This window comes from Sarcophilus harrisii, chromosome 1, assembly GCF_902635505.1.
Source record: "Sarcophilus harrisii chromosome 1, mSarHar1.11, whole genome shotgun sequence".
Taxonomy (NCBI): domain Eukaryota; kingdom Metazoa; phylum Chordata; class Mammalia; order Dasyuromorphia; family Dasyuridae; genus Sarcophilus; species Sarcophilus harrisii.
In genome coordinates this window covers 165,520,015-165,808,372 of record NC_045426.1, presented here as the reverse complement: position 1 = coordinate 165,808,372, position 288,358 = coordinate 165,520,015, and the positions used below count along the sequence as shown (strand labels likewise).

The 288,358-nt window shown below is 33.7% G+C and overlaps 3 protein-coding genes across 7 annotated transcripts; 2 read left to right on the top strand and 1 right to left on the bottom strand.

Annotated features, from left to right (window-relative positions):
- Positions 1-17,662: 17,662 nt before the first annotated feature.
- On the top strand, positions 17,663-41,989 carry HMGCR (3-hydroxy-3-methylglutaryl-CoA reductase). Of its 2 annotated transcripts, none has more exons than XM_003759478.3 (20): positions 17,663-17,740; positions 21,391-21,578; positions 22,324-22,435; positions 23,601-23,688; positions 24,049-24,133; positions 25,316-25,421; positions 28,476-28,582; positions 28,694-28,810; positions 29,343-29,503; positions 29,865-30,112; positions 30,223-30,383; positions 32,041-32,235; positions 33,655-33,813; positions 33,946-34,103; positions 36,275-36,380; positions 38,177-38,347; positions 38,808-38,948; positions 39,049-39,207; positions 39,644-39,798; positions 39,896-41,989. In XM_003759478.3, the coding sequence occupies exons 2-20, from the start codon at positions 21,414-21,416 to the stop codon at positions 39,939-39,941; spliced, it is 2,640 nt and encodes an 879-aa protein (XP_003759526.1). In that variant the 5' UTR covers positions 17,663-17,740; positions 21,391-21,413; the 3' UTR covers positions 39,942-41,989. The 2 variants fall into 2 exon arrangements, with proteins under 2 accessions (XP_003759526.1, XP_031822230.1); XM_031966370.1 differs by having other exon boundaries at positions 17,712-17,785.
- A 13,300-nt stretch (positions 41,990-55,289) lies between these two features.
- On the bottom strand, positions 55,290-185,292 carry CERT1 (ceramide transporter 1). Of its 2 annotated transcripts, XM_031966363.1 has the most exons (18): positions 184,935-185,292; positions 176,499-176,633; positions 162,267-162,383; positions 120,652-120,759; positions 117,640-117,778; positions 104,595-104,678; positions 100,699-100,856; positions 93,272-93,364; positions 86,485-86,571; positions 83,046-83,141; positions 82,411-82,488; positions 72,546-72,641; positions 68,603-68,735; positions 65,029-65,099; positions 62,631-62,759; positions 61,831-61,960; positions 59,099-59,235; positions 55,290-58,439 (listed from the first exon to the last, which is right to left on the bottom strand). In XM_031966363.1, exons 1-17 carry the CDS (start codon positions 185,028-185,030, stop codon positions 59,108-59,110), a joined length of 1,878 nt encoding a protein of 625 aa, XP_031822223.1. In that variant the 5' UTR covers positions 185,031-185,292; the 3' UTR covers positions 55,290-58,439; positions 59,099-59,107. The 2 variants fall into 2 exon arrangements, with proteins under 2 accessions (XP_031822223.1, XP_031822217.1); XM_031966357.1 differs by lacking the exon at positions 82,411-82,488 and having other exon boundaries at positions 184,935-185,128.
- A 275-nt stretch (positions 185,293-185,567) lies between these two features.
- On the top strand, positions 185,568-283,504 carry POLK (DNA polymerase kappa). Of its 3 annotated transcripts, none has more exons than XM_031966341.1 (16): positions 185,568-185,768; positions 196,374-196,529; positions 222,912-223,060; positions 227,561-227,680; positions 242,017-242,169; positions 257,278-257,409; positions 261,384-261,537; positions 264,220-264,396; positions 267,508-267,632; positions 269,343-269,509; positions 274,375-274,407; positions 278,804-278,900; positions 279,717-279,888; positions 280,618-281,538; positions 282,318-282,369; positions 282,580-283,504. In XM_031966341.1, exons 3-16 carry the CDS (start codon positions 222,929-222,931, stop codon positions 282,662-282,664), a joined length of 2,520 nt encoding a protein of 839 aa, XP_031822201.1. In that variant the 5' UTR covers positions 185,568-185,768; positions 196,374-196,529; positions 222,912-222,928; the 3' UTR covers positions 282,665-283,504. The 3 variants fall into 3 exon arrangements, with proteins under 3 accessions (XP_031822201.1, XP_012396575.1, XP_031822208.1); XM_012541121.3 differs by having other exon boundaries at positions 185,569-185,768; positions 264,142-264,396; XM_031966348.1 differs by lacking the exons at positions 185,568-185,768; positions 196,374-196,529; positions 222,912-223,060; positions 227,561-227,680 and adding an exon at positions 238,785-240,103 and having other exon boundaries at positions 264,142-264,396.
- The last annotated feature ends 4,854 nt before the right edge of the window (positions 283,505-288,358 follow it).

The window sequence follows — 288,358 nt, the reverse complement described above, 5'->3', positions numbered from 1 at the left end:
TTGTAGAGGGAGTTTCTATACTACCAGTGAAATCATAAGTCTAAACCAAAGCTTATATACAGGTTTTCCTTCAGAAAATTCAGAAGGGTCTCAAAGGGCTTAGAGGAGGACATGATACCGAAAACACATAAGGTACTCATTAACTTCATCAGCTTGCCTCAGCAAGGAACAGAACTCGAGAGTTTCTACTTGAAACAACGCTTTTACATTTAGGTAGCTTCCTCTTTCCCACAATTATACTTGTCCCCTCACAACTAAAAATTGCTATAAAGTGATCTACTTACCTAAAGTGGCAACTATCTGTACTACTTACCTAAAGTGGGAACTGTATATAGCCTTCCTGTATCCTAGATTCTTTATATCTCATGAATGAGCAATCCCTTTCCCTTTTAGAGATTGACAAGTCTAATTTCCCTAATCTCCAATGATAAGAGGAAGATGAAGAGAAAGAGGAGGGGAAAGAAGGGGGAAGGGAAAGAAAAGGAGGAGAAGAGAGGGAGGAGGTGGCTCACGAGACTCAGGTCCTTAAGAATAAGCTGAGTGACCATTTGTCAGCTATGATTTAGCAGGCGTCCAGGTGGCACAGAGTTTAGAGTGCTGGGCTTGGTGTTGGGAAGAGCTTGGTTTAAATATTACTTCTGACACTAATTACATGGTTCTGAACAAGTCACTTACCCTCTCTGTGCCTCAAGTAACAAGACTTTTTTTTACACAGCCCTAGGTGATGGACTAGTGTGGATTACAGGATTTTCCTGTACTGACAAATCTTGCTTTTTGTATGTTTCTCATTATCCAAATTCAACTTTATACAAACAAATCTGAAAGAAATCTACATTCCGAAACCCCCCCCCCCCCCACCTATGTTAAATTTACTGTACAGTGCTGTGATAAGCAGCCTCCCTCCCCCCAAAAATGCTCCAATTGAAAGCAGAAGAACAGACACTTGGAGATCATTACCATCACCACCACCAGACTGGGGGTTTGGCCTGAGACCTCTGGCAACAAGAGAAGAGACCTGTCCTCTGTTTCTGCTTAGCTACCTCTCTCTCTCCCTGGGTCTCCTTCCTCCTCTCCATGTTGGCCATCTCCTCCTGTCTGTATTCACGTCAACACTAATATGGCGGCCCTTGACAGTGTATTCTTCTTCCTACTCATTTCTCTGTCTCTGGCCTTAAACTGTGTACCACGTCCCTGGGCAAATTAGCATTATGTAAAAATTGCTATAAAGTGGTCTACTTACCTAAAGTAGGAACTATCTGTACTATCCTATCTATACTACTTACCTAAAGTGGGAACTGTATATATCCTTCCTGTATCCCAGAATGAGGCAATTTGTTTACCTCAGTTTCCTCATTTATAAAATGAGCTTCAGAAGAAAATGGCAGACCATTCCAGTTATCTTAGGCAAAGGAAATTTCAAATGGGGTCAAAAAGAGTCAGACATTTTGACTGAAGCATATGCAAAGAGCAATATTAATCAGGACTTCTGGGAAGTTAAAACTATCCAAACATAAAAGCAATTTGCAGTGCTGCAGATTAGGTATTTTACATTTCACTCACTCACCAGAGTACTGTCTCTCTCATAAAAGTTCGACTTCTAATAAGGGAGGCCAGGGATTGAGGATTCCCCTGCCTGTGGATTGCTTCCCTGATGCAGAAAATCCTCCTGTTCCTATTCAGCTCCCACCCACTTCCTTACACCCCAGGCCTCTGAACCTCTGAACCTCACAAGCTAGTTTTCAAGCATCTCAGGAACTGATGCTTGATCACCTGAGATCATCAAAGCCCCAAAACAAAAGAGGCAGTCCAAAATCAAAGCATCAGCTCACATAGGGAGGACAGGTGCTTTAAAGTGGTGGATGCTCCATAGTTCAGGACAGCTAGGTAGTTCAGGGATAGAGTACCAGGTCTGGAGTCAGGAAACGAGTTCAACTCTGACAAGTCACATCACCCTCTTTGCCTCACTTTCCTCATCTGTAAAATGAGCTGGTGAAGGCAATGGCAAACCACTGCAGTATCTTTGCTAAGAAAACCTCAAATGAGGTCCTGAAGACTCAAACACAACTGAAAATAATTGAACAGCAACAACACACTCCTCCAGTTGCATAGTGATCCCTGAAGGGTCAAAGGAAAATAAGAATGGAGCCAGTTTTTTAAAGAGCCACTGCTTTAAAAGTTTTTCTTCTGCTCAGAGTTCAATAAGTGGATTGCTTCATTATCTCAAAGCTCAAGACCTTCAATGATGAATCATGTATGCAATTATGAGATGGTATAATTTCATCATCTCAAAGCAATAAAGCCCCATAACCCTGAATAATACATGTGGTTAGTCAGAGATAGGTAGAAAATCACTTCCCCTGCTTTGTGTAACCCCATCTTATATTATTATATAACATTATTATATCTCATTTGATGTTTTTCAAGAATGTTTGTGTTTTGGTTTATTTTGCCTATGATTTTATTGGTATAGGGGACATTTTCCGGAGGTAACTCCCTCTACCAATCTAGACTGTTAGATATTTTCAGTCTTTGAGCCTCGGGAGCAAAAAGGGCCGCTACATAGAGAGGCCAGGCCTGGAGTCAGGAAGACTCATCTTTATGAGTTCAAATCCAGTATTAGACACTAACTGTGTGACTCTGGGAAAGTTACTTTGCCCAGTTTGTTTCAGTTTCCTTATCTGCAAAGTGAACTGAAGAAAGAAATGGTAAACTCCACAGGTATCTTTACCAAGAAAAACCCAAATGGGTTTTTCCATTTCCAGTCTTAGTGACTGGAAGGCTTGGAATATGATATTCTGGAAGGCAAAGGTGTCAGAATTGAGTATAATTCCTGAAATAAGCCATTCCACAGTCGAAAAATAATAACAAGATATAGTTTTCAGATGAAGTAATCAAAACTATCTATAGCCATATGAAAAAATGCTTTAACACACTATTGATTGGAGAAATACAAATTAAAATAATTCTGAGGTACTATCTCATATTTATTATATTGGCTAACACAATAGAAAAGGAAAATGACAAATGTTGGAAGGGATGTGGGTAAAATAAGACATTAAATATATTGTTAGTGAAGTTGTGAACTGATTCGATCATTCTGCAAAACAATTTGGAATTATGTCCAAAGGGCTATAAAATCATGCTTATCATTTGACCTAGCAATATCACTACTAGGTCTGTATCCCAAGTGGGATTTAAAAAAACTCATAAAGGAAAAGGGACATACAAAATATGTACAAAAATATTTGAAGCAGCTCTTTACTGGTGGCAAAGAACTGGAAATCAAAGGGATGCTTATCAATTGGGGAATGATGGCTGGATGAATTGCAATATATGATTATGATGGATTACTATTGTACCATTAAAAATGACGAATAGGATGCTGCCAAGAAAAACTTGAAATACTTGCATGAACCGATATGAAGTGAAATGTAATGTCTGTAAAGTTACAGCAATATTATAGTATGATCACCTATGGATGACTTAACCATTCTCAACAATACAATGATCTAACTGAAGAGGTTATGATAAAAAATGCTATCCATTCCCAGAAAATGACTTGATGACATCTGAATTCATATTGAAGCTTTAAAAAAAATTTTTTTTCCTTGAGATTTGAGGGGTTTGTTTCCTTTTTGTCTGTTTCCTTTCACATCATGATTAATACAGAATTTTTTGCATGACTACAGATGTATAACCCATATTGAATTGTTTTCCTTCTCAACTGGAAGGTGAGAGTTGGGGAGAAAGTAAGGGAAAGAATTTGGAATTCAAAGTTTTAAAAACTAATGTTAAAAATAGTTTTTACATGTAACTGGGGAAAAATAAAACACTATATAATTTTTTTAAAAGAGATAATGAGAGCCTATATAAGAGAGGTGGTCATATAAGGGAAGATAAAGGGATAGATGGAAAAGAAGTTGTAAGGACAGAAACCACCACATTGGGCAAATTAGTTATGGGAATGGAATGAGAGCAAGAGCTGACCATCCAGAGCCAATTGCTAAATTTTCAGTGTGAGCATTTATACCTTAGAAATCGGCAAACCTTACAAACTGAGGACTGATTTATTGTTGTCTAGACTTAGAAAAGTGCTAAATATATATATATATAATATATATATATTACACATATATGTAATATATATATTTAGCACTTTTCTTACTTTTATATATATATATAAACATATATATATATAAAATTATGTAGAGTAACTATAAACAAAAAAACACTGTTGCCCTAACAGTGTAAATATTGTACAGAGAGTAAAGATAAGAAGTCATATTCTATCTCTTCCATGAAGCTTTTCAGACTAGCCCAGTCTACAATGTTCTTTCCCTTCTTTAGATGCCCATAATACTTGGGGTCTGCACCTGATAATCTAGTCTTGAGAGGACACTAATATATACCCTGCCCTGGACTCCTTTCTAGTTTTCATGCATGACCATTTCCTGAATTATATTGCAATTTCCTAAAAAGGAAGGTACTTTACATCTTTACTTTGCTCAATAGCTCCTACAACAATTCTCAGTGGGGAGAGGGGATGGGGTGCAATGCTAAATCCCTATCTGTTAACTAGCTCATGTCCTCCAACTTAAAATCTTTTCTCATCAAAATATGGTCAAAAGGCTAATCTTGCCATCATTCAGTTTTATTCAACTAGAAGAGGGAAGTAAAAGAATGAAGAAGTAAATTTTATTTCAGTGAGTGACATTGGAAGCATACAAATACATTTTTATTTATCATTAAGCAGCACTAAAAATACTTAACTGTCATTACCAACAAATGTGGAAAGTACTTTGCAAACCTTAAAGCATTATATACATTTTAGTTGTTATAATAATAATTCTTATTATCTACCGTGTCCATGTGTTGGAAATGGACACTTGCTCACTTGATGACTTAGGGGGTTTTTGTTTATTTAAAATGCTTGCTATTTTACTATATTTCAATCTACTTCTTCCTTTATTGCCTTAACTATCTAGTTGATGCAAATGAAGTTGAAACACCTATGGGATAGTCTATTATTTTGTTTTTATGGTAAACATCTATCAAGAAACCATCTGTCAAACTCTTAAAATGTGCAATTTATTTTGGAGCACCTTACTAAGCTATAATGCTAGCCTTGAAAAGGCAAACTGGTATAGTGAATACAATCAGGATGTTCAAAACCTGCCATCAGTATTTATTAACTATAACTTAACCTCTCTAGGCTTTAGTTTTTTCATTTGTAAATTGAATAGTGCCTATCTCATAATACAGATGGTTCAATGGATTGAATAAGAAAATGTGTGTAAAATCTTTTGCAAACTCTAAAGACCAACTGTGTGGATATGTATGTGTATGTATATATAGTCACTATTTATATTTAACAAAAGGGTAAATTGAGGCTCATCTCCAAGCAAGATAACATTAGTGGGGACAGGCTTCCTGTCAATAAATTGTTTAACAGCTCACCTTCATTTATGCCAAAGATCCAAGCAAGAGGGCAGTTCCCCTTTTATAAGTTCTGGGTAGTACAGAACTTCAGTTCAGTGTTGAGAAGAGTCCCATCAGATACTAGATTTTGTCATGAAATGAAGATGAGCTGAGTTGTTTCTCCTCTATAGGACAATAGTACAGATTATGAAAGCATTTAATAACTGGTATTTAAAAGTAATGAATAGAGATAAATCCATAGATAAGGAAGTTGAGGAACAGAGGTCAAACTACTTTGCTTATGCTGATACTCTCTGTCCTTGGTATGCTATCAAAAACAAAAATAATGACACTAACAACTACCAACCAAGGATGGGTGGTTAAGAATATAGGATAAGGACTTAACTGCAGTGATATCAGTTCTATGTCAGAAACATAGGAGTATCACAGTTGTGGCCACAAGTAAAACAGGAAAACATAAACCTGTATGGCCCCTTCAATTTCAGTAAACAAGTTTTTTCTTATGTTGATTTATTTTTTTATTCTTTGGTATTTCAACCAAAATTTTCCTTTGAAAAAAAACGAATAAAGTGCAATTGAAATTTAAAAAAAAAAGCGTCGGAGCTGGGTAATTCAGAAGCATCTGGGAGAGATCCTGAATGGTTTAGGGCCTTTACCTGGCAAATAAAACCATCTCAGCCTGCACCAAGTTCATAATTAGGATACCAACAAGGCCAAGGCAGAAATGGCATGAATACAATTATATGTAAGTACATAAATTATATGTAAGATATGTAAGTGCATAATTCTTTCCAAGATCTAAAGGGAGGAGGAGAGGATTGTTACTGATTCAGGAGACAACTTGGAGAACTTGAGATTTGAGTCAGGACTTCCAAACAGAGATAGGATATCACAAGAGAAACAGGGGCAGGGGAAAGACAACACAGAATCTGAGGTCACAAGATTTAGAGCTAGAAGGGAACTTCAGAGAGTCCTAATGCAACTCCCAGCTAGAGGGGCAGTGGAGGGAGAGCAGATCCTGAAATCAGAAAGATTCATCCTCATGGGTTCAAATCTGGCCTCAGATGTATCCCAGTCGTCTGATCCTGGGCAAGTAACTTAACCCTGTTTGCCTCAGTTTCCTCTGAGAAAACTGTAAATTGGGCTGGAGAAAGAAATGGCAAAACCACTCTGGTATCTTAGGCAAGAATTGGACAGCAATAACATCACTGTGGGCCACATACTGTGCTAAGTCTGAATATGATCACTGTGACTGGGGAAATGAGTGGAGAAGAAGGCTCAAGGGAAAGTGATTTCAAAAGTTATGGGGGTTCTACACACCTGTCACATTGGCTGAGATGACAGGAAAAGATAATGATGAATGTTGGAGGGGTCATGGGAAACTGGGACACTGATGCATTGTTGGTGGAGTTGTGAAATGATCCAACCATTCTGGAGAGAAATTTGGAACTATGCTCAAAGGACTATCAAACTGTGCATATCCTTTGATCCAGCAGTGTTTTTACTGAGCTTTTATCCCAAAGAGATCTTAAAGGAGGGAAAGGGACCCACATGTACAAAAATGTTTGTGGCAGCCCTTTCTGTAGTGGCTAGAAACTGGAAATTAGTGGATGCCCATCAGTTGGAGAATGGCTGAATCAGTTATGGTAGATTGATGTTATGGAATATTATTGTTCTGTAAGAAATGACCAGCAGGATGAATACAGAGAAGCTTGGAGAGACTTACATGAACTGAAGCTAAGTGAAATGAGCAGAACCAGGAGATCATCATATACAGCATTAAGATTATTCTGTGATCAATTCTGATGGATGTGGCTCTTTTTAACAATGAGATGATTCAAACCAGTGATGAAGAGAGCCATCTACACTCAGAGAGAGGATCGTGGGAACTGAGTGTGGACAGCAACATAGCATTCTCACTTTTTCTGTTGTTTGCTTGCATTTTATTTTGTTTCTCTCTCCTCTCTCTCTCTCTCTCTCTCTCTCTCTACTGGTTTGATTTGATTTTCCTTGTGCGGTGCAACAATTGTATAAATATGTATGCATGTATTGAATTTAATGTATATTCCTACCATGTTTAACATATATTGGACTACTTGCCATCTAGGGGAGGTTGTGAGGGAAGGAGTGGGGGAAGTATGGGTAGTTAAGAATATAGGAATAAGACACCTCAACAGCAATACTGTATGAGGATGTATTCTGATGGAAGTGGATTTCTTCAACAAAGACAAGATCTAACTTAGTTACAATTGATCAAGGATGGACAGAAGCAGCTACACCCAAAGAAAGAACACTAGGAAATGAATGTAAACTGCTTGCATTTTTGTTCTTCTTCCCAGGTTATTTATACCTTCTAAATCCAATTCTCCCTGAGCAACAAGAAAACTGTTCGGTTCTACACACATATATTGTATCCAAGATCTACTGTAATCTATTTAACATGTATAGGACTGCTTGCCATCTTTGGGGAGAGGGCGGAGGGAGGGAGGGGAAAAATCGGAACAAAAGTGAGTGCAAGAGATAATGTTGTAAAAAATTACACTGGCATGGGTTCTGTCAATAAAAAGTTATTTAATAAAAAACAAAACAAACAAACAAAAAGAATATAGGAATAAGGAATAAGGGCCTAACTGTGGGGATATCAGCTCTAAGTCAGAAACATAGGAGGTAACCAGTGAGATGTATTTTGGATACACATTCCATGTTCTCCCAACTTCTTTGATCTTGCTCTTTTAAGGGCCTGTCAATAAATCAACCAGATAGTCTGTTCCATCCCCCAATTCTTTTCCAATTCCACATCTCCTCCCACCTACCTTCATTCTCACCAAACTTAGCATTTTTGACACTATATTTTGACAACTTCTCATGCCTTCGAGCCTCATCCCCTGCTCCTTTCTTCAGAGCCTCTCTCTTAAAAGGGAGTTGGGAAGAAAAGGGAATCGTGGAATTTTTTTTAATATGAAAAGGGACAAGGCCCACAAGATTAAATTTATCCCTGTAAAGATAGAGAAATTGAGGACTAGAGGGGAAAGAATTAAATTAACAACACAGGTGAGATCAGACTCATCTTGAATTTGGGAATGAAGATGATACAAAGAGGTGTACTGGGCTTGGATCGGACATGGCTGGGTGTGCCAACACATGCCCAGCCCATAATCTGTGTCTGATTCTGGATTTAAGAGTGTAATGCCTCTTGAATGCTGTCTTAAAAACATAGTGTTCTTCCTAGTGCTGTACACATGGAGAAAATAAAATTTCTGACTGGCTGAGAGAATGTAGAAACAGAAGCTTCAGTTGTGAGTAAGAGATTTACCTGACTGGTTTGCAGAGGACTTTCAGAAAGCAGTACAGTGAGAGACTTTTGAATGGCAGACTGGAATGTGTTGGATGCTTTGGGTGGGTATGAGAACCAGCCACTGTCAATGTTTCTTGACTTCAAGAACAATAGAGCAAACTTTTCTTGCATCAGATAATTTTCTTTCTCCTAGTATGAGATAAGATCTTATTTCCCTCCAAGCTGAAAAGCCTACTCATTCTTATGTATTCTCTGATACAGTCTCATCTACAGAACCTCTCTGATTTCTGTGCCATATTTTGCTTGAATAAATGAGTTTGTTATTCTCTATTTGTGATGATTTATTATTACTTTTTTTTTTTTTTTTTTGCAAAGAACTAAGCTGGCAAGTATGAGCTGAGACTTATATTCCCCTCTTAAGAACAGTCATGGAAGTGGTTTTTAATCTATCATATCTCTACTTAAGAGATATCTGAGATATGTCAGGTTAAATATAATTCTAGGCCAATTTCCTTCCAAGACCTTCTCTTATGGAAGAGAAACTGACCAGTTTCCATGGTCCTGGACCTTGCCTGTTCCTCCCCCCACCTAGAATGCTGGGGTCTTGGTCCTCCCCATAGTCCTTTCAAAGGAGAAAGATGGAGTAAATTTGAACAACAACAAAAAATGATCTGAGAGCTGATTTTTCATTTCAGTCACATCCAACTCTTCATGACCCCATTTGGGGTTTTCTTGGCAAAGATAATGGAATGGTTTGTCATTCGCTTTAACATATCATTTTACAGATCAGGAAACTGAGGCAAACAGGATTAAATGACTTGCCTAGGATCCCAAAACTAGGAAGTGTCTGAGGCTGGATTTGAACCCAGAAAGTTACATCATCTACATGCACATATATCCACAGGGTTGGAGCTCTAAAAATGAATTTAGAGAGAACTTAGCCCAGAGGTATAAAACACAGGCCCAATCAATTACAGCCAGAATCAGATAAAAATAAAATTGGAAAATATTAAACAAAATGAATAAAAATACAATAGACCATAGATGATGTTGCTATTTGATTTTCTAAGTCAATAGGAGCTTAGTCACAATGAATTCACCCATTTCTATTTGAGTGTAACACTCCTCACTCAGCTAGTCCTACTACTTTACTTCTCATGTAAGGTCTCTGAAACCCAGGGAAGTGAAATCACTTTCTAAATGTCATATCACTAATAAAAAGAGGGTTCAAGATTAAACCCAACTCCTCTGACTCAAAAATTCAGTAATCTTTCCATTATATCAAACTGCCCTAAAAAGCTGGCTACAAAGGGATTTGAACTCATTCTCACAGAGAATGCTTCTGTTTCTCATCACCTTTCCTCCCCCCCTTCACTCCTACACAACCCTTGTCTATGCTCATTCTTTAACTAATAATTCTCCCCCCACCCCCCCAAAAAAATGATTATAGCTTAATTCTAATTCAGAGAAATAGATAGCAGATGATGATGAAGGGGTTTTTGACTTCTTTAACAAAATCTTAAGATCCTAGTTAAAAAAAATATATAAGCATGAGGGATAAAGAAAAGTCAAATACCAATATTTCACATTTAGGCCATAGGGTGAATAGTCAAGCCACTGATGGAATCAAGCAAGTCAGAGGGAGAGTAAGTACATTTTGGAGAAAAATATATATAAAATTCCGTTTGTCCTACACCATAATGTTCACGTGGTAACCTTGTTTTCCAAAACAAAAAATTAAGACACATATTCTAGCAGAGGATATTTCTTGTGCAAAAGCCTTGATTAAAAGAAGAGGAAGAATGAGTACACTTTCTTGTGAAATTGGAATGGGATAGAGATGATCTTCATGGGGTAAAGGTATCTCCACATTGGAAGTTCTCCAAACTGCCTCAATTCCCAGAGTATTCATAAATATGTGTATATTCTTAGAAATTGAGGCTCATTCTGAGGAGAAATGACAATCTTCCTTGAACCAAAGAAAATATCTCCTAGTTATAAGGTAGTAGTGTCTTGCTGCATCTGTCTTTTGCTTAGCACTTATACATTTAGCATCAATATTTAACAAGCATTTTTCACAGTAACTCTAAGTATCGTATGGAGAAGGAACACATCTTTCTTGTGAAATTGGAATGGGATAGAGATGCATGGTAGCACAGTTGATAGAGCTCTGAACCTGGAGTCAAGAAGACCAGAATTAGGATCCAGGCTCAGACAGTTGTTTGGCTGTTACCCTGGACAAGTCACTTAATTTCTGTTTGCCTTAGTTTACTCATCTATAAAATGGGAATGAAAAATAACAGCATCTCTTTCATAGGATTATTGTAAGGATCAGATAAATTATTGCTTGTAAAGTTAAGCACTTAAAGTATAAGTGCTTTAAGGTACCATGAAAGCATATCGGGTCATAGTAACACAAGGCAAGGCAAGGCAAGGCAGAGCTGGATAAAGGGAAGAGTTTCTGGATGGACAACAGTTTAGGATTATGAGATTGGCAGAAGAAACACGATCTAGAGTTGTGTCCTCAGTTGTGTTCAGGAACTACATTAGACAGTAGCAAGAGCAGAAGGAAAAAAGCATGACTATCTCAGAACACTTTGGTGCTTTATTTTCTAACAGACTTGCACTACTTTGCGGTGTGCTAGTGCAGCATTCTCTTTGCAGCTGCTTGTGAGGAAAGCCAGGGGCAGGGCAAATAGGCAAATAGAACGGTGGTGCAGATAGAAAACTGTGGCAGAAAAAATATTACCCCAGTGAACAGGAGGAAAGGGACCTAACTCGGTCTGATAGCTTCGTTCCTAACGATGTCATCTTGGCCAAGTCCCTTCACCCCTGGTAAAATGATGGGATGGGACTATTTAAGCTGTAAAGTCCCTCCCAAGTTTGAAAGCTCTCCTCAAATGGAGGAAGTCCAGCCCTCCCAGGGGTCCTCCCTTTTTTTCTGAAGACCTGTCTTTGTTGTCATGATTGGTGCTGGGCACTAGTCTGCTCCCACCCACAACTGAGGGTTTGTGTGGGTGGAGGATGTGTCTGTACTTTAAGCAAAGTCCTCTCTTTCTCTCTGTCCTGGCACTGTGGGATGAGAACAGGGGCTGAGCACTTTCCATCCTGGCTGCCACTGAGATCCGGGACTAAGAAGGCAATATGGTGCTGTGGAAGTGACCCTGGGTGGAAATTCAGACTCTGCCACTTCCCTCCTATCTAAGCTTAGGTAAGTCATTCAATCGTTCTTTGTCGTGTTTCCCTTACTCATAAAAGGAATAGGTTGAACAACAATGTCAGAGTGGGACCTTTCCAACTCTTAAGCCATTTCTCCCCCTCTCCTCACTTTCAGATCAGTCTGGCCCCATCCTATTGCTGAAGGAAGGATCTGTTATACTGGAAAAGTATATGGTATATGTCTCTCTGCTGTGAGAAGCCTCAGGATATCCTGAGCACATCCCTTGGTTATTATTGTACCAAGATGTACCTCCCTAGAGAACTGCCTGAGGACCCTTTATATCAGGGCTTCTCAGACTGAGGGTATGAGAAAGCTTGGCAAGGTAGTACCAGAAATACTTGGTGATAACCTATTATTCTGTTAAAATATTAGAGAAATTTCAAATCAATCTTGGTGAACCTATGAAAAGAAAATAATTTATTTGGTTTATTTTGTGCATTTGTATTATAAACTCTAAAATTTATTTCCTTCCATAACTGAAAGGGAGATACAGGAAGGTTTACTGAAAACTTAATGGGTTAGGGAACCAAAAAAAGCTAGGGATTTTTGTTATACAGAAAACCAGACCATCACTTTTCATTAGGGCTATTTATTGATTCACATTACCTAAAGATTACTAAGCAGCTTGAGATGTAAGTTCACATCAGATTTAAGCCACCAAATGACAAATACAGAGCTTATGCCTCTTGTTAATAATATAGCTATTGTAAATGCTGAAACAAGTCCTACCAGCCTGAAGAATGTCAATCTCAAAAGGTAGGGCTGGGATACTTGGAAAGATAGTCACCTTCATTAATCAGATGAAAGCTCCATAACCTACCTCTCCAGCCTTTTAGCACACTATCTCCTGGATACACACTTTTCCCACTCTTAAAATCATTATCATCTATCAATGCTGAGTTTATAGGCTACCCTAATACAAAATCTTTCCTTATGCACTAAAAAAAGAATTAACCTTTTTCTACCTTCCTCAAAACTTTCCTAGCACTTTAATTCTCTCCAAAGCGGTTATCACATTCTAATTCTTTTGAAATTATGTTTATATCTTGTATCCCCTGTCAGATTTTCATCTTTTGAAGAATAGAAATCATATCTAAGTTTTTCTTTGCATTTGGGTCCAGAATTGAAAAGGATAAATATGGTGGAATGGATTGCCTCAGTGAAATTGCACAGCATTTTTAAGACTCCAAGGCCAAAAGACCCATCTTTTTTAACATGAATGTTTTTATATTTTGCAAGACCAGAAATACTGAAGTCTCTAAAGCATTAAATTTGTAGATCACCAGGTGTAGAATATTGCTATTGAAGAATTGGGCAGGAAAAACAACTCAAAAGATTTTATCAAGGAGCAGTAAGATCAGAAAAGGAGGTGGCCTACTCATATTCTGGAAGGTTGGCCTCTGAACAACCTATCGGCTCTGTTGTTATCTATTCAATGTCAATTTATACAAGATGAAAAGGTAAGGATAGGGTACAATCTACACCACTGGAAACAGTACCCACTACAGTAACAGCAGAGCTTCATTTAAGCTATGTCTAATATAACCTTGTCCATGGATTGTAGATTCTTTAATCGCATTCCTTTATACCTAAACAACAGGGTATTTGAATAATCTAAATTTTAGTCCATGTGAAATATTCTTAATGTTGTTGATTCAAGATCTTGTCAATTTGCTCACAGATTGCTCTATATAGTATGCTTGCCAAAACTTCCCGGTCTGTTTTTCTATTCTAATAAAACTACATTTGCTTCTCCTATATCCACATCATAGGATTATAGTTTTAGAACTAAAAGTAACTTTAAAGGTTACCGAGTTCAACCCCTTCAATTTTAGGAAATTGAGAACTGGAGAGGTTAAGTGACTTGTTGGAATTCACACAGATAAGGGGGGAGTTCAGGGACTTGAATCCATGTTGAATCCAAATCCACCATTCCTTTAACTACTTCCTAATCCCTGATATCTATCATCTACAAAACTTCATTTCAGTTGATCAAAATCTAACCAAAAGTTTTAAAAGGGTGAAGACAAAAAGAAAAGGAAACACTCAACATTTATTGAAAGCTAGGATTTAGAGTGCATGGTGTTCTAGTGGCAGTGCAGAGAGTGGAAGTGGGAGAATCCCCTTCTGGTCAGCACAGGTCCTTCGTGAAAGAATTAAAAAACCTGAAAGGTTTAAGTGGCAAAAAGGGAAGTTTATTGTAGGATGAGAAATCAGCTTTGCTAGGACACTGACTTCCTCAGTGGCAGAGAAATAAAAGGTTTTTTTTGCTGAGAAGAGAATGTCTTCACAGCAGACAGGAGTGCTGGCAGGCAGCTATGCCCTACCCCAGACTTCTGCAAGGATCAGGAGTTTAGAATATCCTTTATAGAAATCTGAGACTCAGGTTTCAGGTTGACAAAGCCAATCCCCCCAAGCTTAGATGTTTATCAATATCAGGCCCAATTGAATGGAAATCACTTTTAAGGCTTCCTGAATGAGGATTTGGCTACCAAGGTTGGGGAAGAGGGGGGAGATTTTTGCCTTAGAAAAGGCCAGCCAGGAGGATATGTTCTCTCTCATAGACTCTCTGGAGTCTGGGAGGCCAGGAATCAAAGGGGACAGAATTTCAGAGATTTAATTTTACAGATCAAAAGGGGACAGTTTTTTTTTTTTGTTTTTTTTTTTTACAGAATTTACCCACATCAGAGCCAGAAGGTTCTTGAAAGATCCTGTAGTCCTATGCCTTTTCAGATGAGAAAATAAGTATAGAAGGTAAGAATGCAAATCAAGGACACAGGAACAATCCATACAAAGGGAAATGACTTGCCTAAGTTTGTGTAGTTAGCTAATAAGTAGCAGAGCTGACACTTGAGCGAGCCTAGTCTTCTCTCAAATCAGAACTTTTTATATGCCATATTGCTTTTTGAAATGTGAGGAATATCATTGACATTCTGTTAGAACAAAAAAAAAGCTACACTCAAAGCAATCATCTTATGGGTTAGCAAGAGGCAAAGAAAATTGTGTAAGTGTGGAGGCTTTATCATTGACAATTATCTGTATCCATAAGTAAGGGAAATATTTTAATTAATATGAAAAAAATTGCTTGAAAGCAACATCAAAATATTTGAAGGATTACAAAATGCATGTTAATATAGTTTCCCTAGATTTAAGAAACAATATTATATGATCTTAGAAAATGAACATTTTTGACAAATAACATCAAAGAATGAGGCCAGTAAAGACAAGAGAGCAATTGTATTTAAGAGTAGAGTAAGAGAGGAAATTTCAGTGTCACTCATTCCTTAGGGGAAAAAAAAAAACTTACTGAATGAAAATTTTATAAACACCATATTCTGAGATTTTTAGGTAAATAGACACACTTTTAACAAACTAAATAAATCAAGGCAAATATGTGGTATTCAATTCCAAATAAAAGAAAAGGATAAACATTTTTCAGAGTTATATCTATGTCTACAATTAGAAAATCATACTATTTTTGAACTATGCATTCCAATTAGTATGTCCTCATAATTTGAGAGACAAGGAACCTAGGGCCAACAAGGCTGACATATACTACATCAAAAGTAATGAGGCCTTTCAGTTCTCTCACCAGATTCCTCATATATTTTTCACTCTACTACCTTTCAAAGATGCTAGTTTTTATTTGGACTTTTAAAGAAGGGCTGTAAAGAAGTAGGATATGAACACAGATAACTAAATGCAAAATATCTATATAGTAAATTAAGGTAATTTACAGTGGGGAGGTAGGAGTAGGGGAAAAGTGCTAGCAATTGGGAACAGAGGGATAGGATAGGCTCTTTGTAGAAGGTGGTACTGAAACTAAAAAGGCATTGTGAGGAGGGAGTACATTCCAGGCATAAGAGATAGTTCTGATCAAAATCACAGAAAAGAAAGATGGAATGCTGTGTGTCGGGAAGAGCAAGTAAACCAAGTGGGCTAAAACAGGGAGGGTATGAAGGAAAACAAGTTATAATCATACTGGAAAGGAAGGCTGAGGCATATTTTATCCCATAATCAATTGGAGGTCTATTACAAATCCCTGAACAGGGTAATGATGTGTTTGGGCTGTGTTTAAGAAATATCAATTTAGTAGCTATGTGAAAGATGTATTAGAATTACAGGATCACATATTTAAAATGGGGATGGCCCTACCTTAGAAGCTACTGCCTTCCACCTCTTCATATTACAGATGAGGAAATTGTAGGACATAAAAATTAAGTGACTGCTTAGAGTCACATGCCAATCAAATGTCTGTGATAGGATGCTGAACCCAGGACCTTTCTAACTGCCAGTGTAGTACAACATATACAAGAGAGCATGTTATCTCTCAAGTAGGAGGTGGGACTAAGTAGGAAGCTATTAAATTAATCCAGCCCACATTGATAAAGGCTCTGTACTATGGTGGTTACAAAGTTAAGGAACTTCTCAAATTAGAGAGGGGTTATAAGCTATAATTTTATATATATATATATATATAATTATAAGCTACAATAGTAAGACAAGTCTTTTCTGCTCTCAATTATCTCCAAGAATATACAACACCCAAAAAGTGATTGGATATTGAAGTGGGGCAGGGGGTGAGGTAAAGAAGAGGAAAGAGTCAAGGATAACTCCAAGGACTGTCTTCAATCTTTCTTTAATAAAAGTTTAAAAGTGGGTAGAAATGGGAGGGGGGAAATTAATTCTCTTTTGCACCTCTTAAGCTGGAAATGACTTGAGTAATACATGTTAATTAGCTGCAACTAAGACATCTGAAATATATTATATTAGAAGGTAAGTTATTTTAAATGCATAAATCTAGATAATGATAGATTACCGTTTGCAATTTAATACATATTGGGGTTCCAACTGAAGTACACATAAGAGAACTATAATTTTCAGTTCCTAGTCTATAATATACAATTTACTTGGCTCTCCCGGGTCTCAGAATTGAAGGTTGGGCTAGACTTTCTCTCAGGACTCTTCACTGTTTACAATTTAGCTTTAGTTTTAGCATTAATTGCAACAGATGCTCATTGTCCCCAATTGTCCTTAAACCAAGTATGTTGCCAATTCAGAAAAGTCTGGCATTCCACCCCTCTTCGGTGTTACGTATAAACTAGCCAATGGTTCGGCTGTCCAAGACCTTTAAGGACATTTCTTTCGATGGGATTTAACCACCTCCAACACTTTGACCCCCTCCTTCCTTCAGTCCCCATCTCTTTATCTTCTTCCCTCCCTCCGACTGGCTCTGCAAACCTAAGCGCTTTTCTCCTCCTCCTCAAAAACAACCTCTACTTGTATCTTCACATTCCAGACCTGAAATGATGCCTACGTCACAGTCACCATTTTTACCAACCACAGCCCAATTTCCCCATCCACATTTTCACCTCCGCGAACCCCTCCCGACCTCACCCTTCCCATCCTTTATCCCTTTATACTAGGCTGCTTTGATGCCTATACTCCCAGGGACCACTGACCAATAGGCTGCGACAGCTCCGGAACCCAGGCTTCCCATTGGTTGGCGAACCATGGTGAGAGATGGTGCGTTCTCCTTTCTCTGAACCTACTCAGGGCTGTGGGCGGTTGTTAAGGCGACCGTCGGTGAGGTAAGGCCGTCAGGCCGGTAGGCGCTCCGGTGATTGGCTGGGTGATCGGACGATCCTCTCTGATTGGCCGCGGCATGTTCAGCTCCTTGCGTGCGTAAACTGGTGGTTCCTTCCGCCCCGCGTCTCCGTTGAAAGGAGACTGCTGTCCGAGCGCCCAAGCCTGGGATACCGGGGGCTTTCCAGGGCGGCGGCGAGGTGAGGACTGCAGCCTGCCCGGGGTCAGGGGCGGGATGGACGGAGGCGAGTAGAGCCGGAGGGCGAGCGAGGTCGCGTTTAGGGGTCTTGGCGGACTTTGGGAGACTTCCGTCCGCCGGCGGCGAGCGGGACCGGGTCTCCGGGTACCGGCCCGTGGGGCCCCGAGGACGCGGAAGGGGCCGCGCTCCGTCCTTGAGGCAGGCCCCGGCGAGCTGTTCCAACCGCTGGGGCCGACGCGTGCGTATGGCCGGGGGTCCCTGGTCTGAGCGTTGGGCGCCTCCCATCCCCGTCCTTTTCCGCTCACCATCCGGGAGAACCGCCGCCCCGAGGAAGGACTTACTGGCCCGAGGCCGCTGCGGCGGCGCTGGGGGCTGTGGGGCTGTGGGGAGGGCATCTGGTGTGGAGCGCGAGGAGCGGTCACGCCCTTCTCATCCACATCCGTAACCGCGCCCGCCGCCCCGAGGGCGGGAGAGCCCCGGAAACACTGACAGACAGAAACGAGGGGTCGTTACCGGCGCCTTTATCCGGAGCGGCGAAGGTGCACGGGACGGCGAGCCTGCCTAAGGAGCCGCTGCTCGGGAGCCCTCAGTGGCTTCCTTATAAGGGGACGTGGGGGTGGGGGAGGTGAATAGCTCCCCTCCATCTCTGCTCTTAGAGAAAAAGCAAAACTAATGATGACAATTCTTCTAACATCCCAAACACCGGTGTCACACCCTTTGGAAGAAACATTTGTACCCAATCTTGTCTTTATTAATCTTGGTGTTTCTAGTACAGTGCCTGGTATGGTTTAAGAACCTAATAAATTCTTGTTTTACTCACTGAATAAATGTCTAGTTTGGAGTTTGGGGTAGTCTGAAGGTCATTCGGAATTTCAGCACGGGTTACTAAGCTATTAATAAAATTGGAGAGGCTATTATTTGAATCCTAGTAAAAAAAATTAATGAGAAAATCAGCCTTTTTCAAAGTACGGATTACCTTAAAGGATCACTTAATAGGCCAGTATTTTCAATTGGAACAGTTAAATTGAGGATAAGTGACAGTAACTGATCTCAAGGTGATAGTGTCTGCTGAGCCTAGACAAAATCTCCATCTTCTGTCTTTCTAGTCAGCAATACCCATGTTAACGAGTAAGCAGATAGCGCCTGGCTTTAATTAAACTCCCATTGGAAAAACTGATGTTTTAGTGGAAAGTTTGAAAGATCCATTGCTAGAATAGTAGAGCGGTACATTAAATATTTACTAAGCAGCCACAATATGCTAAAAGTAAATCTAGCAATATATGGTGGATGATGTGGAATTACTAAAAGCCTAGCCCTCCTTTCCCTTGAGACGACAAATTATACATTTAAAACAATCAGGTCGTATAGGAATGCTTGCCATCGGAGGGAGGGAGGGGAAAAATCGGAACAGAAGTGAGTGCAAGAGATAATGTTGTAAAAAATTACCCAGGCATGGGTTCTGTCAATAAAAAGTTATTTAAAAAAAAATCAGGTCAATAATGCTTTTCCGATAGCAAGGATTATCCTTTTTGTCTTTGCAGCCTCACAACTACCTAGTTTAGTCCCTTGCCACCTAGTAGGTACTTGGGAAGGAAAAGGAAGATAGGTCGAAGCAATTGTTGAACTGATGGGAATGGGACAGGCTTAAGTGACTTAACTTGCCTATGATCTTAGCAATAGTATGCCTGAAAGGAAAGCGTGAATCCAGATCTTTCTGATGCCAAAGGGAGTAGTCTATTCATTATGCATTATGCCATGCTACTTTTCTTATATAAAGCTGTGAGTTAGGTGAATGTGAGTTTTATTATAGTTAATGAAAATTTATTGATTTTAATGTTTGGTGATGTATGCTATGAGAGATCAGAGATAAAAAGAAATCAGTTTGGGCCCAAATACTTGGAACTGCCTGTATTATGGCAGAGTACAATTTTATGCCATTGAAAGACCAATTCTTCTGAATGAATAAACAAGGTATATCCTTTCAGTTGAATAAAATCTCTGTTCTGAGTTTCTTTGCTGCTATTTTTCGGTAGTTTTTCAGATCAAGTTTATTGTAAGTTTTGAAGACTTAATTCTTTGGCATGTAAATACATTAATATTAATAACAGAAAAATAACTTGCTGAGAAACAGGTACCCAAAAAGGTGTTTTTTTGTTATTGTGTTATAACACTCTGAATGAATCTAGTTATAAAATTTATACTGAGTGGTAGGGTTTTATGAGGAGTGGTAAGGAATATAGAATGTGGGCCAGTAAGTATTTTTTATATTTTAATTTTCCCCCCAAATGTTACAAAGACTCTGACCAGAGAAGACACTAATGCAAGATTGTGAGAGATTGAAACTTCTTTCCATTTTGGCATGCTCCCTGAAAATTTTTTTTTTGTACTAAGTATCTTAAGAATATTACCAAGATTGTAGCATCAAATAATCATTTGCTACTGCTTTCAGTTCAGCATATAGCTGAATTACATTAAATACTTAACTAATTACAGAGGGTACCTTTTTGTTTTTCTGAGGACTAAGAATCATTTAGATATGTCGATTGTAAAAAAAAGAAAGAAAGAAAAAGAAAAATAGGTTAATTCATTTCAAAGAATATTCATACTAAGTACATTAGGCTAGATCCTCCAATATATCATTGCAGATATAAAGGTACTTACATAGCATAGGACTCCTGCAACACACTATATTGTAAGTTGGAATTTAAAGAAGTTTTAAAGGAAATTTCCAGATTTATTTTTAAATTTATTTCTCTTAGGTCTTCATCACTGAATAGATTATAAATTTCTAAATCTAATTGATAAGATGTCTTGTCCAACATCTGTGTAGACAAAAGTGCTATGTAAATGCTTTTTGGTCCTGTAAACAAATGGTATAATTATTTTTAGGGTCTAAGTTGCAGATATACCTTTATATAGAATACTAGAATCTGTTACTTAAATGCATTTCATAGCACTGATAGTATATGATGTAAGCAATAAATGCTCTAAGATGTCAGAAATTAATATGGACCAAAATACTATGTATTTTATTGGATTAGATATACTAGTAGTTTAAAACTCACATAGAAATAGAGGGGTCACATATTTAACTTAAGAGAATCGAGAATTAATATTCTCTACCTATTGTACTTTAATTTATTTTGTCAAACATTTCCCAATTTTATTGGTATTTGGTTCCAGCTGGAAAGTTTTGGAACAGTAGTTTGACCCTGCTGCTCCTTGTCTTGAAAGAGTGCTATGGGGTTAGGATGAGAGAATTTCTGGCACAATTCTTTGAATCTTGTAAAGGCAGAGTCTAGTTGGGACTAGATGTGTAGGGTCTGTTCTATCTCTAAAATTCTGTGAGTCTATGGATAATAATTTGGACAAAGTATGGTAATTGAATATACTAGAATATTATTGAATTTTTGGAAATGGCAAAAATAATAAATTTAGAGAAACATGAAAAAAATTGTTCATTGAGAGGAGTAATTTTTTTTTTTGACTCGTACCTTTCTATTTAACTGTTGGATAATACTTTATTCATCTTATATGTGTGAGATACTGTGCTATATTAAATATGGAATGGCTACAACTTGTTTCCACCAAATCGATCTTCCAGCTACAGCAGTGAAAAATAAGCTGAATATCCAATTTGATGTCTTGCAGGATCAAAGGACTCAGGGGCTACAATGTTGTCAAGACTCTTCCGAATGCATGGCCTCTTTGTGGCATCCCATCCTTGGGAAGTCATAGTAGGGACTGTGACTCTTACCATCTGCATGATGTCCATGAATATGTTTACTGGTAATGACAAAATCTGTGGCTGGAATTACGAATGTCCAAAGTTTGAAGAAGTAAGTTAAATACGTTTTAGTTGTATTTGTATTAAATTCATTTGGTTTTAAATTTTAGATATTAAAAAAAAATTGTCTGATGGTGCTATTGTTAGTAACAATTTAAAAATATAATGAATATAATAAATAGGTTTACTATTTAGAAAAATGTAGACTTAAGTCCTGGACTTCTTAATGTATGGCATTACTGAAATGGTAATTCCTTATTTTGATTCATGCAAAAAGTCAATTTATAGTCAGAAAAAATTAACTGAGGTCTTGAGAGATTAAGTATGTTGTCTAATGTCACACTGCTGGTAGTTTGTGTCTCCAGCAGGACTTGAAGTAAAGTTTTTCTTACCCCAAGGCACTTTCTTTCCATTATTATGATTGTGGCTCATTTTCACTATTATATGCATGCATTTATTGGAAACAATTATATTGGTACTCTGGAAATAAGTAACATTTGGTTGGAAATAAAAAGTTTTTCAAGTATAAGAAAAAAATCACTTTTTTCTTGAGTATCCATAATTTGTTTTTGTTTTTGTTTTTTGGCAAAGTAACTAATTGTTGTATTATCGTAGCTAAACTGATTGAACTACAGAAAACACATTTTTCTTAAAATGGCTTTTTATGTAATTTTTTTATGTTTTGGAAACTTGATGTATTTACTTGATCATGCTAATGTGCAGAATAATGAGGGAAAAAATTATTCTTTGGGACTATTTTTAAAAATGTTTTCTTTTTTTTCCTCTTCCCATAACAGGATGTTTTAAGCAGTGATATTATCATTCTGACAATCACACGATGCATAGCAATCCTCTATATTTATTTCCAGTTCCAGAATCTGAGGCAGCTTGGATCAAAATATATTTTGGGTAATCTTTTGTTTTTTAGCTTCTCTTTGCTCAAACATCATCAGATATTGTCATGTTTTCTACTCTGGGTTATGTATGCATATGTTAGGTATATATTTTACCTGAATACATGAGAAATATTTGCTATTTTGTTGGAATGAACCAAAGATATTTATTGATATCTAGAAAAATTGCAACCCCAAATATCCCTTGTTGCTTTTGACACTGTTGAAACCCCAACACTTTCCTCCTCTGGCTTCCTTAACACCGCTGTCTCGTTTCTCTCTTCCAATACTTCTCTCATTCTTCCCTTCTGTGACATATGGGTATCCCTCAAGACTCTGTCCTGAACATTATTTCTTTTCTACTCACCCTTGGTATCAGCTTGCCTTTGCTCAGTGATCATCTCTGTGGAGATGACTTCCAAATTTAACTCTTTCCCTAATAACACCACAGCATTTCTTACTCCTATTTTCTCCATTGATATAACCATTGATTGCCTGGACTATTGTAATAGTTTCCTGATCGGGCCTTTTCTAATATAAGTCACCCTCACAATAGTTACAGAGATATTCATGAAACACAGATCTATCCATGCTATTTTCCTGCTCTTCAGTAAGTCCCCTTTCCTTATAGGATAAAATTCAGACTCTTCAACCAGGCATTTAAAGACCCTTTCACGGTCTGTCTTTTCCATTACCTTTCCAGTCTTATTTCATAATAATTCTTTTTTGTACACTGTCCTCCCTCTCAGTTAGCTGTCTCCCCTTCCAATGAGATTTTTCATCTTCTGCCTCTGTGTTTTTTAATGAGTGGTACGCTCTCACCCCTGACCTGGATTGTGTCCATTCTTACCTCTGCCTTTTAAAGCTGCAGCTTTGGAGGGATTCAAAGCTTAGCCAAAGCTCCACCTCTTAGGCAAAACTCCTGATTTCCTCTCCCCAGAAATTAGAACTTCCCTCCTGGTGAAGTTATTTTTGTATTCTATGTATGCTTTTTATTTACTAATCTGTATACATTAGGTCGCTCAGTAAAATAGAATCTCCTTGAAGTCAGACACCATCTCATTTTTATCTTTCTCCCCCCCAGTGCCTGGCACAGTGTCTTGCATGTAGTAGACACTTAAGAAATGGTTATTGACTTATTACGTATAATACAACTAAATTTTGTTGATTTTACATTTTAGGCATTGCTGGCCTTTTTACCATCTTCTCAAGCTTTGTCTTCAGCACAGTTGTTATTCATTTCTTAGATAAAGAGTTGACTGGCCTGAAGTAAGTATTTAACATCTAAACATACTCTTTGTCTAAATATAAGTTAACATTAAATTTTTGCTACAACAATCCAAAGATTCAGAATATGTCTTTGGAAGCTAGCACTTCCAGGTGGAATTTCTCTGACTCTAGAGTTGATCACATGTGGATGGGTGGGTATGTGTGTGTGTGTGTGTGTGTACATATATATTCAGTATATGTGAGTAGATGCTCACTATGTGGGGACTAGAAAGAAATAGAATGTGACTCTTGCTCTCTTGAAATATATGCCTATAATGGAATGGTAGTGTGGGGTCTTAAAAAAACCCAACCTCTTTCAACAATGATTTTTTGATTTTTCTGATCATCTTGTTTTTTCAGTGAAGCTTTGCCTTTTTTTCTGCTCTTGATTGACCTTTCCCGAGCCAGTGCTTTAGCAAAGTTTGCCCTCAGTTCTAACTCACAGGTAAGTCCTACCCAGAGGGACAAAACATGTTTTATTTTCAGTTTAGCGTATGAATTAACACTTAGGACAGTAGAGCTCCTGCGAACAGAAACTTGGAGTGACCCTATGATTACAGTGTTTATAGAAGCTCATAAACTCTGTCACTTCATAGTCTGAGAAAGTTGCTGGGCTCACTAATTACATGTCTTGCTTAGTATAACCTACAGCTGGTATGTATCAGAGGTGGGACATGAACCCAAGTTTTCCTAACCCCACAGCCAGTTCAGTATTCACGATTATCATGGTACATCGCTATAAAAGGAGTCGTATTTTTAAATCCAGGAACTGTGAAAAGTAACAGCTGTTGATTTGAAAATTCAGAGACTGATTTCATTTTGGGAGTATAGCTGATAAAATCACTCATTGTTTTTATAGTCAGGCCATGGATATTACTAGTCAGATTTTACCATAGTCTGGAATCATCTGTTTTCTCTTAATAAAGATTTTTAGAATTTTAGGACAGCTTATTGAAAGGATCTTTTTGTCAGTGATTCACTTCCAAACTATTTCATTCTTTCCTGTTGAAGCATAGCATATTGAATAACTAGTGGTTTCAAATCTGACACTTTAAACTTTTGCCTATCAACCTAAACAAAACTTTAATTTGCTTAAAAAATAGCATGACCACCGGAAAAACTTTTCCCCGAATTTAATTCTGATGTTATTTATTTATATGGTTGATAAGACTTATATACTCTGTCTTGGTGTATTGAGAAGAAATATGATTCTGGTTTGATTATAATAATATTGTGTGTTATGCTATAAAATGGAAAAATATAAGGCTGCCTATGCATCGTTATCTCCATTTCCCCCTCCCATTACCTTCTATCCCTCAAAACCAAAAAATAAAACTTTGGTGTGGCTTGAAGGATTAATACACCTTTAGAAGAAAGATCATGGACAGAAATGTGTTATTTCTGCTTTGATCAGTGGAAAGGAAGGCAGGATCTGTATCTTTTTTTCTTCTGCTCTGAATTGAAATTTCAGCAGCCTTCTAGTTTTCCATTAGTTCATCATGATGCTGTTTTTTTTTTCCTAGAAGCAATAAAGTATAAGACTTGGGTTTGTGTATATTTGGTTGGTACCTGTGAAATACTTAAAATATCCACTTTGCCAACATTAATGGGGTTTTTGGGGTTTTAGGATGAAGTAAGAGAAAACATTGCCCGTGGAATGGCAATCTTGGGCCCAACTTTCACACTTGATGCCCTTGTTGAATGTCTTGTGATTGGGGTTGGTACCATGTCAGGTGAGTGATTATCTTTCAGTATATTTTAGAATAAATGTATGTGGAATAAGTTTCTAGGTTTGACCTGACCAAATTTTTTTTATTATCTGAGGTCTGATATTTAGAATTTGATTGCATATCAGCATGCCTCAAAAGTAATAGACAGTTAGTAAATATTTGTTCAGTTCGATAGGAAATGGGACTATACCTGTTGTAAGGCTATATGTGATGAACTCTTGTTTATTGGTTCCAATGGAGAATTATTTGCCTTAGAATGGATGATTTTTAGTAGCTAATACTTTGTTTTCCCTTTTCTTCATCTGTTACTATAAACACTGATTAGCTAACAAAGTCAGCTTTCTCTACCACATGCTTGTCTGAGGTCAGTGATTGGGATTGATTGGAGGCCCATTTGTTGACTTAAATTCTTTTGTTAAGATGTTGAGTTGAGTGATAAACTGGCATATGTAGTTAGGTTTGGATAATAGCTATCTATTTTATGCTAAAGAGAAATACCTCTAGGGCTAGATTTTGCTGCTCTTTGATGAGAATTAAAGAATCTGATCTTTAAGATTTCATAAGATTTATGCCTTCATAATTTATAATTTCCATTATCATTGGAATCTCTCCCTCCCTACTCTCTCTCCTCCCTACTTAGAGTGTAGTGTAAGTAAATCCATTCTGGCATTAAAGGTTTCCCTATATCTTCAGAAAAGAGAACTACAAGTATTATCACTTAATAATCATTTATTACAATTTACTAGGAACTGTATTAAGCATTGGTTTCTTTTTTTCTTTTTTTTTTCTTTTTTTTTTTTTTGCCTTACTACTGGCTTTTATTCAGTCACCAAATGTCCATTAGTTACAATATTTTATTCCATTAGAAGGGTGCCTGAGTGGATTTTGTTCAGTTAGAAAGGCCTTAAAAAGGCAAGAAAGACTAACATGTAGAGAAGGAAATAAAAAGAAGACTTAGGAGAAAATGATAGTGAGAGAGATTAGATGATGTGGGACAGGGCTTAATAAAACCAAAGATCATTTATTTCAATTTAATAAAAGAAAGCCATGGGTAGCGAGTGTAAGAGTTTTAAATTGTATGATTAAAGTAGTGGAACAAGGAAAATAAAAGTCATTTTGAACTTATTGGAAGGAAGAGTCCATGAGATGTGAAGAAAAAAAGTACTTGTGATCTAAACAGACTAATCAATTAGGATTTGAAACAAGGGCAGAAAGGATAGGACATATTGTTAAAGATAGTAAGTAGGATTTTTGCCTAAAGATAAAAAAGAATGCATTATTTCCTTTGAAAAATAAAACATTGGTGGAATATATGTGATAGTAATGAAGTAGTGCAGAAAGATAGCTCAGAACAAGAAAAAGTATCTTGGTTTGTTATATTCACTTTGGAGAAGGAATATTCAAATGAGTAGGATGGGAGAGGTACTTGAGATCAAAGGCAGAAAAATAGTAGCTGAGAAAATACAGAAAGAATATTTTAAATAAGTAACCATCTCACTTTCTAATAGTCCTAGTTTTGAAATATAATGCTTTTTGATAATGCCACTTTAAAAGAATTAGTTGTATATAATACTTAAGTTGTAATGTCAATAGCATTCTCTTAAATTTGCCCATAATTTAGGTCAAGATTGCAAATGAAAACTTAAGACATTTGTTTCGGATTTCTATAAGGTTTTGTTTCATGGAACAAAAATTTTTATTTGGATAGTTGAACTGATGGTTCAACTCAGAGAATGGTAAAAAATTGTAAAATTTTAGCATATAGTAGTAATATGGGCATTTGTGAGCATCTTTATGATACCTTATCTCAAGCATTATAGTTTTTTTAACATTGCTAAGTGTTTTCACATGCATTAGTATATAAGTACATCAAGACAAGCTTTTTACATAACTGATTTTTTCTCTGACTTAAGATTATGTATTAAAACAATTTGTAACAGAAACTTCATTCTTAATTTTAAATAACCATGATTTTCCTCATAGCACATAATTTGTGACTTTCCTTTCAAAATAGAATATCTTAAAGTGGACGGACTTTTAAAATGACTACATACTATGTATTCAGATTCAACTTTAAATAAAAATAAGTCTTACATGTTTTTATGGTTGTGTACTTTTAATAACACCCATTGGATTTAAGTTGCACTTTGATTTGATTCAGTAATAAAGGTGTGTTTTTTCATTTATTTATTTTTTATTATAACTTTCTAATTATAAGATATATGCATGGGTAATTTTTCAGCATTGACCCTTGCAAAACCTTCTGTTCCAACTTTCCCCCTTCTTCCCCCCGATCCCCTCCCCTAGAAGGCAGGTAGACCAATACATGTTACATATGTTAAAGTATATCTACAATATATGTATACATAACCATACAGTTAAAGGTGTGTTTTTTCAATATTGGTGTGGATTCTTGTTTTCAGTTTGTTTTTGTAACTCATAGTATTATAATCTCAGTTGAGTGATCCTTAAGTAGAACATTTGATAATCTGAAGAAAACTAAGTATGCTATTAATTGAAAGGGCTAGTAAAAATGCATTTGTAAATACAAAAATTACTCATTGCATGTTGTGAACATTAACATTCAGGCTTGAGTTGCTGATTCCTTGATCAAAAAGCTTATTCTAAGACTGATTTATCTTTAGCTACAGGGAAAACCTTTGTGTTTAGTGTATTAAGTAATTGAAATTTATTAATATTAAAAGACACATTAGGCATTTTTTGCATAGTGATAGACACTAAACTGGGAGTCTGGAAGACCTACTTTCAAATTCTGCATTGGCCATAAACTGTACAGTATAATCTGTGTATCACAGAGCAGGTGTCACCCTCTCCTGTATACAAATGTAATTGGGAAATGTGTTACAAAAATCTAGATAATGTTAAGTTGATCTGAAGCCACCAAATACGTGTTGATCTGCCTTGGTAGAGTGTAGGGAATTGTAATTCACTAAACCAGATAAAATCATAGGTTCAATTAAAAAAACTTAAAGAGACTTCAGAGTCCATCTGGTATCTTTCTTTCTAAAGACAAACTTTTCCCTTTTCTCCAAACAGGTGTTCGACAACTTGAAATTATGTGCTGCTTTGGTTGCATGTCAGTCCTTGCCAATTACTTTGTGTTCATGACATTCTTTCCAGCTTGTGTGTCTTTGGTACTAGAGGTAAGAGTGGCTGCTGTGGTGATAGCAAGAAGAGATTTCTTATAGCTTTAGCTGCAGAAATATAATTTTTTCTGCATAATGTGACCTAATGAAGTTTTTATTTTATTTTAGCTGTCTCGGGAGAGTCGTGAAGGTCGTCCAATATGGCAACTCAGTCATTTTGCCCGTGTTTTAGAAGAAGAAGAAAATAAACCAAATCCTGTAACTCAACGGGTCAAGATGATTATGGCAAGTTTTTCCTTTTCCTTAAAAGAAAATGTCCTATATTCTATACATTGTCTTACTTTTCATCTTCTGCCCCATTCCTGTTTTTCATTCCCCACCCCCCCACCCCCCAACATGTATTTGTCCTTTCTTGCTTTTTTTTGTCCTTTGTTTTTTTCTCCTCTCTGTATTTATTAATTTCTCTTTCTATGTCACTTCTATTTAGTATATTTCCTGTGGCCTTGTTTAATAGCTTGCTGGTACAAATATTTTTAGTTAGCTTGTAGATGGGGTCAGCATATTTGGTCTGAGAACTTTGATTTTCCTTTGATAAGATCTCTTCCTCATTCATTTATTGAGCATAAGAAAAATTTAATCTCCATCAGAATATAGATGATAAATGGGAGAGTATAGCATTTTGGCTAAAACTATTTGGAAAAACCTAATTTTTATGGATCCTTTATTTTGGCAATGTTGACTTTAGTCCTCTAGAAAAAATTTTTTTTAGCTTTGTAGTATAGATAAGGCTATTGAAACAAGTTTTTTCCCATTTCAGTCTCTAGGCTTGGTTCTTGTTCATGCTCATAGTCGCTGGATAGCTGATCCATCATCTCAAAACAGTACAACTGAAAATTCTAAGACTGCTTTAGGACTGGATGAAAATGTGTCCAAAAGAATTGAACCTAGTGTTCCTCTCTGGCAGTTTTATCTTTCTAAGTAAGTTAACATTTGCCTGAATTACTTTATTTATTTTTATCTTTGCGTTATTTATTTATAGAGATAGCATTTATGTTGAATAGAGTTCTGGGCTTGTAGTCAGGTTCCGATCCTTCCTATAACATTTTAGCTTTGTGACCCCGACCAGATCACTTAAGTTCTATGCATTTCAAGTAACTCTTTTGGATTTCATAAATATGTTATATTGCAACTTCCACATTAAGATTTATTTCAGACTGATGCAAATCACAGCTCATGTAGTTATTTTTATTTTATCATATCACTACTGTCCCAGTATTATGGTATTAGTTGAAACTTTATGCCAGTGAAGATTAACACTGATTTTCTTGTTTTTACTTAGAATGATCAGTATGGACATTGAACAGATGATCACCCTTAGTTTAGCTCTCCTTCTGGCTGTCAAGTACATCTTCTTTGAACAGGCAGAAACAGAGTCTACACTCTCATTAAAAAATCCTATCACATCTCCTGCGGTGATTCAGAAGAAGTCTCCAGAGCCTTGTTGTAGACGGGAGCCTATGACAGCCAGAATTAGGCAGAAATACAGAGAAATGGAAGAGGAACCTGAGTGTATCCCGGAGAGAAAGGGTGTGTACATCTCCATCCTCTCAAGAAGAAACATTCATTGATAAGTTCTGTCTGCTACTAATCTTTGTAACCTAAATGTGTTTTGGTGGACCTTCTCTATTTTTAAACAGCTGAGGTTATAAAGCCCTTATTAGCAGAAACTGAAGCAGCAAAGATTGCATTTGTTGTGGGTAATTCTGCACATCCAACATCAAGCACTGAGCCTGAAATCGAACTACCTTCTGAGCCCCGTCCTAATGAAGAATGTCTCCAGATACTTGAAAATGCAGAGGTAAGAAAAAAGTACCACAAATTTCTAATCTGATTTTAGGCAGAAAGTCCTGATGTCAGTTGTCAAATAGTTGTTGATCATCCTCCTGCTCTGTTGTTTAGAAGTGTAAGATGAAACAAATATTTTATTACAAAAACAAATTGTGTATTCATAGTGTTCCATCTTTTTCCTGTTACTGCCCTTTGAACAATGTCTTTTTAGCATGATTTGAAGCTAGCTGTGCATAAGAGAGACTGTTATAAACAAATCATGGGCCTGGTATTCAGTATAGTCTTTATTTTTGTGTATATTTGGGGCTGGGGATGAGTTGGGTTTTTTAAAAATCCTTTTTCCTTAATATATGTGTAAGCTATCTTTCCTATCTTATCTCTAGGTGTAGGAAAAAGGACAATGTTGAATCTCCATTGCAATTATGGATTTTACTAGGTACTTTCAAACACACACACATACATACATACATAATTTTGTGGTAATAATACCTACATTTACTGTAATGCTTTAAACTTTTCAATTTTTTTTTCACCATCACAGTCTCATTTGATCTTTAAACTAAATTTACTCTCAAGTTATCACATGTGAGAATTTTATCCATTATCCTGGCATACATTAATAGTATTCTCCCAAATATCTGGACTGATTAGTAGAAGTTATCACATGTGAGAATTTTATCCATTATCCTGGCATACATTAATAGTATGCTCCCAAATATCTGGACTGATTAGTAGAACATAAGTTTCCTTGACTATTTTGATCACATGAAGAGATACATGCCAAGATTTAAGACTTCCATAATAATGAATAGTGTGTTGATTGCTTTGCTGATAAATTTATCTATAAGATTTATTTTCTTTAAAAACATAGATAAATTTTGGTTAAGATGAAAATATACTACCTGATGGATATGCTTCAACTTAAGCCCATGATGTATGAAGTTGTATTCTGTTATGTTATTGTAAGTCACAAGTCCAACTCTTGATGTTAGCCAAAAAAATAAAGCTATCAAATCTTGTTTAGGATCTGATAGAGGATATTCTCCATCATCCATAGATTTGAAGTGCTATGATTTAGTGGAAATGTGGCACATTTTTTCCTTCACCTGCCTTCCTCTTCAGACCTAATATTAACAAGATCACCTTGGATAAAGTCAAATCTCCAGACCACACATATATACTTCTCCATTAAAGTCTTTTTCTTGGTGTGATGTGATCCTAAATTCTGGAAGGCTGTGCAAGTAAAATTGTGATGGCTTCTATCAAGTTGGTAAACTTCATCCAGTAATTGACCAAAAACCAGCTTAGCTAATTTCAAAGAAAGTTATCCCCAGGGTAATGAAGTGAAGCAGGAATTTTTGACATCATAAATAATAATAGATCAGCTGAGTTTTGTTGTGGGCTTCCTCAGTGCAGGGAATGAAAGTGGGGGTGGCATTAGAGTCCTTTGAACATAGCTACACAAATCACTGCCAAGTCATGTACATTTTTTCCCATAAGAATAATAATGTAGGCATAACCAGGTCTTTCCAAAATTTCAATTATGTTTTTATATGCTAATATGTTTGATTATAAATGTCTTAATAAAGTAAAGGAAAAGTGGCTTAAAATTCATTAGTGTAACTTAGAGGAGTTTTACCCCCTTTTTTTTTTTTCCTTTTTTTAAGAAAGGTGCAAAATTCCTCAGTGATGCTGAGATCATCAGATTAGTCAATGCTAAGCATATTCCAGCTTACAAATTGGAAACTTTGATGGAAACCCATGAGCGAGGTGTGTCCATTCGCCGACAAATGCTATCTAAGAAGCTTCCTGAACCTTGTTCATTACAATATTTACCATACAGGGATTATAATTATTCTTTGGTAAGTCATTTTCACAGAGATTTTCTATTTTATAGCTTTAAAAAAATGTTTTTCCTTAACTGGATTTCATAATATGAATAATATGGAGAGGTGTTTTTTAGGAATAGCTAATGTTCTTCCAGGTTTTTAGTATCATTTGGTGTTGTACCTATGATACAATATAAAAAATAATATTTCTTTCCCCCTGCACTATTATATATGGGTGTATACATATCTGCATATATTCATTCAACAAATATTTCTCTTTTTAATAACAGGCATGTACATATACATAGGATGTATACTATTTGGTCAGTTATTTATATGTATATATAGATGTTAATATATGTGCAGTTTCATTTATTATGTAAACTGGTTTGTACACACATAATTTATGAATATCAGTTACATGCATGAATATATTCATATGTGCACATTTTATTCAATAAATGGAAAAGCTCAATTTTGATCCAAAATTATTTAGCCTTTTCAAAATCCATTTTGCTTGTTTTAACTAGATAGAGCTCTAGGCTAATTCTTAATGATTTTTGGCTGTCTGAGCAGATAAATCATTGAGGTTTTGTCTTTTCTTGTTCTTATGCTTTATATGTAAGTATATATACTTACACTTTCTTAGGTTGTTAAGGTTTAGAAAAACCCCATATGAATGAATGAATAACTATGGAACATATCTAAGAAAAATTATGTTGAAAGAGAATAATTAGAACATCACATCTGTAGTAATCCCTTTTTCTTTGTTCTTACATAGTTAAATTTAGTTTGTTTACATGTAAAATGTACAGTTGGATAGTAAAACAAACATGTAACTTATAGATTGATGTTTCCTGAAATTTTCCATATCATCTACTGAAGTTGAAAGAATTTAAATAGCAAGTGGCTCAGGAATTAGCTAAATCTGAGAAGTGAGGAGGATTTGTGGCTTGTTTAATTACAGTTTATTGTTTTACTCTACAAGTGAATTTGGAATCTGGATCTTGTTTTAAACCCCTTGCTTTGCCTCTTATCACTGGTGAGATATAGTACAAGTCTCTTAACTAATTCATCTATCCATAAAATGACATACTGGGATTCAAATCTTAACTCCCTTATTTATCACTTGTATTAACTTTGAGTGAGATATTGGACTGATCTTTAGTTCCTCATCTATAATAAGAGGGGAGGACTCCTAGATTCCTGTCCATCTATTTATTCTCTGCATTTATGATCCTATGATATGTAAAAATGACCATTAAAATCCTCTTTGGGGGGGGCGGTGTATCACAGACATATATATTACATATGTAAAAACAAATTAAAATGAATATAAACACTTTAATTGAAAAAGGGTAGGTATTAAGAAAAAAGTAGTAGTATAATTGAATATGTGTTTGACCACATCCCAGTCTCATTAGTATTTCATTGCCTCATTTGACCTTTTAGGTGATGGGAGCTTGCTGTGAAAATGTTATTGGATACATGCCTGTTCCTGTTGGAGTAGCAGGGCCTCTCTATCTGGATGGCAAAGAATTCCAGGTCCCTATGGCCACCACTGAAGGCTGTCTTGTGGCCAGTACCAACAGGGGTTGTAGAGCAATATGTGTAAGTAATATCCTCATTTCTTCCTGGCAAGGTGATCAGGGCAATTTGGGGACAAGCAGAAGAATTCTTTTTCTTGTTTAATATGTAAATCTCTAATGATAATAAACTAATTGACTTATTTTTTTTATTTAGCTTGGTGGAGGAGCAACTAGCTGTGTTCTTGCAGATGGAATGACCCGAGGACCTGTAGTAAGATTTCTCAGTGCATGTGACTCTGCAAAGATGAAGACTTGGCTTGAAAGTCCTGAAGGCTTTCAACTAATAAAGGAAGCATTTGATAGTACCAGCAGGTAAATGAGAATGTGTGGGAGAGTGAATGTGGATGTGTCTGAGGTTTTAGGATATGAAGATATTTTCATTAACTGCCATGATAACTGCTTAAGATAGTATAATATGTTATAACTAGCTTTAGAGGCACTTATGTAAATTCAATAATAGTAATTGAGGGCAAGAGTAAAGAAGGCTGAAGTCTGTTTCTCTAGAAGTAGGCAAAAATTGTTGATAATAGCTGATGTTTTTATAGTGCTTTAATATTTTCAGAGCACTTTTAAGACTTTGCAAGATGACTTACATGTTCCTGTGTATGAGGAAGCTGATGTTTGCAAGGTCACTGCTTCACCTCTTGACATAAGCCTCTTGAAAAGTGAGCTGAGGAATTTGTACCTTATTGTATAGATAAAATTGTGAGAATTGTTAGATTAGTTTAAGGGGGAACAACATGATGACAGTTGTGCTCGGAAGATTAATCTGGCAGCTCAGAATATATGTTGGATTGGAAGTGTTGGGGGACACCAGTTAGACTTTTCTTCTTGACTAGATGAGAGGAATTGAAAGCCTCAACTAAGGTTGTGGGGTGTCAAGAAGAGCGAATCATGGAATCAATATAGGTATTAATGAAGGAAAGCCAAAAATGAAAATAAAATTTTGAAGCTAGGTAACTTCCAGAAAAGACAGTAAGAAATCAAGATGAGAAAAGTAGTTAGCTAGAAAAGGAAGTTTCAAAGGATATTGAGCTGGAAGAGACTTATTTTATGGGTGAGGAAACTGAGTCAGAGGGATTAGTTGACAAACATTGTCACACAAGTGGTAGCAGCTGGTATCATCATACTAAATAAAATATACTAATTCTAAATATTTTCTAATTACCTTAAACCAGCGATCCTCAAACTATGGCTGTGGGCCAGATACAGCAGTTGAGGACGATTATCCCCCCCTCACCCGGGGCTATGAAGTTTCTTTATTTAAAGGCCCACAAAAGGCCCACAAAGTTTTTGTTTTTACTATAGTCTGGCCCTCCAACAGTCTGAGGGACAGTGAACTGGCCCCCTGTGTAAAAAGTTTGAGGACCCCTGCCTTAAACATTATAAGACTTATTGACTAGGAATAAATAAGTTTTAGGTAGAAAGTTTTGTAGGGAGCCGGATTATTTCAGTTAGGAGCTTGTTGGAGATTTGACTTGGCCAAGTGAAGCTAGTTAACAGGCGCTTGGAACTTTGGATTGGAATAGAGGGAAGATTAGGGAGTTGTCTGTGTCTTCATAAAGGTCAAGCTCTGGGAGAATGCCAAGCGAGAAAGGATAAGAAAGAGAAAGACAAACTTTGGGGGATCCCTGTGTTTAAAAGGCAAGAAGAAGACAAGGATCCTAGTAAATGATTCAGCAAAGCATCTCTCACATGTAGGAAAAACATGAGAATGAAGAAGAGGGTCATGTAGGCCTATAAAGGAATAAAAGGTGTGAGGGGAAAGTCTGAAACTTCGCTACACTCATTTGAAGAGTTTGAGGTTGGAGTAGGAGTAGTCCTACCTGAGTGTTGGACAATTGTATATAATGCCAGCTTTTTTTTCCAATGTATTGATGACTTTTGCTGGAAATTTTTTTCCCTCTTTTTAAAATTCTTTGTTACAAGGTATAGTTCTCTGGGATTGTAAAAAGGGGAAGCAATACAAGAAGACCTTCATTCAGTAATATTAAAGGGTATTAATAAATTAAAAAATAACCAGTATAGTAGTGTCATGTTGCAAAGGCTATGAAGAATAAATAGGTGAGTGGGAAGGAGAGTAGATCAGATTTTGAAAAGCGGCCATGATTGACGTTCAAGAGAGTCAGTACCAAAGTCTTAAGGTTTGTCCTCGACATGAACCTTGATTTCACCAAGGATAGCAGGGGAGTACTGTCGAAGGTAATGGCTGAATTTGTACTGTTTAGTGTGGGGGTAGCTTGCTTTTTAGTACTGAAAATGTATGTTAGAAAATAAAATCTCTGTACAAAAGTAAATAGCTGGAAACAAAGTGAGGTTGATGTCAGTATGTTTGTTCTCACTTTTTTGTTTGGTACATCTGTTTATAGCTCAAGTATCATCTGTGAATGAGATATAGTTGAGATCTATGAAATGAGAATTTGAAGTAGATCAGACCTAAGACTTCTTTCAATTTTAATGTTCTTTGGTGATTTTATTTATAGATTTGCACGTCTTCAGAAAGTGCACATTAGTCTGGCTGGTCGCAATGCCTATATCCGTTTCCAATCCAAAACAGGGGATGCCATGGGAATGAACATGATTTCAAAGGTATGCTCTTGAGTTATGCATATGACTGGTGTTTGACTTTAACACTATAGACCCATCACTTAGTGAGACACATTAATTGGCCACCCTCAATTCAGTTTGATTTCTTTATAGTTCAGTTTGACTCGAGTGTTGGTATGCCATCATTTCTAACTTGTAGAGCTCTGTTCTAAGAAATTGAACAGAGAATTTTGAAGTTAACACTTTCTAGTTGGACACTTTAAATTTATATGCTAACTTCAAATAATTGTCTTAATAATATACCCTCCTAATGACTATATATGATAACTCTTTCTCTTCAAAACACCACTCAAGCACCATCTTTTGCATGAAGTCTCAACAGCCACTGCTCTTTCTTCCAAATAGCTTATATTTAATCACTTCGTTATTGATTTGTACCTAACTTTATATATTTTTATAAGTACCTGTCTCCATTAGAATGTAAACTTTTTCCAAGTAGATATTGCTTCCTTCTTTGAAGTATATCCTTGTATCCCCTGTGCTTAGCATAATGCTTGGCTTTAGTAAATGTTGATTTAGGAGACTTTGAGGTATGTTTGAAGTGTCATCAGCATGTGTTGCTGTGTACTTAAATTATTCTCCTCCAAGAAGACAATATTTGATTAACATTTTATTTTCCTAACATGCCTTAACCCACTTAATATTTAGATCTGTGCTGGTTGGACCAGTGATTGATTTTCCGTGGTTGCCTATTTCATAATTAAATCAAAGAAAGGAAAAGAAAAGCAGTAACTAAATCTATGTAGGTTTATAAAGTGCCAGTGCTTGAATTATTTATACCTTAAGGATCAATTGCAGTATAAGAATTCTTTTTCTTACAGTTCATCAAACATATATACATAATGCATACACACACACACACACACACACATATATTAAAAGTCCTTGGAATTTGCAATCATGTAGGAAAGACGAGACAAAAATTCTAATGAAAATATGAGTCCTTTAGTTGAAAGTATCAGAGAATACATTCAGAAGCTTAAAAGAGCTTCTGAGCTGATTTCCTAGAAGGAGAGCAGAGATTTCAGCAAATGGACGTGAATTTTTAGCCAGTGGTTGATAGTTTGAGAATAGGCATGGAGACAAAAAATATTAATCCTAGACTCGGGGGGAAAAGCTGAAATTAGGATCTTAATGTCTTTTGGAAAGGTTGGTAACTCAGGCCACCAGGCAATAATTTAGTATGTTTAAATAACTGATTTAGTGCTCATTTATTAATTTCAAGTGATTTGTAACACATATACATACCACTGAAGTATTTTCTGAGAGCCATAGCTCAAAGTGTGTTCATAGCTACTGACAAAGAACTCTTTTTTTTTTTTTTTCTCCCCCTTGAGTTGGACATAGCTGTGCTCTACTCAGGATAAAAAAAGTGACTTATGTATGATTGATGATGGATGCAGGGTTTTTATATTTAGTTGCTGAAATCGTTTCTAAAAACAGCTATTTATTCTACAACTATTTAGCCATTGTAATTTATATATATTTGTTCAAGTAGTCATATGTGCAGTTATAGTTCTACTAAGGTGGTTTCCTTGGCATGGGATGGCAGTAATTCAGTACTTTTTACATATTTACATGAATATGCTAATAAAATCTTAAGCCAATAACTATGTGTGATGTTGAGGACTCCAAGACCCAGGCAAGAAAACATAAGCTCTAGTACATCTTCCCAGCCTCAAAAGGCTTCAGAATAGCTGCAGGATGATGAATTTTGGAGTCTGGGTGAGTTGAGCTAAGTAAACATGTGGTTTAATGTGTCTATTTTTTCATTATAGGGTACAGAGAAAGCACTTGCAAAACTTAATGAAGTTTTTCCTGAAATGCAAATTCTAGCCGTTAGTGGTAACTACTGTACAGACAAAAAACCTGCTGCTATAAATTGGATAGAGGGAAGAGGAAAATCTGTTGTTTGTGAAGCTATCATTCCAGCAAGAGTTGTCAAAGAAGTAAGTAATAGAATCAGATTCAAAGGCTGTATTATTTATTTTTTAAGAAAAATTAACACAGTATTGCCAACTCTGGACCATTTTTTATTATTAGGTCCTATGGAGACATGCCTTACACCCCTGTAAGGCCTGTTCAGTAGCAAGCCTATGTTCTCTGGCTATAGATGCTAGGCATTCAAAGAGTGTATCATGTATACTTAATACCAAAGATGCAGAGCCTATGGCCTACATGAAAATATAACATGTTTTAGTGATTTCTGTGATATTTTTGTGAAGGCAGGGATTCCTTAGGAGTAGAATTGTTCTCCTTATCCCTTAGTTATGGGAAATGTACTCTCCTAGCTGGTATCTCCCTCTTCCCCTCCTACAAAAAAAACAAAAACAAAAACAAAAACAAAAAAAAACAGGCAAATATTAAAAGCCATAAGTAAGGATTTTTAAATAGTTGTTTCTTTTCTAGGTATTAAAAACCACTACAGAAGCTTTGGTTGAAGTTAATATAAGCAAGAATTTGGTGGGCTCAGCCATGGCTGGTAGCATAGGAGGCTATAATGCACATGCAGCCAATATTGTAACTGCCATCTTCATTGCTTGTGGTCAGGTAAATTTTGTGAATTGGTTTTCTTTTCTCTTTTACTGCTCAAAATCTCAGGGAAGTGGGAATTATGTATCTCATTCATGTCCTCTTTTTCCTTTTAAAGGATGCAGCACAGAATGTGGGCAGCTCTAATTGCATCACTCTTATGGAAGCAACAGGAACTTTAAATGAAGACCTGTATATCAGTTGTACTATGCCATCCATAGAGATAGGAACTGTTGGTGGAGGAACCAACTTGCTACCACAGCAGGCCTGTTTACAGGTACAAAAGCATCAAAAAAATCTATTCCAAGCAGTTTGCCTGAATTTATTCTATGTTTCTTATAGTCAGGTTCCATCACATTGAGCTCACCTGAACACTTTCATTACATTTCCCTTGTTCCCTTTCTTTCCTAAAAGTCCTAAAATAAGCATGTTTAAACATGGATACCCTGCTAATCAGTCTTCCTGAGGTGTCATAACATTCTATAGATTGGCAGAACTAATGACAGTAGTATAAATACTATTGAATGTACTGCTGGTCACAAAGTGAATTCACATGGTATGTATGATAGCCATGTACCTTTATAGGAAAAATGGTTGTCAGCTCTAGACCATTTGTTATATTATTAGGGCTTATAAAGACACCCCTTCACCCTTCTAAGACCTGTTCAATACTTTGGTATGATTTAAGGGTAAAATATGTTCTCTGGCTATAGATGCTAGGTGTTCAAGGAGCGTGCAAAGATAACCCTGGTGAAAATGCTCGTCAACTTGCAAAAATAGTATGTGGTACAGTTATGGCTGGGGAATTATCACTGATGGCTGCATTGGCTGCAGGACACCTAGTCAAAAGCCACATGATCCACAACAGGTAAGACTGCAGGATTCAGAGTTCAAAATGATAAGAGAATAATTTGTGTATGTTACTGGCATGTAATGTCTCATCATTTTTGTCGTTTCCATTCTAGGTCAAAATTAAATTTACAAGAGCTCTGCACCAAAAAGGTGGCTTGAGTGTCACTGAAGTTCTGAACTCAAGCATTCTCATCAGAATGGGATCTTAAAAGAGGACTAATGTAGAAAATCTGTGAATTTAAAGAAAAAAAACAAAACAAAACAAAAAAAACAGTGCAATGTCTTGTCAAGAGGACAACTAGACATGTTCAGGGAGGCAGCTGGCTTCAGTGGTTCAAGATTACTTCTCCATGAAGAGTTTCTTTTCCAGATCTGACAAGAGTTTAGTGTTCTGCATACTTGTGTTTTTCTGAAACACTTCAACTTAGGTATTAATGCATCAAAGTACCACAGCTAGTAAATACCAGCTCATGTCTGAAAAAAAGAATAAGCTGGAAAAATAATTTTTGATTTTGGTGAGATTCATAAATATGCAAATTTCATGGTGATCAATGGGAGATTTTTTCCCCCCCTGGGTAAAAAATAGAAATTTTAGCCTAAAGTAATAGTTAATTACATTTTAGTTATCAAAACTTCTGATTTTTATATTCAAATTATTAAGTGCAAACCTTAGGATTTTAAGAAAGAAGAGTAAAGTTTTTCATTGTATTCCATTTGGTGCCATTCTAGTTCAGTTTTTGACACATTTAGCTATAACTCTTAAGAGGACTCTGCTTTAATTTTTTAAGGAAAAAGTATTGAAGTTTTTTTTTTTTTTCTTACCAGACCACAGAATAATGTGCTACATAAAGTACGTAACAGTTCTGTGCCAGAAGTACCAAAAATCACTGTGTTTACTTTTACTCATGGAAGCTGTTAAGTTCCTTTTCAGAACTTACTATATGTCCAAATACAGATTGGCTATTACATGTCTATCTGTATAAAGCTTTAGCAAACACAGGAGAAGCTTTGAGCCACTTAACTAAAGAAATATTTCAATGCAACTGTTCCAACAGATGTTTTTCTTTAAAACATCAACCTTTAAGTATAGTCATTTAGATTAGGGTGTTTCATAGGATCAGGATAGGACCATGGCCTCTATTTGTGCAACTCAATCTGAAAAACACAAGTTTGTTGGGGGAAAAGAGAATCTTTCTCTAAGCCAGTTTTCTTTTCTTAAAAGAAAGTTACTGTAATTTATTTAACTAAAAACAGTTCCTCATAGATTTTTTGTAAACTATTGTATCAAACTGTATATGTTGTAATAATGCCTCTGATGCTAGGAGTTTATTGAAACTGTTAAATAAATACAAATCAAATTGTACATTGAAAAAAGTACTAGAGCTTGGGCAGCCCAAAGTAGTGTTCTTTAATGCTATCCAGAAAGCCCTGGCCTACTTCTTGTAGCATTTCTAAAGAGGAGACTAAATAGGATTTAACCAGTGAGCTTTCCAGCCAATGAAGGAGCCATAGAGATGAGCACCAGAGGGGCTATGTACTTTTTTCTCCTCCTGTAGCCAGGAAGTTGATAATTACAGAACACTTGACAAGGCTTTTTGATGGTTCCATAAAAGCATTTACACCTAATGTGATGGAGATGCTGTATTTTTTTTTTTTAACATGCAAGTTTTATATAAATGAAAAAGAACTTCTTATTTTGTATTATGTCCATTCTAACGTTTTAAGTGTCGGTCTTATGAAGCTAGTGTCTGGAGATTGACTGTGATACATTCCAGTGATGCTGCAGTAGCATGTAATACCCACGAATGTTTCTTTCTGTGATACTGTTATCGAAGACTTACTTTTCCTTTCGTATGTGGAGTTTGAGCTGCTTCTTGTTACTGACTATTTTCAGCCAGTGACTTATTTATCTGAACTTTTCATTGGATTAACAATGAAAGGTTAGTTCAGTGTTCATTTTGGTGAATGTATCTTAACCAATGTCTTGCAGAATTAACATTTTGTACAATTACTAAGTTGTATACATTTTGGTACAGAATTTTTTTTTCCAGTTTCAGTAAACAATGAAAAATAAGCTAATTCTCATCAAGTGTAAGCAGTGACCTTTATTGATGGGCTCACCCCAAGGTCAGAAGACCCAATGACATAAAGAAAGCGTCTAGTAAAGAAAGTAGGCATTCAATAAATCTTTGTTGAATTAAGTTGTATTGCTGTAGTCAGTCAACAGGCATTTATTAAGTGGCAGGATTTGTGCTAAATGCTGGGTATACAAATAACATGCTAAAAGTACTGCCCTTTCTGCTTCCAACAAGGCTTACATTATTTTCTAAAATATGTTTTCATCTTGACAAATATTTACCAATTACACATAAAATTTTTGAGTTATACTCTCCTTGCCCCCCCCCCAACATCCCTTAAGGCAAGCTATATAATGTATTGATTATACATATGAAGTCATAAAATATTTCCATATTTGCCATGTTGCCAAACTTCCCCCCCCCAAAAAAAAAAAAAAATAATAAAGTTTAAAAAGTGTGCTTTGATGTACAATCAGATTTCATTTCTCCAGAGATAGATGACATTTTTCATCATGGGTCCTTTGGAATGATCTTGTCAGAGTGAGACATAATTGACTATACTCATTAGTATACAGTACAATGTTCTGGTTCTGCTTGCTTCACTCTGCATCAGTTCATAAAATTGTGGGTTTTTCTGAACCATGCCCCTTGTCATCTCCCCTAGCAAAATGGTATTCTATCAAAATCGTATACCATGACTTGTTCAGCCATTCCCCGATTGAAGGGCATCCCTTCAATTCGTGGTTCTTTACTACCACAGAAATTTGCTTGCTATGTCTTTGTATGTAGACTTTTTCTTTGATCTTTTTTGGGATACAGACCTAGTAGTGATATTGCTAGGTCAAAGGATATGCAGAGATTTATAACTCTTGGCATTGTTCCAAATTGCTTTATGGTTGAATCAGCTCACGACAATAATGTAATAATGTCCACATCTCTATTTTTCTTTATCGTCACATTGGCCAATATGACCCACAGGTGCTTTAGTTTTAAATTTGTATTTCTCTAATCAGTGATATAGAATATTTTTTCGTGTGATTATTAATAGCTTTGCTTCTTCTGAAAACTGCTTGTTTTATGTCTTAGTCAATTGGGGAATAGCATAATTTTATAAATTTGGCTCAGTCCCTGTTTTGAGAAATAAGACCTTTATCAAATTAACTCACCAAAATTTCCCCCAGATCCTGTTTCTTATTTAATTTTGGCTGCATTAGTTTTGTTCAAAAGTGGTAATTTTCTTACCAAAACTCCATTTTACTTTTCATCGTCCTCTCTTTTGGTCATATAAACTGCCCGAAAACATAGATAAATACATAGGTAAAATTTTCCCATGCAAGGAGCTCACATTCTAAGGGGAAGAGACTGTAAACATATAGGTATGTAACAAAATAGAAAGTGTTTGTGAAAGAAATCTAACAGCTGACAGAAAAGACCTACAAGAAGGTGAGATTCCAGCCATATCTGGAAAGAGCTCAAGAGGGCAGAGCATTCCAAGCCAGGGGGGTGAAGTGTTCCAGTTTCCCAGTTTCTCAGCCTCACAATTCCTGGCAGGGCTAATACTGGAATGCTCTAAATACTAAAATTTAGTATTTTAATAAGGTTGCTTGATGGTTCTTAATTCTTGAAGAGCATCAAAAACATCATTGAGAGGGTTAAGGTACAATGTGCCATAGGGTACTGTTTAGTGGCTGAGCAGATCAATGAGTGAGCTCAGGAGGCAGTCTGCTGCAAATCGTGCATGTGAGCATTTGGAGCGGAGTGTCTCTTGTTTTTCATTGGGTCTGTGATTTCATGGATTGAGGAACACAACCATTCATCTTCACCCAATTTTGCCATCTCCTGGAGGCCTTTCTCACATTTCCCCAACATTATCAGGGTACCAATAGGACCGATACTCACCTGTGATGCCTCCGTCTTTCCATGCAACCTGATGTGATGAGGACCTTTGCTCCTGCCCTCCTGAGGGCCCTTAATAGTGACGTTACACCTTGCTTCCATTTCCTGGGTATTAAAATTGCTTACCTCACATCTGGGCTGATTGGACTAGTATAACAAAGGTATGTGTGTGATTTACTTTGAAAGACTTCTATTTTACACTTAATTCAGTGAAAGCTTGACAGCATTGAAAGGAGCTGCACAACATTTTTAAAAATTTAGACCTGTCATTTCCTTGATGTAGGAACTCTTGAGGTAGAAAAAAGTCCTTTTTCTTTCTGGAACTAATAGACTCTTCCTGAGGCTGGTTCTCCAACGCCAAAATGCCTCAAATAAATTGCAAAATATAAAGGTACTTTGTGAATTATGTCTTCAAAGTTGTGCATTTTCATTGCTACTCGTCAAAGAAATTTTCTCAGTTCTCAAAGAATACTACTCTTTATCGGGGAATTTTTAATTTTTATTTTTTTTTGCTGGAGCAATTGGGACTAAGTGACTTGCCCATGGTCACACAGCCAAGAAGTGTTGTGTCAGAGGCCAGATTTGAACTCAGGTCCTCCTGACTTAAGGCTTGGTACTCTATTCACTGTGCCACCTAGCTGCCTCCCCATCGGGGAATTTTAATTGCAATTTATGGCAAATTTAACAAATGAATTGTCACATTCATTACAAATTCTGTTGCTAAACCTTAAAACATAATTTCTGATCAGTTGTGACTTTTTCATGACCTAGTTTGGAGTTTTGTTGGCAGAGATACTGGAGTGGTTGGCCATTTCTTCCTCTGGTTCATTTTACAGATGAAGAATTGAGGCAAATAGGGTTAAGTGGCTTGTTCAGGGTCACACTGCTAGTAATTTTCTGAAGCCAGATTTGAACTCATCAAGTTTTCCTGATCCCAAGCCCAGGGTTCTACCCACCATTCCACCTGCTTGCCTTTAGTTTAACTAGATTATCTATACTCTAGTCTCTACATTTGGTTCCAATTATGTCAAATTTCTTTCCCCAACCCTCTCAGGTGATCTGGGTATGAGAGATGAGAGAGCAGGTGGCAGATTAATTTGTCACAAAGGCAGGAGATGCCAGAGGTGAGCTTTTAACCTAGGTTTCTCAAGTTCAAAGGTGTATCACACTGAAGGTATGTGATCAAATTGATCTTTATTTAAAAAGGTCCTAATATGTATAGCATTAGCCGAAAAAAAGCTATCGACTCCTAATAGATCTAGATACACAATTTTGGGGAAGCAGAGGGAATGGAGTTATGAAAACAGGCCTTGAAGTCTAATTTGACTCTGGAATTAGTTCTGAGGGAACAGAAACAAATCAGGTTCATTGAGGAAAAGAAAAGTGAGTGAATTTTGTTTTCCTCTAAAATGAATTCACGTTTCTACTGATTTCTAATAACAAAAGTCCACTGCTATAGTGTAGTAGTATCTTTCCAAAAGGGGCATCATTTCTAGTTTTTAAGCCAATAGGAATGGAGCAAGAGAACTAGAGTAACTCTGGAGCTTTTGGGTGCAGTTAATCCCATTGTATTGTTAGGCATACAGCCATTAAGAGACAAGGGAAAGGAAGGCCAGTGAATGAGTCATATAATAGATTTGATATTAACTGAAAGTTTTGCAGTCATTCTATTTTGATTTATTACCTGAGTATTTGAAGTTGAGAACCCTGTTTAGATCAAGATCAACTACAGGCTCATTTGGGTTTGTATTTTCCCCTTCAATTATTTCTAATTTCTTTTCCATGCTTAGTTGAGAGTCCAAAAAAGGAATGGGAAGTTGTAACTATCAAGAAACAGCATCTTTGGTGAGCATGTCTTACTCTGGATGTTTGAAGGGAACCATCCTAAAATTCAGGACAGTTTTCTTACCTGTTCTTCTAGGATCAGATTAATAGAATTGCAAAAAGACAGAAAAAGAACTCAGAAGATAAGGTTCAGAGTGAATAATACAAATACTAAAGAGCCACTTTTACAATTTCAATAAAGAAAATTAATAGATTAACATTGAATTTAGGTAGATTATGGATGGAATGCAGATACATCCTAAAACTACTATATTCAGCAGAAGAGTCAATAGCTGAATTATTTAGCCTATAATCACAGAACTCCAAATTAATGCTCTATATATGGATGGTTTAGCATGAGAAGGGTGGAAGTGGTTTGACCACTGGAACTATCTCCTTGCCTCCCTTCACTCTCCCCCTTCCACTAGGAAAAGTAGAAGTTAGAAGATGGACAGCAGAACAGGAAGATGCTTACTTGCTTACTTTCTCACCCCGCCCTGCTTTCAGAATTAGTACTGGAACAGCAATATTCAGTCCATGGCACAGCCAAGACCTCGAGGAAGCAACAGATTCTTGCTTAGTTATCTCCAGATGCCTTAGGTTATAGCACAAATTATTGACCCTGGAGAGAGATCAACGCTATGGAGGGAACTTGCTTCCTGTCCCAAACCCTTCCCACTTCCCCTCCAACACCCAGCTTTCTAGTCTACCTTTCCAATATTCTGCAGAGGAAAAAAAATCGAAAGCAGGGGAGTGCTAGAAACAGTTGTTAATTTTCACTGGGAGCATTTACAACTTCATGAACTGGCAAAGTGCCACAAATCATGCCTTTATTTTTAGAATCAGTTAACATTTATCCAGCATGTCTCCCACAAAATGATAGCTGACAATTTTCAAAAGCACACACCCCAATCCTGTCTTCCTTTCATTAGTTAATATTTAATTCAGTTATTCTTTGGTTTTTTTCCTTCACTTCTCATCTGTCTCTCCTATCAAAGTAGTCCTTGTAATAATAAAGAGGGAAAATATCTTTATTATTCCATTCAGAGAAGACATAATTGTGCATAGTGGAAAGACTACTAATAAATTCAGAACTCTGGAGTTCAAAGCTCCTGTGACATCATTTAATCTCCATGGTTCTGTTTCCTTATTTGTAAAATTTAAGTATTACACTAAATGATCTCTGAGATTCTTCTACATATGTGATCCTGTGAATATTGTTTTGAGGGAAGGATTTTGCATGTGGGTAACTTGATTTAGCTTTTGTAGTCTAGTAGAGTAGAAACCTTTAGGGGATGTGCTTACCCTTCTTAATGTTTAGTTTAAGACATATAATGGTGGCTGGTTGAAGAATGGGTGGAAGCCAAGAACTGTCTTTAAATAGCCTTTATAGTTAAGAAAATTTTCCAAAAGAAGGAATCCAAGGAAGTGGGGTTGAGAACCCTTAAAATATTTCTTCCCCCCCCCCTTTTTAAGAAAGTCAATTATAGCAAGTACTAAATAAATACTATCGATTAATTGGTTCTTGCTATGTTTAAATGATCAAGAACTGAATTTAAATAGACCTCAGTAATTTTCCAAAAGAAGGATGAATGCAAGGGAGTGGGGCTGAGAACCCTTAAAATGACATTTCCCCCCCTTTACTACAACTTGATTGTAGTAAGTACTAAATAAATATTATTTGCTAATTGGTTCCTGCTATCTCTAAATGGAAAGGGGTTATTTTCAACCACTGTCTCCTTTTTTTATAAAGCCCTCAAATGGCAATAAAGAATGGATAGTGCTGTATTCTCTTCTTCTTAACAAAGGGCCATTCTCACCAGAGGTGTCCCAGCCAATCACCTCCTGTTTCATCATCTCTCCCCAGCATGTTCTTAACTCTTTGCAGTCCTGTCACACGGGCGTCATGGATGTTTGCCTTTCTCTTTTCTCCACGCTACAGCCTTGATTATAGTTATGCTAAATAAAAAGAATACCAAACACATTTGCTTTCCAAAGAGGAAAGTCCTGGGGGAAAAGACATAGCTGTCTTCGTCTTCCTCTCTTCTTGTCCACCGGGGCTCTGGAAGCTCTTCTCCTTTGCCATATTCTGGGAGCCACTGTGCCTACACTTTTCCTGCCCTTGTCTGGCAGCATCCTTCCCTACCTTCTGCTTTCATAGTCTTTTTTAAAAAAATGGTTTTGATTTCTTTTACATTGATTAAATTTCCTTCTATATCCCTCTCCATCCCAAAGGACCATCCCATATGGCAAATAATTTCGAAAAAGAAAAAAGACACCTTGCAATCAACATCAAAGAAATATATATATATCTGCAATTACTCCCACACCTACCCCTGCCAATATATCTCTTTCAGGCCAAACTGGTTCTCTGTAGCTTACTTCGATTCACTTTTTCGATTGTTCTGTGGTTATTTTTTCCACTTAACGTTGTTGTAAGTGTAAAAAATGTCCCCTTTTGATCTGTAAAATTAACACTCTGAAATTGTGTCCCCTTTGACCTGTAAAGAAGGGAGATTCATGTCTCAGGCCCTCTTGGGAAGCATATCTATCTCTCCAGACAAGTTAAACGGCGTCATTCAACTGGGCCTTTTCTAAGGCAAATCATCCCGCTCCTTCCCCCCCACATACATACACTGGTAGCCGGATCCTCATTCAGGAAGCCTTAGAAGCGATTTCCATTCAATTAGAGACTGGGACTGGGGATTTTGGCTTTCTTTTTAACCTGAAACCTGAGCCCCAGATTTTCCTATTCCTAAAGGATATTTCTAAACTCCTGATCCTTGCGGAAGTCTGGGGTAGGGCCTAGCTGCCTGCCAACACTCCTGTCCGCCGAGAAGACATTCTCTTCTCAGCGGGAAACCTTTCGTTATTTCTCTTCCACTGAGGAAGTCAGTCTTTCTAGCAAAGCTGGCTTCTCATCCAACAACAAACTTCCCCTTTTGCCACTTAATATTCTGGGTTCCCAAAGGCCCTGCGCCGACCAAAAGGGGATTCCCATAACTCTCTGACTGCCACTATTAGCCCATCATAACCATCATGAGACTTGTTTTCCCGGCTTTACTTACTTCAAGGTCACATAAGTCCAGACTTCTCTGTATTTATCATGATATTCAATAATATTCCACAATTTCATTATTAGCTATTCCTCAGTGAATGGGCAGCTACTTTGTTTTCAATCCTTTGTTATTACCAGAACATTGCATGTACAGGCTATTTCACTGATGTACTGCAATTTCAGAGAATCTTAAGACTCTTTCCTCTGAAAACTCACTTCCCCCTGGTTCCTTTCAAACCACTTTTTCCTTCCTAAACCTGCTGTCACCCGAGTTATGACTTGTGTGAAAATGACCTTGTGAAGATCATCATAAAATAATCTGAAAAAACAAATGGTCCTTTCCCCAATCTTTGTTCCCCTTAGCCTCTTTGCAAGGTTAGCATTGTTCACACCTTAAAATTTAAGTCAATTCTTGTTGAGGCAAATGTAACAAAAGTTTTTTATTTTGTTTTTTTGAAGAGAGGGAAAGAAAATAAAGGCTTCTTAATGGGGAAAAATTTTAAATTCAATGCAATAAATCTTAAATGGCAATTATGCAGAGTACTTAAAGAGCACAGTGGTACAGTGGATGGAGGATGGGGCATGGGGTCAGGAAGACCTATGTTCAAATCCACACATTTATGGTGTGACATTGGGCAAGTCACTTAACTCAGTTTGCCTGTCTCCTTCATCTGTAAAACGAGGAAATGGCAATCCCTTCCCAATATCTTTGAGAAAGAAAATTCCAAAAGGGATCATGAAGAGTAAGAGACATGGCTGAAATAACTGAACAAACGTGGGTAGTACATAATCCTATGGAAAATATAGGGATAAAAAATTTTAAATCGGTTTGAAATATTCCTGAAGTCAGGAGGACCCGAGTTCAAATATACCTCAGACATTTAACGCTTTCTAGCTGTGTGACGCTGGGCAAGTCACTTACCCCAGTTGCCTCAGCCAAAAAAAAATTTTTTTAATTACTGCCCGTTGTATACTTTGGCTCTGTGAAGGGCTATCAGTGTTACATATAAGGGAAGAGATAGATGGTAAGAGGCCCTGAATGCCAGGCTACAGAATTTAGACTTTACTCAGTAGGAAATGGAGAGCCTTGAAAGCCAAAGAAGTGTCAGGACCAGCTATGAGCATGAAAAAATCTGTTTCCCTAATGAATAATGATGCAAAAAAATTTAAATAAAATACTATCAAAGAGACTGGTCTATCATAAAGATCATCCATTATGACTAGGTAAAATTTATACCAGAAATACAAGGCTGAATCAACCTTAGGAAAACTATCAGCACTTACTGATAATACCAGTCAAAAACAATAAAAATATTTTATCACTAAAATGCAGAAAAAGCTTTTGGCAAAGTCCATTCCTATTAAAACACTAAGAAAGCATAAGAATAGGAATAAGTGGAGTTTTTCTTAAAATCTGTAAATAGTACCTTTCTAAAACTAAGGGTATTATATGTAATAAGCTAAAAGCCTTTCCAGTAAGATCAAAGGTGAAGCAAGGATTTTCATTATCACCACTATTATTCAATATTGTACAAGAAGTGCTACGTATAGCAATGAGAAAAAGAAACTGAAGTAGTAATTATAGATAATACATAGAAATATATCACTTTGCAGATGATGTGGGCACAGAGAACCCTAGAGAAACAACCGAAATCTGTAATTCATAATGTTACCAAAGTTGCAGGCTAAAATAAACTGACAAAAGTTATCAACATTTCTATGCATTATCAATGAAATAGCATCCCACTAAAAATAACTGCACACAATACAAAACATTTTGGATCCTACCTACCAAGTCATACATACATACCAGAATCTATATGAACACAATTGTAAAACACTTCACAAAAATTTTATCTAAACAATTGGATAAATATTAATTGCTCATGGGTAAACCAAGCCAATTTAGTAAAAATGATGATCCTACTGATATTTACTTATTCAGTGATGTATCATTCATATTATCAAAAAAAATCACTTTATAAAGCTAGAGAAAATAATAAAATTCTTCTGGAGGAACAACAGGTAAAGAATATAATGGGATTCAATTGAAAAAGTATGAAAAAAGGACTACCTTTCCTATTACAGGATTTCAAACTATGATTGAAAGTAGTAATAATCAAAACAATTTGACAATGGGCATGAAATAAGAGTAGATGATCACTGGAATAGACTAGGTACATAATTTAGATAAAGAAATTAGCATAATATAGCATTTGAAAAACCCATAGATACTAGTTCTTATGACAAGAACTCACTTTTTGGTAGAAATTTCTGGGGAAAACCGGAAAGCAGTCTGGCATAAAGAAGACATAGATAGATCAACATCTCACATGTACATTAAGATAAGATCAAAATGGGTATATGATTTAGATGTAAAGGATAATGGCAAAAACAAATTAGGGGAATGTAGAAAGTTCATGTCCAAACAAGGGAGAATTTGGAAGGCAAAATGATTAATTTTCTTTACAAAAAGGAAAATGGCAGTGCTCCAAAGGATGTGAAAAAATTGGTACATTAATGCATTGCAGACAGAATTGTGAATTGGTCCAACCATTCTGCATAACAATTTTGAACTATGCCCCAATGGTATAAAATTTTCCAGCAATTTGATCCAGTAATACCCTTGATCCAGCAATATCCATTATTATGTCTGTTCTCCAAAGACATCAAAGGGAGAAGGCCCTATTTGTATTAAAATATTTATAGCAGGTGTGTGTGTGTGTGTGTGTGTGTGTGTGTGGTGAAGGGCAAAGAATTGGGAATTAAGGGAAAGCCCATCAACTGGGAAATGACTAAACAAGGTGTGATGCGATTAGGAGAGAATACCATTGTGTTCTTAAAAACGAGCAGGCAGATTTCAGATTAACCCGGCCTTACATGAATTGATGCTGAGTGAAATGAGCAGAATCAGAACACTGTACATAGTATGAGCAACATTGTGCAGTGATCAACTGAGGCTGACTTAGCTCTAATCAGCAATACAATGATCCCAGACAATTCAAAAAGTTTCATGATGGAAAAGTCCATCCACATCCAGAGAAAGAGTTATAGAGTCTAAATGCAGACCAAAGCATACTCTTTTTCATTTTTTGGAATTTTTTACCCCCTTTTCTCATGGCTTTTCCCTTTCATTCTGATTCTTCTTTTACAACATAAATGTTTTAAATGATTGTACATGTATAAACTGTATCAGTTACTTGCTGTTTGATGGAAAGGAGGGAGAAAAATTTGGAACTTCTAACCATCTTTACATGTAATTTGAAAAAAATACTGTTAAGTGCAGGAGAGGGAAGCACACATGCGTGCTCACACACGTAACAAGGGGGATGGTTTCATAAAAACCCGAGAAGACTTAAATGGGTTGGGGTAGTGAGCAAAATTAGAACAATGTAACTCAGAAATATAATATTGTTAATATAATCTTATGGGTTGACTTATCTTTTCTGATCAATACAATGATTCACAACAAAGAAATCATAATAAGAAATGCTACTCACCTCCAGATAAAGAACTAAGATTCTAATTCAGATTAAAGCACTTTCTCCCTTTTCTTGTTTTTCCCCATTCTTCTACTCCCTCCCTCTCAAATATGGGATAATGTGGAAATGTTTTGCATAATTTGATATAGGTACTTACTAATACTTCTTGCTTTCTCAGTGGGTAGAGGAAAGTTAGAGAATTTGGAAATTAGAATAAATCTAGACTATCTAGCTATGGAGCGTATAAAGGTAGTATTGCCAATTAGATTGCAATAGTCTAGGTAAGTAGTTATAAGAGGCTGTATTTAGGGAGTGTTAGGGAACAGAAATAATCGAAAGATACAGGCTATTTGCAGAGGTAGAATCAGTAGGATTTGGTAAGTGGATATATTCAATCAAGAAAGTGAAGAGATTAGGGAACAGTCAGTTTTCATAAATGTGATTTGTCCATTACCTACTTTGTGTAGAGGAGTCCTAGCCAACAAAATATCTGGAAAAATGTTTTTTTTTTTTTCTAAATATGATTCACATTGATGGAAACTTCTGAAATCCTCCCTGAAAGAGCAATAAGGTTTGGCACTTTCATTTAGTCTCTGAGATGAATGTTGGACTAAAACAATATTTATTTGCTCTTTCATATATTGCTGGCCTCGGGGAATTATTTTAGGTTCAAAATAAGTTTCTTCCCCATTGCTTACCTGCTTATTTCCTTAAAGTTCAACCTCTTCCCCACAAATACTAGCTGTACAAGATACTATTACAAATACCAACTATCCATTCAGGAAACAAAAAGAAATTCACACATGTGTTTACAGATTTGAATATATGATAAAAATTCACCAAGTGAATAATCTGTTATGGGAAGTAAAACATCTCAATTCTAATCATGAGGCCCCAATTTTATTCAAGAGGAAATTGCTTGGCCTCTCTGGGGATACAAGCTGGAAGTCAAGACATGTGGAGCAACTTTGCTTCCCCTACATGCCTGCAGATTCCAGTCTTCCTTGTCAAGCATTGGTCTCAGAGAATGACTGGAAGCACATGACCATTGGACATGTCATTATTGTGCCCAGCTGGGTTCTGGTAGAATATTTTATCTCAGCTAATGAGTCAATATATTTAAAGCTTGCCAAGACCTTCACAAATATGAACTGATTTAGATGCTATTATAATCATCATTTTACAGATGAGTAAAGTGACTTGCCCAAGAATACACAGCTAATTGTCTCAGGCTGGATTTGAACTAGATTTTTCTGCCTTCAAAGGTTAGCACCCTATCTACTAAACCACTTGGCTGCTTGCTGTAACGGTTGTTGTGAGGAATCTGATGGTCCTTTGAAGTTTATATGGATGGAAATCAGTCTGTTATATTATAATCCAGATATTCATTCACCTCAAGTCAGAAAAAAATAAAACATAAAAACAGGCATCATGATTCAAGAGACATCTCTGGGCGGGAGATTAATAACAAATTTTATCCCTCAAAAGCCACCAGAGAAGAAAGGAGCAAAAAGGACCAAGAGGAATGTGTAGATCCAATATATAAACTCATTTCTGGCTTCTCAGCCAATTAAAAGACTCTTAGTCACCACAGTGACTCATGGCCAGAAGATGGCTCACCAATCTTCCATACATTGGAATGAAACGAGGCAGATAATGTTGTATGTGCTGTACATAACTCATCAAGGGAAAAATCTAAATCTTAGCACAATCTAAGGATTGGACACTCACTGGTCATTCCCCCATTACATGATTTATTGTTGTTAAATAAACTTGCAAATTACTAAAATACACAACAAAATGTAGTGGGTGTATTACAGAGTTATAAAATAAGGCATTTTTAAAAATAGGGGTGGGGGAAGAGGTCATGATTAGCCAGGGGGTTCAGGAAGACTTCATGAAAAGGTGCCGAGTCAAGTTTTAAAGGAACTTCAAGAATATAGAGGAAGAGAGAGGGCATTTGAGGTACAGGTATCCCAAAAAAAAAAAAATACTATGTACCATATGTCAAGCACTATTGGCATATTGGGTAACTGTATTAACCTTCAACTTTGCTGAAGCTACTGTCAAAGTGTCTTTGCTGATTCTCTAGAATTTTGTTAGGTAACAAAGACAGGTATCAAGAAAATAGTAATAGTAATAACCCCTACTCTCAAGGAGCTTACATATAATTGTAAATTTATAAGTACAAATATAAAATAAATTTAAACAATGGCTCCTACATTTCTAGTTTTAGGCATTCAAAAAGAAAATAATCTCTTCAGTTTTTTTTTCACCCACAAGAATGTTTTCAAGTGCTTCATTAATCAATGTCCACTTTTTCATTAATGGTTAAGCTCAAATTTGTAGGGTAGGTAGCCCTGGGTAGCATTTTAATTACCAGTGCTCTTTGGAACACATTCCATTTTTTGAAGGTTCTTCCAAACTACAAAGGCATTGAAGTATTTCTGCAGTTCTTAAAAGAACTATATAAATGCCAGCTATAGCTATTATTTCTTCTCAGCAGTTATAAACATTCATGCTCTTAGAGTCCATAAAAATTAGGAAGTTTAAAAAGCACTAACTGAATTTGTGGAAGCATTATTCCTAGTAAGAAGCTGGATAGGAATGCAATCTTGTTTTAAGTATTTACTAATCATATAGGAATAAATTAAGGATTGCTAAGGCTCCTTCCATTTCTAAGGTCTTATGATTCAATGAAAAAGATGATGAATATGGGCCAGCATAATCTAAAAGTTTAATACTGTGTTTAAGTAGGTTTGTTTCAAGTGTGGAAAATTATTTGATTCTTAGAAATTGTGTCTGAGAAAAGAAAATGCAAACATTTAAACAAAATGGCCTTGTCAGAAACTGGACAGATACATGGATATTATTGATATCCTAATATTAATCTGTATAAAACCCACAAAACTGGTAATTTTCCTAGCATAGAATTTTCAAAAAAAAATAAACAAGGGATATTTCACTAATTCCCAGAACACCTGTCCTTTTGAACTTGTGTGAAAAGAACAGTTCTCTTATTTATTTATATTTATTCAACAAACACTGTGTTCCAGAGAATGGCTGCAATTTTCCATTGGTTTCACAAATCCATCTTGGGAGAACACTGGGTCAAAAACAAAAAACAAGCAAGAAAACAAATTTGTCCATAATATTTTAATACTTTTTCCACTTTTAAATACTGGTTTTAATTTTTGATTGTAACATGGAAGGATCCAATTATTTTTTTAACATCAGGATCATAAAGCTATCATAGAACAGTTACACTCTACACACTCTCAAGGTACTTGAAAATCTTATGTTTTTGAGTCTGTAGATGAATAATGACGATAACCCTAATACATCTTGATCTGTACAACAGTGACAAAATATTGGTGAATGATTTTTGGTAAATGGACAAACTGATTAGCTTAAAGAGAACCTACACAGCTTCATAGGAGAACCAGTTCTGTCCAACAGAATAAAGTTGACAAAATAATGAAGTTTTGTTTTTTTTTTTTTCCCTCAAATAAGGAAATTTTCCTCAAAAGCAACTGACACTGATGTACAGACATACAAATTAGTTAATGGGGAATTGACAAAATGGAAAAAGCCATTCCTCCTCCTTATTTTACACACACACACACACACACACACACACACACACACACACACACACGCACTCAAAGACACAGACACAAAACTCCTCAGTCTGGCTGTCCCTGTTATCAATCCCCAAAAATGTCCTGCATAGTAACCTATCCTCTTAAAATTCAGAGTCCCCTTCTGTACTGTACATTGGATGTGCTGCACAGGGACAAAGCTCCTGATTCACCAATATTTTGCATTTTAGAATCTTGCAGTATCTTTGCCACAGCACAAAGGGGTGTTAGAAGAGATGTGGACAGAAGGGAGAGTAGGAGGATACAAATTTAAAAGTTAGTATCTTAGGCATGAGAAGTAAAAATGATCTGGGGGAAAGAGCATCACTGATACTTAATATGTGGGAATTAGCCTTATGAAAATAGTTCTACAGGTTCTGAATATTTACTAAAAAGATCAGCACCTGTTCTGAATTTTGAACTCTTTCCATTTTCTCTAAGTTTCACCTCTCTGAGTAGGGTTAGCACTAGTGAAGTACTAGTGCACTAATCAACAAGTTATTTAACAAATAGCATCTTTAGTGTAACCATTTTATTTACAGAATAAATTGCAAAAGTACATCACATTTAGTGCAAATGCAACTGATGATATTAAGATTTATATACTGCTTTTGTAAACTCTTCATATCTTTGTAAAATAAAGCTGTCCAATTAAATTACTAAACAGTTATTTGACTCTGTTCATGATAGTTATCAGAATTGCAATATTTATAACTGGGCATAAAGAACTTTTTTCAAATTCTCATCAGTGACTATGGTAAATGAAACTTTTTCCTCCCTCCCCCAACCTGATTGTAAAAGTAGATAAGATTTTTTGAGGTATAAATTTTTCTCTTTGTAACATCACTATATAAAGTGTTCACTGGTGATGTAAACAGGTTTCATCATTTTTGTCTCATTTGCCTTACTAGTATTACCACCATATAGGCACTTTTCCACATATTCAAATCGTGAACAGCATGTTTCTGTAATAAGGCATATTCCATGCAAATAATTTTGAGAAAGGCAAATTAAAAAATAGAAAAATTTTATGGAGCATGAAATCTGCGTGCATGTAATGTAAGCACGTGTTTATATAAGCATTTTCTCTCTTTGTACAGAATAATAAATACTATTATATCTGATGCAAGTAATTCACTTCCAGGATTGTGGAGATTTAAGTGATCAGCCTCATCCCGTCATTAAATCATCTTGCATTAAACATCAAGAATCCATTATCATGTATGAAATATATACAGGACATGTTTCATACTACATGACTTTACAAAAAAGTATCAGACTTCTATTTCTACTGAGATGCATAAGTCAGCAAAACACCCAAGAAACGCTTCTGCGTTCTCTTTCAAAGACATAATCATCAAGAAGATTCTGAAGCTGGCAGTCATTTCTACTTCTTTAAAAGAGTACCATTTTCTGCCTCAACTCCAAGTTTTAAAGTTGTTTACAGTCATCTAAAAAGTTATTTTACATTTAAATTTTCACAGCAACTAAAGAGAACTCTGCAATTAAAATTAAGCAGAATCCTTTACTGTTCAATGAAGGTTCTGACCAAGAGGCAATAATAAAATAACTCACATTTTCTATGCAAACTTCACAACACAGTTTTGAGACCAGAATCAGAAGGACCAGTAAACATGCCTGTTTTTATGTACTGGGAATGTTGTCAAATGTCAAACTTATAAAGTCTGATCTACCTTAATAAGTATTACAGTGCATCCTTTTGCAATTTCTGGAAAACATGAGCTCAGTAACCTTAATCATCTTGCCAGAAAACAGTCCTATCTCTACCCAATGAGGGAAGAACAGATATTGATTCTGTTTTCAGGAAGGCAGTCTCTTGAAGGTCATAATAGAACCACTCTAGAAATTGCCAAATTGTGTTCATAAAAACAAACCCCAAAAACTATATAGCACATAGTACACAACTGAAAAATACAATAGAAATATAAAGATATCTGAGAAAAAAATAAAGCTTTTCACACTTTCTCCATCAGAACCAAAGTTCATCATAAGAGTAAGACAATAGAAAAGGCAAAGTCATTGGTTATCGACAGCCCTCAGTTATTGAGACATTTTACATGACAAGATGATTCATTATAGAAATCAGCAGCAATGGACTCTATGATTATACAAAGCAAAATCAGAAAAATCTGGCCATCTAGAACTGACTGCAGGCCTGAAGAAAAAACAAACAAACAAACAAAAAAAACAAAAACAAAAACCATATCCTTTATGTCTGGTGCACAGAAAGCACATATGTCCTTACCTTATGTGTTTGTATTATGTGCTTTAAAATTTGCACACAAAAACTCAACACATATATGAGGCTCTTAAGCAGGGCCATAGGAAAATTAAAAGCTTTGCAAAAATTTTCCCAAATTAAAGCATTAATCCCCAGTTTGTGATTCAAAGTCCCCCCACCCAAAGCAAGCAAATAAAAATATAGCCATATACATGTACTATTACATGTATTTGTAGTTATACATTAAGCAAGGAGAGCTAGGAGAGAGCCAGTGTTAGATGTTCAGCATCACTGTATTGCAGAGTTTCTTCATTTCAGTGCAGAAAGCCAAAGTCGTGAGCCACAGAAAGGGCTGTAGATCCTACGTTCCAGCTTAGAGCATTCATTTTGGTTAATTCCTCCAACATGGAATGTTCACACAGCCTTGCTTCAGTTTCTGTTAAATGTACAAGATTTAAATGTGAGCAACATATTAACTGGAAGTCTTCAGAAGAACACTTGAATGAGTTTTTCCTAACTATTGAATTCATCATATATTACTGGAACTGCTGGGATCCCAGAATTGTAAATGCAGAGGAAGAACAGACCTTGTAGGAAATTTAATCATCTTGCAGAGCAAAAAATTATTCCAAATTACAGTAGTTTTTAAAATGTTTCAAAACTGATACTGGAGAGCACAGAATTTTACAAAAAGCTGGCTATATATGAAAATGGCAAATGTTGTGATAAACCAGTTTAACATTTCAAAGTCAAATGGTATCCTGGGACATTTCAGATAATCTGAGATGTCAAAAATCTTTAAAACATTTATCAGTGTCTGGCAATAAGCTTCATTTTATTAAAGAAAAAAAAATCCGGATTACAAAATAAATAATCAGACTTAAAACCCTAATCACTGTTATAATTTTAGCTCAAGTGATCAACTCAACCCCTGAATTTTCTAACACTTATAAATTAGGCTAAGAATAGTAAGATTTCTAGCCTCATATATATTAAAAGCAAATGACTTATTTTGAAAACAATTTTGGTATTAATGGTTGAACTTACTTTTTGATACTTATAGATATCACTAGACATTCAAAGAAATAAGAATACCTGTTAACATTAGAACAAAATTGGTTTTCCTGTGGTTTTTTCTTGGACATAGGACGTGAAACGCTTTAGAAACTTGGGATACTCTCGTTTTGCCACTGCCCTTAACACTGATGCTGGTGCCCATCCTCCAGGGTTCACTAAATCAGACAAAGGGGAAAAAATAACATTAAAGCCCATAATTAAGAATACTCTCCAGTGTATAAGCTAGCACCAAGATTTATACACCCTGTCAAAATTCTTCTTTCACTTTAGCAAACACTTCTTAAGTCTAGACTCATTAATTCTTTTACTAATAAAAACTCAAAATTAAAAGATCCAAAGTCATAGATTAACATTTTAATTTCCAGCAAATAACGGCCTCTACACTTTATAAATATGGATGAATTCTTATCTGGAAGTCATTTAGGTTGCAATTCTAACTAGACAGAACAGGTTCTAGTATATCTAAAGTTTGATTTAATTGATAAAAGTATTATTTATGCCCATAACCTCTTAGGAATTATAGGGACTAGTGGCAAAAGTACTGGACAAGATATCAGGAATATGAGTTCCAATCCTAATTCTGCTACTTGCTGAATGTTCTTAGGCAATCACTAATCTTCTCTGGACCTCACTATACTCTTCTCTAAAATGAGGCAGTAGAATGAGATGATCTCTTCAGTCTTGGAAAATTCCATGACCTCTATGAATTTACTAATGTGTAAAGCAAGGAACTAAGTTGTCTCATGTCTACCTCACTGTAACCAGTTACTTACCTTCATCCTTCTAGCTCTAAGAACTAAGAACAAATGTACTGTGTGAAAAGATGTACATACAATAAACATTCAGAAAGGACAAGAGTATCACCAAAGCAAGCTCCTTGGAGATAATAAAAACAGGGTAGATTTTTTTCCCTTTCTAATCTTACTTATACTAGAGGAAAAAGAAGTCTACAATGTGAACAATTCCTGAATTAGAATTTTAGCTGCTATTAAATAATATTTGCCAATTTAGAATAATCTTACCAACTGCATAGTGTCAGAAATATTTGTCTCTAAAAATTACTAATAAGGAGTAAAGCAGTTTTTCCACCCTCTATTGGTTCTCGAAACCAGACTGAGAAAAGCAGTTGCCAAACTAGACAGAATTACATTGGCACGGAATCGTTATTTCAATTTCCCCTTGTCCAAATTCAGCACTTCTACTGACATCTTTCTTCTTTCTCATATGGAAAAATGTTGGCTTTAAACTTTTAATCATATGGTTATGCCACATGCCAGTTATATTTTTAGTATATATAAGTTGTATATATAATATTTAGATGGTACATCACTATTCACAGGAAAACTATTATTGCAAGAGATTTAATGGATAATTTTGCATATGTGTATAATTAACTCTGAAAATGTTTTACGCTTTGCAACATGGTAGTGATGATGATGATGAAAATAATAATGATAGTATAACAAGAATTTGCACAGTGATTAAAAATTTGCAAAGCATTTTAATACTGCATTGGGCAGTTGAAGAAGAAACTGAGATAAACAGAAACTGAGTGCCTGGCCCAGGATCCCACAGCTAATGGGTATCTGAGGCAGGATCTATATGCAGCTTTTTCTGTTGCCAGGTCCAGTGATCTTCCTCCATTGCTCCCCTCAGAGCATAAAAGAATTTAGAATTGGGCTTAGAAAGGATTCTAGATGCTAGGAAGTCTAACTCCTTTATTTTTTACTCCTTGGTTTTTAACATAAGAGATACTTTTTACTATTAAGGAAACCAAGGCTCAGAAGGAAAAAAAAAATCATTCCCCAATTAAGCAGCTGAGCTATAATGTGAACCTCAGTCTTGGGATTCTACATCCAGCATCCTTTGCATCTTAAGAGTTAGTCTTAAAAGAGCAGTTTGGAGCTAAAGTGGAGAAGCAGGCATGAGGACAGTTTATTAATGGAATTGCAGGAGGCCAGTGTCACTAGATAGAAGAATACGTATCCAGGAGGGAGAGATAACAAGACTGGAAAAATAAGAAGCAGCTAGATGATTAAGGGCTTTGAATACTAAACAGAAAATTTTACATTTGATTTCGTAGGTGATGAGAGAACCTGTGGAGTTTCAGAGTATTGAATTGATTAGATAGACAATTTAGGAAAACCACGGGGATGCCTGGAGGATGGATTTGAGAGTGGAGAGAGATTTGAGGCAGGCAGACCCATCATTGACTACTGTATTAGTCCAGGTGTGAGGTGATGAGGCACAATGGTGGCAATGTCAGAAGAGAAAAGGGGGCATATTTGAAAGATGTTGCAAAGATTTAAGATGTCTGACAAATGGAGATGCAAGACTAGAGATCAGCAGAGGGGTCAGAACAGGGTAAGAAAATGTGAGAATCCATCAGCAGAAAGATGACAATTAAATTCATGAAATCTGAAGAGATCAACAAATGAAATATTATAGAGGGAGAAGAGAAGAAGGCCCAAGAGAAAGCCTTCTGGTTTTAAAAAAGATATTTTTTTTCTTCAGGCAAAAAGAGTGAAAAGTAGGTGCAAATAATAAGGAAAATGCTCATCAAAAGCACTACTTTTGGGAGAATTATTGTTAATTTCCTTTCTCATTCTTTGAATGTTTAATTCTAAATGTATTGTATAGTGAGGTGGTCATTTATTAACACCTTTAATATAGTTGTCCTTTTCATTTTCCAATTACTACAAATGCATTATTCAAGTTATTAAGAGCAGCAATACCAAAAATTCACATACCATTAGCTACATATGTGATCTTGCATAGAATATTGTCTCGGCTTATTTCCTGGTTTCCCTCTGGTGGGCTTACCAAGGTTTGACATATCAAAGCAATATTTATTTTGGCACGAACACATCGATTGTTTACCTGCAAAAAAATAACAAATCAATAATTTTAGTAAATAAAAAATGTTTAATAAAATCAATGTCAGATGAATTGAAAATCCATTTTTCTTCTGATTTTTTTTCTTAAAACCATTTAAATCAATATTGAAAAAAGCAATTACATAAAAATGGGAAATACATGTAGAAAATCACCATCAAGTAATGCATTGCAAACGAAACACAAGCAAATTCTGGAACAATCATCCTGGAAAAAAGAGGGGTGGCTTAAGAAACACTGGTGCAATTATAGTTACCATGCAGTTCACTACTAATTAGCCTCAAAAGATATGGTAAGAAGTTTTTCTGAGAGCTTTAAAACCATTTAAACACAACCCTAGGTTAACAAATTAGCTATTATCATTAGTTCAGGACCTAAAATATTCTGAATAATCCTGAAGATATGTTGCTACCACTAACAAATGTTTCTAATAAAAAAATTATCATATTCCTAGAGTTATCCTTTGATACACCACATTTAGCTCATACCAAGCTAAAGTTATAAATGAATGAAACAATTTTTCTTGTAGAGTTGCTCAGTTAATGCAACATCAAAGAAGAATCAAGCCAATACCTGGCAAGAATGCAATCCTTTTTAATTTTTATTCAGAATTATGTCATTTTTTATTGATTAAAAAACAGTCTTAAGTACTCACAGGTGCACTATCATGATCCACAGAAAAATTACATACAATCCAAGTTTCAGGGTCATTTTCAGTCAATGCTGGAATCTTCCGGATGGCAGAGAGGTATAGCACATCACGTTGAGAAGCAGGCCACACCCTCTGTAGAAGAAGTAAAAACTTACTGAAAATATAGAATATTTTTTAATTTAGATAATCTGATCATTCTGATAATGTCACTAAAAAACCCAAATATGCAATTTAGCTGCTGACATTATGCAAAAGTAGAATATAGAAGTTTATAAAATGAAAGTCGAGACTCCTCCTAGAAAGGGTTTAGCATGAAAATAAATTTACAATTTTACAAAGCTATAAATTGAATAGTTGAAGAACAGCAAACATAAAGGACATCAAAGAATTTATAAAAGGAAGAGAAGCAGAGTTGGTGTAAGCAATGATGGGGGATAAGGAAGAAAGGAAGACCTCAAAAAGAATAGCATGCCCCCTATTTCCTTTCCCCAAAGTCATGTAGTGTATCTCAGTTATGGGTTTTGCAAACAAGATCATTATGATAGTAAATGTGTCCCCTTTCATCTTTGGAGGGAAAGGGTTGGAAAGGGATCTTTGGGGGAAGGGTGATCCAGGGTTTTAAACCCTCCTGACTCTGAGAGGGGCCCACCTCCTAGGGGAAACTTTCAGATAAGTAATCTCATTCAACTGGAAATCTCAGCCTGGGGCATAGTTAACTCCTCTATTGAGTTGAAGATCAGCCCCAACTTGGGGCCTGGACAAACTCAATAAAACCAAAGGCCTGTCAATCCATCTCTGCTAATTCCTAACAGGAGTTTGCCTGCTAAGAAAGCTGTTTTCTTAGCATAAATAAACTTATTCCTGCCACAAACCTGGAACCTATGGGGTTTGAGAATTCTTTTGCAAAGCTTGCCACTGGACAAAGAGGATCTCATTGCTATCAGGAGATCTCTCAACCCTCAATTCTCACACCTCAACACTTACAGACCATGACCTGTTGTTAGCCCTCTCATCTCAGATTAGATTAAGAAAATACAATGCCAAAGAATTATAGGATAATTTAAAATGTGTTCTACCCTACCTGGGGGGTGGGGAAAGGAAGCGGGGGAAGAGAGAGAGAGAGATAACAGACATAGCGAGGCTCCACATTGGAAGTGGCCCCAACGTTTTTGTGCCCTTGAGTAGCTTTCTGCCCACCCTGCCCCAGCAGCTCCTCCAACTCGGCACCTGCAGCTGTTGGGAAAGGATAGCCCACACAGTTAGCATTCCTTAAAGCTCTACCACCAAAGGGGACACTGTCATCAGATACCCCAGCCCCTAGGAAGTGCCCTCTAGTACACCCCCTCTTTCCACAGAGCCTTAGTGAGTCAGTGCCTCCAGGGCAAGGTGGGTTTAGTAGGTCCTTCCCAGCTGTTGCCTGGGAGAGTCCAGTGGCCCTGTCACCATTTAGAAAGTCAGTTCGAGATGGGAGAGCCAGTCAGCCTGCTCTTGATGAAATCTACTCTTCTCTGTTCCAGCTACAGAAAGTTCATCTTTCTTTCAAAATCCACACTTGTTTTAGGTTCCTTATTTCTGTTGAAATTATCACTATTCTTCTAATCATCTAGATTTGCAATTTCAGTACTATGCTTGACTGCTCATTTTTTCCTCATGAATTTTATTTAATCAAATAGTTTTTTTTTTTTAAATCTCCACATTACCTATTGCATATGAACTCCTCTCAACTTATATAGCCACAGAAGCCTTCTATTTGAACAACTAGTTTCAAATCGCCCTCACTGTAATCTATCCTCTTTCCAGCTGCCCAAAATGATGGTCCTAAAGTGAAAGTCTTAGCATGTGAATGTAATAAAATGGAGTGGTTTTCTACTGTCTTTTGGACCAAACATAGACTCCTCTGATATTTAAAGTGCTTTATTAACTAACTGCCTGTTTCCTGCCTTTCCGATCTTATCCCACATTACTCTGCTCAGTGCACTCTATGCTTTTTTTCTGCTCCATTCACATAACCAGTCACTTCCTGTACCTGGGCCTTCTTTGTATTGGATGTCCTGAAAGCTTAAAAGACACTTATTTTCTCTTCCTGGAATGCTTAGTTTTCTTGAAGATACAAATCGAGTACCATATTCTCAAAGAGGCCTTTCTTGATATCCCCAGGTCCTACTGCCTTCTCTTTTCCTTCCTTCTACCCCAGGCTACTTTGTATCTGTTTTAATCAAACACAGATTTATGTGCATGTTGTCTTCCTTGTTAAAATAAAAGATTCTTGGAGGCAGGGGTCTATTGGTGTTTGGAACATAGGCAGCCACTTAAAAAAATAAATCCTTTTTGATGGATTATATGAATTACAGAGCAAGTGGTATCAGAACATAATAAATGGAAAAAAAAAAAAAGGTAGTACCTTGTGAGTCTGGTAAACGATGACTGCATTTTCAGACAACTTTTCTACAACGTGGAAATTTTCTATAGTTGCTGAAATGAAAAAAATTAGACCAATAAATAACAATTTTTGTATCTTGGAATAGAATAAGTATTTCACATATTTATGTGAATATATTTGAGTAGATATGTGCCTGACAGTGCTCAAATAAATGAGTTTATTCTCTCCTGAGGTATTAAAAGTATTCTAAAAGTCAGAGGCTATCTGTTGGACTATTAAAAGAGAGATTCAGCAATGAACTTCTTTTTCCTCAAGACACTATATACGTTTAAGAACCCATTTGTCTTCAAATTTTATTTTGTAGCAGAATCTAGACTTGAAACTAATGGTTTCATATCAAATTTTATACAAAATAAGAAAATTACATGAAATTCCATGGAGATTGAGTGTCACTTTGAATTGTCTTAGTATATGAATAGGAGACCTTTCATAAGATTATATAAAACCAGTGCAAACCAGTTCTTCAGTGGGAAAAAAAAATGCAATATTTTAAACTATTGTTTTAAAATTAAAAGTAGATTTCACGAGCAGTCAAATGAATTAAAAATTAAGTCAAGTAATTGGTTAATAGTGATCAAACATCAAACACCCAATTATGTTCATATTATTAAATATATTGAGCCTTTATTTCAAACACAAATAGAAAACATTAACAGCCTCTATACTAGGGTAATAAATTGTACTTGCTAAATCATTTTCTGATATGCCAAAATCTAACTACTTCCTTATTTATTCAGCTCCTTCAACATATGTCTTCCCTGAGATAAGAGGGACCTGAATTCAGGTTTCGGATGCCTTATACTGGTTCTGAGTTTCTGAGCATTTCATTTAACCTTTACATGCCCCTGGGAACTTTTAAAAAATTACATGAGGAGCAGCCAGCCACTCATCTACATCAGGATAAGGAACTATGTCATGAGGTGTTCGCTTTACTGATAAAACCACGGGTCTGATTTTTTAAAAATGGGCAAACTCTATCTACTATAAAAGAATGGACAAAATCCTACCAAGAAGAATAAAAACAATGTCCTCAACTGACTTAAACGGAAAAAGTGGGCTAAGACACATAAATAAATATTATAAAGAAGGAAAAGCTTTATGTAAAGATAGAATTTCTAACTTTGTATGAAAGAATGATTTCAACAGACCACAATGATGGAGGGTTTTGCCAAGTGTGATGCCAATGGTAATGAAATCAAAAGAGAAAAGAACAAAGTCAGGAAATAGCTAATCGTCAAGTGTAGCGGAAATATAGAATGTGAGAAAGGGAGACAATAGAAACAAACAAGAAAGGTAGGGTGAAGCCACAATATATAAGGCCTTTAATGCTCAGTGATTCTATAAGAAATGAGAAGCCACTAAAAGTTTTTGAGAGACATAGCTAAGGCTCTAAGAACATATATTATTTTTACAAAACTGAGAAGGCTGCAAAATAAAAAGGAGATTTTAAAGAAAAAAAAAAAAATTGGGACTATTACAGAACTAATAAATAACTGGAAAGAAGCAATGAAATCTTCAACAAGACTAATGGCAATATGAATAGAAAAGACATCACAGACATGAGAGATTAAAGAGGCAAAAGTGAGAGGACTTGGTAGCTTAAGGAATATCCAAAGTGAAAGAAAAGGAAAAATAAGTTTTTGAGTATGAGTGATTAATGCTAACAACAGAACCAATAAAGTTTAGGGACCTAGATGGTTTAGTGGATATAGTGAGTTTCATGTGCTGGGCGTACAATCAAGTAGAGATCTGCAATAGCCAGAAACGCAAAATTGGAGGTCAGAAAGATCCTTACTTAATATATGAAATCTGGAAGTAGTTTAGAAATAGATGATAACTAAAACCAAGAGTGTAGGTGAAAAAAATACAGAAAACAAGAGGATTAAGGAACAGAGTATTGGGGAATACTTGCTTTTACCAGGACAGTAGGATGAAATGAGAGAATGAGTAGTAGTCTTCCGACTACTCTTAACTATTTAGGAGAACAGGAAGACAAAGTATCATGAAAGCCAAAAAAAGAAGGTACTTCAAGAAGAAAGGAATAGCCAAAGGAAATGAGGGAGAGGAGGAGAAAGAGGATGACATTTGGTATTTAGGAAGTCAACACATGTCCTTGACACTTGGGACATAGCAGAAGCTCAACAAATGGCTTCCTAATAGATTTTGGAGAATTAAAGTGGTAATGTAGGAAGTCAGAGAGCAGGACTCTGAAAAGTATGTAGATAGTGAGGAATTAATGTCTTAGGAAGTTCATTATTGAATGGCACAAGACACACAAATGGATGACAACATGGAAAGGATATATCTGATATTTGGGGTTTAAAAAGTTGTGTTCATTTTACTTAACATTTTGGACTTCTAATTTTTTCATCTTCAAAACAAGATTGGAATAATTGATCACTAAAGTGATCCGGCTCTGAATCTATGAACCTGTGACAATAAGGGGACAAGGTTACTAATATGTTTGTTTGCTTGTTGTTGCTGGGTTTCTGTTGTTGTTGTTTGATGATGGGAGAAACAGACACTGCTATTTAGAAAGTAAAGAGCCTACTGATAGGGAGATACTGAAGATGAGTGGAGGAAGTGATTGATGGAGCACAGTCTTGGAGGAACTGATATGTGAAGGGCTGGGTTCAGTGGCAAAGAACAGGGAATTAAGCCTTGACAAATTTAGGGACCACCTCAACATCTAATAATCGTACAGAGCAATGGAGGATGGAAAAGGACAAGTTCCATAGTATGGAAGAGAAAAAAGGAATGGAAGGAAAAAAGTGCCATAGACTGCTTCAATCTTCTCAGCAAAGCAGAAAGATCCTTTGTTTAAAAAGGAGGACAAGAAACAGTTTAGAGAGTTCAAAAAGGGTTCAAAAGGATATAAACACATGATATAAAAGGAACACAGTAACTCAAATAGTTTCCTGACATTGATAATGATACTCCCTAGGTTACACTAATACTTTGTGGCAGAACTGGACAATCATGAATATATAAGACTTGAACCACGAACACAGGTAGACTTTTAAAGAAGTCAAATAAAAATTTTGATAGAAACATATAGTCTACATTGAATTCTTGCTGAAACATTTTTACTTATGAACTTCAGTGATTATGTGTAAGTAAACTCACGAAGACATCAGAATTCAAAAGGGCTTTTTTTTTTTTTTTTTTAAACTAGGTAGACAACATAATCTAGTAGAAAGAAGGGCTGAAAGATCAAGAAACCTGGGTTCTACTTTCAGTTCTACCATTTATTAGCTATGTGATTTTATTCAATTAAATTCTCTAAGCCCATTTCCTTATCAGTAAAAATGAGGATTCTGGCACCTGTCTTGACTATTCTCATATTTTTCAAAATCAAATGTACATTTACATGTAAATCTTTTAAGTGTTTTATAAATGAAAACATTTAATTGATCATACATAGAATTTTCTGGACATTAACTCCTTTGATTTTCTAAGTTTATTTCAGAGAAAATTCAAGATTAAGAAAGATTTCTTTTTTAAAGTGGGACAAAGTAGATTAAAGATATCTTACTTTCCCAGTCATTGCGAACATCAACATTCCAGAAGTAACTGCAGACCTCATGTCCCGTCACTCCTTTGACTGCATGAGTAGCTTTCAGAGGATCCAAGACGATTCCATTTTCCTCTACCTCTCTTCTATAAACCTAAAGAGAATACACATAAAATTTACTGAGAAGGAAAATCAAGTTCAAAAAACAACATGCCTTCAAATGTAGTCTTTTTAAAGAACTACTTTCAAATATATTTTCAAAATTAAAATCTCCTAGAATAAATTTGGAGTAACGATAAGAATTAGATCAAACTCTAATTTATATTCAATGATTTAAAATTTTGTATTAACTTTGCTAATGAGAAATATGAATTAAATGATCTTTGGATATTTAAATTCGGCATCCATTATTTAAAATTCTGAATGATAAGCTCTGTGAAGTTACCATAACTGAGATCATCTGCTGAATCAAAAGCTGAGAAAATTAAGATGCTTCATTAATTCCAATGCAAAGTGATTACTCATAAATGAATGTTGCATATTAGTACAACTTAATAAAAAGTTACTAAGTACCTACTATGCAAGATACAATGCTAGCTGCCAGGGACACAAATATAAAAAATTACATTAGTTCCTACCCTCAAAATGCTTACATTCTATAAGAGGTAAATGAAGATTTGCTCACAAAGCTTGTTGACCGACTCACAGATACAAAATGAAATATATGTGACTTCTTAAAGGAGGGCTTCATAGACCGCTGGTGCATGAACTGAACCTTAAAGAAGAGGATCCTGAAAGGCAGGAGCAAGGAAAGAGAGAACACCAAGCACTGGGGGCAGTGTGTGTGGAAGCAGAAATGGGAGAAGGTATGCCATTTTAACCAATACAAAGAATGTGTGAACAAAAGTAAAATGAAATAGTGCTTTGAAGGAAGAATTAAATTTTTATGGGCGTTAGGTGTCTGGCTGAAAAGTTGGCATTTTATCCAAGTGGCAAAAAGGGACTAGTGAAGTTCTTTGAGCAGGAGAATAATAAATGAGCAGCCCCTGTGTTTTAGACAGATTTCTTTCCCCTTTAAAAATGTTTGCTTGATGCCACACACAAAAAAATCATTATTACTTTCTAATATCAGTCTCTTTCCCAACATACATTTGTGAAAAAGAGCAGCTAAGCAACAAACTGACACAGAGACTGCAACTAACAGCACATGCCTCAAGGAAGATTGTTTTGGTGACTGTAAGGAGAGACTAGAGGTTGAGAGGATTGTAAAGAGACTCATGCTGATCACCAACTTCTTCAAGATGTGTCTTCCCTTGGTTTCTCCAAACCTAAATCTCAGTTCTTTTACCTCTGGTACTGCCTTTCCTTTGATGACTTCTTGTCTTCTCTGTGACTTAATAAAAGAAGTTTTCCTCATTGTTTTGAATTTGTGATTTTTCTCTAACATTCTTCCTTTATTAATAAGCTCATTGCTACTATGACTTTAACTAGAACTTCTACCCTAAAGAGTCTCAAATTTGTATCTCTAGCTTTGACATCATTTCTGAGTTCTAGAACAGAATGTACAACTATCTACAATATGGACTAGGTTCAAGCTAATTAATTTTTTTTCCTCCAAAATTTACTAGCTCAGTAGGTAGCATATCTGACTGGTTCATACTATTCACCAATCTCCCATGTTGACACTTTTGATATTTGTTGTTGTTCTAACTTCTCTACCCTGAGATCTAGTCCATTCTGAAAAATCCCTTGCATTTATCCTCCTCTGTTCCCACTACACACACTCTTAAGTTTTCCCATCTCTAGCCTTTCCTTGCTCACCAAAATCATTCTTCATGTCACTTGCAGGTGAATAATCCTTATTCCTGTTTAGAACTCTTCAGTAGTCTGCTCACTAAAGAGTTCCAATGCTTTATCCTGGATTCCAAAGCATTTCATAGCTGGCATCAGTCAACTTTTCTACAATCTCCTTAGCAATTTCCTTAAAGTCAAAATGAACTTGTTGCTATCCTTTGTTCCAATTTTATGCTTTTATATCTCTTTTTATTCACTGGCTCATATTCTTCCTCTTCATATCTAGAATCCTTTCTCCTCTGCTACCTTACCAGCTTGAAATTCTGTCAACCTTTCAGAAAGCCCAGGTCACTCCATGAAATCTTTTACTATTTCTCCATTCAAAAATGCCTTTACATAGAATTTTGGCTCTCCTTTCTATATCCTTGTTATTTTGTGCTTTAGTAATTTATGGCATCCCTTTTAATTATATTATATTTATTTGCATATATAACTTCCCTCCTACTAGGCAATTATTATAGTTATTTACTACATATCAATCCTTTTAGTAGGCTAAGCTCCTTGAAGGCAGTTTTTCCTTTTTAAGCTTTATATTTTATCCAGAAATTAAATTGCCAAAAGAAAATTTTAAACTAGCATGAAAACAAACAAAACAGAATTGTTTTGCTTAACTTTAATTTACTTAGGTCCTCAAAGATGTAGTTTATAAATAATCTATCTTCCGAATCGAACACTTTCAGATTTTAAGTCTGTTTTAAATAGGAAAAAACTCTCATGTAGTAATTTCATTGGTACATGACAGTGATGTCAAATTAAAATAGAAAAAGAGGACAATAATATGTATTTAAGATTCCTAATGGCTACATACGCACTTAAAAAACCATATATTAGCATTATCTTTGTTCTGTTATATTTTTATTTATTTTTGTTAATTATTTCTGAATTACATTTTAATTTTGTTCTGCACTTCACCTAAGATTCGTTTAACAAATCTGTTGTGGAGAAATTCTAGAAAGGATGCATCTTCTTTCAGTGCAGATCTATCTTCTACATCATGCAATTTATATGTTGCATGGAGAAGTTAAATTACTTTCCCTTAGTGACAGAGCCAGTATGTGTGACTGAAAGGTCTTGGTCTTCCTGATTCTGAAGGTAGTACATCTATTGATCATTCCCAGTCCAGACTACAGAGGAAGAGAGGATTCTTTAACATGTTACAGAAGGGGAACTGATTAAGAGGATAAGCATATAAACATCATTTCTCTAATTACCTAAACAGCCAATTTAATGAAGAGGGAGGTCCAAACAAAATCTGACTAATCTTATTGCAAATAGCCTAACTCAACCAGTCTGAATAGAAACAAATTCTATGTTCTGATTCAGGAAGGCCAGATAATTTGTCATGGCTTTCTATCTGAATGTCAATTATTTCACAATGCTGATATTGTTTTCTTTGCCCTCCTTGAATTAAACAATAAAACTACTCTTCACTGCTGCTCAGCAATCCTTTTATTCATTTCTTAATTCTCTGATACATCTGCCAAAGCAATTGTTCCAAACCTTGATTCAAACCCCAAATATCCCTATCCCCCTACTCTTAACAAATTATTTCACTTGCTCTTTTAGTGGGGAAAAATTAGCATTAAACTCCCTGATTGAATTTCTTACTTAGAATTTAAAATTCTAATTAGTACTAACACTTACTAGTAGTTTGGGACTGGGTCCCTTACTTTCTGAACTATCTCATTTATAAAATCAGAATCATAATACATAAACTACTACTTCACAAAGTGATTTTAAGGAAAGTGTTCTCTAGGTTTTCATTATATAAAAGACAAATTTACATCAAGCTTTAAATACTACTTCATCTTCTGTATTTTAAAATACCTCTATCTTTCTTCCTCTTCTTGGACCTCCCTTCTGTCTCAGAAGAACACATTTAACTTATCCAAGATGATTCTCTCCACTTGTGTTCTTCATTCAGTTAAAAATTTTGTCAATTTCATTTTCTGTCTTGATTGTTAACTCCATTTTATAGATCCTGTCTACTTTATAAAAAAAATTTTCTACTATCCTGTTGAATATTTTTTCTTTCTTTTACCTTTTTAGTAAAATGTTAAACAAATTATAAATTCTTAAATTAATTTCTAAATTATTTAATGGGTGTTACCTTCATCTCTCCTTCTTCTACCACCAATTGCCAATTGGCATCTCCGCCTACATCCTGTAATGAGTAAGTCATATGGTTCTTCACCATCTCTTCAACCTTTAAATGAAGAACAGAAGCATTATAAGAATCCAAATTTCATTTACAGTTAAGGTACAGCCTCACTTAATTTATTAAGATCCAGAAATGGTGTTCTTGGGGAGCTGAGCTCCAGCCATTACAGTTAGTAGTTGTATATAATGCTATAAAAGTTAGCCCACATTCCAGATTTTTCAGGTTAAAGAATTGAAGGTCAAGGAGGAGAATGAAAAGATGTGAATAAGGGAAAATATTCCAGGCAGGAAAAATAAAATCTGTACTAACTATTATCCTCTAATGAATGCTTTTATTCAGACGTGTTATTATGGAAAATGAATATGAAATATAAAGGGTAGAACACTGAGCTTCCTTTAAGGTTCTGGTGAAGTGTTACTTTCTCTGTAAAGCCTCCCTCATGTCCACCATAGTTAATGTTCTCTCCTTCCTCTGATTACCTGGCATCTAGTCCAATGTCCCCATAATAGGTCAGAACAACTGATATCCTACAAAGAGGATTATATTAAAGATTTCCAAAGGAAATAATAAAATGATCCTTATTTCTTTAACAACACTTCCTATTTCATTCTTCTGTTATATATACTATAAACTTTCTCTTCATGAGGTTAAACACTTCTGCCTTTGGATCATAAGGTACTCTACTCATCTGAAAATAGTCAAACTGTTTCATAATCTGAAAAAATGTACAAGCCTCATTTCTGCCAACCTACCATGATCAAATAGCATGACTAAAACTGACAGATTGTTTCAGATTTACACCAAAGGTGATCCTAGAAAGGTTTGCTATCAAAAAGACAATTTTTCATTGTTGGAAGGTTCATCTCACTTTATCTTTTCTGAGAAGACACCATCTACTGTGAATTTTCTCTTCCTTTCTATTCAATGTAAAGTCCTTAATGTCAATTTTATTTCTTTTCTTTTACACTAGTTTTTGATAATAAAGCAATTCTTATGTTTGCCAAGATTAATTCTTCTCTACATTAAGCCTTTGATCACCACACCTCCATCTTCTTTAGCAAATCCTCTCTACCCCCAATCATACCCACTTTCTCATCCTGTCTCTCCCTATCTATTGGCTCCTCTCTTGCTGCCAACAAAAATGCCTCAGTCTTCTCTCATCTTTAAAAATCCTTCATAAAACTCCAATATCCCCTCTCAAGCAAGAACTCTAACTCCTCTCTTTAACAACCAAACTTTTTAAAAAAGCTCTCTATAGCCATCACCTTCTACTTCATCTCTTCTTTCTTTTCAATCCTCGATAATATAACTTTTAGCCTCAAAAACAACTGAAATTGCTCTCTAGAATTTCTAATGATCAAATAGTATAGCATTGTCTCAATTCTTATGTTTCTTGACATAAGAATTGACACCTTGACACCTGACACCAGTGACCATTCTTTCTACATGAAAATTCAGATGACTTAAATACTCTTATATTTTGCATATATTTGCATGCGTGCAAAAAATTCTCTCTCTCTAATTTTTTTTTTTCATAGAACATAAGCACCCTCAAGGATGAGATAATTGCATTTTATTCACATTCCAAGTCCCTAAGACAAGTATCTGACATAAAACAGGTGATTAATATTTACTGACTTTTGCTTTGATAAAGGCTAACAATCTAAGTGTAGATTTGAACTCCATGACATGAAGTACAAGCCTTGTGAAAAATCAAACTTATTTGCAAAATGTGAAATGCTATTAAGCTCAAAAATCTAAGCCAAATATACGATTTTCCTAGTTCTCTGGAGCAATGGGACATTTAAGTTTTTAGTTCTGACTGGCTTTTATTTGTGCCTGGAATGCTCTCTCCAATAATTTAGCCTTTTGGCTCCCCTGGCTTCCTTCCAGACTTAAGTCCAAGTCAATCTCTCAAGGAGACCTTTCCTAGTCTTTATTTCACTCCACCACTCCCTTTCATGTTTTACACCTCTAAGATTACCTTCTATATACATTATCTTGCATTTATATAATGTGAGGCTATACTTAAGTTAATGCTATAAGGTTTTCAAAGTGCTTTATATATGTTAACTCATTTGATCCTCACAACAACCCTACAAGGCAGGTACTTATTATTATAACCATTTTACAAACAAGGAAACTAAATCTAAAGAAAGTTAAGTGAATTGCTCAGTCACACTGCTACTAAGAATAAGAATTCAAACTCCAGACTTCTTGAATTCAAATCCCACATTCTATCCAGCTATTTACATGCTGTTTCCCACCAATGGAACCTGATGGCAAAGTCTATGTTTTTGCTTTACTTTTATCTCTAGAAATTGGTACTGCCTACACACTGTAAACAATTAAGAAAGGTTTGTTGGCTGGATAATTAGTAGGATCTAAGCCATCTGACTCCATGCTCCCTGGAAATTTTCATCCGAACCAATTTTCTGTTCTATAGCCTTGCATCTCCTTCTTTCCTCCCACACCCCTGTACTTAACAACACGCAACCCTGAGACATATAATATTTCAAATATTTACTATAAGTATAAAATGGGCACATACAAGTTAATGCACAGAAAATAAAGTCTTTTTCTGATCAGTAAGACAGAAACTAAAATCAGTTTAAACAGATTTAACTTAGTTGACTATGAATTCATGCAAACTTAAGAAACACTTTTTGCTTTAGGTGCTCTGTAAATGAAACATATTTGCTAGATCAACACTTTTGGTTCTGAAAGTACAGAGATACAAACACACAATACAAGGAAAAGCAACTTGACCCATAAATAAATTACAGATTTGAATATGTCACTCTCCTACTCAACAACTTGTAGTATTAGTGGCTCCCATTTACCTCAGGTATAAAATACAAATTCGTCAGTTTGACATTTAAAAGCCTCCATTCTGGCTTTTTAGCCTCATATTTCATTACTTTTTTTCATATACTTGAAGTTCCAGTTAGACTGGAACTACTATTATTACATTCCATCTTCTATCTACATATACTGATGTAAAGCAGTCCCTCAAACCAGGAATGCCACCCTACAATCTCAGCCTCAAAGACCTTATGCTCGGTTCATGAGGGAGAACAATTTTTTTCTCTTGAAATCTGTTTATCTGACATATTTTAAAAATGAAATATTATCTGTTTTATTGTAGTTTTATTTATTTTACTAAATATTTTCCAATTATATTTTAGTGTGGGTCAAGCTGTACTGAGGAGTGTTACAGGTCCCTTGATGACATCACTGTTAGAGCATTTAAAAAATATCTCTATCATTAGTATAGGGTGAGGGACTAGACCTGTGATTTCATTTATGTAAGAAATTCCTAGATGAGAAAATCCTTTGTATCAAGGCAGATTGGCATCCCCTCCAAAATTTATATTGTTTTAGATAGTTGTTTGAAGCAAAGTTTCTTAACCTATGAGTCACAACCTCATTTGGGGTACAAACTGAATGTTGGAATTGCTATACTTATGATTTATCAGTAAATGTTTGATTTGTATACCTATATACTCAGGGTTGTATAAAAATTTCTCAGGTGAAAAGGGGTTGCAAATAGATAAAGTTTAAGAAGACCTAGTATCGAACACTGGAAGGTTAAGTGCCCTGAATAGAGTAAAATAGCCAATATGCTTCAGATTTTTTGATTTCAGATTTGCTTCCAGATGATTTTGAAATTAACTTAATTCCATACCACACAAATCTTCTTGGATTCAAAGCCCACTTGCTTTCTACTACACAAAGCTCTCTCTCATACACCTCTCATGTGAATATAACAATGTCATTTATATATTGTTATATAGTTAATAAGGATCCATCTGATCAATCTGATATTGGTCCCCAAATTGACCATACTTTTGACTAGTATAAAAGCAGAGCATTACTTTTTAATATACATACAGCATAAGTTTTTTTTTTTCTTCAAGGAAATCTAATTATCAATGTATACTACTTAAAATTCTCACTAATTGACGGAGACCTACATTTAGTTCCAAATACAGGAAATATGCAAGGGAGAATGCCTTCTTTGTTCACCTACATCAGATATATAAAAAACAAACAAACAAAAAGTAACACAAAGACACATTGGAAGACATGTAAACTGAACTCAGATCAAAGGTAGTGAGCAATGTTGCTGTTAAGGAACAGATGACAAAACAAATTCTTCTTCTTAATAGGGGAATGTATATCAAAGTCATCAGTGAAACTAAAACAGAATAATCTCACAAATCATTGTCCAATTTTGGCAAACCAAAAGGTTTTTCTATATAAATGAAATTTTTCTCATCAGCTTCCTTATGTCTTTGGAGGTCTTAGATACGTTAAAGACAAAGCAGAATTTGTTATTGTAGGTATACCCACAGTTTTTTAAAGTTACCAAAAGCTACAAAAGCATCTATGTGAAAAATTCACTTGTATATATCTCAATTTAACAAAGATTTATTTCATTCCGACTGCACACATGTCAGATACCAAGTGTAGAGGCCACAAAGACTAAAAAAAAATAGTGCCTGCAATAAAGGAATTCATGTTCTACTGTGGGTGAGAGTAGGTGGATAGGAGGAGAGATTGAGGGGAAACAAACATATACAGAAAATATTGACTAAACACAAAGTAATTTTTTGAGGAGGAACACTGAAAATTAGAATATTAAGAAAGGATTTCCTGTTAATAGTACTTGAGCTGAAACTTGAAGAAATGCAGAGGTAAAAGGGGGAAATCGGAAGAGACACAGGAAGTGGTGTATATAAAGAGAAGTCGGCAAGATATCCATAAAAAAAGGTCAGTATGTTTGGAAAAGAAAGTGTAAGTAATGTATAATTAGCCCAGAACCAGATTCATAAAGGATTTTCAACAACAGAAATGTATTTTATCCTAGAATCAATGGGTAGCCATCAAAGCTTTGTGAACAAAAGAATGATAGGGTCAGATTTATACTTTAGGTAAATCAATTGGAAACAAGAAGGGTTGGATTCAGGAGTCTATTACAGTAATTCAGTTGAGAATTTAGAGTGGTAGCCATATGAGAAGAAAGAAATGGATTGTTGTGAGAGATGCTATCTAAGCAGAAATGATGAGTGCCCAGTTGACTGACTATTAGGGTAAGGAGTAAGGGACAAATAAGAATTGAGGGTGGTACCTAGGTTTCAAACCCAGGTGCCTGAAGAATGGTGACACATTCAAAACAAATAGGGAAGGCAGGAAGAGGGTAGAAGTTTAGTGGAAAAAGATGGTGCACAATTTTGAATATATTGAATTGGAGATACTTATGGACTAACTGGGTGGGTATAGCTGTTCAGCAGCAAATTGGATGTGCAGGACTAAAGTCAGAATTTGAGGGGTTAATATGTAGATTTGTAAATCATCTACACAGAGATGATAATTGATTTTACAGGAGATGAAATCATCATGAGAGAAAAGGGCCCAGAAGAGCACACAGGGATATACTTAAATAGAGGGAAAGACATACATGATAATACTTAAAGGAGACAGAGAAGAATCTGAAAGACAGGTATGGATTAGAAAATGGAGAAGAATTTCATGAAACTCCAGGGAGTAGAGTCTTTCCAGAAGTTAAGTTAATTCAGAGAGGTCAAGAAGGCAAGGATTGAAAAAGGCCTTTAATTTTCAATGAAAGATCACTGGTGAAAGAGATGGAAGCCATACTGCAAAGAGGAAAGTAAAAAAGAGTGGAAAGTGAGAAAGTAGAGATAATAAAAAAGTTTTTTCTTCATTAAGGCACATCAAACAGGTACTCAGAGATGACCAAGGCCAAAAGTAGTACAACAAGCCTATTTTCTTATGTAGTTGGATCATGTTTATTAATGATTAACACCTTGATATAGTTACTAATGGTATCAATCATATAAAGATTCAACAATTATCTTTTAGGTGGTTGGTAATCAATATATATTTGTGACAATAAGTTTAATTTTAAAAATCATAATTTTAGTTGGGCTGGAATGAAATAAAGCCGATAACAAGTGATATAGCCACAGGATGGACAAAAAAGGTGGCTTACACACACACACACTTCATATCAGATAACACGCACATATTATTCAAAATTCTTTTTGTTTCATCATTGGAGTGTTGCTTCTTTTCTCTTTGCTTCTTATCCTTCTGTTAGCCTTACTCACATATCCTATGAGCCACTTTTTACCCATGACCATTTCAGAAAAACTGTGTTACTATAAGTCAACAATGAAATGATATACTGTCCAAGACCTGAATGCTAGTAGTTTTACTCTTACACTTCAACTTCAGTAGTTTATCAATAACATTGATAAAAAAAAAAAAATTCAGAGGCAAGAGCAGATCTTATAACTTAATAGATAAGAGAAATGCACATTTTTAGTTATTTTAAACTTAACTTGATTTCACACCACACAAAGATAAATCCAAAGACAATAGCCTTCTTGATTTGATTCTCAAACTTATTCAATGGATCATTGTACAGCCTGGTTCTATAAATAGAATTTTGTGGCAGTTTTCATGTCTTGGTTAATAAAATGTTTGACTGCTTTAAGTTTTCTTGAGATGCTATGATTTTGCAGAAAGATGAGTAAGTTGTCATAACAATATACAGAAAGATCTTGACTACCCAACACATTTAGCTATATCTAATAAGAAATTATTTAAAATGCAGGGGTGTAAAGTTCTCTAGCTGGGTTAAAAAAACAAGTTTAAGATGAAAGAAGTTTTGGCTAGACAAAAATTCATTTGAAAAAGATCTGGGATTACAAAGTGAAAATGAGTTAGCAGATCACTGTAGCAATCACAAAGCTAACAAGCTCTTTGGCTGCATTAAGAGGTCCTATCTTCAGAAAATAAGTAGTGACAGTCCTTTTACATTCTGCTCTAGTGAAGGGATATCTTAAATGGTATGCTTATTTTGATTATTTTGAAAGAAGACATTAAAACATAGTAAATACTCAAAAGGTGACTTAAATGATGAAAGGATTTGCCATTATGCCCTCTAATAATATATGAAACTATGTTGTTCAATAAATCATCAATAAGATTTTCATAATCCTATAATGTTGAGTTAGAATTTTCCCTAGAGCAAAGCTTCTTAAACTATAGTTGCATCCTAAAATAGGGTCATGAAATTATGATTTATTATCAGCAAATGTTTGATTTGTATACCTATATTATATGCCTATATACCCAGGATCATATGAGGGTCTTGGGCTAAAAGGCATCACAAGTAGAAAAAGTTTAAGAAGCCCTACCCTAGAGGATAATTTTAAACAAGTGTGATAGTGACCAATACTAAGTTAACTCAAGGTATTCATTAACTTCATGGGGCAGTCAAACTCAATTAGGAGCTTTGTTAATCATAATCCAAATGGTTGAGGTCAACAAGTCAGTGCCAATCTCTATTATTTTTTTTTCTTTATCTGTTATTGGAATGCTGTTACCTGGGCGTAAAGACTCTTAGCTCCCATGTAATCTCTAATTCACCTTGAGCACAATAAACACAAGAAAACGAACTATGCCAGCAGAGCTCTATTTGAAACACCCCAATCATAAGCATGTGCAGACAACCACCTCTAAAATTTTCCATCTCTTCTTTGCAGGTTCTGTTTTCATAATATTAAAAGGAAGAGGATAGAAAGAAACGAGCACTAAGGATTTTTAGCTATTTTAAAATTCATGTAAAAAAGCAGACTTAGAATACTAAGAATAACACTTCTTGAATTCTAGCTTTGTCACTGATGTTATGGATATATGGAAAAATCTACTAATTAACTTTTTATTTTTACAAAATATGTGTATTATGGAAAGTATAGTAGACAGACAAACAGTTCAAAGTTCCAGAACAGATGGATTGTATATGAGTGATTTCTGATTGGATTTACTTGTGCTTTCCTAAATTGAGCTACACAAAACAAGTTTATTTGTTTTTGTGTTTAGGAACAAAATATATCCTGGCAAATACTGAAAAATTTTGGGGAAGGACACCAATATATTAATATGTTCAAGAAAAAAAAAAAAAACTTTTAAAAGATACATATATTTTTAAAAAGCTATCAGTTTAAATTTCTCTTCCTGTTCCAACTTCAGAGGAAAAACTGACATAAATCTGATTTACATGTAAAATTATAATTGGAAAATCTGTTTCATACTATGTCAAAAGCTTTTTTTTAACAGCTAAAATTTTCTGGAGTATGCAGAAATTAAAAAAAAAAAAAATATATATATATATATATATATATCTCCCATTAGCATTACTTCCCCAAAATTATTTCATTGGCCCATAGAGAGAAAAATTTATTGCAGCAGTATATAATTATTAAACAAGAGAAATTTTAACTGTAGTATAGATTTAACAGTACATTCATCAAAATAGTTATTAAAAACTCTGAAGGAATTGACATAAAATAACTAAGATAATATTAGCAACTACATATTATATATTATGATATATAACTAAGTTTTTCTAGTATAATGGTGCTAGATTCACAATAGAAAGTTGCAGCAGAAATTGATCATTCAACATTTTAACTATTTTCTATGTTTCACTATGAGCCTTGCATAAAGTAAATGCTTGATGAATGCTTATTACCTTGTTAGGCCCAGTTTTTTTTTTTTTTTTAAACAAGAAAACTGGCCAGGAAAAGTGATGTGGTCTATTGGGGATATTGAAAAAAAAAAAAAAAAATCACAAATCTAATAGCCATATTTAGGTATTGAATTGTAACAGTAATAGTAGACAGATTACCAGCAGAACAGAAAACTCCTTTGGCATTGTCAATTAGGTGACTGTGTGCTATTCTGTCACTACTTCCCAGTTCTGATTGCTCAATGCTCAGCCTATTTTGTATGCTTTAGACCTTTTTAATAACTATCCACCTCCCATCCAAAGTCAGATAATTCAAGAGAGAGGAGGAGAGAGGCAAAGAGAGAGGCAAAGGAAGAAAAGAAGGAAGGATGGAGGGAAGGAGAGAGAGAGAAGAAAGGAGGGAGAGAAGGGAAGAAGAGGGGGAGGGAAGGAGGAAGAGAGACACAGATAGACAGAGAGACACACCCATGAATAAAGAAAAAATAAAATGGCAAAAGGTAGACATAATCAAAATAATGATTACGTACGTCAATGTAGTTTTAAAGCAACTCTACTTTAGTTATACTGAAAGCTACTAGATCTTCTTAAATATCTAACTTCAAAAGTCATTATTTTCTAATACATTGGGGAAAAGTTCTAGACCAAAATGAGTCTCAGTTTATCTGTAAAATAAAGGAGGTGGACTAAATAACTTCTCCAAAGTTCTTTTGACCTCTAGATTCTATGATTACATATATTAGAATGTTAATTTACTGATTTAATATATAAAAAACCCCTCTGGTATAAGTAAAATGTAAGCTGCCCTAAGAGTTGTACAGTGTTAGAATGACCATAAGTAAATAAGCTGAAGCCTCAAAAGTAGCAAAAAACTTTACTTCCTTCTTCAAATTATAGTTTTGAAGTTATTGTACTGATTATAATTCAATTGTATTATTATTATAGACTCTTAACAAATCTATGTAATACCTCCTCCATTAGAAATGTGGTATCTTATATGAAGATAGTTACTATACAGCATATAAGAGGGAAAAATTCAAATCCCTTGCTCATGTATCGTCCAGGAGGTCAAAAGAGTACAAACATGCATGGAAGAATAACTGTTTAGTAGAAAAAGAATGCCTTTTTATTGCTTCTTGTTATTGATTTAGAACCAAAAAACCAAGTGAACTAACCCAAAGAATTCCAAGAACTAGAAAAATAGGATGAAATACAGCACATAACTCAAGTTCACTCCATGCATTTGTACAGTACCTGTGCGCTGAATCTGTGAACATCATCAGAGGCACTGACTAGATCAATGGAAGACATGGAGGAAGAGCGACTATAGGGCTACCAGAGACAGACAAAGAAAAAACCAAGTAATCAGAACAAAGGCACAATAGAGCATTCAGTACCAACTTCCAAACACAAGATAAAGAAAAGGAAAAACAAAGCACCATACGAAATAAGCACAGCAAAAAGTGCTGACTTCATGTACCTATTATGTATTTTGCTTCAATATTTTTTTTAAATAAGGAATGCAACTTTTTCCAGTACAAAGAAAAATGTCGCTTAACCCTGATGATGAAGAGCACTGATCAAGTTTGCTTGTTTTATATTTCTGATTAATTTTTTATTTAAAAAAAAAGAAAGAAAAATGCATTTAGAAGGATTTTTTGTTTGTTTTATTTGTTATGTAGAGTGAAAGAACAGAGGGAAGAAAAATGGCAAAGATACAGAGTACAACAAATACAAACAATTTTCTTAAGTGATTTTTGAAGTGAAAAAGTAACTGATAAATTTACTTAGGAAGGTTTGCAAATCATAGCATAAAATCTATTTTCAAAAGCTAAAGACAAAGTTATATGGCATAGCTTTCTATAAATTCTAAAGTTAACTTGTCTTACCTGTTGAGCAAATCTGTGAGTACCCACAGAAGAATAAACATCACTAGATGGTGGTAGGGATGTAGGCCAATGCAATCTGCTCTTTTCACTCTGTGACTGGAGGGAAAAGAATATTTTAAAAATACGTTGTAGTCCAAGGGTAGATCCCATTACTGGTTATTGAACACTCAGTATTTATAAATCCATAAATATAGGAAAAACTAATAATAATAAAATATTTTATTTTGCTAAATCCTAACATTTCATACCTGCCCATTCTGCTACTAATTCACCCACCCATATAGCCACCACTGCCTTATTCTATGGATGCGTCATTGTCTTCTGACTACACTAATTTTCTCTTTGATCTGCTTAGTATCTTTTACTTAAACCTTCTGAGCCTTAGTTTTCTTATAATAATATTTATGCTGCCTATGATATCAGATATGATGTGATAATAAATATTGAACAATATATAAAATGAGCTTTGTAACTATACTTTTCTAGGCTTCAGTTTCATTAGTTTAAAAATAAAATAAAATAAAAGCAGCAGCAGCATCACATGTTGGACAGAGAGCGGGCCTCTGAGTAAGGAAGCCCAGAATTTTAAGTTCTGCCTCTGCCACAGACTAGCTGTGTGACCTCTGGGCAATCATTTAACCTTTAAATGCCCCATATTACTATTTGAAATTTGGATTTTGAAAGAGAAATACAGGCCAGTTTTAAATTACAAAGAAATCAATGAACATAGTAAGATCAACCTTTTAACAAAGGACTAATTTAAAATAAAAACATTGGGAGGTAGTACAGATATGTTCCTTAATTTTATAGATGAGGTCCCTTACAGACCTAAAAGACCAACAAATGTTTACTTGCTAAATATCTTCTGCTTTTAACAACTGAAGCAGTCAAAATACATACAAGAAACATTTCTAAGTGTCACAATATGCCTTCTAGTGGTGAAAGAGGTCAGCTGCACTACTACTGGATTAAGGCAGCCCAAAATCAGTTAAAATTAAAGAAATGTTATATTTCAGATTTCACTGATGGAAATAAAGCTAATGTAATTGATATAAAAAGCAAAAGTCAACAAGCATTAGTTAATTTCCTACTATGTTCCCAGCAGTGTACTGGGCACTGGGGAACACATCTACAAAAAGTGAGCAGTTCAGTTCCTGCTTTTTAAGGAGCTTATAATCAAGCAAGGGAGATGACATGGTCACAGATAAGTATGTGTAGTTCATCTATTATAATGAGGGGAGCAGGTTCAAATGATTCTAGCTCTTATTCAAATAAGATCCTATGAAACAATTTAATATTATCATCTCCATTATATATTTAAGTAAACAGGCTCAGAGTAAATTGCTCCACAATCATATGATTAAGAAAATAAATGACTATACTTTCTGAGGGAAGGTATCATACACACTTGCTTTACTAATTCAGTAACATATGTTAGCATATAACCTTATAGACCCTAAATATTAAACAAGCAGGAAAAAAATAAATATGAGATATACAAAATATACTTATAGAGGTAGTGGGATGGGTTGGATACAGCATTAACATTTGAGGAATTCTAAAAAGGACTCTTAAAGGACATGGTATTTCAACTAAGCCCTGGAGAGACAATGGTTCGTTCCAAAGATGTGTAAGGAAGAAAATGTTCCAGTCTGATTATTTAAAAAAAAAAAATATATGGAGAGAGAAGATGAAATGCCAAGTATAGGGAATAACATATAGTTGAGTCTGCCTGAAGTACAGAATATTATGGGGAATGATGTTTAATTTCTCCATTATATAAAGCTACACTGTGAAGGTCAGCTAATGATAAGAGGATCCTAGAGGAAATAGAGAGAAAAGTGACATGGTAATAACATCTGTTCTTTAAGGATATTTAAGAATTATTATAAGAATTTGTGTATGGTAGGCAGAATCAATTGATATACAAGCAAATGTTAGAACTAATAAGAGAGAATAAAGGTGAGGAAAACCTGAAGAGAATGGAGAAAATGACAATGACAGGGAGTGAAATAAAATATTCAGCATAAAAACAGAAGGCCATAGTAATACAGCATAAATGAAATAAACTGATTTCTGCTAGTTTGTGTCATTATTACAAAGTTATAAATCTTTTGGAGATCGAAAGGGGAATGGTAATACAGGTTATCTTAAACTGAGAGCTATCTTCCTTTCACATTATTACTAAGTAAAATAAACATTCAAACTATTGCTCTTTTAATTGTGAAACTAAACTCATAGTATTGATACAAGAAGAATGAGCTAGGTATTTTTTTTAAAAACAGAAGCAGAATACTACTACTTCTATTTATATTGATGTTGAGTATACAAGTAACACATAATGGTATTATGCATACATGCATACACACAAAACATATTCCATGCATAAGTGATTTACTTGATATAGGAAACTTCCAGTAGGGAAATTTTCTTTAGCAAAGATGAGCAGCTGTCCTTTTGCAGCTTTTCATGTTTTAGAATTGCTAGGGTACAACCAAGAAGTTAAGTGACTTGCTCGCGTTCAGCATTGCCAATGTGTCAGGAGCAATCCTTGAACCCAGTTTTCCTAACTCTGAGGCTATTTATATCCATTCTGCCATACTGTCTATCAATAATTATATAGTTTAATGAAAAAAATTCTATATTCAATAGCAATAGTTATTGCTATTCACTAGCAAAATGTACTACAGAAAAAATTCCATTAGAAGTAGAACTATGAGGAAATGACACCACAAAATTCCAAAATCCAATACCATTTTAAGCAATATTCAATAAAAATTTTCAACGAAACAAAAAAAGAACCAATAATAACTTAAGACTCTCTAGTTTTCTTTTACTGATGGAATTGACTTACTTTATTTTCACCCAAAAATATTTTAACAGAAGATAAAAATATCCAAAAATTCTAGTTTATTATATCAATATCTCTTGAAATTAAAATGAACATACTAAGCAAATTATGATCTATCAAATAACTTTTTGTTGTTGTTGTTGTTGTTGTTGCATATTTGCTCCTTTCCCTCCCCCACAGCTTCCTGCGAATCTCTGGGAAAATGTAATCTTTTCAACTCTAATGGACCTAAATGTATTTTGTTTGCTTTCCGTGAGGACTGGGAAGGTACAAGGAAACTACCGTGCGAAATTACCCTTATTGCAGACTATGCTTGGATGTAGGTAGAGAAAGAAAAGCGTATCTACCTTTTACCCCACATGTAATATTCTACTTCGGTCACAGCCTGGCTTTGTAATGAAAAACCCCAATGATTTCTCATCTACTTTACTAGAACTCAAGTAAGATTAAGGATATTTTCAGAAAGATTTCTAAGTTCAAATCATTAATGTGAAACAAGTTCATTCTTGACTTAAACAGAATCACTGCATATAGGAGGAAAGAATACCCACAACATTAATATTCATCTTAAAATATTATTAAAAATACCTGTTCTTCTATTTTATCTTGTCTGTCAAGAGCAGCTTCAACAGCATCAAAGAATTCCTCCTCATTAATCAGACTATTTGGACCTTCCTAATTCCAACACATAGGAAAAAGAAAATGAAATTAGACATATGTTAGAACTATTCTCTACTGCAGAGCTTTAGTTCCAATATTAGTTTACTGAGATCTAATGCCATTAATTACATTAAAGAACAATTACAATGCCCCATATGTAAAAGTTATAATTCTATAGTTATTCATTCAAATATCAGTTCATATTTACTTTGTATGTACACATATACTTTGTTTAATGATCACAAATTGTGGGCAATAGTAGCTATACTTATTAAATTCTTTGCGTTCAAGAAGCCTATAATTCGGTTGGGGAAAAAAAAAATCATACACAGGGTTAAAAACACTACATTTGATCAAATGCTAAATGAGTCAAGTTGAGTCCTTTGAGAATTAATAGAAAGAGAAAATTAATATGAACTAGACCAGGAAGATCACAAAAATTTACAGGAAAGTCAGCTTGAAAAGAATGGAAGATTCTCTTTTTGTCCAGATCTAGTTAAAATATTTGAAAATAAGTATTAATGACATTTTTCTGGAGTTGTTTCTTAGCTTTATTGTTTTATATCTGTCTTGGCAGAGCTTGGCAGAATGTTTTCCTTTTCTGTTTCTGAAAATCTATACTGCAAGTATCAATTCTTTCAAACACTATTAAATTTGAGAGAATTTTCCTTTAAATCTATTTAGATTGTTTTTCATTGATTCTTCACACTCTTTCACTCATCTTTTTTTAAAAATGGAGTAAGATATATCTCTATTTTTTTTTAATATGGATATTTTACTTTTTGGATACATAAAGCATCATTTCTTTTTTTTTTTTTTTAAGCTTTTTATTTACAAGTTATATGCAAGGATAATTTTACAGTATTGACAATTGCCAAACCTTTTGTTCCAATTAGCTAAAGGTTTACCAATTTTTTTTTCAAGGAAATATCTTTTAGTTTTATTTATCTTTTGTCTTTTGAGAGTATTCTCAAGAACAAAATTCTCATGATAAAGGGAGTTGTATAAAAGAACAACATGGATGCACAGGGAACTCATCAACCTACTGAGGTTTTAAAAACATGTATTTAATACAAAAGCAGATAAAGGAAACAGGATTTTAAAAAAATATGTGATATATTCTATAACAAATGTCAGAAGAGTTAAGCTCAGAATGATTTAAAGCTAGTGTAAAAGTTAGAGAAAATAAAAATAATTTTTTTTAAAAAGCCAAATAAGGAATAGCATGACTATTTGGAGCACATGTGATAACTGATAAGAGAACTAAGATGTTCATTTCTTATTTGACTTTTACTTTCTACCCTAAGGAAAGTGATCTTTGGATCTAAAAATGCTGAATTAACAAAATTTAATAGATAGCAAGTAAAATGTTCTAGTCATTTGTTCCAGTTGAATTTCATCTTTAAATATTTAAAGAACTAGTAAATAATAGTTGAACCGCTATCAGCAATATTATCTAAAAAATCATGGGGAATGGATCTCATATTGTACAACTAAAGAAGGGCGATTGTAATCCCAATTTTCAAAAAGGAGAATGGAATCTGTCAACCACAAGACAACCAGCTTGATTTGAATTCCTGATAATGTTTAAATTTTATAATGTGTTACTGAATAGATGATGAGTAAATGCAAAGAAACAATACTATTTCATTAAGAACATATCATATTGCATTAAGCTTATTTCCTTTCTGAGCAATGGTACTAGAATGATAGATCAAGAAAAAAGATAGATACAGTTTACCTTTAACAGTGCATCTGATATAGTATCCCATATCAATCTTGTGAATAAGATGAAGATCTACAGGCAATAGTACACTTATATGGATTACTAACTGGATAAATGAGTAATGATTAGAATAGAGATTAAATTGGAAGAAGGTATGCAGCAAAATGTACCAAAGATCTGAGTTTGGCTTTCTGCTGGTTAACCATTTCATCAATCATTTAGATAGATGCTGGGTTCAAATTTTGAGGTGAAAAAAAAAGATAGCAGAAGTAAGTAATTCCCTAGATGATGGAAGTAAGATGAGAAAAATATCAATGGGTGACAAGACTGGATCAAATCTGATAAAATATAGTCTCAATTTGAGTTAAAAAAAAAAAAAAAAGGTCACAAATACACAATTACATATTAGTTTGTCTAAAAAAGATTTAGGAGGTTTAATGGACTACAAATTCAATCCGAGTTGAATTACATAAGCAAACATTATAGATATAATGAGTGGGGATCTTTCTTGGAGTCATATTCTGGTAGATTTCAGTTCTGAAAACTCCAGTTTAGGAAAACTTTGATGAACTGTATAGATTTTAGAGGAGGGCAAGCAGAAGGGCAAAAGACTTTGTGCTGTATGAGAGGTGAAGGGATATTTATCTTGGGGATGCTACAACTATGATTGTTTATCAAAAAAAAAGCAGGTGAATGAAATAGATAACACACATGAAGAACAGTCTCAAGTATCTGAATAGATGCCATGTGGAAGAAGGACTGAATTTGCCTAATTTGTCCTCTGGCAGAAATCTGCTTAAAAGTAGATCAATGTTATAACTAAATGAGTATCTTCACATAAGGCCAAAACAGAATATGGAAAGAAGAAAATCTAGATTAACCCAGAAAAGTTTCCCAATAATGATATCTATTCAAAAATTGAATAGTGTTGAAAGCAGAATATTCCCATACTTTGGAAAATATCCCTTAGTAGCTTAAATACCACTTGCTGCGTATGACATAGAGAGGATCCTTGTTCGTGTTTACCTTTGACTAGATGGCTATTGTAGTAGCTTAGAAATTTGGAATTCTCTAATTATGATATATTAGTACTCTGAATAAATAAGATAAGCCAAGGTTCAAAGAGATCTTAGATTATAGAAATTTAATTATGATTTTGGAATGATGCCTTCATTTTTTCATTATGTTTTGTCAATAAAGATACTTAAAATTAATGGACCGTGTTTGAATATTTCTATAACCTAAGTCATATTGGAACTTTTGTTCAAAAAACAAAAGCAAGAGAAAAAACTTATTTAAGTAGCATTTTAGGATTTGCAAAGTACCCACACAATCTTGCTCAATCTTAACAATATAGCACTGTGAAGTAGACCCCACAGATGTTAACACCATTCTCTAGATGAAGACTCAAGCCACAGGAAGTTTAAATAAGCTCAAGTCCACACAGCTAGTAAGGATAAAAGGCAGTATTTGAAATCAGATCTTTACTGACTTCAAATCCAGAGCTCATTTCCCTACACCACGATTATCTCTAAGAAAGACAGAAGGGACACCTAGATGGAGCAGTGAAAAGAGTACGGGTCCTGAAAGCAGAAGAAACTGGGTTCACAATCCAGCCTCAGACACTTAACACTTACTAGTTATGTGACCCTGGGCTAAGTCACTTAAGCCCAATTGCCTTGTGAAGAGAAAAGAAAGATATGGAAAGTATACACATTGGTATGTATAAAGACAAGTAAAAATTTCTAAGTTTGAAGGGACATAGATATCTTAAAAAATGTTTTTCAAGTCATGAGGCAGAAAGTAAAGAACCAACTGAGAAGAATTTGAAGAAGGTCCTAAAGAAAGGACCTTTGTTAAACAAAGAAGGTCCTAAATGTGTTCTTTACATAATTCAATTTAGTCTGAGAGAAATATTAATGTGAAGGAGAATGCAGGATTAACTAGAGAGTAGGTAAATGAAGGTAAAAAAAATCTAGTTGGTAGACAACTGAAAAAAATCAAGGTGTGAGAAGATTGGAGTCTGGACTACAATGAAGATAAAGTCAAGATGGAAGAAAGGATGAAAGAGTAAGAGATCATAGATAAGATTTAAAAAAAAGATATGACTGAGAATCTAAACAAGAAGTCACTTGGGCTTAAAAATGCATAAGACATCACCTTCCATTGGATTTGGAGAGAACTTAGAAATGGGTAAAGGAAATAGACTGAATCTGTGATTTCATTAACACAGGAGACATATATATGAAGAAAATACCTTTATCACTGCAAGTTGACAATTTCTCTGCAATGCAGTCTTAACTTTCTATAACACTAGAGATTAAATAAATTCGCCACTATCGCACAGTGAAAATGTGTCAAAATACAGGACCTAAATCAAGGTCTTCCTTTTCCCAAGGACAGACAGATCTCTATTCAATTTCAAAATTTGCTAAGTATCTGCTAGATGTAGAGTCTTAGTTTCCGGGGGGAAAAGAGGTTCTGTGTCCTCACAGAACTTAAAAAGTTTAAAATGAGGATAAGGCACAAATAATAATAAAATATTAATATACTGTAAATGCAGGAGAGCAAAAAAAAAAAAAAAAAAAAAAAAAAAAAAAAAAAAAAAAAAAAAAAAAAAAAACCAAGTACTATATGAGAACTACGAGGCAAGATTTATTATTGATATGAAGATGGAAAAATTTATGAAAGCATCCTAGAAGTAGCATTTTAGATGAATTTCAAAAAATTAAATTTCATAAGCAAAAGAATGGAGGGAGTAATATGAACAAAGGCAAAACATGCTTTTAATAAAGCCAACACAGGCCAAGGGCAGGACCTTAATGGAAAAAACAGATACTGTGAAATAGAAAAGATAAAGGAGGTTATATTGCGGCATTTTCAATACCAAAGCAAAATTTTAATGAAGCCAGGAATAGGTGGGAGAGAGGAGATATCAATTAGCCTAGGAAATCAAGTGGAGGGGAATAAAATTATTTTTAAGAAGCATCAAGGACTTACATTATAAAAATCAATTTTGGGGCTCATTTTAATAGACTTTTTTTTACTCTTTGATAATTTTTCAATGCCTCTTAAAATTATAAAAAACTAATTGTGCTAAGTCCCAGGTCTTCATTTAGAACAACTCATTTAGATAGCTAATGCTCTTAAATAATTCTTTTATCAAGACATTTAAAAAGCTGCTAAGATTCTCATTTTCCAGTTATTTTCCTCAAGTGCAATGTAGCCATGGAGAGATAGGGAGTTGAACAGAAAAAATAGTCTACTATATTGTCAATATAAAATGGTACCACAATGAAGTCATTAGCAATGACATCTTTCTACTTCACTATCATGGACCCACTATGATCAAGGAGATAGGTTCATGTGATTCTGAGAAGATGATGTGTTCTATATGTTTTTCCCACTTGAGGGAAAAAAAAGTTACTATACTTGATTCATAGATCAAGATCAGTCTGTGCAATTATTTGTGTTAAAAGGGATATTCTTTAAAACACAAAAACACAAGAAGACTGTATTTGTTCTAGGTCTAACACACTACTAAATTAGCAAACAAGAGCATAGCTAATAAAGTTACTATGCATTTCAGAAGAAGCCAACTAGAAAATTTTCACTAATTTTGTGAAATCATATCTAAAGTCTAATTATGTCTATGGATTTCATGGAATTTAAAAAAAATAAAGTTGATAAAGCAGAAAAAAATTTTAATTTCAAAGACACCAATTAATTTTGTTTCTTCTATTAAAAAAATAGTTATAGATTAAATTTGTCCGTGATTATTTTAATTGAAGAACCAATTTGGTTCTTTTTGATCTGTTATAATTACCAAGTATGCTTTTTCTCCCAAATTTTTTCTAATTTAGGAAACAAGCATTTATTGACATCACTTATTTCCGGGTGCATAGGAGCTTATGACATTTTAGCTACATAATATTTTATAAATGAATTTCTGAAAACAATGTAGTAAATCAATTTAGTAATTGATAACCAAATGAGAATATATTATTTACATAATTTTCAAACATGAGTACTTCTTTAAATAGCAAATTGTGTTGTATTATGAACAGTCTCTCATATAATTACATCTTAAAATTCAGATCAAGTTGAAAATCCTTCCTCAACGTCTATTTTAAAAACAGAATGGGTAATGAGTTAAAAGAAGATACTTCCATTGGCAAATTCCCTTCTCAAGTTTGGGTTTTTAAATTCGGGGCATGGGGGGGGAGGGGAGAGGCACAAAATAATAAGCTCTTGCTATATCATGGAAATCAATTTATGTTAGAAAACACATTTAGTTAATCCTATCTGAAATTAAAGAGTTAATATAAAGAACTTGATCTGTTTCTGAAATTCATTTTTACTAAAACAAAAAAACTCCAAATTCTCAAATAGATTAGGTCAATTTAATAACACTCTAATATTTTGTCATGAGAGTTCTCTCCTTTGACAAATTGCAGTCTAACTTAGTATTTTATGTCTTGGGGAGTTGTTAAAGAGTTTCACAGATTATTTATACAGTCAGATGATTTACCCACTGCCACAAAATTATGAAATGTCTGAAGGAGAATTTGAACTTAACTATGCTATCTCTTTGAAGGTGAAAAATTAAATTAGAAAATCTTCCTGAGCAATTAAAGAATATTAAATATGCACTGAAGATTTAATTTAATAACTTCTTAATCCCTTTTAATTTTTTTTTTAATATTCTCATTAAAGATCAAACATAGAATTCAACAGTCTACCAGGTGGAAAAGGAAGCTTCCTAGTTAAGAGTTTTAGGAAGACTATTTTTTCTGCATAAAAAATAATGAAACTCTTTTAATATATTTTAACATCTACTGGTCATCCTGACATTTAGGGGGGGTGGGGAGGTAAGAGGTGAAAAATTGGAACAAGAGGTTTGGCAATTGTTAATGCTGTAAAGTTACCTATGTATATATCCTGTAAATAAAAGGCTATTTAAAAAAAAAAAAATAATGAAACTCATACCTCATAATCTGGTCCTCCAAAATGGGATTTTTTCTTTAGTTCAGTCACAGCGTTTTTGTAGGCTTCTTCTATCCTCCTTTTTTTCTCAATTTCCTGTTTAAAAAATAGGCAATTAAAATAAATGAACTTTAAAATATATATATATATATATATATATATATATATATATATATATATATATATATATATATATATATATATATGAATAATATTGCTTTACTTTACACAGGGACCTCTCATTGCATCTAGAATTTGATCAAATAAATTGTGGATTTCTACCAAGTATGAGTGACTATGTATTATACCTTAGACTGACTTTTCAAGAACATTATCATTTATAAAAATATAAGACTAGAATTTTTTCCAAGATAAAATGACATAATCTGTCAACTACCAAAAGATCTTAATACAATAGAAGCAAAAAAACGCCTGAAACCTTTCAATAATTTCTTCATTGATATACTTGTACCATATTTGTATTTTCTCAGAGGACAGAGATATTTCTAAATCAAATTATTTGACTCAAAAGAATGGTGAATAAATACCTTGAACTAAAAAGAAGCCTTGTTTTATTTCTGATATTACTGATTTAATGAAATTTTAGGATATTAAAACATTAAAAATCAGTGGCTGTATCTAGAGTATAATAATTTGTATAAGTGTTAACAACCGACAAATCACTTGCTTCTAATGTTCACTTTATTCATTTGCAAGATGATACTTTTAATTAAAGGTGTTCTCAAGATGACTAATCTATACATTTTGAACTAAAATTTGTGACGAAGAACACAATCCAATACAGAAACTATATTTCTCCAGTATACAAATTCTGTCTTAGTAATTCTACTCTTCTTGGTTATTACAGAGAAAAAATTTTATTTCTCTTCTATAAAACTCACTCAGTTCTTCCATTACTTAAGAGTTTCTTTTAGCAATTTAAATAAATAGTTGTAGTTACTGTGCATTTGTTTTCTTGAGTCTACTTGCTCAACTTGGCAATTCTTCCAACTTAACTTTAAATTATTCATATTTGGCTTTTCCTCCTAGACAAAAATATTCTACTCCACTCACATAATCATGTTTTTTCCCTACATAAATTCCATACATATTTTGAAAATGTTCTATTCTTTAGCTATTCTTTATCTAATTAATTGAGAATGCCTTTTGGTTTTACTACATACTGTCATTACCATTTATTAGACTTTTATTTTTAACAGTTTTTTATTTTTCTAAATACATGCAAAGATAATTTTCACTATTAACCTTTGCAAAATCTTGTATTCCAAATTTTTCTCCCTCCCTCCTCCTCTCTTCCTCCTTCTAGACAGCTAGGAATCTGATACAGATTAAACAAGCAATTTTTCTAAACATATTTCTACATTTATTATTATTCTGCACAAGAAAAAAACAGATCAAAAGGGAAAAACAAACGCAAGAAGAAACAGACAACAACAACAAAAAGTGGAAATACTGTGATCCACATTTAGTCTCCAGAATTCTCTCTGGATGTAGAAGTCTATTGGAATTGGCTTGAATCACTCCATTGTTGAAAAGAGGCAAGTTCACCATAGTTGATCATCACATAATCTTGTTGTTACTGTATACATTGTTGTCTTGGTTCTGCTCACTTTATTTTGTATCAGTGCACATAAGTCTCTCCCAGCTTTTCTGAAATCAGCCTGCTCATCATTTCTTATAGAACAATAATATTCTATTACATTCATATACCATAACTTCTTCAGTCACTTCCCAACTCATAGGCACCCACTCAATTTCGAGTAACTTGCCACTACAAAAAGAGCTGTTACAAACATTTTTGTACATGGGGGTCCTTTTCCTCTTTGATGATTTCTTCGGGATACAAACCCAGAAGAGATGCTGCTGATCCAAGGGTATGCACAGTCTTACAGTCCTTTCAACATAGTTCCAAATTAATCTCCAGGATGAGATTTTTAATTATTTCATAATTCCACCAACAATGAATGCATTATTGTCCCAGTTTTCCCACATCCCCTCAAAAATTTATCATCTTTTCTTGTCACTCTACCCAATCTGAAAGGTATGAAGTAGTACTTCAAAGTTGTCTTAATTTGCATTTGTCTACTGGATGCAAACATTTTTACCAGCTTTCTGCTTCTCTTCTAATCTTGGCTTCCTTGGTTTTGTTTGTACAGGAAGTTTTTAATTTAATGTAATCAAAATTGCCCATTTCTCATTTCATAATGTTCTCTAGTTCTTTTTCAACCAGAAATTTCTCTCTTCTCTACAGATCTGAGTGGTAGACTTGTTCTTACTCTTGTTCAATTTGCTTATAGTATCACCCTTTATGTCTAAATCATGAATCTATTTCAAACTTATCTTGGTATAAAGTGTTAGATATTTATCAATGCTTAAGTTTTTGCCACAATGTTTTCCAGTTTTCCCAGCAATTCTTTAGGATTCTCTATGTATACCCATCATATCATCTTTAAAGAGTGATAGTTTTGTTTCCTCATTATCTACTTTAATTCCTCCAATTTCTTTTTTCCCCCTCTTATTGCTAAAGTTAATATGAATAGTACTGGTGATAGATAATGGGTAACCCTTTTTTGATCTCTGATTCTATTGGGAAGGTTTCTAGGATATCATCATTACATACAATGATTGCTGATGGTTTTAGATAGATGCTCCTTATCACTTTATTCCTTTGTTTAATAGCATTTTTCATACAAATGTACAATGCATTTCATCAAATGCTTTTCCTGTATCTATTGAGATAATCATATGATTTCTGCTAGTTTGATTATTGATAAGGTCAGTTTGTGATATTGAACCAGACCTAGATTCTTGGTAAAAATCTTACTTGGTCATAGTGTATTATCCTCGTAATAAGTTGCTGTAATCTCTTTGCCAACATTTTATTTAAGATTTTTGCATCAATTTTCATTAGGGAAATTGGTCTATAATTTTCTTTCTCTGTTTTGGCCCTTCTTGGTTTAGGTATCATCACCATATTTTTGATATAAAAAGAATTTGGTAGTCCCCTTTCTTCCACTACTTTTTCCAAGTAGTTTACAAAGTGCTGGAATTAACTGTTCTTTAAATGTCTTTTTTGTTGTTGTTTCCAAGTACAGCATCATATCACCTACAAATAAGGGTAGTCCTCTAATTCTCATATTAATACAACAGCTAATATTTTTTAGAACTAGGTAGTTCCTAATTAGTGTGAATAACAAGTCTTTTGGAAGGGGATGTATTCAAATTCACACTACTCAAAAGTTAAAATTTTGTAGGGTTCTAGCCCAATGGAAATAAGCAGTAAAATTAAAATAATGAGACTTTCCTGGGAAATTCATCATTTATACTAATCAGGACCTAGTCAAACAATAGTTGAAAGAAAGAAACATTGCTCAAATCTTCTTTGTACATACTGGGGATGCTTCTATTATTTCTACAATGCTCAAGATAAATATAATTTTAACTATTAATCATATAGTTACTCAACAAGTATTTACTAAATATTTACTGGGGCCAGGCACAAAGCTAAATATTATGAAATCAGAGAAACAAAGTTCCTACCCTCAAAAAGCTCACAGTTTTAATAGAGGAGAAAACATGTAGACAACAATGTATATATGAGATATATATGGCATACGGGGTGATGGTGATTAGAACCAGCAAAAGCTCACAGCAGAAAGTGGTTATAAGCTGGGTTTTGAAGGAAGCTTGAGGAATCAGTTGGTAGAGGTGAGAAGGAAAAGTATTCCAAGAGTAGGAGACTACTGAAAAGCAACAGTGTTGAGGATAAAGAAGAACAAAGTAGGCCAGTAAAGTTAGATCAAAGAGTGTGGGGAAGGTAAAGGGAAATATTCAAAGAAAAGGGTATAAAAGAAGATTTTTAAAAATATGAAGGAGCCGGCTATGGATGGTGTTAAAAATCAGAGGACTCAGTATTTGATTCTGGCTTTAAAAGGGAGCTATTGCACATTAATGTAATTGGGGAAAATAGCTATATCCATACATTAATAATTAAAGTGGGCAGAGAAGAAATGAGTAGTTTTAGACATGTTAAGTTTCAGATGCTTACAACATCCAGTTTAAAAGACCTGAAAAAAAAAAGCCTTTAGTAATGTGGGGCTGTAGCTCAGGGAAGATTGAGGATGGTTACAAAGTTCTAGAAATCACCTTTAAAGAGGTAATAGTTGAACCAATGAGATCACAAGCAAGATAATAGTTATGAGTCAGAAAGATCAGAGTTCAAAATCCAGTTTCAGACACTAACTTTGTAACTGGGTAAGACATTTGAACTTTGTCTGTTTCAGTTCCCTCAACTGTAAAATGGAGATGATAATAAAAGCACCTACCTCCCAGGTTTGTTGTGAAGACAAATGGAAATAAAATTCATAAAGCTCTTATATTGCCTGTAACATAGTAGGTGCTTAATAAATACTTGGATCCCAAATTAAGGCTCATTAGTACAGAGAATTGAGAAGAGGGACTTTAGAGAATATATTTAGTCTCAATGACGTGAAGATACCAGAGGAGAGAGAAAGAATGTTAAGAAACAATGTCATAGAAACCTAAATTTCCAAGGAGAAAATGTAGGAAGTATTTTTATCTGAATTCAGAGTCTATACCAATTCAGACATAAAATGAAAAAAATTACTTTAGCTAAAATCATTGAAATCCACGCTGACAAATAAAATTATGTGAAACACACTCATGAATATTATATAATGTTATCTTTTCCAACACTATTGATATATTACTTTAAGGTTTTCAATTTATACATATCTTAGGCAGAGAAGGAAAAATGGCATTTATTTGACCAATAACATCTACATCTCATTATCAAGGGAATAAATGTGACTATGATTAAAATAGAAATTATTTAAGTTAATTTTATTTCCTTTAGCAAGTTATTGCTTAGATCAAGTAGCACAAGACCATTAATGTTTTATAAGATTATAAAGAATTGACTTTTAAATACTATACCTCAAAATCTAAAAGCATATTTATTTAACCTATTAGATTTTCTTTTTAATTTCTCCTTTTCTTTCCAAAACAAAGTCTAATTTATGTAATTTATGTATTTTATATATAAAGTATATACAGAACTATAACCCAATAAGCCCACTTGGCAATTTATGGTGAGATAACCTACTTTGCCTTTAGCTGAACAAAGGAAGCGTTTTGAATCACCAGGCTCAGTGTCTTAGGTTTAAATTTATATATTTTTTCTATTTACCAATATCCATAATAGCTAAGAAAGAACATGAAATAAATAGCAGTATGATATACTATGGTAATCTTTCTCCAAAACAGCTAAATTACAAACCTGCATCCTTAAAATATTCTCTTAGAACATGCTACTAAATACATAATACATAGTAATCCATTTCTTTTCTAATGAAAATGGAAAAAGATTACTTTAGGACTAATTAAAATTCTCCATTATTAGATATACACATTTATATCCAAGATATTTCAAGAAGGAGGTGGCCAAAAGTTGAGGGTAAAGTAAAACTGGGTAAGCTTAATGTGTGATTCTGCAGCATGAATGAAAGGGGCTGAAAAGGCTTGTTTTGCTTTGTGGGTGTGGATGTTGTATATTTACTACAATCAATGGTATACATGAAAAGTTCAGCTTTAAGAATGGAGAAAAGTCTATTCTTTATTTAAAAACTTAATTGATAGTTAACCAAGGAAATCATGATAATCATAGAACTACAGCTCAGAATTCTAAAATTCTCTTTTCTTATTGGAACACTTGAGAACATCCCTTAAAAAAAAAGTGTCATATCTCTGCTGTTGTCAAGCATATCATGTACTACATCTATCATTCACTGGCTATATATATATATATATATATATATATATATATATATAGAGAGAGAGAGAGAGAGAGAGAGAGAGAGAGAGAGAGGAAGGAAACAATAGTAATAAAGTAGGTTTGACTGGGATTAGGATTGCAGGCCATACAAAATTATCAATTTATAGAACTCAAGCAATGGGAAGCTCCTGTGTTTGTGTAATCTCCTGTGGTTACCTTAGTAAACGATTTCCCCACCCCAATCTATGGCCTACCCAAGAGTTCCAAATACCAAGAGTTTGTCTTAACTCAAACACTGCTCAGAAATAATGCAGTGCATCTGCTCTGTGTTCATGCCTCCAACACGCCTTAACTCTGTGCTTTGAAGCAAATTATTTAATCTCTCAATATCCTAGGACATTCTCTAAGGAAATAAATTTTAGGCCAGGTGTAAAGCGTTTCCAGATTGATGCAATCATTAAAAATAAATAAACAAAAAACCCTAAGCCTATGAGATTTTTGGCTTTGATCAAAATCAGTGCATGGTTTTTCCAATCAGAAAAAGAAATATTCTAAGTAAGGAATACAATAGCATTTTCATCAATTTTATTTTAAACAAAAGTGTAAAAGTATTCCGCTAAGTTCAATACAAAGAGGTAAAGTATATTTAATGGCATATCACGTTGATAGCTGAAGTAAGACTTAACTATGAATGCTGAAAAGTACTGACCACCTAATATTCTGCTTGTAAAAAGTTGGAATATTTTAAGTATATGACCTAAATTAATTGTGAGCAACCTAAGGACTGTGTCACTGTGTGCTACATTTTATGCTATAGTGCTCAGACTCAAATGGTTTTTATTTCAAAGAAGTGTAATATAAAATCATCACAAAATTTTTTTAAATCTTTATTTCCCTCAAGAGAACATGCTTCACAAAAGAATAGTTGAGAACTAGTAAATCCCACTATTACAATGAAGTAGAGTTCAGAACCCCAACTTTTGCAGGAAGTTTTTTCTAATCCCTCATTTCTAGAGCATCCCTCTGTTGTTTGTAGGCAGGCTTTTTGTATTTAGTTATTTGCACTGTCTTCCTCATTAGACTAAGCTAGAAGCCCCTACTTCCAGAGTAACCTGAGCAAGATCTAGCCTCAGACACCCACTAGTTCCACTGACTTTGAGCAAATACTATTTTCCTCAATTTCTTTCACTAAAAAATGGGAATAGTAACACCATCAGCTGTTGATGCTGTGGTGAGAATAAAACAATATAATAATTACAGACTGCTCACCACAGTAATAGGCAGTTTAGCAGGTGCTACATAAATGTTTAGTCCTTTCCTCTTCCTTGCCTCTCCTGAAGAACAGATTCCTTTTTTTTTTTTTTTTTTTTGGGCCTTTCTTTGTATCCCCAGTGCTTATGTCTGGCACGCAGTAACTTTTTAACAAATATTTACCTAATATCAAAAAATTTTCATTAAAATTTAAGTTTTTTGGTTTTTCAAAAGGTTATCTTCAAGAGAAAGAACACCACTTATTACTTACATCAAATTCAAACTTCTTTTGGATACTGCTGATATCAATTTAATTTAAATGTTAATGAAGTTTTTTTCAAAAGAAAATAAAAACTAGTCTTACCTTATCCAATCTCTTTTGCCAGCTGTCCTCACGTTTTACCATGAGTTCAATACAATGAGAAAGTGTTGCAAGTATTCCAGCAGTAGTTGCTTTAAATGTTATTGCTTCCCCTTTAAAGTCTATGCCATTAATTCCTTTGGGTGTCACATGTGGAAATACTGAAAAAGACACTTCAGTCAGCAACAGTTTTTTGAATGAGAAAAAGTTCTACCATATAACGTATCCTTAGAAAACTATCAGTGATGCTCTGGGACTATATTTTTGCTCCTCTAGGCCAACATTTTGCCCTTTTTTAATCTAAAGTCTGCAAGTAAAGAGGATCATGACTGTGATAAAGCCATACATGTCATTTTTCTGGGTTTATTTCCTTTATAACAAGAAGAGTCTGACAGCATACAGGGCCACCTAATTATGGCAAAAACCACCTTAAATTTTTAATCAACACTGGATTTTTTTTAAAAAGCTTCTCTGAAGGTAAGCAATAAAGCCAAATAAGGTAACATGAAGGTTTCAAATGGATACTCAGTGCTTTTTAAAACTTACAGAATCTATTTACCAAATTATGCAAAGGAAAACTGTCTAGCAATACCAGACATAAAACTATATTATAAAGTAGTGATAATCAAATTCATTTACTACTAGCTAAGAAATAGAGAGTGGTGAATTAGTGAAATAAGTTAGGTACAAAGGACACAAGTCAATGACTAAAGTAATTCACTGTTTGATAAACCCAATGACACTGTTAAGAACTCACTATTTGACAAAAATTGCTGGGAAAACTAGAAAACAGTATGACAAAAAAATAGGCATTGACCAATCTCTAACACCCTATACCAAGATAATTTTGAAATGGGTTTATAATTTAGACATAAATTGAAATTGTAAATTGAACAAAGTCCATCTCAAATCTGAAGAACAGAGAAAATTTATGGCCAAAGCAGAACAAGAGAACATTACAAAATGCAAGATGGGTAATTTTGATTACTTTAAATTAAAAGGTTTTTGCATAAACAAAACCAATGCAGCCAAGACTGGAAGGAAAGGAGAAAGCTGGGGAAATCTTTTTTACAGTTAATGCTTTTGATAAATGTCTCAGTTCTAAAATATATAGAGAATTGATTCAAATTTAGAAGTACAATTCATTCCCCAATTGACAAATGGTCAATTTTCAGATGAAGAAATTAAAATCATCTTTAGTCATATGAAAAGATTCTCTAAATCACTACTAATTAGAAAAATGCAAATTAAAACAAGTCTGAGGTATGACCTCACACCTGTGAGATTGGCAAAGATGATGGGAAAAGAAAATGATAAATGTTGGAGGAGATATGAGAAAACTGCAACACTAATCCATTGTTGGTGGAATATGAAACGATCCAACTATTGTGGTGAGCAATTTGGAACTATGCCCCAAAGACTATAAAATTATGCATACCCTTTCATCTAGCAGTGTCACAACTGAGTCTGTATTCCAAAGATATAATAAAAGAAGGAAAAGGAACCCACATGTGCAAAAATGTTTATAATATCAAGAAACTGGACAATAAGTGGATGCCCATCAGTTGGGAAATGGCTGAATAAGTTATGGCATATAAATGTAATGGAATATTATTGTTCTTTAAAAGATGATGAGAAGGCTGATTTTAGAAAAGCCTGGAAAGACTTACATGAATTGAGGCCGAGTCAAGAGAACAGAACCAGGATAACATTGTACATAGTAACAGCAAGATTATGAGATGATGAACTACAATAGGCTCTTTGCTCTTCTCAGCAAATATAGTGATCCAAAATAATTTCATATAGACTTGGGATAGAAAATGCTTTTTTTTCCTATTGATTTTCCTCTTCTGATTTTTCTTTCACAATATGACTAAGATGAAAATAGGTTTAAAATGACTATATATGTATATAACCTATATTTGATTACTTGCTATCTTGGAGGAGGGAGGTAAGGAGAGAAAAAACTGGAACTCCGAATCTTAGAAATATTTATTAGAAATGAATATTGACAACTATCTTTAAATATAATTGGAGGGGAAAAAAAGAATAAGTGACTTTCTCAGGGTCACTTACATTCAGGTGCTCCATTTACTGTGCAACCTAGCTGTTCCCTTTTCCTAAAACTAATGGTCTAACCATTTTAAGTTACTGGTTCTGAATAACTATTTGCAGTCTAGCCCCTGAGGAAATGATGATTAGAAGGTTCTGGCTGGCTTTGATATAATGATTCCCATATAATTGTGTGTGTGTGTGTGTGTGAGAGAGAGAGAGAGAGAGAGAAAGAGAGAGAGAGAGAGAGAGAGAAAGAGAAAGAGCACGCATAAGGAGGGGAAAGAGAGAGAACGAACAGACAATTTTGACTAGGCATAGTTAAATCTGACCAGTATGTTTGTTGAATGTTATGAACATTATCTGTTTTTAGGCATGCAAAAAAAAAAAAAATAATAATAATAAATTTATTTGTATTTTGCAGAAGAAGCAAGAAATGCCCAGAGAAATGAAATCACTTGATCAAGTTTTCAGAATTATTAAGTAGTAAAAAGGGGTGAGAGAAATGGGAGAAAATTTAGAATTACATTCTCTTACTTCAGGTATTCCTAACAATTATAAAATCACAGTTCAAAAAAAGAAAAACTAAAAGCTAACTCAGGAAATGTTAAAAGATATGTAAATGTGAACTACCATCAACACTGAGAGAAGCCCAAAAAGTCACATGTAAAAAAGAAATATCCTAAATCTTGTATGAAGGGGAATTTTAATTCTCATAATGGAACATGTAATATTGTAATCTTTTAAGAAGCAAAAGGAATAGAAGATAGTTTAAAATGTGTTTATAAAAGCAATCTGGAGGTTCCATCTCATACATATCAGATTAGAATAGATGACAAAAAAAGCCAAATGACAATTGCTGAGTGAAGCTGTAGAAAGCAGGCACAATGATACACTAATGATAGAGCTATGAATAGGTACTTCTATTCTAGAAAGCAGTTTGGAAACAGTTCATGATCTTTCACCCAGATATAATACTGCTAGGCAAATAATCAAAGGAAAGAAAAGGAGGAGGAAAAGTTGCTTAAAGTTAAAAAAAAAAAAAAAAAAATTATAGCAATTTTTCATGGTGGCCAAAAAATATAAACTATAGGAATACTCATCAATTGGAAATGGCTGAACAAATTATAATATATTACAAGGAATTCGCTCCTCTTCCCACATACACATAGTGGTTGGATGGAAATTAATTTCTATCAAATTTTTTTTTTTAAATGGCTAACTTAGTACAAAAGCTGGTCTCCTTGCCTCAAGCCATTCCCTATTTCAACGCATCTTCCACACAGCATTAAAGTGACAATTCTACAGCATAAATCTGAAATTTCTCAATTAATTCTAGTGGCTTATTACTTTAAGGATCAAATATCAACTCCTCATTTGGCATTTAAAATCCTGCAAACCTGTTAGCTCCAACCTATCTTTCCAGTGTTATTACTCTTTTTTACTAACTCCAGCTAAATTGCATTCTTTCTGTTCCTTATACATGACATTACATCTTCTGTCTCTCATATGCTTACTCAACTTCAATTCTTAAAACCCTTATTTTCCTTCACAGCTCACCTCATGAAAACTTTTCTGATCTTTCTAGCTGCTAGTGGTTTCCCGCTACAAATTATCTTGTAATTTATTTGCATTTTAAAAATTATATTTGCAATTGTACTTGTCTTCCCTAACAGAATGTAACCTCCTTGAAGATTAAGATTATTTCACTGTTCTATATATTCCTAGCCTTTAGCACCTGATACACAGCAAACACTTTTATGTTTATGAACTGATGAACAAAAGCATCAATATACCAAGGTGCTTTTCAAAGAAAAAAAAACTGTCGACAAATTTGTGTTACTTACACTTTTCTTTATTGCCATTCGTATTATGCAATAAATCTCCATCAGTACGTGTTGTAGGAAAATCATCTTCATCATCTTCTACCACTAAACAAAACAAAACAAAATATTATACACAGATATTAAGTTTATCAAATATCATAATAATCTGGAATATATTTATTTCCAAATGCCAGATCCAACTTTGAAAGCGTTTAATATAAATATATAACTATGCCCTCCTTTTTTAAATATACTATGTGTATGTATGTGTAGGGAGGAGAAGTTCGAATTTCAATCGATTCACCCTTCTCTGACTTTTCTACAAAAGACAAGATCTTATCTCTTCAATATTTATCTTCTGCATATTTCTAAAAACATATTCCATTTCCATTATTCACAATGTTTTCTTTATATTCATCTTCCCTACTTTTATTATTTTTGGCCCAAAACATGTTATTTCTGCTACTTTTACCCAAAGCCTTATGCCTTATACCAAACTATATCATTCTTCTGGTTTTCCTTTTTAATAATGTTGTAATACTACTTCTGTGTGCTGTGCAATAAGGAACTTCATTCAACTTAAGAAAAACTCATCTAAATTATATTGTATTTGTTTATCCTAGAGCTCAACAAATCCCGAGTTCTTGGACAGTACTGGTTTAAGTGCTATTTTCCTTGTCTCCCACTGAGGAATATATTCCTGCTATTCTCAATAAAAGATATTGTTACCCTTTTCAAAAAGAAAAAGAAATTTGCATATGAGGTGGGGAAAGAAAATATATATTTAGAGGTGATAGTAGGCAGGAGCACTCCACCCATATACATGCCTCTTCCACAACAAGTATTTTCTATGCTTATATTATTATTAGTGGTGATATTTTAGGTGTGTATGTATGCACAGAGGTTGAGAATTAATTCATTTTATTTCAGAAATTTATCTCACATTTGCTCTCTCTTCCACCCCTATCACCATTACCTTGCTCAAGCTTACCTTATCCTTTTGCTTGGTTCATTCTATCATTCTCCTAACAGATCTTCTTGCTGAAAGATCATCTGATATTTACTAGCTATGTAACCTCAGGAAAATAACAACCTTCTAAATTAATTTTCTTCATCTGTAAAATAGGGATAATATTACCATTTCCTTTGTTTTTTTTTTAAATAAAGCAGTCATATGTAGCTTCATATATATTTCTAAACCTCAAAATAGGTTATATAAATAAAATTAAATATTACCACTAAATTAGTTAATTTGATCTGATTCTGCGATGTCCCATTTCTAAACCTTTGCTTACTACATCACTCAAGTTTAAAATTGAAATGTCCCCCTGACCTAATACTTTTACCTTTCCAAACTCTTTCCTTTCCCTCAAAGATTCAGTTTAGGCTCCCTTTCTATTATTTCTATTGATTCCTTCCCTGCTGCCTTCAAATATGTACACATTTTATATATCCTTCTGGGGGCAGAGAGGAGTCGTGAACATAGAAGGGAGAAATGAGACAAAAAACAAAAATAATTTTATTAGATTATACCATAACCTCAAGTTATTCTTTATCTCCCCTTTCTTTCTCAAAATCCTTGAAAAGGCCATCTTCACTTCTCTCATTCTTCAACTCTTAATAATCTACTTTTTAATATGATCAATTGATTGAAACAGTTTTCCTCAAAGTATCAATTATCTTTTAACAGACAAATCTGTTGATCATTTTCTAGTCGTCATTCTTCTCAATCTACATGCTGCACTGGAAACTGTATGCATTCTCCTTCTGGATACTCTTTCTTCTTTCTGATCTTACTTTATCACTCTACTCTTTCCTTGCCCAAGTTGACTAATAGTTCCTTCCCAGTCGCCTTTGTTGATGTTATCATCTAGGTGATAACTTCTAAATGAAGGTATTTACTCAAGGGCCTATCATAGAGTTATCTCTTCTTTACTTTCTGATGTGAACTCATCATCATCAGTTCCCATGGATTTACTATGCTGAAGACTCCCAGATCTATATAGTCAGACTCAGTCTTTTTCTCACATCAATTACATATTTTAAGAATATCTAAAATAGATACTTTTTTCTTCCACAGCTCATCATGCTCACAAACTTTTCTACTTCTATTTTTCCAGTCTTCCAAATCCATTATCTTAGCAATATTCTTGACTCCTCACTCTCAACTTATTTACCATAACCATTTAGATGTACAATCTTGTTTCTATTTCTACAACATCTTTCATATGTGACTCTTAACTACTCACCGAATTAACACCTTAATTTGACCTTCAGCACCCCTCTCCAAATTACTACAACATGGTCCTAATCAGTCTCATTTTTCTATTGACTCTAGGGTAAAAGATAAGTTACTCTAAATATACAAAAACACATCATCTCTTCTTCTCAGCTCAAGCACTACCTTCTACATAAAGTCTTTAATGATCCCCTCAACTGTTAGCTTGCTTTCTCTCAAATTGCACTACATTTAGTTGATTATTTATTTTGTTTATATTCTGCATATGGTTATATATGCCCATATTTTCTTCTCTCTCTCTGAGAATCTAGTCTTTTTTGTGAAGTTTATTCTTCATGTTTGTATCTCTAACACCTAAATGGTGGCTGGCACCTAGTAGATGGTTAGTCAATTGATTCCCTGACTCTTCTTTCCCATGTCTGATTAGATTTAGATGCTTGGGGTTTTCATTGCACCTTTATTAGTATTACCTATGTTATCTGCTGAATGTACTTATTTACCTGTGTTTAAGTCTTTGCCTCCATATGCCTAGGCTGTAGCTTATGTGAAGAAAGATTATATCTTAATCTAAACTTTGCATTTACCATAGTACTTAACACAATACTCTGCACATAGGTTTTACTTTTTTAAAAACTGCCATCTTGTTTTTTAAAATTGACTTCATTTATGAGTACATCTCTTCCCTATCATCTACCATGAGAGCTAACTTTCTGTAACAAGAGCACACAGGTTTGTTTTGAGTTTTTTTGACAAGGCAATCAGGATTAAATGACTTGCTCAGTGTCAAGTGTCTGAGGCTGCACACAGGTTCTTGAATGATTTGTTTATTTTAACAGAAGTTTAACTTTGGAAAGAACATCTCAAACCTTCTTCCATAATTCTAATTCAATGAAAAAAAATTACTGGGCAAACAGTAAGGCTTCTATTATTCTCTCTTTAATTTTTTGTTACTTGGAATACACATTATCTCTTCACCACTGTCCCTACAAAATATTTTCTATTACGTATAAGCATATTTCTATTCTTGGAAGGCCCATAATTTTAGTACTTGGTTTATGTTATCCCTGTCCACTGAGTATAATACTATAAACATCTTTGCAGACTTCAATATGCACCTTAAAACATCTTACTAATACCCATCCACAATGACCTTTGTTATCTACTATACTATTGATTATATACTAATGACAAACATGTTGTTGTACAGTCATTTTTCAGTTGTGTCTTATTCTTTGCAATCCTTTTTGGAGTTTCTTGGCAAAGATGATGGACTGGCTTGCATTTTCTTCTTCAGCTTATTTTAAAGAGAAGGAATTGAGGCAAACATGGTTAAGTGATTTGCCCACAGTCACAGAGATGGTAAACTTCTGAGGTCAGATTTGACCTTGGGGAGATTAATCTTCTACCTCTAGGTGTGCCACTCTATCTACCATACCACCTAGCTGCCCACTTAAAAGTCAATTCAATATTCTTCCATTGACTTCAGTCTCTTTACCTGTGGCCTCTTTACTACTGTGCTCCCTCCAAACTCCGTATACTTTATTCATGTCTTTAGCCTGGAAATACTGATCTCCTTCCTGGACCATGAATTCTATGACCAAATACTTTTCAACATTTCAATTTCCTTCAATCTGCAATTTTGCATAAACTTCACCAGATCAAAATGCTAGACCAGCCAATTAATAAATCTTTATTAAGCTTCTACTATGTGCCAGGCACATTGCTAAGCACTGAGGATACAAAAGGAAAAGGCAGACAGTTCCCTCAAAAAACTCAAAATTCAATGGGAGAGACAACAAGCAAACATATAAATATATAAGTTATATACAGAACAAAAAGGAAATACTTAACAGAAGGAAGGTACTAGAATTAAAAAGGATCGGGAAAGATTTCGTGGATAGGGTAGAATTTTAGTGGGAACTTAAAGGAAGTTAGGGAGGTCTGTAATTGGAGGAGAGGAAAAGAGTATTCAAGCCATGGGTTAGAGCCAAAGAGACTACCCAGAGTTAAAAAATGGAGCTTCTTGTTTGTGGAGACCAATCATTGAATAGAAAAATTTGTGTTGGAGAATAAGGCTGGAATAGTGGAAGGTTAAGTTATAAAAAGAGTTTTGAATGCAAAACAAGATGATTTTGTGTTGCATCATGGAGGTGACAGGAAGCCAATATAGTTTATTGAGTGGGAGGTTGCATGGTCGGATCTGTACTAGACTAGAGTAGGGAAACTCTTAGCAGGTGCAGGCTCCTGTAATCGTCCAGGAGTAAGCAAATAATAGCTTGTACCAGGCTGGGGGTAGTATCAGACAAGAGAAAGGAACATATTCTAGATACACTATAAAAGTGAAATGAACAGACTTTGTCAACAGATTGAGAGAATGCCCTGATATTTGGGAGTTCATAATGACATGTAGGTTGAGCCAGGGAGGACTGGATTGGATGGAGAGGTGGAGATGTTCTTCACAGAGAAATGTGTAGGGAGGAAGATTTAGGGGAAAAGATAATGAATTCAGTTCTGGACAAGCATAGTTTAATATGATTCATGGATATGCACTTTGAGATAAAGAAAGCTGGAGTTATTAGTCTAGAGATCAGCAGAGAGATTAGAACTGGATCAAAAAGATTTGAGAGCTATGAGTATAGGAGTACTAATTAAATCCAAAGGAGCTGATGAAATCACCAAATTAACTAGTGTAAAGGGAAAAAAGAGAGAGGAAGAACAGATATCTATAGGACACCCATGTTTAGCTGGCATGACACAGATGAAGATCCAGCATGAGAAGTGGTTAAGAATCAACTTAGAGAGATGCACAAAAATCCCAGAGAAAAATGAGTACCAGGAAAGGGGTATGGCAATGTCAAAAGTTGCAGAGAGATCAAGAATGAGGATTAAGAAAAGGCTACTGGATTTGGCAAATAAGAGATCACTGGTACCCTCTAGGATAGAGAGATTCCGGTAAAACATTGGGATTGGAAGTTGAACTTTAGAGTTGAGAAGAGTGAAAGGAGAAGGGGAAATACATTCTGTGGGTGGCCACCTCAAATTTAGCCACAAAAGACAGGAGAGATATGAGATGACAGCAGGGACAGGAGGATCAAGTGACTTTTTTGAGAATATGGCAGATGTGGGCAAATTTGTAGCCAGAAGACAGGGCAAGATTGAAAAGAAATGAGAGAGTGGGGACAATGGAGAAAAGGGAATTCGGGAAGGAAAAGATGCAATTATTAGGAAGAGTTAGGATAAAATATGATCACTTGTGTAGGTTTCTCTTGGCAATGAACAGGAAGACTATTTATTGGGTAGGGATAACAGAGAAGATAGTGGCAGAAGGCACCTGAGTGATATGAGATATAGAAAGGAGGAAAAGTGGGAATCCTTGTGAAGACTTTGACACAAGGCCTTTAGTTGAAGCTTGGGGGGCCATAAAAGATTTGGAAGAGAAACTATGGAGAAAAGGCTAGTGAGCTAAGAGGGGAAATGTAGAAGTCTTGTTTAGCTGCAGTGAGAGCTCAATTTGGGTTATATATCAAATCTGTAGTGAACTCAGTCAGAATGGGACTTTTTTCTCCGCCTTAACAAAGTTCTATTTATATAGGAGCAGAGAATGGTAGGAGTGAGCCAAGGGTAAAGCTTGGCACAGCATAACTGGTGATGGTATGAGTAATAACGCTCATGAGAGAAAGAGAGCGTAGAGCTGAAATGATTCACCAAAGAGTCAAGATGGAGAAACAAGGAGAGTGTTTTCTGTGTATGGAGAGTACCCTACCTTTAGAGTATGGACTTCTCCCCAAAGAATGTATGCCTATCAGCTAGAACTATTCTTTTATAATTGCTTGCTAATTTTACTATAGGTATCATCTGTATTAATTAAGACAGCTTACAATAGTCAACTAAAATTTCTGATAAATTTAAAATTTCTCTATTTGTGATACAATTGAGATACCATGATAAAATGGGAAGAATGGTGGATTTGGAAGAGAATGAAGGTTTAGTAATTACTAAGTTACCTTAGTAACTATCTGCTAAAACATGGATGGAAGGTATGACATCCAAGGCCCTTTCCAGCATAGAATCTTTTATATGCAAACATGGAACATGAAGAAAAAAATTTTTTTCAGCAAGTCTAAAATGTCCACCAGATGGAGACATTTCCTAATAGATACACTATCCTTTTCCAGACAAGGTTTTCTTTAATTTGAGAAGAATCTATTAAGTAACTGTGTTTATAAGCACTAGTGAAAATTTTTATTTACTTTGAGAACTTTTATCTTCTGCAAAAGTGTGTGCTATTCAAAGGCAAAGTGCCTCGCCAAAAAAGAAAAGAAAGGAGGAAGAAAATTACCTGTGTTGTTATAAAAAGAAATTGTGGTCGGATCACTTGCGTTTAGTCACACAGATAATAAGTGTCAAGTATCTTTTAAAGCAGGATTTGAACCACCTAGCTGACCCCATCTTTTTTTCCCCCAATTTTAAAGCTCTTTTCATTAGGTTTACAAGACTTAAAACAAATATATTGTTACCAGCTCTCCTTACATTCATTGCATCCTTAGCCAAGAGGCTGTCATTTCTATATTTTAAACTGTGGTCCAGAAATATAAAGTTTTTTGTCATATATAACTATTTTAATCAGATATTTAGTTCCCATACTCTTCAGCATCCATTGGCTTTGATAGGCAGCATTGATAAAAAAGAAAAAAAAAAAGTTATATTCCTACAGTTTTCAATTTTTTGTAAAACTTTATAATCTTTGGCAGTATCTTCTGCCAACCTTCAGTTGGTTGTTTGGTTTTTTAATTGGTGGGATCATTAAGTTCTTATAAATTACCATATTTCATTAGCAGTCTTCCATTTGGACTAGTATTAGAAAGTTCTTGGTCACAAGAACTGGAGAAATTCTAGACATGACAAATCAACAGTGCCAAGTCTTAAGGAATAGCAAAGTAGGCCAGTAAGTGGTTCACAGAGTTTATTGTTCAGTCCTTTCAGTGATATCTAACTCTACAGGACCGCATATGGGACGTTTTGGCAAATACTGAAATGATTTGCCATTTCCTTCATCAGCTCATTTTACACATGTGATAAAACTGAGGCACGCTGATTTGTTCAGAGTAATATAGATAATACATGTCTTTAAAAACATCCCACTTTTATATGGGGAGAAAGGGTGCCTTAGCTCCAAGTCTTTTATAGTCCTTTTAAGTGATATTCTTCTATTCAGAAGCTTCTAACATATAGAAAAATTCTCTGTTTCATCTGATCATTTTTGTACTTCTTTTTACAATGGAGCACCACTTGTTTGTTTTTTTGCTTATAGGCGCTCTTCATCATTATTTTTAGATAATCTGGAGTGTAGAGGATCATTCCTCAAACCTTTTCAATTTGTCTTCTAACAAAATGATTGTGGTTGACAAGTTCTAATATAGTATTTGAGCTGTCATCTATTAGCTCCTTTTATTATATGAACAGTCCACCTCCTCTTCCAAATGAACACTTTGAAATTTTTTATGTATGTGTGTATATGTACGCATATAGAAAATTTCAAAATATTCTCTCTCTTTCTAGACAGAGGTGTGTGTGTGTGTGTGTGTGTCTAATAGCTGATACACATACACACATATATATCAATGCTATAGCTTACAATCAATCAGTTTGTATGTATCTCTATTACTTGTTGGGTGATGAATAATTATGATTCTCTGTAGACTTTAACAATTTATGATTAGAAACCAGACAGCATCATCAGAACAATAATGTTGCTAAAGAAGATGAAGCTGTATGTGAGGCAGTAATGTGGGATCAGTAAAAGTATGAACAATAGGCATTTTTCATCTTTTGGGCTTTTCCTATGTGTCTTGACCTTCTGATTGATCTTCTTTAGTGAATTCACTAAAAAGTCATTGTGGAATTTTATAATCTGCATCATCATTCATAAACAAGACATCTAAAGGAACTCATGTTTTAGACAGAATAATCCTTCAATTTGAACTACATGTATAATATCTTCCATGACAATGGTAAGAAATTATCTCCCTGTTTCATGACAACACTGATAATTGGAGGATTACTGAACCAAATCTATCAAAATTATCTTGTAGGCTGCTACATCTATCAAGCAATTGTGAGAGAAATATGAAAGCCATCTTTTTAAAGAGCACTCTTAAGAGTGAGTTTTGTTCTACTAAATCAATTTTTTATGATCAATAAATTTTCACTTTTCAGTCATTTTTGCAACTGTAAAAATATGTATGGTTGACTGAAGAAAATTCTTGCAAAAGTTCCATTTTTTTTTTTAAACCACTGTTTCATTGAAAATATATTACATCATTTACTGCCTGTTACCTTGGACAATTCACCTAATTTCATGGGTTTTAATGTTCTCATGTAAGAAATGCGGTTACAGGAGTGTGGTGGGGGGATGGATTCAGTGACCTCAGAGTAACCTTAAAATGTGTAGAGATTATCCTCAAGGTTTTCATAATAACAATACTGATGAATAATTAATTATTGATTATTCTCAACAATTTTTTTGTAATAATACCATTTATTTATTTTTTCCAATTATTTGGTATCTTTTCTGGTTTTTGGATATCCTGAAAATTGATCCCTCATCATTTTTTGCTTATGTAGCCTCTACTAAGAAATGTCCTTATGTTCTGCTCCACATACTCGGCCTGAATGCATTTTTTTAAGTGCCATTTTAACTTCTTGCTATGGTAATTCTACTAAAAAGGTGATAAATTTAAATTAGTAGTTACCCAGGCAGACCTGCTGCATTTTTTGTTTAAGTACATATTGCAAATGTTGACAACAGTCTCATCTGCATAGAAGATGGTTCTTACGTATGCAAATTCATATTATGCACGCACATCTGACTTTACATAAATTCTGAAAGAAATCTGCATTTCAAAAAAAAAAAAAAAACCACTACCAAAATATCTGTTAACCAAGGATGCAATGTACACATGCATGTACCTCAAACACCCCCACCCCCACCCCCACCCCCACCTTTAGATCAGGAATTGCCTTTTACTTTTGCTAAATCACTCAACCCCCAGACCCATGTCAGACACATGAAAGATGTTTAACATTTTACTGCAACTAATTTCGATTCCAAAACTGAAATTATGATAAAAATGGTGTTTGAATATTGTAACAACTGTTGGAGAAAAAGACAAAATCAATACTCACTGATTCCAACATAAAATATTCAATGATAAAGATATATTTTTTAAAATTGCTGTGGAGGTGTATACTCAAACCACAACTGAAGTGTACCCAAGGTAATTTTTCGTAATGTATCTGATCTGAGCAAAATCTCAAAAACAAAAAAACTTTTAATGGATTCACATTCCCCCCCAAATCAAATACAAACTCTTTAACCTGATATTTCAACTCTCCACAATCTGACACCAATTTATTCATCCAACTCTTACAACATATTACTACTCTTAAATCACTATTTCAGAAAAGCTGGAATCCTTTCTACTCTCCCATCTTTCTCCTCCCAACTCACATTGTGAATTTATTTTGATCTGAAATAATCTGCCTTTACTTTAATTCTCTTTTCTGAAACCTTTCATTACCTCTTCAATAAAACCTTTCATAGTTCAATATTCTTAAAATTATTCTGCTACTTTGACCTCTCCTACAGGTTATAGGTTGCTATTTTTCTAGAACTACTAATTGCACATATTAGATCACCTCTCCCCTAGGCTGAGTTACAACAAGGCTAGAGTTATTTCATGTAGCATATCATGAGAAGGAGTTTCTTAACTGAGTTACAAAATATGAGGAAGAAGGAAAGGAAATGACATTACCTCCACCTATTGAAATAATTCCTACCTTTTAAAATTCAGTTCTAAGGTGACACATTTAACAACAAATCTTTGATGATTTTACCTAGAGAGAAATTGTCTTTTCTTAGCTCACTTTTGGCATTTTATACCAAAACTAAATGTGCCATTATGAATTATAATACCTCATGTTTTCCATTCTAGATTGTAAGATCTAAGAAGTTAAGGGCTATACTATATTCTCAACTATATCTTTCCAGTTCCTACCTAATATATGTAAGTCATTTAAAAATGTGTTGAAATAATTTATGTCAATATCTAAGCTGTATATGAATTACACAATTAAAATGACTTGTTTATATAGCTAAAGGAATATAAAATTGTGTGTACCATTTGACCCAGCAATAATACCACCACTAGGTCTGTATCCCAAAAAGATATTTAAAAAAAAAAAAAAAAAAAAAAAAAGTGAGGGGTGGAGAAGACGCTAACTGCAGAAAAAATACTTATATAATATAAGCTCATTCTGTGTGGGCAAATGGAGGAAATGAGCATCAATCAGAGCATGGTTAAACAGATTGCAACTGATTAACACTGTGCTACAAGACATGATAACCAGAATGATTTTAGATAAACCTGAAAAGATTTAATGAACTGATACAAAATGAAGCAAATAGAAGCAAAAGTAAGAACAATTACCATAGCTAGCATCTAAGAAAGACTTGGCTATTCTAATCAAGAAAATTCTGAAGAACAAAAAATGCTATACACATTAAGAGTCTCCATGTAGACTGGGTCATACTTTTTCTACTTTCATTATCTTTTGGGGGTTTATTTGTATTTTTTTTGGTTATTTTCTTGGAATACATGGCTAATATGTATTTGGAACTCAAAATTTTAAAAACCAAATGTTAAAAAAAATTTGTATACATAATTTGAAAAAAAATATAAAAAATATTTTAAAGGAATGGCTAGTTTATGGCTTATCTATTAGATATAATGGGGCAATCAATTTTAGTTATATAATCCTTTTAAAACTTGAGATGTTCAGCTATTTTTCAGTTATGTCAGAGAGACTTACATGAACTGATGCTGAGTGCAATGAGCAGGATCAGGAGATCATTATATATGTCAACAACAATACTATATGATGATCAATTCTGATGGATGTGGCTATCTCCAGCAATGAGATGAACCAAATCTGTTCCAATAGAGCAGTAATGAACTGAACTAGCTACACCCAGGGAAAGAACTCTGGGAGATGACTATGAACCATTACATAGAATTCCCAATCCCTCTATTTTTGCCCACCTGCATTTTTGATTTCCTTCACAGGCTAATTGTACACTATTTCAAAGTCCAACTTTTTGTACAGCAAAATAACTGTTTGGACATGTATACATATATTGTATTTAACTTATACTTTAACATATTTGAAATGTATTGGTCAACCTGCCATTTGGGGGAAGGAGTGGGGGGAAGGAGGGAAAAAGTTGGAACAAAAGGATTTACAACTGGCAATGCTGAAAAATTACCTATGCATATATCTTGTCTATATTTTCTTGGAATACATGGCTAATACGCAAATGTGTTTTGCATGACTGCAGATGTAGAATCTGTATCAAATTGCTTGCCTTCTCAAGGAAGGGAAAAGAGAGAGAGAATTTGGAACTCAAAATTTTAGAAACCAAATGTTAAAAAAAATTTGTATACATAATTTGAAAAAAATATAAAAAATATTTTAAAGGAATGGCTAGTTTATGGCTTATCTATTAGATATAATGGGGCAATCAATTTTAGTTATATAATCCTTTTAAAACTTGAGATGTTCAGCTATTTTTCAGTTATGTCAGAGAGACTTACATGAACTGATGCTGAGTGCAATGAACAGGATTCAGGAGATCATTATATCTGTCAACAACAATACTATATGATGATCAATTCTGATGGATGTGGCTATCTCCAGCAATGAGATGAACCAAATCTGTTCCAATAGAGCAGCAATGAACTGAACCAGCTACACTCAGGGAAAGAACTCTGGGAAATGACTATGAACCACTACATAGAATTCCCAATCCCTCTATTTTTGTCCACCTGCATTTTTTATTTTCTTCACAGGTTAATTATATACTATTTCAATGTCTGATTCTTTTTGTACAGCAAAATAACTGTATGGACATGTGTACATATATTTTAACATATTTAACCTGTATACCTGTACTGGTCAACCTGCCATCTGGGGGGGGAGGGGGGAGGGGGGGCCCCCGCAGGTAAAGAGAGGGAAGGGAAAAATTGGAACAAAAGGTTTTGCAATTATCAATGCTGAAAAATTACTCTTCCATATATCTTATAAAGAAAAAGCTATAATAATAATTTTAAAAAGAAAAAATTCCATACCATTAAAGAGTAAAATATGCAGCAAAGAATTTCATAAGAACAAGAAGAGAATTATCAGGAAAGCCACTTATACAATTAAATTACTATTATTTATTATGTTATAGCGCTAGGAATTCCAAAGTTCATTCTAATTAACAGTTGTCAGTTTGTCAGAATGAAATCTACTAATAAAGTAAATAATTTGATGGGTAGACAAATTACCAAGTTGCTTTTCATTGAGGCAACACACGATTAACTTTTTTCCCCCAAGGGTCAAAGGCCCATGATATTGGAAAAAATTCTTTAACCTGTATCTAGAATAAGCAATTCACAATAATTTGATAAATCTAGACTTCCATGGCAATATAATTTTAAAATCAATTAAATATACCATTTCCAAAAGGCTAAACACTAAACTTGTATGAAATCGGGTAAATTAAAAATTCTGTCATGTGATAGGTGGATCATGAAATATCAGAAAAGTGCATTTATAATAAAGATGCTTTAAAAAGTCTTATTTGGAATTATGCTATAAATGTGGCTATAGCTCCTGATTTTGACAATTACCTTAAAAATGAAAATTCCCTTTTCTTTAGAGCAACTGGTTTTTAATGAATGCATGCTATAAGCAGAAATAGGGGTCAGCAATTGTCTAATTAACCTTTATCCCTCTGAAGTTCATCCTTGGAAACTGCATCTGCACAGGCATCAAAGTACTTCTGTAGAGTATCAACTTGTCTACATAGGATGTCTCTAAAGGTTTCCATTTCAGCCAATTTCTCACGCAAACTGTGGCCTTTCTGGGAGAAAAAAAAAAAGACAAAACAGAAGGGAATGAGCAAAAAATAATCCACATGTAGTAATCGTGCCTATTTTAGTGACCTTTCATAACCCTACTTCTTGTATGCTGTGTTTTTTCTTATTAAAAAGAAGTTGTCTTGTTCTTATCAGAGCTAATCCTTGTAAATGTACTCCTGATTCCAGTTTCTTTCTAGAGTTTGTCTACTGATCGTCCCTTCTCATCACTGATCTCTATTCACTTGGTTCCTTGCCTAAAATGACAAAGATCTGTCCCCCTCCCTGCCCCTAACAGAAAACAAAATTTAAAATTTTAAAAAAAAAAAAAATTAAGTAAAAAGATAAAAAATGTAAATAAAAAACAAAAACCTTTATTTGTTTCTCCCTTCCTTTCAAACTATCCCCAATATGATTCTTCCCCTTCATGGCAAAATTAGAAAACATTCTACTCCAGCTTTATCTCCCACTTATATCTAGTTCCCTTATAATTTGGCTTCTGACCTCACCAACTCAATGAAATTGTACTTTCCAAAAATAATGATTTCTGATTTGCTAAATTCTAAGACCTTTTCTCATTCTTTGTCATTTTTAAATTCTGCCTTGTGTCACTATTGATTATCCCTTCTTCCTGGATACTTTCTAAGTTTTCTTAATGATGTCCTCTTCTAATTGTTCTACATTCTTTTTAAAAGCACTATTTCTCATTCACTTTTTTAGTATCAATATTAACCCATGTCCCACTCTCCATCCACCCCATCCCCATTCCAGAAACAGCTGACTTGAAACTGAATGATTGATCCTTGAAGTGTGATCAACCTGGCACATATAAACAATGTAGGTCCCAATTTTAAAAGGGAAAAATGCTGTTTTGACTTTAAAATTCCTTTTTTTTAAATATGGAAAAAGGAATGAAGTTTAAACTGTACTTTTTAAAAGTTGGATTAAAAATCATTGGATGTAACATGGCAAATGAAAAAATAGAAGTACAGAGAAGACACACAAAAGAAAATATTTTAGCCAAGTTATCAAAATTCCTCAAAGCCATGGATCATGGAATTTTGGGGGGTATTTTCAATTGCAAAACAATAATAACCTATCAGGTAATCACAAAATAAGCATCAAAAACCTTGAGTTACAAACTCAAGTGGACATCAAGTCCAAACTCATCATTTCCACATGATGAACTGACATTTCAAGGCCACATAGGGGCTGAGCTGATAATCAAGCACAGTCTTTTGAGTCCAAAGCTAAACCTCTGATCATGGCACCAGCTTAGGGAAAAAACCTACTGTGAGTGCAGAGCAGAGGCAGCAAACTCACAACAACATCCCATCCCAAAAGAACCAAATAACTGGGAAATGTTTAATGAGTCAAAAATAAAATAAAATACAATATAAATAATGGAAATTTGTGGTTTTCCAAATCATTCTTTGGCTTGTAGGATGAGTTTAGATGAGGTTACTTTTACCACGGAAAAACCAGGAATGTCCAATGGCTTCAGTGGGCCCAAGGAATAAGAGTAATGACAAACTGACCATAGTACTACATGACATTTTATAACCATATTTTATCTCCAAGAAATGACTTCTTTCATACATGGACACTGTTTACAACTCAGATGAATCAGATAATTCTTTATTCAAATGGTATCCAATATTACTGTATGTTTTAAGCACGTAAATTACTTGGTAATTTTCCAGATTAATTTCATAGTTCCAACAGCCAATTTCACAAATTGGTTATTTCTTAGCATGAAATTATTGGATAGTAAATTATCCTTGATATCAGCAAATTTCTCCCAAATAAGAAACGTTATCAAAAATAGATTTCAACTATTTGTTTAAGTAAAAAACAAATTTTCCTCAAGTTACGTATTCTGACTTTTCTACACCATTTTGAATAAAAATGTTTTAGTTATAAAATGTGATGCTACTGTTTTTTACAATAGATTTCCTTTGTGTCGGTATGAAAAATAATGGTTTAATTTGTTCCTTTCTTTTAGTCAATGAATGTAAAAAGATGAATCACCCTGCGTGGTTAGTTTGATTACTCCTTAGAAATAAGATATCCTTTACATATTCACAAAAGTTACTACTTTGCTGTAAGAATTTTATTTATGTTTTACTTATCTTAAGGAACTTGTCAGTTCTTCTACATCTATCACAAACATGTACTTCATAATTTATTTGGAATTTATATTTATTTTGACATTAGCATCATCCATCATACCAACAAATCTTACTTTCCAGCAATTAAGACCTGGCTATTACCAAGTATTGATGATATCAAAAAGAAATTTAACTAGTTAATGAGTATGTGATCATTTGAGAACTATTTATAAAATTTCTTTTTAAAAGGCTGCATGAATTATACCTGAAAATAGATTAACTATCATTAGAAATTATAACCTGCATTCTTCTGATACCCAAGCCTTTTTAGGTCTTAAAAAACAAATTTAGAAAATTTAGAAAATAATGAAACATGAAAAAAATCATTCAAAAATGATGTAAAGAGATAAAATAAGCTGATTTTTATCTACTGTGTATGGAATATTTTATCTTTTCATTTTTTTTTAGGGGCAAGAGAAGAATAATATTTTTGGAATATTTGTGGCAGAATTCTGACTCATTTATCTTGCAAAACAATGTCATATTAGTAAGATCCCTTTTTTCCAACTACTTATTGCATGCTCTATATGTACAAAATAAAATTTAATGTTGTCAAATTATTTGGAAGATAAATATTGTAATTGTGTTGGTCCTAGCTCACCCTTCATTCTGACATGAATTAGTCTTTCTATTATTAAGGCTAAAAGGTTTAAGATCTTTATTTTTTATTTATGTTTCATTCTTTTAAATTATTTGTAACAACTAACCTTGAATGATGAAGTAGATGTGGCTGAATACCCACTTGCTCCTGACACAAGTGATACCATTGAGCCATGTCGCCGTAAGCTCGATTCTGATCCATAACCAGATTCAGTCTAAAAAAGAAATTACAGATAATTTTCCCAGTGCAAACAAACTCAATGAATAAAAGCAATTTTCCTTTTAAAAAAATAGCTTATGGGTTAAACAATTTCAAGCAACAGCTAAATGATTTAAGCTGCATCTGCAAACTTAATATACCTCTGAATGTTTTTAGGAAAAGATGGGATATTGCTCATTCTAATGTTCAAAAATGGGATAAAAACTCTGACATTTCCAAAAAATTTTCAAAATACATAATGGATAATTTAACAATAACATTAAAGAATCTGATTTCACTTTTATTATTCAAATTCTTAATACTTAGATCTATGATCTTATTAATTTGGGGGTTTCTTCCACCAATTCAAGTCACAATCCGTCCATGCCTGTCTTCTGCACAATTCCAGTCCATGTCCTCTCAAAAGTTTGCTACAAAGATCACCCTAAATTCTATTCTCTCTCATCTCTTCCATCAGATTTCCCTCGGTCTCCCCCCATTTTCCAATCTATGGGACCCTTTTTTGTAGCCTGTAAATATAAACTAAGTTTCCCCGATTCTTTAAAAAAAAAATCTAATTAAATGCTATTATTAACCCCACAAACTTATAGGAAAATCTGCACAGTACTAAGTACCAGTGCCTGGCACACATCAGGCACTTAATAGATGCTTGTTCCCTTTCCATGCCCTGTATCTCTCCTCTTCTTAAAATCCTTAAAAAAGCCTACATTTGGCACCTCTATTTCCTCTCAACGCTTCCAAAGATCTCTTAATCACCAAATATAATGAAACTTCTCAAAACCTCTACACCTTATAACACTACTGACCACCTAGTTCTTTTTGGTAACTCTCTCTTCTGAAAAAAAAAAAAAAATTTTTTTTTTTTTAAACATTCCTTACCTCTCTTGACTTCTCTTCAGATTCTTTTATTGGAGCTTCATCCATGTCATGCCACCTAACTACAAGTGTTCCCCAACATTTTATCCTGGGCTCTCTCTTATTTTTACACTTTTTTTACTTGACCTCATCTGCTTGCAATTTTCTCTGGATTGGTAACTCTGAGACCCATATATCTATCTTCAGTCTCTCATCTAAGCATCAATTCTAGATTACCACACTATCTAGATACTTGCATTTTTAGGGTTTCTTTTCACCTAAGAAATTTTTACATGACCCCAGATACATATGTACATAAAATAGGTATATAAATCAAACATTTACTAATAATAAATCAAAGAAATTTATTTTAAAACAATTCATTGGTATACATACAGTTTTGTCATTATTGAATAGGAAAATAAATTTGCATACTAATGAGATGAACTATTTTTACATAAAAAATTAAATCTTGGCAGAATATTTGATATTGCAGAACACAGAACATTCTGAAAACCTTTTATTATTGACAATTTTTTTTCACAGCCCAACATTCAGTTTTTCTTAAACATTACTCCATTTCATATTCCAAAACTTCATTTTTATTTGCTACTAATACACTTGGAATGCTATCCCTACTTACCTATGCTTTTAAAAATCCCTGATTTCCTTCAAGACAGCTTAAACAGTGCTTTCTTCATAGGGCCCTTCTAGCTGACACCTCCCACCTTTCCTTTAAAACTACTTTATAAAATTGAATTTGATCTTGTATAAATCTGTGTTCTTATTAGAATACTATTTTGTTGGGGGAGCATAACCATTTCCTGTTTTTACTTTGTATCCTGAACACTTTTGCACAGGGTCTAACACACAGTAAACTTTTAATAAAGATTAATATTAAACTACCTACTTTATAAAGTACATATTATGATAGGCCCTTATTATCTGAACTATAAAATCTAGTCTGTCACCTTATTTTAGTCAGCTACTAAGGAGGGGCCTGCAGAATATTTTCCCATGGGCAACTTAGATGTTTGTTTTTGGCTGTTTAGGAGGAATAAGTAGCACTTCGGAGCAAGGAGCACTTTCACTTAGGGCTGAAGAAGTAGGCCACTACAGTTGGGGAAGATTCATTTGGCCATGGTACAAAGCTGGTCTCAGATAGTTGGCTAAACTCAGTTATCAATTCCTTACACAAGGTAAAGTTTAGTCATAATAAATGGAAAAAAATAGATTATAAAATAACTTTGGTCAAAGCTGTGTGGGCTGTTTGATTGGAATTCATCAAATTATATCATTAAGCACTTACTGGAAATTGTGGTGGGTATGGGGATTTACCATTTAATGGGGGGTGTGGGGGTGGGAAGAAAGAAATTTGGAACCAGTGAACTAGGAAAGGACCTCTCTCCCACCCACAGGTATCCTATTGCCCATGTTTTCAAGAACTATACTAATGAAGACTAGTGGCTGATTTAGTCTCTTTCCTATCTCAGAAATCAGAATTATGCTACTTTTGACTCTTGATTTTATTGAAAAAAAAAATACTATACATGAGTTCCTTCTTCTCTAATTTTCACCATCTCAAATACTCTTAACATTACCCAACATTACTCTTTCTTCCTTTTCCCCTAACTCTGACAAAGAAGTAATTCTACTCTTTGCCAAGGCTAACCCCAAAAGGCTGCACAGATGAACTTGATCCCAACAACTTCCAGTAGCTGTATCCTCAATCATCAATCTTTTTCATGATTTCAAAAAAAAACTTTACTGAATTCTATTGTCTATTCTTCCTTCCTCTGCAACTTTTCCTCCACTTGATGCAATATAGATTTCAATTTCATCACTTGACTGAAACCTTCCCTCAAAAATTTCCAATTCCCTCTTCATTGTAAAATCTCTCAATCCTATCTGCTACATTTGTTAGTGTATAACCACCCTTATTCTTCTGAATTATTGCTTTTCTACCTAGACTTTTGTGACATTCTTCTTTCTTGGTATGCTTTTTATTTAACTGCTCCTCATCCTCCTTTCCTGGCTCATCAGCACCATTATATTTCCTTTACTGATGGTATTGGTTGTTCCTTCTCTCTTGTTCTCCTCCCCAAGCTCTTCCAGATCTACATCAAACGATACTATTCTCCCTCAGACACTGTTTTGTATGTATGTGTGTATGTGTACAGACACATAGTACTTTATATTTAAGCAATATAAATTTTCATATATACTTGTGTCCAACATTATAATGCATATTCACGACCAGTACAAGGATTGTTTTAATGGATATATTTCTATCCTTAGTGCCAACTAGTGACTGGCACCCAGTAGGCAATTAATAAATACCTGCTTATTGATTAATACTGTGTCTGTGACTAGTTCCTTTCCCTATTGCTATGTCTCTCTTGAGTCTTTTATTTGATGATCAAATTTTCTGTGCAGCTTTGATCTTTTCATCAAAAATGAGTGAAAATCCCCTATTTCATTGAAGATCCATCTTTCCCCCTGAAAGATTGGTTTTGCTGAGAAGTTGATTCTTGATTGTAATCCCACCTTCTCTGCCTTCCATATTATATTCCAAGCTCTTCAATGCTTTAAAGTGGACTTTCCTAAGTGCTGGGTAATCCCAATTATGGTTTCTTGATGTTTTAATTGTTTCTTTCTAGCTGCCTGCATTAATTTCTCCTCAAATTTACTTTTAATATTCCTTGGAATTTTCATTTGGGGGTCTCTTTCAGAAAGTGCTCAGTGGATTCTTATAAGATTATTTGACCCTCTGGTTGAGTTTTTCCTTGATGATTACTTGAAAGATGTTATTCAAGTTCTTTTTTTTTCCCCACTGTGGCTTTCAGTAGTTCAACAATTCTTAAGATTATCTCTCTTGGATCTATTTTCCGAGTCAGTTGTTTATCCAATGAGGTAGTTTATATTTTCTTTAATTAAAAAAAAAAACAAACCAATTGGGGGTGGGGAGGGGTGGGTTGTTTGACTAATTCTCAATATTCTCATTGAGTCATTTACTTCCATTTCTCCAATTATACTTTTCAGTCAACTATTTTCTTCAGTTAGCATTTTTTACCTCTTTCTGCAATTTGGCCAATTTACTTAAAGGAATTGTTTTATTTAGTGAACTTTTTTTTTCCATTTAACCAATTCTATTTTTCAAAGAGTTGCTTTCTTTTTCTATTTCACCAAATTTATTTTTTAAGAGATTTTCTTCAATTTCTTTCTTAAGCTGTTGATTCTTTCCCCCAAATCTTTCATACTTCTGTGTAGCATTCATTTCTTTTTCCCACTTTTCTTCTTTCTTAAGATCTTTTCTGAACCATTGCAAACAGCCTTTTAAGCTGGAGACAATTTAATGTCCTCTTTCTGAAGTATCACCTTAAGATTATCTGCCTCTGCTGTCCTCTTCTGGGTTTATGTTCTGGCCTTCCCTGTTTCCATAGTAGCTTCTTAGGGTCAGAGCTCTTTTTGCTTTTTTGCTCATTTTAAAAAATTGAGCTCTGTTCCTAGTGCATATAGGAAATTGTCCCAATCTCTTTTGCAGGGGGACAGAGGTCGTTTTCTCTGTCTGTGCTGGGCTGAGGCTGGGACTAGGACTGGTGGTGCTACAGGCTTTCCCACTGTGCTGAATGGGTCTGGCCAAGTCCTCCTTGTTATGCTAGGATTTGGAGGTTCAGAATTTACTTTTTGTAGTTGTGTTGGAGGTCTCACAACTGGTCTGCTGATTCACTGGCCTATTGAACTTGAACAGAGTAACCAACACTGCTATATGTTGGTTAAGAGCCTCCTGCTAGATTACCCCCATCAAGCACCCCAAACTGGGCCTTTCTATACTGTACCTGCACTAGGCCAAATTTCCCCGTGCCCAATGAGATAGACGTTTTCTGAAGTGCTTACAAGATATCTTAAGCTGGAAAAATATTACACTTCAAATGTTTGTTGGTTCAGTCACTTCAAAATCTGTTTCAGAGATTTGAGCTACTATGGATTCTAAGGGAAGCTGAGGAGAGCTCAGGCAATATCCTGCCTACTCTTGGCTCCACGCCAAACTGTATTCTCAATGGGGAGAGAGGGAAGGAGTAGAGAATTAGGATTTTTTTAAGACTTTAAAAAAGTAAAGGCTGGAAATTACTTTTACATGTACCTGGGTAAAAAATAAAATGCTAAAAAAAAAAATTTAAATAAAAAAATTTTAGGAGAATGAGGTAACTTCTTACTTAGAAAAGAATTAAGTCAATGACTGATATTTGATTTTTTTTTCTCTTTTTACTGCTTACAAAATATTAACTAACTAATCATTACTAACTAGTAATCAAATTACTTTCACTCCCTTATCTGCAGCACAGTACAATAAATGTTGCAAATAAGAGACATAAAAAGACTATTTTATGTTCAAGATGCAATACATTTTAAAATATATTTTTATAATTTAAAAAAATTGAAGATGTATAAAACAAAACTTTAGGTAAATGAAACATTCATTTAAATACAATAGCTTAATCCCATCACATGGAGCTCATATTTCAAGTTTTCATAATTTTCATAATTTATACTATAAAATATACAATATAATGAATATTCTCATAGTGAATGTAAAATCTCAGTTAGATTAATTGCAGACAAGAAACTCTTCTTTAGATATGCCAAGTTCCAAGTGAAACTTAAGCATCATTTTTGAAACACCTTGGGAACTGATACCCAAGCTAAGAAGTAGCACTAACCATGCGAAAGGCAATGCTATTATCCCGAAGAGCAAATATAAATGAACAATTTAAGCAAAAAATGTCACTTGACTTATTTTCCACAGTTTTTCAAAATTTTCTAAAGTCCTTTTGGACTAAGTCCTTCATGATCAATAGTTTTCTCTTTATATCTCTATTACTTTGAAATTTTAACAGACAATTTTTTTGTAAATGTATATCTTTAAATATAATTGGAAAAATAAAATTATCAATATCCATTTTTATAAGATTTTGTGTTTCAAATTTTTGTCTTTTCTCTGTTACTTCATTCTGCATTCAGACTCCATAGTTCTTTCTCTGTATGTGAATACCATTTTCCATCGTGAATCTTTTGGAATTTTCTTAGAAATACTGCTGAGAAGTCTCTCATAGTTGATTATGTCACAATGTTGTTATTACTATATACAATGTTGTCCTGGTTCTTTTCATTTCACTCTGCATTAGTTCATGTTTTTCTGAAATTCGCCTGCTCGTCATTTTTTATAGTATTCTATCATTATGCACTATAATTTGTTCATCCATTCACTTATTGATGGGCATCGCCTCAATCTCTAATTCTTTGTTAACACAAAAAGACCTGGTGTAAATATTTTTATAGATGTAGACCGCTTTCCCTTTTTTATGATCTCTTCTGGATACAGACCTATTAGTGGTATTGCTGGATCAAAGGGTATGATGCACTGATATATAACCCTTTGGGTATAGTTTCAAATTGCTTTATAGAATAGTTCACACCCCCACAAATAACAGCAAATTGGGTAGTATAGTGCATATGTACATTCACACAAAATACAAATGATTTCCTGGTTCTGCTTATTTCATTTAGCACCAATTCATGTAAGTCTCTCCAGGCCTCCCTGAAACCATCCCCCTAATCATTTCTTATAGAATAATAACATTTCTTAACATACATATATAATAACTTATTCAACCATTCTTCAACTGATGGGCATCCACTTAGTTTCCAGTTTCTAGCCACTACAAAAAGGGCTGCCACAAACATTTTTGCACATACAAGTCCCTTTCCCTTCTTTAGATCTCTTTGGGATATAAGCCCAGTAGGCTACTCATTATCTTAAATAGAGATAGCTTCAATATGAATGATATATAACATTTTTAGAATGTAAATATTTCTTGGCTGTCTGCATTTGGGAGAAGAAAAGAAAATCCTTGCTAATTTAAGAAAATAGTTAATTTTAAAACTATTTCATTATTTGAAATATTTTCTCTCATTATTTCTTATTTAATTCCACACCCCCCCCCCAAAAAAAATGTTAATGACATAAAGATTTCAGGCTTCTGTGTCAAAATATTCCGATTATTGATCATAAATCATTGGAGCTGAACAACATCATCTGGCTCAAGCCTCCCATGTAACATGTGAAGAAACTAAAACAGAGAAATTAAATACATGTATAATAAAGAGATGAATAGTCAAGGAATCAAAATACCCAGATTGAAAAGACTAAGCAACGATAAGTCAGACTTTAAACAGGGCATAATTAAATCTGTATCATGGGAGGAAACAATCAGTATCTTTTAGTCATACTACGTTAATAGAATGCATAGCAAAGGCAAAAAACTATATAAAAGGAGGCAAATTTGGAAGGGGGAGAGGAGAGATAAGTTTTCTATGAGAACGACTTTTTTCAAAGCAACATTTTTAAATTTGCTCAGACATAGAATGTCCTAGGAAATGTAGTACTGATGTAAGCCATACTCTAAGACCTGTGTTAGAAGCTCACTTCTGACTATGAAAACCAGGAAAGAATGAAAATATTATTTAAGTATTTTCAAGTTATCTGAGGTTGTTTGTTCAATGTTAGTTTTCCAGAAGCAAATCTTGGGAGAGTAGTCACAATCTCTGTAAATCTGATTTTCCTCAACTACAAAATAAGGATGATAATGTATGAAGTATTTTCCTTGCAGAGTTGTGCAGCCCTAATAAGAATATATAACATAAATAAGAACACAAATATTTTTCCTTTAGGTAGCCTCCCATAATCCACATTCAATACCCGTTCCCATCTTTAGCACCTTTACTAATATTATAATTCTTTCTACTCTGCTCCTCTCTCCCTTATTGAAAGAATAAATTAAGTTGCTAAGAGGATGAGGTCAGAAAGAAGAGATTCATGCCAATGGTATTTTGTGATAAGAAAAGTTCATTTGTATAGCATATAAAAAGTTATTTCAACATAGATTAACATGCCAATGACTCAGAATATAGTGTTTTGATTACAAATTAACATTGGGGAACTAAAATGTGATTAAGACACAATTTTCTTTGCCAAGATATATATATGATAAAATGAAGACAGTATCATTTAGACAATATTTTTCTAACCAGCTCTAAGACTGAGTACATACAAAGCTTATATTAATTTATTTTTAAAGAGGGAAATATAAATGGGAATGGAAATAATAAAATTATCAATTTTTAAAACCTATTATGATGTTTCCAAGAATGGATAAATAACTTGCTTCCCAATATAAATTGAAGATTTTGGACATGTAGTGATGTAGGAGATGAGAGGAACTAGATATTTAGAAGAAAGTGAGAAAAGCTTTTCTAAAAAACATATAGGCCTGATCCACTCTCAATCTTCTATTCAAAAACCTTCATTATAGCTGTCTATCATGTATAGAATAAAATTCTTTAGCGGAGACTGAAGATCTTCTCTAATCTTGCAACAACATACTTTTCCAGGTTTCTTTTGCATTGTTTCTCTTCACAAAATTCTCCATTTTGACCAAAATTTACTATTTATAACAAAGCCAATTAGGCAGCTCAGTGGAGAGAGGCCCGAATCTTGAGTCAGAAAGGCCCGATTTCAAATTCAACCTCAGCCACTTAAAAGTTGTGACCCTGAGCAAGTCATTTAACCTATTTGCCTTAATCCATTGTAGAAGGACATGGTAAACCAGGTCTTATCTTTGCCAAGAAAAAACCATGGATAGTATGGTTTTATGTGTCCCAAATGGGACCCATTCTCTATCTTACTGTACTCCAGACTCCATCCAGGTCAGCTTTTCTGCAAGAATGAATTGCCCAGTTAACTTACCTTGGTTAAAATCATTCTCTTCCTGCAAAGTTCAATTTAAGTAGAGCTTTTTTCTTATTCCTATTCTACTCCCTCATCCACCCAAATGTTTTCTCCCTCTACAAATTCTCATTTCAGACTGTATTTATATTACTCTTTTCTCTAAAATCACACTACTTTCTCTTATGCTGATATTTACAGTGTATATAACTCTAGTTGCCTAAAAGGATTTTTTTTTTTTTTGAAGTAAGGCTCTTCTTAAATATTTGTTAAGTTACAAAGACCTTAAAGATATCATGAGAAGGTCAATGCCTTGAAACAAAATTTAAAAGTGGGAAAACAAAATGGAAGCAATGCTACTGAGAAGAAAAGAAATTCAACATATATACTAAGATACAGGATATATCTACACTCACACACAAAAATACAGTGCTCTAGTAATTCACCAAGAAATTAATAGTAAAAGTAATAAAAATTTTTTCTTTAAAATATTACTCCCTCATCTATAAGGACAGTGCAACTTAATTTTCATTTCTATAAATGTAAGTATACTTGGTATACTAGATGGGAGTCAAATACTTTTCTCCTAATTCTTTAACTTAACTCCTTAATTCCTCTACACCTCACAGTAAAGCAATGCTTTTATAAACAAGCAAAGTAAATCAAACCAACATAAATTATTTTGGTAGCAAATTGTTATAGGAAACAATTCACACTAATGCAATAATATCATCTGAATGATTAAACAGAATTCTGGCATTGCCACAAAAACATATTTGAACTCCCTACTCACTTTCAAAAATATGCATTTAGAATAAGGATTTAACCTTCTCAGTCAAATTAATATATATGATGAAATACTTAAAGAGCCATAGCATTTTTTTTATTTTCACAATTATTAGTACCTATAAGGAGGATCACTAATTTTTACTAATTGGTACACTAAGTGGTCACTGTGGCACTTTAAATATCTTAATGAACACAATAGTGTTAAATTCTGTAAAAGTCTAGAAAATCTTGTTCTTGAAAGGCTGGCTAAGTTTTCCACTGTACAAACTTGTAGAAGATAAATGATTGTGAACAGATTAAAAATAATTACATAATTTAGGTTGGGCTCAATTCTATATAAAACATAAAAATAAAGGTTTCATACTTTTAGATAATAAACATCATAAAAGTTAGATAAAATTAGTTTTCTTGGTAAAAATAAAACCTCAAGTATCAATTTGGTTAAACCACAAAATTTTAAAATACACTGGATTATTACTTTAATACTTACTAGGTTGGAAGAAGTACTTATGTACTCATATGTATCATCAATCAATCGATAATAACTAAAATTTATTAAGGATCTCCTATATGCCAGATACTGTGCTAAGTATAAAAAAGGGCAAAACTACAGCTCTACCCTTCAGTAGCTCACACATTCTAATGGAGGAAACAACCTGCAAAAAAGCGTACATAATTCAAGATGAACAATATAAATGGAAGACTATCTCAAGAAAAAGTCACTAGTTTTAGGGGTTGGAGGTGGGAAAGGAAAAGACTCAGGGAAGTTAGATGTGGCGCCGTGGATAGAGGTCTAGCCCTGAAATCAGGACCACCTGAGTACAAATTTGATATGAGATATTTAATGTTTACTAGCTATGTCATCCTGGATAAGTCACTGAATCCCAATTGCCTCACCAAATCAAATAAATAAATAATAAAAAGGAAAGTCGTCTTGCAAGTAGAATTTGAAGGCAGTCAGTACTCAGAAGTGAGGAGGATTACAGGCAAACAGTACATAAATATAAAGGTAGAGATGTAGGAGATAGATTGTCATATTTAAGGAAAAGCACGAAGGTCAGTATAGCTGCATCCCAGTAGAGGAAAGGAAAATATAAAAGGACCCAAAAGTAGTATTTTTTTTTAAAAAAAAGCAATATTACACTATTATATTAATTATTAATTTGTGATCCACCCTTTCCCTTCTATTTTCAATAAACGCCAATCTAAGGTCAATCTGTGAAGGACAAGGTTAATTGATGAGATTGTGCCTAGACATCAAGGCACACACTCAGCAATTTTGGACTGGATCCCAACCAACTAGGAAACCTAATATCTGTTTAGAGTATACACAGAATGCAGTCTGGGGAATCTTTATCCTAAGGAAAAAAATGCTTGTCCTTAGTCCCCTTCACTAGCCTTTCGGGTGACCCCATTCTTAAAGAAGAAAGCAAGCTAGAGAGGTCACGTTGAAAATGCCTTCCTCAAGTCAGATTGAGGCTGATGAATCTCATGATCAAATCACATGTTGAGCAAAAGGCACTGAAGCGGTTTAGACCACCTCATTAGATGTCCACCAATCAGGGTTGAGATTCACTTATCATAAGAATTCCCAAAATCTCCCTTGAGGTCTTAGGTAACCAAGAGAAACCACTCACCATAAACTTATTGATTGCCAAATAAGTAAATTAATAATTACCAGGAACTGTGGTTCTCAGGATTTTCAGTGATTGTAGTAGGAAGGTAACAGTTGTTAAGAATTTTAAAGGTCAAACCAAAAACTTTATTTTTATTCTACTTTTAATAGGGAATAAATTTATCAACTCAAGAGGGCAGAGAGGAGAGAGAGATGGGGCTTTGTGAGTGGAGAAAAAAAAGACATAAATGAGAGAAAGTGTGTAGTGAAAGAAATAAAATTTCACTGAAGACTGAATATGTGGGTGAAGAATGAAAAATGACACTAAGGTTGCAAACCTGGATGGCTAGGAGATTCGCAGTGCCCTCATCAACAATGGGAAGTTAGGAAGAAAAGATGGAGTATGCAGAGTTCTGTTTTGGAAATATTGAATTTGAGATGTCCAAGATGCAGCTGATGATGCAAGAAACAGAACTTGCCAAAAAAGCTTTGGCTGTATATAGATATAGACATAGGCATCCATGGTATTAAATTAATAACAAATAAATAAATCTGTCTAGTAATCCACAAAGAACATTAATTCAAATGATTTACATCCACTTTTCTGTAGATTTTCAACTGAACAGGCCAGAATTAAGTTTAAAGACCAAAAGTTTTGAAATAAGCGATCAATGTTGCCTACAAATCATTCACAGAATTAAATAGGTTCATGACTTCTTTAAAAACTAAGGCTTGCTTCTGAACCTAGTTCTTTGCAATAAATATTTCAGAATAAGAAAATCATTTTTTAAAATGGCAACTTAATACTCTGATATTCTGGGTGATGGCTTACTATACAATAAAGTTTTTTTTTAATCTCTATATTCACCTTTAGGGGTCACTGTTTCACTTCAATTTCATTATTTTATAGATATATACTATTCTGAACTGTTATTCTGAACTGTTACCAGCATGTTTCATCTTATTCATTTAGAAGGATTTGGATATGAATAATATTTTCTCCCTCCAATCAAACCTACCCTGATGATCTGCCCAAAATATCGTTTTCCTTAATGTGCAACATGATCTGAAGACAGTTAAGTCTTCCATGGGGTAGAGCCAAGATGACAGAGAAAAGCTAGAAAGCTGCCTAAGTGCTCACCAATTTCTCTTGAATACTAAAATAAGCTTATAAATTGATTCTGTCATGACAAAACCCACAAAAAAATGAAATGAATGCCCAAAGAGCTATAAAACTGTGCATAATCTTTGATCCAGCAGTCTCATTACTGGTTCTGTGTTCTAAAGCGATAATAAAAAAAGGGAAAAGACCCATATATGCAAAAATGTTTGTAACAGCTCTTTTTGTAGTGTCAAGGAAATGAAAACTGAGGGAATGTCCAATGACGCAAATGGCTAAATGAACTGTGGTATGTGATTATGATGGAATAATAATTGTTCTATATGAAACTGTGGGCAGGATTCTCTCAGAAAAACCTAGAAGGACTGCTGCAAAGTGAAACTGTACTTATGAACAAAGTAATATTATACTATTTGATAATATTACAAAGTAATATTATTACTGAAGGATGTCAATTGTGAATGACTTGGCTACTCTCAACAATACAATGATCCCACTCTGAAGGGCTTGTGATGAAAAATACTATCCATTTTCAGAGAACTAATGGTATCTGAAGATAAATTAAATTATACTTTATTTTTCTGTAATTTTCAAGTAATATAGACATGTTTTGCATGACTACCTTTCTCAGTAAGGAAGAAGGGAAAGGTTTTAGAACTCAAAGTTTTAAAAAATGAATGCTAAAACTTATTTTTACATGTAACTGGGGGAAAATAAAAGTAAACAAATTATTCTAACAATTTCACATTTTAAAAATGTTATATTGATCATTTAGCAATATATTTGAATCCTGGTGTGATTTACTGTTGGAAAAAATCTTAGAGGTAATCTACAACAAGCCATAACCATTTAATAAAACTCCATATATGATCACTGGTCATTAACCCAGTGCTAAAAGATCTCAAACAATAAGGAATAAATTGTCTCCTCCATCTTCCTGTCAAGTAATGTTTTTCCTCTCCACAAAATTCCTACTTATGGAAAAATGTCTCCTGAAGGTATGAAAGTGACTCTGAGTTCTCAAAAGCTGTGCCTGCCAAGTGTGGGTTCTAGTAAGTTCTGTTACTCATAAAAATAAATAAATAAATAAGAAAAGCTTCAAGAAAAGTTCTACATCATTGCTGATCACAAAATAGAAAATTTTGATTATATCAAATTAAAAACCTTTTGTACCAAAAAAACTAATGCAGACAAGATTAGAAAAGAAGCAATAAATTCAAAGAACATTTTTACAGTTACGGGTTCTGATAAAGGTCTCATTTCCAAAATATATAGAGAATTGACTCTAATTTATAAGAAATTAAGCCATTCTCCAATTAATAAACGGTCAAAGGATATGAACAGACAATTTTCAGATGATGAAATTGAAACTATCTCTACTTATATGAAAAGGTGCTCCAAATCACTATTGATCAGAGAAATGCAAATTAAGACAACTCTGAGATACCACTATATACCACCTGTCAGACTGGCTAAGATGGCAGGAAAATACAATTACAGTTGTTGGAGGGGATGTGGGAAAACTGGAACACTGATGCATTGTTGGTGGAGTTCTGAACGGATCCAACCATTCTGGAGAGCAATTTGGAACTATGTTCAAAAAGTTATCAAACTCTGTATCAAGCAGTCTTATTACTGGGCTTATATCCCAGTAATATAATCCCCAAAGAGATATTAAAGAAGGGAAAGGGACCTGTATGAGCAAAAATGTTTGTGGCACCCTTTTTGTAGTGGCTAGAACCTGGAAATTGAGTGGATGCCCAACAATTGGAGAATGGCTGAGTAAATTCTGTTATGTGAATGTTACGGAATAGTATTGTTCTGTAATAAATGCCCAGCAGGATAAATACAGAGAGGTTTGGAATGAAATGAACAGAACCAGAATATCATTATACACTTCAACAACAATACTATATGAGGATCAATTCTGTTAGTAGCTATCTTTGGCAATGAGAGGATCCAATTAGTTCCAATCAGTCAGTGATGAACAGAACCAGCTACACCCAGTGAAAAAAACACTGGGAATTGAGTGTAGACTGCTTGCATTTTTGTTTTTTCTTTCCAGGCTATTTTTACCTTTCTAAATCAGATTTTTCTTGTGCAACAAGAGAACTGTATAAATATGTACACATATATTGTATTTAAGATATACTTTAACATATATGAGTCTGTCTGCCATCTAGGGGAGAGGGGACAGGGAAGGAAGGGAAAAGTTGGAACAGAAGTGATTGCAAGGGTCAATGTTGAAAAATTCCCCATGCATATGTCCTGTCAATAAAAAACTATAATAATGATAATAAAAAAAAAAGAAACGTATATATAATATAATTTTATATTTATTTTTTATTATATAAAAAAGAGAACTTCCAAAGGCTTCTGTTTAAAGGACTTACACAAGAAATTTAAATCACCAACAACAAACCATACCAAATACATTATGATAAGGAGATGAACTAGTCATCTAGGAATAGATAGGAATAGATGGTTAGTCTATGTGCCACAGAGTAACTGAAGTAATATTCAGAAACTCTGAGAAAAGGCCTTAATTGCTACAAAAGACAGCAAGAACAATACCTTCCAGTAAAAATGTATGAATGAGTTGCAAAGTATACTACTAGAAGAGTAATCTAAGTTCATGAGATCAAAGATTCAGTGAATCACTGGAATAAGTAGTGTTACTCTTTGGACCTGGTACTACTCTCTAATGTCCAAGAGAACAATCACATTCTTCTACAATCAATATTTGAATATTTAAGGGAGAAAATGATAGCAGTTTGAAAGACCAAAGAGTGTTCTAAGAAGTTAATGAAGGTTAGTTTCATATCAATCAAATCTTGGGGGTAGGATGAAGAGAGATATGGTAGCGGTGTTTACTCTAAGACATACTGGTACAAGCAACTCTTGGGAGATAAAGGCCCTTCCTATTTGGGGTTAGCAAAAAGTGTGTAGTACACACCCATTCTCCATATTGCACCAAAGATTTCCATTTTAAATTTACAATATTCCTCATATACTTTCAAGCTTATTAAAAGGAGACTTTTTATCTTATTATATTATTTAAAAAACAGTCATATGACCACTAGAGGGTGACAGCACAAAAGACTAGATTGACAGCTGGTAGAGGTTACTATTGGTCAAAGTACTATAGTAACCCTATATCCTACTTTTATGACATGATCTATACAACACTTTCCTTTTGACTTTGATTTTTGTAGTATTAATTTCCATAACCACTTAGGAAAAATGTATTTAAATCTAATACTATTATAAATAATAAAATGTATTTAAGTCTGATACTATAATATAAATACTTATTAAGTATGACAAACATATATGACAAACAAAAATATATTCCAAAATGAAAGAAAAAAGGTTAAGGCTCCACAGAGGTAAGATTTACTCAGATGCAAAAGTAATGAACCAATTTTTATAAAATATTCTTAATATAAACTGGGCTTAGCTTATTCACTATAGTGAACAATAACTATAGTTCATTAAATTGTATCTAGTGCAACATTTCAATAAACCTGCATTAAAATCTTACATGGAAATTTAAAGGTAATAAAAACTTATTTTAATCATGCTTCTTACTAATGCCAGTTTGTGTAAATTTAGCCTATTCTAAATTCTAAATTTAGTCTATTTTAAAATAAACCTAAGTTTGATTTAGTACAACTTTATCTAATAGTGTAGAAAGCAATGGCATAACTTTTCACCTTTCTTTACAGAAGTGAAATACGAGTATGAATCACTGCACATACTGTCAGTTATTTAATATGTTGATTAATTTTGTACTATTTCCCCCACTTCCTCTTTTTTTAATTTCCAACTTAAGAGACAGCTTTCTAGTCACCTTCCTAAGGAAATTTCAAAATGAAAATACCTAGCAATGTCAAGGAATAACTAGATGCCATAGTGGGATAGAATGTTGGGCTTGGAATAAGAAAGTGTCCTTTTCTTGAATTCAAATATAACTTCAGACAATTACTAGTATAATCCTGGACAAGTAATTTAACCCTATTTGTTTCAGTTTTCTCACCTGTAAAATGAGATGGAGAAGGAAATGGCAAACCATTTTACTATTTTTGCAAAGAAACCCAACAGTCTGAAATAACTGAAAAAATGAATGAACAGCAATGTCATAGTGAAAGCAAAAGATTCTATTCAAAAGTGGTAATAGTGATACCAAAAAGAAGGTCATTACAACAGTGTAAAAAATGTACAGAATAATAAGCCAGTTCAAAAGAAAGCATAGACAGAAAGATGATTTTTGAAAATATCATAAAGGAATTTACCATATTCTTTGTAAAAAGCAAGTGGTATATGAAATAAGAGATTTTCAGTTTTAGATATGATCCACTTTTGTGAGTTGTTATGTATGCAGAAAAGAGGTTTTTTTTGTTGTTGCTTTAAGTTCAATACAATTGTTGTAAAGGAAAATTAGCATGCAGATTCAAGAGAAAAGCGCTTTTTCTCAACATATCTTTAAAACTAAACTAATCTTACCCTTAACACTTGTTCATTCTAATCACTCGAGAGTTAAATTTTTAGTCATTTAATCCTCTTCCTCATAATCTGGTCAGTAATTACGTTTTATCATCTTTTATTAGCTGTCTCTCACAAGTTGTCACTTATTTTCAAATTCCACAGTAGTTTCCCTAGTTCAAATCTAAGTTACTTCATACTTAGACTCCCAGCTGCTCAGATTCATTCAGCATACTGTAACCAATGTAACATTTCCATTATATCTATTATATCATTAGCCTGCTCTAAATCTAACAGTTTGGATCAAGTCAGCCATGTGGGGTGATTATTCAAGATTCAAGACAGTGAAGTTTTATTTCTTTATTAAACATTTTGCTCCAGCAACATTTCCTTAGAATATATTTGTAACTATTCTTCCCATCAATATTTTTGCTCAAAGTGTTCTTGAAAAGCCAAAAAGCTCACTTATCCCCAAACTAGACTATAAGCTCTATGAAGGTAGCTGTTTTTCCTCTTACCTGCTTATAGTTCCAAAAGTTATCTAACATAGTAGTTTGCACAATAATCACTTATATATACACATATATATAAGTGATTATATATATAATATGTATACTTATATATATTATATATGCTACTTATATTATCATATATATATACATATATATATGTATATATATATATATATATATATGTGTGTGTGTGTGTGTTTTTCAAATTCACACCTGTCCTTCTCAATGTTTTCCTCAACAGAAAATATAATAAATGTATTTTATACTTATATATACATATATGTAAATAAAAAATAAATAAAATTTAAAATATATATATGTAAATTTTTAAAAAAGACTGTTGAGCCAATTGTAGAAAAAAAAGCATGTAACTAATGCTTTTCTTCCCATATACTTCTTCCATTGTAAACTGGTGGTAGATTTGGCCCAAAAGTAAGCAAAGAAGAGCCTATGAATTATTCTTAATGTAGATATTCAATAAATGCTTTTATAAGAAAAAAAATTTAAAGGAATCAAAACAACCACAAACCATAATCCCAAAGCCCAACTAACAACAAATTTAATAGAAATAATTGCTATTACTCTATTCTTTGTAGTTTACTTTGGATAAGAAAGGAATATTGCTTGGCCAAAATAAACATCACTGATGAGGTAACTTTAACCGCAATTTTCAGTATTTTATCATCACTTTATGTGGAAGCAATGACAGTAACAGCATTAGAAACAAGAGTATGCAGACAATAAATATTACTTTTTAAAAGTCTTCCAAATCTTTATGATAGTGGATTTCAACCTTAGAGATCACATAGTCTGGCCCCTTTATTTACAAATGAGGAAACTAAGGTCTTGGAGAAGTTAAATAATGTGTAAGAATATATTTTTGTGCAAGCAAAACAATATTTTTAAATTACTCTCAGTAATTGATATGAAAAATCCTGTCTTGGACCCCTGTTTTCCATCACCTTACAGTATGGTTAAAATTTAAATGAAAAAAACAAAAACAAAAACCCAGTAATAAACCTAAAATAATTTTGTTCTATATGCAAAGTATATATACTAAAGAATATGCATGTGTGCAATCAAGCAAACAGTATGTGTGAGGATAAATCTTATTTAATATATCTTATTACTAATTCTGTTTTGGAGTAGAGCCAAGATGGTGAAGAAAAGATAGGGACTAAGAGTCAGCTCCCCCAAATTCCCCTCCAAATACTTATAATACTACCTTTAAAATAAGTTCCAGAAGCAAAACTCAACAAAAGGATGGGAAGAAACAATTTTTCAACTTGACACACTTAGAATATCAGCAAGAAAGATCCTCACATAGGATGAGAGTAGAGCTCAGTCCAAAGGAGGCTAGTACAGGGTTCAAAACAAATCAGAAGCAGGCCTTGGGAGTGATTCAATTAGCAACCCTGGCAGCTGTTTCCCGAGATCTCAGCCTATAGACAGATGGGGTTGGAAAACTGGTCAGAAGGAGATTTCAGGAGTCCTTTTGCTGGAAATGGGGGTAGGACTCCATTACATCTGCCCATACTCAGAGCTAAATCCAGGGAAGGAAAAAGTACTAGCACATCCGAGCTTGTGGCTACAGGTAAGCAGATTTTTTTTCATCACATTTCTGGGACAAAAAAGAGTACTTGTGGTCACTTAAAGACCAGAAAACAGGGTAGGAGAGTAGTAAACACGTATATTCGAAATATCAACTTGGAAACACTGAAAGACAGACCCCCAGAACAAACTCTGAAAGCAGCTGCATAAAAACCATGAAGCTTGAGAACCTGTGAAGTTCACCCCAGTAACAGAGTCCCACTTTAGCATGGAGTTAAAAGTCAAGAAATAGCAAACAAAAGAAGATAACAACATCAAAAATTCGTGCTCCAAGAAAAATATTAATTGGTCTTAGGCCATGAAACAGCTAAAAAAGGGATATTGAAAACCAAGAGAGGTAGAGCAAAAATTGGGAAAAACAAATGACAGTGATGTAAGAAAAATCATTGAAAAAGGGTCAATATCTTGGTAAAGAAGACATTTTAAAAAATGAAAAAATAACACCTTAAAAACAAGAATAAGCTAATAATAGTCAAAGGAGGTACAAAAAGTCAGCAAGAATAATGCCTTGAAAAGCAAAATTGACCAAATAAAAATTACTAAAGAGAATTCCTTAAAAAGCAGAATTGGCCAAATGGAAAGGAGATACAAAAATCTTTCTGAAGAAAATAATTCCTTTAAAATTAGAAGTGGGAGGTCCTGATAAAGGCCTCATTTGCAAAATATATAGAGAATTGACTCTAATTTATAAAAAATCAAAAGCCATTCTCCAATTCATAAATGGTCAAAGGATATGAAGACAATTGTCAGATGAAGAAATTGAAACTATTTCTAGCCATATGAAAAGATGCTCCAAGTCATTATTAATCAGAGAAATGCAAATTAAGACAACTCTGAGATACCACTACACACCTGTCAGATTGACTAGAATGACAGGGAAAGATAATGTGGAATGTTGGAGGGGATGTGGGAAAACAAGGACATTTAATACATTGTTGGTGGAACTGTGAATCCAGCCATTCTGGAGAGCAATTTAGAACTATGCTCAAAAAGTTATCAAACTGTGCATACCCTTTGATCCAGCAGTATAACTACTGGGCTTATACCCCAAGGAAATCTTAAAGAAGGGAAAGGGACCTGTATGTGCCAAAATGTTTGTGGCAGCCCTCTTTGTAGTGGTCAGAAACAGGAAAACTGAGTGAACGCCCATCAATTGGAGAATGGTTGGGTAAATTGTGGTATATGAATGTTGTGGAATATTATTGTTCTGTAAGAAATGACCAACAGGATAAATACAGAGAGGCTTGGCGAGACTTACATGAACTGCAAGTGAAATGAGCAGAACCAGGAGATCATTATATACTTCAACAACAATACTGTATGAGGATGTATTCTGATGGAGGTGGATTTCTTTGACAAAAAGGAGACCTAACTCTGTTTCAATTGATCAATGATGGCAGAAGCAGCTCCATCCAAAGAAAGAACACTGAGAAATTAATGTAAATGAATGTAACTGTTTGCATTTTTGTTTTTCTTCCTTTTTTTTTATTTAAAAATAAAAGGTTATTTTTACCTTCGGAATCCAATTCTTCCTGTGCCAAGAGAACTGTTCGGTTCTGCACACATATATTGTATCTAAGATATACTGTAACATATTTAACAGGTTATATAGGACTGCTTGCCATTTGGGGGAGGAGGTGGAGGAAGGGAGGGGAAAAATCGGAACAGAAGTGAGTGCAAAGGATAATGTTGTAAAAAATTATCCAGGCATGGGCTCTGTCAATAAAAAGTTATAATTTTAAATTTAAAAATAAAATTAGAAGTGGGCAAGTAGATGCAAATAACTTTATGATAAAAAAATAATAATAATAATTAAACTAAAGAATTAAAAAATAGAAGGAACTGTAAAATATCTCGCTGAAAAAACAACTGACAAAAAAATAGAACCAGGAGGCATAATTTAAAAATTATGGAACTACCCTGAAAGCCACTATCAAAATAAGAACCTAGGCATAATTTTTCAAGAAAACATCACTACCCTGATACAGAACTAGAGGGTAAAACAGAAATTGAAAGAAATCACCAATCACTTCCTGAAAGATCTCCAAAAAACAAAACAAACAAACAAAAAAAAAAAAAAAAACTCAGAAATATTATATCGAAATTCAAACGCTTCTGAGTCAAGGAGAAATTGCTGCAAGAAGCCAGAAACACTTCAAATATCATGGAACCACAGTCAGTATTTCTCTTAAATGTTAAGTTTTCTATTAAGATCAAGATCTTTTTGTAACAAAATCCAGATAGTCTAAAAATTCATTAGATATCCATTGTTTTTTTCATTCAGAGTTATACTTAACTTTTCTGAATATGATATTTTCAGCCACAACCCTACTTCTTTTGCTCTTCAATATATATATACACACATACACACACACACAAAACCTATAATCTGTTAATATAGCCACTGCTACATAAACATTGCCAGGCTGCATGTGATTCTTTTTTTTTAAGCTCCATTGTATTTTTTTTCCTTGTTGCTTATAATATTTTCTCCTTGATCTTGGGATTTTGGAATTTAGCCATGATGTTCCTTCAGGATCTTCCTATAGTATCTCATTGAGATAGTGATAGAAAGATTTTTTATCTATTTCTATTCTCCTCTCTTGTACTAACACTTTGGGACAATTTTCTTTATTTTTTATATTATTATATCAATATTCTTTTTTTAATTGTAGCTTTCAAGTAGTCCAATTATTCTCATGTTTTCTCTTCTTGATCTGTTCTCCAGATCTCTTGTTTTTCTTTTCTTATGAAATGTCTCACTGCCGCTACTATTTTTTCCATTCTTTATATTTTGTTTTATTATTTCTTGGTCTCTTATAACTTCACTGGTTTTCCCATCAATCCAAGACAATTTCAATAGACTAGGGATGGAAAATGCCATCTGTATGCAAAGAACTATAGAGACAGAATGCAGACTGAAGGATATTTCACTTTTTTACTTGTTTGCCTTTTCTCTATTCTTTTTATTAATATGACTAATATAGAAATATTTAAAATTAATGTTCATATATAACCTATATCAGACTACTTGCTGTGTTGGGGAAGGGGGTGGTAGGGAAAAGAGGGAGAAAATTGGAAATCAAAATACAAAAATGGTTGAAAGCTACCTTTACATATAATTGGAAAAATAAAAAAGTATTGAATTAGAAAAAAAAAAATATTCTAGATCTTTTCTAGTTGGTTGACTTTACACAATCTTGTTTTTCACAGAATGTTGGGTTTTTTTTAAAGTTTTTACTCACTCTTTCTCATTTGATTTTTAATTACTCCAAAGAGTAATGTGAAATGGCTCCTAGCCCAGAGAGAATTTGTAAAATTCAAAAAATAACTTACAAGGGAAAAAAATTATCCAATTAGAAAAGGAAATACAGTGTCTTAAAGATGAAAATAACTCTTTAGAAATTTGAATTCAACAACAACAACAAAAAAGAACCTGACACAATAATGTAAAAAATAACCCAAGAAAATTGTCTGGGAGTGATAGCATATGAGGGAAAAGTACAAATTGTAGCTCCAACATATTTGACAGGTCACCAGTTCAAAGAGTGGTAGAAAACACAGAAAGCTGTTACTACCAAATTTTGAAACCCCCAGATGAAAGAAAAAAGTCTTGCAAGAAAACAAGGCAAAAAACCAAACAAATACACAATTCAAATATGCTACAATTAGAATTGTACAGGACTTAGCAACAGCCACAATAAAAGACCTCAGGTCCTGGAATCATAAACACCAGCAATCAAAAGAACTAGGTTTCTGGCCAAAAATATATCCAGCAAAATTATCCATAATATTTAGTAAAATTAAATGGACATTCAATGAACTCGCAGATTTTCAGGATTTCTTTCAACCAAGTCTGAACTCAATAGATAATTTAACATAGTAAAAGCCAATATCCAAGATTAATTCCAAGAAACTTAACATGGACAAATTGTTTATGTTTTTTACATGAAAATGTGTATCATACGTTAAGATTGACATTAGTAATTGGGTAGTTTAAAGGAAAGACATAAATAAGGTGTAGAAAAAGAATAGACACAGAGGCATTAGAGGGGGGAGGAGTGCCAATAGTTCTGAAAACCTACGCACATTTGGAATAGGTTGAATAGACAACACTATACACACACACACACACACACACACACACACACATATAAAGAAATAAGGGGGAAAAGATGGATAGAGTGAGAAGCAAGGGAACAAGGAATAAAACAAGGGAGGAATCAATGGAGATTTAAGCAATAACAAGGAAAGTTAAGGAGCAGAAATAAAATATTAGAGTTAGCAGGGATAGGAAAGAATAGATATATACAAATACTTCAAAAAAAGAGGAGTAAATATAGATATATATGTATGTAAATGAATCTGTGGATGGCTGTGAATGTAAATATGTGTGTGTGTGTGTGTGAGACTGAGTGTGTATATGTATACATGTGTGTGTAGTCAAAATATATCTGTGCTCAACTAGAGCCTACTTGTTTAAGGGAGGTGGGGGAAAGTGAAAGGAGGGAAAAAAGAATAAAGTTTAAGAAAGTACACAACAGAGAACAAAAGAACATGGACAGACACTTATCAATATAATTTCTTCTATTATTATATATTCTTTCTTGAACTGGAAACATATTGTTATATATTTCGAATGCTCCCCGATGACCTTTTTTTGTCTTTTTTTCTATTAAAGAGAAAATTTAAATGATAATAATAAACTTTTAATTTATTAATTCTTTTCAGGCAGGTGATCCTTTGATGTTAATCTTTGGGGTAGGGGAGGCTTTTTAAAAAATTTCCTCCTCTGAAGGATGAACTCTGGTCTTCCCTATTCCCATGTACTTTGTGTAGTTAGATTCTTTCTCCTTTGACTATTCATTTTTTTTTTTTTAAAGTAAGAGCTTGTTAATGTAATCACCTCTAATCCTATGGTAGGGGAAAAGGGATTAGTGTATATGGCCTCAAGTCCTCCTTCAGTTCTTCCCTTTGGCTTGGAATCACAAACCAAGAACTTGACCTTCAGGTAAGTGCCCACAGCAAGCAGAGTTTCTGCTCCACTGCTTCTGCACCCATGGGAGGCATATGCTAATTCTTTCTTGCCAAGGGCCACATCACCATAGTTGGGCCTAAAGTTCCTTATCATAAAGAGATTTCCTCAATCTCCTCCATCTCAGATAATCAACTCCCCATAATGAATGGGAGGTAAAGAATTCCTGTGACTAGACCTGAGAATACCTACTAACCAAAATGCTCCACTGAAATTGTTTTTACATATACTTGATAAAAAATAAAATACTAAAATATTTTAAATTGCTTTAATATACAATTGGGGAAAACAAAAGATATTTAAAATATAAAAATTGTCAGTAATTTTTTTAAAATTCTATTTCAAAAAATTTATAAAGTACAATACTGGCTAAATTTGCTTGATTTGTATCCAAAAGCCTAAGGTCACAGGTTCAATGCTTTTACCAGCTTCTTAGTTTCTTAGAAACTCAACTACCATGAGGACTGATGAAAATAGATTGGGTAAAACAAATTAATTACTATAAGTGCTCTCAGAATTCAGAAAAAAAGGGGGAGACCATTCCAAAAAAGTAGTTGTTACTGATGATCAACAGTCTAACATGAGAATAAAAGCAGATGGACATGCTACTTGAGTAATAAAATTATAAAGTCTGGGTACCCATGAACAAAAAATTCACTTCTCAGTTTCATGAACACACTGTACTAGAGAATCTTTTTACTTGCATTTGTCCTACACCTGTGATTTCATCTGTGTACGAAACACCCAGAGTAGAAACATCCTCCAAAGATTTAAAGCAAAAATTCCTATGTAATTCTTAATGTCCAGAATCTGGGGTCCCTAAAAAGTTAAGAGACTTGTATAAAATCACATAAAAAGTAGGTTTCAGAAGCAGAGCTTGAACCTAGGCCTTCCTAAGTACAAGTCAAGGTCTTTTATTGTATCAGTAGGAGGCTAAGGGAAAGGATGCTGTTTGTCTATTTTTCATTTGTATCTTTTTTGTGTACACAGGATATATCCATTGAAAGGATTTAGCCATACAGAAGGATGAAGGAGAAACCAATAATCACTCAATAAATGACATCCTGTCATTCCTCTCTTAATTTTGTAATCCTTATGTTGAACAAAAAAAAATAAGATTACAAGAATTAAAAGAAGATGATTAAGAATAGGGAAAGCTTCTGGTAATAATTTAACACCTTATTTTTGTTTGCAAAATGAGTGATTTGGATTTCTAAAGTCCTTTTGAACTTTAAATCACCCATCAGCAAATCTGTATCCTGTCTCCACATGTCTTGTTTAAACCTGTATCTTGAGAAGACTGTAAGGCAATGGAAATATGGTCCTAAAGGCTATGAATGGCTCTCCTCCAAATAACAATTAACAAGAGATCCAGGTTGCAGCAACACAGCACCAAAAAAGGACAGTGATAATTAGCTCCAAATCCTCAGTACAGGAGAATCATGGAGAAGGGAAAAAAAGAGAGAACACTAACATAGAGTTGTAATTCACCATGTATGCTTTAAAAAGTCTTACTGTTGTTGCTTTTGAATCCCATCTACTGACTTTTCTTTTCTTCACTAACATCAGTGACCAAAACATTAAAGTAGGATAGCACTGCCTCCACTTAGTAATCAAACTACCTGAACAGGGATTTTATCCAATATGATGACAAGCATTTCTGGCTCTTAAGCTCAATGACACAAGCAGATGGTATGGCCTTAGGAAAGGAGTAGGAGGCTAGGTTTGGTGGAAAATTTTACTGATAATCAAAATGTCACCATTGCTACTTTTACTTCAATAGTAGAAGCCAAATCTCCCTCTTTGAAAGGCCTAGAATATTTTGTACAGAGAAGGTTTTCCAAAAATCCTTATTGAAAAAATAAATTAACAAGCTAGAATGACCATTCCAAATTTTAATTGGCCACTCATAAAGCCATTAGGCTAGAACGTTATTATGCAACAACATAGGAACTCTCAATAGCAATAGATGGTTTTGAAATTGAAAAGGCACTCTGCTAAATGACACAATAAATTACTGTTTTCATTTGATTGCCAGACAGGATAGCCAGATGGGAGAAGGCAACTAGAAGCTCTGAATGTATAAACAATAAGGATCATGTTTGCCTAGCTAATAATAAACATATTAATTATTTTGTTCAATTTAGTATTAAAAAGGCAACACTTCCATCTGGAATACATGATCATATATGAAGTACATGTAAACCAAAGTCCATTTACATTTCTAAGCGAAAATAATAAAACAAAACAAAAAAATCTTTAGCTGCTAGCCACAGAATATTGCTTCACCTTTTTTATTGACTTGGGAGTTATATAACATTGTATAGAAAATATAAAGGGGACAGTAACAACCAACAAAATAAAGAAATCCCCAAACAATCAAACAAACAAAAAAAAAAATGTTTGACATGCTCAATTGTGACATTGATGAAAATAATGATGCTACTAATAGTGGTTGAGCAGAATATCCAAATTATTCCTTCTCCAGTAATATGTGACTACGATATGAAAACCCAACATTAACAGTTCAGAAAAATGGGGAGGGGGAGAGGGAGGGGGGAAGAAATTATCCTCAATAGAACACAAAAAGCACGCTATCCATTATCTAATTTGTCCTAATGCATTGTCACGACACTCATCAAAGAAAATATATTGCAAATAGGCAGATTGCAGTACAAGTATTAAAGAATCATATTCAAGATCACATATAAAACCCAGCAGCTTTATTATAATCAGGACATTTTGGACCATATTACTCCCAAAGATATAAGAGATAGATTTATAGGAAACTTCAAGGTGGATAAATCAGAGTAGGCTATATAAGTGTGTCATTGGATTGGAGTCTTGAAAAAGAACCTTTGATTTCATCCAAGTTAAAGAATACAACAAGCTTTAAACTGTAAGAAATGAGAAACCAATGAAAGCATCTGAGTTATAAATTCATACAATCACAACAGGCATTGAAGTTTTTGCAATCACCAGATAAGAGCAGTTGAGATCAGATAGCTAAGTTAGGAAGACTATGGTGGTAAGCAATAGGAGAGTGATACATCAAAATAAAAATGCTCACTTGGTACTTAATTAATTTTCTCCTAATCTAGCAATCCTAAAATCTTGACATAAACAAAGATAATATTCCAAAATACATCCAATTAAAAATTTGGCTATCTTTAAGGTAAAATATTCTCAAATCAGATTTCACAATGAATTCTTTGGTCCTATACTCTGTGGCTTAAGGATGACAAATATATTATTCCAAGTGCCTTTCCCCAACAGATCAAGTGACTGACTGAAGGATATAGTTTTCAACAGAATTACAAACTTTTGACTCTAAATCACTAGTAAGGAGCAAGCCAATGAAAATTAAATCTGAGACTTTGCCTCAGCAAATTAGCAAACATGACAAAAGTTTAAAATTTTTTTTAAAAGTCCATTGGATTATTATGAAAAAACTGGACACTTTTTGGAGTATCTTTATGAATAGTTCCAAAAATCATTGACTACTTTTTAGTCCTGAGATATATGTAAGGTATATATGCCAAGAATCTGTAACAAAGGAAAATGATTGACATTAAGACAAAAGGGAAGAAAAGAAGTAATCATTAAAAAAAAACAGCACTAAAAAAGCTCATATGGGGACAAGGACAAGAACAGGCAGAGCAGTGCTGGAATACTCTTAGATTTGAAATAAATTTATGTTTGTGTGGTTAGGCAAATGGGGTTAACTGACCAGCCCAGGGTCATACAGCTAGTATTAAGTGTTTGAAGCCAATTTTAAACTCAGATCCCTCTTGACTCCAGGGCCAGTGTTCTGTTCAATGTATCACTAGCTGCCCTTGAAATAAATTTTAAAGGAAGATGTATATGAGAGATTAACAAGATGCCTTTGTGGTTTTCTTTTTCCATTCTTTTCTGTATAGGAAAATGGTCATTTTTGGTTGGTGTTTGGTTTATAATATTAAAAATGAGACAAGGAAATAAATAAAATCAATTTGTATGAGTTCAGAACTTTAATGATCGAATATGTGTTCAAGTTTTTAAAATCTAAAACTTATATTGATACTTTGAATGGTACCACATAAAAGTCAAAAGCATGTAGGTGTAGCAATCTATCACTGAGGTTAAAAAAAAAATTACAATGAGATTACAATTTATATATGATAATTGTTCAAGATTGTAATTCAAGTCATGAACCATAAATCATTAATATCTATTTCAGAGATCAGAAAACAGGTTCTAAGAAATATAAATTGTAATCTCATTGTAATTTTTCTAAGAGATTAGTTAACAACTTGTCCATTATCACATAAACAGAAACAAATAAATCCATGTATCCTGAGTTATCAGGGTACAATTGACAAAAATAGTTTTAAAATTCAGAAAACCTGCCTCCAGTCCTGCCTCTGACACATGTGGTTTTTGTGACGCTAACCAAGTCATTTAATCTTTTCAATGACCACTCACTAAGACACAGGAAAAACGCATGTTCTCAATGGGCGTTCTTTATTCTCTATACCAATAAAGTGGTAGGACTCTCCTCTTACAAAGACACTGAAATTTAATAAATGGATGGATGAATGAATGAAAACAAACTCTCTAATAACATAGTTTGCTACTTGTCCATTTGTCTCAATTTATTTTCTGTATTTTAAGACCTTTTATCCCATAAGCCAACAAATACATTTGTATTTTTCTAAAAGTGGTATTTTATCATAGTATAATTTCACTTTATGATTTCTCAGTAATTATTGATTTCTGATGGGATTATTCAAATTTTCTACCAAACAATCTGCTATCTTGGCATGAATCTATAACAACATATTAGTTTCTAGATATAAAAGCAAACATCAAGGCTCGTCACAGAAAGATGTTAAAGAAGTCAGTGAATTAGCGGAATGGATTAGAAAGTTAGACTTGGAATCAGGAAGATTTAATTAGTTCAAATTCTGCTTTAGGGATTTAGTAGTTGTGGGGTCCCGGGCAAGTCATGTGCTTCTGATTACTGATCCATAAAATTGGATATAGGATCTACCATACAAAATTGTTACAAGGATCAAATAAAATATTTGTAAAGGTCTTTGCAAACCTTATAGGAATCTTCTAAATGGTACAGTTATTAAGAATGAAAATAAGGAAGGCAGCTTGTTGTAATGGATAGCGAGTTACACATTCAGCACTTGAACATCTTTGTAAAAACGCTTTGTAATAAAAAATATATTGTTGGAATCCTTACAAAGTTTTAAGTCATTAGAACTGACAATAACTATCTAATTTAGCATGGTTCACTATAATTGATCTGATCCTACAAGGAGATGTTATGGGCCAGAACTTGAACAAGGTCTAAGTGGAATTGAGCAGACAATGTTTAAATCTAGTTTAGAATTGATTTAATCCTACAACAAATAATGGTTTCCCTGTGATATAATGATTGGTGTGTACTCAGTGTACAGCATACAATCAAGAAGCTCTCAGGGCCAGAGACAGAAGCCCACTCTCGGAGGCAGAAAAAGATTCATTCCATATTCCACACCTTTGTGCTGGCTGGGAGCAAGGGCCTGAAGCTCAAGACGTTGAAGAACACAATAAAGGACTGGATTTTAACTCCTTGCCGAGTTTGAAGTGATTATTACTTGGAACTGAAACTAAGGCTGCCTCCAGAAAACCTCCCCAAAGAAACCTGCTCCTAGAGAACGATCATATATTATACAAAAGAAGGAAACACCACAATATATTTCTAAAAATTATTTACCAAAAGCAGTTGAAAATAATCATTGATGGTGGGATGTTTACATTTTAAAGCTATAATTTTTCTACTAAAAAAAAAAGGAATTAAAAAGTGGAGTTAGGTGGATAGAGCATCAGCGCTTTAGTCAGAAAGACCCGAGTTCAAATCTGGTCTTAACAGATTTTTTAAGTGTCTTAAGAGACACCTAACACTTCCTAATTGTGTGACCCTGGCAAGTCATTTAATCCCAATTGCCTCAGCAAAAATAAATAAATAAAAGCCAGCATACTCTTGAGCTTCACAGCTAGGATAAGAATAAAGATAAAGAAAATTCTACCACAATACCCAGGTATTTCCACAGATAATAATTCTAATGTTAAAATGGGTCAAGGAAGAAGGGGAGAAACTGGGAAAAGTCTATGTCTAGTGTTAGAAAAGAGGCTAGATAAGGCAAGTGCAAGAAGGACCTCACCTGGAATAAACGAAGGCCTCTTTGGTTCCTTTTTACATATATTTTAAGATCTCCTATCCCATAAATCTACAAACACATACTTATTTTTCCAAAAGTGATACTTTGTCACGGTACAATTCCACTTTATGATTTCTCAGTAATGATTGGTTTTCACTTTCATTGCAGCTGAGAGGTGTTTCCCTGCTCCTATTCACCCCCAACATGCCGCCTTATGATGGTGGCAGCAGACAAGAGAATAAGTCTCTTGGTTTGTCCCATATCTTCTTTCTCCCGCTGCCTAGACTTCTTTCATCTTGAGTCTAACTTGCTCATAATATCAAGCCAAAAAAGCAAGTACCTGGGCTAAGTGCTGAGGATGTAAAGAATGGGAAAAGTCAGTATCTGTTTCCAGAAGTTCAGTCTAATGAAGGAGATAACATGAAAACAACTATGTACAATCAATATATAGAAGAGAATAAAGTGAAGATAATGGATGGAAAAAAGACATTACAATCAAGGAGAACTGGAAAAGGCTTATTACAGAAGCTTCAATTTTAGCTGAGATGTGAAATAAGTCAAGTTAAGACATATGAGAGGGAAGAAAACCCAAGGCATGGGGAAGAACCAGAGAAAAAGCTAAGGCTCAGGAGATGAGGTGGATTATATAAGGAAGGGAACGACCAGTGTTACTGGACTGTAGGTTTGATGGAGATGAGTAAGGTAAAAAAAGATTGGAAAGGTAAGAGAAGTTATGAAGAGCTTTAAACATTATATTTATCCTGTAACTGACAGGATCATTACTGGAGTTTTAATGAATGGCATACTACATGGGGATTGGGGAGAGGGACATGTGATCAGACCCATAGGAAGATTAATCTGATATCTGATTGCAGGATGGATTTGAATCAGGAGAGACTGGAGGTAAAGAAAATCAACTGGAAGGTTATTACAAAAGTCCAGACATGAGGTAATGAGGAAGGACTTATACTAATATGGTGGCACTGTCAAGAGGAACAGGGTTACTTAAGATGCTATGAAAATAAAATTAATAGGCTTTAGCAACAGACTGAATATGGGAAAAGGAGAGTGACAAGTCAGGGATGATATCTAGTTTGGGGTCAGGGTGTCTAAAACAAAGATACTGCCATCTTTGGTAACAGAAAAAATAGGAAAACTTAAAAGGGCCTTGGAGGAAAAGTTCAGTTTTGGACATTTTGCATTTAAGATGTCTATGGCAGACCCAAATTAAGATATCCAAAAGACAGTAGAAGATCTAAGTCTGAAGATTAGAAAAGAGAGTGATTTAAAAATTTCACCCCCATTCTACACATGGATACCATTTTATAATTACTTGGACAGAAGGATGCCTTGGAGGCAAGAGAAAAGTTCTTCAGTCAGATTCCATAGTGATCCTCTGGGTACAATAATGTATCTCTTATCCTCCCTATTGACAATGATCAATCTGATAGAATACATCTACACTTTTGTTAAGACCCTCTAATGCTTGATCAACATCAGTATTATTTTCTTAAAATGAAAACTTTACCCTATTATATTAAAGAGTCTAACCATCCACACAAAAAGTTATAACATCTTAACTAACTTAAACTAATATTATAATACAAAATTGCTTTAAGCAGTAATTCTATGTAAAGTTGACAGGCAAACAATGAATCTCTGGGTAGCTCTTATGAAATTTGCCAAAACTGTAGTTGATCAAAGCTGGCAAAAAAGTCACTGTTGATTTTATATAACTAGCATTTAAAAGCCTGTTAAGGAATAACAACTAAATTCAGCCACATAACCATTTGGTAATAGTTTTCCTTAGAAACTGTCAAACCTAATGAGACGAATCAAATGAAATAATGAAAAGAAATGGAAGCCTTTAGTACCTCCCTCAAAATCAAAATTATCTCCTAAAAATGTAACTACAAAACTAGTTCACCAAGTTCTATTACAGTTTAAAGTCAATGGCAAACAAACTTTAGGAAAAAAAAAAAAATCAAAGGTCCTCACCAACATTTAGATGGTTCAACAAATCAGTGTTTAATGAGAATTTAACATGCCCCATTTTTAAATTGATGTTCAATCATTTCAAACAGAACTCTTGGCAAAGATACTGAAGTGCTTTGCCATTTCTTTCTCCAGCTCATTTGACAGATGAGGATACTAAGGCAAACAAGGTTAAATGATTTGCCCAGTATCTGGAGTCACATTTGAACTCAGGTATTCCTAAATCCAGGCCTACTAACTCTGCCCACTGCATCACACTACCTCAATGCCTCTCCCAACCCCATACTACTTGCAAATCTATACAATTTGAGGCTTCAAATTAGTAAATAATTACTTCTGGTCCTCGTGCAATACTACAGAAGATTGACACAAACTAATGTATATCCTGAGATATACAAACCAATTAAAGTCAATAAATACAGAAACATTAGTTAGAAAATATTTTTTTTAAAACTTTAATAAGTCTCTAACTAATCTGAATGTATTGAAATTTATCATTTGGATTTGATAACCAAATATAAGTAAAATGGAAGTATCTTATGACCATTAGGATTTCAGAACTTATTTATGGTGATAAATAAAATGTCACTGGAATCCCTTGCTTCCTTCAAGGGTGGTTCCTCTTTTCCCAAACATTTATTTTGTTTGTCTTCTACATTCACTCATTTGTAAACATGCTTTATCTCGCTCTAGTAGAATGCAAATTACTACAAAGTAGAGGCCATCATTTTTATATTTGTATCTCCAGCATACCACACAGAACCTGATATGTAGTAACAATGCTTAATAAATGCTTACTAATGCTATTGTCATCACAAATTTCTTCAGGCAAGATTTTGTTTATTTTTCTCTTGGGAAAAGCAAACTGTTTAATCTGAATCAGTATTTGACTCCTACCTAACCAAACCTCACATGATTATTTTCTCCTGGAAATACTTAAAATAATAAAATTCGCCTTCTTAAATTAAGAAATATTTTCAAAAATATTCAATGTTATTTTTTAATGCTAATATGGTATTTATAAATTACTATAAGTTGACCTAGTATCAAAGCGCTTTAAACAGAAACCAAAGAAAATATATAGTATTTTCTTCTTTTAGCTTCCTTCTGATATTACGTAAAACAAATCATATTTGTTATTATTTTCACATGAAAACAATCTTATGCATGAGTGAACAACAGTAATTATATCACAAGAAAAAAGCTTTTAAATTTGAAAGCTTTTAAATAATCCTAGAATATCAATCTCAGTAAAATCCTTTATAACTGAGAAAGTTATTCAATTTACTTTTCAGTTAAAATACCTACATTCAATTCATAAATAACTAAAGTACTGAATTAAGTGCTTAATATGTGTTAAGCTTTGTGTTAAACAGAGAATAAATCTAAAACAAATAAAGATAATGCTCCTGTGATTCTGTTGACAAGAAATCAAGATTCACCCTGATCTTCCCAAGTTTCACTAAACTTTTTATTCATTTCGTACAGTACAATAGTACTCTATTTTATTAATACATTATAACTCATCCAGCCATCCCCAAATTAGTGGACACCTATGTAATTTTTCATTCTTTGGCATTACTAAAAAAAAAAGTTATTTTTGTACATAATGAATCTTTTATTCTTTCTTTGCTCTTTTAGGGGTACACATCTACTAGAGCTCTCTGGGTACATCTCCCTAGTATTTCCAAGAGACAATTACTCCAAAGAGTTTACAATTCCCTTCATCTTGGCCAGGATGCCGTCTATGAAACCATAACACTTGCTCAGAAAAAGTAGTCTCTCAACATCCAAAGCTAAAACTTCTAATGAGTTCCACTGAAACTCAGAGTATGATTCCCACTATTCTTTTATGGATTTCTCCTTTCTTGGAGAAATCCCTGGCATTTCTTATTCTTTGTGCTTTGCTTTACTGGGATTCCACAGGGCTTTGTGTTTAATGAAGCACTGGTTCAATTTGCCTTCTATTTGTTTAGAGCTTTGTATTCTTTTTTAAGGTTTAATAATAATTTTTTCTTCTAGTTTAAGGATATTCTGTTGATTTGCCTGGTGCTCTGGGTTTTAACCGGGTTTTCTCCCTTTTAAAATCTTTAGGATTTCAGTGTTTTGTTTTTTGCTTATATTCTACTGCTTTTTACTTATTAATTCCTTTCCCTTTGACAATGGGTACAACTCTGGGGATGGACTACAGAGCTTAGCACTCTCTCACGACAGGGTTTTATGGCTCCCTGACCTAGGCTGGTGCTTTAATTAGTTTCTGAGGCAACAGAAAGAACTGGCTCTAGATGGATTCCAGTCCCCTTTTCCTTAAACCACAAACATTGGCCCTCTGCCCCTTGGCCCTGATTCTTTCTTTCTCTGGCTAGGCTCAGTTACTTTTCATAATGTTGGGGGTAGGGCAGGGAAGGTATTCCAAATACACTCACTGTTGCATAGGGGATCCTTAACCTTGAGGTCGCCTTCAGCAAAAAAGCACCATGTTCCCCACACCCCAGAAGGCTAGCAGAATTAATGACTGCTGCTCATTACCAGTGTGAAGTGGGTAGGGAGAGATGAGAAATGCTATAGCAGAAGCTATAGAAGAAAGAGATCACAGTGTTAGTCCTAGGCACAAACCCACAAGCTGCTTTATGCCCATTACAAAATATGAGTTTCAAGAGAGACTCACGAATTTTCTTCAAATCAAAGAGTAGAAACAAAAGATATAAGAATAAAGGATTTTAAATGCCAGAGGAAAAAACATAATTTTTGAAATGCGATATAACTCAAACAAATATAGTACAAATACAACTTAGCACTTTCTTTTCCCTTTTCCTCCCCAAAAGTTGCCTGAAATACTGGAACTATATCTTCCTGACTTCAAGCTATTTTGGATAGGCATACATTGAAACCTTTAATTCAAATCTTACTACTGTACTAACTCATAAAACAAGGCAAATCTGATATATGACATTATCAACAAATGCATTTAATGAAAAGAAGGTAAAGTTAGGTAAATCAAGGACATAAAAAAAGCAATAACATTTTTGGCATCCATTTCATTCCAAATGTCAGTCAGGAACATTAGTATGCTGCCATCAATTTTTTTAATTCCGCAGAACTCCTGACACTAGTGTTACCTGTCAATAAGAGCAAAATTCGGGAACACTAGTTTCTCAACATAAGTCTTCATCCAACATTCTCTCCACATCTAAGATCGTAACATTCTGATCCTGCCAAGAAGATATGGATCTTTCACTGTAGCATGTGACAAAGTGTTATTAGAATAACAATAATAGCACAAAGTCCAGAGAATTAAAACAATTTCTGCTAATCATTCTCTTTTCTCTTCTTTATGACTCCCCTTTATCTCAGTTATTAGAAGATTTTCCCCAGCATTTTACCATACCTCCTTAGGGAAGCTTTCCTGGACTCAAGTTCAGTGGGAAGACAGTTCTTCCTCCAGAAAAAAACAAATGTCAAGCTACATAAGGACATAAAGCAGCATGCACACCGTGATAAGGGTAGTGAGGGATTGAAAGTAAGTTGATAAAAGTAACTGCCATAATAGGAGAAGTTTTTCTGGAATCAAAATGCAAGTAAATGCATTGAGGAAAGAAGCATGATCAAAGAAAAAGGAGATAATTTGGAGGAAAATCTTTAAGAGTATAGGACAGGGAATATTGAAATGATAACTGAGACAAGATATAATGAGTAATGGAACCAAGACTGAAGGGTGGGTGAGAATGAGATGTAATGGGAAAAAAGACTAAAAATTACTCTCAAGATTCTAGCTTTGGGGTTAAAATAAAGTATACATTCTAATTGAAGATAATGTTCAAGTAGAGGTTGGTAGATAGAAGTCTAGGAGGCAAAAATCCCTATAGATCAAAAGAATAAAGAACCAAGGCCAAGGCCCTAGAGAATTCTTAAAGCCAGCAGGCACTGTATTGATAGGAATCCAGGAAATCAACATTAGAAGAAGATATCAATAATTGCACAATAAAAAATCCTAATGAGAATTTTATGTTTACTTATGCTGGAGAATATAACCTGTAAATCAGTAATATAATCTCCCCTTGGTCAGTTTTGTCTATATTCTCAATATTGAGCACTGAGCTTTGTAACGTGCTTGGGCACTCAGTATGTGATAAACTGAATTAATTCCAGACATTTGGGGAAAATGGGCATCATTCCAAACAATTAATATAAAGTAAAAGAAGTTATAAACTATAAGTTGTCTAAATATTATATCAACTATTATCATTCATTATCATGAATGTAGATAAATTCAGAGCAACATCAATCAACAAACATTTATGAAACATCTTCTATTTGCCAGGAAATATGACAGGCTGAGAAATAAAACAGCCTCTCCTTTCAAGAAGGTTACTTCCTACCTTATAAGATATGGGAAGAATTAAATAAATTAATGAAAAATAGTAAACAGAACAAAGAAAATAATTCACTTAATTTTTATACAAATATAAACCAAAAGAACTAAAAAAGAACCTGAACATTGTGTTATTATAATTAAAGAGATGAGAAAATACAGCTTTTTTCTTTTTGTTGAGACAGAAGAATTTGGATGTGGAAAATTACAATGCTGTCAGCTATGGTTGATAATAACATTTGCCTTTGTTGAACTTCTAAAAAAAAATCTTTGCTTCAAGAGAATGCTGATTGGGTAGGGGATTGGGAGGGACAAATCTGAACATCAATGGAACATGAAAACCATGACATCAATAAAACTTATTTAAAGTGCACTTGAATAGGTGAGCTCTAAAGGCAAAAATATGATAAAGATAAATTAAGTAGTTAAAAATTTTCTTCTATTATACGATAATTCTATTCTAATTTTACTGAACTTAAAGGAATTTAAAGAAGAATGTTTATTCAAGAGAAGTGTTTCTCTAATCTAAAAGCAATTACAAGCACTTTGCTGAGAATATGGTAATAAACCTATTTCAACATAAAAATTAACAAATCACCAAAATGGATTTAAACTCTAATATAGGAGAAATAGAAGTAGATAAAACAGACATCTGTCTCTTCTTGTATCCTTTTGTGGCTTCACAGTTTTTTTTTTTAAAGATTATTTTTAATTCCTTAGTCACCTTGTATTGTTATCTCCATGCATGTATGCATGTGAAAATGTTTTTCAGTTCCTCCTTCAATCAGTCTCTTCATCCAGTTCTTCCTCGGTGACTATCATATCTCAGATTCCTATGTCTATTCTTTTTAAGCACTACTCACAAAGTGGGCCCATCAAAATCTCATCAAAAACAAGGCTAGTGCTTCTAGTTAGATGAATAAAAAGTGAAACAGGAGGTCATTACATCTTGTCTTTCTTCATGGTTATGAGTATAATTTAAAAACTCATGGGATAGTTCTGTCACACTCTGATTATGTTCACCCGACCTATCCACGGGCACTTGATATTTTTCCAATTGCTTAGATTTGACTTTATTTGTGTGGAAAGTGTTTTGTAGTTAGATAGTTCCTGACTTTCCCTTGGCAGACAGATTGCCAAATATTTTATATTATCAACAATTATTTTAAATGGAATTTCTCTTTGTATCTCTTGCTGTTGGATTTTGTTAGTGATGTATAAGAATGCTAATGATTTATGTGGATTTATTTTGCATCCTGCAACTTTGCTAAAGTTGTGGGTTGCTTCTAATAGTTTCTTAGTTGATTCTCTTAGCTATCAAAGTGTGCATACCCTTTGACCCAGCAATGTTTCTACTGAGATTATATCCTAAAGAGATCTTAAAGGAGGGAAAGGGACCCACATGTGCAAAAATGTTTGTGGCAGCCCTCCTTGTAGTCACAAGAAACTGGAAACTGAGTAGATGCCCATCAATTGCAGAATAGCTGAATAAATGATGGTATATTAAGGCTATAGAATATTATTGTTCTATAAGAAACCACCAGCAGGATGATTTAAGAGAGGCTTGGGGAGACTTACATGAACTGATGCCAAGTGAAATGAGAAGAACCAGGAGATCATTATACACAGCAACAAGATTACATGATAATCAATTCTGATGGACATGGCTCTTTTCAACAATGAGCTGATTCAGGACAGTTTCAATTATGTTGTGATGAAGAGAGAACCATCTACAACCAGAGGACTTGGGAACACAATGTGGATCACAACATAGCATTTTCACTCTCTCTGTTATTTGCTTGCATTTTGTTTTCTTTCTCAGTTTTTCTTTTTCTTCCTTCTTGATCTCATTTTTCTTGTTCAGCAAGATAACTGTATAAATATGTATACCTTTACATGGATTTAACATGTATTTTTAACATATTTAACATGCATTGGACTACCTACTAGGATAAGATACATAGGATAAGATAGGATAAAAACAGACAATTCTCAGATGAAGAAATTGAAACTATTTCTAGTCATATGAAAAGATGCTCCATGTCATTATTAATCAGAGAAATGCAAATTAAGACAACTCTAAGATACCACTACACACCTGTCAGATTGGCTAAGATGACAGGAAAAAATAATGATGATTGTTGGAGGGGATGTGGGAAAACTGGGACATTGATGCATTGTTGGTGGAGTTGTGAACGAATCCAACCATTCTGGAGAGTAGTTTGGAACTATGCTCAAAAAGTTATCAAACTGTGCATACCCTTTGATCCAGCAGTGTTACTGCTGGGCTTATATCCCAAAGAGATTATAAAGAAGGGAAAGGGACCTGTATGTGCAGGAATGTTTGTGGCAGCCCTTTTTGTAGTGGCTAGAAACTGGAAATTGAGCGGATGCCCATCAGTTGGAGAATGGCTGAATAAATTGTGGTATATGAATATTATGGAATATTATTGCTCTGTAAGAAATGACCAACAGGATGATTTCAGAAAGGCCTGGAGAGACTTACATGAACTGATGCTGAGTAAAATGAGCAGGACCAGGAGATCATTATATACTTCAACAGCAATACTATATGATGACCAGTTCTGATGGACCTGGCCATCCTCAGCAACGAGATCAACCAAATCATTTCCAATGGAGCAGTAATGAACTGAACTAACTATACCCAGCCAAAGAACTCTGGGTGATGACTAAAAACCATTACATTGAATTCCCAATCCCTATATTTATGCCCACCTGCATTTTTGATTTCCTTCACAAGCTAATTGTACAATATTTCAGAGTCTGATTCTTTTTGTACAGCAAAATAATGGTTTGGTCATGTATACTTATTGTGTATCTAATTTATATTTTAATATATTTAACATCTACTGGTGATCCTGCCATCTGGGGGAGGGAGTGGAGGGTAAGAGGTGAAAAATTGGAACAAGAGGTTTGGCAATTGTTAATGCTGTAAAGTTACCCATGCATATAACCTGTAAATAAAAGGCTATTAAAAAAATAAAAGTAAATAAAAGCTTTAAAAAACACTTTTGAAGCTTTAAAATAAAATTTAGGAAAGATTTGCTGACAGGATATGTCAAGTAAAAATTCTTGTATACAATAAATAAAAGTCAGTTTTCTTCACTTTGGCTTACAACATTCTACAAAATTTAACCCCAAAGTAACTAATCTTTAATTAAAGAAAAATAGTTTCTGTTTCTTTAGTTTGATAATTTTCTAGACACCTAACAAAATGTTAAAAAAAAAAAAAAAAAGTCTACCATCTCACAAATACTTTTGCATAAACATTATAAAAAAGCAGGAAATATTTACCTAGTTTTCCACTGGCCTAAGAAAAGTTTTATGATTAACAAAAGGAAAAAGAAACATGATCAATATTACAAAGAAACTACTTATAACAGGCCAATTTTTCCTTTTTTTTTTCTGGCCTAATAATTAAGCAAGATTCTTATTGTATCTCTGTGAACCAACCAAGAGGAACAAGAACAAATAGATAGAAATAATAAAAAATTATTTTAATATAGAGTAACATGAAATTTAAAGTTCCCCCCCATTATTCCCTATCCTATTATCATTCAATAAGCCAGTAAGAGGATCCTCAGACATAATATTTAAGTTGAATTTCCACTTAATTGGTGAAAGCTGACCTACAAATTACAAAACCAAATATCTGGTTTCTGACTTCAGTACACCTTTAGCAATGTATTTTTTTTTCATTCACACTTTAATATAGGCTATCACCATCTCTAACCCAGATTATAGCAACTGGTCTCTGTAACTCAATCTCCTAATGTTGACTTCTCATACCAATCTATCTTATATAAATATATATACATTTGTATGTTTATACACTGTTTGTTGCGAGAGTGACTTTCCTCACAAAACTGACTACATAATTCCTTTACTCAAAATTTGGTGGCTTCCAATTGCCTCTGGGTAACAATATAAAGTAGCCCTGACCCCAGAGCTATCAGTCTTCCCTGAATATACCCTACGCCTCATAATATAATTTACTTACTCCTCTTTAGCTTTACAACTTTGTCCCACACTACCTTTACAGTATCATGGGTTTTATTCTCTCTTCTTCCCATTAAGTTCTACCAAAATCCTACATTCTACTTTGACATCTTTTTTCAGGCCATCCCTCATTCCTGGAATGTACTCCTTTATCTCTACTTTAAAAAACCTTTCTCTTTAAGAAGCACTAACTTATACAGATTCCCTCAACTACTATTACCGAGTTTAAAATCACTATATATGTATATACACATATACATTTATATGTGTATATACACAGCTACTTCTTATATATGTGTTCAATTTATATTTGTGCTGAATATATTTTCTTATGTATGTTTTCCACCATTAAGAATGTAAATTCCTTGAAAATAGGTTTTGTTTCATTATTTGTACTTCTATTTTTAATGCCTCCCTTGGCACCTGGCATACAGAAGGAATTTAATACTTGAATGATTTGATTTCACCTTTAGATATTAAGTTTAACTTAATAACTTAACAAATACTAACTGATCAGACAGGGATTAACTTGAAATCCATGGTCTTTAAAAAATATATATTTCAAGAATCATATTTCAATGTGATTGGTTTCGTTTTTCACTCTATTTTATTTTATGCATTTAAAAACATTATTCCAAAAAATCCAAAAACTTCAAAAGTCTGCCAATAAAGTCCATAAAATATAAAAAGGTCTAAAACTCCTGGCCTAAGATAGTTACAGAATATATACTCACACTCTCTCTTCTACTGCAATTTTGAGATAATTTCACTAAAGTGTACTTTAGTACCCCCTAAACGTACTCAAAACAAAAATCCAAAGAAAGAAAGATGTACAAAATGTTGCTCTGCTAAACAAATGTTAACTTTACCAATTCTTCATCATAGCACTTGCCCTGAATTTTAGAAATTTAAATTAATTTTCCACTGTAAAAATTAAGTTACACACAAGTTTTTAGGACATATCTATTATATCAAATAAGGTATACTTTTTACTTCAATAATTTTCAACCCCCTCAAAAAAAATCTGTAATTTAATATCTTCTAAAGTTAAGAGGTTTCTTTATCCTTCTCTATTATTAATCTTCCCAATATAAAAACAATAAAGACTCATACCTTGTGTTGTTCAATAGCATCTATCCATTGTTGTCTATGATCTGGATCCTGAGCTCTTAGATACCAGACACTATCATTTACACTAATATCAAATCGGCATTCATCAAAATCATGAGGCTGTAGAGGAAAAGGTAGATAGTGAAAATCAAAATTCATTAAGCATTACTATGCTTCATATACAAAATGAGAACATTAATTTGAATTTTTTTATACCAACACAAACACTTTCTCCAATATCTAATTTCACTCTGTTACTGATACAACACCAACATAGTTTCATTTAAAAAAAAAAGCTGAATTTGCTAAAGTAGTTAAGAATAATTATATGATTTTTAAAAATAAATCTTTAATAGAAATAAAAAAGGACTTCCTGACAAGATGACTACTTGAATAAGAGGCAGACTTCCTAGAATTTACAACTCTTCTAACAAAACACTCAAATTCCCAGTAGGTCAAATACTAAATGAGCAATAAATCAAATGAAAAAACTACTGTGACTTCTTTAACTTTAACTGTGACTAACTTTAACAGTGACTTGCACAATACAAAAATATAAAAATTAATTAGAAGCCCTAGGGCAATAGGAAAGGCTCTTCTCTGCCATGCTTGCCCCTATCTAGGCTTTACAAGCTAGAGACAGGTAGATGTTTTTATGCTGGAAAAATTTGAGATGCCCAGAGGTAGGCAAGAGCAGAGGATTTCCCAAAAGAATCAGAAAGGTAATCAGAAAGACCCAAGGACACAAAAAGTCGCTTAAGACTCTTTTTAGAGACACATCCCAGAGAGGGCTCTAAATCTCCAAGATTAGGCGATAGGAAAGTAAGGGTCAGAACAGAAATCCAAGATCTTAGTAAAGATCAAGGACAATTTGACCTCCTACTTTACCTAAAAACACAGAAAGGAAAAGAGCCTGCCCTGAACACAAAGATCTAATTCAGGAATTAAATCTATAAAGATGAGTTGATCAAAGAAAACACTGATCAGTTTCAAAAATTACTCTAGATTTAGCAATCCTCTAAAAGTAGGAATTAACAATAAAAACTCAAATTAAAAAAATGGATTTTTTTCCACAAGGACTTATATGACTATCTAGATGAAATAAAGACATAAAATGAGTGACTTAGAAATTAGTTCACCTTAATTTAAAAATGAAATTTTTGAAAACCACAACAGACCAAAAAGAATTCAAGGATTTCATGAGACAAAGCACACAATTATCATACTTCTTCAAAACCAGGATTTTTAGAAAAATCTCAAATATATTTCAAGAAATCAAAAATCACTAAAAAAAATTTTGCACAAACAAAACCAATACAACAGTCAAGATTAAAAGAAAAGCAGGAGAGTGGGGAAAAATTTTTTTACATTAAATTTATCTGCAAGGCCTTGTTTCTTAAATGTATAGAGTCACAATACTACAAATAGCAGTCCCATTTATTAGATCTGTTCTAAATCAGTATTGATTAGAGAAATGAAAATTAAAACAGCTTGAAGTACCACATTATATCTATCAAATTGGCTAATACAAGGGAAAATGAAAATATTAATATTGCAGATTTGGAAAAACTGGGATATTAATGCCTTGTTGGTGGAATTGTGAAATGGTCCAACTATTATGAACAATTTACAACTATTCTAAAGGAGTATAAAAAGTGCATACTCTTTTAATCAGCAATACCATTACTAGATCTGTATCCCAAAGAAAAAGGAAAAGAACCTATATGTACAAAATAGTTACAGCAGCTCCTTTTGTAGTGGCAAAGAATTGGAAATTGAGAGGATGCTCATCATTTGAGAAATGGTTAAACTAATTGTCTGTTGTGATGAGATACTTATATGAATTGATGAAAAGTGAAATGAACAAAACCAGGATAATACTATATGCTATAGTATAGTATAGTATAGTAATAGCACTACTATATATGATGAATTGTGACCACTACTACTGATCTGCCTTATGGAAGGTCTTATGATAAAAAATGCTATCCTGCTCAAGAAAGAGTTGTTAATGTGAATATGTTTTGCAAAGCTGCAGATGTATAATCGATATCAAGTTTTTTGTCTTCACAACAAATGGAGGAGAGATAGGAAAAATTCAGAACTCAAATTTTTTTCCATTAATATAAAAAGTAAACAATAATTTTTAGAGAAGGTGCAGAATAGTAGTGTGCCTAAGCATTTGTTCTTAAAATCTATTATAAATTTCCCATACATACATTTCATACCTTTAATCAGAAAAATTTGCTACAAATATCTATCTGCCCAACTTCTTTTCCAACTAATTCAATTAATTATTTCTTATTTATTCTGTAAATAGTTTTGTAGTCCATATTTGATCGACTCTTAGTAGATTCTGAGCTCCTTGAGAACAGGAACTATATTTTGCCTCTTTTTGTACTACAATAATTAGCATATAGTAAGTATTTAAGAAATGTTAATTGACAATAAAAGTTTTCCGGTCAACCATATTTGTGACTCTTGAACCCTATTAATTCCAAATAACCAAACTTGTAGATTTTAAAAAAAAACTATTACTGATAAAGACAGTGTAATATATCATAAACATAAAGCAGCCTGAGAACTCCAATTTTAGATAAGTAAAACAAATAACAAGGGTAAAGAATATTTAAGTACATATCCTAAATTACATTGGTACCCACAGAATTTTACAAAACCAAGAGAAAGACATCTAATATTAGGTTAATTTCCTCTGTAGAAGATATATGGAAGAATATATGTAAAACTAGCATGGGATGAAATAACATAAATGGATTGCAATCTAAACCACTAGAAAACTCACAAGCTCAGATTTAAAAACTGATAGGGACCTCACTGCCATCTAATCTAACTGCCTCTTTTTACAAAGGGAGAAATTGAGGCCCAAGTAGATCAAGCGATTTGTCTAAATTCACATAAATAATGTGTGAAGAGGTAGGATTTAGATTCAGTTCCTCCAACTTCAGAACCAGAACTCAAAAAGATAACATCTTCCAACCAGTGGGACATATATGCCCAAGTGCATAACAGTGCATAAAGGAGCAGGAGGAGACAAAGAAAAAATGAAAAGCAATTCAATGGAACACACTAAATCATAGAGAATTGGAAATTAAAGGCAAAATACATTTGAAAGACTAGTACTTTATATAAATACAAGGTTATCAAATAAGTCAAGAGACTGAACAAATTTTTCTCATATTTTTCACTGAAAAGAAGAATATGTAAAACAGTATTTGATTCACATTTCATACTACATATACTATCATTAATTTCAAGCAAAATCAATTATCTATGTATTTTAAAACCAGCACAAAAATAAAAGAAAATGGAATGATTTTACAACAATTATGAAGAGAAAATGTCTATTCAATTGGAGATTAAAAAAAAAGAAAGAAAGAAAAAAATCCCAAACCCTTCTGTCTGAATTCGCTGCAAACTTGAGGCAATATATGAAATACAATTTCATATATTCTATTCAATGAAAAATGTTGGGATTATATAACCTCAATTAGGCATTCAATGCTATTAAAAATCAATCTTTATTTTCCTTATCAACTCACTATGCTGTTCTCCACAGTTTTTCCAAAAGAGCTCTTTTTATCCCTACTCACCCCTCTCCTGGTTTTCCTTTCTGGCATCCTCTCAGCTGAGAAAGCTATTTCATATTTTACAGAAAAAAAAAAATTGGGAGTCATTTGCCATTTGAAACTGTCAGAGAACTTTATTGCTTGGAAGAGCCAAGTCTACCAAAATTGACTATTGGCACATTGCTGTTACTATGTACAATGTCCTCCTGGATTCTGCTCATTTCACTAAGCATCAGTTAATATAAATCCTTCCATTTTTTTCTGAAATCTGCCCACTATTCATTTCTTATAAAATAAGAGTATTCCATTACATTCATAAACCACAATTTGTTCAGCCATTCTGCAATTGATGGCCACCCCCTTGATTTCCAATTCTTTGCCATTACAAAGAGAGTTGCTATAAACATTTTGTACATGTGGGTCCTTTTATCTTTTTTGAAAATTATTTGTTTAGGATCCAAACTTGGATCAAAGGATATTCAGTTTTATACCCTTTGGGCACGGTTCCAAATTGCACTCCAAAATGATTGGATCAGTTCATAACTCCAATAACAATACATTACGAGAGGTACCTCAGAGTTATTTTAATTTAAATTTCTCTAATCAATAGTGATTTGGAACTTTTTTATATTATCATAGGTAGCTTTATTTTCTTAAATTAAAACTATGAAAACTGCTTGTTCATATCCTTTGACATTGCCTATTCTATTTCCTTCAATTTGTTTTTCCTCTGTTACTGCTAAAACTAACATTTCTAATACTACATTGAATAGAGGTGGTAACAGACATTCTTGCTTCACCACTGGTCTTATTGGGAAGGCTTCTAATTTATTTCTATTACATATTAATGACTGCTAATGGTTTTAGATAGCGAGATAAATACTGCTTATCATTTTAAGGAAAACTCCATTTATTCCTATGGTGCTGTTTTGTTTTGTTTTGAATAGGAATGGGTACTATATTTCATCAAAGGCTTTTCTGCATTTATTGAGAGGTACTGATTTGGTCCACTATGCTGATAGTTTTTCTACTACGGAACCAGTACTTCATTCCTGGTATAAATCCCAACTGGTCACAGTGTTTTATCCTGATGATACATTGCTACAATCTCTTTATTAATTTTTTATTTTAAAATTTCACATCAATATTAATTAAGGAGATTAATCTATCAATACTGTGTTTTGGCCCTTTCTGGTTTAGATATCAGCAACACACTTGTGTCAAAAAAAGAATTTGAAGAACTCTTTCTTTGCCCAATTTTTCAAGTAATTTACACAGTACTGGAATTGTTTGATATCTGTTTGGTATCTGGCCCTGCAGAATTTTTTTTTCTTGGGTTCACTAATGGCTTCTTTAATTTGTTTTTTTCTAAATTGGGGTAAAGACCAATTGGAGAATGGTTGAGTAAATTATGGTATATGAATGTTATGGAATATTATTGTTCTGTAAGAAATGACCAGCAGGACAAATACAGAGAGGATTGGCGAGACTTACATGAACTGATGCTGAGAGAAATGAGCAGAACCAGGAAATCATTATATACCTCAACAGCGATACTGTATGAGGATGTATTCTGATGGAAGTGGATTTCTTCAACAAAGACAAGATCTAAGATCAAGGATGGACAAAAGCAGCTACACCCAAAGAAAGAACACTAGGAAATGAATGTAAACTGCTTGCATTTTTGTTGTTCTTCCCAGGTTATTTATACCTTCTAAATCCAATTCTCCCTGAGCAGCAAGAAAACTGTTTGGTTCTGCACACGTATATTGTATCCAAGATCTACTGTAATCTATTTAACATGTATAGGACTGCTTGCCATCTTTGGGGAGAGGGCAGAGGGAGGGAAGGGAAAAATCGGAACAGAAGTGAGTGCAAGGGATAATGTAAAAAATTACACTGGCATGGGTTCTGTCAATAAAAAGTTATTTAATAAAAAACAAAACAAACAAACAAAAAGAATATAGGAATAAGGAATAAGGGCCTAACTGTGGGGATATCAGCTCTAAATTAGAAACATAGGAGGTAACCAATGAGATGTATTTTGGATACACACTCCATGTTCTCCCAACTTCTTTGATCTTGCTCTTTTAAGGGCCTGTCAATAAATCAACCAGATAGTCTATTCCATCCCCCAATTCTTTTCCAATTCCACATCTCCTCCCACCTACCTTCTTTCTCACCAAACTTAGCATTTTTGACACTATCTTTTGCCAACTTCTGATGCCTTCGAGCCTCATCCCCTGTTCCTTTCTTCAGAGCCTCTCTCTTGAAAGGGAGTTGGGAAGGAAAGGGAATCGTGGAATTTTTTTTAATATGAAAAGGGACAAGGCCCACAAGATTAAATTTATCCCTGTAAAGATAGAGAAATTGAGGACTAGAGGGGAAAGAATTAAATTAACAACACAGGTGAGATTAGACTCATCTTGAATTTGGGAATGAAGATGATACAAAGAGGTGTACTGGGCTTGGATCAGACATGGCTGGGTGTGCCAACACATGCCCAGCCCATAATCTGTGTTTGATTCTGGAATTAAGAGTGTAATGCCTCTTGAATGCTTTCTTAAAAACATAGTGTACTTCCTAGTGCTGTACACATGGAGAAAATAAAATTTCTGACTGGCTGAGAGAATGTAGAAACGGAAGCTTCAGTTGTGAGTAAGAGATTTACCTGACTGGTTTGCAGAGGACTTTCAGAAAGCAGTACAGTGAGAGACTTTTGAATGGCAGACTGGAATGTGTTGGATGCCTTGGGTGGGTATGAGAACCAGCCACTGTCAATGGAGGGTGGAGGGAGGGAGGGGAAAAATCGGAACATAAGTGAGTGGAAGGGATAATATTGTAAAAAATTACCCTGGCATGGGTTCTGTCAATAAAAAGTTATTTAATTAAAATATAATAAAATAAAATAAAATAAATTGGGGTAGTTTATTTCCTCTTGTTAATCTGGGCAATTTATATTTTTGTAAATGTTCATCCATTTTATTTAGAATGTCAGATTTACTGTTATACAATTGGGTAAAATAGATTGTAATTATTAAAATAATAATCTTTATCAGTGGTGAATTTACTCTTCATTTTTGATTATGGTAATTTGGTTTTCTTCTTTCTGCTTTTTTAAAAAATCAACTAAAGATTTATCTATTTCATTGGCTTTCCCCTCCTTAAACCCGCTCTTAGTTTTATTTATAAGTTCAGCAATTTTCCTACTTTCAATTTATTAATCTCTTCTTTGAATTTCAGAATTTCTAATTTATTTAAGAGGGGATTTTAAATTTGTTTTTTTCTTGCTTTTTTTGGTTGTATGTCCAATTCAACAATCTCCAAATCTTTCACTATTTTATTCATGTATGAGATATGAAACTTCCCTTAAGAACATCTATCGCTGCATGCCAGTTTTGGTATGCTGTCTCATTATTATCATTCTTTGAATAAAATTATTGGTTGTTTATATGATTTGTTGTTTGAACCACTCATTCTTTAGGGTTGAGATTAAATTTCCAGTTAGTTTTCAGTCATAGTCCTTTACTGCATATAGTGTTTATTACATCATGATCTAAAAAGGATGTAGTCAATATTTTTACTTTTCTGCATTTTATTATAAGATTTTTAATGTTCTAACAAGGTAAAAACTTGTATACATACCATATTGAGTGGAGGAAAATGTTTATTCCTTTCTATCCCCATTCAATTTTTTCCAGTGGTCTATCACAGACTACTATCATAGACATATCAACTTTTATAAAATTTTATTCACCACCTTTTTTGCTTATTTTGTGGTTACATTTATTTAATTTTGAGAGGGGGAGGTCAAGTTCCTACACTAATATTGTTTTGCTATTTCTTCCTATAACTTCTCTTCTAAGAATCCAGATACTAGGAAAACCTACCACCACCTCTCAAGATCACTTCTGGCTTTGGAAAACATTTCATCTTTGGGAAGTTCTTCCTGACTTAGAGCTTAAATCAGTCTCCTTTTAACCTCAATCACCAAATACTTGAAGACAGTTACCATGTCCCAAGGCTCTTCACCATGCCACTAGCTCTCTTCTGAAGGAGTAAATATGTGTCCATATGAAACCATGGTGGCCAGAACTGAATCCAAGACTCCAGGTGAGCTCTTAGGATGGCAAAAGATTTCGGAAATGTCACCTTTCCATTGGCATAAATTCAGCCCTATCTTAATCCATTGCTGACTCATTGAACTTGCAGCCCACTCAGATCCCAGATCTTTTTTCAAGATAATTAATAACTATGTCCTTTTAATTTTATAATTGTGAGGTTGATTTTATTTATTTATTTTTTTTGCTCAGGAAATTGGGGATAAAGTTACTTGCCCAGGGTCACATAGCTGGGAATTGTTAAGTGTCTGAGACCAGATGTGAATTCAGGTTCTCCCAACTTCAGGGCTGGCACTGTATCCACCTAGCTGCCCCAAGGCTGATTTTTTATACCCAAATGCAAGACCATGCATTTAACCTAATACGCTTTCATTTCACTATATTTAATCACAATGTTGCATGTAAAGATCATCCAATATATTGTTTCTGTCCTCCAAACCCAAGCTCAATGTCGCCTTCCATCTCTACCTTTGTCCAAATCCTTAATTTGGTTTTAAATACCATAAGAGCAATTGCAGATCCCAAGAGTAATCTCCTAAAGTGTGAACTTGGATGGGGAATAAATACGTTAAAAAAAAAAAAAAAAAAAAAAAAAAAAGGATTTACATGCTATGCCACTTGGTACATATTGTGTTTAGTATTGATATTACTTTATTATCTATGATACCTTTTTAGCAAGATAATTTCCTTTTCTCTCTTAAGATTTTTTTTTTTTGCTTTTGTTTTGTCTGAGATCAGGATTGCTACCCCTACTTTTACTTAACCTGTACTATTAACATATTCTGCTTCACCCTTTTATCTTTCCTCTTGTGTATATCCCATTGCTTCAAATGGGTTTCTTGTAAACAATACATTGAAGATTCTGGATTTTAATCCCCTCTATTACCTGATTCCATTTTATGAGAGAGTTCATCACATTCACATTTATGATTACAAGTTATCCATTTCCCTCCATGCTACTTTTTCTTATTTATACTCTTTTCTTTCTTTCATTCTGTCTATCACCAATTTTGCTTCTGACCATCATCTCACAGAAACTCTCCTTCGTTTTCTTTTCCCTTTCCCCTTCTGTCCTCTCCTCTCTCCATTCCCTCCCCTTTTTTTCCCTTTTCTATACTTCTCTGTAAGTAGTCCAATAATTCTTAAATTCTCTCTCCTGGATCTATTTTCCAGTTCAGTTCTTTCCCAATGAGGTAGTTTGCACTGAATTCTAGTTTTTTATTCTCATTTTGTTCTACTTATTCTTGTTGTTTCACAAAGTCCTTAGCTTCCATTTGCCCAACTTTATTTTTAAGGTATGATTTTCTTCAGCTTTCTTTTGTACCTCCTTTTCCATTACTTCAGTGGATTTTTTTTTTTGCATTTGACCAACTGAATACGTTTACAAATCGTTTGCTTTAGTCAATTTTTGTACTTCCTTCTCCAAGCTGTAACTTTCTCTCATATACTTCATTTCTTTTCCCAATTTTCTTCTATTTCGCTTATTTGACTTTTAAAATCCTCTTTGAGCACTTCTAAAAACTTTTTTTGGGTTTGAGACCAATTCATATCCCCCAATGAGATTTTTTATGTAGGCATTTTACCTGCTTCTGAGCTGGTGTTTTGATTTTCCCTTTCTATAGTAGCTTTCTATAGAAAGCTTTTTTGTTTCAACTTTTTTTTTCTGGCCTATTTCATGACTTTCAAAATTGAAGTATGTTCCTAAGATGTAGAGGACATATCCCCAAACTTCTTGTGTAGGGTCACTAGTTTTGGGTACTGGGATAACCTGACCTTGTTGCACCTGCTATTGCCTAGTTTCTGGGACTGGTAATTTGCCTTCTAAGCTGGGCTGGAGGCTCCACCATTGGTCTGCTGTGCTACTGTCCATGCGAGCCAGTCAGAGGTCTGGGTTGCTGATCTGTGCTGTGACTTACACCTGCACATTGCCTTGCCTGGATATCATCTGCACTGGGTTAGGCTGTGCTCCTCTTTTACCCAAATGAGATTGACCTTTCCTGAAGTCCTTCTAAGCTATGTGAAGCTGGAAAACTCTCTTTGTAGGTCCCATTACTCTAGAGTCTGTTCAGAGACTTGATTTAAAGTTGTTGCTGAGGAAAACTGGAGAGTTCATGAAACTTCCTGGCTTCTCTTTGCCATCTTGCTTTTGCCCTACCCCAGTTTTAAGAGGAAAAAAAAAAGGCAAAGTATTCAAAAGAGAATATGAAAATAAACAATGTTTCACTGTTTTTGTAATATTATTGTAATAGTAACATGCATTTTAAAAATGAGTTCAAGGTTTTATACAGAGTAATTTTGGTTTTGTATTTAGATATCAGTAACCTTGAGCAACAACAAAGTTTACATGAAAACAGAATTCCTTTGAGATTCCTTTAAGGAAAATGTTTTTTAATTACCTTATAGTATAGGAATACAAGGAAATGAAAGCTAAAGAGAAAAGATTATTAACACACAGAGTAAGGTATATATAAGGCACTATAAGCAAGGCTTTAAGATCGCCACATTTCACATGATAAGCAACCTATCATCAGAGTTTGCTATAACACCCAAGTCTCAATCTCTGGGAATGTAAAATAGCAGCCATTAAATTTATAACATGTAATCCTAACAACTGTACTAAGGAAATGGCAATACTATTTTGGGAGCAAGGAGAGAAAAGAGGGAAATTGACAGGGAGGAGAATGAAAAAACCTGTACTTTTAAAATTACAAATCTTAAAGTTGTATGAGAATAACAAGTCAAGGGAGACATCAAGCATACCAAAGTGTAAAGAGAATATGTCCAAAAATATCATATGCTTTGAAATTTTGCCTCAAGTTGACTTTACAGCTAGAAAAGGGGTGATAAATATTTTCTACTTTTCATTCTGACAATACAGCATAGCCAAAAATACAGAATTCTAATTTGTGCCATTAGTACTGCAGTTCATCTACATAAGTTGATTCCTGTGGACTAGAGTAGGTATCTATTGTTTATAAAATTTCCATAGGAAAAAGTTTCAATCACTGATTAGCTTGTAAAAACTTTTAAAATATATTTCTGAACTACTAAACTTTGTATTGGACAATAAGGCATTATTTGTTGTACTCTGAACAAATTAAAACAAAATTTTATTTGGGTTCTAAATCTTTATTTCTGATTATTAAATGCATACCACAGATTATAAAACTGATAAGACAACTAGTACTAACTCACAATTGTATTTGTTTCTCCTAAAGATGAAAAGAGACTCAAACATAATCCTTTGGACTACCAATGAAGTATAGCTTCTACTAGGCAGCCCACAATACCCCCACAGGGTAAGAACAGAACTTAAAATGACAATCTCCTACTAATTTAAAAATATTCCCTTTCACTTATATTTATTACTAAAAGCAACATTATTTCTTCCAAGTTCCTGTATTGCTCACAAGAAATTAGATTCCTAGCAACAAAGTTTTATAAAAACAATATCAATATAACAAAACGGATGTCTTATGGAGAATACCACCAGAGAATTTAACAGGGCAGAGTATAAAATTGGGAATATGTTCACTTGAAACAATGAAAGTATGATAGAAAGAGCACTTAAGCCTACGAATCAGAACTTAGTTCTGCAAACCTGCTATGTAACTGTGGACAAGTCATTTTAGTACTTACCTGTAAAATAAAAGTAATGTATTAGATAATTTTTTAAGTCCCTTCATAATTTTTAAAGTCCCTTCATACTAAAATTAAATGATTCTACAATTCATTAATAACAATTGCTTAAAAAAATTCAGAACATAAGCATGTTTCCTACTCCAAACTCTCAAAATTTAAGATTATTTTTATTTGCCTGTTTTGAGTTTCCTTTTGCACCATCAGATTTGATAGTATAATCAAGTACTAAGTGTTTAATTTATTTGTCCAATAATTGTTTACCTCATTTTTATGCATTAAGTCATTACACCATTCCAAGGAGTCCTTTCTCTTTTCCCCCACTCTATGAAATATTCATACTACTAAGCTGAATTTCTACTTAAAGCTTACTGTGATAGGAACATTCTCTTGTACTTAAATTCTACTCTGAAACTTGTCACCTAACCCTAAAATCTTAAACCTCCTTATATGGTTATCTCTCTAAAAAACGTAATTTATTCAGGCATATTAGACATATCCATTATGTACAATTCTTGTCCATGCCTATCAATAGTTTTGCCATGGGGTAGGGAGTTGATGGGGATGTTTCACTTAATACACTGCAGACTTTCTTTAATTTCCTTTGAAATTAAAAAAGTTAATGAAGAATGTAGTCTGTGTATTGGTTATTACTAGGTCTCATCATGTAACTAACTCTTTATCTTTTTGGATATGTTTCTTTGATGACATCCTTTACAAAAACTTCTCAGAGGAAGAATAAGAAAATGATTAAGAAATTCTATGCCCATGACATAAACAAACAGTATGAAATAGAAACACATAATGCCAAGTTTGGCAGGAATTTAATGTATATGAAGGTGAACTGCATGAAACAAGTCTTGGAGGGTAAGGAGGAATCAGACTGAGGAGGGACCTTAAATGTTGTGTAAGGAGTTAGTTTTTATCATAGAGCTGGAGTTCTTAATTTTTATTTTTTATGTTATGTACACCTTTGGTAGTCTGCTTAAGCCTCTGGACCTCTTAAGTTTCCTGCATTCATAAATGAAAGAAAATATCAAATTTCAATTAGAGATTAGTGAAAATAAAGATGTAATTCCCTCCTTCCCCATTCAAATTCATAAACTTCCTGAAATCTATCCACAGATTCCAAGTTAAGAACCCTATCTTAAACACAACAAGATGTACTGAAGGCTTTCTACCAGGGAAGCAAGATCAGACTTAGGACTTATAGGAAGATAACTTGTATAGTTTGTGGAAGATGGATAATCATGATTGGAGGATAAAGGAATGACAAAACAAGCTGCAAAGGGTGGTGCATTAAGATGATATTAATGTTGAAATAAATATCAAATGTTCAAATACTACCAGGAAATATGAGTTTTAGCACTGGTCCACACTCAAATAAAGAGTTAATTTCTAAGGCTTATTAAAAAATCTATATTATTCATACTTGTGTCTTCTTCAAGACACAGCCCTGTAAAGTAGCATTGATCTAATAATTCTAAAAAATTTCATCTCTATGCTAAAGGTAAAATTGCATTTCAGAAAATCCCAAAGACTTTGTTAAACTTAAATCAATTTAAATGAAAATCTAACATAGGAAGATGTGATTAATTTTATTTGTGTTTTTATATATATATGTGAGATATATATATTTGTAATCTTCACCATAAGAGAAGTTCTTTGTAGTGGGATGCTTTCTTCTAATCTCTTGAAATACTAGGTATTTATGAACAGTAGAGGAAACGCCAGTAGCTCACAAAAAAATGGTAAAACATTTTCAAATGTTTGTTTGTATTGTTTGCTTTAAATATATCATCATTAGGTTCTGCTGCTTCATTCCCAGATTATATCCTCTTCTTTCTACCCCATTAATCACTAATCTTTGTATGATTCTTCTTCTATCCTCTAAATTCTATCTTTTTCATTCTCACTGTGTCTGCCAATTGACTCATTCTCCTACTCATTTCTTTCACTCTGTACCCTGCTAAGATGAGATCTGAGATACAAATGCATTTATTAAATAAAAAAAAATAATCTGAATCCAAAGTATTTATAGTCAACATCCTGACATAAAGACAAGAAGGGAAGTATAAGCATATCTTTTAGTTGTTAGAAATATGATAGCATCACCTTTTAGTTCCTTAGTATACTTTGCATATGATATAGTTAAATCTCAATGGAATGGGGAAAAATACACCCAAACCACTAACCTAATCCCATGATAGGCTTTGAAAGTAAAGATCTTAGCATGGATAGTCACTGCTTATGACAATATATAGTTCTGCTAACCCTTTTTTTTTTTTTTTTTAAATTCTTTTAGATAGTACTCTTGGTAAGGTAGGGAGGAGTGATACATTTGAAAACCAGTGTGTTGCAACAACAAAAGATAAAATTAATAAATTTTTGGGAACATAAATTAATCATTGTCTCTAAATACTTTCACACTAACTCCTAATTGGTTGAACTTCTGTATCCTAAGTTATTTTATTCCTAAGCTATTTTAAAAATGAGAATCTCTATTATATATGGATAAATTACAGAAATCTTTAATAGCACAGAAAGGTATATGAAATATTGCAAACAATAATTCTTTCCCTTAATCATATAATTCAAAATTATGTTAGATTTCAGTAATTAGCATGAAACCTAAAATCCACCTTTCAATTTAAGAGTAATGTAATAATCTGTTATGAAAAAAACATCTTTCCCTGCACAGAAAATAAATATTCATTCCCTTCTAAACTTTAACAGATTCTTTTCAGATGACTGATACTCCTTGGCTGCCCTCCTGAAACCCTTTAAATCTTCCAATTCCACCAGCAATTATACAATATATAAGTTATACAGTACATAAAGCACAAGCATTTTAAGGGTAAAAATATTTATTTAAAAAGTGAACTCACCGTAATAACAGCTTTGCTGAGACAGATAGATCCCCGGCAGCCATACTCTGTCTCATCTTCAGATTTGTAGTAACTCAGAGTATTATTTTTCAAAACTACCCAACGATCTTGCCACCCATGAATGTAATTTGTCCACTAAGGGAGGAAAAGAAAAATGAACAATTTGGTGAATCATTAGTTAATTTAAATTTTTATAAGTTTGACCCTTCTATCTAAATAAATCTATGTATTTAGTGCCATACCAACCAAATTACCAAAAAATTACTATGTAGAATTAGAAAAAAATAATACCAACATTGATCTGGAGGAACATAAAGTCAAGAATGTCAAGGGAATTAATGGAGAAAAATTGCAAAGGAAGGTGGCCTAGCTGTACCAGAACAAAAACTACATTATAAAGCAATGGTTATCAAAACCATTGGTACTGGCTAACAAATAAGAGTAGTTGGATCAATGGAACAGATTAGGTTCACAAAACAGAAGTCAACAAATACAGTAATCTAGTGTTTTATAAACCCATAGACTCAAGATTCTGGAATAAGAACTCACTTTTTGACAAAAAGTACCGGGAAAACTAGAAACCAATACAGCAGAAACTAAGCATTGACCAGGATCTAACACCCTATACCAAGATAAGGTTAAAATGTGTTCATAACTTAGATATAAAGGATTTTATTAGTAAAACATTAGGAGAAATTACAAAACAAATTAGGAGAGCAAAAGATCTCTCAAAACTGTGCAGAAGGAATTTATAGCCAAAGAAGAATTAGAGAACATTATGAAATGCAAAATGTGTAACTTTCATTATATTAAGTTAAAAAGTTTTTGTTCAATGCATATATTTTGAAAAATAAAATAAAATGAAAATAAATTTTTACAATTTAGATTACTTCAAACTCTTTTGCCAACTTTTAAGGGGGGGAGGGGGTGTCACTAGGCAGAAAAGAATACAAAATGAAAATTACTTATGAGGATCAGAAAATGAGAAATTTATAGTGATTTCCAGATTGCATAAAATGTTCACTTATGGCATAATTTAAAGATTCTTAAACTAGGGCTTATGACCCCATATGGGGTCCATTATTGAATGTGGAGGTAGAAAAATTATGATTATCAGTAAATGTTTGATTTTTAAAAATCGTTTTAAAATAGGTATATTTTACATACCTGTATACCCAAAATAGTGTAAAAAATTTCCTGGGGAAAAGTGGATTGGGAGTCCAAAAAGTTTAAGAAGACCTATGATATTTAATAATGTAAGTTACACAAACTTTCCATCAACTCCAAGATTGTAAAACATACAAAAAAAAAAAAAAAAAAAAAAAGCAACTAACAAGTAATAATTCCAAAAGAACTACATCTTGGGGTACCCCCCAAAAAACTGGCACATGACTTCTGAACCTCTATCAGTGATCTTTAAAAAGTCAGAACCTATAACAGATGTGCTAGGAACAAAAAGCAAAATATCTGAATTTTCAAAAAGAAAGCAAATAGCAACCTTAAACTCTAAGCCAGTGTCTTTTCTTTTTCTCCAATTCCTGGAAAAATTACAAATGTTATTAAAACACATCCAGAGAAAGAACTATTGAACTCTTATTGCAAAATGAAGTATATATTTTTTTTCAATTTATTTATTTTTTTTCCAATATGGCTAATATGGAGTTATTTTTTGCATGATTTTACATGTGTAATAGACATCTTGCTTGTCTTCTCAATAAATGGGGAGAAATAAGTGAATCGACATAGTTTTATCAAGAATAGATAATGTTAGAGTAACCAAACCCTTCTCTCATTTTTGGACAGGGTTACTAGTCTAGAGGATCAAAGGAATGCCACATATACAACTTACTCAGATTTCATTTTATTTATTTATTTGGAAAAGATTTCAATGGCCATTCATAAATCAATCCCACAGCTGACTGGCATGCAAGGTTTGAACTGCTCTATTTCTGACCTGAACTGATTTCCTACTTCTTAGGCAGTCACATGATTATTTTCCCATCCACTCACTGCCTCATGTTGGTACAGGGCTTAATGAAGATGCTCCATAGATTTTTGCTTTACTGCAGTTCAGAATTTCAGAAATGAAGAGATTTACCAAAAGATATCAAACACATAATTAGGGAGATCTCAAACTAGTTGAATGGCAAGATTAAAAAAAAAATTAAGTCTTTAATGAGTCATTGTCAACTTGGAAAGAAGCACTCTAGGGCCTCAGCTGTGTGTCTTTTAAACTTTTAAAAAATCAATGATATATAATTATCAAATTAGTAACCTGGGAAGGACTGTTAACAACAGATATTTGAGAATCCAAAAAGATCTCAAGGGGCTAGAATGTTGTGTTTAATTCAATGAGATGAAATCTAGTAGGGAAAACATAAAGTCTTTATACTTAATATTTTAAAAAATAATTAACTTCATAAATGCTATTGTTCAAGATTCATGGCTAGAGAGCAACCTATATGAAAAAGATGTGGGGGTTTGGGTGAATTGCAAGCTAAATATAAATCAGCATGACACAGAAGCCAAAAATACTAATAAGATCTTATGCTACATTGAGAAATATGGTTTCCATAAAGAGGAAGAACATAGTCCTCCTGTACTTTGCCCTGGATTAGGATCACAGAAACAATAATGTGTTTACTTCTGGACATCACATTTTAGGAAGGACATTAATGAACAGAGGGCAAGAACTGGAGATTCTAATGCAGTTTTTCTGCTCTTCTTAAGTTTCTATTGCAGAACTCCCTTAATTCTTTCATTCACCATGTTTCTTCCCTATTCTTCTTCCTTGCCTCACTATCTATTAATTGTGATTCTTTACATAAAGAACATTTATAGGAGGGTTGAAATAAAAGTCATGGCCATATAGGTAAAACAAATTTGCTTAAATATTTTCCTTCTAATTTCCTATTATCTCAATTAGCACCAATATTTCACCATCTGGACTAACACCTACTTCAAGTCCAATTTAGCCCAATAATCAAAATTTTCATACTTGTGATTAAAAAATAAATTCTACCAGTGATATCACTGGTATGAGGGACCACAGCAACAAAATTTATATGCTTAAAATTTGGTCTGGGAAACTAAAAAATAAAGGAATAGTTACATATCATTGAGTAAGGAAGTATCCCAAGGGATAACTTGACTAATTCATCCTGACTCTGAAACCAATTCTTTTTCCACTATTCTATGCTTCTCATATTTGTTATATCCAAATAATTTACAGATTAAATATTACTACAATAATGACTCATAACACAAAAATCTGGAGCTACAAGAATGAGCCAGCAATAAGTGACTACAATGAATTGTTTTAAGACATATTTTTAAGAAAATATAAACAGTTCAATACATTTAGAGAATGAGTAGCTGATTTTAAAAGTTGAAAATGTATTTTTTAATCAAGAGCAGTGACAATTTTTTATAAGCATACTTCAGGTGCTTCCAACACTTTAACTGCCAGGCAGAATAACCCCTTTTGGAAGCACAACATTTTTATATATCCTTAAGCAATAGGCATATAGGTAAAATTACCCCAAAATAAATAAATAAATAAAAGCTTCATTATCTGAACTGTTACAAATCATTTCCTAATGGCCTTGTTTTCTTCCAGGTCCAGTCCCCCCTTCCCTCCCCTGGGCAATTGGGGTTAAGTGACTTGTCCAAGGTCACAGAGCTAGGAAGTATTAAAAAGTACCCGAGATCATATTTGAACTCAGATCCTCCTGACTTCAGGGATGTTGCTCTATCCACTGTATCACCTAACTCTCTTCCAGTTAATGCCCCTCTTCCAGTTTTTTTTTTTTTTAATGATTCCATTCGCCCCTTACTTTTCTCATTCAAACTCATCACTTTTAACTATCATTATCTAAATTGACCACTTTCCAAACAAAAATCTGTCATTCCAGCCCAGCCTATAATCCAAGCTCTAGATTTACAGATTGCTAAAAGTCTGCTTAGTACTAAGTTTGATACTTAATTTCTAGAGGAAAAAACTACAGATTCTACTCTTTTCTGTTAAGGAGATATGATTTTCCCAGTTATCCAAGTTTAAAATTTGAGTCACCATTTGACTCTTCTAGATCCCTTAAAACAAAATAACCAAATCAATTTAATTAAAGTGTTTATATGTAAATAGCCAATGCTCAAATATAATACAATCATTGCCCTGAGGGAACTCAAACAATAATACAGGAGACATCACATGTGTGCAAACAATTGTAACAGAAAGTAGTATAAGTACAAGGGAGATCCAAAAAAAGCGCTTGTAAAAATGTTATTCAATGTTAGGGAGTAGGTAATAGCAATAAGATGAGAAAAGTAGAATGGAAGATCCCCAAAGGTGGAGAATGTTTCTTTTTTTCCATCTTTGTATGGAACTCATGCAATGACCACACACTAAGTACCTAATAAATGCAGACTTTTGTGGAGAAGATTGCAACTAAGCAGAGCTGTGACACAAACAAAAGGGGCTCCATTCTAGTCATGAACTGGGAGTCAATAAGGTGAGTAAAGTACACAGTCAGGATAGGGAAGCATCAATGCAAAGAGTAGTATAGTTTTTCAAAACCACAGAAAATGTTAAGGAATTTCAAATAGATAAATTGCAGTCAGACCGGAGGATGTATTTATTATTATGGCAATAGTGAGTCAGTGAAAATTTCTAAGCAAAGAAATGATGTGATTGGAATAATTTTTTAAATTTTTTAAAAAATTATTTGGGAATATACTTGTGATGGAGAGATTCATCTGCATCCATAAAGAGGACTATGAGGACTGAATATAGATCACAATATTTTATTTTCATTTTGTTGTTGTTTGCTTGCTTTTTGTTTTCTTTTTCATTTTTTTTCCCTTTTTCATCTGATTTTTCTTGTGCGGCATGATAATTGTGGAAATATATACATGTTTAACATATATTGGATTATTTGAAGCCTGGGGAAGAGATAGGTAGAAGGGAGAAAAAAAATTGCAACCCAAGGTTTTAAAAGGGTGAACATTGAAAACTATCTTTGCATATATTCCGAAAATAAAAAGCTATTTTTTTAATTACCTGGGAAACTGAAAAATGAACTGCAAAATGTTTGAGGTTGAAAAGGGAGGGACTTGACTCTGGAGTTAGAAAACATTAGTTCAAATACTGACTCTATCGTTTACTATCATATGCAACTTTGGGCAAGTCATAATCTCCTCAACGCTAAATTTCTTCATCTGTAAGATAAGAGATGGTCTCTGAAGTTTATTCTAATTTTCAATCTATGATCAGATGAAAAGGAGAAACTAGAGGCAGGAAGTACATGTAGAAAGACAGCTATTGCAGTAACCCAGAGGGGGAAAACACTAAGACCTGGGTTTGGGTGGCTACAGTGGGAAAGGAGAGAATATAAAGGCTAACAAAAAAGTAGGATCTGTAGTGCTTGGAAACTGACAAGAGTACACATGTAACTTTCTCACTTAAGTTTTAGCACAGCTCAGGCATCATCTCCTCCTCCACAAGGCCTTCTCCGTCCCTGCAGCTATTAGTACTTTTATAAAAGTTATTTTTTAACTAATCTTACATTTACTTATCTTTACACATATCATTCTCCCACCGCCCCAATGATTCCTTAAAAGCAGGAACTAATATACTTTTCCTTATGATCTGTTTAAAAAATACAACTGCCTCAAGAATCAAGTTCAAACTTCTCACCCTAGCATTTAATGTCCTTTGTAATCAAACTCCATCCTATTTATCCTACCTTTTCTCCTCACTTTCTACTACTTCTTTTCCTTCCATGTTTAGCCAGTATTTAAACCCTCCAACTCCTGCCTAACTAGATCTCACTACTAGTCGAAGCAAATTTTACCTCCTAAGTTTTCCTGAATGTCACATAATGGTAACCTCATATGATGTCCCACACATAATTGGATCACATGCTATCATTGACATTATCTGTTTAATGTATTTCTCTTGTCTCTCCCCGCCTCCCCCCGCCCCCACCCTCAAGAATCTATCAGTTACAACTGTTGATAATTTGAATTACTGTTGGGAGAGTCAGTTATGTGAAACTATATCCTTATTAAAATACCTAAAATCTGGTTATGGAATCCCCCATTCCCTTCTCTCTAAAATAAAAAAGTTGGAGCAGAACCTATCCAGAGCCCCAACTTCCAACATTTGACTCAAAATAAAAACTGAATTTGAAAAACAAGTTTTTAAGGCCTAAAATTTTAAAAACCAAACTTTATATACTTAATTCAAAAAAGTAGATTAAAAAAAGATTTGTGAGAACTTTGAGTTTACAAGAGAGTCTCTGGGGTGCTTGAAACAGCTAAAATAATTTGCATATTTCATTTTAAGTACTTAAAACTGGTGCTTGGTAACCCTTCTAATCTAGATAAAATAGGCAGCAGTAATTTGGAGGGTTGTATTCTGACAGAGTAAACACAATCAATTATAACTTTGGATGTAAAGTAGGATATAAAATAGGGGGAAGGGGGGAGAGGAGAGAAGAAAAGGAGAGGGAGAGAGGAAGAGGGAGTTATAGTAATTTAAACAGTGGAGATTTTGTCTAGAAATAGGTTTATATTTTCACTTTCATAGAAATAAATATGAATATATTGTTGATCAATTTTATCAAGATCGGAAGGATTGTTAAACACTGTTTTTTTGTTTTTTGCTGAAGCAATTAGGGTTAAGCCCAGGGTCCCATTGCTAGGCAGTGTTAAGTGCCGGAGACAAAATTTGAACTCGGGTCCTCCTGACTTCAGGGCTGGGGCTCTATCCACTGCGCCACCTAGCAGCCCCATCGATGTTTTAAGGATCACGTTCTCACATGAAATTGAATGCGAGCTCCAGCGCGAATTTTTGTGTATTCCCAGCACAGTACCTGGTAAATAGCAAATGCTTATTGACTTGTGGTTAATATTCAAATAACCCAGTAGCCAAATATAAAGTTTTCCAAAAACCTATTCAACTTAAAATATGCTCAAAAACGTGTTCAATGCAAATTCATGATATGAGAAATCAAGAATCTGTTCCCTCAATCGTAAGTATTGGAACAGGATTAAGACCCAAGAAACTTTCAATTGACCTAATACAAGATATATCTAGTATGTCAAGACTTGTATCTCCCTTTCTAAATCTCTTTCACTTTAGTACATCTGGTGTAAAGATAACATTAAGTACCCCATGAAAAACCAGATCCAAATGGTTAACCAAAACTATGGACTATTGGAAGTACAGTGGATTTCTTAATACTCAAGGGTTCCACATGACCTAGTATCTCATGACTAATATGACAAATACTAATCCAGTTCTCTCTCAAGGCTGTAGGAAAAACAAATTTAGCATTCACACCTATATACATACATACATATACAAATATCGACATATTCACACACATATATAGCTTATTAAATGATGGAGACTTCCACCTGTAAATATAAATGTGTTTTAAATACATATATTTAGGATCTAATCTGTTATGGCAGAATAGCACTTCATTTCTCCTCTAAAGAGATCTCCACTATTTAATAACCAATTAGAACTTTTAAATCTTTACCCAGCCACAAATGGGGGGTAGGGGAGAGAACGTGCAGTCACTTTAACCAGGTGGGATCCTAAATCGCAGTGACCATTAGAAAAAGAATTTTTAAGAGTTCCTAAAGGAGTGAAGGGTCATTTTCCCTAATATTCAGTCTCCTTCTCCACGACCCCAAAGCGAAAGAATTTATTGCCAAGCATTTCTTCCTGAACTTAAAGGTCGGACTCCCAGTCTGACGTGTCCCAGGTTAAGAACGTTTCTCTTGAATCTATCACGTGTACATAGAAAAGCTCTGTACTGGAGGAGGATAGGAGGGGGCAAAAAAGATTTTGAAAACCTCCCCCCCCCCTCTTGAATTTAGTCCTGCCTCGTTCAAACCTGGAAAAATCCCCCAGCCTCGGATTTCAACCGGGAGGAGGATTTGGCGGAGGCTTACACCTCCGCGTCAGCCCCGCCCCCGGACACACACCTCCGCGCCTCCAACGCCTCTTCCCCCTCCCCAAGCCCTACACCCTCCGATGTTTTTGGGGTGCGGCAACAGCCCCCCAGCCTCGGCTGGCGACGTTCTCGAAAACCGGATCAGCCGCAGCGGCTGCCGCCGCCGCCGCCCCCCCACGCCGGGCTCTCCCAAGTCTTGGCTATGACACAATTCCTATAACCCCCTTTTCCTCCCTACCCCCTCTCCCCGAAAACGAATGAGCCCCACTATAGAGCCGGTCACCATTCCACCGGCCTCGACCTCCCCAGCAACCGCCGCGTTACCCAGCCCCGACCCCCACCCCGGCACATTCCGCAGGCTCTGAGCAGGGTCCGAACGGACCCCACCCCGGCCCAGCCCAGGGCCCCCGGCCCTCCAGGTAACGACTCCCACCCGTACCCGGCCCGGCCCGGCCGGCGTCCTCACCTTGCTCAGGATCCCACAGAGCTCAACAGGCGGCCCGGACTCGGTCTCCGGATCCTCCTCCGAGCCCGACGAGTTCCAGCTCTGGTTATCCGACATGGAGGCGCGACAGTCGAGCAGGAGAGCGGCCCCCGCTGCCTGCGCTGAGCCCGCACAGGCGCCCAGCCCCCGAAAGGGAGGGTCCGGGGTCGGGACGCGGGTCCGCCCCGGCGCCGGGGGCAGGAGGAGATGGGACGGAGCCCGAGCGCCCGGGCGCCGCCGCGCCGCCGGGCACCGAGCGGACCGGGGAAGGAGAATGAGCGGCGAAGGGAGCTTGTCCTTCCAGCCGTCGGCCGCCGCCACCGCCGTCACCCTTGCGCTCCGCCGGGCGCCGCCACCCGAGCCGCTACCCCTTCAGTGCCAGTGTCCGCGAAAGGGGAAAGTGGAAAGGAAAAAGTGACGGGAGGGAGGAGAAAACGCAGCTGCAGGGATTGGGGTTCACTCACACCTCCGCTGCCGCCATCTTCCTGGCTCTAGCCACTATTTACCCTCCCCCTTCTCTTTACCCCTCCCCTTCATCCCTCCCATTCTCCCCGCCCTCTTCTCGACCCGCCCCTCGGCGTGTGACGCAACACGCACGACTTGAGGTGAGGGTGAAGGGGTGGGGGTGAGGGCGAAGGGGCGGAACTGTGGCTGTTGCCTAGGTATAGAGGCGAGTCCTAAACTCAATCCACCACCGGGTAATGGGGAAGCTGAGTCTAAGAGAGAAGGGTTGGCCGCACTGCATGGTGGGAAGTGTAGTGTTCCGCCGATTGCACGGCCCGCCGGGAGGTGTAGTTGCGGTTCGGAAGCCTTTCGGTGAGTGGGTCAGGCGGGAGGTGTCTCTTTGTACTGGGGGTAAGGGGTGGGCATCCTCTCGCGGCCCGATGATTCCCTTCCCATACATACCCTCTTCTCAACCCCTGGCCCAAAGCGTTTGTGAAGAGCCGCCTTGCCGCGGGCTGAACCGGACCGGACTGAACTTGAGCTCCTAACCATAGACTCTGGAGAGATCGAGGCACCCTAAGCCGTCTTTCGGGGGCCCTCGAAATGATCACCCGCTGCTTCGCGCCCCAATTCCCTGGCGGCAGCCAGATAGCTAGCGTAGGCCCTAGCTTGACCCGGTGTGTCCGGGTGCCTTGCGCGTGCGCACCCCTGGAGCCCGACTTGTGCCTCGGAGGATGCCCGGGCTTGTAGGGATGCTCCAGATGACTAGCACAGGCGAGCAGGGGACCACGGGTGCTTTTTAATCTTGCAAATATTTACTCATTCTTGCAAAGCCTCCCTTCCCCTCCCTCCCCCCAGCATCTCGCAGAGGCCCTCTTCTGCCTTCTCTCTCCTTAGCATCACTCTTTGTAGCTCTTCTGGGCATTTCGTGACTTTAACTTGAAATCACACAGCCTTAGTTTTCTCCGTAAAATGGACAGAATAAGGTGAAACGTTAAAGTAGATATCGCCACTGTCCAAACCCGATGATCTTTGGAGGTGAGTTCTCTATTGCCTTCCTAGAGGGAGAAGGAGTTGTTACCTTTCACTCAACCTTGGTATCCTCACCAATAAAAGTACAAAGCTGGAATCAGGGCAGAGTGACTGGGCTAGGCTCCAGGGCCTTTGCCTTAGGAGAGTACTTCTTGTGACTGCCTTTAGCAAATAACCTCGTTAGCGAGAAAGATTAGTCAAAATAAGGAGCTGTAGTGGAGGTGAACTCCACACCTCAAACCTATCTTTCCACCTCCTCACAAACGCAGTGGGCCTTCTGTCCTAGGGTTCTTGTTCCCCCAATTTTTTTTTTTTTAAATCTTTTAACTTACATCTTATTCTCCAAAATTTACTTTATAAATTTTATATGAGGGTGCATGTGATACTGGTTGACTTAAGTTGTATTTTTGTGTTGCCTTAGAATTACTTGTTTTGGCTCTATCAAAATAGAATTTAAAAGGAAATGTGAAAATTTCCAGAATCCTCCGTGTGTGTGTTATTTTAAAAACCTTAAGTAGCTGTATGACCATGGATAGGATGATAAGGAAAAACGAGGACTGCGATTTTTGTGCCTCTCATATTCCAGAGGTTTTTCTTTTTTTCCTTGACTTAAAAGCCGTGAATTTCGAATTATGGTGAGGTTTTTTGTTGTTGTTGTTGTTTTTCTGGTTCATACATTGAGTTGCTTGTTTTACCGTGAAATCTTCAAATTTGTAATCGCATAGTATGGAACCAAATTGCTATCATTATTAAAATGAAAGCTTTTAAAAATGAACTTGGAACATTAAAAGCCACAGTTGTCAGAAAATAAGGTGGAAAAACTCATCTTCATTGAATTACAAATCCAGAATGTTTTTCAAACTTGAGATATTATGATCAAATTTTCACTGATGCTGTTACCAGATTGGTAATTCAAAAAGACATTTGCCATTTAAAATTTTGATTCCTTTTAAAATGGACAATGCATTATTGAGAAATTTCTTTCATAGTATAGTTGATATTTGTGAAAGCCTCATATGTGTTTAAAAATCTACTTATATTACATTTATGCATTTTAAGTTAATTATACCTTTTTAACTACTAGCAGAGCTGTTGCAATGCCTGTTCATTTAGTGTGGAGTTACTTCATGTAATGTCATTAATGTGAGAAATTTTTTAGATTTTGCCACTTTGTTCCTTTATATAACTAAACTGTTTTCAAGTTTGCCAAATACAAGATCTCTTTACAGTGATTTGAATACATTATGATTTATTTTATTACTGTCTTACTGTCCCCTTGAAGAAATTACAATAGAATTATCTTTAATATGAATGTTATTTTTGTTCTTAATAAGACTTCCTATCTTTTATACTGAGGGAGAACCTATAGGCAGTCTTCTGTGTATTAACATCAGTTCAACAATATTTCTCACATTGCAGTCATCCCAGCTAAACATAATTATAATACCCCTTCCTTTTTTTCTACCACCTCCTTCCCACTAATTGCTGCAGACCCTATTTCAAATTTCCTCTTCCCCTTAACAGCCTTTCATTGCCCCTTCCTGGTCCTGATTTTTACTTCATTATGAATGCTCCCCACAAAAACATCACATATCCATCATGAGGCAAAAGAGGAAGAAAGAAACAAATACTTTGAGTAGTAGGTTCCTTTCCCATTCCCCTCTCTCTCCCTGAAACAATTCTAGCCTATCACCAAGAAAAAGGGGAAGTAAAAACATGATTTTAAGAAAATACATTTTCTTGATGCTGTCATTTTTTATAACCACCACTGACCAGTCACATATGACAAAGAAAAACCATATATAGAAAGTGGATCTGACCAGATTTAAAATTTTTACTTAATTTTAGGTTTCTTGACTTCTATCATAAGTGAGAATTTGTTTTATTATTTCTTCTCCAGGACCTTGATGGGTTTTTCATTCAATTAGAATTTGACTTCTTATTGGTGATATTTTCATTTTTATTACTGTTCTACAAACTACAATATATTGTTCTCTTGATTATACATATTTTACTATGGGCAGTTAATATAAATATTCCCACATTTCTCTGAATTTTATGTCTTCATGTTGATTAAATAAATAGAATTTATTTGGTCAGTCTACTTATAATTGTATATTTCTAATATTCTTTTCAAACACCACAATTTAGAACTGTTTGAACATAACCCGTTAATAAACTGGGGGCCACTTTAAATTGATTTTGTTATTAGTCATAGAAAATTTTAGAGATTGAAGTAAATTTAGAGCTCATGTAGTCCAAGTTTCTCATTTTATTGGTGAAGAAACTGACTTCCAGTGAGATGTTAGGGTCTTGCCACCAGAGTGTCATAAATAATGTGTCAGAGTAGCTTAAATTTAAAATCTTATGAATCAAAGCCTAGCACTCTTTCTACTGAACAACATGTATTACATTCCCTTGCGATCAAGTAGGATATAACAGAGTTTAGGTAGAATGTAAGTTTTGAAAATTTAGATGTATTTAAATTAGATGATTGGCCAAAATATATGGTTTTAGAGTAGGTAACAATTAGTTTTTTTGAAACAAAAACATCCATTTTCTCCAATAAAACTTTTAAGTAAGAAAAAAAGAAAAAACTTATTGTTGATCTTTTATTATCTCATATAATTGTTAATAATTAAATACTTTACTATGACCTAAGTATGATTTGCGTATTCTATGAAATACATTTGTTACATAATTCTTTGGAAATTTATGTTTAAAGTTTGCTTATTTTAGAAATATAATTTTTTATCTAACATTCAGTCTAAAATTTATTATTTTTAAGATTATAAAAAATTCAAAATCACACATAACAAACAATATTTTAATGAAGTCTTTGGCTGTAAATTATTGTTATAAGAAATTAATAAAATTTCACATCATAATAATGTGAGAAGAACTTAATTTAGTAACAATATAAATTTAGAATGCAAGGGAAGGGAAATATGCAAATGGGTTATGTAGAAACTTTACTTTCTTTAACATAGATACCATATTTCCTGGGACAACATTTTTGTAGCTGCAAAGCATGGTCCTCAACAGATGGGAGATACCATATAAGAATCCTGACAAGATTTTGTACATTTTACACACAAAGTTTGTAACACTTGTGTATTGTTTTCAATTCAACTAATCTTTATTTACAATATTTGACTGTCTTAAGATCTTGAAAGCTTTGCCAGTAGAGTATATGCTCTGAAATTCTATCAATCAGAAAGCTTTTGAATATGAGAACCACCCTCTAGCTAAGTTCGCAGAGTCTCAGCACAAGGCAAGTAAAGAGGCAGAGATGATTGAGACTGTGAGCATATTACCCTACTACTACTTGGTAATACCCTAAACAAAAAACTAGTGGAATTCAGATTCTCAGAATAAAAAAGTAATGGGAAATTGACCTTTCATAAGTAAAGTGATTTGTAAAATAAATACCTTTGGTTCACAGAGACCAGGATTTTCTGTCATTAAAAATATGTGCATTTTAAAAAGAAATATTTAGAAATACTTCTCACTATGGCTTAGATGGGCCTAACCTGCCTATTTATATTCAGAGTTAATTACATGGTCAGCTCATACCTCTTAGTCATATATCCATATATGAATTATTCAAGTTGTACAGATCTCTCAACCTTTTAAAATGGATTTTTACTAATATTTTTGTCTTTAAATTGCCTAGGTTTCCCTTTTGCATTTTTCCCTCTCCAATCCTAGAGTCATCCTTTGTAGCAAAGAATTGTTTTCCCTCTTAATCTTAACAAATCTTAAAGAATAGATTTTTTTCTTGTAAAAACTATGCTCTTGAATTAATGCATGTATTTGATAGTGACACCTTAGAAAGGAAGAAACAAAAATAAATATATATTTTTTTAATTAGAATGTTTCTTTAAGTTCCAAAAAATTAAAAGTGTTTGTGATGTGAATTAAAGTAATAAGAATGCTGGAAGAATTTTTTAAAAATAGGTTACTAAGAAATATGCATGATTTTACATAATTTAGGTCTTCTGTTTAAAGAATGAACAAATATTGCCATATAAGCTTCTTTACATCAAGGGGTCTCCCATCCATATGGCATGATCATTCAGGATTCCTTAGAGCCTGTAACAAAAAGGACTATTCACAGATCCTTTGAGAATAAATAACAGTGAAGGTGTAAAATGGAAATTTTTCTCACCAAAGGCATTCATCACTGTGATAGAGGAGATTCAATGCAGAGACCAAGTCCAACTGGAATATAGATAGCAAAATCTTTCCCATTTTGTGGATGACACTGTTAATTGGCATTGCAGAACATCCTGGAAGACATCTGCAATCAAAGAATTTTGCCCAGTCCATTGATATAGAAAAAAACAACTGAATAAGGAATATCTATTGCTCAGATTTCAATATGCATTTAGATGGACTCCCTAAATTGTCTAACATTGTTAATCTGGATGGGACTAATAGTATAGACAGTCAATGAAATGAATTAATTGAAAAGGAAGACACCTAGTTAGATTGATTTTCGGATTTAAATTGTTAGCTTCATTTTTTTGTTGCAACTACCCATGTCTAGTGCTTTTCAGTTACCTTCTTGAAGAAAGTATTCATTGTATATAAGACTTCTAAGTAGTAGATGAGTCATTAGATCTTTCCATTTCTTGATCCTAAATTGTACTTTTTTTTTTTAAAACATGCATTCTTTTGCCTTCTTTTCCTGTGTCTTATCTTTACATTGTAAAGATGTAAGACTACTTTTGTACTAAGATTTTTTGAAGGGAAATTTTTGAGACTTTGTCACATTTTTGATAGGACATCCCTGCATCTTTATCCATTGCAACAGATTGTCAAGGTATGAATTATAACTATCTACATAGTAGTCCCCTTTCATTTACTCATATTGGGACACACTCCGGGAATATCTACAAAGAAGATTTCTCTTCTATCATCTTATGTCATATTTTGTTTCTTGAAGTTCATAAGAAAAGAAAAATGTGTTTGAAGCAAAAATTTTGTTCCTAGTTTACAGGGAAAAACGGGTACATTTCATGGCCTTTATTTACACTAAAATTTTTAGTTTTGTACTTAGTATTCAAGAGACATTTTAGAAAAATCCTGTGTTATTTGACATTTTCATTGGAGCCCTATGAAATCCCTTTAAACTGAAGAACACAAAGGACATCAACATTGGGTAAATAGTGATACCATTCTCCACTGTCTTTGCAAGTACACATTTTCCTTTCAGATTTTTCATTTGCTTTTGAGTTTGCTACCCTTAACCAATTTTTTCTCTAATACATTGAGAAATCCCTTGACACATATATTGTTGAAAATATATATTGTTGAAATTTATGTTTTATTTCTTGAGTAAGAAACAATTGATTAGAGACACAGTTTATTCTCTTTAAACATTGCTATGATTTTAGGATTTCCTTCTACTGAAAAATTGAGAAAATGGCATTTATCTTGTAAATGCTATATAACACACATGCTATTTGTAGAATATACAGCTCATGAAAAATATAATTTATGGGTATTGAACATTTAGATTAGCAATGTTTTCTGAAATTGTTTAGAGAAATGTATCAAATTAAAGAATATGAGATCTAAAAGTTTTATCTCATGTTCATTTTTTAAAATATTACTCAGGGGAAAATCATAAAATAAAAGATATGATATAATTTTTATATTTAGACTTAGTTTGGAAGAAAATGAACACATTTTTGAACTGTTTAAAGATGATAAAAACAAATTAAAATTTGGCTATTTCTGTTTCATGGGTTCTTTTTCTAGCTCTGAAAAACAACTATCTACATTCTCAATTGTTTGTTTTCATCATCTTCAAAGAGTAGCTATTTCTTTGATTACATATATAGAGTACATGTTGCATAATATTCCTCACCCCAATTAATTTTGGCAATTGTCTCCAAAGGAAATTTATTTTCTTAAATAATTGTGAAGATATAATTCATCCTTGTATATTATGATTCTGTGTATAATTTAGAGCAAAAACTAGAAAAGCATGTTAAAAAGTTCATATCTCATCAACCATAAATAATTTAATAAGGAGCAGCTATCTGTTGCAGTAGTAGATGGAGAACCAACCCTGGAGTCAGAAGAATTTGAGTTCAAATATGGCCTCAGACCCTTAATACTTACTAACCCTTAATTTAACGGTTCCTTTGAGTCTGAATCAAGTTAATCATGTTGCAACCAGCAACTTGTTTTCCTTACCCAATTCACTTTTTAGCTACATTTAACATGCACTGCAAATTTTAATTTTTATTTATAAATAATTCAGCCAAAGAATGTACCAGTTACTGTAATAGTAACTTGTACATACAGGGTACTTTTTTATTCCTAAAGATAAAAGCACTGTCATACCATTTACTTTCACTTATGATTACTGTAGTCTAAGGTCAACACTTAGTTTTAAATACAATTTTTTTTAACTTGGAAATTTGTTTTGCATGTGAAAATACTAATCTTAAACCAAATTAATTAGTTGAATTTTTTACTTTTCATTCACCTATTGTCAAATCACATTGTTGCAGTCTAAGTGATTAATCAAAAATTTATTAAGCATCAGAGTGGTTAATTAGTTCCATTGTTAAGCGGTTATTATTGTCCCAGTCTAAGTAGTTCACCAATCAGCATTTATTAAACATCTACTATATTTCAGGCACAGTAATAGGTTATAAAGCTATAAAATAGTTCCCATCCACAAAAACCTTATATTACATAACAAGAAACAACATGTACGTAAATATATAAAGAATATTTAAAAAGTAATTTTTGGAGAAAGATTAAGACAAATGCAGTGGTCAGTTGAAAGATTTCATATAGAAGGTAGTGCTTAAATTGAGCTGAAAGAAACTAACGATTCCAAGAAGCGGAGATGAGGTGAGAATGAGGCATGAAGATACAACCTTTCATAAGGTCATAGAGGTAAGATAGGGAATGGCATGTTGGGGGTACAAGAAGGTGGTCAGTGTAGCTTTACCACAGAGCCCACAAAGGAAAAAAAGGTAGAGTAACCCTGGGAAGGTAAATTGAAAGCCAAATTATGTTGAGCTTTTTATATGCTGCACAGAAAATAGGAAACCCCTGTAGTGTGAGTAGGGCAAGGTCAGACCGGCACTTTAGGCCTCTCAGTTTAGCTTGACTATGAAGGATGAACAAGTTTGATAATGATGCAACAAGGCAGGGAGAACAATTTAGAAGCCAATTGGAATAGAACTATTCACCAACTCCTTAGATATACATTGCAAGTAAAGGAATATAGGGTGTAGGGAATGCCTAAGATTGACTGAGTGACTAAAAGAGTAATGCCATCAGAAATGAAGTTCTGGAGAGAAATTTGTGAGGAAAGATTTTAATGATTTTGAGAGGCCTCTAGGACATCCAGCTCAAAATATCCAATGTAGGTAGTGGGTGATGCATGCCTGGAACTCTGGAGTTTGCGTTGATTCTCTAGATCTGAATTATCTGAATTGAGATGATAATGGAACTCAAAGGAACTTTGTGATGAGATCACGAAGACAGAAAAGAGTAGGGCAGAGCCTCCACTTTGCTGACAAAAGATGGCATAACACAATAATTCAACAAAGACTACTGAGAAAGAGAAATCGGACAGGAGAACCACGAGTGACAGCAGCAACTTTTTAAAAATCAAGATTAGACCTATTATGGACTTGGCTTTCAATAATGAGATGATTCAAGGCAATTCCACTAGACTTGTGATGAAAAGTGCCATCCATATCCAGAGAGAAAATTATGGAGACTGAATGTGGATCAAAGCATAGTATTTTTGCCTTTTATTATTATTGTTTGCTTGGTTTTTTCTTGTGTTTTTTGTCACTTATTTGAATTTTTTGGTGCAGCATACCAAATATGTAAATGTTTAGAAGAATTGCAGATGTTTAACCTATATCGGATTGCTTGCCATCTTGGGGAGGGGGAGAGAGGGAGAAAAATTTGGGACATGAGGTTTTGCAAAGGTGAATGTTGAAAACTGTCTTTGCATGTATTTGGAAAATACTGTGGAGAAGAAGAAGAAAATGATGATGATGATGATGATTAAAGTTATCAAGAATAGAAAATGGTCAGAAATATCATACTAAAGAAATATCAACTAAAAGGTTAAACTTGAGGAATGAAAAAATTAACCATTGATTTTTGGTGATTAAAAGAACATTGGTACATTGAAGAACAGTTTCATTTCAGTACTGATAAGAAGACAATGTGCAAAGGATTAAGAAGTGAAAAGAAAGGAGGCAACATCAAATAACTCTAGGAGTTTTTAATGAGTGTGGACATGAAAGGAAGGAGATAATAGAACAATACTTTGATAATGGCTGGGTCAAGTGATTTGCTTTTTTTCCTTTTTTTTTTTTTTTTTTTTTTTAAATAATAATTTGAGTACATCTGGTCCTCTTTATGATCCAAGGGAAGGAGCCAGCAGATAAAGAAAAATTGAGAATTAGAAGGGAAGGAATGATTGGTGGTAATTTGAGGAGATTTGAGGGAAAGAGATCAAACACTTTAGAGAGAGCTGTCCTTGAAGAGATGGGATAAAGTTTAAAATGAGAATCATTGCAGATCTGTGCTCTGAAAAATCATAATTTGAAAGTTATAAAGCGCACAGGTCAAATTTAAGAAATGAAATATAATTTTTAAAATAACTCATGATTTTTGTTTGCAGAGACATTTGAGATTTCTATAAAGTGAAAAAAAAAGGAAGTAAAAGTCTAGCCCTCCTTAAAGTTTAGAGATTGACAAGTCTTCCTTTAATTCATTTAAAGCATTTAGATTTTAATAATAGCATTATTATAAATGCTTTACTGAGACATGAACAGATTTTTGGCTGCAGACATGGAAACTGTACATCTTAAATAGAAAATTTTCCTCTTCTCAAGCAAACTAAAATATAAACATGTCAGATGAAGTTGACATTTATTTAATATCTTTTTAAAAGCACCTTTTACAGATGTTTACTTTTGTTAATTTAGCCTAAGAAAATAAAACTTGTTAATTATTTTGAATTAAATCATTTGTAAGGTGAATGGAAGTATTCAGATACCTATAAATTTGTTCAGTTAATTCACATGAAATGCTTTAATTTGTGTTACAAATATATAGGTTGCCAGGGCTTGAGAAATTTTGCATCTAAGATTTTATTATTTCATGAGAAATAAACAGAAATTTGAGATCACAAGAAACCATTAAAATTAGAGGGAAACAAATTATAATGCTTTGGGGAATTAGATTCAACAAATTGAAAGAACTTTTTAAAAAAGATTTCTGAGAGGAAAATGAGGAAAGGGTATTACCTCAAACTCATTGAATACAACTTTTGCCTAGCTGAATTTCATCTCATCAGTCTCATTTTAGCTCCTGGACAGCAGGGACTATGTTATTTTTGTCTTCTTATTTCCAGAACTCAACACAGCATCCAGTATATAGCAGCAACTTAGGAAACTCTTGTCGATTGATCTTTCCTCTTCTTAGCAAATTTTTAAATTACATGTTTATCTTAATAAATTTCTGTGAACTAGAAGTTTGTAGAAATTACAAAATTGTGTCATTCCATATTTCTTATTTCCATTGACACAGCAAAAAGCAACAGTTTCTGAAATGGGCAAAAAAGCCTCAATCAAGCGTCTTGTTATTAGTAATCATTCATCTGGCCGAAGTCCAGGCTATTCCTATATCAGAGAGACCATAAGATTTCAGGGTGTTTTGGACTATTTGAAAAGAACATTTCCAGTATTAAGACCTATGTATGATATTTTGTTTTTACAAACCATTTAAACGTAGTAGCAGCTATGATGTATTTGTGCCTTTTGAATTTTTTATACAACCAGTCTACAAAAGTAGATTGCTACAAATCCACATAACAAAAAGAATAAAATAAAACCTGAAACTCCCAAGTTGGTAATAAAGTTCATTTCTTTTTTTTATTTGTAGGTTAGAATGTACTTGGAGTCTCTAAAACTTATGATGGTCATTTGAGGTATCTGGTAGGGAATTTCTGAAGCAAATCTGTTTGATTAAGCAAAAGTGATTATTGAAGAAATTGCCTTCAGAACCTTCAAAGAGTTCTACAGAAGACATCCTTATTAAGTGAGTGTTCCTCATATTTATGGCATTTTACTAACATTAATCATTACAGTTTTCTCACTTTAACCTTTACAGTTTCTTTAATAGATTCTTAGGATACTGATTTCTTATTAAAATTTCAAAGGACATCAGTAAGCTTTTAAATACTTTCTGCTTTGTATCAGGCCCTATGGTAACTAAGCCTTGAGGTTACAAAAAGGGACCAAAAAAAAAAAACCAAAAAACAGTCCCTGCCCTCAAGGAACTCACAATCTAATGGGGAGAGGGGCGATGAAAAAAACATGTGAATTGGAAAGCTAAATAAAGGATTGATAGGAATAATTAAAAGAAGCAAGCACTAGAATTAAGAAGCACTGGGAAAGGCATCCTATAGAAGAAAGGATTTTAGTTGATACTTAAAAGTAGCCTGAGAAACCAGGTGAAGATGAGAAGGGAAAATATATGAAGGATAGCCAGAGAAAATGCCACAGTGCTGAGTAGTGTCTTATTCATGAATAGCCAGAAAGCCAGGGTCACTGGATTGAAGAGCAGAAGGTGGATAATAAAGTATAAGAAGACTTGGACAGATTGGAATAGACTATCAATGTTATCAAAGGCTTTGAATACCAACCATAGGATTTTGTATTTGATGCTGGAGAGCACAGGGGGCTACAAGAGTATATTAAGTAGGGGAGAGACAGTCTTTCCTTTTACCTTTAAGAAAACCACTTTGGGAGATGGAATGGAGGATGGGTTGAAGTGGGGAAAGTTTTGCTATAGAAATTTTTTTTTAAATTACTAAAGCTTTTTATTTTCAAAATATATGCATAATTTTCAACATTTACCCTTGCCTTCCAAATTTTATCCCTTCCTCCCTCCCCTAGACAGCAAGCAATCCAATATATGTTAAACATATGCAATTCTTCTATGCATATTTCCACAATTATCTTGCTACACAAGAAAAATCAGATTAAAAAAAGCAGAACATGAGAAAGAAAACAAAATGCAAGCAAAGAACAAAAAGAATGAAAATACGATGATCCACACTCGGTCCCCACAGTCTTTTCTCTGGGTGTAGGTGGTACAGCATTTAATAAAAAAGCTGGAGGGATATCTAGAAGCAAAGCAAAAGGGCGTCCCACCAGTCGAGCAGACAATCGAAGGGAGGAAGCACCGTAGAGGGCAGGGTTAACTCTTTTTATCCCTAACGCAAATACCCACTCCCACCACTGTCCCTCATCCTTATTGGCTGAGGATCTTACATTCTAAACGAGGGAACTACCCAAGAAATTGAACTTGACCAATAAGTACATAGTTGCCCATATTTGACCTAACAGAAAGACACTGATGTCATAGGAGGATAACAAGGGGATTTAAGTATGCCCTTGACTTGATGCTTAAAGTCCTTCAGGCCTACTCAAATAATTAAGTTCACAAAATCAAGCTCATCTTCACAGTTCTTTATTTCTTCTCATGCCATTCTCTTCAAGGAGTCTAATGTTAATAGTCATGACTTCTTAAACAATTTTACTGTTCAGTTTCTTGACATTTTTAACTATATCAAATTTCTGATGACTCCAGCTTTAAAATAAACATGATTATACTTTAGAACTTAACATGTCTAGTTTTGTCACTTTAATGAAGCCAGAATTTTAAATTCTACAGCTACAACTTCCTTTCCTCCTGCTTTCTTTCACATAAACTAAACTTTTTTTCATCTTTAAGGCAAACACTAGGACTAAGCCCTTAACCCATACCTCTTTTCCCAGTCCATCACCTATTTTTGTTCTACTTCCTTTGATAAATAGGTTTGCCCCCTGTACAACCACTAAATGTTTTACTAGATACTGCCCTTGAATTCCTCATTTCCTTGACTTTCTGCCGTTCCTAACCCTCCTCCCTATAATTTCTTTTCTTTTTTTCTCCCTAGACAATCAAAATTAAGTGATTTGCCCAATGTCACACAGTTAAATGTTAGGTGTCTGAGACCAAATTTTAACTCACTTCATTTGGACTCCACTGCACCACCTAGCTGCCTATAATTTTACCTTAATAAATTTTTACCATATACTTTTTCCGCTTCTATTCTAATACTGCCACATGTCACTGGAGAAAACTAAGGAATGGAATTGATAACCCACTATGAATTTATAGTGCCTTGCCCTCAAATATCTATATTCATATCATGTCTTTTCTGAGTTTCAGTACCATATCTGCAACTATCTGTTGCATTCAATTATCTGTAAGTCTCACAGACATTACTTCTCTTTATGTAGTCTTTGTTCCCACCACACTGGCCTGTTTGCTATTTTCCAAACACAGCAATCTGTCTCTCATATTCTTGCCTTTGTTCCCCATGCCTGCTATTCTCTTTCTCCTTACTTTGTCTGTTGAAACTCCTGTATCCAAAAAAAAAAAAAAAAAAAAAAAAAACTCCTGTATCCTTTGAGGCTCCACCTGAGTCCTTTGCTGATTCTCCCAGATGTTTTTCTCCTCCTCACCCTGGAGTTAATTTGTATCTATTTGAGTAAATCTTATATTTATTTACTGTTGAACATGCAATGAATATTCTTCTACTGGAATCCAAGCTCCTTGAAATTAGAAATGGTTTATTTTGGTCTTTATTCCCCAGTAGTGAGTGCTATGCTTAGTACCATAGTGGAATTTTAATTATTATGTATGATTATACCCATATGTAGAATTATTAAAAATATTTTCAGGATACTGCTTAGATAATATGTTTGATCATTCTCTTATCATTTTGGAAATGTATATGGCATTTGACAACAATTGCAAATATATACCACTCTCCAAAATATTTTACTATATAATGTAATATATAATATAGTATATGATATAATGTATAATCATTTCAGTCAGTAGTACTTTATGACAAAAGTTGGTATTCCAATTTTTTTAGGGGAAAGAGAAATGTACTTTTATAGCTTACTTGGGTTTACATGCCAAGCTAAATATAGTACACAAAAATTTAATATTGGTAGTTACTTAAATTTAATTCTTTTTTTATAGCCTTTTTAGCCTTATTGTTAAAAGTTAATTAGAATATTTTGTCATAAAATAGAAACTGAATAGGACTTCAGCTCTACTAATATGAAGATGAGTTCTTTCTGTATATAGATTATTTATTAAGCATTATTATTATATTGTATTTATTATTTTTATATTTATTAAGCATTTATTATGTGACAAAAACTGTGCTAAGCACTGGGAATACAAATACAATAAGACAGTTCTTGTCCTAAAGGAACTTGCTTTTCCTTATTAGAATATAAGTTTATAAGTATAATATTCTAATAAGAAAAAGCAATATGTAAAGGGCAGTTAGAATTAAGATTAATATTAGTTTACTAGAAAACTATAGTGGTGACTTCAGAAAGCACCACAAGGTGCTTTTTTACTATAGATTATACAGCTCTACAGCACTCAGACCAAGACAGTCCAGAAGTCCAAAGGGTTTGAGGTAGCCAGCACTGTGATCTATGACAACACAGAGGACCCTCAATATCTGTAGGCTGAATCTCAAAGATCCAGAGGACCTTAATGCTGGGAGGTTTAGGTCAATACAGGAACAAAGGGACAAATCAAGGAGAGTATTGTCCCACCCAAAGCCACAGCACGAACCAGAGACTGATGTTGACACAAAATCCCACTTTCAGAAATAAAGCTGGAAAGATGAATAAATAAAAGAAAAAACAACTAATATGAAAAATTAGGATTTAGAGATACCCAAAAATCCAATTTAGGAGAGATTAACTCTCTAACAACTTCAAGCAGAAGCTTGAAGGAAAAAAAATAGATGGCTATAAAAAATTAAGGAGATAGTTTTAAAAAGTGAAATAAAAGCTATAGAGGGAAGAATTGAAAAAAGAAAAAGTGGCAAGCCCCCTTCTGAAAACTAGACCAAACCAAACAAAAATCAGTAAATTCACAATATAGCAAGAAATATTAAAACAAAGTCAAATGATTAAAAAAATAGAAGAAAATGTAGCTGATATATATAAACTAGGAGAGATAACTTAAGAACCACTAGACTTCCTAAAGACTATGATTCTTAAAAAAAAAAATCCTGGATACCATATTTTAAGAGATCATAATTGAAAACTGTTTAGATCTGTTCGAAACAAATACAAAGAATGTATTTCTCAAAAGAACCCAAAAAGGAAATGCCCCAGGAATGTAATAACCGGACTTCTTATGTTGTAGAAAAAATATGCAAGCTTTTAGAAAGGAACTTTTCAAGTATCTAAGGACTTAAATCACCAGGTCACACAGTATCTAGGAGCTCCTACTTTAAAGAAAAGGAGATTATGAAATACAGTATTCCAAAATGCAAAAAAAAAAAAAAAAAAAGAAAAAGAAAAACAAGTTTTACAACTACAAATCACTTCCCTTGCAAAGCTGAATCTAATCCTGCAGAATGAAAAATAAAAAACAAAAATGGATCTTTAATGGAACAGAGAACTTTCGAGGGTTTCTGATAAAAAGATCAGCAACATTTAAAAAAAAAAAACTTGAATGTGACTTTAAATTTAACAAAGATAAAGAAATTCATATTAGATCAGTTCTATAATTCCAAATTGTTAAGGTGTGTGTGTGTGTATGCGCGTGCATATATTCTGCTTATCCTCAAACTTAGAAGCACTCTTATCTCTTTATTCAAGTCATTGCTAAAAATGTACATCTTGGAGCCCAAGCTGAAACTCTACATTGTACCACTAGAGATTTCTATCCAGGTTAACACCAATCCATTAATCGTAACTATTTGGGTAATATTATTCACCCAATTCCACTTCCATCTAAAGGTACTGTGTTCTGGTTCATATTTCTTCATTGTCTGTAAGGCTGTCATGAAAGACACGTGAGAGTGTCATGAGAGACTTTTCCAGGGACATTGCTAAGATCTAGGTATACCTTTTTCTTGGCATTCTAATCCTGCCTGTCTGGTGACCCTGCCCTCAAAAGAAATGTTATGAGTTACAAAAAATTTGTTCTTTGTGACCCTATCTTGGCTCCTAATTAAAAAAAAAAACAAATCGATGGGAAAATCACATTTTCCTTGCTTTTTTGAGCAGTATTTCCAGATAAATAGGACTTGCATATCCTTCTTCCTTCTTTTTTTCTTTGCTATTGACAGTCCTACTACCATAAACCCTAACAATGTAACTAACCTCAGATTAGCATCTGAACTTTAGTTCCTAGTGCTTTAGTTCCTTTAGTTCCTAGTGCTTCTTTAGAAGCAGAAACTGGGTGTGGTTTATAGATTCCAAGCAGTAGCAAAATGTATTCACAAGAGAGGAAGCAGAGGAAGGAAATGCCAAGTGGAGATGTGGTGGGGTTGTGCAGGGCAGGGTAGAGTGAGGAGTTTCTATGGAACTGGCTGTTTCTAGGTAGTTTGTATCTAAGATATAGTGATAACGTCAGAAATAAGTGAGTTGACAACTTTCTCTAACTCCTTTGTTGGAATTCATGTTATAACTTATTTTCTTCTGCTATATATTAAATTACTAACCATTTTTCACCACTTTAAAAAATGGTGTTTCAATAGTTTGTATTCATTTCTCACAGCCTAGGTAGAGGCCTGTCAGTCGCTGTCAGTTACTGTTCTTATATAGTTCCAAACCTTGAGCTAACCATTTTCCATGTTGGTTCCTACCTACAAGATTGGTTTTTGTCTCATAATATTTTATAATGCTTACACTGAAAGCAAAATCATGCCTCAGAAGCCAAAAATAAAGAACATAGAAAGGGGATTTAATATTGTGTGTGTGTGTGTGTGTGTGTGTGTGTGTGTGTGTGTGTGTGTGTGTATGGAAGCAATTTATCAGACTATCAGAAGAGTTGCTTTAATTATTTGTTCTGTTGTTGAGCACCTAAATCATCCATACAGACTTTTTTTAAAATTAAGGTGAAAGACGTCATAGCAAATTCATACTTATTTCTCAAGTCCTCCAAAATTAAGAGAAGTTTTTGCGTAACCTACTATATCATCTTTAGAGATATTTAGAAAACTAGCAGGAAAGTCAAGTAAATTTTAGCTTGCTTTTTGAATTAGGTATGTTCCTAAAAATTAAATCAAGACCTATTTTTAACATATAATTGGTTGGCAAATTGTAATTTGCTTCACAGTTGTTAAATCTGATTTTTAACAAAATATTTTTTGTTATTGGCTATATTGGCAAATTTTGGCACATATTTGAATGGACAACCCAGCATAAAATATATACTTGATATCAATATGCATATTTTTAAAAAGCTTATCAGATAACTAACAAGATAAGCCTGAGTTTGATTAGGCAGAAAACATTTAGTTTGATTGCATAAATTATACAATGCTTTTCATTGATTCCAAACTTCCTGCCCCTAAAAACAAAACAAACAAAACTGCTATTAGTATTTTCTCAGTATTCTACATGACTGTAGATCATGGAACATTATGATTTAAGAAAGACATGTGGTGGATAGAAGCAGTCTAAACTACGCTGTCAAAGATACCATCAGAGAAACTGTGAAATAGATGTTAGGGTTTAAAATGGAAGAAGAACTTAAGGACTATCTGATCTAGCTCTTCATTTTACAGGTATGAAAAAAGACACTCAGATTCCATTCATTTCATTAGCAACTAATTCTGAAGTCAAAGAGAGTGATTTAAATAACCTTTTGTTTCCAACTTTCTGCAAATTTGATAAGTATACTATTTGTCACACTATTTTAAAGACAGACACACACATACCCTCTCTTTCCAGTTTTTCATACCTCACTCCCTATCACATACTCTTCAGTAAAGTGATAACTGCCTTTCCTGGTATTCCAAGAACAAAACACTTCATCTCTTGACCCTGGGCATTTTCTTTTCTTTATCTCCTCAAATCTTCCCTGCTTTCCCTTATTTTCTCTTTGTTAGCAGAAGACTTCATCTTATCATTGACTGAAAAAGTAGAGGTCATTTGTTTTGAGCTGCTTCGCCTCCTTTACCCTACATTTCAAAATCTCTTGATATCATTCCCCATTCTCTTCCTTTTCTCCAGTCTCTGATGAAGAGGCTTTTCTTTCTAAGTCAGCCCTTCTGCTTGTATCCTTTGATTCTAACCTTTTCCATCTCCTCTTGGCAGATTACCCCTACAATCATTCTCTTTTTCTTTATAATTCAATCTCTCCCTGTCTAACTCCTTTTTGCCCAATACTACTTAACTCTATCTTGAGCCCTCTTCTCTTTTTGCTTTATATTATCTCACTTGATGAGCTGCTAGCAGCTCCCTTGGTTTCAAATTATAATCTATGAAAATGATTTTCTGATCTCTGTATCCAGCCCTAATCTCTCTCCTGAGCACCAGTCCCACATTGCCAATTTTCTTTTGCACATTTCAAATTAGGCATTTCATGGGCAACTCAAACTCAACATAGCCAAAACAGAATCCATTATCTTTCACCCAAAATCCTTTTTTCTTTCCAATTTTCCTATTACTTTCAAGCAAGATCCTCCCAGTCACTTATATGTTTGGGTCAGTATCATCCTCAGCTTCTCATACTTAAACTCATGTATCCAGTCTTCTCTACATATCTTTTGTATATCCTTTTTTTTTCTCTACACATCACATTTTTCCTGTAATTTGTTTCTCTTCCTCAAGTCTCTCCCCTTCCAGTATATCCTTTACTGAGTTGTCAAAGTGATATTTCCAAAGGTCAGATCAAACCAGTCTCTCTTTCTCTATTCAATAAACTCCATCGTCCCCATGTCACTTTTTGGATCAGACATAAAATGCTCCACTTGGTATTTAGAACTCTTTACAACCTGGCCTGTTCCTACCTATGCAGTTTTCTTATGCTTTACCTCCCCCCATGCATACAACAATCTAGCTACACTGGCTTATTTGCTTTTTCTTATACAAGACTGTATTATCCCACAATTCAGTGCATTGTGCTGTGTCTTTTATTTAGTCCTTCTATGACTCCTATTTTCCCTAGCTTCCTTCAATTCCCAATCCAAATTTTAACTTTTTTGCAGGTGTCTTTTCCAGATACCCCTGCCCTGTTCTACTAGTTTTTCTCTCAGAAATTACTTTCCATTTTCACGAAATATGTCTTTTACCTGCAGTTATTTCATGTTGCCTCCATCATTAATATATAAGCTTCTTGAGAACATATGCCTTTCTTTATATCCTCAGTACTTGGCATAGCACTTAATAGACTGACTGACTATTTCTTTAAGTTATAACTCCATATCCCTTTCACTTTCACCAGTGAAACTTTTTGGAAAAAAAACAATGTATGTCAGTTACCTCACTTTCTCTTCTACTTATCTTCTTTCAATCTAGTATGTACCTTCAATGCTCCACTGAAACTGCTCTCTAGAGTTATCACTGGTCTCTTAACTGCTAAATACAATGACCTTTTCCTTCAAGCCTTTTTTCTCCTTGATTGAACTGCATTTAACTGTGTTGACCACCCTCTTCTGGATTTTTCTTCCTCATTGTTTTTTTAATTTTCCTGCTTTCTTGGTTCTCCTCCTATCTATCTGATCACGCTTTTCAGTCTCCTTTGCTAGATTGTCATTTATGTCCCATCCTCTATTACTCAGTATTCTGTCCTGAGTTGTATTCTTTTTCTACACTATCTCTGCTGTTAATCTCATTAATTTATTGGGTTGATTTATTAAGTAAAAGTGATTTGGAGAGCTTTAGAATCGTAAAGAAAGGTAGATACTGAATTTGGAGAGGAAAAATTGGGACAATTTGAGTACAAGTTGAAGGAAGAAAACTAGAACAAAAAGACCTGAGGTGGAAGAAGAGCAGGAAGAGAATTTGAAAGACCCAAGGGAATAAGGAATAGAGCCACAGAAGGGAACTCAAGAAGAAAATAGATAAAACTGTGTGATGACTGCGTATTTTAAAATCAGCTGGAGTCAGGAATTCAGGTTAAGGGAAAATCCTTGATCTTTATTCTTTGCGGAGGTGAAGAGCAGTCTCCACAGGAACCAGGCCAGCAGTGTCCCTGCCTCTCTCACTCCACCCACCAAATCTACGTCATTTCCTGTACAACACATCAAAACTTGCAGCACAGAGAGTGGGCGGGGCCATTCTTTGTCCAAGCATATATTAATAGAGTATTGTCCAATTGCTATTTAGCCTCACGTGCTTAGGACCTCAGTGCATCAACTTGATCTTCAGCCCATTACAAAACAGGATTAAAAGGAAATGGAAATTGGATGTGGGTATGGAGGTACTAACAACATAAATATCCTAACAAGCAATTTGTTGTAGCAGTTCTTCAAGGAAGTTGCTAGCAGCACGGATAGGGACTTCATGTTTCCATTGGCCTCATTTCCAAAATATGCTACTAAGGAAAACAGAAGAATGTTATATAGAGGAGAAAGAGAAGATGGATTATGAAACATTGGGAGCTAAGAAACAGATATGAAGCTTTTATGAAGCTTTCCCCAGAGGAATAGTCCAGACTTTCTGAAAAGGAAGCAGCTATTTACTGCCCAAGAAATGATGGTGTGGATGCATGATGAGAAGTCATTCATCTACTAAGGGCTAAATGAAAAAGAATACTAATACTTGGTAACTCCCTGCTGCTGGATTCTGAGGCAGATTTGTATAAATACGATTGATCACAAAAGTGGAAAGTTCTGTTCCTTCCTCTGGGCAAATATCCTTCAGAATAGAAGTTCCTCAGAATAAAAACTATTTACAAAAAATTTTTTTTAATTCTTTGTGGATGTAGATTTTCATAATTTATACTTTCAGTCACTTATTCCACATTTCTATTCATCTTTGAAAGTCTTGTGGCCTATAATGGCCATCATATTGGGTTTGTAATATATTGGGAGGATTTTCATATTTTTTTTCTATGTTCTGCAATGTTTCATTCTGATGGACTAAGAACTCCTCTAAGATTTTTCTCTAAAATTTATTTTTAAAAATAAGAATTTTCCCTTAATTATTGTCCAGTTTCACAACAAAATGATAATCACCTTTTTGTTATTTAAAAATATTAATTTTTTTGTTTTCAAATATATTCCTCTCCCTATCCTCTACTAAGTAATTTGCCTTTTCATTATAACAAAAAATGGAAAAAGATGAAAAAAAATAGTTCATCAAAAATAACCAACACATCTATAGAATGATAGTATATGTAATTGACACATCCATAGTCCCCTATTCTCTGCAGGGAAAAGACATATTTGTCTCTCAACATTAGCATGCCTGCCTCTCCTTTTTTATAGGACCATGTTTGACCATCATAATTACATAGTTTTTGACATGCAATTGACATATAATTAATTAGTTTCAATTTCTTGTTCTTCATGTTCACATTATAGTCATGATATGTTGCAAGTTTTACTCAGTATTACTCTATTTAAACTTTCCCAGTTATGTCTGAGTTCTTCTTCATAGTTGTTTCTCATAGCCCAGTAATTTTCCATTATATTCATTTTATTTAGCCCAGTGGTTTTCAAAACCTGTGCCTCAAAACTTTTCCCAATATCAAGACTTCCACATTCCCTACTTTGCCCTTAGATGAACTGTGTAGCCGGCTTTTGTAGAATTTAGCAATTATATCCTTAGAGATATAGCCATTTCCTCAGTTGTAAGTTTTCAGAAAGTGGAAGGGAAGGAGGAAGGGAGGAAGGGAGGAAGGGAGGGAGGAAGGAAGGAAGGAAGGAAGGAAGGAAGGAAGGAAGGAAGGAAGGAAGGAAGGAAGGAAGGAAGGAAGGAAGGAAGGAAGAAAGGGAGGAAGGAAGGAAGAAAGGGAGGGAGGGAGGGAGGGAGGAAGGGAAGGAGGGAGGGAGGGCAAAGTGAGGAAGAAGAATCCCTATGAGCCTACATAATAAGTTTATCTGGGAATCCTAACTGCCTGGGAATCAGCTATATTGTCAGTTGAAATTATGAGTTTAAAAAAAATTTGAGAACCAGTAACATAATAATTTATTCCCAATCAATAGACATGTACTTTGTTTCCAGTTTTTTGCTATTACAAAAAGTGCTGTTATGAATATTTTGTTGTATATAGAAGCTTTCTTTTTATCTTTCACATCATGGGAGTATTTACTTAGCAGTATTATCTCTGTAATATAATATAGACATTTTATTAATTTTTTAGTAGAATTCCAAATTGTTTTCAGTACTTTATAGGAGTATGTATCTAGAACTAGAAGGGTCTTCAGGATTTCTATGGTTGGAGCAATTCATAGTTCCATTAACAATGCAGTAGTATACCTATCTCACATTCTCTCCAACCCTGACTATGCATCATTTTTTTATCTTTGCCAACACCTTTCTACTCTTTAGGAAATGACCTAAATATTCAGTGGTAGACTCAAATTGCAAAGCATTTGAAGTTGGAAGAAATGTGCTTTTTTTTTTTTTTAAACCACTTGGTATTTCAAAAAGCTTAACCACAAAAAAGCAGAATTTTTTTCCATTCACATATGCAATACTGTAGATAACTTGAAACTGAAGTAAAAATCAAGTATCTATCAAATCATAAAATGTTTGGTCCTTTTTATAAATCACTTTTTAAAAATCATAATAACTATTTATATCCAGGACTTCAGATCTGTATGTATATCTATAATATGCATATATATGCATTTATTTATACATAAATACATATTAAATGATTTTCTTGTTCATCACAATACCCATATTTCTCAGTCAGGCCATGAATGACATCAGGTTTTCTTTGCTTGCAAACTGGCTTTCTGTTTACTTTGTCACACTGCCTGTTGCAACTATGCTTTTCATACAGAAATTATACTTGGCAAGAAATTTGTCCTAGCTTAAAAAAGAAAGTTGATTAATAAGACCTACTCTCCCTATGAGAAATCTATATATTTCCTTTAAATATTTAGGTAATTTCCTAAAGAATGAGGGCAAAGATGAAAAATGATGGAAATAGTCCATGTTGAAGAGGATGTGGTAAGACAGACTCACTAATATATTGTTGTTGAAGCTATCAATTGGTCCAATCATAAAAAACCTATAGTATACTTCATCTCATTTTCTTATTTTGTTATTTTAGTCTGAAGGGGAAGGAAATATAAAAAGGGAAAAGAGTTTCATACTTCTTGAAATAACTTTCCAAATACTTTCAAATCTAAAATAAATTTTGTTATAATGCAGAAAATCATACAGTTTGAGATAGCCTGACTGCTAGAGAAATGACCAAAAAAAACCACCAAAAAACCCAACCCTTATGAAGCACAGACAAAACTCAAAAGCATAGATTTTAGGGCCATTTAAGTGTAGCAGGAAACAGCCCCTCAACCGAAGTAGAGCCAGTGGAAATAAGTGGTTTATATATAGTACAGTGCAGTCATTATTCAAAATGAGTACCAGAGGTCAAAGAGAAAAGGTTAAATTGCATTCATTGTTTTCTATGTTTAAGAAGACAAGGGAAAGCAAAACATTTTTTTTGTCTATAATGACTAGAATAAAATAGATTTTGATAATTCAAGGACATAGGCTTCAGTTATTGACATTTATGTGGAACATTACATTTCTTTATAAAGATGAATAAATCAAACTTTGCTAGACTTAATGATATATCTGGTTTATGCATTCTTGCAAAAAACCTGAGTCCTCTGATCTTGGCATAGGTAAACTTTACCAAAACAAATAAATTTTATGACAACAATATTGTCATTTCTAAACTAATTGTCTGAAATATCATGCACAAATTTTAAAAATGCAGATCTTTTAAGACAAATCACTCTCTTACCATGTCTCCCTTATTTTGAACCTTTGCATTTGAATTTTTAAACCAAAACAAAAGACTATATATTCTTTCCTATTAAATTTCATCTTAAGAAATGGGGAGGGAAAGGAATGGGGAGAGGACATTCAAAATGGAGAGGATATAAAACAAAAAATAATCTATAAGAATTTTTAAAATAAATTTTATTTGATTAAATTTGGCCTGTGTTCAACCCTGTCAGGATCTTTTTGAATACTGACTTTGTCATTCCCTGTGTTATCTATCCCTCTCATATTCATGTCAATTGAGAATTTTATAAGCTGCTATCTATCACTTTATCCAATGTGCTGGTAAGTTAAATAGCAGAATTCTAAGTATAGATCCGTGGGACACTCTACTGGGCACCTGCTTCCAAGTTGATATCAAGCCACCTCACCTGATGACTACTTTGAGGATTTCCTCATTCAGTCAGTTCCAAATCTACCTAACAGTATTTGACTAACCCAGATCTTTTCATCTTCTTCACAAGAGCAAAATGAGAAACTGTCAAATGCTTTGCTCAAATCTAGGCAAACTGTCTGTAGCAGTACTGTTCTCCTTATCTTTTATTCTGGTAGCCCTGTCAAAAAAGGACAGAAGAAATTAGTCTAGCATGGCCTGTTCTCTATAAAGCCATCCTGGCTCTTTTTGATTCCTACTTCCTTTTCTAGATGTTTTGATCATATTGTACCTTCAAGGATTTTGCCAGAAATCAAAGGCAAGTTTACTGGTCTGAAGTTTGTAGACTCTATTACCTTCTCTTTTTTTAAAAATGAAAACATCTGTTTGTCCTGCTTGCTGAAGTCTTTTCAAAGATCATTGACAGCCAGTAATCATATTGTTCCATTGTTTCAATTTCCTTGTCTGGTAACTTTATTTCTTGCCTCCTGTGCCTTTATTTATCCTAAGTAGCAGCTCTCTATTAGTCTTTTTTGTTATTGTTCTATTCTTTCCAATTCATAGGTTATTCACTTTTTCTCAAAAGTTGGGCAGAAAGAATAGCTCAATGATACTTAGCAGTTTCTTTAAAAGAAAAAAAATACAAAATTCATTTATAAGAACAAAATCTTGCTCTTCATGGGACATGGCAGGGAAGGTCAGAAATGAAGAAGTATTAGCATTATCAGACCTCAAAACTATGTTTAAAAACATGATCATACAACTTAAGTGCTTGTTTAAAAAAAAAAATGTAGATCGGTGGAATAGATTAAATTAGCCAAATTCAGAAGCCAATGTCTTTTAAACCAAAAAACACAATAACAGGGGAGATGATCCATGCTCAAGAACTGGGAAAATTAGAAAGCAGTAAGTCAGAAAATAGATTAAGATCAGTATCTTAAATTTTATCTAGAGATATCTAGAGATACTACAGCACTGCCCAAATATATACTCAGTGTTAATATTAAATATCCTGAAATCATAACTAAGCTCTGGAGCTCTGGAGCTGGAAGGAACATCAGAGTCCTTCTAATTCATTTCCCTCATTTTACAAATGAAGAAATTTGAGATACAGAACTATTAAGTGAAAAGACCTATTGTATTTACCTAATATGTTCAGGATCACACATACAATAATTATCAGAGATGAGATTTTAACCCATTTTTTCTGACTCTTTTCATTGTTTCAAGCTATATCAGCCTTCCCAAGTTTCCCAAAATAGACAATACTAAGAGTAGGGGGACATTTTAAGATAAAGTCTTAGGAAGTCCTGTTACTTCTCTTTTCTCAGCAGCATCTCATATCTATCCCTCAGGGTTGGAGCCAACTTTAGAACTATGATTATCTGACCCTTCTCTTCATTTACACTGCTGTCATCTTAAGATGTTCATACACTACATATAGAACTAGAGCATCTTTTTGGGACCTCTAGCCTAAACTCCTCATTTTGCAGATGAGGATGCTGAGCCCCAAGGAGATTGTTCTTTGTCAGAAGTCACAGATGTTGTAAGCATCTAAAGTAGAATTTGAATCACCCAGTGGCTTTGGAGTCAGTGATGCCTGGGTTCAGGTGTGACCTCAGATTTTTACTGGCTGCATAACCCTCCCCAAATCACTCATGCTTTTAGTGTTCTACAACATTTTGTGAGATGGGCAGAGCAGGTGCTAGTCTGACAGTAGAGGGTCTTCTTCACTTAGAGGAAACTCCCTATAATTAGTGAAATCATAGGACTAGCTTTAAAAAAGTCAAATGAGATAGATGGCTAAATTATGATGTAGCAAACTTCCTGACTTCTAGAGATAACACCTTTCCTATTTTTGTGGAATCAAAAAAAACCCCAGATTGATGTTGATATGCCCATATTATTGTGTGTACATAAATAGAGAGCTATTAAGTGACTTTTTCCAAGAACTTTGTTGTTTTCAGTTCTGTCTGACTCTTCATGACTCCATTTGGAGTTTTCTTGGCAGCAATAGTAGAGTAATTTGCCATTTCCTTCTCCAGTTCAAAGGAAACTGATTTTTTACAGATGAGGAAACTGAAGCAGATAGGGTCAAGTGACTTGCCCAGTATCACAAAACTAGATATGAGGCCATATTTGAACTTAGGAAGATGAGTCCTCCTAACTTCAGGCCTGTTACACTATCCACTGCACCATCACCAGCCACTGTTCAAGATTACACAGATAATAAACATCAGAGACAGAATTTAAACCCGAATCCTGTATCTCTCGAACCACTACTCATTCTACTATACTGAGCTATGTCAACCTCCCCCAACTTCTCAAAACAGAATCTAGAAGAGTTAATTAAGTTTGAAAGGGACTTTGGATATTAACTGATTAAAATTGGAGAGAAAAAATAAAAACAAAATGACTTTTCTCAAGTAAAGTGGCTATCTCAGAAATATGAAACCTTGTTTATTATCACTTTATATGTTAGAGTTTGCATATCCAGAAATTTAGAAGTATCATTTTATGACCATTATGAACAGGTTAAGGCTAGAGAAACATTATAATTGTGAAGTGTAGTTGTTCCTGCTTCCTGTTTGTAGCTGACAAGGGCCATAATTGTTTAGGCAAAGTTTGTATAGCAAGTAGCATTCCCTCCCGCAATCTCAAACTAATCAAATGATCTTTCTGCAGACAATAGAAATAGCTATGTTACTCTGTTCTAAGCATCAGGGTTAGTGGCTAGATAAATGAATGACCATACTATCTAGGTACAATCTAGGTAAAGGTTTTTGAGATTTTTTGTTTTTCTTCTTTTTGCTTTATCTTTGAAAGATTGCTTTCCCCAAAAATATGTTTATATAGGACCCAGTTCAGTGCGCTACACAGAATAAATAATTATTTGGAGGAAAGGAAGAGAGCTAGCTTCAGTCAGGAAAGACTAGGTTCAGGTTCAGCCTTTGACATAATGCTTGTATCTTAGGCAAGTTCCGTAACTTCTCAGGGCTTCTGGGTAATTTTCTGTATGGGTAGTTAACAGAAAAGCTGTCCCATCATAACTGTTGTAGTTTCCTCAGTAAACAGCTCCCAACACTGATGAAATCACAGGTCTTATACTCCCCAACTCAAAACCTCAAACTATTTTTAGTTCAATAAGAAATATATTGCATTTAAATTCCTGTAAGGCTTCCGGATTACTAAATTCTCCAGTGACCAATGCCTTTCACCACAGATAACAGTTTGATAACTATGAAGTGACTGACCCCTTTCATGCTAAGCTTACTTATAGTTGGAGAATTCACCCTTTTGGAAAAATAAAATTTTGTTCATAATTCCTATGTTAAACTTCTCTTACTTTTTTTTCAGTATATTTCTTTTCCCTTAGGATTTTTTCAGTATTCTTTGGATTTTTTTTATTTTACATAACCAGACTACCAGATCCTAGAGAAATTTAACATCTTTTTTGTTTATTTACATCATGCTCTACGTAGTAACCTTGTTTAATGATGTATATTTCTATATATACACACTATATATATATGTTTGTGTAATCATATAAGAATATAAAATATGAATTTGGATTATAATCCTACACTTTCTGAATTATTAATATGTCTGCAGTAAACTTAGATGACTGAATCTGAGACATATAACCTGTTCATAATGGTCATAACTTGTATAAGTTGCAAGCCTTATAATGTGGAAGAAGTGATAATTCTAAATTTCTGGATATGCAAACTCCAACATATAAAGTGATAAATAAACACTACAAATGAACATGGTTCCATATTTCTGAGATAGCCACAATTTTAATCAGTTAATATCCAAAGTCTCTTTCAAACTTAAAAACCATGGTGATGTCTGTTGAATTGAAGGAAAAGAGACATTTTCTAAGATAACTGACTTTGAGTTGGACAAGGATATTCAGAAAATTTGACTTATCTGTATTTACTTTCAGTCTGGTATGTACGTGTGTGTGTGTGTGTGTGTGTGTGTGTGTGTGTGTGTGTGTGTGTGTGTGTTTACACATACAGATGTAGATGACTTCATTGCAATTTGTTTTTAATGAAAAAATTAAGATATAAAATAGGAAAAAAAATCATTGCCATGTATAGAGCAGAACATAAAAGAAGATTCAAAATATAAAATAGATTTCCAATTCAAGAAAACCTATATAATAAATACTACAACGTGTCCAGAGTTGTTCATCTTTTCTTTGCTTTGTTGTAGGTTTTCTTTTGTTCTCTGCTGTACACTTTTTACGTTATTCATTTTCCTCCTTTGTGCCCTTCTCCCTCCAAAAGGTTACAATTAAGCACAGATATACATACACATACATATATATACTTATAGGTATTTATAACCATGCACACACACACACACACACACACATATTCACATCTATCTATGTAAGACTATATTATGCTTCTTCATCTTCTATTTCTCTGAAAGTGAACAACATCTTTCTTCATAAGTCCAAGCCTTTCCATGTTTTTCTAATCCACCAACTCATCATTCCCACAGCATTATTCCAACCTTATACAGTCTAATAATTTTAAATAGTGTCAAACAATATTGATTAATGTGTTTGGCATATGGTGTACTTTCCCTGTTTTTCTTTTGATTAAATCTATTATAGTTTTAACTTCACCTGAGACCACAATTAGTATTCCTGCTTTTTTTTAACCTAATAAATTCTACTCCTGATTTTTATTTTATATTTGTGTATTTCTCTTATTTGTTATCTCTCCTGACTTCTCTGCTTTATATCTATCCATTACCTTGCCCTCCTATTACTTAACCTATCCTATACCCCGCTCCAAAGATCCCTCCCTTATCCTTTGCCCCTCAGCTTTTCTTTTTGCCTTCTTGTTTCTCTCTGAAGTTAGAAGATTTTTATAGCTTTCCAAATATATATGTAACTTTATTCCATTCTATTAATCTATACATGCCTTTATACCCATCTTTTATTATACTCCCTCACTCTCTTATTTCTTTATGGTTTTACAAGACTGTAATTCCCTTCTAAAGTGTTTGTGTTGTTCTTTCTTTAACTCAGCTCTGGTGTGAGTAGGGTTCCCTTCAAAAATCCCTCCTTTATTCTCTTCCTCCTCCCTATCCCTTTAGCTTCTTCTTTCTTTCTGAATTTAGAAGACTTTTATACCCTTAATGTGTATAAGTATAGTTCTTTCTTTAACCCATTCCTGATAAAGATAGATTCCAGAACTATCAGCTCTCCTTCCCCATCTAATTCCTCTGTGTCGGTTCTTCTCTCATACCTCAACTGTGTAAGATAATTATTCTTTTTACTTTTTCCTACATTTTTGCTTTTTAAAATTACACCATACTCAGCTCTATCCCAATTTTTCTTTTGAATTACCCAATTATTAATGACAATTTTAGACATATGGTTTACACTTCCACATAAAAAAATAAATTGTATCCTTATTGAGTCCCTTGTACTCTTTGTTATTTACCTTATATTTCTCTTGGATTTTGGATGTCAAGTTTTCTATTAAGTAAAGGTCTTTTTGCAACAAAATCCTCAAAATCTAGCAATTCATTGAATATCCATTTTTTGTTCAGGATCATGCTTAATTTGCTAGGTATGATATTTTTGACTGCAACTCCAGTTTTTGGCTCTTCCCAACATCTCTAGTCTTTTAATGTAGCCACTGCTAGGTCTTGTGTGATTCTAATTGTAGTTATTGTTGTATTTGCATCATTTATAGCTAAAAGTTTTGAAATTTGGCTATGATATTTCTGTAGGTTTTCCTCAAAGAATTCCTTTCTGTTGGTGATTGGTGAATTTTTTCTATCTCCTTTACCCTCCTATTCTAACACTTTAGGACAATTATTTTTTGAATCAAGTTTCTTTTTTTGATTGTATCTTTCAGATAGTCTGATTATTCTTTCGTTTTCTTTTATTGATCTGTTCTCTAGATTTGTTTTTCTTATGAATTACCTCACATTCTCTTCTATTTTTTCATTATTTATATTTTGTTTTTATTATTTCTTGGTCTCTTATAACTTCACTAGCCTTCCCCTTGCCCAATTCTAATTTTAAAGGAGTTGTTTTCTTTTTTATATTCTGGATTTCCTTTTTTAATTAGTTGATTTTCTTGTCATAATCTTTTTGGGTTTTTTTGGATTGTTCTTATTTTTTAAAATTTTCTTCAACTCTTCTCATTTAATTTTTAAAGTCTTAAAAATTCTAAGTGTTAAGTATGTAGTCATGGTTTTTTTCTCTCATGTCCTTCCACATCAATTTCATTGGTGTAATTTTGAAAGCTTCATTTAATTGCTGGACTGATTCTTTTTTGTACTGTTGAGTTCTGTGTTTATTTTTTAATTATTTAATTTTTAGCATTTTTTAAAATAGCATTTTATTTTTCCAAAAACATGCAGATAGTTTTCAGCATTCACTTTTGCAAAACCTTGTAGTCCAGATTTTTCTCCCTCCCTCCCCTAGACAGTTAGCAATCTGATCTAAGTTAAACATGTCCATTCTTGTAAGCATATTTCCATATTCATCATGCTGTGCAAGAAAAATCAGATCAAAGGGGGAAAAAACAGGAGAAAGAAAAATAAAAAACAAGCAAACAACAACCACCACAAAAGTGAAAATATTATACTTTGATCTGCATTCACTCTTCGTAGTTTTCTCTCTGCATGTGGATGACTCTTTCCATCCCAAGTTTATTGGCATTGCCTTGAATTTACCTCATTGTTGAGAAGTGCTAAGTCCATCACAATTAACAATCATATAATCTTGTTTCTGTGTACAATGTTCTCTTCATTCTACTCCTTTCACTTAGCATAAGTTCATGTAAGTCTTTCCAGGCTTTTCTGAAATCATTTCTTATAGAACAATAATACTTCATTACATTCATATACTATAACCTATTCAGCCATTCCCTAATTGATAAGCATCCACTCAATTTCCAATTCCTTCCCACTCTAAAAAGGGCTGCTACAAGCATTTTGCACATGTGAGTCCTTTTTCTTTTTCTTTTTTTTAATGAAGTCTTTGGGATACAGGCCCAGTAGAGATGCTGCTGGATCAGAGTAGGCACAGTTTTATAGTCCTTTAGGCATAATTCCAAATTGCTCTCCAGAAAGGTTGGGTCATTTCACAACTCCACCAGCAATGAAGTTTTTCCATATCCCTTTCCAACATTTATCATTATCTTTTCTTATCATCTTAGCCAATCTGAGAGTGTGAAGTAGTATCTCAGACTTTTTTAGCATTTGGTTTTCTTTCTTTTACAGTGAGTTCCATTGAAAAGACAAGCTGTATGATATCAGTTTCTCATTATTACAGCATTGTTCATACTATGCACAATGATCACCTAATACCTTTATTATTTTTTTAAAAAATGAACTAGCAAATAAGAAAGAACCCTACTATTGAAACAGATTATGAGAACAGGGAAGATGAGGATTCAGAGGACATTTTGGTTAACCAAAAAAAAAAAAAAAACTTTTACTCCAAAGAGTAACAAGAAATGTCTCCTTGCCCAGAGAGAACTTTATAGTACACACACACACACACACACACACACACACACACACACACACAGAATTTAAAAATTAAATGAAACATTGAGAAAAAACTAAAAAAAAAAAATTAAGAAAAACAAGATTATGAAATAAGAGCTCATACCCAAAAGACATACAGCGTCTCAAAGATGAAAATAATAAATTAGATATCAGCAATGTTTGAAAATCCCATATTTAATGAAATGTTCATCCTTCCCCCCCAAAAAAAAAAAAAAAAAAGATGGCACTCAGTTTTGCTAGATAGGTGCTTCTCGGTTGTAATCCTAGCTCCTTTGCCATATAGAATATTACATTTCAAGCTTTTCAGCCTTTAATGTGGAAGGTGCTAAATCTTATAATGTCCTGCCACTGAATTTGGAATATTTCTTTCTGACTGCTTGTGGTATTTTCTTCTTGTCCTTGGAATCTTGGAATTTGTCTGTAATATTTCTTAGAGTTTTTCATTTTTGGATTTCTTTCAGAAAGTGATAGATAGTGGGGTTTTTTTTTTTCAATTTCTATTTTATCTAGGATATAGGGGTATTTTTCCTTGATAATTTCTTGAAATATTATGTCTAGGCTCTTTTGATTGTTGTTTTCAGTTGGTCTAATTTTTAAATTATCTCTCCTGGATTTGTTTTCCAGATTATTTGTTTTTCTAATGAAAATGTTTCTCATTTTTTCTATTTTTTTCATTCTTTTAATTTTGCTTCATTGTTTCTTGATGCCTCAGAGAATCATTAGCTTCCATTTGCCTAATTCTAATTTTTTTTTAATTTTTAATTTTTTTAATTTTTATTTAATAGCCTTTTATTTACAGGTTATATGCATGGGTAACTTTACAGCATTAACAATTGCCAAACCTCTTGTTCCAATTTTTCACCTCTTACCCCCCACCCCCTCCCCCAGATGGCAGGATGACCAGTAGATGTTAAATACATTAAAATATAAATTAGATACACAATAAGTATACATGACCAAAACGTTATTTTGCTGTACAAAAAGAATCAGACTCTGAAATATTGTACAATTAGCTTGTGAAGGAAAAAAAAATGCAGGTGTGCATAAATATAGGGATTGGGAATTCAATGTAATGGTTTTTAGTCATCTCCCAGAGTTCTTTCTCTGGGCGTAGCTGGTTCAGTTCATTACTGCTCCATTGGAAATGATTTGATTGATCTTGTTGCTGAGGATGGCCAGGTCCATCAAAACTGGTCATCATATAGTCTTAATTCTAATTTTTAAGGAATTATTTTCTTCAGTGAACTTTTATACCTTCTTTTCCAGTTGTTGGATTCTGGTTTTTGAGTTCTTCAGTAAATTTCCTATATTTTTTTCCATTTGGTCTGTTCTATTTTTTAAAGGTGGTAGTTTCTTTAATATTTTTGTGTGCCTCCTTTTACAGGTATGTTAATTCTCTTTTCATAATTTTCTTGCATCAATTTCATTTCTTTTCTCCATTTTTCCTCTAACACTCATCTCTTTCTTTAACTCTTTCAGGAATTCTTGTTGACCTTGGGTGCAATTAGCACTTTTCTTTGAGGTTTTGCTTGTAATTGTTTTCATGTTATTGTCTTCTAAATTTATGTCTTGTTCTTCCCTATCATTGTATTAGCTTTTTCAGGTCAGTTTTTTTTTTTTTTTCTTGTTGTTTTTGGTCATTTTCCCAGTTTATTTCTTCACTTAGAACTTTATGTTAAAATTGGGCTCTGCAAATTGGAACTATGTCCAAAGGGCTATTGAACTGTACATATCCTTTGATCCAGCAGTGTCTCTACTGAGTCTATATCCTAAAGAAATCAAAAAGGAGGGGGAAAATACCTCATGTGCAAAAATGTTTGTAGCAGCTCTTTTTGAGGTGGCAAAGAATTGGAAAATGAGTAGTTGCCCATCAATTGGGAAATAGCCAAATAAATTATGGTATATGAAAGGGATGGACTATTATTATTCTATAAAAAAATGATGGACTGATTTTAGAAAGGCCTGGAAAGATACACATGAACTGATGCTGAATGAAGCAAACAAAACCAGGAAAATATTGTACATAGCAACAAGATTTGCTTCTCAGCAGTTCAATGATCCAAGGCAGTCCCAATAAACTTTGGTTGGAAAACTCCATCTACATCCAGAGACATAACTATGAAGACTGAATGTGAAAATCAGCACATGCTATGCTATGTTCACTTTTTTTCTTTCTGTTTTTTTTTCCTCTCTCTCTCTCTCTCTCTCTCTCTCTCTCTCTCTCATAGTTTTCCCCATTTATACAGATTTTTCTCTCCCAGTATGATTCATATGGAAATACGTGAAAAATTAATGTACATGTATCACCAACATACACACACATACACACAATACACATACACACACATATATAATTTTACATGTAACTGGGGAAAATAAAAATAAATAAAATTTAAAATTTTTTGGGCTTTGCCCCTCTAAGAATGAGGAGGCACTGTTGTACCAAGTTTAAGATTTTTCATACTGCTGTTTTCAAACTGGGGGCCTGCAAGCTTTTGGTGCTTCTAAGGTGGGGTAATTCAGGGCGAGATATGGTTGCTGCTCACCCTGTCAGCACCTTGATCTTTATTCAAGAAGGGCCTGTGGTCCCTTGTAGCCACAAATATTAGTGTTCTTAGCCCTGGAACTGTGGCAGAGTCCTCTGTTCTCCTGCAGCCTCAAGTGCTCACTTCTTCTTGGCCCTGAAACTTCAAAAATGGCCCCTAATACCTTGTTACCAATCACAAGTAGTTCTTTCCACCCTTGGGTAGAATTGCCAACAGCAAACATTTGTACCTAGTGTCAACCAAATGTCCCCAGTAATCTCTTTCTGACCAGTTGTATGGCCCCCTCTGCTGCTGCTGTTGTCACAGCCTCCTTTCTCTAGGATCTTAAAATATGTTGTTTAGATTGGGACTCTAGTATGAATTTGCAGTTTCAAGACTTTCTGCTTGGCAATTCTGGAGTGATGTCAGAGAAAGGATACAGTGGGATGTTTACTCAAAGATTCTCAACGATTGACAATGTAGGAATAATAGAAGGTAAAAGGACTGTGTTTCTGGAGCATAGCAAGTACCTTAATATACCTGTTTATGGAGAATAGTAAACTAGTAAAACCAGAAGAAGAGTAATAGAGTAGGAGAAAAGGCAACAGCCATCTGAGTGTCTAGATAGTCCCAAATAAGGCAAAGAGCACAGTTGGAGGGAATTTTAACTTGGAAGTAACTCTGAGATATGTCAAAGCTTTCACCTTCCATATATACAGATTTGAATATAGATGAAGTAAATGTATCATATTTTTCCTTCCTTTCCTACTTTACCTTCCTTCCTTACTGCCTACTGTACCAGAAAATAGTTAAACAGTTTGGTATAATGTGTCAGGATGTGTTTAAACTTTTTAAACAGTGAGGGAGCACTTGTTCTTGTGCTCATTCTTCATAGAATATCCAGGAAACAGAATCCTTGATGAGTTTTTTTTATTGTAAATGAGAATGTTGGGGAAAGAAAAAAAATGCTTATTAATTGAAAAAGAAAAAAAACCAGAAACTTTGTAAGCATGTGAAGTGCAAATAACAAAAAGGTGTGGTTCCAAGATCAAATGAAAGAACTTACAGAGTTGAAGAATTTTTTATCTTTTTGGTGTGTGTCAGTCAGTAGTTCAGTAGTCTTTAGGCTCTTAAGTGCCTACTATGTGCTAAACCCTAGAGGCGGGAGGTGGGGTACTTAAAAAAAATTTTTTGAGTCTTTGTCCTACCTTAAAAAAAAATCTTAATAATTTAGTGGGAGAAAATGAACACAAAAGAAATCTGGGAGTGAGGAGGAAAAGAGAGTGAAAATATCTGAGAGCTGGGCTTGATGGATTCCAGTCTAAGGAATGTAAGCAGGTGAGAAATGAATGAAAAAGTGGGCATGGTACCCTCTATAAATGGAGATTTTAGTCAGGGTTTAGCCTTCTAATCTGGAATTCTCTACTTCAGCCCTCTCGTCAGAAGGGTACTGAGGATACTGATGAAGCGGAAGTATAGAAGTTGATTCAGTCTCTAAGGAAGAATGATGGGTTTCTTAATGATTATGTTTCCTGGAGGCATGATGTAATCTAGTACAAGAGCACAATCTGGTAGGCAATGAATGTGCTAGGCATTGTATCCATTAGTGAAGCCTTTGGATCCCTTTTCAGAATAGTGTTTTTAAATTGCAAAGGAAACCTGTTATACTAAATTACAGTTATCATGATAATAAAAAGAAAAAAATCCCCAGAACCCAAGTTAAAAATTTCATCCTCTAAAATGAGAACTGGAAACTGAACTCTGATGACCAGAGACACCATAGCCTTATATTGAAGCAGCAGATGGAAACCATCAGTAAGCCCAGAATTTTTGAGAAACTGCATTATGGGAAATTCTTTCCTTAGAATCAGACTTCTGGCATTGGGGAAATTTGAAAACTTGGAGGTGGAGTTGAAAGTCTTCGTTGACATTTCCTTTGTTTCCAAATTATTCTGTGTTGTTGTTGAATTAAAATTTGAAAACAAAGGAAATGCCAACCAAGACTTTCAATTCTACCTCCCAAGTTTTAAAAATCATGTACCAGGATGCTTCCAAGTATCAAGATTATCCTAGGATCCAAAGTAGGGACTCTGGGCTAGAAGCAGAGAATTTTTCCTTAGAAAAAGCCCTTTGTACCAAAAATAGTCCCAGCACATTGTTATAAAAACTGTTGTATCAACTGTGCATACCCTTTGACCCAGCCGTGTCTTTACTGAGCCTGTATCCCAAAGAGATCAACAAAAAGGAAAAAGGACCCACATGGGCAAAAATGTTTGTAGCAATCCTTTTTGTTTGTAGTGGCAAGGAACTGGAAATGGAGTGAATGGACATCAGTTGTAGAATAGCTGGATAAGTTATGGTATATGAATGTAATGGAATATTATTGTTCCATAAGAAACAATCAGCAGGATGATTTCAGAGAGGCCTAGAGAGACTTATATGAACTTTGTCTGAGTGAAGTTAGTAGAACCAAGAGAACATTGTACACAGCATACGTTGATCAATTTTGATGAATGTGCCTCTTTTCAACAGTGAGGTGAATCAGGCCAAATCCAGTGGTCTTGTGATGGAGAAAGCCATCAACACCCAGAGAGAGGACTGTAGGGACTTAGTGTGGATCACAACATAGCATTTTCACTTTTTTTGTTGTTGTTTGCTTGCATTTTTTTTCTCTATTTTTTCCTTTTTGATGATTTTTCTTGTACAGCACAATAATTGTAGAAATATGCATAGAAGAATTTCATATGTTTAACATATATTGGATTATTTGCCATCTAGGAGAAAAAGGGTAAGGAGAAGGGAGGAAGAAAAAAATTTGGTACACAAGGTTTTGCAAGGATGAATGTTGAAAACTATCTATGCATGTGCTTTGAAAATAAATAGTTAATTTTTTTTTAATAACAGTTGTTTCTGTTAAGATAACTATTATAAAATCACCAAATACCCCTTATAGAAATTATATTATGTCAGCTGAAAGAGATTTTAGGGATTATCTTGTCCAGCCCTCTCATTTTCTACATAGGTCTAAAGAAAAAAGTGATGTGGTCAAGTTCACCCAATGAGTCATTGGCAGAACTGAGAAAAGAAACTTGTTTACCTGATTTCCAATACATTGTTTTTCAACTGCATTGGTACTTTCCATTTTTGAAAGTAATTTTATCCTTTTTAGGTTTATTCATTTGCACAATGGGTAATACAAAAGAGAATAACAATGACAAAGATGACCTTATGCTTAGAATGGGACTCAATGATAACAAAGCAGGAATGGAAGGATTAGATAAAGAGAAAATAAATAAAATCATCATGGAAGCCACCAAGGTATGTTTTTGTTTGTCTTCATTAAACAATCAGTAGAATTTTTACTTTCACTTTAAACATAAAAAGTAAATTTCAGATGGTTTTAAAGTAGTTAATTTGTTCTTATTACTAGTATTAATTATAATTATAATTATTATTAATTAAGTTATTATTGCTCTACTGTCCGATGTAGTGCTTAGCACATAAACAATTGAACTGAATGGAATATTCATTTCATTATTTATTTTTGGTGATTTTTAGCTGAATAGATTTTTATTACATAAATAAGTTATGTTTTAACCCTGTTGATCTACATCATTTGTTCTCTGAAATCTAAAATAATTTGCAGTTATTTTATCTTGATAGCATATTTGGTAAAGGGTTTATTGATGTCCATATGTGGGTAAGGTCATTAATTATCCAGTCGTGCTATGGAGATACTGGTAAACATTAGCAAAAGAAGCAATGGATTTATGAAGAGCTAGTCCCTAGTTTTGGGTGAGACTAGGTTGTGGTGGTGAGACTTTGAAAGTAATTAAACTTTATTTCATTTTATTTCTTTATTTTGGTGTTGGTTCTCCCTATCATCTCCAGAATAAGAGCAAGACTCACAAGTGCCATGACAGTATTGATCATCAAAGAAACTTGAACCTACTCTGTTTTTCCAACCTGACTTGGTAGTTTTCTGCTCCTGGAAGTGCATCATATTGGTGCAGGGTTAGTGCAAATACACAATAGGTATTAACCCTACTGCCATACTCCAGCTATTCATCAGCCTCAGCTTCCTTAGCAACAAAGACTATAGACACTAAGACATGGGTGCTATAGACACAGCAACAAAGGGCATAGACACCAAGTTGCCAATTGAATTTTAAAGATTAGGTGAAGATAATAAATCTGTCAAAACTTGGCCAAGTAAGCAATAGAAGAAGCTTTGATACTGAATTGTGTGGAAAGAGAGGAGAGTACTGAAGGAAGAATAGATAGTGACAGAAATTTCTGTATCAGGACTATTAGCAGACACACAGCTGTAATCATTCATAATGCTGTTATGGGTGAAAGGACCAAGTAAAAACTGTAGAAAATATGGGGCTAATAAGAAATATGACAAAACAGTTGAATTCGTCTTTGGGGTTTAATTAACTTTTTTTTTTCCCCCCAAATAACCATTAGAGATAGGAACCCACAAGTGCAGATTTTTCAATCAGTAAACATTTGTTAAGTACCTACTATCTGCCAGGCTAAAGAGAGTAATACATCTCTGTTTGAGGCATGCTCTTTCCACAGGTGTAAACCTTAGTGAGTCTTTTAATCCTAGATAAGTTACCAAATTACTTTTTCCTGTTTTTAAGAGTTTCTCAGTTCATTTGCTTTATCCTCATTATTACTAGTGTTTTTTCCTAATTTGTGGTTGGGCTTATCCGGCCCTAAAGCAGATGTGTCCACCATCTCTGTCTCTTTACTCAGTGTTCCTTAGACGTAACATCCTTTTATGTTTTTTTAAAGAATTTTTATAGTAAGCAACAATATGAGATCATATTTGGAAATAACAAAATAGAAAAAGTCCAAAAGTAACAAATTAAATTTCAGAGGTTTACAGAATAATGTTTCTGGATCTTTGCAAAATTCAGTTCCAGATTTTTAGCTTGCTCACGGATCCCCAGACTTTAAGGTGAGGACCCCTGGGGGCTTTAACATTATTATAAGTAGTTCTATCAAACCTAGAAAATGCCTATGAACATTGACTCATACCTAACACCCTATACCAAGATAAGGTTGAAATGGGTTCATGATTTAGACATAAAGAACAAAGGATAATTTACCTCTCAGATCTGTGGAGAAGGAAGGAATTTGTGGCTAAGGAAGGTGTATATTAAGTTTAAAAGTTTTTGCACAAACAAAACTAATGCAGACAAGAATAGAAGGGAAGCAGTAAACTAGGAAAAAAATTTACATTCAAGGGTTCTCATAAAGACTTCATTCCTAAAATATATAGAGAATTGACTCATTTATAAGAATTTAAGCCATTTTCCAATTGATAAATGGTCAAAGGATATGAACAGACAATTTTCAGATGAAGAAATTGAAACCATTTCTAATCATCTGAAAAAAATGCTCTAAATTACGACTGATCAGAGAAATGCAAATTAGGACAACTCGGGTATCACTATACACCTCTCAGATTGGTTGAGATGACAGGAAAAGATGATGTTGAATGTTGGAAGGGAGGTGGGAAAACTGGGACACTAATACATTGCTGGTGGATTTAAATTGATTCAACCATTCTGGAGAGCAATTTGGAACTATGCCCAAAGGGCTATCAAACTCTGCATATCCTTTGATCCGGCAGTGTCTCTACAAGAGATTATAAAAAAAGAAGTGTGCAAAAATGTTTGTGGCAGCCCTTTTGATAATGGCAAGGAACTGGAAAATGAGTGGATGCCCATCAGTTGGGTAATGGCTGAATAAGTTATGGTATATGAATGTTATGGAGTATTATTGTTCCATAACAAACGATCAGCAGGATAATTTCAGAGAAGTCCAGAGAGACTTACATGAATCAATGCTACATGAAATAAGTAGAACTAGGAGATAATTGTACATGGCAACAAGAATATTATGCAATGATCATTTCTGGTGGACATGGCTCTCTCTTCAACAAAGAGATGATTCAGACCTTTCTAATGATCTTCTGATGAAGAAAGCCATCTACACTCAGAGAGGACTGTGGGGACTGAGTGTGAATCACAACATATCATTTCCACTCTTTCTATTGTTTGCTTGCATTTTGTTTTCTTTCTCATTTTTTTCCCTTTTTGATCTTATTTTTCTTGTATAGCATGATAATTGTAGAAATATGTATAGAAGAATTACATATGTTTAACACATATTGGATTACTTGTCATCTAGGGGATAGGGGAGGGGAGAGGGAGAAGGGGGGGAGAATTTGGAACACAAGGTTTTTGCAAGGATCAATGTTGAAAAACTATCCATGCAAATGTTTTGAAAAAAGCATTAATTTAAAAAAAAAAAAAAAAAAAAAAAGGAATGCCTATAAAGCATTGTCATTTTTAGCTCATAGGATCATAGATATAGAGTTGGAAGGGATTCTGGAAGTTCTGTTGTCTTATTTATAGAGGAGGGAACTGGAACTCGGATATTTAGTAAGTGACCTATTCACACTCACCCAGGCAGTCAGTGGTAGAACCAGAATTCAGATTCAGATTATAGGACTCTAAATTCAACTTTGTTCCCATTATATTTAGCTCCAACCAAAATATATTCTGGTGACTTGGCATATGAGTAAATTTTCTGCAGGCAGAATAAATGCTTCACATTCATATGTATTATTATTTTAAGGGTGTTAAATTCAATTAATAAAACAGATTCATTCAGAATTGATATTGCATTGTATATTTTCTTAGCCAAAGGATACTAATAATACAACTACCATGACATTAGAGGCCACAATCGTGGGTGTTAGTACTGTTCTGTCTTCTGCTGCTCCTCAATCCCCTGGGTTTCCTTCACTCTCTCTTAGGAATTCCTGACTTTCTAACACAATTTTCTATTCTTACATTATCGGTATTCCTCTGACTCCTTTTGTTTCTTCAATAATTGTCTTTTTTCTTTCAGAGGCAGCTGGTGATACAATAGATAGAGCTCTGAGACTGTAAGCAGGAAGTCCCAAGTAATATGGCCTTAGACTCTTACTAGTGGTGTGACCTTGGGCAAATCACTTACTCCTTGATGGCTTAGTTTCCTCTTCTGTAAAATGGGAATAATAACAGCATCAATCACTCAGCATTGTTGTATAGGTCAAATGAGATTAGTCCTGTACCTGGCATGCAGTAGGTCCTACATACATGGTTATTTCCTTTCCTTCTCCAAGGAAGTGGCAAAAGACATACTGAGTATTAACAAGAAAATACATGTAACTGAACTTAGCTTCATTTGCCTCGTACAGACCAGACTAGATTTGTCTTTATCCTGCTTCTTTACATAATTTCCACCAAAATTTAAACCTATCCACAATAAAAAACAAATAGATTGCATTAATGATTATCACTTTTTTTTCCAAACTTTGTAGTTTAGAATAGAATATCTTGTTTAAAGAGAAGGGTTTTCCTCTAATTTAAATGACTAGTGATAATGTTTACATTTCTCCAGTCTTCTGTAACATACCAGAGATCCACATTTAACAAAATATTATACCTTACCCTTTTACCAAAGTAAAAAACACTTTTCAGCAGACAAAATGAGTAGTCTTAAGAATAGAAATACAAACAATTACCCTGGTCTTTATTCTTACCTGTTATAGATATTACTCCTCATTAACATCATAAATTGTTCTACAAAATGAGAATTATAGCTTCTGAACCTCCTTTAGAATTATTTTTAAAGTAATGCTACATAAGAAAATTAAGGAGTTATCTTTAGAGTTTTGTTAGTCTCATAAATTATGAGGAAATAAAGCGAGTTTCTGAAAACATTTTTCCTATGATTTTGTTTTTCTTATAGGGGTCTAGATTTTATGAAAATGAGCTCAAAAAGGAAAAGCAAGTAAACCAACGAATTGAAAATATGATGCAACAAAAATCTCAAATTACCACTCAGCAGCTCTGGAAAGCACAATTACAGGTAATAATGAAATTGTTGTTATTTAATAGTAGTTTGTATGTACTTTGGCTATGGAAAAGTGTTGAGGAGAAAAGAACAGCACATCCTTCCTGCTGTTGTTCCCATTATATGATGCAGTATGTTCAAGTATTATCTGACAAAAATGATTTTTGTCTAATGCTCTTTAAATTATGAAGCAGAAAATTTAGTCTAGACTACATGTTATATTTGTATCTTAAGATAGTTCATTTAAATAAAAAGTTTAAGCAGGCAATTATCTCTTCAAATCTGACCCAAAGAGAGGCTTTTCCATCAATATAAAATGATTAAAATTTCAATTTACATAATGAAGGTGTCTCTTGTGATATAAGCATTTAAGTTGAGAATTTTAAAAAATCTTAATTGTAAGATTTTTTTTGTTGCTTTGGAGATTTGTTCCAAGCCTGTGCCCAGGAAGTCTGCCTTTATAACAAACCCTTTGCCTGGCTCCTTATGGTCACCTGAAATGAAAAAGCATGTCTGATTGAAAAAACTTCTCTTGTACTCACACATACACAAGCAAGATAGATAGTCTTTGCCCTCAAGAAGCTTGAATTCTTTAAAGAAGAAAGAACATGAGTAGGGTCACCAGACCAGGGAAGAGTGTATTTGTTAGAAAAATCACCTGAACGGAGCTGTATGACAAATGATTGTCCGTGTCCTTTCAACAACACTAATGTTGATTTAGTTATTATAGTCACAATAACAGAGGGAAGGCAGGGTGGGGGCTGTATGTGAAAGGAAGGGAGGAATAAAATATGACAGATATGAAATTGGCTGGAGGGTTTTAACCCTGAGTTCTTTTTGTAGTTTATTCTTTTTATAATAATAATAATAATTTTTGAATATTCATGGTTGTGCATTAAAAAAATTAAACCATTGATATGTTGATTATGTAAATTAAGATGTAATTTTTTAACAAAATTAAACAATGCCAAAGTTTGATTATGCTTTAAGTTGACCATTTCCCTTTTTTAAAAATTCTGAACTTGACAAACTCCAGCAAACATCATGAATGTTTTCATATGCAAAACAACAAAAGAATAAGAAAAAGATTGTATATTAAACCATGAATTTCCATTAGTTATTTTTACATTATATCTACTTTTTTTTCTTTATTAAAGCTTTTTATTTTTCAAAACATGCATGGATAATTCTTCAACATTAACACTTGCAAAACCTTGTGTTCTAGTTTTCCCCTCACTTCCCCCAAGTCTTCCCCTAGATGGCAAGTAGTCCAATATATGTTAAACATGGGAGAAATATAATTGTATATACTTTTTAATAAAGGATATATAATCAATTAGATATATTAGTTTAAAAATTATTCTGCTTGTCTCTGTCTCCTCTTCTGTTGATTAGTACTTTAATTATGCTTCTTTTATTTTGGGGTGGGGGAATGGGACGGAAAGCATGACTCTTGTTAACCCCTCCTCTTCATATTACCTCAGATTTAGAAAAAAGCAAAAAATAACTTCCCTTCTAACAAATAAGCATAGTTTGGCAAAATAAATCCACATATTCAGCATGTCTCATTTTGCAGTTCTGCTCCACCACCTCTTAGTCAGGAAGTAGGAAATAGTTTTCATCACTAGTATTCCAAAGTCACTCTTCGTCACTATGTTGATCAGAGTTATTAAGTCTTTCAAAATTGGTTATCAACAAATAATGCTGATAAACCCTAAATGCTCACTTCATTCTGTGTCAGTTTATACAAGCCATGATAGATTGATCACAATCACTCAAATTTATCAAGTGTACAGGCCCTATTCAAAATGCTGGAATCCATCTAATTTCTTAAAGTACAATAGTAACATTCCATTACATTTGTAAATCATAATTTGTTTAGCCATTCCTCATTTAATGAGTACCTTTTTAGTTTCCAGTTTTCTACTCCTACAAAAATTGTTGCTATAAATATTTTAGTGCTAGTCCTTTTTTCCTTTCTTTGATTTCTTTGGATTATATACAATCCAATACCAGTATGGATACTGCTAGATCAGAGAATTTGAATGATTTTGGGGGTATAGTTCCAAATTATTTCCCAGAATATATAGATCAATTCATAGCCCCACTAGTTGTCCATTAATATGCCTATTCTTTCATATGCCCTCTAACAGTTGTAGTTTTCCTTTTTTGTTATTTACCAAATAGGTGAATGTGAGACAATCAGGGAGTTTTTTTTTAATTTGTATTTCTCTCATTATTGGTGATTTGTAGGCTTTTTTTCATATGATTGCAAAAAAAAAATCAATCTCTTTGTAAACAACATAGGCTAATCTTTTTGTGAAAACTAATAGTCACAATTAAAAAATTTAAATGCTATATTTTAGATAGTTTGGGAAATTTTAATATTTAAATCAGATAAAGGGGCTCTGTCACAAAATCTATAAGATGTTTCAACTCTAAATCTAGTCGTGATATAATTAATTTTAACATTTTAGGCAATCAATATTCTTGAGCTCTTATATACCTTATTGTTATTTTTGCCTGGTAATCTTATTTTAGCTAATGGAAATATATTTCTTTTAAAGAATTGTATGCATTACTGTTACCAGTATTGAATAAATAACAAATTCTATATTCTTAAAAGAACTTATGATCTGAAAGAAACATGTGTTATGAAACAAAACATAGAGTTGTTAAGTCTCTTTTATTTTAGAAGTATTACATATAGGTTTTCTTGTAATTTTTGAAAGAATTGCAAGAATACATGTTGATTATTGGTTCTATTTATTTGGCTTTCTCAGAAGGAAAGTAGGCAAATCATAGAGAACTAAAAACAAATGAGGTAGAATTATATGTCAGAAGTATAGGATCTGTTGAAAAAAGAGGTACCTGGGAAAAAACTCTGAAACAAATTTCTCTGATAAAAGTCTCAATTCCAAGATATATTAGAGAATTGACACATGAGAATAAGAGCCATTTTCCCATTTAATATATGGTCATTGAATATCAATAAATAGTTTTCAAAGTAAGAAATACAAGTGGCCACATGAAAAATGTTCTAAAGTATTAATAGTTAGAGAAATTAAAATTAAAAACAGCTCTGAAGTTCTTCACACTTCAACATGTTGACAAAGGTGACAAAAAAGGGAAATGACAGATGTGAAGTCAAATATTTATTAAGGGACAACTATGTGTCAGACTTCCTACTGTTAGGCTGGGGAAAAACAGGTACATTAAATATATTGTTCATGGCGCTGTGAATTGGTCTAACCATTTTGGAAAATAATTTATAACTATGAAAAGGTTGCAGTTTATGTGTATACTCTGATCCCATAATACCATTATTAGGTCTATGCCTCATCAAAGATCAAAGAACAATTACTTTCCCCCAATGCATAGATTTGAGAAAGAATTTTTTCCTTATGTTTTCTGCTTTATCATGTGATCACTGATTTATCTCCTCTATTTTTTTAGCCTGTGCTATATTTTTTTTAAATTACTCCTTTGCAATATAATTTGAGATCTTTATAGGGTTTCTGCAGTGCCACTTTTTTCATTATTTTGGAGCAAATTATTGACTTTTTGTGCTTCTATATAACTTTTGTTATATTTTCTATTTTTATAAGATAATCTTTTGGTAATATAATGGTATGTTATTAAATGATTATATAAATGATATATATATTATATATAAATATTATATAATATATTTATTATCATTTTGTTCTTCCTATCCATGGGAAGTTAATGTTTCTCTGATTTATAAGATCTATATTTCTGTACTTGTATTTTTAAAGTTCTCTTGTGTGTGGACTTTTTTGTATTTTAAACATTCTATAATTATTTTAAATAGAATTTTTCTTTATATCTTTTCTTGATGCATTTTATTGATTATTATACAGAAGTGATAATGATTTGCATGTATTTTATGTCTTGTAATGTTGCTAAAGTTATTCAAGTTTCAATTAATTTTTAGTTGACTGTTTCTTTAACCGAACCATCATATCTGCAAAAAAAAAAAAAAAAATTTGTTTTTTCTTGTGCTTATTCTCTCAATTTCTTTTTCTTATCTCATTAGCATAGTCAGTGTTTCTAGTACTTTGTCAAATAGAAGTGTTGACACTGACCATCCTTGTTTGTCCCCTGATTTTATTAGGAAAGGATTCTGGTTTTTCTTTGTTACCTATAATGCTGACTCATGGCTTTTTGAGATTTACCACTTTAAACTATGCTCAAAAAGTTTCAAACTGTGCATACCCTTTGATCCAGCAGTGTTACTACTGGGCTTATATCCCAAAGAGATCTTAAAGAAGAGAAAGGGACCCACATGTGCAAAAATATTTGTGGCAGCTCTCTTTGTAGTGGCCAGAAACTGGAAATTAAGTGGATGCCCATCAATTGGAGAATGGTTGAATAAATTGTGGTATATGAATAATATGGAATATTATTGTTCTGTAAGAAATGACCAGCAGGATGATTTCAGAAAGGCCTGGAGAGACTTACATGAACTGATGCTGAGTGAAACTAGCAGAGCCAGGAGATCATTATATACTTCAACAACAATACTATATGATGACCAATTCTGATGGACCTGGCCATTCTCAGCAATGAGATGAACCAAATCAGTTCCAGTGAGCAGTAATGAACTGAACCAGCTACACCCAGCGAAAGAACTCTGGGAGATGACTAAGAACCATTACATTGAATTCCCAATCCCTATACTTTTGCCCACCTGCATTTTTGATTTCCTTCACAGGCTAATCGTACACTATTTCAGAGTCTGATTCTTTTTGTACAGAAAAATAACTGTTAGGACATGTATACATGTATTGTATTTAACTTATTACTTTAACATATTTAACATGTATTGGTCAACCTGCCATCTGGGGGAAGGGATGGGAGGAAGGAAGGGAAAAATTGGATCAAAAGGTTTGGCAATTGTCAATGCTGTAAAATTACCCATGCATATAACTTATAAATAAAAAGCTATAATTTAAAAAAAAGAAAAAGAAAATGCTATGCTGTGGTCCACATTCAGTTCCTACAGTCCTCTCCCTGGGTGTAGATGCCTTTCTTCATTACTGAACAATTGGAACTGGTTCAGTCCCTTATTTTAATTTTTTTTAACTATTTGATCAAATAAGGGATAAGAGTGTTATCACAGAAGATAAAGTAGGCAATTTTTGTTACATACGATTGAAGAGTTTTTACACATACAAAAAAAAAATGAAACTAAGATTAAAAAGAAAATAATTGGTGGGAGGAGGAAGAAGATTAATTGGGAAAAAATCTTTTTAGAAGATTTCTCTAATAAAAGACTCATTTCCAAGATACATGAGGAACTGAATCAAAAGTGTAAGAATAAAACCCATTCCCTACTTAATAAATGGTCTTAGAATATCAATAGACAATTCACAAAGGGAAAAAAAAAACTATAGTTGTTGGTCCGTTCAGCAGAACCAACCAGGTTAGGTGTAGCACTAATAAGAAAGACGTGTCAAATGGCATGCAAAAGAGTAATCTGTTTATTTGTTGGAGGGAGGGCATAAACAGCTGTGGAATTATGTTTCTTGTTCCTTCTAGCTGAACACATACATTTAGCCAATTTCTTGTTTTTCTTAATCATGAGGCTTGCACATACATCAAATTCTTGGGATCATAGAGAGCTGTTTTAGGTGATGAATGAGCATGTTTATACAGGCTTCCCTGAAGTTCTGACCTGAAATAAAGTTCACACTCTACCTTCTTTCTTTACATTTGGTCATATGAATATATGTTTCAACTTGCTACTAATTGAAGAAATACAGGCAATTCTGAGGTATCATAGTTTACCTATCAGGTTGGAAAAGATGACCAAAAAAAGAAAACAACAGATGTTGGTGGGGCTGTGCAAAAGAAGGCACACAGATGCACTGTTGGTATAGCTGTGAATTAGTATGATCATTCTGGAAAGCGATTTAGAATGATGCACAAAAGGGTACTTTGATACAGTAGTACCACTGTTAAGCTTATAAATAAAAGAAATCAGAAAAAAAGAAGAAATAGTTCTATTTGCACAAAATTATTTATAGCTGCTCTTTTTGTGGTGGCAAAAAACCAAAAATTAAGGAGATGCCCATCAGCTGGAGAATGGCTAAACAAATTGTGGCATGTGAATATGATGAAATACTGTTTTTCTGTAAGAGGTGAGGGGAAAAGGTCATTTCAAAGAAACTTGGAAAGACTTGTGTGAACCAGTGTAGAGCAAAGTCTAATTTAAGAGCTTTTATCAGTCAGATTATCAACCATGATTCTAATGTACTGAAAAAGAATAATACTACCATCTTCATGACAAAGAGATAATGAATTGCCACACAGGAAATATAGTTCATTTTTGGATGTGACCAGTATGGGAAGTTTTTTGCTTAATTATGCTTATATAATATAGGGTTTCTATGTTTCTATATTTTTCTTCCAGGGGCAAGAGAAAAATGAATACTTCATAAAATAAAATAATATTTTTAACTAAGAGGAAAAAGATCCATATATGCAAAAATATTTATAGCATCTCTTTTTGTGATGGCAAAGAACTGAGAACTTAAGGCAGTACCTATCATTTGGAAAATGGCTCAACAAATTATGGTATTTGGATGTAATAGAATACTATTGTGCCATAAGAAATGATGAATAAAATTGTTTCAGAAAAACCTGAGAAGATTTTAAGAATGGATGTAGTGAAGTGAATAGAATCAGGAGAACATTGTAAAAGACAAGCAAATTTTTTGAAACTATTTCTACTCATATGAAAGGGTGTTCCAAATCACTATTGATCAGAGAAATGCGAATTAAGATAACTCTGAGATACCACTACATACCTCTCAGATTGGCTAAGAATGTTGGAGGGGATGCAGGAAAACTGGGACACTGATGCATTGTTGGTAGAATTGTGAACGGATCCAACTGTTCTGGAGAGCAATTTGGAACTATGCTCAAAAAATTATCAAACTGCATACCCTTTGATCCAGCAGTGTTACTACTGGGCTTATATCCCAAAGAGATCTTAAAGGAGGGAAAGGGACCTGTATGTGCCAAAATGCTTGTGGCAGCCCTTTTTGTAGTGGCTAGAAACTGGAAATTGAATGGATGCCCACTAATTGGAGAATGGTTGGATAAATTGTGGTTTATGAATGTTATGGAATATTATTGTTTTGTAAGAAATGATCAGCAGGATGAATACAGAGAGGCTTGGAGAGACTTACATGAACTGATGTTAAGTGAAATGAGCAGAACCTGGAGATCATTATACACTTCAACAAATACTATATCAGTTACTATATATATATATACATATCAGTTCTGATGGAAGTGGATATCTTCGGCAATGAAAAGATCCAATTCAGTTCCAATTAATCAGTGATGAACAGAACCAGCTAGAACTCAGAAAGAACACTGGGAAATGAGTGTGGACTGCTTGCATTTTTGTTTTTCTTCCCAGTTTATTTCTAAATCTGATTTTTCTTGTGCAACAAGAGAACTGTATAAATATGTACACATGTATTGTATTTAAGATATACTTTAACATGTTTAATATATATGAGACTGCCTACCATCTAGGGTAGGGGATGGAGGGAAGGAAGGGAAAAGTTGGAACAGAAATGATTGCTAGGGACAGTGTTGAAAAATTACCCATGCATATGTTCTGTCAATAAAAAGCTATTTAAAAAAAAAGTAAATAAGCATTTTTTTTTTTTTTTTTTTTTGCTGAGGCAGTTGGGGTTAAGTGACTTGCCCAAGGTCACACAACTAGTAAGTGTCAAGTATCTGATGCCAAATTCGAATTCAGGTCCTCCTGATTTCAGGGCCAGTGCTCTATCTACTGCACCACCCAGCTGCCCTGGACCACTTAACTTTAAAAGAACTTTGATCAATGTAATGACCAGCCACAATTAGAGAGGACCATTAATGAAGTATACTACTTACCTCCTAACAGAAGTGATGGGTTCAAGATGCAGAATGATGCATGGCAAATTTGGGAATTTGTTTAGCTTGAATATGTATATTTCTTTCAAAGGTTTGTTGTTGTTGTTGTTGTTGTTGTTGTTTTTTGGTTTCTCCTTATTTCATTTTGAGAAAAATGGGATATAGAGATATCAATTTTAAAAAAAAAAGACTTTTTCCCCTAAATTTTAAAGCAAAAAAAAAAAAAAAGTTTGATTTGATTGAAATATCAATCATGAAGAAGGTCCATGGTCTATGTAATTTACTTTCTATATAGAGAGAACCTACCAAGCAAATAATACACAATATATCTCCATATCTATAGTAATTTAGAGTTATTTTAATCCAAGATATTGAGAAGAAAATTAAATAAAAACAAAATATATATTACCCATTATGTTGTAATATGGATTTTGATATCTAAAATTAATGGATTTCTCTTTTGCATGTAACATACTAGGCTGAATTACATATTAGAAAGTTGGAGCAGAATTTGTCTGTTTCAAAATTAAAATTGTAATAAGGGAAATGGAAGGGAAAAACATTAAAAGAATTTCAATAAATAGTTTATAAAAGCAGTGCTGTAGTACTGCTAGATATAGATAGATAAGAGTTCAGATGTGGGTGACTAATTTAAGTTATAGGAAAATGGAATGTCTGACTCAGAAAGGGAAGTGGAATTTGAGAAGGTTTCCTTTTGGAAACTATTAAGACTCACTTCCACTGTGGTGATATATGCAGAGGAGATCTCTCAGTGTAATATGTGAATAAAAGTTGGGATTTTCCCTAATGGACAGACTTTTTTTTTTTTTTTTTAAATTTAATAGCCTTTTATTTACAGGATATATAAATGGGTAACTTTACAGCATTAACAATTGCCAAACCTCTTGTTCCAATTTTTCACCTCTTACCCCCCCACCCCCTCCCCTAAATGGCAGGATGACCAGTAGATGTTTATTATATTAAAATATAACTTAGATACACAATAAGTATACATGACCAAAACATTATTTTGCTGTACAAAAAGAATCAGACTCTGAATTATTGTACAATTAGCTTGTGAAGGAAATCAAAAATGCAGGTGTGCATAAATATAGGGATTGGGAATTCAATGTAATGGTTTTTAGTCATCTCCCAGAGTTCTTTTTCTGGGTATAACTGGTTCAGTTCATTACTGCTCCATTAGAAATGATTTGGTTGATCTTGTTGCTGAGGATGGCCTGATCCATCAGAACTGGTCATCATCTAGTATTGTTGTTGAAGTATATAATGATCTCCTGGAATGGACAGACTTTTAAACTTAGCTTTTATTTATTCCCTTTCCAGAAAGTGACACAGTGTTAAAATTTTTCAAGTATCCCACTTCTCCTTCATCTGACAATCATGTGTCATAATTCAATTTTCTAGATTAATATGTTGTGTATGTATGTGCATATATATTTGTTCTTAATCTTAATCAGGAGCTTTTAATTCCTAAAACCTTATCTAGCTTCATATTTTTAAAACAATTGAGAAGCTATTTGAAAACAGTTGTTTCAGGGGGAGCTAGGTGGCACAATGGATAGAGCACCAGCCCTGAAGTCAAGAGAACCTGAGTTCAAATTTGACACTTAACACTTCCTAGTTGTGTGATCCTGGGCAAGTCACTTAACCCCAATTGCCTCAGCAAAAAGAAAGAAAGAAAAGAAAACAGCTGTTTCATATTTGTTTATATATTTATTTTTACTAAAAGCCAATCTTCTCAGAAACTTCACAACTGCTTTTTTTTAAATCTAGTTTTAATGTTTCTCTTCATAAACTTATTTGTTCTCTAACTACTTTCTGCTCATTTTATTCTATTTATCTATTCATTTTATCCTTTACATAAATATTTACTCTGTGCCTCCTTTTGCTGATTGCTGGTGTATACAAAGATTAGTAAGACAGTTCCTGCCATCAAAGTTTGCAGTATCTAGTAGGGAGGATGATATGGTCACAAAAATAACTAACATGCAAGTTAGAATGTGATAAGTACCATAAGAAAAAGAAAAACAATTTTTCCTTAAAATTATTTTTTTGTTTGTTTTGTTTTGTTTTTCTCATTAAAGTTGCTCCCCTCAGCTATCCCCACTTCCCACATTGAACTGTTCTTTGAGACAAAGAAAAAGAGCAGACTATCTTACAATCTGTACGGCATTCTGTCCCAGTTTGTCATGAGTGCCCAGAATAAAACAAAATGTTTGGAAGTTCAGAAGAGGGAAATATCTCTTCTGACTTAGGGCATCAGGAAAGGCCTCATCGGTGACATAGTATCTGATTGGATGTTGAAGGATTAGATGTTAACACTGAGAAACTGGGAAGAGGATGTTTTGTTTTTTTTGTTTTTTTTTAATAGCCTTTTATTTACAGGATATATACATGGGTAACTTTACAGCATTAGCAATTGCCAAACCTCTTGTTCCAATTTTTCACCTCTTACCCCCCCCACCCCCTCCCCTAAATGGCAGGATGACCAGTAGATGTTAAATATATTAAAATATAACTTAGATACACAATAAGTATACATGACCAAAACATTATTTTGCTGTACAAAAAGAATCAGGCTCTGAATTATTGTACAATTAGCTTGTGAAGGAAATCAAAAATGCATGTGTGCATAAATATAGGGATTGGGAATTTAATGTAATGGTTTTTAGTCATCTCCCAGAGTTATTTTTCTGGGCATAGCTAGTTCAGTTCATTACTGCTCCATTAGAAATGATTTGGTTGATCTCGTTGCTGAGGATGGCCTGATCCATCAGAACTGGTCATCATATAGTTTTGTTGTTGAAGTATATAATGATCTCCTGGTCCTGCTCATTTCACTCAGCATCAGTTCGTGTAAGTCTCTCCAGGCCTTTCTGAAATCATCCTGTTGGTCATTTCTTACAGAACAGTAATATTCCAATTTTCATATACCACAATTTATTCAGCCATTCTCCAACTGATGGACATCCATTCAGTTTCCAGTTTCTAGCCACTACAAAAAGGGCTGCCACAAACATTCGTGCACATACAGGTCCCTACTGGGAAGAGGATGTTAGTGGAATTGTTTGTCCTTCATTTTTGAAGAGGATTATGACATCAGCGGGGTGATGCTATGACATGCAAATGAATTGGATTGAAGTGAGGGAGGACTGGGCAAGTTCACCTGCCTCACTTTCTCCTCCAGAGCCATCTGGATTCAGTAGCTAGATAGATTAGGAGGAATGGAGATGGCCTTGGTTGCAGAGAGAGACAATGGACTTTTTAAGTTCAGGTCTTCAACAATCTCTCATTTGACTGAGGACACACCCATTTTGTGATTAAGGCTAAGTAGCGATCGAGGCAAAAAAAAAAAAAAATCTCTTTCACCTACTCCAAAAAAATCTGAATGAATGAATGAATGAATGAATGAATCTGGAAGAGGAACATCCTCATATTTTCTGGCCAAAGCAGAAACGGGATTACATGATACTATGCTTTTCTTCACTAGTAGACATAAGCAAAGAATAACAGGATTTATTCTATCATTATTGTATCCATGGTTGTTAGTTTTTTTTTTTTAATCAATTTGTATCAAAGTAAAAACTAAGTTAGTATCCTGAGAATTCATTGACAGTTATAATTATACCATATGTTTTTTTCTTTTTCCTCATAGAAAAATTTCCTTAGTTTGGCAAAGAAAGGATATCTCAGTGCTATGTAATTCTAATTTTAAAGAGAGGGTATTGCTTTTGTATGTGAATGGGAAGAAATATGCTTTTGTAATGAAAGGAGTCATGATATGTTTTGTGACAAGTTTCTGGTGTATGTGCCAGATTAAAGCTAAATCCAAAAGAATGATAATCCAGGTTGATGCCAATTTTTTTTTCTAAATGATTATACCCTTGCCAAATCAGCAGTCTTTTAGTTTCTAAAATTATTTCTATAATTTCCACATTTATTAATGTCATAATGAAGATTTACTTATCTGACAAGTATTCTTCATAAAAACTATGGTCTTAACACTATGTCATAACTGCATTTTTCTAATTAAGCTTGCCAAAGTTAATTTAGGGCTTTACCTAATGTTCTTTTGGGTTTGTGTCTTGTGAGTGTATGCTTTAAATTATGTTTCTCTTTTTTCTTCCCTTTGGGAAACTAGTGACAGGAAAGGAACAAAAACAAAAAACCCAGTGGTAAGCATTTAATGAAGGAACTTTCTAAAGAATAACTTTTTATTTTCAAAATATATACAAAGATACTTTTTAATACTCACCCTTGCAAAATCATGTGTTCCAATTTTTTTCCTCCTTCTCTTATCCCCACCCCATCTCATAGACAGCAAGAATCCAATATGTTAAACATATGCAATTCTATGAAGAAATTTTCAATCACACTCAACAAACAGGCCTACCAAGAATATTGCAAGAGTAGACTTGCCCAGGCTAAGTTCTCATGCAAACTTATTTGTCATTGTGATAATAATACAGATAGAAGGTAGGTGCTATCATAGATTCCCAGCTCTTTTCAGAACATTTTTTTTAAACTTCCAGATTTATTAACTCCCATGTTGTTTTTATTAGTATCACTTTTCTGTTATTGAGCTTTAAAATTTTTACTTTTTAAAATGAATTTAAGTATTACTTTAAAATTTTTTATAATCATATTTTCAACATAATCTCAAAGGGGTTTTGTTAATTCCTAGTCAGCAGATTGTGATGCAGAAAACTTATATTTCTTATGCCTTAACATTTCTGCCTATATTTTTAAGTTAATCATTTTAATTGAAGGTATTAAATTCTGAGAGCTCTTTATCTTTTACATAACTGTCAAGAAAGATCTGCTAATAACTTAAATCATCTTTGTATTTCAATAAAATCTTTTTTTAAATTGTATTTTGTGGAACATTCTATAAACTCAGATATCATTATTGCTAACATTGTTACTGGAAACTTAATTCTTTGCATAGCACAATATTTATAAACTATCTGATGCTTTGTCTTGTACTAAACTGTATTAGAAGCATAATTGTAAAGAGTATAATTTTCTTTTCATTCTTAATAATCATGTTTCTAACAGACTAGACCATAATTGAGTGAATTAATTCCTTGTGTTGAAGTATATTAAAGCAAGTTTTTATCTTCCTTTTTAGAGATCCATTCTGTTAAGAATGGTTTCCAATCACACCAGATTTTTTGATATTTTTTTATTACTTTCATTTCATTTGAATCTTTTCCTTCTCTTTTTCCTGTCTAGCAAGTCCTCCTTTGTAACAGAGAATATTCAAAAAAAAAAAAAAAAAGGGAAAAGCACTTCAGTAAAATTTGTCAGCACATCAATTCTGATATAAAGTCAGCATATGCAATATTCCACCATCTTTTTTCCCTTGCTTATAAAGGACTTGTTACATTTAACTTTTTTCTAGAATGGGAATTTAACTTTCATGTAGAAAAATGGTACTGCTTTTCAATATATGGTTCCATTTTGCATTCATTTTCTATTTTCTCAGTTGAACTTACAATTTATATTGATTGTCTATACTGAAATGGGAATATTGAAGGAATGGAATAGCAATGCCTCAATTTTACTTCCTCTTTTTACCTCAGTAAATCACTGCTTACTATTAAAATGCCAAACTGGTTTATAACATGGTAGTTGATCTATTCTTGGAAGTCATCCTGAATTTTGACTCAGCTGCTGAATCAGTATTGGATACTGTTTATGCAGCTGTTTATTCCAACACTGTTGTGGGAATGCTGGATACCTTTATAGTAATTACATATCAATAATTTATTCAGCTTCTACCCTACATAACTCTTTAAGTATGCAGATTTAAAATCAGCTATAAACATTCAGTATCTATCAGTTGCTGGTGATACTGATACATCACTCACATTTGGAGAAAGGAACATGGGTTATTGGTTGGTTTTAATTTTGGCAGGTCATGATGCAAGGAAATCCTCCTCCCTCCCACCCCCCAAGGGAATAAAGGATACTTTTTTCAGAACATCAATAATGAGGAAGTATGGTTTGTGTGACTTCAAATATATGATAGGCATTATAGAAAGCATTCTACAATGATGGAGAAAGGACTACCCCTTAGAGTGAAGGAGAAAATTTGGAATTTAAAAAAATTAAAACTTGGAAAATAAGGAAAATAATAATTTGGAACTAAATGAATAAAAATTTAACTTAATTAAAAATAATAAAGCAGTCAAATAATAGAGATTGCATAGCAATTGAGATACAACAACGTATTGTCCTCTCAGGTTCTGAATATATATTATGAGTATTCTTTTTCTGTTGACCCAGATTTAACACTTTTTTACTAAAAGTAAACAATATGGTGGTGCTAGCATTTTGCAGTCTCAAAATATGTATTTAAAGTCTTCACCTTTTTTCCCATTAAGGTTGACAAGCTTGCAATGGAGTTGGAACAGAACCGCAACCTGTGCTGCACTATAATACACATTGACATGGATGCTTTCTATGCTGCTGTAGAAATGAGAGATAATCCAGAACTGAGGGATAAACCCATCGCAGTAGGATCAATGAGTATGTTGGTAAGTAAAGATCAGAGAGAAAAAATATTGCAAAGTCAAGCAAACTTCCTATAAATTAGGTATATGACACAAGTTCTAGTTCTTTCCATTCCAAATTACGATTAGATCCCAACTAATGTGAATATTGAATCCTGTGAAGTTGTGGCATATATTTCAGTTCACACTATTTGAAGTAATAAATTGTATTAACATGGTCATTGGTACCAGTCTATTGGAAATAGACAGTGTGAATTTGATCTCTCTACCACACTTAATATTTGAACCAATCAGGACCTGGTTGTTTTTTTGTTTTTTTTTTTTTTGTTTTTTCTTAGCAAAATATTTTTTTTAAATAATAGGTTTTTATTTTCAAAATATATGCAGAAATAGTTTCCAACATTCATCCTTGCAAAACTTTTTGTTACAAATTTTTTCTCTCTCCCTTCCCCCCACCCTTTCCCTAGAAAGCAAGTAATCCAATATCTGTTAAATATATGCAATTCTTTTATATATATTTCTACAATTATCATGCTGTACAAAATAAAAAAAAATCAGATCAAAAAGGAGGAAAAAATGAGAAGAAAACAGAAGGCAAAACAACAACAAGAAAGTGAAAATGCTTTGTTGTGATCCACATTCAGTCCCTGCAATCCTCTTTTTGGATGCAGATGGCTCTCAATCTTCTTGTTTCCATGTATAATGATCTCCTAGTTCTACTCATTTCACTTAGCATTAATTCATGTAAGTCTGTCCAAGCCTCTCTGAAATCATCCTGTTGGTTCTTTCTTACAGAACAGTAATACTCCATTCATATGCCATAACTTATTCAGTCATTCTCCAATTGATGGGCATTCACTCAGTTTCCAATTTTTTGCCTTTACAAAATGGGCTGCCACAAGCATTTTTGCACATGTGGGTACCTTTCCCTCCATTATGATTTCTTTAGTATTTAAACCCAGTAGAAACACTGCTGAATCAAAGGGTATGCACAATTTGATAGCTCTTTGAACATAGTTCCTAATTGTTCTCCAGAAAGATTGGATCAGTTCACAACTCCACCAACAATGTATTAGTGTTCCAATGTTCCAATACATCCCCTCCAACTAAATATTTATCATTATCTTTTCCTGTGATCTTAGCCAATCTGAGAGCTGTATAGTCATACCTCAGAGTTGTCTTAATTTGCATTTCTTTGAGCAATAATAATTTAGTGCATTTTTTATATGACTGGAAATGGTTTTATTTCTTCATCTGAAAATTGTCTCTTCATATTCTTTGACGTTTATCAATTGGAGAATGACTTGGATTCTTATAAATGTGAGTCAATTTTCTATATATTTAGAAACTTGTCAGAATGTAAAAATTCTTTTTTTGCATGTAAAAATTTTTTCCCAGTTTTCTGCTTCCCTTCTAATCTGTCTGCATTGGTTTTGTTTGTACAAAACTTTTTAAACTTAATATAATCAAAATTATCCATTTTGTATTTCATAACATACTCTAGTTCTTCTTTGGCCATAAATTCCTTCTTTTCCACAGAACTAAGAGATAGACTATCCTTTGTTCTTCTAATATGCTTATGGTATCACTCTTTGTCTAAATCATGAACCCATTTTGACCTTATCTTGGTAGAGTGTTAAGTATTGATCAAGACCTAGTTTTTAGCATACTATTTTCCAATTTTCCCACCAATTTTTGTTAGATAGTGAGTTCTTATTCTAGAAGCTGGGGTCTTTGGGTTTATCAAACACTAGATTATTATAATCATTGACTACTGTGTCTTGTGAACCCAACCTATTCCAGTAATCATCCACTATATTTCTTAACCAGAATCAAATGGTTTTAATGACTGCTTTTGTAAAATATTTGAAATAAAAGATTTGAAGAAGGGAAAGGAAATCTCTTCTTGATTTCTTACTACTAAAAGTCATTATGAAACATTGGGCCCTTCAGAATTTGTTTATCTGAAATGAGTATCACATGTAACATTGATTGACCAAAAAAGTAGTTTTAAAACTACAATGGAAACTGAGGGGATGTCCATGAGTCAGGGAATGGCTTAAAAAGGTGTGACATATTCATGTTATTGAATACTTTTATCCTGTAGGAAATGATGAAGGGTATGACTTCAAAAAATTTGGGAAGAAGTGAAGAAGAAAAATTATCAGAATTTAAAAAAAATTTACAAAGTAATAAAAATGTTGTAAAGATAAATAATTTTGAAAGGCATAGCCATTCTGATCAACACAATGACCATCTACAATTCCAGTTCACTCATGATGAAAGATATTCCCCTATGCATAAAGAACTGATGGGCTTAGAATATAAATTAAAGCATACTTTCTTCTCTTTTCCTGTTTTTTTTTTTTAAATATGACTAGTAGGGAAATTTGTTTTGTATATACATATTTGTAGTGAGTTCTTTTTTTTTTCTTTTTCTTTTTGTTTTTTTGTTCTCAATTGGTAAAGAAAAGGAGATCAGGAGGAAAGATTTTGGAGCTGAAAACAAGATTTAATTTTTAAAAATCCCCCCAAAATAAACTAAAAGACCAAAGAAAAGAAAATACATACCCCAAACACACAACATAACAATAATAAGAATCAACTAAGTAGAATGCTATGTGCTAATATGATTAAAAAATAAATAATGTAACTAAAACTATTAAAATACAAAAAGCAATTCATTTGGGAGAGAGATCCTTAAAAACATTTGTCCTGAGTTTTTTCACTGTCCAAGATCAAATTGCTTTTCATTGAGAGGGCTTAAAGTAGATCTGACTCAGGATAGTATATGTGTATGCATGTTGCAATCTGCATCAGTGGGAGGATTCCTACTTCAAGTTCCCACACCAATGAAATCATAGTGTCTTGATATTTTATTTGTATACAAGGTAAAATGGTTCCGAGTTCCTAAAAGGACACATAAGCACAACTTTTAGATAGCATTTTTCTATTCTCTTTCTTTGATTATTACTGTTTTATGTTATCTCCTGTGATAGGATCTACGCAGTTTGAATGCTAGGACTGTTTCATTCTTGTGTTTGTTCACCAAACCATGGCATATAGTAGATAATGCTTATTGAATTTTATTTTTAAAGAAAGACATTCCGTAATTATAAATGACACATTTAAAGAAATTAAGCAAAAATTAACGCTAATAAGAAAATCAGAAAAGCAAATAAACAAATCACAGAATTTAGAATTAGAAGGACATCCATCCTCAGCATCTTTTCCAATCCTTATCTGAAAGGAATCCCCACTTTAATGTATCCGACAAGTGATCTTGCAAACTTCTGCTTGAAGACCATGTAAAAAAGTAGAAAACAGTGTCTTTCAAGAAGGGTAGTCTCATTCGCCAGGTCTTTTAGTAGCTGAGGATTTAGTTTATTTGCATTAAGAATCTTAATCATTTTGCTACTTCCTGCCTGTTATATTGCAACTCTATTAGCCATTTTTATTCTATTAATTCTGTTAAAAGTCATTTTACTCAGTAGGAAAAAAACTCCAATGAGAAATGAGCAATTCTTGCTTCCCTTTATTGCCAGTTATTATCCCATCCATCCCTAGTTGAAGTCCTTTCTTACTTCCTTTTTCCTTTTACTCCAAATATAACTTTATTTTTAAAAGAATTAACTCCAAAACATTTTTTGATCATTTAAGAAGAACTTAAAAAAATCATAGGAAGAAATTTAAGCTGGAATTAAAAGATGTTTTTAAAAAAAAGATCAAGAAGAAATATTGAAGAAAATGAATATAGAGAATATAATAGAAAAACTCAGATAAAAATTCTGTTGAATCAATAGACAGCAAACTTCTCATGGCAGAGCAGAAGCATTTATACAGTGCTTTAAGATTTGCAAAGCACTTTACAAAGGATCTGGGGTCACAAAGAGTCAGACACAACTGAACAACTCAAAACCAAAATCTCATTTTATCTTCACAACAATCGCGAGAGAACAGAGGCAAACAAGGTTTAAGTAATTCATCCAGAGCCATAGAATTATTAAATCTCTAAGGTTAGATTTGAACTCATATTTTCCTGACTCCAGGCCAAGCACTGTCTACTGGAAAACCTAGCATCTAGAAATATATTTCAAACCCCATGACCATCTTCACCAGATTACATAAAGAATCAGAAAATTTTCATGTATAAGTGACAGATCTTGAGGATCAATCATGTAGCAATCTCAATATTACTGACATTCCAGAATAGATTGATATTATAATATATATATAATAATAATTATATTATATATTTGTATATAATTATAAAAGAAATGAAGCAATGTATCCTAGTAAATAATTTTTAAATACCCAGGAGTGACTTTAAAAATCTATAATGTGTACACAAAATACACATATAGTCAATTTCAATTCAACAAATATTATAAATGCTTACTCTGTGAAAGGCACTATGCTGGTCCTGCGAGCCCAAAGACAGAAATTAAATAATTCCTATCCTCATAGAGTCCACATTTTACTGGATGAGGCAACGGGTGTATGATATTGTATTGTTGTCCATTTGTTTCAGTCATGTTCAATTCTTCATGTTTCCATTTGCACTTTTCTTGGTAAAGATACTAGAGTGGTTTGCCATTTCCTTTTCCAGCTCATCTAACAAATGAGGAAACTGAGGCAGATAGGATGAAGTGATTTAGCCAGAGTCATACAATTAATAGGTGTCTGGGGCCAGATTTGAATTTGGGAGGATGAGCCTTTCTGACTCCAGGTTCCAACTAGCTACCTCAACAACATGTATATAAGTAGATATATAGAAAAATACATATAAATTAACATACAGGAATATGAGTGCTAACAACAGTTGAGGGTAGAGAAATCAGAAAATACTTATTGTGTATATTCTAGAAAGTAAAAAGTGGTATGTTGAAGAAAGCTAAGGTTTTTCCTACTTAGAGATAAGAAGGTTGCATTCTAGATTTACAAGATATTTATACAAATCTCTAGAGAAGGACAGGGAATGTTGTATATAGGGAGCAATTAGTAGGGCAGTTTAACTAGAACAGATGGTGTATGAAGGGAAATAATATAAAATAAAACTGGAAAGGTAAGCAGGAACTAAATTGTGGGAGACTTTAATTGCCAATCTGAGAAGTTTATATTTTAAACTAGAGGTTCTTGAGTAGAGAAATCTGGCCAGATCTTTGTTTTTAGAGTATTAGTTTTGCATAAGCATGGATTGGAGAAGGAGAACCACTGGAAGCAAGGAGGCCAGTTAAACTATTGTAATAGCTTAGATGAAAGGCAGAAGCAGTGTAAATGGAGAAAAGGGAACAGATACAATAGAAGTTATAGATGCAAGATCCACAGCTTTTATTACATTTTATCAAATGTGAAAAATAAGGGAAAGGGAAAAGTCAGCAATCCAGCAATCCAGTCAAGACTCCAGGGTTGTTAATCTAAATGAGAACCTGATGATAACATCAACAAAAAATGTTTGGAAAAGAAAAAATAAAATGAGTTCTATTAAAAGGGAAGGAGAAGCAATAAAGAAGGATAAGACAGAGAGGAAAACTATGAGCCAGATACTGAATTCCCTGAGAAAAGAAGAATAACCTGGAGGCCAGTAGAATGATTGTGACAAGGAGTTGGACTGGGTGATGAAGTGGGAATAAATCCAAAAGAGATATTATTGAATTTAGTGAAAGGAAAGTCTGAAAGTAGGAATGAGATTGTAAGAATATGTTTACTCTTTCTCCTGGTCTAGAACCAGATATACATTATCTTCTGTAAAACGTCAAGTTTCAGGAAAATGGAAAAAATAATTAAAGATAAAGTCTAAGACAATTTAGTTTAAAAATACAGGAAGAATCCAGAGGCTTTAATGGAGTGGGAGAACTGTGCAGATATAAAAAGTGGATAGGAATGGTAGTAGCTAGGAGATCACTCCTTGGCACTTAAATTTTTTTCTTTGAAGCACAGGGTTAAGAAGGGCGAATTACTGGAATTTGTCTGCCATAGGATGTGGAATGACCTGTTGATAAATATCACCCCTCTGCTGAGATTTTGTAATGACACCATGGGAGTCAGTGTGGGCTCTTACTGACTCAAACTCCCAGAAGATGACTAACTCTTGTGATTTTCAGTTCTAACATCTAAGAGACAAACTTTACCTAGCGCCTTATCCAGCCCATAGCCTGCATACTTTCCAGGAATGTTACTAGTGTGATATTCATTGTCCTTTATTTACCTATGTCCTCTTCCCCCACTATTTTAGGTATACTATCTTAGGGTTTGAGGTGACTTAGAGTCCCTTTTGTAGCAAGTATTCTGATGCTCCTAATACACAGGGACAGTCTTGAAAAGACTTGGACACTTTTAGAAGTTCTTGACTTTTATCCTGTAGATAAAATGGTTAGATTTCAAGGCCCTGAAAATTTGGATGAGAAAAAAATACATCATTATTTCAATATAATTGTTTCCTTTATAATGCTATGTATTTTATTTTATACATTTAAAAACATTCCAAGAAGTGGTCTATTGACTAGACTGTCAAAGAGGTCTGTGACAGACTAAAGGTTAAGAACTCCTAAGAGAATTCCTTTGCTCTGTCATTCAGAGGTTAAGGCCTATAGTCAATTTCCTAGATACATTAAAATCCAACTACAAAATTACAAAGATAAGGAAAGAAATATTTCAGTCTGCTAAAAGAAAAATCAAAGAACAATAACCAGGAAAATAGTAACTTTTTTTTTTTATATATCTCAATAGTATTTTTTTCCAAATACATATGTAGTTTTTCAACATTCATTTTTGTAAGATTTTGTGTTCCAAGTTTTTTCTCCCGTTTTCCCTTACTTTCTCCCTCCCAAGGGAGCAAGCAAGCAAATAGTAGACTTTTCAAGGGAAACAAGGAACAAATGGGACTGGGGGGAACTCCTGGAATTCAACATAGACAGAATTAAGAAGCCTGAGCCATAAACCCAGAACTATCTGCTTAGCAAAACTCAGCAGGCTATTTAAAAGCAAGACACTGACACTAGAGAAACATTTAGACTTTTAAAAAGTTTGCATAGACCTTGTATAAACTCTCTTGCCAAAGTCTTTAAAGAAGTTAGTCTCAAAAGTATTTGAAATTCACATTTAAATCAGGCTAAGCTAAATGTGAGCACCTTCTGAATATAATATTGGTTAAATCTGTATAAATGCTTCTAGAAGATATTTTAGAGAAATAAGAAAAAATGAAACAGAGATAGACAACCCTACACCTTTCCTAAATCACTAATCAATGTTTTGAAAAATATTTCACTGTTTATTCTATATTGGATTGCTTGCTATATAAGAGAGGGAAATGGGGGAAGGAAAGGAGAAAATTTTGGAACGCAAGATTTTGTAAAGGTGAATGGGAAAATAAAAGGCTATTTTAAAAGGTGAAAAAGCATGTAAAATATTATTAAGAATATTTAACATTGTATTATTCTGGAATGACCAACTGTAAATAATTTTGCTATTCTCAATAGTACAATAGCACAATCATCCACGACTACACTGAAGGACTTATGGTGAAAAATCCTATCCATACCAGAGAAGGAATTATTTATTACTGAATACAGATTGAAGCATTCTTGCTCTCTCTCTTTTTTTCATACTTAATTTTTCTTGAAGGTTTTTATTTTCATTAGGGTGGGAGATCTACATTTTCTGTTACAACTTGACTTTGATGGAAATGTGTTGTATAATTTCATATGCAGTTTCTTAACCTTGGGTGGGGATAAGGGAAAGAACATAGAATTCAAAAAAATTTTAAAACATGTAAAAAAATTTTTTTTTGTTTTGAATGTGACTGGGGGAAAATTAAATAGATAAAATTTTAAAAATAGAAAAAAGATCTAAAATAAGAATATTTAACATTGTGGAAGTATATTTAAGAATAGCTACAAAACTACTTTAAAATTCACCGTAGAAATACATATATATGTAGCTGCCATTTTATAAAATACTCTCCTACTCTGCCAAAAGTAATTAATGTTACTTATAGATACAGCATATGATGAATATTTATCTTTTGTAAAAATGTCTACTTTCTTGATGTGGTATAGATGAATCATCTTTAAATTCATTCAAATAATGTTCTAGTATGATAAGTGATTCCAAAATGCCAAGACTGAATACCAAAATTACTTCATTCTTTCACTTGGTACAGAAAAGTTCTGCTTTAAGGAACTTAGTGGAAATCTCAAAATTATAACCTAAACCTTGTTATTCAGTGTTGTTAAAAATTCAGTCCTGGGGCACTACAAGTACAGGAGTTCATATCAGCATGTCTTTTCTATTCTTCTGTATGTTCAGCTGTCATAGCAACCCCATCAAAATCATTTTGTGCTTGCTTATATGAACTACTTTGTGTCCTTCTAATGTGTCCTGTACAATTTGTTCCAATTTCTCTCCCACATGGCCCCCTTCCACTAACATGAGCATAATGCTGTTGTGAATACTACAAAGACAAAAAGGTTGTCAGAAAAATATGGTAATTGATGGCAATTTGGTCTTGTTATTACAGTTTTGTTGATCAGATCAAGGGCAGTCATCTAGTCAGGAAAAAACAATTTCTGCTCTTTCTTTTCAATTCAGACTTGCATTTCTTTGATTCTTCATTGAGATTGAAAACACAGTCCATCTTTATGATTCTTCAATCTGTGTTCAGACTCCATAACATTATCATGTTAATATTTTTGTCTTCTTTGGGGGTAATATTTTATTTCAGGTAGGCTGACAGCTTCCAGATGGTCCTTTTGCGCCAAACACCTTTCCCAAGTCTTCTCTCTGCCCCCCCGAATTTTATCTATCAGAAGAGATGTACCCTACTCCACCTTCACAGCTGCTTCTCAGAAAAAACAACACTAAGAGATGATGACATATAGGGCAATTTAAATTCTATACATTTCTACACTTTATCATGGACATACAGATTTTCACCTGAGGACAGATATAAATAAAGACTTAGTATGTCAAGATAAAAACTTTCTGGTGATAACTCAGATAAGCTTATTTGTACCTTACCAAATCCCAATAAGATTTCCTGTATCCCAGATCTTGAGTTCATATTATTAAATGTGAACAAGCATCTCTAATTTTCAAATTCTCATAAATGACTAGTTCAGTAGATCTCAACATAATCAAATATGAAGATTTCTTTTTAAAAAATTTTTAATTGAAAGGTTATTTTTTAAAACTTAAATACTATAAGTCATTTCCTGGTATTTTCATATACATCCCTAAATTGAACCTTCTCTTATAACAAAAGAAAAACATAAACAATTATGCAAAACCTTGTAACAAATGAACAAATATGATTCCATTCTATACCTATTTACCACTCTACCAAGAAAAGGGAAATATTTCATCATTTGCCTTCTAAGACCAATATTGATCATTGCATTTAATTTGAGACCAGCTACCTTTTAGAGCTGTGCTATATTATTAAAGTCATTGAGTATATTTTCCTTGTTCTATTTTCTTTGACCTATAACAGTCCTTACATATTTCTAAAAAATTTCTCATATTCCTCAATTCTTATAGAGCAAAAATGTTCCAAAACTGTTCTATTACATTCACATATCATAATTGCTTTAGTCATTCCATAATCTAGACCATTACTTGATTTCCATTTTTTTCTTTTCTGTCTCTAACCTACTTAAGATATATGCCTCCTATTAGAGCTGTTGTTCCTTAAGCCTTTGACTAGTCACTTTTCTCTTATAATTCTAAATAGTTTTGGAACAAGTGGAACAAATCAGAATTCTACCTACAAGGTTTCAATATGCCCTGTCCAACATTGAATTTTTTCATATTTTATCACTTTGCCAATATGATAGCTTAGAATTTTTTTAATTGCTATTTTTTGTTCCAAACTCTTGATTTCATTCATATTTGCCACCATGGAAACTCTTGCCATCACTCAGAAAAATCATGAACTATTCATATTATCTTAAAAAATTGCTTGGGATACTAAAAAGATTAGGCATTTGCCAGAGTCAATACATATCCAAAGTGAAGTTGAATCCAGCTCTTTCTCATCTTGAGTTCAATTCTCCACTGTGAAAAATTGTCTTGTTTACTAATTAATTTACATTTTTCTTTTTAACAATTTGGAACATTTTTTCTTAATTTATATTTTACCCTTCTTTTGAAAACCTTTTTTGTTCATATCCTTTAATTAAAATGGATCATTGGAAAATAGTTAAGAATTAATTTTTTTTAAATGTTAATTTTCTTTTTTTTTCAATTAACATGTAAGTGCAATTTTTAGCTTTCATATTAAAATCATTTTTGAGTTCTAAATTCCTTCTTTTCCTTCCATCCCACCTCCTTGAGAAGGCAAGCAATTTGAAATTGATTATATATTTAAAGTCATACAAAAGACCTTCCATGTTAGCCATGTTTGCAAAAGAGAACACAGACAAAAGAAAAAAAGAGAAAAAGAATAAGAAAGATAAAGTTTTGTTTTTGTGTACTTCAATCTGTGTTCAGAACTCCATAAATTTTTTTCTCTGGAGGCAGATTTTTCATCTTAAATCCTTCAGATTTAGATCACCGTATAACCAACAATAGCTATGTCATTCACAGTTGATGATCATAACGTTGCTGTTACTGTGTATGATGTTCTCATCTGCTCTGGTCTGGCTCTGCTCACTTCCTTTACATGAGTCCATACAAGTCTTTCTAAGTTTTTTCTGAAACCATCCTGCTTGTAAAAACCTCTTTTTAATTTCAAACAGTTTTGTGTGCTTCATCAGTAACAGTAGTTTACAATTAGAGTCCATTGATTGAAAAAATAAAAAACATAAACCTTAAATTTAAATTAGTGCCCTTTTTTTTCTCCCTTTAAAAAATCAGTATAAAGAACTATTAATTCTAGGTAACAATTGAACTGAGAACTTAAGTGATTTTTCAATAGTCACTCAGCTAATATGTATAAGGGTCAGAACTTGAATCCAGGTCTTCCTGAATCCAAGGCTAGTCCTCTATCCACTATGATATAACATCTGTAAAAAGCACTTAGCACATAGTAATAGTTGTTAGTCTTTCGTTCTGAAAGAGTACTATGCCATGAGGGAGGTAATGCTGAGACATGCAAGTGAATTGGATTTAAGTGAGGTTGAGGGAGGACTATGCAGGGTTACCAGCTTCACTTTCTCCTCCAGAGCTATCTGGGTCCAGTAACCAGATAGAGAACGGGACTAACGGAGATAGCCCTGAATGCATTAGGTGCAATATAAATATTTATCCCATTCTCCTTCCCTTCTTCCTATGTCTTACTACCTCTTATGAGAAAATCATAAATCCAGATGGATTCAGTATTTTAAATGAATTTTTAACCTTATTAATCATAAGCAAAAATGAAAAACAGCAACATACATATATATATATATATGTTGCTGTTTTTCATTTTTTTTAATATATTATATATATATATATATATATATATATATATATATATATATATACAAATTCAAACTTGTCATACTCACTCATGTTGCATTTTTTGTTGCTGGATCAAGATCAAAATGACAAATTTTGTTACTTGTGTGTGTGTATATATATATATATATATATATACTTATGTATGTGTGCATATGCACACACACACACACACAGTCTTTTCTGTCACCTCAGAGTTCTGTAAGGGTCTTCACTCCACAGGTTAAAAATCGCTGCCTTATGACCTGTTTCTGCTAGCTTTATTTATAACCATTTTTCTTGACTTTATAACTTATCTTTAACCACCTTAAAGTGCATAGATATTTCGTGTTTACTCCCTATAAAATTTGAATTTAAATGTGCCAGTTAAGTATTATCTAACAGTTCTATAGGAATCATGACAGTATTTATATGTACAGTAGTCTGACTTTCAGTATGGGAAAATTCCTAGTGATGATGCTGACCCATAGCTTATCTGCAACTAAAAGTCATAGACATCTGCTAGGAACCCTAATAGTAATTGACTTTCTCATAATCTTCACATTAATGAGTGTCAGAAGCAAATGTTGATTCCAGATTGTTTCTGACTCCCAAGGCCAACCCTCTACTGTGTGATGCTATCTCACATTATAAATATTTTAGCATTCTAAAAAGGTGTTTGATTATGTTTTATTTTTGTTTCATCCAAATCTCTGATTTTTTTGTAACTTCCAGTGTGGAAATCCTTGAGGTTAGAAATCTTGGGGATTAAGTCCTCTTTACTAATGAAATAGATAGTTATTCTACAGATGGATAGTCCTATAGAGTGTCCTGGGATAGAGAATTAAGTAATTTTTCCCAGGATTAAGCCAGCAGAATATTTCAGAGGTGGAATTTTGTTATGGGCCAGAACTCTGAACTTCAAACAAAGGATTCTTACAAGGTACTAAGCCAGTGGAATTGACAGAGACAATAGTTATCTAATTTAGCATGGTTCAGTGTGATTGATTTAATCCTACAAGAAAATATTATGGGCTAGAACTTGAAACAAGGTACTAAGTGGAATTGAAGAGACAATGGTTAAATCTAGTATAGCATTGGTTTAATCCTACAACAAATAATAATGTTTCCTAGTGATAAAATGATTGGTTTGTACTCAGTGTGGAACATATAAGCGGGGACTGACAGCCATATTCATTCAACCCATCTCACACCACGTTGGTGGCAGGCTCTCCTCCTTTACTTCTCTACTGAAACCAAGACTCCTGAAGGCTCTCTAGAAAGCTGTCCAGCCCCAGGAAGGAGATAATAAAGGATCTGGACTATAAGAAAGCTTACCAGGCCCCAGGAAAAGAGACAAGACTTTGAAAGAGACAATAAAGGATTTGGACTTTAACCCCTGGCTACTGTGGTGATTACTGAACTGAAATGAAGGCTGCTCCCAGATACCCCAAGAAAACCTCAATAGAGAACATTATATTTTAGAGAGAATATTACAGAATTTGAATCCAGATCTACCTGACTGAGACCATATCTCTCTACAATGTTGACTTCTAAACCATATTTGGCTTTTAAAAAAAAAAAATGACACATCAGGCCAAATATATTATATATAGTCTGTATTAGATTATGGCAAATAATAACATAATGCTTAAAGAGATATAGGTAGAGAGATTCCAAGTATGTAGCACAAGATACTGTGACCTGAATTGAGATGAATTTGTGGTTCATCAGCATAAGGAACTTCCTGTGTGAAAATTCATTCCAAACCCTCTTAAGATTTAGTAGATATCCTGAAAAGTTGCCCGAGGTACCTCAAGGTTAATTGGATTTCACAGAACCAGCCTTGGTAGCTGCTTAAAGAAGAAACACAATTTTAGAAGTTCAGAGAGCAACCTTTCCCCCTAACCCTCCCCCCCAAAAAAAGGATAGAGCAACATGCCTTTCAGATGAATAAGAGTACTTCCCACAACTGAAGACAGGAAAGGGATTAAAATTATCACCTTGGTAGACAAGAAATCAGGATTTGGCCATCCCATAGTATTGTTTTTTTAATTTTAATAGCCTTTTATTTACAGGTTATATGTATGGGTAACTTTACAGCATTGACAATTGCCAAACCTCTTGTTCCAGTTTTTCTCCTCCTTCCCCCCGTCCCCTCCCCCAGATTGCTGGATGACCAGTAGATGTTAAATATATTAAAATATAAATTAGATACACAATAAGTATACATGACCAAACTCTTATTTTGCTGTACAAAAAGAATCAGACTCTGAAATATTGTACAATTAGCCTGTGAAGGAAATAAAAAATGCAGGTCATCCCATAGTATTGAAGAGAAGAGGAAATATAGTCCATAGAAAACCCCAAAGTTTATTTGCCTTTCAAGGTGAGTTCAAATCTCCCTAGGTGATTTGGACTCACAAAGGAACTCTATTTGTCTTGGAAGAGACTGTAGAAAGAAAGATTTCACTTTAATATTAGAATATTGCTTTGTTGACAACCCTGAATTCCCTTTCCTAGGGAAGCTTATGAATTATGGTGAATGCTTTATCCATACTTAATTTTTATTGGTGCTGTGAGTCTTTGCTGCCTTCTGCATATTTCAATGAAATAAAGACTGTCTTCTCCCTGAAAAAAAAAATTTTAATGGATTGCCCAAGGTCACATAGCTATTAAATGTCAAAAGATATATACCTAGTTCTCCCTGACTCTTACTCCTATATTATATCTTCACCACAATACTAATACTTACTGACAAGCTAGCATTTGTTAAGAATGTTCTATGTACTCAGCACAATACTAAGTAGTTGTAATACAAAGAAAGACAAAAATATACCCTGCCCTCCAGAAGCTCAAAGTGTAACAGAGTAGACAACAGATACATAATTCTATAGAACCATTTATGTACATGATAAACTGTGCATAGTCTCAGAAGGGTTTCACTAATATTAAGGAAGACAGGGAAAGTTTTCTTGAACCAAAGAAGCTAGGAAGCAGAGATGAAGGCTGTATCTCCTAGTGTGAGACCAACTAATGAAAATGCTTGGGAGTCAGAAGATGAATGTTCTTTGATTACAAAAGTTGTGTGTGGAAAGGAATAAGGTGTAAGAAAATTGGAAAGGTAGGAAGAAGCACTTTTATGAAAAGCTTTAAAGGGCAAATAGGATTTTTCATGTAATCCTGGTAGAGGTGTTTGTCCTTCATTCTCAAAAAGAAACAAAATGACATCACTGTGTTGGGGTCAAGATACAGGAGGTCTGACTTCAGCAGATCATGTAAAAAGGAGTCACTGGGATTTATTGAATGACATAGACGAGACTTGAGGCCTTGGGACCAACCATCAGATTATTGCTATAGTTCATGTGTGAGACCATGAAGGCCTGCTCCAGGATGATAGCAGTGTCAGAAAAGGGAAGATTATAGGAGAGATAGAAATGACAGATCTTAACAGCTAATTGGATGTTCGAAGTAAGAGAATGAGGAGAATGACAACTATTTTGTGAGCCTCAATGCTTATCCAGAGAAGGGCTTGAAGGGAGAAATAATGAGCAAATAAAATAAGATCTTGATTCTGAAGATTGCCTTATAAAAGAAATGTTATTGCCTTGAGAACTTATTTTTAGAAATTATGTCTTGCTTATAAACTTCCCTAGATATATATACACCTAATTAGATTTGGAAGTTTTTAATGTCATTGTTTTTCCTTTTCAGTCTACTTCAAATTATCATGCAAGAAGATTTGGAGTACGGGCAGCTATGCCTGGATTTATTGCTAAGAGACTCTGCCCACAATTAACAATAGTGCCCCCAAACTTTGACAAATATCGAGAAGTGAGTAAAGAGGTAAGAATGCTGGTTGATTGTGGAATTTCAGTGATGAATCAAAATATTTATTTCATTTAAGTTTTTCTAAGTAAAAGGCAAGTGGTAAATTGCAATTTCTTTATTAACTTGTACTGTCCAAATCAATTACCTGGATTTTAAGTTCCTGAAAGTACTTTCATTACAAATGACCAGTTTGCTATGTGGGAAATAATCTAAAACATCTTACATCATATCTTTACTTTTTTATGAAATTGTCAAAATCCAAAATAAGGAATTAATTTCTCCTTTTTTTATTATGTTCTTCTTTTCAAATGATTAGACTAATTTGTGTTATACACTAAAGTAGTAAATTTACAAATTGGCAGTTTATAGCTAGGGAGGGTTAATGCATTGTCAAAAAGCATATGATTTGTGTTGGTAAAGCATGCCTTCTTCTCTAGAGATAAGCTTACTATAGATGTGAAATGGACATATGTTTTGTCCTTTGACCAACATGTTAACTTATTTTGCTTAGCTGTATTGCTTAAATATATTCCTCTGTTGAGAGGGAGGGTTTTATTAAGTAAGTGGGTGGGTAGTCATTGGGAAGGAAGTGTTTTTTTTTTTTTTTTTTAAGAGCATTTGTAAAATATTTAATTTTTACAAATAAAAATGAAATAAAACCATTTTTTAAAAATATATGGTCTGTTTTGTTCCTTTAGGACTAAGCTTGTTATCTTCATTGCTATTAATAAGAACAAAGCTTTTGCAATTATGGGATTACAGTGAAATATATTTTAATTGTAAATGATTTCAATTTTTTTGATAAACAATATTAATTTTTTTTCCAGTGTGAACTCCTAAGATTTAGAGACAGTCAAATAATTCTTAGAATCTCCTTTTGTCATCAATTTCAAACTCTTTCCTAATGTAGTCTCTATCAAAGCTTTTATCAAATAAAATAAATGATGAGTTTGCATTTTAGTGCCTTTCTTTTTCTGGACCCACTTATTCCCTAGTTGAAGATGCTAATGATGAATAAAGTGTCTAAAAGGCTAACAGCCAAAGAGAAAAAGTAAGGAGATTAAATGGTATAAATATTTGTTAATGTATTCCACATTATGGAAGAAAAAGCTATTAATATGAGTGGCCTCCAGTTGTAGTGGCTAGAGAGATGAACTCTTGAGTGAGGAAGGTTTAAGGTCTAAGGTCATACTCTAAAGCATCTTGGCTCTGGCCTAGTCATTTAACCCTCAGTACTTCCAAGCAGCTCTTTAAGACATTAAATTATAGAGCAGTTGCAATCTGTTTCAGCAGAAGGCATTCACCAGGCAGAGTTCTCTCTGCAAATGTAATCAAAGTGCAGGGGAGAGGGAAGGAAGGGAAGGAAGGCTGTCATCGCCAGTTTACTCTGTTTTGATTTTTTTTTTTTATATTAACATAGTAAATGTTGGTCTATTTTCCTAAGGTCAGTAAATTTTATTAAAGTGGCAGATATGTGCCTGGCACTGTGCTAAGTGGTGGGGTTACAAATAGGAAAAATATAGTTCTTGCCCTCAAGGAAGTTACAGCCTATAGTGGAGGAAGATGGGAAAGTGAAAAGTATCCAGTACAAAGATTGAATGATAAATTCAGAAAAGTCCCAAAATAGTGTGGCAGAGTGGAGAATGAAGAGGTGTCTATCCTAAGCCTTTAATAGAGGTTTTAAAATTCATGGTTCTGCCTTCTCAATGGGACAGTGGGGAGATATGAGTACCAAGGCTGATGAGATTTCCCAATGGTGAGGTTCTTAGAACATAAAGAAGTAAGAGAAATACCAAAAAAATATTTCCTTACTTTTTGACAGAAAAAACTTTTGATAGAATGATTCATTGAATTCATTCATTATATCTGAAGAGGTTTCTTTTGCCTATTCCCTGAATAAGCTTACCCAGGTTGATGATTTTTTTTTTTATTCCAGATTTGAGCAGTTTATAAGAACATTCTCATATAGCTATGCCTGTTTGCAAATAAATACATTTCTAAATATATCATAATTCAAATGTAGTATTTACTAATGCATATTCTTAAGATATTTGAAAGGAGTAAAGAAGTAGAAATAACTAGTTATCCTTGAAACATTAAAACTTTATTTTTTTTGCTAGAAAGTATATATTTTGGTTCTAATAACAACCTCTTAAGCAAAAGAAGCTTATACAATTAAAAAAAAATTCCCCAAGAACTCTTTTTTCAGAACAATACAAGTTAGCTGTTATCAAGAATGGGCTTTTAAAAAAACTTCCTTTTCAATAGATTTTGCTTATCCATTGACTTCTGATTTCTTTTGTAAGAACTTTATTCAAATAGCTTCTTCTATAAGAACTGATGTAGTTAAACTTCTCTGAGTAAAGCTTGGTATTAATCTTGTTTCACAATTTTAATGACTAAGGATTTTTTTAGAATTTAGGATTTTTATTTAGTATTCTTTAGGTTTTATAAGGTTTTTTAAAAGATAATTTTTTTTTTCTCAGTGCATCTTAAGTGAAGATTTATTATATACCTTCTATGTACAAAGCACTATGTTGGAAAGGCTCCTGCAAGAAATAAAATAATAAAATATGGTCCCTCTCTTCATAAGCTATTTAATAGTCTTTTAGGAGATTGACATTTATACAAATACATATATATATATATATGTATATACCTATATATGTAATTATAGTCCAAAATGATACATAAGTGCATTAGAGAAACCTTCTCTGACATGTAATTAATTATCACACTTGATAAACTACCTTATTGTCAAAGTGATTTAATTTTTAAAGCCTTCTTCCTTACAAAGAATCAAAGTCTGTCTCTCCAACTTTCACTCTTGGTCATAAATCTACCATTTGTAGCTATACAGAATATGTATAAGCTCTCTTTTTGTGACATATTGTAGAGAGCAATCAGATCCTATCCTAAGACTGATTCAGAGACTAACCATTCCCAACAAATAGTCACCTTTTTTTTCTTAAAGCTAAAGGATCAAAATCTTATTCTTGAAATTATTTGAAAAATCGAAAACTATGAATGAATACCTGTAAATAGGCCTTTATCTGACTGTTTGTCATCTCACAACGATCCTTGCAAAATTGGGAGAAGCTCCTCACATGTTAACTACAAGGTGATGAACAAACAACAGTAGGTCTAATTTGCAGAGATTGTGATTTATTTTAATGACAGATGTACCAACACTAAACAGAATCACAGAGCCTTGAATGATAGGTGATTTTTATATAATTCAGCATATGTTTTGGATCAGAGCCATAATTTTTTTTTCATGAGAAACTATGTGGAAAGTCCCTCTTCCAAAGCAAATTGGCACCTGTTTTGCAAATTACTGCTTTAATCCAGTGAATAGCCAACAAGCCATCAACATGAAAAAATATTAAATAACAATTATTTTTCCCTATCGTTAAACTTTAGATTCCCTCCTATGTGTTTAATATGATATATAAATATATAATTGATCCTTCTTATGCATTTCTCACTTAAACTAACATCTTCAAGATTTTATGTGTATTATGTATATATTTATGTTCATGCTTTAATTAAAATTAATTTACATTCTAATCAAATAGAATTTTCAGTTTTTATTCCAAAGAAAAAGAGGTGAGGGACATTTAATTTCTTACACTAATTAAAATTGCATTTCTTAACTGTTTTCTCCTTCGTCTCCAAACTACCAAGTCTGAAATCAGAAATTTATTTGGGTCCCTAATCACAACCAGAGGACTTGATAAAAAAGGGAGCTTATAAAGAGGAAATAAAAGCTTTTTCATGGTCTTTTGACTTAATGGTCTATTTTCAAGCAAAGGAAATTTTATATAAATGTATTAAATTAATTACTTATCCCATAAATCTAGGAACTATTGATTGTAAGGTCATAATGGAGTTGTCGTGTCAGACTTTCCTAATGTAGGTATCAACTAAATGTGCCAGAAATTTTGCTACAGCAGCAAAATATAAAACTTTTTTGTGTATTTGTCAAGGTTAGAGAAATTCTTGCCGATTATGATCCCAATTTTATGGCCATGAGCCTTGATGAAGCCTATTTGAATATAACAAAGCACTTAGAGGAAAGACAAAACTGGCCTGAGGATAAAAGAAGATATTTCATCAAAAGAGGAAACCCTACAGAAAATGGTATGCTATTTATTGGAACTGGTAACCTAAAAAAAAAAAAAAAAAAATTAAATTGTCACTAGTGTAGATAGAGGCTAGAAAAGGCTCAGTTACATTTGGGAAATTGTGCAGTGTTTTAAGCCACTCTCTGAAATAAGGTAAAGCAAAAACCAATCTTTTTAATAACATTCTTTTAGTGATAGTATTTGGCTTCAAATAATGAGATGTCATTATTAAAGAATTAAAATTTTAATTTAAGATGATCTAAAGGGAAATAGAAATATTATGGGTGTGTGTAAATTACTGCATATTACTGACTTGCTCAAAAGAAAAGTTTTAAAAGAGATCATATGATTGGAAAAGAAAGTAGACCGGACATATAAAAATGGAGAAAAACAAATGGTCAGTCAGATTACCCCACTGGTAAACAAGGTATGTTTAAAAGCCAAAAAGAAGGCTACCATTTTGTTGAGTAGACCCTCTGTAGAGGATGTATGGGAAAACATGGAGAAAAGTAATTAGATGAGAAGAGATTGGTGGAAGAATTATAATCTGTATTTTCAGAAGAAACATGCCCAGGGATGAGAGCAAGATTCCATTGAAATATAGAAATAAAATATTTTGGGGATTAGCAAAGCAATATGTGCTGTACTTAAAAATAAATGTTGATTTATTGACCTTTTAAATGTTCACTGATCTGTTTATCTAAACCTGATCCCTCCCCTGATCTTTATCACCAACTGTCTATCAAACATTTCAAATTATATATCCAAGAGAAATCTCAAACTCAAAATGTCTAAAACTATACTTATCTTTCCCAAAAAAAGCACTCCCCTCTAATAAACTTTCTCATTTCTGTCAAAGGCACCACCATCCTTCTAGTGTATCTGGTTTATAATCTCAGCATTATCCTCAACTCCTCTCTGTCATCCACCCCACATCCAGTAGGTTACCAGATTTTATCCTCCCTACCTTCTCATCCAGCCCTCTACTCTATTCACACCCTACCATCTGAGTTCAAACACACATTATCTTTTTCCTAAATTGTCTTTGAGTTGTTCTTCCTATCCCAAAGCACTCAATACTCCAGTCTATCCTATACACTGTTGCCAAAGTAAGTGCCATCTGACTTCCAGCTCAAATTTCCTGGCATCCTTCTTACTTTTAGGATAAAATGTAAACACCTCTATTTTGTTGTTTTTGTTTTTGTTTTTTCTGAGGCAATTGGGATTAAGTAATTTTGCCCAGGGTCACACAGCTAGAAAGTGTTAACTTGGGTCCTCCTGACTTCAGGGCTAAACACTGCATTCTCTATTTAGTTTTTAAAGCTCTTCACAACCAGTCTTTGCTGACTCATTGAACCTTGTGTTTCTTCCCAAAATCCTACAGTCCATTCATAGTAGCCTTCTCTGTTCTTTACACACATTTCATGTCATTTCTTCCCCTTTTGCATTCTCTCTTCTCAGAATCTTAATGCTTCTCACTTAATTCTCAGCCCATATCATTTTATGCAAACCTGTGTGTGTGTGTGTGTGTGTGTGTGTGTGTGTGTGTGTGTACCTGAGCAATTTGACAAGTTATTTAAATAGAAATGTTTTTTTTTGTTTGTTTTGTTTGTTTGTTTGTTTTTGTCATATAAGGTTTTTATTGCCCACTAAGCGTTTCTGGTGTCAGTAATTAAACTAATCATTCGTATTACTATGGATTTGAAGTGTTCAGGACTTGGTACAATTACACAAGGATCTGTACTTTTATAAAGAAAAGAAAGATGAGAAAACTCACTTCCATGTCCCAGACTCAGAAATTCTTTGATTCCTTTTGTCCCTGTGCTTTATCCTCACTAAATCTATCATTCTTTTTTCTATTCCATCTATTTTCCATTCTATCTCTGCCCTTTTACTTTCCTCTTCCTCTGGTTGATTGTATCAAAATCTTAATAACTCTATGTTTGAAATAGGATAAATTAATTTTAGGATCCTTTCTATCTATTGGATATGTCCTTAGCAAATATATCAAGTTTATATACAAATAGTGGTGTGAAAAGACTCCTAATAAATAAAAGAAATTTGATTCTTGCATTGTAACAGCTCTTTCTTTGAGTTAGAAAAAAAAATTAATCATCTTTCTTACAAATACAATTGGCAGTTTATTTAATTAATGAAATTAGATCATATACATATTGCCTTTTTCATTAGTTCTGAATTATTTTCTTCTGAAATTTAGCTTACAAAAATTTTTTGGCCTTAAATGCAAATACAAGTCACATTTTAACTTAAGTGCCTAATTATAATTTTAAGGAAGAAAATATAACCAAAATTTTTTGTTATTGTCTTTTTAATATTTTTTAAGAGTGTTACCATTCAAGACTAAAACTTGTTTTGTTTTAGTTGGAATTTAATGATATGTTTGCTCTAGAAGACTTTTCTCTCTAGGAAGATCTTTGAATTAATGTAGACTTTATTGCAAATAGTTCTATAAAAATGGTTGAACTTCCCAACTTGACTTGGAGTGATTGGGAAACTTAAAATATCTGAATTTTTCTTTTCTTTGTGGATTAATTCTTGTACATTAATTATATATTTCCTTAATACGAAATTTAAGTTTTATTTCTTTTGTAAAATTCAGATAAACCAGAAACTGTCATATCAGGGGCACCAGAATTAAATGAAGCTGCCCTATCCATTTCTCCTTTGCTCTTTGAAGATAGCCCTCCTCATCTACAGCAACAAGAACCAGAAATTCCTTCCCAAGCACACTTTGAAGAACAGAGAGATCCTCAAGTCCTCCAAAATTCAGTTATTTTTGGGACTTCAGCTGACGAAGTTGTAAAGGAAATTAGATTCAGAATTGAACAAAAAACATCTCTGACAGCCAGTGCAGGTATGTGAGACCATCTTGGGGGCTAATTCAGGGATTCTTTTCGGTATTGCTAAGTACAGGATGCTATTGGCATTCATCTTTTTAATGTTGCTTCAAAATGTGGTTCATTGGTTAGTGGTCAGCCAAATTTCTGGCAGCTTTAGGTTTCTAGAATAGCCATAGACCTAGATATAAGTGAAAAGGTTTTTGAGGACAAAAATATAAGTAAATATGAAAAAGCCATTGAGTTATAGTCCATCTCAGGTATGAGTTAGACTATGTAGTGTAGTTGTAAGAGGGCTGGTCTTACTTAGGATCAAAGTCTTCTGGATTCTAGTCCCAACTCTTATGAGCTAGAGGATCTTGGGTAAACTGGTAAATTTCTCTGAGCTTTGGTTGTCTTAACTGCCTAATGAGGATAATATTCCCATTCTCAAAAGAGTTATTTTGAAAAAAAAGTATCCTGTAAACTTTATAGCTCTATATAAATGTGATATGGTAATAGTAGGAGCAGTTTAATGAATTTTATACACCATCTTTGGCAGTCAGTCTTTTTCCCTTAGTCCCTTCCTTATCTCCCCATTCCCCTTTTCCTAGCAGGAAAAACAGAAGCAAGCCCACCGAATAGTTGTGAGAATTGACATTGACAACAGAAATGGAATCAGATAAAAGACAGAAATACTCACTGTAGTGCCATAGTCCTCTAAAGCCATTGAATGTAGGGCAAAATAGCCCTGCATACTTCAGGATCCATTAAGAATATCACTGAATTGGCACCATATGCCAACTGTTTTTCATAATTAGTGAGTCATCAGGAAAAGGTCTATTTTGTTGTACATGCTCTGTTTACTTACTAAAGCAGGAAAGTATGTGACTCATTTTAGAAATATTTGCATTACAAAAAAATATGTTTTGGTATTTAAAATGATATTCTTTATATACCTGGAAAATTCACCTCACCTAAATATCTCCTTCCCCAATGGGAACAAAAAAATGAAAAACTATTCTACTTCCATTATTAACCCTGAAGTTTGTCTTTAAAAGGTCTCTTTCATCTCTAGGCATGAATCCAGATTCTGATTTGAACTTTAAATGAAAACAAATGTTTTTATCTTATCATAGTTTCTGTTATACAACATAATAAGATGCTATCTCATTTTCAAAACTGTAGCCAGGCTTATGTTTTCATGACAAATATGTGATATTTTATTTAATATCAACATTGTTAGTTGTTAATATTAAAATCTTTTTTAACAATCATATTTCTATAATGCTTTAAAAGTATGTGCCTCACAAAATTCCCTGGGGGTAGCCGAAGAAACTGAAGCTCATAACTGTGAACACTACCTCATACAGCTAGTCTGGCTCCAAATCCAGACCTCCCTAATCCCAATTTAATATTCTTTCCACTCCATTGAGCTGCCTCATTGATATACCATTTTTCATTGTATTTGCTATAAAACATTAACATAAGGCATTTTACATAATAAAGTGTCTAGACCTTGAAAGTAATTTCATATCATAAAAATAATAATAATGCCATTCTTTTATTAGACTGTGAGCTCCTTGAGGCCAGGAACTTTTTTTTTTTTTTTGTATTCCCAGTGCTTGCCATAATGCTTGGTACATAGTAGGCATTTTAATAAAGGCTTTTTGACTTACTTTGACTTCTCACCTTATATTACATTCTTTAGAGAAGAGTATGTTGGATTATTGTACAAAAGGAATTTCACTAAAATTCTTTATGGTGTCATGAAATAACCTTTAATGGCTGTTTGAAAACTTTGTTTATATTTGTGTTTTTCTATGGAAAGGCATAGTGGTCTCTTTTGAAAGCACTTGTGAAGGATCTCATTTGCAGATTTTTTTGTATGTGCTCCAGGCTTTCTAGTACCATTTTAAGTCTCCATAGATTAATTAAGTGCCTGCACTACTAGGTACTATACTATGAGCTGAGTAAACAAATAGCAAAAGAGCAGCCCTACTGAGACAGCATGCAAACAAATATGTACATATAAATAAATATAAGATAAATCAGAGAGAAGGCCTTAGCATTAAGAGGAAGTAGGGTTGTAGTTGAGACTTGTAGGAAGCCAGAAAAGTTAGATGATGACAGAGAGAAAAAAAAATGTACATTCAGAAAACGGAGTCTTTTGTTCAAGGAACTACAAGGAAACCAGTATCCTTTGATTGCAAATGGTGTACTTTCTTTAAGATATGAGAGTATTTAATTTTCTTCTTATATGGTCTCTTGTTCTGTGAGGTCTTCAGATTTTAAATTAAAAATCTTCCATTTTGAAAAGCAGGAAAACACCATTATCTCTAAGACATGAAAAAGAAATAAAGATTTAAGTGTCATCAGAGTACTCTCTTGATATGATTGCTCCAAACCCTGACAGCTTCAGTAGTATCTCAATATCTCAACATATTAAACTTCTGTGTGCAGATCACTGCCCTAGGATTTAGAAGAACACAAATTCTAGATTAGAGGTAGTCCTTGGATTTATGGATTCTAACATAAGGATAAGACACAAACACAAACTGCTGTGATGCACAGTATCACATGACAGCTGCATCCGAGTTGCAAAATAAAATGATTTGTGTGCTTCTAAGGTTCTATTCCTCTCATTTCCCTCAAAATTAAAACAGACTTTATAGAGCATTTGATATGACTATCAACAAGAGAACTAATCAGATAGAACTGCATAAGAGGCACCTTTTTGCTAAATAAGCATTTATTTTAGACCTTCTTTTGGGAGTTTTTGAAGAAGTAGGAGTGGAGCCAATCAGTTCTATTTCTGTAGAAAGTAGTGAGTAAGCTAAAATTTAAAAAAAAAAAAAAACCTCATAGTAAACAATATCAGAAGCTGCTAATAGATCTAAAATTACCAACATGGTGGCTTGACTGTTCCCCCATCTCTTAGAGATCAGTTATCAAAGAAATCAATTGAATTCCTTTTTTATACCCAGGCTTAAAACCACAAGAGGCGTTGAGAATATTCTCTATACAATCTCAGTTTCTTAAACATTTTATGTAATTATTTTATTTTATAAAGATGGATTTTTATTACACATTTTTAGAAAGATGCTCTCAATCTCTTTGATTTTTCTGAAAATTTTTTTTTTTTTTAGGCATTGCTCCAAATACAATGTTAGCAAAAGTATGCAGTGATAAAAATAAACCAAATGGACAGTACCAGATTTCTCCTAATAGACAAGCTGTAATGGACTTCATCAAGGATTTACCCATTAGAAAGGTGAGGTTTCTAATATAAAAATGTTTTAAATACTCATATACAACATATATCTTCTGCATATTGCTTTAAAAAATAGATAGATAAATAGGTTGAGTATTAAATATAATTAGTAATAGTTCTCTCTTCACTGAAAATAGGATAGAGGAAAAGGCAGATGGTAGGAAAAAAAGTAGGCTGGCTTTAAGAACTTTCTGACTGAATAACAGAATACTAGAAACAAGGTTTTTAAAATCTCCATCATTTTATTTTTTTAGTGGTATAAGAAAGTTATAAAAGCCTGTAAGTTAAATGATTGAGACAATATAGATATTAATATAACAGATCCAAATTTATGACCCAGACCCAATTTCTTAAGGTCTAGAGAGCTTTGAGATAGACTATTGTTCCTCAGAGTTTCAAGTTAACTAATAAATAATAATTCTATTTATTGATTTCTTTCAAATAAGTAAATATCCACTCCCCATAACTGCTATTTTAAAAAAAAAAATCCCTAAAAGAGATAAAGTACCTTATTTTGGAAGTGAGTCCCTAAGAAAAGGGAAGCACTTCTATAGCTGAGTTTTTCCTGAGCCTCCAAACATTCTGGGACCAATAGAAAAACAGTATGATGGTTAGAAGTATTTGAATCAGGTATCTGTCCCTATTACTTTAATATAATCTTACAAAGAGGCAAGCATACGGACAAAATAATTTTTCAAAAGTACATCATAAAGACACTTATCTGTTTCCAGAGAAAGAACTGATAAATAGAAATATACATGGAATAATTTTACACATAAAATCCTATTTGTGTCTAATGGTAGCCATTTCTAGGGCAGGGTGAGTAAGAGGGAAGGGAAAAGGGAAAAAATTTACATGATATAACTTTATTATATATTTAAAAGGAATAACATAAATAAATGTTATAAATTAAAGGATAGCTTTATTATATATTTAAAAGGACATAATATACATTATACATAATATATATATATGATATACATAATATATTTGTAGTTTCATGTGCAATCTTTTTTATTATATGATGCTATGGAAATGTTTTTTATTTGCTAAGTTAAAAATAAAATAAATATTTTAAACCCATCAAACCCCTTATGGGTAATATATGTCCCCGAAAAAGTTGATTTACAATTTTAATCCAATATATTTATTAGAAAACAAAGTGACAATTTTTCTTCCCTTAAAATGGATTAGCATTATGTGCTGCTATATACTGATTTCTCAGGCATTCCTGAATGTTAATAAAGTACTTTGCAATGCACACAAAAAAAGGGACTTTCCAAGTATTAATTACAGTTTTTTTCTAACTAAATTTGGGTGGCTATTAGATATGGACAGCGGCAAAGTATGAACCTGACTATGGCATAAAGGAAAGGGTATTGAATTTTGAATTGGAGTATCAGTTCAAATCCTGGCTCTTGGACTATTTTCTGCTCTAGCTCTATGACATAAGGTAGACATTTAGCCTATCTGGGATTCAATGTGTCTGATTGGAAAAGAGATAAAGAGGAGGCTCAGATAAACTAAATGATCTCCTCTTTCTCAGCCCTGAGATGATCATGGAGGGGTTGTGAATTCAGTCTCATTACTTTATAGTCATATCTCAAGGGAATTTACCTCAAATCTTACCTGTTTTGAAAACTACTTTCAATGTTAATTGGTTAAGATAGTTTCTCTCTACTGTTAGTGATAATATCAATTCTCTTTTAGGTTCCAGGAATAGGGAAAGTAACTGAGAAAATGTTAAAAGCACTTGGAATTGTCACCTGCTCAGACCTTTACCAGAAGAGGGCCCTACTATCTCTTCTTTTTTCTGAAACATCTTGGCATAGCTTCCTTCATATTTCCCTTGGTCTAGGTTCAACACAAATGGAAAGGTATGCCATACTTCTGTTCATTATATTTCTCTATGTGATGAATGGCAATATCAACAAGTGTGGTATTAGTTATAAAATTTGTATTTGAAAAAATTCCATCAGGCCAGTTTAACTGGAAAGTAAAGAAGGTAGCCTTAATTTAAAAATATATTTATCTAATTGGAGTACCTATATCACAGGAATGCAAATAGAAATAGACTCTTATCAGGAAGGTTAAAAAATACAAAAGTGATAAAATTCCTTCCTTCTACCTTTCTTAAATTTCCACTCTTCCTTGGGGAAATGATTTATTGAAATTTGGGCACATTTCCACTTTTGGAAAAATGTCATCCATTATTTAACTAGGCAGAGATTTGACTATGAGCACAGATTCATAGAACTGTTATGATTTAGTCTATGAATTTTTAAAGGCTTAAAACCTTCATTTGCATTTTAAAAACAACAGTTGGTTATTGAGAATTTAGTAATTGCATTACACAAGAAAAAAGAAAAGATATTTCTTGGCAATGGGAAGACTTGTATGAACTGCTGATTAGCAAAGTTAGGCAAAATTAAGAAACCAAATGTACAAGAATGACAGTGATATAAATTAAAATCACACTAAAAGACAAAATTCTTAATTATTTGTAAAGACTAATCTTAATCATATAAACAGATGAAACCATACTTTCCTCATCTCAGATCAGAGAGATGTGAATGGATGTGAAATCCTTAAGGTCTAGAGAGCTTTGAGATAAACTGTTGTTCCTCGGAGTTTCAAGTTAACTAATAGTTGTTAATATATTAATAATAACCACATAGAAATGTGGTTAGCTAGTTACTGTGCTTGTGAATTGAACTCAAATGACTTTTTTTCCTCATAAAAAGCATTGTCCAATGGGAGGGGAATATAATCATTATGTAAAAACAAAAGCTAACAGTAAAACTTTAAAAATTATTTAAGAGAAATTTCTTGGCTGGTAATTATGCCTTTGGTATTTTCCTTCTAAATTGACTTAGAAAGATCCATGAATTCTAGAAATCATCTTTGATTCTTCTTTCTCAACCATCTTCCAAATCTTGATATTTCTAAATGTCTTTCATCATGTATTCTTGTCTCCATGTCTACTGTTTCTATCCTATTTCAGGTCTTATTTCTTTCCCAATCTTTTTTAATAGATTCCTCACTGACCCTGCTCCTCTTATTCCTCTTACATATTATGTTATTAATAATGTAATTAATATTATTTATATATACATATATAAAGATATAATACTCTGTTCTGAAGGACAAAGAGCACACACGTTATAACTTTTTATCAAAAACAGTTTTTCTAAACATTTTAAGCTCCCTCATCTAAAATTCAGGGGCTTCCACAAATGGTTTTATCTTACCTCTTTTTTTTTTTTTTTTTTTTTTTTTGCATTTGTCATTCACCATTATATTTCTGTAATGGGCCAGAACTGTGTACTTGAAACAAGGATTCTTTTTTTTTTTTTTCCTCTTTTTTTTTTTATTTAATAGCCTTTTATTTACAGGATATATGCATGGGTAACTTTACAGCATTAACAATTGCCAAACCTCTTGTTCCAATTTTTCACCTCTTACCCCCCCCACCCCCTCCCTAGATGGCAGGATGACCAGTAGATGTTAAATATATTAAAATATAAATTAGATACACAATAAGTATACATGACCAAAATGTTATTTTGCTGTACAAAAAGAATCAGACTCTGAAATATTGTACAATTAGCTTGTGAAGGAAATAAAAAATGCAGGTGTGCATAAATATAGGGATTGGGAATTCAATGTAATGGTTTTTAGTCATCTCCCAGAGTTCTTTTTCTGGGCATAGCTGGTTCAGTTCATTACTGCTCCATTGGAAATGATTTGGTTGATCTCGTTGCTGAGGATGGCCTGGTCCATCAGAACTGGTCATCATATAGTATTGTTGTTGAAGTATATAATGATCTCCTGGTCCTGCTCATTTCACTCAGCATCAGTTCATGTAAGTCTCTCCAGGCCTTTCTGAAATCATCCTGTTGGTCATTTCTTACAGAACAGTAATATTCCATAATATTCATATACCACAATTCATTCAGCCATTCTCCAACTGATGGACATCCATCAGTTTCCAGTTTTTAGCCACTACAAAAAGGGCTGCCACAAACATTCGTGCACATACAGGTCCCTTTCCCTTCTTTATAATCTCTTTGGGATATAATCCCAGTAGTAACACGAAACAAGGATTCTTACAAGGTGTTAACTCAGTGGAATTGATAAGACAATGGTTATCTAGTTTAGCATGGTGCTTAATAGTTCTCTACTTCAGTACATGTACTTAGTACAGAATATAGTTGTACAAGATTCACACCTATTCTACAAGATTCACACCTACGTTGATATAATTATAATAGAGTATATAAGCTGGAACAAACTCAGCCAGATTCATTTATTCATTCCGTCTCACACCACTGTGGTGGCAGGCTTGTCCTCCTTCATTTCTCCACTGAGACCAAGGCCCATCTGAGTCAGAGACAGACTCAGAGAGGGCTGGGAGACAGACTCGGTAGGGGACTGGAACAGACTTAGAGAAAACAGAGGGCTGGAGGCTGGAGCATAAGCTCTTGGATTGAGACCAGAGACTGTCATGGTGGTCCTCCAGCCCCACCCCCACCCCACCCCAGAAACCAAGACACATTCAGGAGGAAAGCTAGCCACGGCTCCAGGCACAGAAACAAGACTTTGAAGGAGATAATAAAGAATTTGGACTTTATCCCTGGCTATTCTCGTGATAATTATTTTGCTGAAATGAAGGCTGGTCCAGAGACCTCCAGAAAACCAACGAGGATCTTACACTTTGGTGTCCAAACGTGGGGCTAAGGACCTACATCTGTGACCTGGAAATGGGATGAGTACAAAAATAGACAAGAAACTTTCAAACTTTGTCTAGTGTTTCAGCTGAAATGAGACAAATGTTTAGAAAGGGGACTTCTCCACCGCAAGGAAAGTGTGTAGAAAGCATTATTAGACTGATAAAAAAAACAAGATTTGATTGTAACTTGGGAGCATATCATTGGACTTTTAAAAACATTACAGTACTCGTCTCCTTGGTTCTCTAGGGAAGAAGAATTAGAGTTAGACAAGTGGAAACTAGTAGGAGAACAACTAAGTGAATATTAATTACAATGATTCAATTCCTAAAGAAACATTCTATACATCTCACTTAATACAATTGGCTTTAGGAAATTACATAAGTATTAGAATAAGGAAAAGGAAGAAAGTGAAGGAGGGGGAGGATATTGACAAACTAGGTGAAAAGCATGAACAATTAGAAAAAAAGTTAAGTACAACTCTGATGAAATTAAGGAGTGTGGTGCTTCACAGAAGGAGCCATTAGGGCATTCCCCATCCCCTGATCTACCCCCCTCAATTAACCCTTCAAGGGTGGAGAGAGAAGAAGGACGAGGAGGGGCAGTGACACAATCAGCACCACCTATGAAGCAGCCTATGACAAGATTACAAAAGGCACTAGTTAAAGCTAAAAAAGAAGGACAGGATATATCTGATTTAAAAATAAATGCATTACCTGTTATTCAAGAATTTGACTCTTCAGGTCAAGAAACGTGAAGATACACTCCTTTTGATCTAGAAATAATTAAGTATTTGAAAAAGGATTGCACTCTTTATGAGGCTACATCTTATGTTAAGATAATATTAGAGAATTTAGCTTATGAAATTTTAACCCTTAGTGATTGGAAATCTATAGCAAGGACATGCTTAGAACCTGAACAAAACTTGTGGTTTTTGGAGTATAGTGAACAATACTCCCCTCCTTTGTGGAGGCTCAGTCTTCAGACTGAGATAGACTTCGAGACAGACCATTGTGGTAGTCCTCCTGCTTCCCACACAGAAATCAAGACACATTCAGGAGGACCTCAAGAAAGCTAGCCCAAGCCCCAGGCAAGGAAACAAGACTTTGAAGGAGATAATAAAGAATTTGGATTGATTACTTTGCTGAAACAAAAGCTGGTCCAGAGACCTCCAGAAAACCAAACAAAATCTTACATATTCCCTACTTTGTCTTCAAACTACATGATTTGCTATTTCTCTAGAATGCCATAAAGGTTTTTCTGCTACTGTGATTTTGCTCAGGATGTTCCATATCTCTATTCTAAAATACCTTTCCTTCCCACAGTTTTTACCTTGAAGCTCAAATGTGATTTCTTCCATAAAGCTTTTCCTGTTTAATCTCAAACTCCTAACAGAAGTAATCTCTCTGTCTTCTTGATCCCTATAATTCTTTGTACTTCTGTTCTAGTACTTCAGTTTTGTTTTTTTTTTTTTTAATCATAGCTTTTGTGCATTTTTGTTAACCTTTCATTTTCTTCCCCATTTTACAACCAAGGAAACAAACTTAGGTTAAAATTACTTGTTCGTAGTCATACAAATAACAAGTATAGCAGACAGGATTTGAATCAAATTTTCTCCTCACTTTTTGTGGTCCACAAAAGATGTGTTAGCATTTTATGCTTTTCTGCATTTATTTTTGAGGTTTAATGCATGGATAATTTTTGTAAAGGTTCCACATGTAGCTGAGATCATGTTTATTCCTTGTTATTTCCATGTAGAAGTCTATCATCTTAATTTTTCTAAAATTCTATTCAGATTCTTAATTTCTTTCTCTTTTATTATTGTTGTTAGATTTGCATGTTCAATACACTTTTCATCTATCATATTGCCATATGACATGTTCTTAATTTCTAAAGTTAACAATTTTTTTCAGATCTCTAAAAGATGTCTGGTTTTCATTTAGATTTTTAAATTGTTTTTAAAAAATAAATTATTCTGAAAAACTAAAGACTTTTTTTGTTATTTTTTAAAGGGATGGAGAGAGGAAAAGTATGAGCATTGAAAGGTACTGTGTGATCATTTGTTATTATTAATTTTACAGATTTTTTTGTTCCACATAAATTCAGCATATATTAAAATGAATTTGAATAAGATATTCTGTAGCACAAAATTTATTTAAAGCCATGGAAGTTTTCAGCAGTTTATCACATTGCTTTAGTACAGTTTATAGCTTGGGTTCAAAAGTACTATTTTTAGTATGATACTTTAGTGTATTGCTAGTATAGGTACTGCCCTCCACTATCACCAATTGTAATACCCACTCCTCCTGAAATTTCTTATCTGTGCCTTTTTATAAATTCTGCAGTGGAAATCTAACCAATCTGGGTTTTTTGATATTTTGTTCATACTAATAACACTCAACTGTCCCTCTGCCATCATTCATTTTCTTTTCTTTGTTTTAAACCAGATATTCCAATAAATGGCTCATTGGTTTTATTGTGTTTTTTTTAAACTCTTGTTTAGTTATTGTTAGTATTAGTATTTGTATTTATTCAATAGTTTGGAGTTTTAGTATTTGTTAGTTTAGTTTAGTTTTGTTAGTATTTGTATTTGTATTTATTCAATAGTTTGGAGTTTTAAAAATTATGTTAATCTCCTTTGATTTTCAGAATTTCTATTTTGATTTCTAATTAGGATTTTTAAAACTTCTGGCTTCTTAATTATTTCTAATTGCATTCCCAATTAGTTGATCCATGCTTTCTTTTTTTTTGTTAATGAAAAGTCTTTGGAGCTACAAAATTTTCCTAAAAAACTGCTTTGACTATATCCCAAAAATTTGGGTATGTTACCTCATTGTAGTTATTGTTTTCAATGAAGTTACTAATGGCTTCTATGATTTCTTTGTCAATCTACCAATTATTTAATTACTTAATCTCCAGTTCATTTTTAATTCTTTATTCAGCACCTCTACCAGATATGATTTTTATTTGCATTGTGATCCACAAAAAATATCTTTAATATCTCTGCCTTTCTACATTTCTTTATGAGGTTTAATATATGGATAATTTTTGTAAAAGTTCCACACATGGCTGAGAAATAAGTTTACTTTTTTCTACATGTAGAGGTCTGTCATCTTAGTTTTTCTAAAATTCTATTCAGGTTATTAATTAGGTTCTCTTTTATTGTTGTTGTTAGATTTGTCTAAAACTGAAAGGGATACATTGAATTCTCCCACTATTATAATTTCACTCTTCCTGGTGCTTGTATAACTTTTCCTTTAAGTATTAAGTATTTGCTATAACATTGAATATGAATATGTTAAGCAGTAGTACTAATTCACTGTCTTTGATACCTTTCAACATAGTATGTAGTTTCCTTGTTTTTCTCTTCAGTCAATTCTATTTTGTTGTTGTCTTGTCTGAGATCATAATTGCTAATTCTAATTTGTTTTTTTAAGTTCAGATAAAAAAATAATAGATATTTCTCAAGCCTTTTAATTGAACTCTGTATGAATCTTTATGTTTCAGATGTTTTTTATAAATAAACAATTATCATGCAGCTTTCTAATCTTTTATGCTCTTCTTTGTTTTATGGGTGTATTTACCCCATTCATATTCACAGTTATAATTGTTGTTTTCCCCCATCATATTTTCTACTCTTTGTTCCCTTCTTACTCTTTGCAAATAATAAGAGGTCTATATTCAGCATCAGTGCTTTATACTTGATGCAAATCTGTTTCCATTGCCCTATCTCTCTTCCCTTTCCCTTTCCTAAGCCCTAATTGAGGGTTTCTTTCCTTTTAAACACTTCATGATTTATCCTTTGTGATTAAAGGGTTTTTGCTTATAACTTATTCCTCTCTAAATCTACTCTCTCTTTTTTATGATTTTCCTTCCTTCTTTCTGTTCCCCTCTGTTTCTCTGCTGAACTGAAATTATTTCTATCCCCAAAACTCTTGGTGTGTATGTGTGGGTATGGATAGGTTCTACTCTTCTTTGACTGGTTTAGATGAAAGTGAGATTCAAATGACATGTACTCTCTTCACTCCTTCTTCCTTTGTTTTTAATCCTCTTCTTGTACACACAGATTGGCAAACAATAAGTTTTCCCATCTTTTCTGCCTTTTGTTTTCCTAGTATAGTCATTCTTCCAATTTCCCTTTCTTCTTTGAAGATAATTAAAAAATAACAAAAATAATCCTATCCATCTTGTATTTAATTCTCTCTGTGACCTTTGATATGGCAGATAAATGACATTGAGTTCAAATTCAGCCTCAGACCATTAATAGCTTTGTGACTCTGGATAAATCACTTAATTAACTTGATTTCTTCATCTTGAGCTAGAGAAGAAAGTGGCAAATCACTCTGGTGTCTTTACCAAGAAAAGCCCGAATCTGAGCGAAAAATCAGACAGGACTAAAATGACTGAACAACAATAATGATCTCTAATAGAATTAGGGTTTCAAGAGGATACTTGATTGAAGTTACAGAGTTATGTACAGATTGAGAAAGATGGGGCTTTTTTGCTATGCAAACTTTATTGTTCATTTGATCTAACAGCTGTAAGGCTCAGAAGTATTATCCTAAGAAAACTCAGCCTAACATACTTTAACCATATGGAGCCTTGAATTCTCAGTAGTTCTTCCCTTCCAAAATAGCCCACTATTCATATCTTCACCTTACATCACTCATTATTCAGTCCAAGTAACAATTAGGCTATTCTCCTAATAGTTGTTTATAGTTTCATCCTCCTTTGTATGTTTGTATGCTGATCTGTGACAATCCATTTTTGGCAATTTGGGACAGTTGTTATGGGAGATGAATGAATCTGGGCAAGTACAGTAGATTCAGGTCCCTTAAGGACTCAATCTTGGCAATCCTGATAAAATTAACTGGCTAGAGTCCTGGGACTGACTTGCATGGACCTCCAAAACCCAGGTCCTCCTTAATAGTATATTTATCTTTCATTATCCTTCCATGTGAGCTTGGTTATTCCACATAGTAGAAATCTACACTAACGTTGTTGTCATCTTATCTAAACCTATCCCAGCAAAAACTGAAGACAATTTTGTGTTATTTTACATCTAATTCATAATTCTCCTTCACTTTTCACTTCAAATTATCTTAGAATGATATAATTTAACTGAGACTTGCACAGAATTTTCTGCAGGGTCATTTAATCTCAATTGTTTCCCCAGTATTCGAGGTAGGGCCTGTTGGCAGTCTTCTATTATATTTCTTAATATTTTACAAATGAACTTGTCACGGTGTTGCCCTTGAACACCGTGTTTCTCTGCCTGCCAAGAAAAATCAAATGTTTACAGTTTAGGGCCATTTCTGGACACTCTTAGAGTTGTCTTTGTGATACCTGTATTGCATCACTTCATCTTTTCTCAATAAATGGTGATTTTGTCAATGTTGGTACTTTTGTCCATTTCTTAATTTTTAAAGTTTAAGCTAGTGTAATTGGAACTGCTGTAATCATAGAGATCAACATATCTGGACCTTTTCTTCTCATTTAGTATTGATTTTGAGCTTTGCACTAGTCAGTCATTTGTGATTATCGTGTGATTTGACACTGGCAGCTGACTCTGGATTTATTGTTGTGTCATTCATTGTCTGTAAGATATAATCAATTTCCTTTTTGTTATATTGTTTAGTGTTTGCCTTTTAGGCTCCAAACTTACAATTTAAGTTACTTAGAATGTTGAATTACAATTCAGCTTTTGTGTAAAGGGAATGTGTTATTGAGACTGAGCTTACCAGCCATGAATGTTCCCAGGCAATAACTAACTTGATAGCACATTAATAATTCAGAAAAATCCATATCAGTGTACCATAATGATATTTTTCTAGTCCTATGACATAAAGGAAGCAAATATCAACTTGTGTAAGAGTCAGGTATTAGTAGTAATTATGTAATTACCAGTTTCTTAGATCCTGTGATTTTTGTTTATCCAAGCAATCGTTCTATTGATTGTCCTTTCCTCTTTAAGCTACTGCTTTATATTACAGAAGTGGTATGCATTATGGGCCTGAGTATTCATGTGACATGATCATTGTTTATTAGTGAACCTGTTTTTGTAATACTGCCTAAGGAACAAGGTCATTAATATATGCCTCTTAGCAAATTAAGTTAACATTAAAAAGTGCTTTTTTTTGCATTTACAAGCATTTTTCCTCCTTTTTCTCTACTAAAAAAAAAGAAAAGAAAAACAAAATCTTTTCAACAAATAATGCATAATAAAACAAAGCAAATTCCCAAGTTAGCCTTGCCCAAAAATAGTTAATATCTCTTTGGCTTTTAGTTGTCTAGATTATACAGTATGGATGCAAGTTATTTTTATTTAACTAGATTTTATTTTGATGAATAATATACAATATTGCACATGAAACATAACTTTCTATCTATTATCATCCTTCAGCTATTCCTAAATTGGATTTAACTTTGTCTTTTATTTAGAACATTCAGTGAAATAAATAAAGCAGAGGAACTGTATAGCTTGTGCCAAGAACTTTGTAATGATCTTGCTCAGGATCTACAGAGAGAAGGACTTAAGGTATTTCGTTTTACTTTGTTGTTCTTATCTAAAAACTAAATTCTAACCTATAGTAAAGATTGCATGAGGACACCAATAAAAAATGAATACCAGTTAGGAAAGTCCTAAAAAAAACTCATCTACTTAATACCGTTTGTTTCCAGCTCAACTATGGAAATAAAAGTTTAGACCAGAAAGACTCAGAAGGAATCTAGTTTGAGTTTGAGTTAGATATTGGTAGGATCTGAGAGGAGTGAGGTTGAGGACTTCAATTTAACTGGAAAGGTCTGCCTAAGAATAAACCTGTTTTCTGAGGATTAGACCTTAATATCATATTAATAAGGATTAATCAAGACAAAAATTAACGCAATTTTCTTTTTCATGCAAATATTCTATGGAATTGGGATTTAAGGTAAGGCAGTATTAGCTACACTGAATAGAGAGATCCATCTATGATCCTTTAACAGAATCCTAAGAAGCCGCTCAGTAAGAAGATCCTTCTTGGTGGATTTCTGCCAGAATTCTTTCTATCTTACCCTGCTTATTTGTCCTCCACTTCAAACCAAATACTGGTTAACAAAAAGGAGAAAGGAACAATGAATTTTTATTAAAAGCTTCAATTTAAAAAAAAAAAACAAATTTGAGAATATGTCTTAAATAAAGGATCCATGCCAAAATGAGACTCTTTGAAAGGAAACATAAAGACAGAGAAAGAGAAAGATATCTTATCTATGTATGTTAAAAGTAATACCACTTAAGGATCATACTTAAGTTTGTTACAATCTACTTGAGCGAATCCAGATTAGAATATATATTCATGTTTGGTTTGTGTTTCAGGGCAAAACAGTCACAATTAAACTGAAGAATGTGAATTTTGAAGTAAAAACTCGAGCATCTACTGTAGCAGCTGTTGTTTCTACTGCAGAAGAAATATTTGCTATTGCTAAGGAACTACTAAAAGTAGAAATTGATGCTGATTATCCACAGCCCTTACGACTACGACTTATGGGTATTACGTTACTAGATTTTTTACTTTTTTTCTTACTTTAAGCTTACATTATTAAGCAAGAAATCATGTTATCAGCTGACATAATATTTGTAAAATACTTCACACTGTCCTTAGTAAATATTTCTTCTCTTATTCCTTTTCACAAAGTAATGAATTTAAGAGTGTTTTAGCCTCCATATTTTGGGTTTTTTTTCTGTAACCTGTTTAAATTGTTTTTAACATTCTGCTGCCTGTTATCTTAGTTGCAAAGCATAATGTTCAATTGCAGTTGACCATTATGCTTTCTTCTTTGCCATAAATTACACTAAAAAATGCAGCCTTCTATTGCACAATAACAAACTCTTCCTAAATGAAACTAGAGTGTGTACATAAACTTACATATATTACTAATACTGTTAAAAAAAAAATCAGAGTACATGTCCTCCATGTGTCATAATAATTATTCATATTTAAAGGTAGCACACATTTAAACAGGATCAAATAAAATATGATAATTTGAAAAGCTAAAAAAAGTATGTGGATTCATACCCAGTCCAGGGAAGATATAAAACACAATAAGTTCCCAGTTAAGAATAGTCATGAAAGAGTATCTTTTGAATTAATAATAGTCAATTTTGTTCTGTTATTGCTGTATGTCAAGAAATATTATACCAAAAAAGGTTTTACATGTCTCATTGGATTTGGTACTTTGAAATTGAAATTATTTTTATGGCTGTTGGTTATATTCAGGCGTACGGATATCAGGCTTTTCCAGTGAAGAAGACAGGAAGCACCGACAAAAAAGCATCATTAGCTTCTTAAAAGTTGGAAGCCACACCATAGATCCAGTTGGGTCTGTGCTGGAGAAAAATAACCAAGATCAAGTTATGAAACCTCCAGAAACATCTCACAAGCAGAGTTTCTTCACTAAAAAGCGGTCAGAAATGAGTTGGAACCATCAAGATGCCTTTAAATTTGAACCTGAAACTATCCAAGGCTTCCAAGTTTCACAGCCATCTAGTCTTTCAAAGGAAAAAATGAAAGAGAATTTAGAAACATCAGAAAATTTAGATGACTATCAGATCTTTACTTGTCCTATTTGTTTTAAGGAACAAGGAAGAATGTGTTTGGAAACATTTAACAGGCATGTGGATGAATGTCTCAGTAGGACATTGATAGACTGTGACTCCAAAATGATGGCTGTCCCACAATCATCGTCTTTTTGTTCAGAAGTAAATCCAGATTTAAAACCCCATAATATTATAGAAAGCCATTTAGTGGATTTTGTCCCTTCAATAAGTATAGATGTGCTTCCTCAAGGAAAAAGTACAGAGGTTTTAAACACAGGAACCGAGGAAGAGCACAGTCAAAATCAGTATTCTAATCTCTGGAGCAAGTCTTCTCTTGTTGAATATATTTATCAAAATTCTCCCCATGAAAATGAAGGATATCATGCCAAAACTTCAAGTGGGCAAACAACCCTCCAGACCTGCTTGCTAAGAGACAAAACTTTGGTGTGTCCTGTTTGTAATTTAGAGCAAAGGACTTCTGATCTGATGCTCTTCAATAGTCATGTAGATATTTGCTTAAATAAAGGTCTTATCCAGGAATTAAGGAAGGACAAAGCTAGTCTGGTCGTAAATTATCCAACAGAAAATCCTAAAAGTAATGGTAAGTTTGCCTTTTAAGTAATTTATTTTTCTAAATGTTTATATCTTTATTAATGGACTGAGACCATTCAGTGCGAAGTTCATTCAATAATAAAGCGATAGTTTATATTTATATTTGAGAAAATATACTTGTGTTACTCTGAGTTTAAATTAATCTGACACTATTATTGTTTGAACTTTGGAAAAAGAACTTGAAATATGCTTACTGAAGACCAGAAAGAACTGAAAGCCCAGGGATTTAAGAAACTGTTGCTTCTACCTCAAGGAGCAATACCTTCAAAGTATATTTACAAAGGCAGAGTGACAAATTGCTTATAATTGCCGTCAGGAAGCCTTTCACTGGCTTTTTGGATACTATCATCTACTTCAAAGTCTCTCTTTTTTTCCCCTATACTTATATATAATTGCAGGATACAATACATTGTGCAATATTTGGTTTAATACAGAAAGTCATTTCTGCATCAATTGTGCTAAACTAAAGGAGAAAGAAAAGGATGACTTATGTGGAACACAGAAGCAGTGGCTGGCCAAATCCTCTTATAAAAGAGGATTAATTAAACTACTAAATCAGCTAGTAATAGAATTATAAAGAAACTGGAATAGAACTAAATTTTCATTAGTAATTGCTATTAAAAACATATGAAACGTAGTAGAAGTTTTTATCTTCTTTAGTAATATATTCAGGGACATTTTTGTTATTTCTAAAATTTCTGACTGCTTTTTATGATATTTAAATTGATCATTTTATAACGTCTTAATTTGTTTTTATTGTTTCTATAGGGAGCTCTAGCAAAATACAGAAAGCCGTGAATATCATAGCAAAACCCAAAAGGTATGATTAATTCAGTCATTAACAAAGATGGCCAAAAACTGTCCTTAGCACTGCTTTATAAGAATGTGATTGGCTTTTTTTTTTTTTTTTTTTTTTTGGATAAAGAAATAAACATAGTAAAAACAAAATTCAGTTTTCTAGAAAGCTTGAAGGGAAAAAAATGTGTCCTTGCCTACATTTCAACTAAGTTTATGTTCTTTTTTATTCCAGGCCAGGATTGATGACCCAGAATTCAGCATCAAAGAAAACCAAACCAAATAATTTCAAATATACAATTGATAGCTTTTTTAAATGAACAGTAAGAATTTTATATTAGAAGAGGTCATTTATAAACTATGAATATTTTAAATTCTTATTTTAAAATTACAGCTTAATTCAATGAATATCAATTATTTAATTCTAGAATCTTCTAGTGCTGCTGTCAATAATGTCAAAGTTGTGAATTTGTTTTGGCAGGAACTAATAAGACATGTTTATTTGTTTAGAGAACATAAAGTCACATTAATTGGGCCTATGGGCCTATTAAGACAAAAAGTTGTTTTTGTTTGTTTGCTCATTTTGTTTATTAGCCTGGAAAATATCTTTCATCCTTGAAAATAATAAGGATATTGTCAAATGAAAACATTTGACAATGATCCGTATCTCCTATAAGCACTTGATTCACTTTTAATGTATTTAATCATAAGATTGGAAATAATTGTAGTACTCTACTTATATAGCAACTCAGAAAAACAGTATCTTGTTTTGTCACATTTGACTTTTTTTTTTATTTCACTTGAAAAAAATCTTTTAAGACTGGATCTTTTTCCTCTTGTTTTGGCTAGAAGAGCAGGGGCTACTCACAGGCCCAATCCCACTACTGATTGGCATAGGAACTTGGACCTGCTCTGTTTCTGACATGGTCCTATCTGACCTTCCTTAGTCAGTCTGGTCTTATGTCTCTCTGGCTCCTCCTCAACCTCCTGTCTTCCCCCTGTCCCAGCAGCTCCTGATATTAATCTCAGACTCATTATGGGTACTTGATTGGTTTAGCCCATTGCAGCTTACAATTCCAAAGCTGAAACGAGATCAACCAAATCATTTCTAATGGAGCAGTAATGAACTGAACCAGCTATGCCCAGAAAAAGAACTCTGGGAGATGACTAAAAACCATTACATTGAATTCCCAATCCCTGTATTTATGCACACCTGCATTTTTGATTTCCTTCACAAGCTAATTGTACAATATTTCAGAGTCTGACTCTTTTTGTACAGCAAAATAACGTTTTGGTCAGGTATACTTATTGTGTATCTAAGTTATATTTTAATATATTTAACATCTACTGGTCATCCTGCCATCTAGGGGAGGGGGTGGGGGGGTAAGAGGTGAAAAATTGGAACAAGAGGTTTGGCAATTGTTAATGCTGTAAAGTTACCCATGTATATATCCTGTAAAATAAAAGGTTATTAAATTAAAAAAAAAAATAACAATGCAAAAAAAAAAAAAAATTCCAAAGCTGAAGAGATCTACCAGGATCAACATCCCCAGTGGCTAGGATTACAAGCATGCATACCTGACTACTTTTTATGAGAAATACTTAAGATAAAGTGCACATTTGTAAAGATTATGAAATGTATTAAAGTTATGAATTATATAAAGCTCTAGTTAAAAATAGTTTAATATTTATAAATAATTAATTTAAGTAAAAAATAATAAATTAATAACTAATTAAGGTTACCTTATTGGTTTTTTTGTTTTGTTTTTTTGCTGAGGCAGTTGGGGTTAAGTGACTTGCCCAGGATGACACAGCCAGGAAGTGTTAAATATCTGAAAACAGATTTGAACTCAGGTCCTCCTAACTTCAAGACTGGTCCTGTATCTACTGTGCCACCTAGTTGCCCCTGCCTTATTGTTTAAAGAAGAAAAAAGTAATTGTTTTTCTTTTTTAATAATAAAAAATTCAATTTTTGTTAGGATTTATCAAACTAAAAAGTTTTTACTTTTTCCTGCTTTGGACAATTTTTTCCCCAGGTTTTTCCCATGTTTTACCTGTACATGTTTGAATTAAATATATAAGAAAGCAGAGTTTTGGGGACAACATATTGGGATCTTAAACATAGCCTTTGAATAAAAGCAATAAAATTTGACCTCAGTATAAATTGAAATTTGCAGTTGTTAGGCTAAACATATATTAACATTTGTTCGGGTCATCTTAATTTGTTAATTTTGAAAATACACTACAATTCACAAAACAAAATGATTTATATCATCCTCAAGATATTTTATTCAGTGTTGTACTGCTGTCATGCTGTTTTTGATGATATTTTGTGATATCCCGCATTAATATAGAATTTTCCTCACCTGGAAAATACCTGTGAAATCACAGGTCTGGTCTCTGTCCCTATCATCAACGATTCTAGAATCTCAGAATTATTACTAGAATATTTAGTGGTATTATAAAAATCTAGGAAATCCATTCACTTCTGTGATAAATGTCAATTTAAAGAAAAAATTTCCACCTTTTAGGAAAACCCAAAGAACAAAGAATTGATGTCTTAACAAAGTGAAAGTGAAATACAATTATTGGTACTTTTCCCCTTTTATCTGTGTTCTTCATCATTCCCTAAGATTAGCAAAAGGAAAAAGAAAGTGCTTTTCAGAATGATTATGTAGGATTTCTATTTCTGTATTGGAGGATATCATGGTGGGGTCATAGCTTTGATGCATGATCTCTGATGTATGAATTATCCTTATTTTGACAGTAAATTATAATTGCCTGAATTTCGAATCCTGTTACTTGTTTTCTACAAATTAAATTCCTGATCCTTATGTTAATTGATTGTTGAAATTTGTCTGGACATTGTATCATGAATTATTCTTTGTCATTAAAAAAAACCTTATTTTGGTTATTAGAGATGTCTTCTGTTATTCTTGATTGCACCTAAAAGGGTGATTAGGTCTTCCAGAGTGAGTGAACTCTCTGGTTTTAACCCCCCTTAATTTATGTATACTATAGAATCTGACATCATTCTATAATCAGCTCCACTCTTGACCCTTTGCTTTCAGCAGAACATAACATTTCTCATGATAATAATTATTGAAATTTCAAAAAAAAATCACCTCCCTAAATAAAACAACACAATGGACTTTAGATACATTCATTGTGGTAGAAAATAAGAATTATGACAAATGTACCTGACTTCATTTACTCAATTTTTGTCTGAATAAATTGACATGATTCAGTAGGATTGGTTCTTAATAGCTTTAGAGCTCTTTTCATAGCTGACAGGAGTTATGCTTTTAAATACACACAATTTGAGGTTATTTAAAAATTCAGAAAGGTAGAATGTTTCTTTTTTTTCAATTTTATTTTTCCAAATACATGTAAAGATAATTACCTCCTTGCTCCCCAAGCAACAATCTGATATAGGTTAAATATGTACAATCATTTTAAACATAATTCCATATTTGTTGTATTATAAAGAAAAATCAGACCAAATGGGAAAAAAAAAAAAAACTATAAGAAAGAAAAAGCAAACCAAAAAAAAAAAAAGTAAAAAATACTATGCTTCAATCCACATTCAGTCTCCAAAGTTCTCTCTCCATATTTCCCTCTCTGGATGTAGATGTCATTTTCTATAGAAAAATAAAATGTTTCTTGAACTACATAGGGACCCTAAGATATACATTAGAATGAAAATCATTGATGCATTTTAGATTGGTGAAAGTTATCACCAACATTTCAGAATGCAAGACAGTAATTTATATGATCCTAAACATATATTATTTTTCTCTTAGTGATTTTTTAAAATTAGAAATCTTCCAATTGATAAATGGTCAAAGAATATGAACAATTTTCAGATAAAACTATTTCTAGTCATATGAAAAGGTGCTCTAAATCACTATTGTTCAGAGAAATACAAATTAAGACATCTCTGAGATCCACTATACACCTGTGAGATTGGCTAAGATGACAGGAAAAGATAATGACCAATGCTGGAAGGTTTGAGGAAAAACTGGGACACTGATACATTGTTGGTAAACCGGAGGAATACAACCATTCTGGAGAACAATTTGGGACTATATTCAAAAAGTTATCAAACTGCGCATACCCTTTGATCCAGCAGTGTTTCTACTGGGCTTATACCCCAAAAAGATACTAAAGAAGGGAAAGGAGCCCACATGTGCAAAAAATGTTTGTGGCAGCCTTTTTTATAATGGCAAGAAACTGGAAACTGAGTGGATGCCCATCAGTTGGAGAATGGCTGAATAAATTATGGTGTATGAATTTTATGGAATATGATTGTTCTGTAAGAAACAACCAGCAGGATGATTTCAGAGAGGCCTGGATGCTATGTGAAATGAGCAGATCCAGGAGATCATTATACATGTAAACAACAACAAGACTATATGATGATCAATCAATTCTTATGGACATGCTTCTCTTCAATAATGAAATGATTCAAACCAGTTCCAATTGTTCAGTGATGAATAGAGCCATCTACACCTAGAGAGAAGACCATGGAACTGAATGTGGTTCACAATATAGCATTTTTACTCTGTCATCATTGCTTGCTTGCATTTTATTCTGCTGCCTTTTTATTTAACTGGTTTGATTTGATTCTTGTGCAGCACAATAATTATATAAATATGTATGCATATATTGAATTTAACATATTTCTACCATGTTTAACATTAAAAAAAATAAAATTAGAATTCTTATGGAATTGAAAAAATTCCAACAAAAATGTACTTTTCAGGTGTGTACGAAGGTATTTTTTTCCCTTTTAAAAATATGTTTCTTCAGTTACATATAAAAACAATTTTAGCTTTTTTTTGAGTTTAAGGTTTTTTTCTAAGTTGTCAATAATTAAAATAATAGATGTCAGAGTATATCTTTGTTTTTGTTATTTTCAGTCTCTAAGAATTAATTTAATACATATGATATATTCTTATAATCAGCAAAGAGAAAATTAAAAATGTCATTTTTTTGCTGACGATAGAATTATCATTTAGGTGAAACAAAACTTTTTTTTTTTCCTCTTAATAGTATTTTTAAAAATTAATTGTAAAGATAGTTTTTAACTTTTTATTTTTGTAAAATTTTTGGAGTTCCAAATTTTTCTCGCTCCCTCATTTCTTCCCTCCCCAAGACAGCAAACAATCTGATATAGGTTATACATGTAGTCATATGTTAAACAGAAAAATTCTTAAAACAAGTACAGCACAATGTTTTTACATATTTAACACGTATTTATGATAAATACATAGAAGAAGATATTAGCAGCCTATGTATGATATTAGGAGTAAGTGATAGGAAATTGCCTCTTACATTATATAAAGGGGAATGTCAACAAGTTATTTGTGTAAACGTGTGCTTTAGGGAACATTTTAAGTAGATTACAGATCCTGCTTTATGTAAGTGAATCACTCTACAGGCTTGTCCATAAAGCAATTTTTATAGATTTTTACACAATGTGAATTTATTCCCTTTACTTAGTCTAGGTGATAACAATGGCATACACAAAATAATATCTTTACACAAGTTATAAAATTTACTAAAATGCAGTAATATATCTATAGTACATACTATGCCATGATAACAAACACTAAAATGAAATGAATGGTAAGGTTAATGATAAAAGTATGCACTGTACTATGCAATAAAGTTCACATAGTTGTGTCATATGTTGCCCCTTCCCCACCTACTGCATTTGGCCTTTATCACTAATGATTGTGCAATGTTTTTATGAAGCTCTCAAGAAAAGTTTAGTGACATTTTTTCCTCATGTATCTGATTATAGCAAGCAGTATTATTCTCAATTAATCTTGAAGTATTTGGATCCATCTTTTCAATACAAGGAAAAAATGCACGCAGATAATGAAAAGATTCTGCCAATTAATTTGTTGTAAAACTAGATGTTTTGACCTCATCCTTAATTCTTCTGCAATCATCTTTGAAGCTAGCAGTTCAATTAGGTCCTCCTTCAGAATCCATATTTGGATTTC

Coding starts and splice junctions, on each gene's coding strand:
- HMGCR (XM_031966370.1), top strand. Junction 34,104..36,274: donor GCATTTGATAGTACCAGCAG/GTAAATGAGAAT, acceptor TTTTATTTATAG/ATTTGCACGTCTTCAGAAAG. Junction 39,799..39,895: donor AGCCACATGATCCACAACAG/GTAAGACTGCAG, acceptor TTTCCATTCTAG/GTCAAAATTAAATTTACAAG.
- POLK (XM_012541121.3), top strand. CDS start 222,929: ATGGGTAATACAAAAGAGAATAACAATGACAAAGATGACCTTATGCTT. Junction 261,538..264,141: donor AGGAAACCCTACAGAAAATG/GTATGCTATTTA, acceptor TGTAAAATTCAG/ATAAACCAGAAACTGTCATA. Junction 269,510..274,374: donor GGTTCAACACAAATGGAAAG/GTATGCCATACT, acceptor TATTTTTTAAAG/GGATGGAGAGAGGAAAAGTA.
- CERT1 (XM_031966363.1), bottom strand. CDS start 185,030: ATGTCGGATAACCAGAGCTGGAACTCGTCGGGCTCGGAGGAGGATCCG. Junction 162,384..176,498: donor TCAGCAAAGCTGTTATTACG/GTGAGTTCACTT, acceptor TTTCCTCTACAG/CCTCATGATTTTGATGAATG. Junction 65,100..68,602: donor TGTTCGCAATGACTGGGAAA/GTAAGATATCTT, acceptor TTTTCATTTCAG/CAACTATAGAAAATTTCCAC.